This window comes from Cryptomeria japonica, chromosome 8 (assembly GCF_030272615.1).
Source record: "Cryptomeria japonica chromosome 8, Sugi_1.0, whole genome shotgun sequence".
Taxonomy (NCBI): domain Eukaryota; kingdom Viridiplantae; phylum Streptophyta; class Pinopsida; order Cupressales; family Cupressaceae; genus Cryptomeria; species Cryptomeria japonica.
Genome location: NC_081412.1, coordinates 139,044,939 through 139,333,296, shown reverse-complemented (window position 1 = coordinate 139,333,296; position 288,358 = coordinate 139,044,939). Strand labels below are relative to the sequence as shown.

Genomic DNA, 288,358 nt, shown 5'->3' with positions numbered 1-288,358 from the left:
TAACTTACAGAAATTTAATTAAATATTAAAATTCTATCGCATTTCTTCCAAATAGTAAATAATATTTCACAATTTTTATTCTAAGATGGATAACGTATATTTGCCAACGTGGACAGACACGTCATGAAATTAGTGATTTAATTGCAAAGTCCTATCCATCTTTCATCTCTATCATCTCCACGTTTGCAAAACTCAAAATTCCAGAAGAATATTGAGTCATAAACCATTTACTTTTGCGTATCAAATGGAAACGTTATCATATATATATATGAAATGGTTATTAGTCCCGCCTATCTGTAGGCGGAGACTAATGTTTTCACCTCTTTCAATTAGTTTTGCTTTGGAAACTGTGCTAAATATTTATCTTATAGGTTATTCTATAGTTTGCTCTGATTTATTTATTAATATCAATTTCTCTCTCCATTTTTACAGTTTTCTATTGGCTGGTATACTTTTTACTGGGGTTTTTTTTGTTTTTCTTTTAAGTAAAAAGAGATGACCAATCAAATGTGACAGGGCAAAAAATTAGATGAATTCCTAATCTCTTATAAAAAATTTTAACTGTACACCATAAATTGACAACATTGGACATACGCATTTATGAGTCTTTCATTTTAAGTTTTCGCACCGCGTTTGCTTCCAGTAATATTGTTTTTTATGATTTCATGTAGTATGTAAAATTATTTTCCATGTGATTGTTTACGAACATGTGCTTAAGGCTGAAGTAAAAGAGATAGCTGAATTTAAAGAGATATTCATTACTATATTGAAGGATAACTGAATTTTAATAATAGTCAAATATTTAACCATATTGAAAATAAATTTTCCAAGAGAAAATACTGCCCTATTAAAAAAAAATTCCCTTATAAATACATTTCAATCATTTATAAAGTAAACATTCCTTTACCATTAGACTTCAATTTTATTTTATATTTTTACAAATTATTAAATTTAATTAAATTATATATTATGTTAAAAATAAAAAAACATTTTTATATTAATTATAATTTTTTAACTTTTATTAAAATAATTTTAAAATTGTAGAATTTTTTTAAAATTTTTTATATTAATTCTTCTTGTAATTTTGTGAGAAATTCAGAGTAGTTAAAAAAATTTAATGAATTGATATGGAAAGTTCATAATTTCTTAGAGTCTTTATTTCATTCATCACATTTATTTGAAAGATGGTTCTTAATGTTTTTAACTATTATTTTCAAAAAGTATATAATTATTTCACTTTTACTTGTCCAAATTTATCTTCTATTATTGAACAAGTTGATGTGTAAAAATTGCCATCCAAAACCAGAATATTACATAGTAGATGTAGTGATTAGAAACAAAGACCCTTTGAATAGAATTAGTACCATGAATACAAATGTCAAACAAATCATTACTTCTATTTCTCACAAATTACTATATGATATTTCTTTATAAAACAAAATTTATTTATCATTAATAAAAAATTGAACTTTATTAACAAATTTAACATACACTAATGATATTAACTATATAAAATAATTTAGATAAAAAAAGTTAGAAAATTGAAATAGAAATATTAAATAATTTTAGTTTGTTTTCATTATCATTGATTTTAAATTTTGATCTTCTATTAATTCAATTTTTTGTATTAATTTAAGTAGCACTAAAAATTTAAATTATTATTATATTTTAAAAAAACTAATATTAATTATTATATATTTTTTTTAATAAAACGTTGATTATAAAATTTAGAAAAACTTAAATAATATTTGAGATTATCTAAACAAAATTATTTTTTTTAAACCTTGTTAATATGTTTCTTTGTATTTTTAGCTTTTTTACTATGATTTTACTTGTAATTTTTAATGTAAAAGTTAAAATTTAAATGTATCAACTTTAAAATAGTTTATTTTGTTTTTAATTTTTTACTTGAATGACGGTTTTCATTTTTTAAATTTAATTTATTTAAGAATTTAACTGTATGTATGTTCAATTTTATAATAAAAAATTATTTGTTAATATTGAATTTAAATGTTATTATTGTTTATAATATCAATAATTTATATTCTTATACTTTTCAAAATTTAATTTTTTATTATGAAATATAATGTTGTTAACATATAATATTATAAAATAAAATAAAATGATATAAACATACTCCATTTTTAGTCCCTGCCTTAAGGGAACTAATGTTTTCATCTCCAACATTAGTATGCTTTGATAACTGTGCAAAATGAAAAATTTAATCTTATATCAAAGTTTCATTTTTGTTCTTATTAAACTATTTTAAAAATTATTAATTTTTTTATTTGTCATTGGCAGAAAGTTAAAATGGTAAACCATTATCTGGTTTACCATTCATGTTAAATGAATGATGATAATTTTATTAATGTTATTTTTTTTGAGCGAATCTTTTGCAATTAAAATTAAAATGTTTTTATCGCATTCTTTCCTTGACATTATGCAAAACTTCCTTAAAAAGTTATGGGTGCAATAAAGGAAACTAAATTTAAGACTATTTAGCTAGTATTTGTATGAGAGTGGAATTGTATTATTTAAATATTATGAAAATATTTATTATTTAAGAAATATATGATTCAATTATTTAAAAATAATAATTTCTTTATTTTAAAAAATGTCTTACAAATGTATAAGTAGAATTTCATCAAAATGTTTGTATTTAATCTAGAAATCTAATGTTCTGAAAATTTAAAAAAGAAAAGGTAAGGTTTTTTATTGTTTTTTTGATATTTTGGTTAAGTAAATAAATATAATGAATTAAAAAATAAGTAATTTAGAAATAAATATTTGCATAGATAATTGAAAAATAAAAATAAATAAACGGGGAGATAGATATACTTAACTTTAGAATTAAAGATGAAAATTTTATATTAGTTCTTTGTTATCAATTTACTATTGCTAGATAAACAACTACTTAATTGTTCTCAACACTTCACTCATTGCTAGCATGTTTTTAGCTAAAGGCAGGGACTCATGCTGTCTCACAGCTCTTGTTATTAAATATAATTTAACTCAATGATTAAAGGTTAATTTTGATTAGCAAAAGAAGATTTTTTTTTTTTTTAGTGTAAAATTGTTTATTATTGATGAGTGATATGAAATAACTTAGCTTAATAGTATTCTTAAATTGTATTTTCAAATTTATTTAGTAGTTGAACAAAATAATAATATCTATATATGAAATGATTATTCTTAATATAAGTTAATAGTTAAAAGTTAATTTTGGTTAATAAAAATAGGATAAATATTTACTATTTTCTTTAATAAAGGTGAGATGTAGAAATACTATTAAATGTTTGATTGTTTTAGTAGAATGATATGAAAAAACCTAATGTAGAGCATTGGAATTGTGTTTTCAATTTTACTCAAGTAAAGAAATTGGTTATGTAATAGACTTAGAGGCATTATATTTCTATTATATTGTGAATGTATCAATATTGCACAAAATTTCCCGATGAGGGGGCATGAGGATGGCGGGATAAGGGGACCAAGGGACTAAGTTTGGGGATGATGGTGGGGGGACGACATGGGGGCAGTGATAACTTTAAGAAGCCCCACCTCAAAGAAAGATATAAAATATTGGCAAATTTATATTTATTTTGGATAAAAATAATAATTTTTATTGGTAAATTTTTCATTTTTAAAAGAAAAATATTAATTTTATTAGCGAATTTTTTTACATCAAATTTTTTTGGTAGAAAATCTTGGCGAATCTTAGAAAATAACACAAGTATGCATTAATTACTATTGCAAATAATTTCATTTAAAAGACTAAATTCTTATAGAAAAGTAGATGCTTAAGGTGGAAATCATTAATGAGTTTAAAGGGTAAACACTGCTTTATTTAGTTACTAGCATTAATTTAAATTAATCTAATAGCCCTCTTTGTATATTGTCAGATAAAATGTACTTAAAATTTGTAATACTCATGGGGCCCAAAATTATTTTTATACCATTGATTTCCATTGAGGCCAACAATTGAAAAGAAACTCAACTCCCATGAGCATTACAACTTGTAGGTACAATTTACCTCATGGAATGCAATGATGGTCATTAGATTATATTTTGAATCAGTGGTGGCAACTTAATATTGTTGGTAGAACCCTAAAGTAACTAATAATTATGATGTATTATTGGTGAATTAATTTATTTTTTTACAATAAATAATTAAATTTTGGTGAATCTGATCCAACCATGTATCGAATATTTTGGCGAATCTTTGAGTTCAAAAATTTCAAAAAATAAATTCTCTGGCGATTTAAATAAGACTGAAATGAAATTTTGTAAAAATGTGGTGATTTAGGTTACCTTAAAACTTGAACTATTAGCCAAATTTTGATTTCCGAATTTTAAAAAATAGCCAATTGGCAAATATTAGCCACTAAAAAAATCACTGCATGGGGGAGGGGTGACACAAATACATTTAGTATTTGAAAAATTATAGTTATAAAAAGATGTGTAAGGAATGTGTATAAGAACTGTGAATGAAACTTTGCTACATGTAGAGTTTACACTAATAAACATTAAAAACATGAAAATGATTGTATTGAAAATTTGAAATTTGAACATTAACAATGATGGGTAGAGTTTTGGAACTTTGGGAGCAAAGTGCAAACCAAGAATAAGTATAAGAATTGCAAATGAAACTTTGGCATACTAGGTGAAGTTTAAAGTTTTAAATTAATAAACAAAAAAACATGGAAATGATTGCATATACAATAAGAATGGTGGGTGAAGGTTTGGGGTCATGGGGAAATTCCCCTTATGGTGGTCTTGATTGTGGCTTTGACTATGAATATGCATAGATTTGCAACAAGGATATGCATTATGTAGATTTTTATGATTATGGTTCATCAGTGGCCTATTACTTGCTTAGACTTATAGTTTGATGGAGGTTTGGGGGCAACACCTAAACAAGGTTGAGGATAGCACCCCTCATGAGGTTCTGGGGTGAAAGAGAGACGTAGATAGATAGGTCTAGATCTTAGGGGAGAGAGAAGAGAGTGAGATAGAGAGAGGTAGAGAGAGGGGATATATAAAGAGTGATAAGGAGAGAGATAGGTCTATAAATTAGGGGAGGTAAAGAGAACGAGATAGAAAGAGTGAGAGAATGTTGATAGGAACTTGTTGATTACTGAAATTTGACTAGTCTAAAAATTTATAAATTTTCCAAAACCTAGAATTTGCATTATAACTCCTAGAGATTTGAAACCACTCTCAAACATCCTGCCAATATATACATGAAAATATAACTTAAAATATAAGAAAGGAAAAAGACATATTGAAATATGACTTATACTAGGCAAAGGCTTCTAAGAATCCCCGAGATAGCCACAGGATTCCTAGGAGTCCCCAAGGAATCTCTTCATCATTGTCGTCTCCACGACATCCTGATGGTAGTGGTTGTTTGGCGAGAAGTCATCCTTATCTCGTCCCCACATCCTAGGGAAGTCTCCATCTTAAAAATAGAGGGAAAAAGAGGGGGATGTGTCCCTGTGGAACACTGGAATACACAAAAGTTAATGTGATCTTTTTTGAATTATTATTTTTAATCATGCTCCATAATAAGGCCTATTCTTAAATGAATCATAGAATTTCATTTGAAATGTTATTTTAAAAAATTACACTTTTTTTTCTAGAAACTCTTCGATATAATTGATTTGTATGAGAAATAGATGTTATTTAATCAAAATTTTAATAAAACTAATTAAAAAAAGGAAGAAATAATATATCAAATTTAAGCACTAACTAATAAATTAATTAACTTGAAATACATTCACATTTTTAGTCGATATCACCTAAAATATTTTATTGAACATTTTTACATAAAATTATATATTAACAAGTATCTAATTTATTTATAATGTTTTTATACATAGTTGAGGGTTTGATAGGGGTATAATTCATTTTTAACACATTTTTTCATTAGACTATTGATGAGTGAGTGAATTTATAGTTAGAGTTTAACAAGGTTTTCATTTAGGGAAATATATCAAAACAATGATAAAGTATAATAATAATAAAAAAAAGTAATACATGAGTAAGTACTTAAAACTATTTTTTTCTTTGTGGAAGATTTAAGAATCATATGATTGGAAGATTTCTTTTAAGAACAATATTTATGTTTGAGAAGGCAGATTATTAATTCAAACAATTCAAAATTAAGGAATTTTTAGAGGAGGGTGGCTTAGAATGTGTTCAAATGTCTAGTAGAGTAGATTCCTTCTCTTAGGTTAAGGTAAGGGATCCCCCAAAGGAAATTGAGATTAAAATGTTAAAAAAATGAATCTATGGGAAGATAAGAAACAATACCAAAGATGAAACAAGTATAATAAGAGAGTAAAATAAGTTACTCTAACACTAGAGTTTAAAATACACTTAATAGTATAAATGTATATAAAAGAGACCTTAGAAGGAAACTTCCCGAGGAGCACTAAATCCTTGAAGTTCATTTTTTTTTGGTTGGTAATCCAAGTGTGATGTTCCTTGATGCATTTTAGGCAAGTAGAGGGTCAATCTTATATCCTATCCACATACATAGGAATCCTACCCACATACATAGGATTAGGAGAAAATGGAATGAAGAGGGGTATAATATTAGAATCAACAAAATATATGATAACCCAAGGCTTATTGTGAGAAATAGAAACTATCAATATTGTAAATTTAGATGATTAATAATTTAAAAAATATAATTTCAAAGTTATTTTTCAAGAGAGTAATGGGCAAAACTTATAGCTATCATATACATGGGCCTGAACTTTTCCAATTGAAATTGTCTACTAAAAGTATATTTTATACCACTTTGGTAATTAAACTAGATGTTTCAACAACTCCTACTCTTATAAATAATATTTTTTTTGAAATGTAAAAGTACCCTTTGATAGATCTATAAGTGATTTTTTCAAAATATATATCTTTTAATATTTTAATTAGTTTTTATATTTTATATTTTATTTTTATTGAAAGTAGGTCGTCAGCACTAAAATATAAGACTCATTATCTTATAATGGAAAAATACAAATACAAGTTACTAGTTGAGAAGGGGAGGTGGCAAATACAACCAAAAAAAGAGAGTACACCAAAAGTGTAAGAATATTAAATGTAACTCCCATTAAAGATGTGTATACCTGGCACTTATATTAATTTTCACTTGATTAACCCAAGTAAGGTACTCATAAAGAAAAGTATCTTGAAAGAAAGATATCATAAAACATATTCCCCCTTAAATAGAGAGAGAAAAGACCCTAGGAGTAAGGAAAGATCAAGTAGTCGTCCTCAAAAGATGAAGCTTCTTGTACCCCCATTAAATCTCATAATGAAGATGTTTTATAAGAAGGGTTTCATAGAAATATCCACAAACTACTTGAAAGTTAGAAAAGGAAGTGGCTAAACTCCACACAAAATAGTACACGGTATAAATTTTTAGGAGTTAAATCTTCGTGCTCTCTATTTCTATTGTTGTTAAAGCACAAAAAAATTGACTAAAAAAGTTGTATGTTGCAAATCTGAGAGATTTTTTGGAGTGTCATTTTGTGTGGAGATTAAACTACAGATCTTAGAGATTTTTTGAAATGTCATTTTGTGTACATATAATTAGCATACTTATAGAACTTAAATACATACATACATATAGTTGTACACATTTCAAATTGGTAGACAAATTGTTGTATCTATGTAAAATTTGTCCATTGATAGTTATATGTAAGAAACAAATTAGAACACATAAATATAAGCAACTACATACACACAATTGTATATATGCATATACAACTATATATATGTATATACAGTTTATACATATATATATAGTCATATAAATGTAATTACACTTAAATCTAAAGGCATGAAATCATTTAGAAAATATAACAAATACATATGTAAATGATGAATTTAACCACTTAAATATATCAAGTGTAAATTGAAAACTAGTATGTTAGTGTAATTTATAGTTATTTGCTAAAAATAACATGAAAAAACTCTAAAATGTTATCCATGTGAATTGATAAATGTACCAACTGGATTACATAGAATTTGCAAAAATTTTACATAAATCATCTATAGAATAAAAATGTATGATTTGACAAATTTATCTAAATTCTTTATAGTGACGTCAGTATGCACTTTTTATTCTACTGTGACAAAATCCAAATCAACCCTAAAATGTCTCTCTTTCATTGTCAAGCTACTCAGATATTTCACTGAATTACGCATTGAAAATAACTTATCTATAACTTACACAAATTTAATAAAAATTAATACAGAATCTATCATATTTCTTCTAAATATAGTAAAATATTTTACAATTTTTATTCTAAGATAGATAAGGCATATTTGTCAACGTGGACAGCCACGTCATGAAAGTAGTGATTTAATTGTCAAGCTCTTATCCATCTTTAATCTCTATCTTCTACACGTTTGCAAAACTCAAAATTCCAGAAGAATAAAAGTCAAAAACCATGTATATTTGCCTATGGAATGGAAACATTAGTCATAGAATAGAATAATTATTCTTAAATACAATTTAGTTGAATACTTAGAAGTTAAGTTTGCTTGAAAAAATAAAGATGAGTTGTATTATTATTGATTGTTTGATTATTAAACTTGAGAGGAGTGATATGAAATAATTAAGTGTAGTCTATTGGAGAAATATGAGTAAATTGGCTTTTTAATTTTACATAATTATATAATAGAATAAAAATATTTATATATAAAATGATTAATTTGGAATATATTTTAATTTAATATTTAAAAAATAATTTTGATTAATTTTTTAATTGAGTGTAATTGAAATCTTAAATAATTTGAATTGTAAGATACTTAGCTATTGTTTGTGATTTGTAATGGGGACCAAAGGTACTTGTATAAATTTTGAAGAGTTTATAAAAATGATGTTTTTCCAAAAAAAAAAAACTCAATCATGAGCTAATCTTTATTGTACTCTCCTTACATTTTACAATAATAAATTGATTTATTATTATTTTTTATATTAATTTTGTTATCAAGTAAATTTTCAATCTGATTTTTTTATTTAATATTAAAAATATATGATAAATTATATATATTAAAAAAAATATATATAATTCCTAATAGATTATAGTTCAAGATTAATTGTCATGACTTTTGAACTACCAAAAAAAATGAATGATTAATCTTTATAATATGTAAACTTAAAACTTGCACAGAAAACAAAAATAAAACCTTGTTTGTAATCATTACAATAGTATTTGCCTAACAAGTAGTACTAATAAGATAAAAAAAAATTCTTATAAGAATTAGATGTAAAATACTATTGATTGACTATTGAACTTCATAATATTGTTCGAGTAGAATGATGTGAAACAACTTAATATATAGCATTGAAATTGTTTTTTCAATTATATATATATGCAAATAAAGAAATTGATTATTTACTTGATTTAGAGAAATTGTAATTTTAGAGTCTATGAAATTGATTATTTACTTGATTTAGAGAAATTGTAATTTTAGAGTCTATTGTGAATGTGATTTTTTTCACACTCCATGATAAGGCCTCTTTTTTAACGAATCATAGAGTTTGAAATGCGGTTTAAAAAATTCACATCCTTTTTTTTTAAGAAACTCTTGAATATAATTGATTTGTAGAAGACAAATAAATATTTTTAAATCATAATTTTAAATTTTTTTAATATAAATGTAAGATATAATATATTAAATTTAACAATTAGCTAGTAAATTAATATATTTAAAATAATTCACATTTTAATCAATTTTACTAAAAATAATTGTATTAAACTTTTTTAATAAAATTATATATTAACAATATCTAATATTTATAGTTCGAAGAGGTAGTGGAGTTGGCTTGGGCCGTGTGTTTGCTCTCCATTGGTCTCGAGTTTGACTCTAAGGCTTCGGATCACCTGATGCACCTATTTTGTGTGTTGTTTGGTACATCTCGAGGGACTAGTCTCACCTTAGCTCACACCAAAAATGGGTGAACAAAAAAAAATTATAATATTTTTATGGATAATTGAGAATTTAATAGTGTTATAGTTCATTTTTAATAGCTCATTGAATTATTGATGAATGACTGAATTTATAGTTGAGAGTTTAACAAGGTTTTCTTTTAAGGAAATATATTAGAACAATGATAAAGTATAATAAAAATATGAGTAACACATGACTAAACTTGAAATTATTTTTGTCTTTGTGAAATATTTTAGAATCATATGATTGGGAGCTTTCTTTTAAGAAGAAGATTTCATGTTTGAGAATTTAGACTACTAATTTGAACAATTCAAAATTAAGGAATTGTTAGAGGAGGGTCGCTTCCAAAAATGTTCAAGTGTCTAGTAGAGTAGGGATCTTATCTTGGAATGAGGTAAGAGATACCCCCCAAAGGAAATTGAGATGGAATTTTTAAACTATGAAGCCATGGCGAGTTAAGGCTCAACACCAAAAATGAAATAAGCCTAATAAGAGAGAATAAGAGAAGTTACCCTAACATTAGAGTTTAAAAAAATACTCAACTTAGTAGAAATGCATATGAAAGAGACCTTAGACGGAAACTCCCCTAGGAACACTAATCATTGAAGGTCATTTTTTGTTGGTAATCCAAGTGTGATGCCCCTTGATGCATTCTAGGCAAGTAGAGGGTTCTAGTCTTGTAGCCTACCTGCATGCATATGCTTAGGAGAAAATGGAATGAAGAGTAGTATAGTGTTAGAATCTACAAAACATATACAACCCAATAATTAGTGCAATAAATAGAAAACTATCAAAATTTTAAATATAGATTATTAATAAAATTTAAAATATAATTACAAAGTTGTTCTTTAATTGAGTAATACAAATGCTCAAGAATCAAAATAGCATTAGCAAAGCATAACAATGTAAAGCTACAAAATTCAATTACAAGTTAGGAGAATGATTATATATAGACTAGTTGAGAGAGGGTTGTAGCAAACACAACCAATAAAGAGAGTACATCCAAGGTATCAAAGAATGGTAAATGTAACCCCCATGAAATATTCCTACACCTCGCACCTATTCACATTAATACTTGGTTTATTTTAACCTAAGAAATCTTGATTAAAAAAAACTACATATAGAAAAATAAAAACTAGGTATTAGGAAAATAAAAAGCTTACAATAACATCTCCTTATGTGTAGATTATGTGGGTTAAAATATGGATCCCAACAAATGAATCCTGATGAGGTACCCATAAAGACAAATATTACTAAAGAAAAGAGAGAATAACTCATGACCCCGCTAAATAGAGAGAGAAAAGAGTCTAATAATAAGGACCAGGTAGTAAGATGGAGCTTTGTGTACTCCAACTAAATTTTATAAATAAAGAAACTTTATTTATATGAAGGGTTTCATGGAAATGTTGACAACCTCCTTGGAAGTTAAGGAATATGGTGGAGATTGATGACCTATCCATGAGTTAGCTCCTAAATGTAGTAAATGTGGACCTCACTATGATTGCTCCTATGATGATGGATTGGGCTTCATGAGATATGAATAACACTTTTATTGTCACAAAGTATGACTATTGGCAATATAAACTTAATACCAAACTTATCATGTAGATTATGAAGGTAAATAGCCTCAACATTGGCATTTGTAACACATCAATAATCAACCTCAATAAAAGATGAATAAATAGTTCTAGACTATTTTCTTAGCTAACAAAAATGCTTGGAATAATAGAAAAATTACAATTAATAGCGAAATGTTTGTTTTATCACCATAAAGGTCTAAGTTAGTCTTTGACTTACTATCAAACATAATAATCCAACAGTTACTTTCATCCTGCATAGCTTGTGAAAATAAAGGAACACATTACACGATACATTTGAATTAAGGAGAGCTTATGGTGTGAAACATATTTATATTTATCAATCTATCATTACTAAATTCATTTTGGAAAATTCATTCATACATTTGACCAACCCACCTTTCATAAGGCATTAAGATTTAAGCCACCTTGTGACTTACTAAGATCATCCTTGAGGATAGAATCTAATATATAAACATCCTCAAAGGTCATTACAAGTAAATAAATATAATAGAAAGATAGATTAACATCAACATGTAATTGTAATATCATTCATATTTTATAACATTCTCATTATAATCAAATTACTAAGTCCTATAATTTTGAAAACCCATTGTATCATATTATAATTCCATTGTAACTATAAAATAATAAATAATATATTCTTAACTTTTCTATTTAATTAATATTTTAATGTGTTTGTTCATTTGGTTACATGATTGGAGAATCCTTCAACGAAACTTCTAGCCATGATTGCATCAAGTGGTAGTAGAGGAATTTAAAATGGTGTTGGTAAATTAAGTTGTACTAATATAAGATGATACATTGAAAATATTTCAACAATAGAGAATTGGGTACAATATCCCTTTATACTTGAATAAGTTATAAATAGATTCTCAAACTTGAGTAAATTTATAAGAATCTTGTCTACATAATGTTGACTATTTAAGGTAGTTGCAAGAGTGGTTGTGGACATACCATTGACATTGAGGTAGTTTCCACCAAGTCCAAGGGGCCTCCACAAAGAGGTCAAGATATTGCTAATTTTTTAAAAAGGGTTGAACAATTGTTTTCTATTATGAAGGAAATGAAGATCTAAATGAATCCTTTTGAAGAATATTATAGAAGAAATCTTAACCCTAGGGTTCATAAAAGATGAATACCAAGAAGATAGTGCTATTAAGAAAAGTGAAATATAAGTACAAGATAAAGAAGAAAGGATGTTGAAAACTATATTAATTATTGGTAGTAAAACTAGAGTACAAATATCTCTAGTTATTCTTGTGGTTTAAATCTTGGGGAATTGATTTGGAAGAAATAATTGAGTATAAAGATATTGATGATCCAAACATAGTCAAATATTCTAAGACTAAGTTGAAGGGTCATGATACCATTTGGTGGAAGGAAACTCAGTTATAAATAAAGAAGAATGCTAAACCTATCATTGAAAATGGGACAAAATGGAAAAGATACTAAAATTTAAGTTAATTACTACAGATTATCATTGAGAATTATTAGATTTGTGCAACTCGAGGAAAAATAGTATGACTTTACATGAATATATTGAGGAATACTACACACTAACAATTTATTCAAAACTGGACGCAACTGTTGGATTATGAGGGCCTCCCCTTTCACTATCGAAAGTGTCATTCAACAAGTCATCTTGTTGCGGACTATTCTATTCCACGTGATAGGCGTGTTGTTACTTGGTGGAAGAATGCTACTATTGATCATTTAATGGTCAATGCTCCTGACTCTTATTTCATTGGCTCCTCTCATGAGGATGATGTCTCCTCTCGGGAGGAAGTTGTGCACTTCACTGCTGTTGAAGCTCCTATTGTGGCCTCCTTTCCTGAGGCCCCCACCCAAACTTCTCCTATTTTGCAGCCATGATCTACTCCTACTGGACCTACTTTTGGTTCTATTTCGCCACAGCTTGTTGTTGTTATGCAACAACCTCATGTTGTTCTATTGCAACACTCTGTTGACACTATTGATTGTGACCCTGTGGTGTCCCTCTCAATTGATCTCTCTTTTGATGGTCCTAATGACAACATCGCCTGGATAGTGGTTTCTTGCAAGAAAAAGGGGAAGTCTTCTCCCCTCCTCCAAACCCCACTTTGTCTGGGTTTGGGTGTCTCTCCCCTTCCTTGATTGGGGTTTTGGGTGTTTTCTAGTTTGATGGGGTTTTCTTTGGCCTATTTGATTGTGTTTTATTTCTTACTGCCTTTGTACTATTGTTTTAGTTGCCAACATCATGTATTTTGGTGTTGTTTGTATGTGGTTGTTATTTTTTGACTATGTTAAGGGTCAACGCCCTAGTTAACGTTGCTTTACTAATCAAAAACAATTTATTTAGTACATAATTATGTAGTGGGTAATCGATAGATATAACAATAGTTTCAAAGGACCAATTCAGAAAGAGAATACTAATTGTAGTGCCATAAATTGTATGCCTTAAAAATTTTACACATTATTTGGCACCTAATTTTATGTGCTTTCCCCTAGATCATTTGAAGCCTATCTATGCTTTATGTTACCTTAAAAATTTATTGTTAAAACTACAACTTAATTATCATCAAGTGTTAATTTTGAGACAAGGTTCTATAATTTGGACCCCAACACATTGTTTCCCCTTTATTGGCTCTTTTTTTAGTGGACCAAGGTTCCCAATGCCCTAGTCTCTCTAAGAGGGGCCCAGATTTGAATATTTTCTAGTTTTTAGCTTCTGTAGTATGTGATCCAATCTCGATCTTTGCATCTGATCGTTGATTATTAGCCTACATTCAAAAATCCCTTGTCATCCCTATATAAATAATACCTATATTGATGGGGTCTAAAAGGTCTTTTCAAGGAATTCTTACAATATAATTCAAATTTGAGTTCCTAACATATTGAACATCAAACTACAAGCATTCTATATTCAATTATGTCCATTCATGTTTGTCATTTTATTGTTGTCATGTTATTGCATTTGCAAGACTTCCAAAAAGAGTATTGCATCACCACATTTATGTAGAACTCTAAGAAAGGGTTTCATACCTAAGACAATCTTATCATTTTAGAATTGATAATTTCCTTAGCCTCTATCCTTATGAGGATACACTCTTTTCACTCATCATAGATATTGTAGAGGTGAGAACACCAACATGAGGTTTGACTTAGGAAAGCCCCTATACAACACAACCCTTATTTTCATGTGTGCATGTTTAGATCCAATAGTAAAATATTTACAAGAGCGTGGAGCAGATAGTTATAGGTTGTAACACATTTAAAACAAGCGAAAAAAACCTAGAATAATCTAAATTTTCTTGAAATCTTGGGAGACAACATTTCAAAGCTTTCAAACTACATTATTTCTCACCTTCAATTTCAGACACCTTTAGACTAGGGTGCATAGCACCCATGTCTAATACTTTTTACTCTAGATTTGAGATCTAGGTTCCCTTTTTATCTTTTTTTTTCTAGATCAAGCTTATTGTGTCTATTCTTTCTTTGTATTTTCTATACATTGTTGAAATAAATAATTTTTCTATCATTAACCCCTTATCTTATACACACACTTCTCAATCTGAAATCCATTTCAACAAAGAAATAGAATCCCAATATTCAACTCTCCTATCGAGATTGTAGCTAAACCTATTCATGTTCCAATGCTATGTAAGAGGTATTTGAGAACTTAGATCTCATTATATTACATGTCATTTTGGTAAACCCAACATGTCTTATGCTTTCATATCTTCTGATTTAGTTTATGCACATTGTGTAATTTGATTTTCTTACATTCTAGCATCTAATTACATTATTAGTTGCATTTATTAAAATCATTGCATATTAAATTTTATACAACTTGCATTGGCACATTACATCTCAATTTATTGTTGGCATATGCACACTCCAATGAGACATTGTAGGTGATTGAAGGTTTTGTCATTGATGGCAACCTTACAATTCTATGGCACCGGCAAGGCATTACACTACACCGACACTAGCAAGATCAGACTCTACACTGGCACTCAGACCACCGACACTAGCAGAGAAAGGAAGCATACCGACATAGAGGCCGACATGATTTTTGTTATATTGTATTTTGTTTGTTATTGTAAAATCTTTGTAAGCCGACTTGGAATCATTGTAAAATGACTCTTATATAAGAGAGATCATTGTAGAACATTTGTAAGTAAGATAGAAGATCATATTTAGGCGAAATAAGGCAAACCTATTATGTGAATTATAGGTTAAGGGTTTATGTAAGAAGCAGAGCAGAAATCGATACTGGATCTGGCATTATAGATGCTATCCTGAAGCAATACAAGATATTGGATTTGTATAATCCATCATTGTAAGTCAGTAAGACTTCCCATTGAGCAGTGAGCTTTGGGTAGTTGGCCTTCCTGCATGTGCAGGCCCCTCTTGTAAGTAATATTCTCTTATTGGCCAGTAAGTGAATATTGTGGGTCACAAATCCCACTGAGGTTTTTCCCACACTGGGTTTCCTTGTTAAATCATTGTGTTATGGTGTGTTTTTCATGTGGTTGTTTTTAATTCTGTTTATTGCATTATTTCTTGCATACTGGTACACTGTTATAATATGCTCTACATGTTTTAAGTTAAGAAATTCTATTCACTGGTTAGATACTGATTCACCCCCCCTCTCAGTATCTGTGGGAATCCTAACAATTGGTATCAGAGCTTGGTCCTCTATTTTCAGAAGCCTAACAACTTGAGGAAGATCTTGACATCGGTAGATATGGAAAATCTAATGAAGCAACTTGAAGCAGCTCTTTCAGACTATGATGCAGAGAAATTGAAAAATATCAAACTAGAAGATGATCTAAAGGTAGCTCAGGATATCATTCAGGCACATCAAGAAAATCTTACCATTTCAAGAAACAAGAGAAGAGAACTTTGTGAAAAGATGCAAAATGAGAATGATGAAAAGGAATCACTTAATGATCAGATAAGCAAGTTGAATCTGGAGAACATGATAACAAAGAATGAGATGCAGGATATGACTATGAGATTTTGTAAAGAAATTGAAGATATAAAGAAGAAGGAAGAAGTATTTGGTAGTGTTGAGACCATAGAAAGTCAAATTCAATCTAAGAAGATAGTGAAAAAGGTTGAAGCAGTTGTGAGAAGAGGCTCTAGACAGGCTAAGGCTATTAAAGAAGATGTATTGAAACAAACCGGTATCACTGAGGATGAGTTAGGATCTCTACAGCTCGAAACTCACCTATCACCGGTAGCTACTTCTTCAGAGAATGACATGCCTGCAACTTTCAAAAGAGTTGTAAGGAAAAGAGATCCTTCACCAGCAACCACACCCTCACCTAGGAGAACTAGAAAGAAATAGCAAGCAGTAAGATCTCCGGTTAAGAAAACTACACCAAAGAAGAAGAAGACCAAACAAAACATGGCCCTTCTTGACATATTTCTAAATGAAATTACAGAGGAAGGGAAACTAAAGAATATAAAGAAATTGTACGACACTCTGACAGCAGATGAAAAAGAACAAGTGGAAAACAGTGTTATTTTGCAAATGGACATGTATAAGAAATTTTTGATGGAAGTGATAGATGAAGTACCAGATGAACTGTTCAAAAGACTAGAAGCAAGAAGACAAGTTGTTATAGAGCTTGATAAGAAAATCAAAATTGAAAAGTTACTAGTTGTTTCCCCAATAAACTCACCTAAGGAGATAGATGATTTAATTGCAGAAGCCAACTGGTCAGTATTCTCTACTGCACACCGACATATTGCTTTAATGGTAGGAAGAGTTAATGAGGTAACTGAAGAAACATAAAATGCATGGGATATATTCCTAGTTGAAAAATAAAAACAGGAAGAGTACATGAGCCACAAACCTATATAGGTATACCAGAAGGAGAGAGACAAGGGTAAAGGAAAAGTTGGTGGACCTCCTAGTATCAAAGTAAAAGACAACTTACCCCCACCTCCTTCGATTACATCACCGGTAACAACAACTACAGAAGATCAACCAACAGTTGAAAGTATGAATACAGAGGATATAAATCCTAATCTTGAAGTCTTATACACAGTGGATGTTGATACATAAAAGATCAAAATTGTGGTAGATAAAGATACAACTGGTAAGACAAACATGGCTAGTGAGCCACCGGTAACTGAGAAAACTGATCAAACACAAGAGAAACCTGCAGATGATAACACAGAGCAACAAACAAAGAGACAAGAAGAGCAAAATGCTCCATAACATGAATAGGTACAGGAACAGAGTCATGAGGAAACAGTACAACCAGCAATAGGAGAAGTACACAAACCATTGCTTAAGGAAATGCAAACACAAACAGACCTACTAGAGGTCACAACAAGCTTGGTTACTTCCTCACCGGCGGAATTCAGAATGTTGGTTCCTCCTCAGCAAGCCACAAATCAACAAATGTAACTGAAGTACTCTTAGATTCAATCAAAAGGATAACAGATTGTAGTTCACAAGCTTATAAAGCTATATATGACACAATCCCAATTTTGAAGGTAATAGCTCCTAATTGTAACATAGACAATAAGGATTCTTTAAAACAAATTGATACCTTGTGTAAATACATCACTGAGAACACAGTGACTATTGAGCAAATAAAGGAAGAGACTTTGAAGAATAAGGTAGAAATTGAAAAGAAAAAATTCTTTGAAGATCAGATAAAGTGTACTAGAGAATTTGACACACTTCTACCAAAACTGTGCAACTTATTAAAGGAACTTAAAACTCTGTATAAAGATACTTGCAAAACAAAATTTTTGACAGTAGACATAGATAAGAAGATGAGCAAGGTACAGGATGAAATCAATAAACTTGTAGACAGTTTTGTTAACTCACCTGATACATTATCAGTTTTTGAACAGAAGATAACAACTTTTGAGGAAGAGTTACTTAAGCTAGGAAGAGAAAAGGAGAGAATAGTGGATAAGGCAAAGAATTTGAGACTAAGACTGAGTCCAAGATTGGACTATCTAGCATTCATGTGGAAGGAAATATCTGAGGCACTTGTACAGGGACAGAGAACATTGGCAGAGCATATGCAACACTTCACCGATACAATTCAAAGAACAAAGACAGTAATAAGAGATAGTAAGAAGTTTATGGAGAGTATAAACTTGATTTTGGTGGATCTATTTCAAATTGTAACTGTATGCGGGAAAAGCGGGTCGATAGAACTTGAAATGTGAAAAATGGAGTTCTAGGGAGCCTTGCTCACACACCCACAAGACTTCTTGGTGCAAGCTACGGAGTCATGAAGCATGGCTCAGCTTCCCAAGGATGGTTCCATGGTTCTCTATCTTGTACGGTCCCTCAAACCAATGTTTTTGCTCTCAGATCACTGAGAAAAATGGTTTAGGGATGGCAAATGCAAGAACGAGGGATGCTTTTGTTGATTTTTAATATGAGATGCATCCTAAGCTATGCATGATGCTACAAATGCAATAAACTAGCTATAAGATGAGAAGGTTAGTAAACAAAACTATCCTAGCAATTAGTCCATGATTAAGCTAAATGATAAGGAACATACTCTAAATTAGCATATTTAGATTAATTCCTGATTTAAAAGAGAAGCTAAATGATGAGAATATAAAATATGAAAGCTTGAATGGAATTGAGTATAAGTGAGATGCTAAAGTCTTGGATCTCTCTAAAAAATGGAGGAATGAGAGCTCTATTTATAGCAAAAATAGGGCAATGGATGGCCAGGATTGAAAGAGTTAATCAAGGGCCAAGTTTGAAAGTTGGGAATCCATGTTTACAATTGGCACCAATGAAATGGTGACAATTGTCAACATAAGGTTAGTTGAGAGGAGGTGTAAGAAGCATTAAATGCTTGAGAAGACCTCATGGTTACCCTAGCGGTTAAGGGTTAAGGTTAGGTTAAGGTTATCCATTGGATAAAACTTTTACCCAAAGGATAAACTCTTGTGCAAAGGTTTAAGGATAACCATGGTCAAAGCAATAAATGCTTGATGAGACCCTTGGGTTAGATGGAGGTTGAGTCTATGGAAATTCTTTAACCATGTAAGAGGGTTTGAGTTAACCATTAATAGTTATGAAGACTTTGGGGATAAATTTGTAAGAGTCCTTCCAAATTTGGGGGCATTCAACAAGTTAGCTTGTTGAATGGATAAAGGCTTTAATGCATTTTGAAGACTTTGCTCCAAATTTGAGAAGTGACCTCCTCAAATTTAGGGGAAAGGGATAATGGATGGGTTTGGGTTAATTAATTAGGATTAGAAGAATCTAGAAGAGGTTAGAAAGAGGGTTATGTATGCAAGTGGGAGGTGTAGGATTTTGCAAGTGGGTGAGGGAAAATAGGTTTTAATTGAATTTAATTCAATTTGGTTTCAATTAAATAAATTAGATTTATTTAATTTAGGATAACTATTTTAATTAAATTTGAATTTAATTAAAAAGTGGATAGGGACTTTAATTGAATAAAATGGATTTATCCTATTAAATGGTATAGTGAATTTAATTGAGTAATTTACTTAATTAAATAGAGGAATGTGGATATTTTAATTAAATTGGATTTAATAAAATAGAGAAATGAACATAAAATATTCATTTAGGAATATGGTCATTTTTATAAGTCTACAGTAACTACCCAATTACAAGGTTGAGGCTAAAACTCTATTGACACCTTGACAACCTTTGTCATTGATGCCAAGGGGGGAGTAGTAGTATGAGAAAATAAGAAAAATAACCGATAGAAGAATTATCTACTCAGGGGGAGCATATCTTTTTTGTAACACATTTTTGGTAACATATTTTTGGATTACAGTTTTGGATGCACTTTTGAATTTTCTCATGAGTGTTGCCATCAATGCCAAAGGGGGAGATTGTTGGCATATGCACACTCCAATGAGACATTGTAGGTGATTGAAGGTTTTGTCATTGATGGCAACCTTACAATCCTATGGCACCGGCAAGGCATTACACTACACCGGCACTAGCAAGATCAGACTCTACACTAGCACTCAGACCACCGGCACCAGTAGAGAAAGGAAGCATACTGGCACAGAGGCCGACAGGTTTTTTTTTATATTGTATTTTGTTTATTATTGTAAAATCTTTGTAAGCCGACTTGGCATCATTGTAGAACATTTGCAAGTAAGATAGAAGATCATATTTAGGCGAAATAAGGCAAACCTATTATGCGAATTATAGGTTAAGGGTTTATGTAAGAAGCAGAGCAGAAACCGGTACTGGATCTGGCATTATAGATGCTATTCTGAAGCAGTACAAGATATTGGATTTGTATAATCCATCATTGTAAGTCAGCGAGACTTCCCATTGAGTAGTGAGCTCTAAGCAGTTGGCCTTCCTGCAAGTGCAGGCCCCTCTTGTAAGTAATATTCTCTTATTGGCCAGTAAGTGAATATTGTGGGTCACAAATCCCATCGAGGTTTTTCCCACACCGGGTTTCCTTGTTAAATCATTGTGTTATGGTGTATTTTCATGTGGTTGTTTTTAATTCTATTTATTGCATTATTTCTTGCATACCGGTACATTGTTATAATATGCTCTACATGTTTTAAGTTAAGAAATTCTATTCACTGGTTAGATACTGATTCACCCCCCCCTCTCAGTATCTGTGGGAATCCTAACATTTATGACATAATGGAAATTTCAAAAATATTTTTGACATGCTTCTATTTTCTAAAATATTTGGTAGATGTTTCATGTTTTGTGAGTATATTTTGGTGTAAGAAGATGAAATCATTAACACTCTTCTCAATGATGTCTCTCCTAAAGATATGAAGAATTGAAGAGTGATGTTGATTCTTCTCCCAAAACTTACCTCAACCATAAGGATACTTTGGTACAAGAGGAACATGTTTTATACATTGACAACCCAAATATCAACACATTAGTAGAGAAATGTGATCATTCCTCTCTTAGAGATTGTCTTAATTATGAAGATATTTTAATGTAAGAGGATGTCATCTATTTCCTTAATGTAATGTCACCTAATATCACATTAAGTAAAGATGAAAATCGAGACACTTTCTACCCTCCAAATATTTGTTATATTCATAAGGACAACCTAATGAAACATGATTCCTTTACAAGAAATACCTCCCAATCGAACATGATGCTAAAAAATATTTCATCCTCCTAAAAGGATCAATAATTATTCATCTATTTATCCTATTTGTGCTTCAAAATATGACCATACATAATTCTCTTTCCCAAGGTAAGTGCACAAAGGTGGTGGTCAGAAAAGTGGACACACCAAAAAAAAAACATGAAAAACACCAAAACGCGCACAGGGTATTTCAAATTTAAAGAACCCCGTATGAGTTTAGGCTCATTTTTTGAGCCTAACCAAAGCTAAACCACATGCGCTGTTTAAAACATACTAACCACATATGCGGTTTAAAATATACTAACCGTGTACGCGGTTTAAAAACTAAAACCGCATACGCGATTCTGTCTGTCAATAAAATGCAATTCACTTAGCATTCCATTAGGTTTTTCATTAGGACATATACATAAAATATAAATTTTAAGTATAAGTGACATTTATGTATATATTGTCAGGATGTTTGAGAGTAGTTCCAGATCTCTAAGAGTTATAATGCAGATTCTAGTTTTTTGAGTATTCTTATAAATTTCAGACTTAGTCAAATTTCAGTAATCAACATGCTCATATCAGTATTATGTCTCTCATCTCTTCCCTACATTACCACTCTCTCTTCCTTAACGCCTACCTTTTTGTCTCTTAGGCATCTCCCTCTCTACTTTCTTCCCTCTCTTAGGTATCTCTCTGTCTCTTTCTCATCTCCCTCACCCTCTTTCTCTCTTTCATATATCCCTCTCTCTCTCCCTCTCTAAAATATCTCTATCTCTCACTCTCTCCCCCTCTCTTAAGTGTCTCTCTCTCATTCTCTCCCTCTCCCTCCCCCTCCCTTTCTCTTCCTTTGTCAACTATTTATTTCCCTCTAATTCTCTCTCTCTCTCTCTCTCTCTCTCTCTCTCTCTCTCTCTCTCTCTCTCATTCTTTCTCTCTGAAGTCTATCTCACTCTCTCCTTCTCTCAGGTGTCTCTCTCTCATTCTCTCCCTCCCTCTCTCCCTTTCTCATTACCTCTCTTTCTCACTCTCTCCCTCTCTCCCTCTCTTCACACCTCTCTCTCTCTCTAGTCTCTTGTAATATCCTTCCATACCTTCCTCCCTCTCACTCAGACTCTCTCTATCTCTCACCCTCTCTTTCTCTCTCTCACCTTTCCTCCCTTCACCTCTTAGGTCTCTCTTTCTCTCCCAATCTCTCTCTCTCTCTCTCTCTCTCTCTCTCTCTCTCTCTCTCTCTCTCTCTCTCTCTCTCTCTCTCTCTCTCTCTCTCTCATTTATCTCTTGTCTCTCCATCTTAGTCTCTATCTCTCTATCTCACTCTCCTCCTCTCTTAGGTGTATCTCTCTCCCATTGCCTCCCTCTCTAGGGTCAAATGGTATTCTGAGGGGTCATATGGTAACCTAGGGATCCATGCATGTGTCCTAAGGGTTCATAGGACACCATATGACCCATAACGACACATAAAAGGTCATATGGTGTCCTAAGGGGCCATCAGACACCATATGACCCCTTAGCACACCATACAACCCATAATGACACCAAATGGTGTCCTAAGGGGTCATAAAATACTATATGACCTCTTAGGACACCATATGGAGTCCTAAGGGGTCAAATAGTGTCCTAAGGGGTTGTAGGAGACCATATGACCCCTTAGGACACCATATGACCCCTAATGACACCATATGGTGTCCTAAGTGTTCATAAGGTGTCCTAGGGGTCATATGATACAATATGTTATCCAATGGGTCATTGGACACCATATGACCCTTAGAACACAATATGACCCCTAACAACATCTAAGGGGTCATAGGACACTATATGATCCCTTAGAATACCATAGGACCTATAATGATGCCAAAAAGTGTCCTAAGGGGTCATAAAACACCATATGACCCTTTTGGGCACCATATGGTGGTGTTATGGGTCGTATGGTATCCTGAGGGGTTATATGGCATCCTATGACCCCTTAGGACATCATATGATTTCATTATGGGTCGTATGGTGTCTTAAGATGTCATATGGTGTCCTAAGGGGTCATAGGACACCATATGACCTCTTACAAAACAATATGACCTCTAATGACACCTAAGGGATCATATGGTGTCCTAGGAGGTCATAGAATACCATATGACCCTTTAGGACATCATACGATCCATAATGACACCATATGGAGTCCTAAGGGATCATATGGTGTCCTAAGGGATCATAGAACACCATATGACCCGTTAGAACACCATATGACCCATAACGACACCGTAAGAGTTCATATGGAGTCCTAAGGGGTTATAAGACACCATATGACCCCTTAGCACACCATACAACCCATAATGACACCAAATGGTGTCCTAAGGGGTTAGAAAACAATATATGACCTCTTAGGACACCATATGACCCATAATGACACCATATGGAGTCCTAAGGGGTCAAATAGTGTCCTAAGGGGTCGTAGGAGACCATATGACCCCTTAGGACACCATATGACCCCTAATGACACAATATGGTGTCCTAAGTGGTCATAAGGTGTCCTAGGGGTCATACGACAACATGAGACACATAACAATATCATATGGTGTCCTAATGGGTCATAGGACACTATATGACCCTTAGAACACAATACGACCCCTAACAACATCTAAGGGGTCATATGGTATCCTAAGGGGTCATAGGACACTATATGATCCTTTAGCACACCATAGGACCTATAATGACACCAAATAGTGTCCTAAGGGGTCATAAAATACCAAATGACCCTTTAGGACACCATATGGTGTTGTTATGGGTTGTATGGTGTCCTGAGGGGTCATTTGGCATCCTATGACCCCTTAGGACACCATATGGTGTCGTTATGGGTTGTATGGTGTGTTAAGGGGTCGTATGGTGTCCTAAGGGGTCATAGGACACCATATGACCTCTTAGGAAATAATATGACCTCTAATGACATGCAAGGGATCATATGGTATTCTAAGGGGTCATAGAATACCATATGACCCATAATGACACCATATGGAGTCCTAAGGGGTCATATGGTGTCCTAAAGGATCATAGAGCACCATATGACCTATAACGACACCTAAGGGGTTATAATACACCATATGACCCCTTAGTACACCATACGACCCATAAATATTATCCAGCCAATACATCCACACGATCCAAAGAAACCAATACGTTCATTTTCTTAAAACGTTCTACTTTATATCCCATCTTCTTAAAAAAAAAAAAGGAAACCGACCACCTTGTCAATCTTCTTATCACCTTATATAAATGCAAACAAAAAGAAGATATTTTGGAGGGAGAGGAAGAGAGAGGGGATGGAGAGAGAGAGAGAGAGAAGATATATTGGAGGGAGAGGAAGAGAGAGGGGATGGAGAGAGAGAGAGAGAGAGAGAGAGAGAGAGAGAGAGAGAGAGAGAGAGAGAGAGGCACCTTGTATGCGCTTGAGAGGGGGGTCAAGGGAGACAATACACATACATACACACATATGTGTGTATATATTTAATATATTATATATTATTATATACATATTGATGCTCTGCAAAAAGGATTAGAAAATTTGTTTGATGGCAACAAACACAAGAGCACAAGAAACAAACATTAGTGTTAGCAACAAAAGATTATCCTAAACAGGCATACCAAGAGAGATATTAAGCATGAAATAGAAAGCATACAAATATAGAATAGATAAACTATACTCCTCCAAATGCTAATCAAGATGCTCATAGTTGCTCCTCCCTTGTTCCTCTCCTCTCCAAGTTCCACATGAGTGTAGCTCTCAGCTTTTAGCACTAGCCATGGATGCCATATGGAGATTCAAGATGGTTGAAAATTAAAAACAAATGCTATGCAAGTATAGATAGTGATGCTATGAAAAAGATCTATGCTAATACCAGTATAACAACAATACTCTAATGCTTCCTTTCTTTGCTTGAGTAGAAGGGTTCTATTTATAGAAAAAATGGGGAAATGAAGGGTTAAGATTGAGCAATCTTAACAAGGGTTAGGATTGAAAGATATTCAATCCATGTAAGACTTTCAACCCAATCCCATGTTAACAAGTGTCACCATGAGGAGGCTTGAGAGGAGAGATAAGGAGCATTGAATGCTTGAGGGGACATGATGGTTACCCGAGGGGGTTGGGTTAGGGTTAGGTTAATGGATATTCCTTTTATCCAAGGGATAAATGAATGTGCAAGGGTTAAATGGTTACCTTAGTCAAAGAAATCAATGATTTGAAGAGACCCATGAGTCAAAAGGATGGTTAGGTTAGAGGAAAGTCTCTAACCAAAGGTAAAAGGTGAGTTAACCATAAATGGTTACGTAAGAGCCTTTAATGGTTTGGAAGACTTTAGAGGTTAACCATTTGAATACTTAAAGCCTTAAATGGTTATTGAAGACTTTGGAGGTTTTTGAGAAGTGACTTCCTTTATTTAAGAATGTGATAATGATTAGGATAGCATTAGGCTAATTAGGAGTTAGAAGAATCTAGAAGGGATTTAGGCATGCAAGTGGATTTTGTAGGAGAATGCAAGTGGGAGGAATTTTGGGATTTTCAATTGAAATAAAATCATTTATTTGAATTAAATGGTGTAATTTGTATTTTGGATAGATATTTAAATAAATATTAATTTATTTAAATGTGAATGTGAATTTTGGATTTTATTTAAATAAATCTTAATTTATTTACATGAGAAAAAGGAAGATAAAGCATTAAATGCTTGAAGACTTTGAGGGAAACCATTAAAGGCTTGAGAAGACTCTAGAAGGAAGCCATTAAGTTTGAAGACTTTAAGGGAAACCATTAAAGGCTTAAGAAGACTCTAGAAGGAAGCCATTAAGTTTGATGACTTTAAGGGAAACCATTAAAGGTTTCAAGTGGGTGAGGATAAATAGGATTTTAGATAAATAATTTATTTAAAATAGTTGTGCAACTTGCATTTGTAGGAAAATACAAGTGGGTGGAGGATAAAGGTGATTTAAATAAATGTTAATTTATTTAAATGTGAGAGGTGGGATTTTGGGGGAATTTAAATAAATATTCATTTATTTAAATGTGAGAGAAGATTTAATTAAATAAATATGATTTATTTATTTAATTAATGGTCTAAATTTGTTAATTGAATTAAATCAAATAAATTGAATAATTTATTTAATTAATAGGAGAAGAGGGTTAAGATGAATTAGTTAAATATATTAATTTAATTAATTATTGGTTGATGGTTAAATAATCAAATAGATACTAAATATTCTTTTAATTAAGTGGACATATTTATGTGACTACATTTGCTCCTCTTTGAGACAGTGCAGTTTTATCACGTTGTTTCAAAGAAAGAAAAATAGGTGTGAAGAAATATGCCCCTGTTATCTTGTCATTCATCCCTCATAACAAGAGTGAGTCGCCTTGCAAAATTTTTAGTTGAGCCTTTGTCTTGTTAAAAATTCGTTGGTTCGATCCCTAATTCTCCTGTAAATCATTCCTAAATACTTAGCATTATGTTTCAATAGTTGTTTGAACCTCATGAACCCCTTGAACCATCTTGAACAGAGTTCATAGTGTTCATTTAGATACCGCAGGTGCTAAGTTGTGTCTAAGACATTTTCGGGCTAACATTCATATCAATTGTTTTGCAGCAGCTCTTCATGATCACGGATGATGTTTCATATATTCTTTCTCCAAACTGTGAACCGTTTGAACCTAGTTCAAACAGTTCAGTGATGTTCAAACTGTTCGATGAAGTTCAAGGTTCAAGCTTTGCAGGTCTAATTTTATGACAGTCATATAGACCCACACACAGTAGCTCATATCTTTTTACTCAGATGTTAGTTTTAAAATCTCTCTAGTCAGAATGTAGAAAACTAGGTTTTAGCCAACATATCCAAAATTGAGAAAGATCCAATGGTGGAAAAAAGAGTTATGGCCCCCGTACCGAGACAGACTTTGACTGTCACAAATATTTTCAGCTTGCCCAGCATAATGAATATTTTCATTTTGGTTTAAAATATTCAAGTGCCACCTATCCAAATATTTAATAAAATTTAGAGAATTATATTTCTAATGTTTATAAATATTTGATGTTATAAATAAGAGTAATGGGGAAAGTGAAAAGTAGAAGTTAAATTTTTTTTCAAGATTCGGTTATAAAAATTGAATAAAGATTTTATGTAACTATTTATTGTGAAAGGATTGAAAGAGCAAGGGTTCTTCTTCTCTTTCTTTTCTTCCAACAGCTTGTGGGTGAGGGAGAGTAGATTTTTATTTGTAAGGGAGGAGTTGAAGCTTTTCTAAGCAATGCTTTGTATAGAGAATATCAATCTTTGAGTTGATTTTTAGACATGAATAGAATGCAGATGATATCTTCAATCTTTGTGTTGCTGATATTCTTCTCATGACTGTAGCTGGTCTTTGAGCCTTTGCAGTTGTTTATTAATGTCTTTTATGTTATAATCAATTGTGTATGTGGATTTATTACAAGTCTGTGTGCTTGAAAGTAAGCCATATTGGAGCAACGACTTTCTCTCTTAATTTTTAGTCCAAATGCTATCCATAAGTGTAGAAAATTAAACTTTGATTAAATGGTCTTAATTTATATCTATTTTGTAAGTCTTTGGTATTCATTTTCATGGCTATGGATGAATGTTATTTTCCTTTAGTGCTTTTTGGTTAAAAGCATATCAGCAATTTAATTCCTTGTAAATCTTCTAAGAGGGAGCTGTACCTCTCAATTCAGAGGAAGATTATCACTTCAATGATAATCTATCCAACTGTTAGTACTTTTTGTCCTTCATTTTGGGCATTTTAAGTTTATTTGTATAGTTATCTTCGAAGGACAAATCTGTTCACTAACAACCCCATAAATGTTAATTTAGTGGGTGGAATGCCCCCTCGAGAGATGGGTTGAATTTTTTTGAAAAAGTGGATGATCTCTCGAAAAAGAACAAGAAGTGGAAGGGAGGTAGAGTAGAAGAAATTAACAATAACGATGAAAGAATGGAAGAAAATAGATTGAATACGAAGAAATGGCAAGCCAGTGAGTACCCGTAGGTTATGTGGGAGATACGGTGCAAATGTGGTGTTGTACTTTTGATTGATGCTATATAATTGATCAAAATGGTTGGACAATCTGGTGTAATCGGTTTAATTGCCCTGGTCGAGTCAAAGCATGACAGCTGATGTCAGTTGTTCGCTTGGACAGGATAAATTTCGAGTAAGTGAATTAAAGTGACCTGATGGTGACTTAGACAATTGATGTAATTTCTTGATGAAGTCAAGGTATTTGAAGCAAAATACTCATTGACACTTAGACAATTGATGTAATTGTTCGTTATGATTGTGTTTGATTGGTTGATCAATTGATAGTGTGCGCGTGTGATGGATGGTTGTGGTGAATCATAGCAGCCCCGTTGAGACTAGGTCATTATGATAAATGCATGTTGTAGTCTAGGTTTGCCATAGTCGATTACCTGTTGAGACCCGAAGATACTTCATCAGAGTATCTGTTGATAGTCTAGGTGTGTGTGAGTCAATGTGCTTGTGTAGACAGAGTAACTTTCTTGATTGGGTTGACTTAGGATGGGAAACGCAGTCCATCCTGTTTAGAGATGGATGGTGATGAACGTAGCTTGATTGGGTTGATGGGAAATGATGAAGGGATTATGATGATGACCAAGATAGGGAGGGTGAGGGGGGATTCAATGTTAGATAGAAGAAATGGAGGACCTATGACTCATTCCTATGGAAGAAGAGGAAAATAGAGTATGCAGCTATTTATGAATGTATGGATGGATGGAATGCAACATAATGCAATATATACAAATGAGATGGAATGACGATCCATAGTGCTTTATTTTCATCATTGAGCTTTTAAAATGTTGTAAGAAAATACAAGCAACTTGACATAATGATTCAAGTTTACCTGAGTATTGCTTACATGGTTTTTGATATAGCAAGTTAATACAAGCAACTTGATATAATGGATTAAGTTGACCTGAGTATTGCTTGTGGAATAGACAAGGATTATCTCCTTTCATGCATGACTTGGAACGTCATCCTTGATCTTTTGTTGATCATATCCTAAGACAAGTTCATACCATAATTAGAGATAAACCAATTTGGATGAGGTAATAGGAACTAAGGATGGAGCATGGTACCTGTAAGCAAACAACATATATAAAGAATAAAGAATATGGACCCTCGATAATGGTTCATGCTCATATCGTCAAGGTATATGTTGTAGTCAGCTAGCCGTAGTGATCTATGAATGTATTTTGCCTAAGATCACGTAGCTTAGTGAACTTCCCACGTAGACACCATTAGGACATGCCCCAGTACTTCATCAGAATAATTTGCAGAAGATACACAAACAATGTTGTAGGAACTTGATATATATAAATGAATGAATAACCTACAAATCAATCAAGTATTTGATAGCTTAAACTGAATTTTCTTGTCAAATAAAATGTTATCTTGTCTTTGTTTTGGTGAGGAAAGATTTATCCTTGTTAAAATAGTTGGTGCGTTGGTGTTGATTGTTTTTGGTTGATCGGATAAGTGGTCATCATTGGAGTATTTCACAATGTTCGCTTGGTATCTACTTTGAAAAATGTATGTTCAAGGTGTGGCCATGTTTTTGGTTGATTTGTGATGTTTTATAATGTTTTTGGATTTTTGTGAGATAGTTTTCCAATGTTTTTGGTATTTTTGCGAGACAGTTTTGAATGAAGAACCCAACGAATCACAAGTAATATAGAATCCACTTCCATCAATAGGTTAAGGGCATTGCCCCTAGTTTAGACATGACTATGAAAAAGTGGGATGCAAGACGCATGAAGTACTATCCTTGATTGCAAATCAATAACAAGCCATGGTTTTGGACTGATGGATGAGTGAATGTAGTGAATGTAATTGCAACGAGTCTGAAAGACAATGGAGCCATATCCTTTATGAGTGGTGCCTGTTTGCCAGGTTTTTCACCATTGTACTTACCCAAGGTGCCACCGAAGTGTTTGTTCACCATTTGGATGCATCATTTTTCTTTACTATTTTGATGTTTTTGTATTTTCTTCAGGTCATTTATTTGAATGTTTTTGGTGTTTTGCTGGTATGTATGGGAGCTTGATGCTCTATGTAGCTTATGTATAAAACTGTTTGAGGTGCATGTTGTTGATCAGATCTGCTAGCGGTTCTCCTTTTGAAGTAGCCAACTGATATGCCCTGGACCCAAATACAACAGTGATAACATATGGACCCAGCCAATTTGATTCAAACTTTCCCTGATGTTCTTGGTTTAGTTGGTTACAAGGATTTTCTCGAAGAACAAGATCACCTACCTTGAATGTGTGAGGTCTAACTCGATGATTATAGCTTCTGCTCATGTGCTACTGATAAGCCTTGAGGTGATTGTATGCAGCTTGTCGCTTCTCATCAAGTAGCTCTAAGTCCTGAAGACGTGATACTCGGTATGCTTCATCATCAATGAGATTATGCAAGGAAACCCATAGTGATGGTATTTCAACTTCGATAGGTAAGATAGCTTCTGCTCCATAGACCAGTGAGTAGGGAGTTGCACATGCAGGGGTTCAAATGCTAGTTTGATATGCCCATAGTGCTGGATTTAATTGAACATGCCAATCACGACCGACATCATTGACTGTCTTCTTGAGGATTCTTAATATGTTTTTGTTTGATGCTTTGGCCTGACCATTGCCTTGTGGGTAATAGGAAGTGGAAAAGCGGTGTTGGATGTGGAACTTCTCACAGAGCTCACAGACATCCTGATTTTTGAATGGAAGTCTGTTATCTGTGATGATGGACATGGGTACACCATACCGAAAAATGATGTAATTAAGGATGAATGAGGCGATCTGCTTGTCGGTGACTTGGGTAGGTGGAACAGCTTCGATCCACTTTGTGAAGTATTCAGTGGCGGTAATGATGAACTTATGGCCATTGGATGAAGATGGATGGATTTTACCCACAAGGTCAAGTCTCCATTGACAAAAGGGCCATGGTGTTGTGATTGGTTGCAATTCTTGTGCTGGTGCATGTATCAGATCTCCATGAACTTGGCATTTTTTGCACTTTCTGACAAAGTAGTAGAAGTCTTTTTCCATGGGCGGCTAGTAGTATCCCGTGCGCAAGAGTTTCTTGGCTAGTGACGGACCGCTTGCATGAGTTTCACAAATTCCTTCATGTACCTCTTCTAAGGCCTTTGTTATCTCATCATGTTCCAGACATCGAAGGAGAGTTCCATCAAGACTGTGTCGGTATAGGGTTTCAACAATAATGGCATATCGAGCGGTTTGTGAATGAAGGTTTTACGTTGGTTATTCGATTGGTTAGGAGGAAGTGTGTGATCGCGGAGGTAGGTGTAGAACTCACCGTACCATGGGGATTCAGAACCGATAAGGTGACATATCATTTCAGATTCAGGGATATCATAAGCGGAGATCCAAAGTTGTTCTACCAAGAACTCGTAGCATGTTGAATTTTGTGGAAGATCTAGGAGAGATGCAATGGTAGCCATAGCGTCATCAGCTCAATTCTAATCTCTTGGTATCTTCTCAAAGGCGATAGTAGTAAATGATGCCTTTAATTTGTCCACCATTTGTTTGTACGACATGAGTTTGTCATCCTTGGTTTGATATTCATCTGTTGTTTGTCGAATGACCAGTTGGGAGTCGCCATATACTTGTATTTCTTGTAACTTCCATTGTATGGCTAGCCCGAGTCCTGTGATCAAGGCCTCATATTCAGCTATGTTGTTTTTGCATGGAAAGGTGAGCCTGTAAGACTTTGGGATGCTATCACCTTGAGGTGTGATAAACAGAATGCCTGCCCCCGAGCCATGCCTAGTGTATGATCCATCAAAGTATAGTTTCCATGGTTGTGCTGCTGTGATCATGAATATCTCTTCATCTGAAAAATTGGAAATGAGAGGATGATCACCTATGAGGGGAGCATCGGCCAACTGATCTGCAATAACTTGTCCTTTGATAGCTTTACAGTCCACATACTCGTTGTCAAACTCACTTAGAATCATCACCCATTTGGTCAAGTGGCCTAGCAATGCTGCTTTGCTGAGTAAGTATTTGAGTGGTTCGATCTTTGCAATGAGCTATATTTTATGTGTCAACAGATAGTGCCTCAGTTTAGTGGCTGCCAAGATTACTACTAGGCAAGCTCGCTCAATAGTTGTGTAATTGAGTTCATAGCCAACCAGTGTATGAGAGATGTAGTACATAACACACTCTTTCCCTTCTACATTATGTTGTGTCAGTAGTACACCCAATGTTGTACTTGTTGCTGTAATATAGAGTAATAAAGGCCTATTTGGATTTGGTGGGATCAGTAATGGTGTATTCATGAGATAATCTTTAAGCATCTGGTATCCCACTGAAAGCGAATATTTTTGTGAATAGATGTGTAAAGGGGTGACGCTTATCTGCCAGTTGTGCAATGCATCTTCGGATGGACTGTAGCCACCCTTGTAATGTCCTTAGCTGACTAATATATTTTGGTGGTGGCATGTCCATGATTGCTTTGACCTTTGTAGGATCAACCTCAATACCTTTGCTTAAGACAATGTATCCTAGAAGCTTCCCCGAGGTTACTCCAAAAACACATTTCTTTGGGTTGAGTTGAACATGATATTGTTCCAATCTGTCAAAGATTTGCTCTAATATGTCCAAATGACCTTCTCTTGTGAGTGATTTTGCCAGTAAGTCATCCACATAATCTTCCATTATGGTATGCATCATGTCATGAAAAATGGTGGTCATTTCTCTTTGATAGGTCACTCCTACATTCTTTAGACCAAAAGGCATTACATTCTAGCAGTATGTTCCCCATGGACATGTGAAGGTCGTCTTATGTTGATCCTTTGGTGCAGTCTTTATCTGATTGTATCCTGAAAAGCCATCCATGAGTGAAAGCATGGCATGTCCTATTGTTAGGTCCACTATTATGTCGATGTTTGGTAGGGGAAGTCATCTTTAGGACATGCCTTGTTCAGAAATTTGAAGTCAGTACAGATACGAATGTCCCCATTTGGTTTGCCAACAGGCACAATATTGGATATCGAATATGCATAATCAATTGGTCTAATAAAACCAACATCTTGGAGTTTCTTGAGTTCTGCTTTGACTAATACTGCAATCTGAGGATGCATCTTGCAAAGTTTCTGCTTGACAGGTTTGGCTCCTTCTGCTACGATGAGGTGATGCATGACTAAATCGGGATCAAGCCCAGGCATGTCTGCATATGACCATGCAAAGTTGATCTGACGCTTCTGGAAGAACTCTACAAACTTAGGTTGTTCCTCTGGAGTTAAAAGAGATGCCAGATGTATGGGGTGAGGAGCTTCAGGAGTCCCCATGTTGTATTCTTTGGTTTCCTCGATGAGAATGGTTGATCGTTCCTGTTGTGTACTACAAGGGATAATGTCAAACCTTTCATCCTCCAGCACCTCAGAGAGGTTTTCACCATTGGATACGCTCTTTCTTTTTACTTTTGCGGGATCAAACAGTGCCACAGTGTGGTTTTCACTGGAAGATCCATGTTTTATTGTTATATTTTTGCAACTGAAAGGTTTGGCATCTGCCCCAAAGTATGCTGCGCTATTAAGTTCAATGGCAAATCCAGCTTTGTGATCCCCGCTTGGTATACTATAGTTCCAAAAAGTCAATGATCGCCTCATCGTTTTGGAAAAGGTCAAGATAGGGGAGATTAGGTTGGTTCCATTTGACGAGTTCAGGATGGATAATGGGCATTACCTCATCGATTAGGTTAAGTTCGCTAGATGTGTCAATGAGGGTTAAGCCGTTATGGTGAAGGTCGTTGATGGTACTCTCCCTATCAAAATCAGGTGTAGGATGTGACGTAGGGTCTGTGGAAGAAGTTTCTAGCTCAAGAACCCAAGAGGTATTTATCTGTGCTTCTTCGTAAATAGGGATGTCTTTGCGAGGTGGAGGTAGTGATGTATCTTCCTCATCTGAAGTGTTAAGTTGTATGGAATCAAATTCCCATTCATGTGAGTCAGTCTCTGAGTCACTTTCTAGTAGTCGATTACTGTACCATACTGGGATATCCGTTGATTTAAACACTGCAGGTGTGATTGGCTGATGTACCATTGTAGATGAAATGATCGATGTTGAAGGAAGGATTATGGGGATCAACGAATCCGATACAGGGAGTATAGGTAGTGTTGATTCTGCTAGAATTGTTGGTGTTGTCGATACTGCTGGGGGTTCTGATACAATTGTTGTTGCTAATGGTGTTATTGATGTTATGGCTGCTGCTAATGGGGTTGTGGGTTTGATTGGTGGGATGATTGGTGTTGTGGATGGTTTTGCTGGGATTTTTAACCTCAATGGGGCAATTGTTATGGTGCGTGGTGTTGTTGATATAACCAAAGGTGACTTCTTTGTAATAGGTTGATATAGTGTTTTGTTGGGTTTTCCTTTGAATCTAAGCTTAGGAAGGATCTCCTTTTGAAAGCCTAATCCTATGTTATCTTTGGGCTTTAATTCTGGCTACAATGGTTCATGTCTTTCTTGCTTGCAAGGTCCCAAAGCACTTTGACCATCATAACCCATTCGTTGCATAATGAGAAGACCTTTTCCATACTGATTTGTGGGAAGATTAACTTGTGGGATTGCTATGGTGATATGATCTTTATAGATCCATTCTACTAAGTCTTCATCTTTGGTTTCTTCTTCTTGACTCTTTCCAAGGATGAATGGCGTAAAAGTACATGTTGGCTTGATCAGTGGCGTTTGAAGTAACCGTTGAGGTTTACCATGAGTTCTAGGAGAAGTAGGCATCTGTCAAACACAAAAGAGTTGGCTCAAATTGTACTCCCCAGGACCTTCCTCTGCTATTTTCATCTTGAGCTTCTCTTGCTTGGGTATAGTGGTGTTTGAACTAGAAAGAGAGGCTGGATTTATGTATGATGTGGATGAGATGGCTTCTCTATTGTTGGGAATAGTAATCTCTGGTTGATGACTTATATTATGACAATATTCAAAGGGGTTTGCATTGCCTAGGATTGTGATTTCTACACCATTATGTGAGAACTTGATACACTGATGGTTGGTGGATGGAATGACTTGCATGGCATGTATCCAAGGTCTTCCTAACAACAAATTGTATGGCAGAGGAAGGTCCAGAACTTGACATATGATGTGTTTCACCATGGGGCCCACTCGGATCAGTAGTACAACAACTCCTTTTGATGAACGCTCTGCATCATCATAAGCTTTGATTGTGATCTTCTTGTGGGGATCCACTAATTCAATTGCATATCCCAAAGCTGTGACTAATTGTAGTGTACAGATATTCAGGCCTGCTCCATTATCAATCAAGACTCGCTTGATCCTATGTTGTTTGATAAACCCTTCAATGTGGAGTGAGGCATTATGAGGTTGTTGGAAGGAGGAGTTGTCACTTTCAGAAAAAGTGAGACAAGGTGATGACTTTAGATTTCCAACCATGGCTTGGAATTGATCTGTATTAAGGTTTGCAGGGACTGACGCCTCTTGAAGAGCTTGATCCAAGATTGTTTTATGGGATGGAGATAGGCGCAATAGCTCTAAGATAGATATTAGCGCAGGCGTTTTGTCTAATTGGTCCACAAGGTTATACTGCCTTGGGATAGATGGGGTGCCTTGTGGAGCTGCATTTATGGTAATCTTGTTGTGACATGTAACAACATTGCAAGTGGAGCTGGGATTTTTTATGGTAATAGTTGCAATTTGTTCACTGGCATCATATAGGCGATTCACAGTGTAATTATATGTGGCTTGTGTATAATTGGTGGTATCTGTGTTTCACCCTAAAGTGGAAGGACCCCTTTGATCTTGTGATGGAAGTGGATTTTTAAACATGAGATGATCATTGTTTGTTGTCTTTGGGTCATGTCCTTCGATTTCAATTTCTCCTTGGTCAATAAGATCCTAAATAAGATCTTTCAATCTATGACAATTTCTTGTCTTATGTCCTTTCCCTTGATGGAAATCGCATTGTCTAGTATCCCTCCACCATGAAGGTTTGACTTGAGGTTCATAATTTGATGTTTTGGGTAAGGTTACCAGATTTTGAGAAACCAGCTGACGTAACACTATTTCGATGGGTTCCCCTAAGGGAGTGTATGTTCATTTTGGTTTAAAATTTTGTTGATGCTATCTGGGTTCATCTTGAGATGTGGTGCGGCTTTGATTTGGAGGAGCAACCGTGTTATTCTTGGGTGGGGGATTCTGTCTTGCAAATCGAACCACATGTTGTGCACTTTTGATAGTTCTTGCATCCACAACCCCGTCGTTGACGACGTTTTTGTTTTTGTTCCAGAAGTTAGGCTTGTCACTATTGAGGCGTCGGTGAGGGCCATCCTTTGGCTCATTATATATCTTAATAAGCCCTTTTTTGATGAGAGCCTGCTCACATTTTAAGCCTTTGGTGATCATGTCATTGAAAGAGTTTGTGTCTTTTATGTCTAGGTGAAATTCCATTTCATCATTTAAGTTGGAAATAAATGTTTCCACTAGTTCTTGTTCAGGTAACTGAAGAGAATGTTTGCTAGACATTTGACGTCATCATTGTAGAAAGACTGAAAATAGCTCACCTGGTTTTTGCTTAGTGTTACATAGATCAACCATTGTGATATCACGTTCAATGTTGTGTGAGTAGTGTGCCAGGAATTTCTAGATGAGTTCTTCAAATGTCCTAATGCCACCTAATAATCGGGAAAACCATGATGTGGTTGTTCCTCCCAAGCTTTGGGGAAAAAGTTGTATTAGGTGTGTGTCCTCGTATGCCACTTCGAAGCAGGCTGAATGGAATTCTTTAACATGATCACAAGGATCTCCCTTTCTTCTATACTTTTCAAACTTGGGTGTTTCAAACCCTCGCGAAAAAGGTGGCATATGAAGATTCATATCAAAGAGATAGGGAAAAATGTCATTGAGTGAAAATTGATTGGTTTTTACACCACTATGAAGTTGTTGGGCGAGATTCTCAACTTGTTGTCGTAACATTTCTATGTCATTCGGAGGAGGAGGAGGTGGGGGATTACCTTAATGAAAGTTGTATCTAGTGTGTTCTCTACCTCTTCCATCCTCATTACAACTTTGGTGTTCTGATGCTTGTCTTAGTTGCGCAACATCAAAGTCAGAGGGCAATTTAGCCCCTTCTTGAGCTAGTCTTAAAAAGTGAGCATCAACATTGCTCTTGAGTATTTCATCAAAAAGTCTATTAAAGAGAGGGTTGTGTTGTGCCCTTTCTATTGCCGCTGGAGTAGGAGTACTTGGATTGTCATCATTTATGTTTCCTCCAAGGGCTTCTTGGAACTCGTTGATATTTTCCTCCTCTTCCTCTTTAATTTATTGTTGTCTAGATCTTGATCTGGTATGAGCCATTTTGTTTATAAGTTTTTGTTGAAGTTTGATGAAAATGATGATGAGTTGGTGATGAAATGAAACATTGATGTTTGGTGAAGTGTTTTGCATATGAATCTCTAGCACTAAAGGTAGATGCTACCAAAGTTCTTCCTTGAAATTGCTTGTTGTTTTTGACAAAGTTTGATGTGATAAGGTTTAGAGAAATATGAGATGTATTACAAACTCAACTACCTAGTAATGAGAGGATGCACTCATAGACTAGTTTTAACCTGCGTAGAAATGTCTCTTAGGATGAGTTTATCCTAGATGTAGAGACACTCTAAAAAGTGATGTGTTTGTGTTTGATTCAAGCAATTTTGAAAATAAAACTCAGGACAAAAATCTCTTGATGTTTTGAGAGTTGGAAGTGGATTTGATGATGTGTGAATGTGATAATGGATGAGATGTGAACTTCAATAAAATCTTTGTGTCACATATGGGACAAATTATTCCTCTTCTCTTTTGGGAGTTGGTGGTTCTTCTCGAGCTATGTTATATGTGATGCAAATGTTAGGAAAGAAATCAGGATTGATTTTGCCTCCTTTGTTTTTGTGATAACTCAAAGCTCGATATTGCATAAAAGCTTTGCGGTTCAATGACTCTTGATCAAATTCATTTGTTTTCCCTTGAAGGTAAAGACGCATGTGATGTAACAAGATTCTATGAGAGACAAAGATTTGTCTATTAAGATAGAAGAATTTCCTCCTTTTGATTAAAGCCTTTAAGCTCAATGGTCTTCTCTTCAAGTTGATGTGTGGATGAAGATTCTTCTTTCTCAAGATGTGAAGAATGGTCATATAGTTTGATACTTTTTTTGTTTTTGCTCTTTGTTTTGGATCCTTTGTTTTTGAAAGTGTTTGTGTTGGATGAATACTTGTTTTGAATTTTGGTTTTATGATGTTTCTTTGACAAGAAAACAAAGCAAGCACACAAACACAAGAATGTTGCCTCAAAAGGCACAAGTATGGGTCTAGATCAACCCAATTTTTTGAACTTTTATTGACCCTTTCCTTCAAATGTATTTTAGGTGTTTCCAAAGCCTGAAGTCGGCTCAATTTGTACTGGTCTTGACTCAAAAATGAAAACACTTCAAACACTTTTTATCCCTAAGCTCAAATGGCCAGTTGCGATATTTTCAGCCCACATCTTGATATTTCTTCGACTTTGGTACTACATACCTTATGAATCCCACTGTGGTAGGTAAGGATGTGATATACTAAGTCTTGCACGAGCATAACCTATAGATGATCCCTATGATAGGGGAGTCACCACTTTCATCAAGCCACAAGTGACTTTTCAAAAAGCTATGTTTCTACTCAAGGAAATATATATGGTGAGTATCTTGGGAGCAAAACCTTCAATGCTCTTGCACTGAATTTATCACAAATATCCTCAATTAATAGAATGGGTGGGCTACTACTTAAAGGTGTTTAGTAATGTTCGATGTTTTTGGACATAAGTTCATTCTGCAGTGACTCGCTTAAGAGCCTTGTAACTTGTGGTGGGGCCCATTTGTCCTTTCGGCAAGTTATACTGTAGGAACAACTATACCCAAGGCTACAACTTTTTCTCACACCTGATTTTTATAGCGGCTCAAAGGATTTACCGCTCGAGGTCATTCCCAAGAGTGACGTGTCTCTTGATAGGCCTCTCTTAAAAAGATAAAATTTGAGTGTTACTAACACTTTTCTCTTGCACCTAGGACCACGAGAGCCAAGGGAGAGGATAGTGTGTTTTAGAAGTAGGACCACTCGACAAACTCTTTTTGCACAAGTGTACCAAGTACAAAATACACTTGTTCTTTTTAACTTGTCATTGCAATGATGTTCTATCTATTTGGAGATGTTGCTCCAAAAACCATGATGTTCTTTTTAACTTCAAAGGCAATATGTTTGAGTAACTAGGAATTTGAAATCCTGGTCAACTAAAATTGAAACACATATGCATGAAGTAAATCATTTTTTGCAAAATGAGACAAATTGATTGTTCTTTTTATTTGCCCAAAAATGGAAGTGTTGATTGTGACTTTCCTTAAGTTTGATGCAAGAAATGAAATTTGCCTTGTTGATTTTAAGCACCAAAATAAAAATGAAGCCTAACTTGCAAGAAATAAAGTTTGATTGTAAGTTTTTAGAGCACCAAAAATGAAGTGAACCTAACTTGCAAAGAAATAAAGTTTGATTGTAAGTTTTAGAGCACCAAAAATGAAGTGAACCTAACTTGCAAAGAAATAAACTTTGATTGTAAGTTTTAGAGCACCAAAAATGAAGTGAACCTAACTTGCAAAGAAATAAACTTTGATTGTAAATTTTAGAGCACCAAAAATGAAGTGAACCTAATTTGCAAAGAAATAAAATTTGATTGTAAGTTTTTAGAGCACCAAAAAGAAGTGAACCTAACTTGCAAAGAAATAAAATTTGATTGTAAGTTTTTAGAGCACCAAAAATGAAGTGAATCTAACTTGCAAAGAAATAAAATTTGATTGTAAGTTTTTAGAGCACCAAAAAGAAGTGTTTTAGTACAAAAAGAGGTTAGTTCAAAACCTGCACATGAAATGAACAATTAGAAAAATCCGAAAACATGGTGGGTTCCCACAAGCCTAAAGAAAATTTTATCGGTTACAAGGCCTGTCTTTTACAATGTTCTGTTACAATAGTGCTACTTTGTGTGACAACAGAAGCGCTACTTCACACAAACACGCTAAAGCATAGACAAACGCGCTAACTAAGATTCCTAAACAACAAATACAAGTGTGCTACAATACTGACAAAAGTGCTATAACATGGGCAATATCGCTAAATTTGAGACAATAGCGCTATTGTAAGAACAATAGCGCTAAAATATCAAATTGCAATAGCGCTAAAACGTGAATAAAAGCGCCAAAGCGCGACTTGTGTGACAATTTTAAACACAAAAGCTAGTAGTTTGTAGAAAAATCTTGTGTTGGATTCACGTCGGGTTCACCAAATGATGCTTTGCAAAAAAGATTAGAAAATCTGTTTGATGGCAACACACACAAGAACACAAGAAACAAACGTTAGTGTTAGCAACAAAAGATTATCCTAAACAGGCATATCAAGAGAGATATTAAGCATGAAATAGAAAACATACAAATATAGAATAGATAAACTATACTCCTCCAAATGCTAATCAAGATGCTCATAGTTGCTCCTCCCTTGTTCCTCTCCTCTCCAAGTTCCACATGAGTGTAGCTCTTAGCTTTTAGCACTAGCCATGGATGCCATATGGAGATTCAAGATGGTTGAAAATGATAAACAAATGCTATACAAGTGTAGATAGTGATGTTATGAAAAAGCTCTATGCTAATACTAGTATAACAACTATAAAGCGGAAAATCGCGATCGAACCCTAGTTGTTCTCCCCTCTTCCAACTCCGAGGAGAGAGAAGGGAGGTTCGCTAGGATTCGATGGTTTTCACTTAGGGGAGAGACTTTACATTCAAAAGAGGGGTTGAAACCCACAAGATCCAATCCCACGCAATGCAAGATTGGATGCTAAATGTGTTTCAAGGGTTAAGACAGCAAGGCTACCCTCTTTTGTAAAGAATATTGATAGGAGAATTAAGCTAAGCATGCATAGAAAGTGATAAAGATTCGCTTATAAACTGAGATAGGAATACAGTATGAAGTTGCGGACCTGGAATTAGCAGTAAAATGTCGATACAGCGCTGTCCTGCAAATTTGAGCAAAAGTCGTCGAGACGATGGCGCCCGGCGCCACGGTCCTCCGAAAAATCCGCGAAACGAAGGGGGATCTGTTCGTCTCTGCACAAGGATTCCAGATCTTCAATTTCAGCCGCGTACCTGCAACCTACACACAGAAAAGCGAAGACAATTGGGGGGTTAGGGATTAGGGGTTTGCCTTTAGGTCAAACCCCGGTTTTGGAATTAACCAAGAAATGAGCAAGAGCTGTAAATGTAAATGACTGTAAAACAAGTACTAATACCTTGTTCTAAGGATGTTGGTATCCTTATGTGCGAAGGTTTAGATGTTGTATGTAACATGTAGTATATGATCTCCTCTTCAATGGTTGAATCCTTGTCTTGAATGCAACACTTAGCCTTGAATGGAGACTTGAAATGATCAATTGCTTGAATGAATGCTTGAATGCTTGAGTATAATTTCCACGCCCTTTTCCATCATGTCGAATGAAAGAGGAAAATGTAGTTTATATACTTGTCATTTAGGGCTGATAGACTGATTTTCCCGACCTTAGGCCGACCAGGAAAGTTAATTTCCAATTTGCAAACAAAAAAAACCCGAGACCCCTTAGGAGACCGGGCCCAAAATAGGACCCAGGGACCAGGGTGCTGGGCGCCATGGTCCTGGGGACCAGGGCGCTGGGCGCTCTGGTCCCACCTCCCGGGACAGCAGGGTGCAAGGAGGTTCAGGCCAGGGTGCTTGAAAAATGCAGTTTTCAGTGTCGTGAGCAAGTTTCAGGGTCTCCATTCAGGTTGCGTGTTGTGTCGCCATCGTGAAGACCGAAATGCAGTCGAAATTGCAAGTGTCGCAATTTTAGGACGCTACATTTAGCCCCCACTTTAGCAGGAGTATGTATGCTCATACTTCTGGTAAAGTACAAGGAAACAATATTGAAAGACTTTCACCACGTCAAGGAGGCAAGATACACCAAGCCCCCAGTGGACTAAGGATCTTACGACTTCGATTGACAAAGTAAAAGGGAAGATCACGAGGAAGAACCATGACTGTCAGTAGTAAGGTTCCCTCACTATGAGTCATGCAAGAAAGATATCAAAAATTTTCAAGGCAAGGCTAAATTTACCAAGAAATTTTCAAGTATCTTGGAAAGATATGAATAGGATGTATGCCCCCCTACGTTAAAGCGATCGCACATGCCTCACCGGGGGTGATTGTTTTAACGTAGTGATACACATAAGAAATGAGAAAGGAAAGGAGCACGTTATCGCAAGGATTTAGCCCCCAAGTGTGAGATAAACCCAAGGATAATAGACACAAAACACAAAGCACGAGGTGACTTCGCTTTCCTCGGGGTCAGTATGCTGTATGATAATTCATGTATATATATCATATGTATGTATGCATAATTGTTCTTCATTCCCCAATCAAGGAAGGTTACCTAGAAGAAGGGAACACATGTGTCTTTTGAGTCAACATGAGAGAGATCAAGAGATCTCAATGCTTTGCATCGTCCTCAAGTAGACAACACTAAGGACAACAAATAGAAGAATGAGAATAACATATAGAAGAAGTAACACAAGAGAGGAGGAGAGAATCTGCTATGCTAATGTAACTAGTCTAGCACGTCATCTACCCCCCGATCTTGCTGATCAATGTTTCGGGAAGGCAGGGAACACGCTAGAGGAGGAACATCCAACACAGCAGATGGAGCTATCACAAGATCCAAACAAGGGCTATGTCCCAAGCCGCGGTGTTCTTGTCTAGGAGCTAGGATAAGTGCTTTAGAAAATTCATTAGATAAATGATTATCAACATCAACAAGTTCATATTCACTATCAGAAGCAAGAGGAGTAACATTTTCATCATGAATAACATTTTCATCCATATCATCATCAAGATTTATAAAAATAGGATCTTTAACTCGCACAGGATCAAGACCATCATGCATCTTATGTTTAGGAGATTTAGGCTCAATGTCCGGCTGAGGAGAAAATGGAATAATGCTTGTTGAAGGTGTTTTTGGAGATTGCAAAGTTTGAGAAGCAACTGTTTGAGCTCTAAGACGACGCTTTCGTCGACGTTCGTGTGCAGAACGATTTCATCTAGTCTTAGTAGGAAGTGGAGAAGATTGAGGAGGAGGAATGTTCTCATCCTTAGCACTTGGGTGTTTAGGTTGTGGTCTCTTAGGCTGGATAATAGGAGAAGAAGAAGGTCTCTTCTCTCTATAAAAAGAAGGAGGAGGAACTGCTCCATATAAAGGAGGAATATTTGGTTTAGGAAGAAGACCAAGTCCATCATGACGAGGAGGGATAGGTCTACTTTTAGGAAGCTTATTAGATATAGACATAGTCACATCCATAGGGATGGGTTGGGAATCTTCTTGAGGAAAGACATTAGTTTTATCTTTCAAAGGAAGAACTTCCTTCTCAAGCATGATAGGAATGTCAAGTTTAGGTGTTCTAGGTTCACTTAAAGATAGGATCATATCTGTTTTCCACTTTTGATAAGATTTGAAAAGATGATCACTTCGCGGAGGAAGAGATTGGAATTGTTTAGGCCAAAAGTAATCAATAGGAACACTAGAAGTTCTTTCAGCTGGTTTAAAGAGACTATGATTGATAGTAACAACTTCACCATTATGGGGAAATTTCAAACACTTATGAATAGGAGAAGCAATAGCCTTCATGGAAGATAGCCAAGGATAGCCAAGCTTCACATGAAATTGTTCGAAAGATGGAATAATAGCAAAGTTCACATCAAGAGATTTGTTATGGACCTCAATAGGCAATGTAATAGAACCAATTGCAGGAGAAGAAAATGCATCAAATAGTTTCACAATCACATCTATTTTGTCATATATCACTTGATTCAATTGCAAAGTAAAAAGGAATTCTTTAGTAATAACATTAACCGTGCACGAAGGATCAATAAGTACTCCACGGCAAGGTATATTCTTGACTTTTGCAACTATGTATAAAGGACCATCAGGTGCCCTAATGGTTTCACTGGAATCAAATGTGATGGAAGGTTCTTTAGGGATTTCTTGCTGCTCTACAAAGTTAATCACATTCGGAGCCATAGACACAAGACCATCAGATGAAAAAGAGGATTCATTAGTCTCAATCGCATTAGAGTTATGAGAAGGTAATGGATCAGTGAAAATTTGAAGATTTTGATTAGGAGGAGCTACAGATGTATTGCCTTTATCATTCACTCCAGAAACATAAATAGTATTATTATCAATCAAATCTTGAATTTTACCCTTTAAAGAAAAACATTTTTCAGTATCATGCCCAGGCTGACGGTGAAATTGACAAAAAGATTTGTTATCAAAATAAGGTGAAGTAATCTTTGCAGGATCAATTTGTCTTATAGGAGGAAGAGTAAGCACATTTTGTTCCAATAACTTATTCATAATACTATGCAATGATTCATTCAAAGGAGTATACTTTCTTTCTTTCTTGAAAAATTTAGAAATAGGAGGCACACCTGATGCTGCATTCACATTGTTGTTGATGATGTTTTCATTGAATTTGATGGAATCTTTGTTCGGTTTAAACTTCCCACATGGTTGTTGACTGCTATCACCCTTATCACTCGGAGCCATAGGATGTGATTGTTCCATTTGACTCACAGTCAGTTGATAATTGTGAAGAGTGGCACACAACTGTTGGAAAGAAGTAAAATCAGAAAACAGAAGTTTGTCTCGAATATCTTTTTGTAAATTAGAAATAAAGATTCTTTGAATATCATTGTCAGGCACTGGAAAAGAAATTTGAGCATACAAATGCTTATATCTACCAATGAAATCAGTCACTTTTTCTTTAACACCTTGTTTACAATGCATTAAATCAATCAAAGTAACTTTAGGACTTATATTGTTTTGAAATTGTTGAATGAAAGCATTTGCAAGTTGTTTGAAAGAAGTAATAGAATAGGAAGGCAACGAGCAATACCATTGTAGGGCTTTGTCTCTTAATGTTCTAGTAAACAGTTTTGCAAGCAACCTTTGGTCATAAGCAAAATCAGTACATATTGTTTGAAAAGTCTTAACATGTGTTAGAGGATCTCCTTTACCATTATAAAGTTCCAAATGCGGGATTTCAACATGTTTAGGAGGGATAGCTCGAACAATGTCAAGAGAAAGTGGGCTCGCAACATCAAATGTGGGCACACTAAACTTAGATTGATTCATAGAGGCAATTTGTTGCTGTAAAGAAGAGACAGTTTGTGCTAGATTGTTAATGGTCGCTTCAGTCGAAGAATTCATATTGGATGTGTTAGATTGAGATGGAGGTGTTATGTTATTGAAAGAAGGTAAAGAGTAAGGTGGTGGGACTCTATGATAATTAGTCATAGGAGATGATTGGACAGGAGGAATACTACAAGGAGGGATGGAATGGTTAAATGAATTGCCCCCTTGCGTCATGTTCATTTGTGAAGATGCAATAGGAACACTCATTGAAGGAATGAATGAAGAAGTCGGATTGAATGAAGGAAGAGGGTTAATTGAAGAAGAGGGATTGCCCCCATGACTAGTGATCATAGGAGGAATGTCTTGTATTGAAGTAGTCATTATGTTTGATGTAAAAGTAGGTATACTAGCAATAGAAGTCATCAAAGGAATAGAATGATTGACTTGAGTAGGAGGTTGTGTATAACCCAAATTTTCAGCACAACTCTTCATAAGCATCACATTCGAATCCACGATGTGTGAAATACCATGCAAAATATCAATTCCATTCTTATCACTTTGAAGCATACGTTTTAGACCCTCAATTAAAGGAAGAGCTTGACTATCAGGGTATTCTTGAGACATCCATTATCGAAAATCGTCAAATTGGTTATCCAATTTCGAAAGTTGTTCTTCAGAAACCTCATGGAGAGCTTCTTCATCATTAGGAGGATTAGAGGAATTACCCATGTCCTCGTTAAAAAGGCTATTCAAATTAGGTTCCATCTCCTCAGTAGTTAAACCTTGGAAAGACTTAATTCTACGGCTTCATCTAATGGGAATAGTGTAAGTAGGGCTTATTGTTGTAAAACTCATGCACTAGAAAGAGAGAGAAGATTTTGAATTTAGAGGTAGCAATTTTCAGTAAAATCAGCCAATCTTCTGGATTTAAGCTATTAAATGCAATCATAACAATCTCCCGAAATTTCGGAAAAAATGTCCGGGACCGTGGCACCCGGAGTGCAACACGGTCCTTGCAACTTTTTTCGAAATTTGCAGGGATGAAAGGTATGATGATTTTAAAGCTAATCTGAAAAAATTGAGTGATTTTACGATCTGTAGATAGGCCAAATTAAAGTTGCAATCTCAAAATTGAACCCTACCAGGATTGTCGAAAAATGCAAAATTTGAATTTTGAAAAAGAGAGGAAATCTGAAATTTTGAATGTTATGATTTTAGAGGGAATGTCAAGAGCAATGCAAATTTTGGAATTTAAAAATTGACTCAATTTCACGCAAAATTCAATTTTGAAAGCGGAAATCAAAGTTGTTGTAATTAAGCACTTAATTTCAAAAGTCACAAATTGCAAGAATTTGAATAAAGCACTGAAATTTTTAATGAATGATAACACACTTTTCAGATTTAGGACAGTAAGAACACAATTTTGACACAAAATTTCAATTTCAATGATTTTTGAATGTTTAGAAGCCTTAATCCAAGCAATCACAAGACCAACTTTGACTGTAATTTTGAAGGTGTTAGAATTGATAAAATCAGCCAAAATTCTGGATTTTAGCAAGAAAATACAGTAAGATCTCGCTCCCGAAATTTCGGAAAAAATGTCGGGGACGATGGCGCTCGGCGCCACGGTTCTCGCAACTTTTTTCCAAATTTTCAGGGATGAAAGATGTTGTGATTTTATTGCGGAATCCAAAGTTACAGCTGATTTGGAGATGTTTTGATCAGTGAAATTGTCGGACAAAGGTTGAATCAAGAGGGTTTAAAAAATTAGGGTTTTGACACTTAACCACTTAATTTTCAGAATTAAAGCATAGATATGAATTGATAATTTGTAATAGAAGGGCAGATCTGAAACAAGCATTAACATTTAGACATTTCACAAGTTCAATTACTAAAAAGAAAATTTAGGGTTTTAATGCAATCACCTCTAAAATTTTACAAAAGATCAAACATGGAAATGTAATCAATTTTTCAGATCTAAGCATGAAAAATCAGAAAGGATGTTCACGTCGGGTTCACCAAAATGTAAAGCGGAAAATTGCGATCGAACCCTAGTTGTTCTCCCCTCTTCCAACTCCGAGGAGAGAGAAGGGAGGTTCGCTAGGATTCGATGGTTTTCACTTAGGGGAGAGACTTTACATTCAAAAGAGGGGTTGAAACCCACAAGATCCAATCCCACGCAATGCAAGATTGGATGCTAAATGTGTTTCAAGGGTTAAGACAACAAGGCTACCCTCTTTTGTAAAGAATATTGATAGGAGAATTAAGCTAAGCATGCATAGAAAGTGATAAAGATTCGCTTATAAACTGAGATAGGAATACAGTATGAAGCTGCGGACCTGGAATTAGCAGTAAAATGTCGATACGGCGCTGTCCTGCAAATTTGAGCAAAAGTCGTCGAGACGATGGCACCCGGCGCCACGGTCCTCCGAAAAATCCGCGAAACAAAGGGGGATCTGTTCGTCTCTGCACAAGGATTCCAGATCTTCAATTTCAGCCGCGTACCTGCAACCTACACACAGAAAAGCGAAGACGATTGGGGGGTTAGGGATTAGGGGTTTGCCTTTAGGTCAAACCCCGGTTTTGGAATTAACCAAGAAATGAGCAAGAGCTGTAAATGTAAATGACTGTAAAACAAGTACTAATACCTTGTTCTAAGGATGTTGGTATCCTTATGTGCGAAGGTTTAGATGTTGTATGTTGTATGTTGTATGTTGTATGTTGTATGTTGTATGTAACATGTAGTATATGATCTCCTCTTCAATGGTTGAATCCTTGTCTTGAATGCAACACTTAGCCTTGAATGGAGACTTGAAATGATCAATTGCTTGAATGAATGCTTGAATGCTTGAATGCTTGAGTATAATTTCCACGCCCTTTTCCATCATGTCGAATGAAAGAGGAAAATGTAGTTTATATACTTGTCATTTAGGGCTGATAGACTGATTTTCCCGACCTTAGGCCGACCAGGAAAGTTAATTTCCAATTTGCAAACAAAAAAGACCCGAGACCCCTTAGGAGACCGGGCCCAAAATAGGACCCAGGGACTAGGGCGCTGGGCGCCCTGGTCCCGAAGGACCAGATCGCTGGGCGCTCTGGTCCCACCTCCTGGGACAACAGGGTGCAAGGAGGTTCAGGCCAGGGTGCTTGAAAAATGCAGTTTTCAGTGTCGTGAGCAAGTTTCAGGGTCTCCATTCAGGTTGCGTGTTGCGTCGCCATCGTGAAGACCGAAATGCAGTCGAAATTGCAAGTGTCGCAATTTTAGGACGCTACAACAACAATACTCTAAAGCTTCCTTTCTTTGCTTGAGGAGAAGGGTTTTATTTATAGAAGAAATGGGGAAATGAAGGGTTAAGATTGAGCAATCTTAACAAGGGTTAGGATTGAAAGATATTCAATCCATGTGAGACTTTCAACCCAATCCCATGTTGACAAGTGTCACCATGAGGAGGCTTGAGAGGAGAGATAAGGAGCATTGAATGCTTGAGGGGACATGATGGTTACCCTAGGGGGTTGGGTTAGGATTAGGTTAATGGATATTCCTTTTATCCAAGGGATAAATGAATGTGCAAGGGTTAAATTGTTACCTTAGTCAAATAAATAAATTATTTGAAGAGACCCATGAGTCAAAAGGATGGTTAAGTTAGAGGAAAGTCTCTAACCAAAGGTAAAATGTGAGTTAACCATAAATGGTTATGTAAGAGCCTTTAATGGTTTGGAAGACTTTAGAGGTTAACCGTTTGAAGAATTAAAGCCTTAAATGGTTATTGAAGACTTTGGAGGTTTTTGAGAAGTGACTTCCTTTTATTTAGGAATGTGACAATGATTAGGATAGGATTAGGCTAATTAGAAGGAGTTAGAAGAATCTAGAAGGGATTTAGGCATACAAGTGAAATTTGTAGGAGAATGCAAGTGGGAGGAATTTTGGGATTTTCAATTGATATAAAATCATTTATTTCAATTAAATGGTGTAATTTGCATTTTGGAAAGATATTTAAATAAATATCAATTTATTTAAATGTGAATGTGAATTTTGGATTTTATTTAAATAAATCTTAATTTATTTACATGAGAAAAAGGAAGATAAAGCATTAAATGCTTGAAGACTTTGAGGGAAACCATTAAAGGCTTGAGAAGACTCTAGAAGGAAGCCATTGGGTTTGAAGACTTTAAGGGAAACCATTAAAGACTTGAGAAGACTCTAGAAGGAAGCCATTAAGTTTGATGACTTTAAGGGAAACCATTAAAGGTTTCAAGTGGGTGAGGATAAATAGGATTTTAAATAAATAATTTATTTAAAATAGTTGTGCAACTTGCATTTGTAGGAAAATACAAGTGGGTGGAGGATAAAGGTGATTTAAATAAATGTGAGAGGTGGGATTTTGGGGGAATTTAAATAAATATTAATTCATTTAAATGTGAGAGAAGATTTAATTAAATAAATATGATTTATTTATTTAATTAATGGTCTAAATTTGTTAAGTGAATTAAATCAAATAAATTGAATAATTTATTTAATTAATAGGAGAAGAGGGTTAAGATGAATTAATTAAATATATTAATTTAATTAATTATTGATTGATGGTCAAATAATCAAATAAATACTAAATATTCATTTAATTAAGTGGACATATTTATGTGACTACACACACATATATAAAAATATTATATATTTTTTATTTTTTAATTATATATATATTACATATTATATGTATATACACATATTATATATATATATATATAATATGTGTATATACATATATATATATACAATAGCATATTATACACACTCCCAAAATTTAAAAAAACTTAGCTCGTACGCGCTATTTATAGTAAAAATAGTGCGTACGTGCTTTTGTCTATTTAGGCTTAGAAATAGGCTTGGATGACAAAGCTACGGTTTGGAAGTTTGATTTCCCTCCATTTCCCTCCTTTTTGGCATGTTTTATTTTGTCAACTTGGTTTCTCGAATTTGTCATCATCAGGTTTACACATCATCAAGTGGGTATTTCTAAAATTTCCACCATATTTTCACCCATCTTCTGAGCTTTCTAACCATATAAATTTTTTTAAAATTTGAACAACAATAACATATTATTATTGAATTTCTTTTACCAGTGTCTCCATAGATCTCACAGACATACTTGCACCATTTTTTTAATAACTTTTGATATAATTATCTAAATTTTTAAAAAATTATATATTATTGTAGTGAACTTGATTCTTTACAATTTTTTTTTTTAAATTTGCATTTTCGATTTTTTTATTGCAACTTATGCTTCGTGCACGAACATGTACCTAATTTTCAGGATGTGCTCGATCGGAAAAATCATAAAAAAAAAAAAAATACTCAACAAAAAAATACACATCTTCTAGTGCTCACTCTTAACTATCTTTCTGCCAAAAGATTTGTCAAACTAATAAATCTAAATATAACTTTTTTGATGCGCACGTCAAACACTATGTTATGTTTTTCTGAAAAAATAGGGTTTGTTTTTCATGCGCGAAGGATTTGACTCCCTTAATCTTATCCAATTTTGAAAAAGTTTAGTAGTTTGGAAACTAGATTCAGAGTACTACAATATTTGTTCTTTGATTATCTTTATATCTTGAGTGGATGACTTCCAAATTTTGCCTCCAAGTTAAGGTTCACCTGATTTCATAAAAAAAGTGTCCACTTATACCTCCTTTTTTGACCACCATCTTTGTGCACTTACCCCCCATTATAGTTGAATATACATTATAATGTTGGTTTTAACATACTCTCTAAACAAGGATATGTGGATCAAGGAATTAAGGTCCCGGTAGATCTCACACCCTATTATTATATAAAGGGTGTAGGATTCCATACTTCTCCTTTACATCCACCCCTTCCTTCATTGCCTCCTAATTTACCAAAACAATTTCCTTCACATGAGATAGGAATAGTGCCACTATACAGATTTTAGTCAAAATTAGAAGAATAGGGGTATTGGAGACCTTGGTCTTGTGGTTTTTATTTATTTGAAGTTTGAGATTTTTTTATCATTATTTGTTTAGTTTCATCGTATTGTTGTCCCAATTTCAATCTTCAAATATTTACTTGTATACATGAAAAAAGAGGGGAAAATGGTTGTGTTCTATAGGTAGTTTCCTAAGTCAAACCTCATGTTGGTGTTCCCACCTCCATAGTAGTGATAAGAGTGCTTACCCTTAGGGGTAGAGAAAAATGAATGAAATAAAATGATGAATGATTACCTCATGCAAAAAAACCTAGCTTGAATCTTATGATGAAGGTGATATATTGTTGTAGGTATTTAATGTGACATTATGTACACCAAGGATGATACTTTAATATGTTTGATATTGTAATGTGTGAGGAATGGGATTTCACTAGTCTAAAAATGCAAACTAGGAATCAAACGCATTCACATCAACATTACATTAAGGAAGCAACCAATAGGTCTAAATACAAACCCTTGGAAGAGCTTGGGACAATGGTTGGTTGTTTCCATTGTTGAGATGTAGATGCAATTGAATGAGATAGAATGATTAGCAAAAACTAGGGATATGGATACAAAAATTGCCAGTATTCAACATAATCAGTAATGTACAAATTAGATATATATGAGTACAAATATGGAAATAGGGATTAGAAAGGAACCTATGGACCTACAATTTGGCTCTAGAAGTGTTGGACTATGTTAAAGGCAACCCAGTCCTAAAGATGTCTGATGAAGATATCAAAAACAAATTTAGGATCAAGATGTCACTTTGAATATCCCCTTGAAATTTTGTTAGAAAAGTGTTAGAGTAAGTGACTAAGCTACAATGTCTAGGGTTTTATGCTTCTTCAAAGTTTAGTTCTCTTTGTGGGTGAGTACATAATCATGGGGTTCCAAAAAGCGGCAATGGGTAAAAAAAAGTTTTTTACTTTGTCAAACAGGCCAAATTCTGCTTTGACTTTTTGCTGCCTTAGACAAAATTTGAATTTGGTTTGAAAACACCAAACCAAAATGGACATCCATTAATAATAGATATCAAGCCTTTTATGATGATTTATGAAAAAAATTAGTCTCATTAGTACATAAAAAGATAAATATTTCATTATTCACTACTTTTTAAACATTTCAATTCTTTTAGGGGCAGAATTTTAAAAAAAACAAGACATTGTATGCAAAATTTTTGTGTATTTGAGGTTTCAAAAATGAAGATCTAAATTTAAATGATTATAATTAATATTTGGTGTTTAATCTAATAAAATTAACATATATCAAAGTAACCGTGTTTCCAACAAGTGGTATCAGAGCTTAATGGCATTGTCCAGGCTTGGGATGGAAACAAGGATGCTTGGAAATCCTACCTGTAGAAAATGAAAGGCTCCACATTTGGTTAAAAATCTTCTTGACTGCAGAAGTATGTAAATTTTTGTTTGTGTAAAAGTCATTTTTGTATTTTTCTTAGGAGGAGTAGGTTATGCAATTTTGTTTCTTGGTAAAAATGCCCTTTGTCCTTGATGTCAAAGGGGAGACATAAGGAGATAGGTTTTGACAGTTTTTGGGAGATATAAGGAGATATTATTTGCAGTTTTTGGAGATAATTTTTTGGTAACACCTTTTTTTGCATGTTGCCATCAATGACAAAGGGGGAGAATGTTGGAATGTTGTCATTGATGTTTTTGGGCAACATGAGTTTAATGCTCTTAGGTAGTTTTGCGTAAGTTTGACAATCCGAACTACATTTGTATAAGCCTATTTGGTTAGCACTTCTCCACAGTTAAGTGTTTCGACATGCGATTTTGTTAGTAAGATTAAAGATGTCTAAATTATCTACATTCAAGTTTCTCATGTTGGCATGAAGCGGCCAAAAAAATATTGGTCTAGAAGCCTTGCCTGAAACAAAACAATCAGCGCAAAAGATTTGCATTTTGATAAGTGATCACATATTGTTTTACGTTTTTGGGACAAGACTAAGGATTGGTCATAATGTGTAAAACCCAATGGACACACTATTGTATCATGGTTTTAGTTGACGTATGTAGATGAATCATATAGTATTTAAAATGTAATGGTATGAAGGATATGCAGCTGACATATATCAAATATGGAATTGATATATATGAATGTTTGGTGTTTTGGTGAAATGTAATAAGGAAGAAGCTATAACAATGGTATGGGTACCAATAATGATGCATAAATGACCCAATTATAGTCCAAAAATGTTTAAAAATGGGAAGCTATTGGTACATGTGAAATTTATAAATGAACTTAAGATTTCTTTAAAATTAGTAATTAGAAGATTGAGTGTGTAAAGAATGAATAATTATTAGATCATAGACGATAACTCATGCTCTTCCCCTAAACTATTTTTATTGATCAACATCCTCAATAAGAAAAAACTTTTATATACATTAACTTCTAAATTGTAATATACCTTTCTATTGAACTAACTTGTAAACTTCAAACATGATCTACCAAGTTAGGGATTGCCTGAAAGAATCTAACACAATTCTAACAATGGTATCACCTATATCTAGATAAGCTTTAAAAATTGGTGTGTCACGACATTTGAAAACAACACCCCAAAACTTGCTTTTCATTTGAGGAAGACAGTAGTATGACAACTCCTAGTAAACAGCGGTTGGTCGGATCAAATAAAATAATCAAAAGCACGACAATGATTTGCCACCGTTATCTTGCAAGTTATATTCTGCCAAACTTACAGGATGATGTGACAATTCTTGTAAATACCCGTCAAAAATGGGTGGTTAAGAATCATTTATTATAGAAAAAAAAATAATAAAACATAATTATAGAAAAAATCAACTGGTTTGTTTCATTGAAACATCACAGGTAGAAAGTGGAAATCTAGAAAAAAAATGTTACAAAAATTCATTTGATTTGTTTCTTCGAAATTTCGTGAAAAGCCCAGAAGTTTAAAACTAGAAAATAGCGTTTACTTCGACACTTGGGAAAACTGTAGCTCACGCGTTTATCTTGAAATAATCTGTGTAGATTTATTTTTTTATGATATTTTGATGACTGGGCATCAAAGATTTTAAAGGTTCTGATTAGGTGGCGGTGGGGCCGAGACATTTGAATTGTGGGTTCACGTAATATACAATCAATTCAACAACACAGAGATCCCACGTTTCTTTCATTGCTGATTTGGTTGAATGCTGTAGTCAAATCCACCTCACGACAACGCGGAATAAACAGAGAAACAGTAATAAATTCGAGTTTTAGATAAAAACAAAACATAAAACTGTAGGTTTTTTCAAACTATATGAAGCCCTCGCGAATCAGCAATATTCTGTGTTTTTGGACGATTCAGATCTGGATATATTAAAGCCTGTAGATTCATTCACAGTTGAGATATTCATATTCATTCATTCTTTCATTCGTTGGTCTTGTCAGTTGTAGCAGAAGGAATGGCTTTCACTAATGGTTCTGCAGCCCTTGAAAATGGTATGTGTTGATGCTTACCTCCTGTTCTAAGCTCCTGTTCTAGTTGGGTATGTTGATAATTGTTGTGTTTAGATTTTCTTTAGATTTTTGGGTTTGCCTTTGCATTTACTGCAAGGAGTATGACAATGTTTGAATTGGGTTTATTGTTTTGAACAGGGTTCAAAAAGATGGATTTGGGGAGGCCAGCAGCCAAGAAGAGTGGTTTGGTAGTTTGTTTTGGGGAGATGCTGATTGATTTTGTTCCCACTGTGGGAGAGGTTTCATTGGCTGAAGCACCTGCATTTGTCAAGGCCCCTGGTGGTGCACCTGCAAATGTTGCTGTTGCGATTGCTAGGCTTGGTGGCCAGTCAGCATTTGTTGGGAAGGTGATCACTTTGCTAGATCTCTGTGTGTCATGTTTCCTAGTGATTGCACTGGTAACAACTGTGAGTCAAGAAAGGTTTATGAGGCATTTCGGACATAGAAAAGATTTCTCAAGTCTCAGCAAGATTTAGTGTCTTCTGATCTAAATTGTCCTATGTTATCCTGTTTTACCTGGTGTTCATGGTGGATTCTCTACTGCAATCTACCGATCTAAATGCTTAACTGCCTTGTGTTTGAGGTCATATATTGATTACAATCTAAATGCTTTAAAACTCTTTAATCGTCCTGTTCTACTTTGTACTTGGGGTGATTTGTTAATGATAATGAATTCATCTAAATGCTTTACTCCTCAGTTGTCCTTTTTTACCCTGTGTTTAAGGAGGTTTCTTAGTTTCAATGTATAGATCTGAATGTACTTTGTGCCCATGGTGCTATTTCATTCTATTTTAATATTCCATGGACTGTGGTATACCAAAGTGTTCTTAAGTTTAATTAATTTTCTCATAAGCTCATAGGATCGTAAGTGCTCATTTTGAAACAGTTCCAAACTGAGATGTCTTCAGATTACAAGTCCCCGTCTTCTTGTATCAGCTACTTCCTCTTCCAGCTTAGAGTTCTCATTGCAATGGTTTCTTATTATTTATTATTGACCAACATATAGTTGGGTTTCATTCCAATGTCCATCTTAGTTAATACCCTATGGCATGTTCACTGTTTGAGTTTGCTTGATTTCAGGTAAAATCATAAGATCCCTAATGGCTAGAGTTTGATTGGCTGCAAAATATTTAGTGCACAATTCGATACAGGTCTGAACCCTGCGTCATAGCAGTCAGTGAAGGTTGATGAAGCAGTGCAGGCACCAAAATCTTAGTCTGCCATAAACTGTTAAGAAGTTGCTTTGCCTTGTGATCCCCTTCACCTTATGTTTTTTTAAATCATTGAGCTGATTGCATAATTGCAAAGTAGTGATCCACATATAGTATACCCCGATGGGGATTTCATTGCATGTTGATATATTCTGTTAAATTAAGGTGTCCGAGATTTTTCATTGCGATGGTAGGTTCTGAATATCCTATATTCTATGTTCTAATACAATCATAAGACCCCAGTGGATTAGATTCATACTGGCTGAAAAGGTCCAGTACCTGATTTGATACAGGGTAGAAATGAGCCTTAAGAAGTGAGCTTTCATATACAATAATTTATGTATTGGTATATTCTAAGGGTTGGATAGCCATTTCTTTGTAGATCTATCGGGTTTGTTTTCAATGTGCTTCTTTACAAGATATTCATTTTCATGTGACATATCCTTCTAGTGGAGTTTCATTCCTTTTTAGTCAATGCCTCTTTATATAGGACCGTTTCAGTTTATTTTATGTTTCTTGTAATGGCTCCAAAGGTTTTGGTTGCTGATTTGACAGGGTCATTTGATGTTTACACACAGCCTATCAACACGAAGGTATTAACATGTAATATGCCATATGGTTTATTGTTATGTGCAGGTTGGAGATGATGAGTTTGGGCACATGCTTGCTAGCATTTTGAGGGAAAACAAGGTTATGGATCAGGGAATTAGATTTGATTCCAATGCTAGAACAGCGCTTGCCTTTGTGACCCTAAAGGTGGATGGTGAGAGAGAGTTTATGTTCTACCGCAATCCCAGTGCTGATATGCTTCTTCATGAGTCTGAGCTAGACAGAGATTTAATCCAAAAGGTTGGTGATAATTTGAATCAAATTGCATTAAATGCCACAATTTGCTCAAAAAGAAAAAGTTTTGTTTTGCATATTCAAGGTTTTACACCAAACAGAAGAATGTATTGTTCCTAATAGTTAACAAGAACTCTGCAATAGGACATTCTGTGTAACCATTATTAGGATAGGAACTTGTTTGATCATAAATGGATTAGAAAAGCCTTTTTATTTATTTCAAGGTTTCTATGGATAGTTGATTGTTTTGATTGCTCTAATTATATGCAGGCTTCAATATTTCACTATGGATCAATAAGTCTAATAGCAGAACCAACTAGGTCAGCTCATCTTGCAGCCATGGAGGTTGCAAGAGAAGGAGGTGCCCTGCTATCTTATGATCCAAATCTTAGACTGCCTCTTTGGCCGTCTGCTGAGAAAGCACGCAAAGGGATCCTGAGTATATGGGATAAGGCAGACTCGATAAAGGTGATTTCTCCCCCTCTAGTTTGAACATTATGTTTTTTTTAATCGAAAAAAAGCATAAGATAGATTAGATTTCCACAGTTCATAATAGTTATTGCTTTGTTTCTGGCTCTTATTATATGATTTTATTTGCATCAATGTTTTGGATCACACTCTATGATTCATCATCAAAATGAAAGAACTGTTGGAGAAATATATATTTCACACTTTGAACCTTTGGCAAATTAATTCCTAATATACTATTGGATCGATCTGAAATATGTAAATCGTTCTCAGGTTTGAGCTGTATAGGATTGGATTTGATTTATTTCTTCCAGTAGTCTATTATATGAACATCTAGAAAGACAGCCAAAGAAAAGTGCAGATAATATATGAACCTAAATATCAAATTTAAGGATTTGAACAACCTTCGAGTTTACAGGGCATGCTCTCTGTCACAGAAGGCTTCCAAATATACCTCTCTAAATGTCTAAGCCAACAGAAAATATTTTCCTCTGTGAAAAGCAGGCTACTAATCCAAGCTCTAAAAATGTATTCTTTCTTAGTTTACTTTCAGACTGAGGGAATCGCATATCAAGAAACATCTTGTAAGAGACTCTGTGCACTCTAGGAAGTCTGTTCTGTAATTTATCTTTTTCTGATTTCCATATGTTGGTAATCTTGGCTACCTTGCTAAGGAAATGTTTGGAATCCTGCCCGACCAAACTTATACTCTGGGTTAAGTAAATCAATCTTCTGTCAAAATCCTATGTTAAAGTAGGTCAATTTCTCTTTGGACTCTATAAACAGTAGAAAATAGATCTAATGCTATTGCATCTACAGGAAATATGGTAAATTTATTAAGAGTGACCTAGCCAACTTGGCAACTAGAGGCCATAGGTATCTAATATATCTACATTTTTAGAGTTCTCCAGAATGCTACTTATCCAAGGGGCTTACAATTATTGAATACATATAATGGTGGATCATATCCAACCTTACAGTGTGTGCAACTCTAGCAAAAAGGATTTCTTATCATGCAGCAGAAGAGTTATTTTACAAAAAAAAGTTGTGTTCAAAACAATTTCCACTTGTGTGCTGTCTTTTTTGGTTGTTATGCTTCATTGTTTAGCAACTGTGGCCTATAATTTGGAGTCTTAATAAGGTTTTTGTATAAAAGTTTATAATTTACCTTCCGACTCTCTTGCTGGTGACTGAGAAGTCCACTGCTCACATATACACAAGTCTATTGTCTTGAGATCAAGTTTCTTTGCAAGTTTACCAAATAAAAGCAAATATTACAGGTCTGTCTGTACATATACTCATTTCTTTATACAATTCTTTCAGGTGAGTGATGAGGAGGTAGCATTTCTTACAGGAGGAGACCCTAATAGTGATGAAGTTGTAATGTCACTTTGGCACCCCAGATTAACATTATTGCTTGTAACTTTTGGACAAAAGGGCTGCAAATATTATACCAAGGTTGGTATAAAACTCCCAAATTAGCCCATGTTTGTTTTGATGGACATTCAGTGTAATTTGTATCTGTTATTGATGGAATTAGATTAACTTCATTTTCAAGCCTTGACATTGTTTGGTTGTTTTCCAGTCTTTTAGTGGAATGGTGGCTAGTATTTCGGTGAAGGCAATTGACACAACAGGTGCAGGAGATGCATTCGTAGGAGGGCTTTTGAATCAAATTGTAAATGACATGTCAGTGCTTAAGGTTAGCATATTGAGATTATCACCTCTTTTTTTTAATGTAGCTGAGTTTTTGTTAGAGAGTTGCTGAGTTTTTGTTAAAAAATCACATAAAATTTGATAAGTTTTTTAGACGAGCGAAAAAACTCATTGAATACTCTGCAAATACTTCAACTATGATCTTGAATAGTTAGGAAGACTTTAACTCAAAAATAATTTTTTTTTGTTGCATTCTCAGGATGAACAGAAGTTGAAAGAGGCTCTTAGATTTGCAAATGGGTGTGGTGCAATTACAACAACAAAGAAAGGAGCAATTCCAGCATTGCCTGATAAATCAGCAGTATTGGAGCTCCTCAAGAACATTGCCATGTAATGTCCCATATGAGAGGAGGGCATTGTAATTTGTGTGTGTACATTATGATTCTTTATCATGTATTCATTCATAAATTCTAATAAGCCCACCTCCAATAGGAATTTAGAATATGAGGATTCACTATCTTTGGCCTGTTCTTGTAACTTCCGACAAAGAAGTTGGATGGTATGTGTTACTCTGCCCACAATAGATCCAATGGTTTTTCCAAAACAAATGAAAAAAAATTTATGACTGGGATAAGCTATATACCCCTATACAAGTGGAAAAGTTATGTTGTAGTCACCATTCATCTTAAGCAAAAGAATGTGAAATTTCTGTATTTTCTTCAATAAATTCTTTTGAGAGACTGAAATGTCATCTTTCAATTGGGATTCAATTATTTGGCATTTTTTTTTGCAACACTTTTGTTTGGTAAATATAATGATGGTTATTTTTAATTGTTTGTTATAGCAATTGTCTTTGAATATGCACTTGTATTATAATTAATTGTTTTCATACTCATTTCTTTCTATTTTATTTTAGTATTTGTTTTTTTACTATTTTGAATGCTATCATGTTTGTAGTCTTGTTCTAAGGATGAGATTGTATATGACTACATTTGCAACAAACATTTTTTCTTGTTTTAATTTTTAGTTTTTAACTTTATTTTGCATGTACATCTTGTTTCATGTGCAAATGGTCATATATTGTCATATTATATGTTTAAAAAGTAAAAAAATAAAGGAATGAACATATAATGACAAAATAAGAAAAAAAATAAAACACATGACAACATTGAAAGAAGAAAAAAAAAAAAACCACAAACAACCAAGAACACATAAGAAATCATTGGTTTCAAAGACATTCCATTACTATACTCACACACTCATAAAGATATTGCGACATGATCTCATATCCATTGTGCATTCCTTTCAAAGTTCCAATCCTTAATCTTTCAAATCTTTTGTGGGGCTTTGATTGTTATTGAGAAATTCTTGTTGCTCAACCTCATCAAGAAAAGCTCCAAAGGAGCCTATAACACCACCTCATCTATATAGAATAATGTTGATGCAAGAATAAGTTGCAAAGTTGTAGGGAGGTTGTAGATGCATAGTGATAGAACACATTCACAATTAAAGGATGAAATTGTGGTTGTACATATGTGATCATGTCAGAAAGGAGACTGTCTACTATGGCATCTCTACGAAATGAAAAGGAAAAACATAAATATATATATATATATGTTGACATAGTTCTCATAATCCTGTTGATTTGGACTAGTCTAGAATAGAGTTACAAAGCTTCATCAAACATTGATCTATAGACTATGCCTTCTATCCCTTCCTCTATTATTTTCTAGTTCCTACTAACATCTACTATTTTCTTTATTTTAGAATTTAAAATTCATTTTAATGTATTTAATATGTTTCGATTTAGATTCTAAAGAAACCATCGCTTTAATAGAAAAGCAAAGAATATTGAGCATTACAATATACACGTTCAATAGTTTTCTCTTTAGTTAACATTTTGATGAACATGACACTTATATGATTTTTCTTTAGAGTAATCTTTTACTTTCATGTTTGTATGTATCTATTACATTTTAGAAGTTGCATTCATCTTTGTGCATTTTCTTTACAAAATATTAAACCATGAATGGATTTTGAACTCTCTTCTAACAACTAAGTCACCACATTTGTCTATAGACTCATTGACAATGACCCTTATTTCATAGCCTATGATAGCAATTTATCCCATTTTACATCCCTATACGCTCTTGAGTTAGCAAGAGATCATAATGATACTTCATCCCCTTCAACTATGCTTGATAAATTTTGTTCAAAGGCTCCTATACTTCTGATGCAAGATTATCCCGAAGAACTTGACTGTATCATACCACATCAAACAAATTTCCTCTACGAAATGGAAGGGAGGCAACATGACAACTCTACTACAACATATCAAAGTGGCAACAAACGAGAACTTATCATTCAAAAGATCACTTCACTAGAAGTTCGCCCTCTCAAGTAGCCTAGGACTAGACCTACAAGTGTGTATAACTCTTGTGTACCTTGTAGAGCTTGCACACCACATCACACGATAGATGTGGGGCAAGGCAACTCCAAGAGGGATCCGCACACCTCCACATTGAGTTTTGTGACTTCCTCAACCTCCTAGAGCCAACCTCCACATTATGCTGGAGATAGGACCTAGGACCTAGCCGAGGTCAACATAATTACTCCTAATGTTTGGAGCTAGTATTTAAGCACCTTCTAGGATCATTGGAAAGAAGCTTTTGTAGCCAGGTGTCAGGAGTTAGGGAATTAGGATCCAAAAGTCATTTTCTACATTTATTTTGTAATAAGCTTATGGTGGCATGTGTTCCTACATGTGAGGCTAATGGGACCTAATGTATTCAACATATGGGAGGCTTGCAAACATGTATGAACTTTATTATGATAAATAAAGTTGTATGTTTCTTTCTTGTGTTCAATTTTGTGTAGGATTCTACTGTAAGGTTGGATAGTCTATTTCAGACACTCCATCCTTGACTGCATTAAGTTGTATTAGAGAAAGGTTTGAATCCTTTGGGAGTGTGCATTCTAGAAGAACTTGGTGTGGATAGATCATAACTAGAGGCAAATTGTGGGTGTTGTCAAGCGAGTGTCGAATTGAGGTAGTTGCAACCCCGTCAAATTGTTGAATTGAGGCAGTCACACCTAATTCATGCCAGTGATGGCCAATGTCAACAAAAAGGGTAGAAGAGATTATGGATATGATGAGAGCAACGAAGATGCAGTTGGATGTTATAGAGAAGGATAGGAGAAAGATCATAAGCCCTGAACTAGAGGAGAGGAGATTGATGATGAGGAGCCAAGGATCTAGGAGTAGTATGAGGAGAGTCAAGAGGATGAAAAAATAGATTAGATCAAGATGATGAAGGTCATCGCTAGAATCGGGAAAAGGCCAAGGATAAAGATCTCTAGCTATGTTGAAAGTTTGAATCCAGAGGAACTGATTGACTAGATAAATGAGATGCAAGAGTACTTTGTATGAAGAGGTTGAAGATCTGGATTGAGTTAGATTTTCCAAAACCAAACTGAAGGGACATGCTACAATTTAGTTGAAAGAGGTACAATTGGATAAAAAATAGAGAGGGAAGGAGCGAGCCATAAAATGGGAAAGAATGGTGGTAAAACTCAAAATTCAATTCATACCTGCTAACTATGAGTTGGAGATGCTAAAAAAAATTCAAAACTTGCAATAGAAGTAGAAGATGGTAGAGTACACTAAGGAGTTCCATAAAATGATCATAAGAACTAGACATAGTGAATCCAAAAAGGGAGAAAGTGGTGCAGTACATTAATGGTCTCAGAATTAACATTCAAGAGGAATTAAGCCTAGTTAAGATGAATACCATGGAGTAAGCCTACTTGTTTACACTAAATGTAGATGAAAATATAGCTAGGAGGGAATAATGGATGCCGAGAAGTAGAAACTGAAGTATCCTAGAAGAATGACAACAATGCAATAAGAGGAGGTCATACAATGAATGAATCAAAGGGAAGAGCCCATACTATAAGGAGAGAAGAGCTAGACAAGGTTCTTATCACAACTACAAAACTACAGAGAAGGTCAAAGATTGTCGTTGTGATGATGGATACCACAGGAATGAAAGAAGATTTGACCAAGGAACATTCTGAGGAACCTATTTCAAATGTGAAGGGGTGGGATTGTTAGGATAATCGGTGAACAACTGAGAGGGTGGGGGGGGTGGTGAATCAGTTGTTAACAGATTATGAAACTTTAAGAACACAAAACCTTTTATTGGAATGCATAAATCGAATATCAGAATAACAGATATATCAATTAAGCACAATCATAAATCATAAACCAAATACCATGAATCCACAACACAAAACACCAAGATTTGTACGTAGAAAACCCAATAAAGGGAAAAACCACAATGTGAAGCCTACCCACAGTTAGATGATACTTCTGCAGTAAGTATGTGATTACAATAAGGGACTTGCACATGCAGGAAGGCCAACAACCTGGAGCACAATGCTCATCACAAAGGAGCCTCATTGACCACAAAAGATATTCAGACTACCATCTAGAAATAAGAATGAAATGCAAGAATAACATCTCCTATGCCTGAGTACAGTTATGGTTAATCTCAATGTCGGAGGTCTTAAACCTCTTACACAAACCCAATTCGATCACCTATGATCTACCAAAACCTCTGCATATGATTATAACTTTATTTGCACACAGATAGTCCCATAACCACGATCGATGATCTACAAAGATATCTTACATCATATTTATACCAACTCGAGACCTAAACAATTAGGTCAACCACCTAAAAGAATACAATAAATCCATTACATAAACCCGCAAACCAATGATAATCCAAATCGGCCTAAGACCGAAACAACATTAACCAAACAATAAATCCAACTAGTAACGCAGACCAACACGTTACATAAAGCGGTCCATAACCTAACAGAATAACATTAAGTCCAGACCTAAAATAGGTTGCCATAAACCAAATGCAACACCACTGATCAACTAGAACATGAACAAGATAACCATCAGCATCCCGAAAACCTTCTAGAAGCCGCACCAACACCACTTATCAAATCCATCAAAAGATCTTCAATGAAGCTTTGCCGATAGAACCCTTGCTAGTAACCAAAAGGCTTGGTAGAACATATTATAGCTTCCGGATCACCAAATCCCGAACCAACTGAATGTGACACGCATTTGAATAACCTGAATGACCAAACCAAACCAATTCCACCAATCGGAACATACTGGAGACAAATCTCTTGATCATCATCAAAGTCCAACCACTCTACCAGAATCGATAGACAACCAAAGAAGCTAGTGTTGACATCAATGAAAAACATCAATGCAACACATAATCAATTCCTCCAAATTGCCAACAATCTCCCCCTTTGGCATTGATGGCAACACTAGATGTGAAAAATATCCAAGTGCCAAGAAGTGCCAAACAAGTCTCCCCCAATGAAATACATTCAACAAATGATATGTCAATGAAGTTTTGAACAAAACAACCAAACCATAGACCAAACTCCCCCTGTGACTGATATCTCTATTAAGCTTTGTTTTTCACACGTACATTTCCCCCCCTTTGACATAAATGCTAGAAATCTAACATAAACATAAAACAAAAACCATAGATCCTCTGAACCACACAACTGACTACTCCCCCTGAGTAGTAGCACCAACTCATCAATCTAGAATGAGTAATAGTTCTGATAATGCATACCAGACTGATGCCAATCAACATCACTCAAGTCTCAATCGGAGGGGCAAAGACCCCCAATTTGTCTCTAAAGTACTCAAATGATTCCTTGGGAAAAGGTTTAGTTAAGATATCTGCAATCTGCTCTTTAGTGTTCACATAAAGCAATCTGACTTCATCTACTTCCACCTTTTCCTTCAAAATGTTATACTTGATTGATATGCACTTTGTCTTAGAATGAAATACCAAATTCTTTGATATGTCAATAGCAACAGAGTTATCACAGTGAATAATTACTGGTTCATTACAATCTACCCTTATATCTTTCAACATTTGCTTCATCCATAGAACTTGTGTACAACTAGTAGCAACAACAACATACTCAACTTCAGCAGTAGATAAAGAAGTACATGACTGTTTCTTGCTGATCCATGAAACGAGTTTATTTCCAAGAAAGAAAGCTCCACCAAATGTGCTTTTCCAGTCATCTATATCTCCAGCCCAATCTGCATCTATAAATACACATAATGTAAAGTCATCATCTTTAGGATACCACAAACCATATTCAGTTGTTCCTTGTAAATATTTGAAAATCCTTTTCACTTCACTCTCATGATTCTCTCTAGGATCACTTTGATATCTTGATACATTACAAACTGCATTCATTATATCTGGTCTAGTCTGAGTCAAATATAAAAGACCTCCAATCATAGATTTAAAGTTCTTGAATTTTTCAAAGGCTTCGGATTTCTCCCTTAGAAAATTATCCCACATCATTCTAGAATAGTCATCAATGATTAACATGAAATATATATCACCTTGAAAACTTCTTATTCTAGCAGGACCACACAAATTAGTATAAACAAGATCAAGAACATCATTATATTTATCTTGTATACTCTTAAAAGAAGTTCTAACTTGCTTTGCCATTTGACATTGCTTACATACTAGATTATGAGGCTTCACAATCTTAGGTATATCTCTAACTGCCTTAGTTGAAATGATCATTACAATGCAATCAAAATTCCAATGGCACAACCTCTTATGACATAAAAAAATCTCATTAATATGTGCAATCAAACATGTCTTCTAAACCATAGTTCAAATGAAAGATGTTACCTCTAGTCTAAGTACCGGTTGCAATCTCCAATCTAGTTCTGTTGATGATTTTGCATTTTCCATCCTTGAACTGTAATTGAAATCCCTTATCCACCAACTATCCTACACTCCAAATATTATGCTTTAAACCTTCTACATAATAAAAAATATCAGTGTTATGCTTACAATCCAATGATATAGTTCCTCTTCCTCTGATCATGCATGCTTTGTCATCTCCAAATCTAACTAGACCACATTCAAATTCTTGCAAAGATAGAAACTTCCTTTTATCTCCAGTCATATAATATGAACATCCATTTTATATCACCCATTCATCATTGTCTTCAACTTTAGCAGCAAGGGCCTTCTCTTCATTTTGAATGACAGGTTCTGAAGCATCTTCCTTGATAGCTAAGAATACACATTCCTTTCCATTGATCCACTAGCTGAATCTTTTGCCGGTTCATAATTAGAATCATCAGTTACACCTTCCTCATCAGCATAGTAGCATGATTTGTGTTTGTTCCTCCTGTACTTATGTTTGTTCTAATATTCATGGTTAGGCTTAAAAGACCTTCTAGATTTCTCTTCAAATCTTGAATTCCTCTCAAGACATCTAGATGCAAAATGACCTATCTTATTACATGCAAAACATTTGAAAGGTATATTTACTTCATACTTACTTCCTGTCGGACCTTTAGGTACTCTTCTAGCAAATAGGGCTTCAAGTTCCTCAAGCTCTTCATCTTGTTTCCTCATATCCTCCAGTTCCTTCACATATAATGATTTCCAATCACTCTTTTCGATTGATGATGTAGATGCCTTGAATGAAGAATCTGTCTTTGGAGCTCCTTGAGGACTGAATTCTTCAAGCTCAAAAGAAGTTAACTTTCCAACCAAAGTATTTCTATTAATAGAAGTGTTAGACATTGTTCTCAGCTCATTAATTGCAGTAGCCTTCATCTTGTATGTCGATGGAAAAGCTCTCACTACTTTAGAAACAATCTCATCTTCACTAAGAGATCCACCACATCATTTATTTCCCAAGATAATTCCATTGACTCTTTCCATAAAAGAAGCAATTCTTTCATCTTCCTCCATTCTCAGGTTCTCATACCTCACCCGGTAACCATCAAGTTTAACAATTTTTACAGTAGGGTCACCTTCATTTAGAGTTGCCAACTTATCCCATAGAGCTTTTGTAGATGAATTGTCTATTAATCCCATTACTTGCTGATCTGAAAGGGCACTCAAAAGGGCTTCTCTCGCTCTACAGTAATTTTCAATGTTCTTATCCAAGTCTGTCGAATGAGGGTTTCTAGATGCCAGATCATAAGTGGTATAGCCTTTCTCAGTGATCTCCCAAATCTCCTTGCTAAAACATCTCAGACGAGTCTCCATCCAAAGCTTCCATAGTTTGTAATTTGTTCCTTCAATCCTAGGGTTGCCCTTTCGGTAAGCAATTGAAGTTGAATGATTACTCACCACAGGATCTTCCTCAAGCGGTTAATCTTTTGCAGAGAGGACTATGCTCTGATACCAATTGTTAGGATAACCGATGAAAAACTGAGAGGGGGGTGTAATACCCTAAAAATGGTCATCTAAACCTTAAGCCCCTAATCTCGACAACATCACCAAGGTCCTAACCAAAGGCAATTAAATAAATCTTGAGCACACAATTAATTCTTTAATCATCAAATGTCACATGACAAATTAATCAAACAATATTAATTAAATATTTATTTAATTAATTGATCATTCCAAGTAAATCATTTTAAACAATTATCTTATTTATTTTATTAAATATCCTAGCATATTTAATTAAATAAATCAATTTGCCATAAATCTTCAAAAAAGGAAATAAATCAAAAAAGGAAATAAATAAAAAAGGAATTATTGACAAAAAATAATTAAAAATTGAGAAAAGAAATCAATTGGAGATAATCTTGAAAAAAACAAATTAAAAATTGATAGATAATCTCAAAGAAAGCAAATAAAACTATTAAATATTAAAATTGAATGAAATAGAGAATAAATTAGTTTTTTCCTCATTTTATCTTAATTTTAGTTCAATTTCCTTTAAAACTGAGAAAAGCATCCAATCACATCAATTCACCTGAATTGTGCTTCCTCTTGGAAAATCTTGACCGCTCATCATCATTTGATCTCAACCTTTGGTTTCTTTCTGAATTTTCTATAAATTCAGGCTCTCGTCTCTCATTCAAAAATCCTGGAGAATATATTGTTATTATATTGTTTTTTCTCTAGGTTCATTAAGAATATTGCATACATATTTAGATCATTTATCTCATTTATTGCTTAAATCTTGTTAGATTAATCTTGCATCCATCTAGCATTAATATCATGCCCATATAGATTAAAATCCTTCGTCTTGGTGTTGTCTAGTCACTGGATTGCTTATACAAATTTGAGAGAAAACTTATACTCGCATCTTTTAGAAGGCAATGGGTCGATTTGTTATGGTTTTCATATTCATGCTTACATCTGTCTAACCATACATGTAATGACTTAATTGAAGTGTTGTGCTTACAGATACAGGTCCACTTTTCACACACACATTTTTGGCACCCACTGTGGGGCTCGAACCCACAACTACAAGATTTCTAATGTTTCTTGAACAAATTTAATGTTTGGTTTCTATAACTAATAAACATGTGTTAAATTTGCAAATAAAAATCTTTCTTTTTTATTGTTCTTCTATGACAGTCAAAAATGGTCTTGGTTTGGGGAGCATAACTTTTTATTGAACTGTTGGATCTCAACCAAGTTTTGATATGTTGTTTAGAATCAAGTTTTATACAGTTTCACCAAAGGGATTTTCCTAAATATTTTGGGTTTGAAAGTTATGATTGATAGAGTGAAGGACTATCATTTTACTTATTCTTCTATGACAGTCAAAAATGGTCTCGGTTCGGAGGGTATAACATTTTATTGAACCGTTGGATATAACCAAAATTTTAATATGTTCTGTAAAACCAAGTTTTCCACATTTCCACTAAAGCGAATTTTCAAATTATCTTTAGTTCATAAGCTATAAATGACAGAGTGCAGTACTATCAAAACTGTCATAACTAGGATAGTCATAAAAAATGGAAATTCTTATTAGATTAGTTTAATTTACAGTTTGCATGATAGAATTTTCTTTTGATGATTTTTTTTAATGTTATTTTGGCAACTAATTTTGGGCTTTTAATGTTTGCAGGATGCTTGTCAAAGAATCTATCAATCAAACATATGCCTGGCGAAGAATCAAGAAGAAAATGACTACTGACATATTGGTTTTGTAGGTTGCCTAAGGAGAATCGACTAAACATTGTGTATTCATTTAGTATTTTCTTAGGCACTTAAATTGCTATCTGGTTAAAGAACAAATCTATCTTTCATGTTTTCAGAAAAATCTAAGAGGTAGGAGAGTATGCTCTTGTCTTTTATAGACAATCAGAAATCTAGACCCTCAAAGCTTTTTTCTAAGTTTTGAGATTTGTGTACCTTTAGCGAGCCTATCACAGTGGGAAAAAATAATCACCCTGTGAGAACGACCCAAGTGAGTACAACTGAACCTGAGCATTCCAAATCACTATGATAAATAGGCCTCTGGTGATTAAAGTCTCAGAGGATGGGATTATTTGAGTTTTCTCTTTGAGATCTCTCATATCGAGCATTTTGTAGGGTCTCGCGGTCTCAATCACATTTACGTGACTACAACTTGTTTCGGTACCTTGTCGGGCTATAGGCCTCAATCATGCTTGCGTGACTTCAAGGGGTAATTTCAAACGAAATTTATGACTAAGAACTATAAGTTTAGAAGCTACCCGATTCACCTCTAAAAGGTTGATAATCTTTGTGCAAGAGAGATAGTAACTCTCCCAAGACACTTGCCATATCGTGCCCCCATTAGCGTTTGGAGTCAGCTAATACGACGTTGAGAATCCATTGCGTGAGACTCAGTGGTCGTATTTTGATTAGCTATTGGGTGTGTACCTAAGTCAACAAGCAAAGGTTTTCTTCTCTAAGCCAACTTCCATAGGGTTAGCGTGTTGTGATTGAATTGTTATTTATCTTGTGTGTGTTTTGTGTTTTCATCCCTAAAACTGAAAATGAAATACTGAAACTGGAGAAATCAAATCAAACAATATCAAACAATTCAGTGATAAATTATGTTCGTGTCCAAACTAGTCTCTGTCAGTCATCAAAACATCGGTCCTTATAAAAAACTAGTAGTCATCAGTAATTGAAACTGTGTCTGTTAGAATCTCATCTTTGTCCAATCCTCTGTCATATGAATTCCTGATCTTGTCAGTCAAAACAATCAAACTTGCCTAAACTAGTCTACAACGAGCATAAAATTGGTTATCATCCTCTTGAGCATAAACAATCTTGATAGTGTACCCCTACCGTTGCGTTGCACGATTTTGTCGATCATCTTTAAGCTAGTCCAAACAACATCTTATCAAACCTAAGTTAACTTAGATAAAGTCTTACATAGGATAGATCATTCCTGAAACCAGACCAGATCCTAGTTACTTCACTCAATCACTATGTTAAACGAACTACTAGCTACAATTTGATCTTGACTTCTGCAACACATCTAGCTCTCGGTCTCGTCGGTTGTAAATGCCTGTTCAAACCAGAAGCTCTTCTAATTTTTTTTTTACAAAAGTAAGAATCTCATAGATACCTTAGCTCCGATTCCCATGGCTACCTTTGCTCAAATACTTCAAGATATCAAGGAAGAAATATATGACATGGAAATCCAACAAAATAAATCAATGACTCCATTTGAAAAACAAATGTATGATATCAAGTGTGAGAAACTTCAAGAAATTCTAAAACGGTTATGTGATTTGACAAGCAAATACCAACAAATAATTGACAATCAAAGACCAAATCTCATACAAGATCACAAAACACCTTCATCAAGACAAAAAGACATATATTCCCTAGATAGACAATTTACACCTTTGGTGTAATCTATTGAGTTAGCTTTGGAAGTGCTTCTTAAGAACAATCTTATCATATTGCCTAAAAAGACCACATGGGGATGTGCAGTTTTGAGTAGTTATTGTGTATATCATAGGCATAACAAACATAAGACTTCAATGTGTATGGAACTAAAACATAAGATTCAAGATCTCCTTGATGATGGTGTCATTGAAATTGAAGATCCTAATGACTCACCTACAGAAAAAGAAGGAACTACTTCTAATCATGATCAAAATCATGAACCTATGTCTAACAAGGCTCCACACATAGCCTCCATCCCTTCCATGATGTCTTCATCTCCTTCAAACAATGAAACTTCTCATGTTTACCTTCAAGGGATATGTCCTATTGAAATCCAAGTTAATGGCAATATTGATACAATTTCCTCTAAAGATTTAAAAATCCTAGATCCTAGGCCATCATACACTTCAATTCCAAACATACCCACTCTAGAGAGTCCCACTCAAAATGCTTCCCCATCATGCCAAAATATGGAGACCTTCCAGGAATCCCCTATTCCTATGCACAATCCTATCCCTTCTTTAGAAGTGACTCCATGTCAAGAGGATAATTTGGAAAATGAAAAAATAAGTCCTATCATAAATCAAGATCAAGACACCAAAACTCTCCAAACCCATCTAATGATTGAAAAAGATCCTATTTCACTAGAATCCCATGATGATCCCCTTATATCTTTCCATTTCTTCCAAGATGACCCCCTTCCATCTCAAGAGAAAACCATCCTTCCAAATCCCATTCCTAATCCACTTCCTAAGAAAGATCATGATGCCTTTTTCAACTTTTCAAATGGTCCTATTCAAAATGAAGAGTCAAACACCCTTCCTACTATATCCAATGGTCCTCTTCCATGTCAAGATCAAAGTATCCCTTCATATCCTTTTCATAATACTTCATATTCACCTTAAGGATCCATCATGCCTACAAATCCCTCTCATGATCCTATTATTCCCTACATTCCACCTCCATCTCATAATGGACTCGCGCCTTCTTTCCAAAGCACAATGTATCCTACAAGTCAAAATATTTATAAAAGAAAAGGGGTAGATCTACACAAGCAAGAACCCCTCCATATTAAAGAAAATGTTAAAGGTCATGGCCTCAGGGATATTTCTCAAGATGTCGGTATCTCTCATAAATCCTACATTTCTCTAGTTAAATCCAAATATACGCTTTCCCCATCATCGCTTCCATCCATTCTAGGTCCCTATATCCCTCCATCCCTTATGTAGGATCAATAAAGACACACATCTTTGAGTACCTTCCATCCATCTAAAATACCTCCATATAATTCCTATCCATTCATACATTCTTTTCTCCCTCCAAGCAATTTGGATGCCAAGCATAAAAGTCATAAATCAAGCAATCCACATGTATTCAAGGATCAACATGTCCCATCTAATCGACATGTTAAAACAAAGAAAAATATGATCCAAAAAGAAAAAGAAAAATATAAAATACCACAAAGGTCCACAAAGAAAGAAGAAAAGTCAAAAGTTATATGGGTTCCTAAGGCACTTGTACAAGCAATGCACTCTAAGGAACTACAAAAGCATGAAAAATCAAAAACCATGTGGATCCCTATTCGACTGCTTGAAGCACAACAATCTAAAGAAAAATCAAAATTGGCATCCAAAATTGTTGTTCCTCCATCCAAACCTTCTGATTCTATTCCTCCATCACCTCCTTCATCCATTTTGGGTTCTTATGCCCCAAAATCTATAACCTTTCCTCCATCCAAATCTCAAAATTTGAGATTCACTTCTCCTCCATATGTCCACCATCCCTCAAGGTGTGTGCCAATGTTGATCTTTCCAACATTTCCGTCTATCCATACACAATTCTTCCAACATACCATCCATTATCCAACACCTCTTTTTCACCCTTCCATCCCTCTTATCCAATCCTTTGCATAAATCCTTGCTCTAGTTTAATCTCATTATCCTACCAACATCTTTGAGCATACCTTCATAGCCATGGTCTATTGCAACTCATATTCCAAGGGTACCATCCAAAGAAGCGAGACGTTGGGGTCCTTCTTCCATCCCCTATCATGCCTCCATTATCTTCCAAAAAGAAGAAAAAAAAATGATGAAAAAATGAAAAAAAAAATCAGAAAAATAAATAAATAAAGAGAAATAAATTCATCCTTGTGTGAAAACCACTTCTTGTGGCGCCTTGGGAAAGTACCATGATGAAAACCTGGCAAACAGGCATCATGCATAATCCATTATCCTTTTGCACTTTACACTAGGGGCAAGTTCCATCCATGTACATCCATCTATTATCCTTTTTCCTCCATTATCCTTCACCCTCCATTATCCCTCATTCGCTCTATCTATATTCATATCCCTTTTCCACCTTTGATCTTGACAAGGTTAAGGATCTTTACAGGTTTCATGTGTCCTATCTATTACACTTGATCTAGACCCTTTAGCTCCTCTCCATTGCTCGCTTACATCCTTCATTACTCCCTTTTGATCTTTCTTATCATATATGCCTCCTATCCAATTCTATCCCTTGATCTTGATCAACACTATGGACAAAATGTAAAAACATGCTTTCCACAAACCTCTTGGCATGGCCACTTCTTTGGACCATATGGATTCGTTATGCTATATCCTTGCTTTACATTGCTAAAATACTTGCTTTACATCGCTAAAATCTTTGGTTTACATTGTTATATCTAGATCCTGTGCTTGGATTAACATTGTGAGATAGTCCTTGAAAGCGTCCACCACCATTCGCTTATCCATTCATGTGCTCAAAATCCCTTTTGCCTTGCTAGACACTAGGGGCAAACATTAAAAAATCATAAAAATCATAAAATGTCTTGAACAAAATCATAAAAATCATAAAATGTCTTGAAGAAATTCTAAAAATCATAAAATGTCCTGAAGAAATCCTAAAAATCGGAAAAAGTCCTGAAGAAATCAAAAAAAAAAAAAAGGAAAAAAGAGAGAAAATGCCCTAGTGAAAACCTGGTAAACAGGCACCTTGGTAAAAAAATTAAAATGAATCTCTTCCAAGTAGGTGAAAACCTGGCAAACAGGTGCCTCTTGTACTCAAGCGCTCCATCTATCAACACAATGTTGGCATTCTCACTTTCATGCATCTTTGCTTTCGTTTGTACATATTTCAGTCACTTTTGTGACATCCTGGTTTGTTGGAACCCTCATGGCTTGAAACTGATCAATGTCCTAGTCTTAGGTAATCGACAAGAGCACATTACATGTCCTAAGAAGAATCAACCAAGTCACCCTTACGTCAGTGAAACCTTGTCGTCCACTCCGAGTCAGTTACCTGTCTCCTGACTACTGAAGAGTTTTATCACTGAGTACACAAGCAAAACATTACTAAAAACAATCACTAAACTGTTAGAGATATGCATGGAAATTTTCTTTGTGTGTTGTCTTTTATATTGGTTTTCGATTATTATCCCTCTGAGTAACTCAAGGAAGTCTATTGTGACTAAGTGGAGCAAGGATTGGGGGCATAATATTTTCTTTGTTTTTTGCATGTAGGAATGATCCCAATGATCTGGAAACATCTAAATTAGTTGGGTGTCTGTGATAAGAGCCTTCACATTAAGGTGAAGTCACCACACATACCTCGACTCTGCTTATTTGAATGCTATAGGGAGGTTCCCATCATTTCTTTGTCTGTTTTGAGGGGATTTCTTTATTGTGCAATCTGGGTCCATGCGTAATCTGTCCAAGGATATGAACAAAAAAAAAGGGTCATTACAGACAAGATAATTAATATTGCACATGAAAAGAAAGGAACTCTAATCTACCTACTATAATTGTAAAATGCTTAATGATGAAAAATTAAGTTTTTCAAATCCAGTGACTAGGTTTCGATTGCATTTCATTTTGCATCTCATCTTGCATTTCATTCTGCATCTCGTGAATTTAGAGTGATTTCGGTATGGTAACACTGATTTCTTTATCTTCTGAATGAGAATTTGGAGGCATTCGTCATTTCTCAGCTAAGTGGTCTCTTTTTCATCATCGTTTCTCCGATCGAGTACTTGTGTATTGAGATGTTAGCTGCATACATGAGCATCTTCTATAGATTCATACATTCATTATCACTTATTTGCATTCATATTATTGCATGAAGAAAAATAAACATTTGCATTACTAGTTACTCATTCTCATCATTTATTTGCATAAAAAGAAACAAAAATAAACACCCATATTCCATTTGCATTCATTCATCTATACTGAAAAGAAATGCATACATATAGAATAAAGCATATAGAACAACATCTCATAATCAATCAACACAAGTACGATGAAATCAAATCAAGAGCATATAAATCGGCTGTCCTGGGTCCATTTTTGGGATCGAAATCAAAATCTGATGTCAACTCTCTCATCGAAATTTCATAAAGTATGGACCACTTAGCATTTTTCATCAAATGCTCGTTCTTTCTTCAAATGGCACTCAATTTATCGTAAATCAACGTTGAATCTCAATTTAATTTCTACAAATCAACTTTGTGCTCAATTTCTTATCAATCAACGCAAAATTTTCAAAAATTCCTTTGAATCAATTTGTACTCAAAACAACTTATCATCGCTCAAAATTGCCTATTGTAGACGTCTAAAAATGGTCAATGCTTGCGGAATCATACTTTAACATTTGCGCATTGCCTTATTTTAGGTTTTTTGCGTCGCATTAACATTTCTCCTATGATTCGCACTGGGTCCTTATCATTTGCGAGCATCGAGTCCTTCTTCTGCATTCCTCATTTTTCTTGCTTTCGAATTAGGTCTTGTCGATAACAATCTTTAGTCATAATTTTGGTCGATCTTATCTTGTCGCATCAATGTGCATATTCATTTGTCATCATTTTGGACATCGTCAATCCTAATTAGGGTTTTGTCCTCTTATCAATCTTGTCATCTTGCGATCGATTTGTCATCGATCATTGTCCTCTTTTCAATCTTGTCGTCTTGTGATCGATTTGTCATCGATCGTTGTCCTCTTTTCAATCTTGTCGTCTTGTGATCGATTTGTCATCGATCGTTGTCGTTTTCAATCTTGTCATCTTGCGATCGATTTGTCATCGATCGTGGTCATTTTCAATCTTGTCATTTTGCAATCTATTTTGTCATCGATCCTTGTCCTCTTGTCAACTTTGTCATTTTGCGATCGATTTGTCATCGATCATCGTCGTCTTCTCAATCATGTCAATTTGGATCAATTAGTCATTGTTCCTCATCAATTGGCGCATTTCTCAATCAAATCATTTATCAGCATTGGTCTTTTATCAAGTCAGAATCATGATCAAATCGAATCGATATCAATTATCCTTCATCAAGACCTAATTGTCATCCTTGCATCTCTAATTCATCTTCTAGGGTTTCATGATTTATTCATTTAACCTTGTTTGTCCTTTCTCCCTCTAGGTTAAATAGTTTATTTATCCTAAGTCTTCTTGTCACAATTAAATGTTTATTTAATTGGCTAACTAATTCTTCCCTCTTTGTGAATTAATTAATAAATGAAAAATTGTTAATTAATTCACTTAATTCCTAATTTCCTCATTTTCTAAATTTCTTAAATCCTAATTTCCTCATTTTCTAATTTCCTAATTTCTAATTCATCTAATTTCAATTTTCTCCTATATTTCTCCTAATTTCATGGGAATGACATAGCAAGTTTGTCATAATTTGTCATAATTGTCAATCAATCAATTTTGATATAGAAATTTGTCATAATTTTGTCAAAATTATCAATCAATCAATCTTGCATAGAAAGTGCAAATTTGTCATAATTTGTCATATTTGTCATTCTTGATTTGAAATTTCCATTCGAATCAAATTCATGCTAATCTTGTCTTTTCTCCAATTTGTCTATAAATTGGATGAATTTCTTCAATCAAGGTCCCTGGTCGAATCAATCACGCTTCTAGTACCCTTATGTTGTCATGCTATTTTATCAATCTTGCTTTCATCTCATGCGTATGCACTTGTAGGTGAGATCCACAAAACAAAAGCTATTTGAAGGAGAAAGAAGGACAATGGAGCCACATGAAGGAGACATCTGCATTTGGTTTTCTTAGATTTCATTTTGAATGTCTTGTTTTCATGTTTTCATTGAATATTTTTAGGATTGTTATCATTGCAATTTAGTTTTCGTGATTGAACTAGGCTAATGTTTATATTGCTTTGATGATTTCCAAATTCCTAGCTACACCTATAATCATGTACCCTCGCTATCTTTCGATTTCGCTCCCGAGGGGGCATACTCATGACCTTATGACCTCACATTCTTCAATATCGAGAAAATTTTCAAATCTTCATCGAAAGTCGAGCAAAACATCTTTTTCAACTAAAGAAAATCAATCAAATAAGACCTCATCTCTAGGGGCATCTTGACTTCATCGCTTTATATCAAGTTGAGATCTTTCGATCATCTGAATCAAATTAATCGCTAGGGGCATCTTGACTCCATCACTTTATATCAAGTTGAGATCTCTTGATCATCTGAATCAAATCAATCACTAGGGGCATATCAGTTTCATTGCTTCAAATCAAGTTGATATTTGTCTTTTATCTGAATCAATCTCTTAATGTTAATCAGTTTCATCGCTTTTCATCAAGTTGATTATTCATTTAAACTCAATCAAGGGTTTAAAGAGTATCTTTGATCACACTCAATCTAAGCAGGTGTTCAGTATTCGTCGCTTTGGATCAAGCTGGATAGTTTATCTTCATCGTATCTTGATCAATCAAGTTCAAGATCAATTTTTATCATCATTCACTATATCTAAGTTCAATCAAGTTCTAGATCAGTAAGGTCCGCTTCTTGATCAATCAATTTCAAGTTTGGTATCTTTGTTTTCTATCATTCCTAAGTTCAATCAAGTTCGGGAACGATATCTCTTTAATCAGACTTCATTCAGCTTCGTCGCTTTGAATCAAGCTAAACACCTCGCTTTCTAGTTCGTGATCAATCAAGTTCAGAATTGGTATCTCCTAGACATCAAATTTTCTTTGAACCAACACAGTTCTCGCACATTAATTCAAAGAGGGGCAAACGTAATACCCTAAAAATGGTCATCTAAACCATGAGCCCCTAATCTCGACAACATCACCAAGGTCCTAACTAAAGGCAATTAAATAAATCTTGAGTACACAATTAATTCTTTAATCATCAAATGTCACATGGCAAATTAATCAACCAATATTAATTAAATATTCATTTAATTAATTGATCATTCCAAGTAAATCATTTTAAACAATTATCTTATTTATTTTATTAAATATCCTAGCATATTTAATTAAATAAATCAATTTGCCATAAATCTTCAAAAAAGGAAATAAATCAAAAAGGAATTAATTGACAAAAAATAATTAAAAATTGAGAAAATAAATCAATTGGAGATAATCTTGAAAAAAACAATTTAAAAATTGATAGATAATCTCAAAGAAAGCAAATAAAATAATTAAATATTAAAATTGAATGAAATAGAGAATAAATTAGTTTTTTCCTGATTTTATCTTAATTTAAGTTCAATTTCCTTTAAAATCGAGAAAAGCATCCAATCACATCAATTCACCTGGATTGTGCTTCCTCTTGGAAAATCTTGACCACTCATCATCATTTGATCTCAACCTTTGGTTTCTTTCTGAATTTTCTATAAAATCAAGCTCTCATCTCTCATTCAAAAATCTTGGAGAATATATTATTATTATACTGTTTTTGCTCTAGGTTCATTGAGAATATTGCATATATATTTAGATCATTTATCTCATTTATTGCTTAAATCTTGTTAGATTAATCTTGCATCCATCTAGTATTAATATCATGCTCATATAGATTAAAATCCTTCGTCTTGGTGTTGTCTAGTCACTGGATTGCTTATACAAATATGAGAGCAATCTTATACTTGCATCTTTTAGAAGGAAATGGATCGATTTGTTATGGTTTTCATATTCATGCTTATATCTGTCTAACCATACATGTAATGACTTAATTGAAGTGTTGTGCTTACAGATACAAGTCCACTTTTCACACACATAGTGGGGGTGAATCAATTGTTAACAGATTATGAAACTTTAATCACACAAAACCTTTTACCGAAATGCATAAACCAAATACCGGAATAGAAAATATATCAATTAAGAACAATCATAAATCATAAACTAAATACCATGCATCCACAACACATAACACTAAGATTTGTACATGGAAAACCCGGTAAAGGGAAAAACCACAAGGGGAAACCTACCCACAGTCAAATGATACTTCTGCAGTAAGCATTGATTAAAATAAGGGGCCTGCACATGTAGGAAGGCCAAAAACCTAGAGCACACTGGTCATCACAAATGAGCCTCACTGACTACAAAAGATATCCAGACTATGATCTGGAAATAAGAATGAACTGTAAGAATAACATCTCTTATGCCTGAGTATAGTTCTAGTTAACCTCAAAGCCAAAGGTCTTAAAACTCTTACACAAACCCAATTCAATCACTTATGATCGACCAAAACCTCTACATATGATTATAATTTTATTTGCACACAGATAATCCGATAACCACAACCGATGATCTACAAAGAGATCTTACATCATATTTATACCAATCCAAGACCTAAACAATTAGGTCGACCACCTAAAAGATAATACAATAAATCCATTACATAAACCCACAAACCAATGATAATCTAAGTCGGCCTAAGACTGAAACAACATTAACCAAACAATAAGTCCAACTAGTAATGCATCAGGATTATCCACCAACACATTACATAAATCGGTCCATAACCTAACAAAATAGCATAAGTCCGGACCTAAAATAGGTCACCATAAACTAAATGCAACACCACTGATCAACTGGAACATAGACATGATAACCATCAGCATCCCAAAAACCTTCTAGAAGCCGCACCGACACCACTTATCAAATCCATCAAAAGATCTTCAACGAAGCTCTACCTGTAGAACCCTTACTAGTAACCAAAAGGCTTGCTAGAACATATGATAGCTTCCAGATCACCAAATCCTGAACCAAATGACTGTGACACGCATTTGAATAACATGAATGACCAAACCAAACCAGTTCCGCCAATTGAAACATACTAGAGACAAATCTCTTGATCATCATCAAAGTCCAACCACTCTACCAGAACCCTGTAGACAACCAAAGAAGCTATTGTTGACATCAATGAAAAACATCAATGCAACACATAATTAATTCCTCCAAATTGCCAATAGGGACATCATGCCTTTGAGAGCAACAAGGAAAGTGCAAGGAAGCATGGAGAACCCACAACCAAAACAACATATGCTAAGGAAGAATCAGATAGATCATCTAGATCCTTGGGACATATGGAAAGAGGATAATCACTGGTCATGAGAAGAATCCTATTGCAGACAAAGTTGAAGGAGAAATTGACATAGAGGAAGAGCTTGTTTCAAACAAGATGCAAGTCTAGAGGCAAATATTGTAATACCATCATATTGAATGTGATAGCAAAGACAATTTTGTCTCAAAAGAGATGGTCTGGAAGTTGAACCTAAAGAGGATGAAACACTCAAATGCATACCAAATTTCTTGGATCTAAGATGATCAAAAGATCTTGGAAAGTGAGCAATGCCTTGTCAAATTTTACATTGGATCCTATAGGGATGAAGTGTTGTGTGATATTATGTCAATGGATGCTTGAAATTTGCTAGTGGGGGGACCATGGTAGTATGATAGGAGGGTCATACATGATGAGAGAAAGAACACCTACACTATGAGTATGAACGGGAAGAGGCATATCTTGATTTCCCTAGAAGAAGAGTAGAAGAAAGTAATGTGTGGTAATGCAAGAATCTGTTTGATAGATGGGAGAAAGTTCCTGGATGGATTGAAGCATGAGAAAACCTATTTTACACTCATTCTAGGGAAATGTAGCAATGAGGACTCAAGAGGTTCCACCACAAAGGGAGAAGAAGTTCCATAAAAGGAGGTCTTAGAGTTGCTAAAGGAGTATTAATTTATTGTGTCAAAGAATAGTCTAGAAGGATTTCCATTGATCTAGAGTATCAGTCACCACATAGACCTTATGCCTCTAGAAAATTTACCAAACAAAGAGGCACACCAAATGACACTATCAGAGAATGAAAAGTTGAGTACACAATACCCTGGCGAGTAAGAATTACTTCTAGCCTAAATCTATAAGGATGTCTAGAAATATATTTAGGAGTGCAGGACCTATCAAGTAGCTAAAGGAACTAGATAAAATGATAGTTTGTATCAACTCCTCAGAATACCATAAAGGCCTTGAGAGGACATGAACATGGACTTTGTGCTAGAATTTCCAAGGATTGAACTAGTACATGACTCCATATTTGTAGTAGTAGACCAATTCTTCAAGATGTCACATTTCATTCCTTGTAAGAAGACTCATGATGTAGTGCACATTACTGATTTGTTCTTCCAGGATGTGGTGAGAGCACAAAGATTACCACAAATAATTGTTTTAGATTGGGATACCAAATTTACCAAATAAATTTGGAGAACATTGTGGAAGAATATAAGACATTCTTGAGTTCAACTCCACATTCCATCCCCAGATGAATGGAAAAACAAAGGTGGTAAATAGATTCTTGGGAAACCTACTTAGGTATTTGGTAGGAGACAAGGCTGGAAATTGAGATTTGATCATTCCACAAATAAAATTTACATACAATAATTTGGTTAATTGGAGTACCTAAAAGATTCCATTTGAGATTGTTATTGGTAATATACTAAGGGGGTAGTAGAACATAGGGACATTAGCTCAAAAGATAGTAAGAGTGCAGAAGAAAAGGAGTTTGTAGATCACATGGAGGTTGTACACAAGGAAGTCAAGAAACATCTAGAGACCATGAATGGAAAATACAAGGACCAAGCAAATACCAAAAGGTGGCATAAGGAGTTTGTTGTTGGGGATGAAGTAATGGTGTATCTCTAGAAGGAGAGGTTTTTGGTAGGCATGTACAACAAGCTAAAGATGAAAATTTTTGGACCTTGCAAGATCCTTCAAATTTTTTATTACAAAAATGCTTATGAGGTGGAGCTAACAGATGACATTGACATCTCACCAATTTTTAACATTGCCAATCTCTACCAATTTCATCAAGCACAAACCAATGAAGACAACACTGAAGCATCACTTCAAGACCAGCGACCGCAACAACAACTAGATTAGATAAAGTAGATTCTGGATAGCCAGACTAAGCATAACACCTAGAACAAGGAGTATAGGGAGTACTTAGCCAAGTGGAAGGGAAAGCTAGTAGAAGATGTAACATGGGTCTCAAAAGACTGAATTACAGTGACTTGGATCATATCTAGACCTAGCAACATGTGAGGCACACTTTTTAAATAACCTCAAGGGTGTGATGCAAGAACACTATAGATAATTGGACTGTATCAAAAAAATTTCCTCTATGGAATGGAAGGGAGCAACATGACAACTCTACCACAATATATCAAAGTGACACTATTTGAGAACTTATCATTCAAAAGATCTCTTCACTAGAATTTTTCCTTGTCAAGCAACCTAGGACCAAACCTATAAGGGAAAGTGTGTGAAAATATTTTGTACCTTGCGGATATTGCATGACACATCACATGACATATATATATGTGAAAAAAACCCTAGATGGATCCTCACACCTCCGTATTGAGTTTTGTGACTTCCTTAACCTCGTGGAGCCAACATAGAACCTACACATTTCACTGGAGAGAGAAATTGGGACCTAGATGAGGCCAATGTTGATTTATCCTAGTGATTGGAGCTAGAATTTATAGACCTAAGATAAGTGGAAATAATTTTTTGCATTTAGTGGTTAGGAGTTAGGGAATTAGGAGTCAAAAGACATTTTCTACATTTGATTTTGTAAAAAGAATATGATGGATTGTGTTCTTGCATGTGGGGCCAATGGGACCTAAAATATTCATAATATGTGAAGGCTTGTGGGCAAGTATGAACTCTATTATGATCAATAAAGTTGTATGTTTGTTTCTTGTGTTTAGTTTTGTGTTGAATTTTGCTGCAAGGCTCAAAAGTTCATTCTAAACCCTCCATCCTTGACTACATCAACTTTCATTAATAATTTATCTTTTGATATGCCTTTAGTTAGTCCTCCCATAGTGAAGATGAGGTCCATGTCTCTTATGCTAATTATCTTCCCCATGAAACTCCCTTTCCCTTGACACGTCATACCACAACTTAAACATACCCCTCTTATGACCTTCTTCCTTTATTTGAAGACATTATGTATAATTAAACATTGATTAGGAGGCCATCCTACACTATTTCCTAAACATAACATTGGATGAGCTACACCACAATACTAATGATGTAGACATAGTTTCTTCTCCTAGTGATTTTTCCATGTACCCTTGTGTCACATACTCCATTAATGACCATGAATTATTTCCTTCTTAAGTTCCACCTACATCCTCTCATCCATCTCGTAGACACCCCAAATTTGACTTCTTCATATAGTTAATCAAATTAAATATTAAATTAATTATTATTGCTTAATTGTATTCTAAATTATTATAATTAATTAAATAATTAATTAATGGCCATCCATGAGATCCCACCTTCTATGGTTTGTTTTGACTCCACATGTTCTTGTTGATGCTCAATTTGTGCATGATATTTTTCGTATGTTTGGATGTTTTAGTCTAGTGTTATAGATAGTAGTTTTGTTCCTAGAGATAATTGATGTTCATCGGGGTTTTATTTTGGATGTCATTAGATATTGGTATGCTAATGGATTTTTGTTGGTTATGAATATATGATTATTATCAAAAGAATTCACCTTCTATAATTCATGTTAAATCAATGTCTCCATGATGTTATTATGATTTTTATGTGATATTGTTATATTTTCTATGCTAGACATTATTTAGGATTATTGTGAATGGTGGTATTTTGTTCATAGATATTGTGATGTTCTTATTCATATATGAATGGTTTATAATTGTAATATATGGAAATGGGGTTCACAAGTCTATGAATACAAACTAGGAACTAAGCCTATTTCACAATGATGACATTAGAAAGAGAATGAACTCAATAGGATCAACCTCTAACTTGATAAGAAACGGGTTGGGCACAAGGTGAATTCAATACTCCATGACTAACTTGAAAATGAGCTACATAAAAGATGTGAATTGAATGCAAAATCTAGGCTCAATGATGTGAAATTGACAATAATCAGTATGTACAAGTAGTTTTATATCAGATATGTAGAAATAAGTACAAATTTGGAAAGGGGATGCAAAAGAGGGACTTGTGAATGAAGCCTAGACATTGGTGCTCGAGACAATGGCTCTCTGGGTGAGCTCATCCTAGAAAAGCGCCATTGTCCTGAAGTGTTGGATACAGACAAAAAATATGTTTTCCAAATCAAGATGTTGTTTTGAGTTCTTCCTTGAAGTTTCATAAAAAAAGTGTCAGACATAGGTGTGTAGGGTGACCTTGTCCTCTGTTTTTCGCTCCTGCAAAAGTAGGATTTGATTGTCTATATCTACTATGCCTAATTTTGCAAGTGTAGCTTCTTAACTTGTAACCTACACACAAAAGAAGATAAAATATGTTGTGGATAGGGGTTTTCCTAGGTCAAACCACGAGTTTGATATTAACCTTATAATTGAATTGAAATCTTGCCTTGAGAGGGCAGAAGTTAGATTTGAATTTGAAATGCTTGAATAGAAATGCTTGATTGAATGATTATACCTTCAATAGGTGATGCAATGCTCTTAGGATAAGTCCTCTATGTGCTGATGCGATAACATGATAAATTACATAAAATCCATCATGAATTCATAATTGAAACATAATTGAGATGCCTTGATGTAGCTTGTTGCCCCTTAGACTCAAATCTGCTCTTGAATTTTTAGGAATGGGATAATAGAAGATGATGAAATGAATTAAGAGGGATGCCTTATATAGGGACCTCAAAGTAAAATTATCTTTTGGCCAACTTATGATTATCATATTTTTACATTGGGGATAGTTTTAGATGGGGAAAGACCAACTCTTTGACCTCCCAAAATTCTAGACAAAAAGCATCAGACAATGTGCAATTCACACATTGTCCTCACAAAATAGGCCCAATTTTTTAGGGATGCAAGATAATAGGGCCCTAATACCATAAATATAATTTATATGAAAATATATGATATCTAGATGTAGGAAAAGGAGCATTGAACTTTGAAATGAGATACAACCCATATAAGCATTAATTGAAATAAGATAAAGGGCACACTTAAAATAAGGGTCCAAATAATAAAGTGTTGATATATTAAAATTGAATATGACTCGTAATATTAAATTAAATGTTAATTTAAATCAATAAAGGTCCTATAATGCATAGAGGAATGGGAAATACTAAAATGAGTGTTAGGAGTGTGTGAAATTAGACACCCTGATTAAAGGTGTATAATTTATGATGCTACAATAATATTTTAGGATAATGAGTTATTTGTGGATTTTAGGTTGACTAATTTATATTGGTTGTAGCTACTTTATTATGATGGGTTATAAAATTATCTTAGATTCTATGTGATTCCATGATTAATTCTTGAAGATGATATTATATTTAATATGTTAATTATTTATAAGTGTTGGATTAATTGGAGATGCTACAAATGGTATAATCTCACTTGGTATACTGACATTTTTAGTTGAATGGACAAGATAATGGCCAATGATTTTTTTTCTTTTATTTTCTTTGGTGAGGGAGGTGGGGGGGGGGGGGGGGGGTCATATATAGCTAGTTATTTCCATGATTTTGTTCAACTTTATCAATCTTAGTTTTTATAGGGAATAAAGATCTTTTGTTTTAGGTTGTGAAGAGTGTGGTTATGTATGTGTGTGTTAGTGTGTTGGTGTTGTTGTTTTTAATGAGAAATTTTAATTCAAGAATATTTGAGAATAGAATGGTATTTTTTTGTGAGGTTTATGTGGTTAATTTTAAATTTTTACAAGTCAAAAGTGGCCCTAGGTTTTAGAGATAGGGGTAAGGGGGTCCTTAGTGTTAATCATACCCCAAGATTGAGAGAGGGGGGGGGGGGTGAATCAGTATTTGATTAAACACTTAAAATCTATGCCACAAGTTAATATCAAATTATCCTTAATCTTGTTAGTAACAATGAAAGATAAGAAAAATGAGCACCATACACAAGAGAACACTAGATTTACATGAAAAACCAAAGTAGGGAAAAACCACGATGAGATTTAACTCACAACATTTGAATAATATTACATATTTTTTTAGGTTCATTGACAAGGAAGCTCACTACTCTTGGAAGGACTTGCAAGCTAAGGTGCACTACCCAAGGGCATGTGATACAAGGGACTTGCGAGTTGAGTATCATTGCCTTAGGGAAAGATACAAAGAAATTTCTAGGGAGACTCATTATCTCTTGGAAAGACACACAAATATATGAATAAAGAAGAATGGGCCTCCAACAATCTCTAAGTATGAAGTTTCCCTTGAATCTCTAACTCCAGCAACCAACTTCCAAACATTCATCACACTTTTTATCCCTCAACATTGCATCACATTTTGTACAAATGATATGATCTTGTAAGCACACTGTAGCATTGTAAATTGTCATTGAGCCAATTTACACCTCATGTTTGTGGCCCTGCTTTAGTGTGTCTATCCCTCATTTCCTATCTAGGTCTGTTTAATGCCTTAACTCCATCTCTTATGCCTCATACACCTACCAAATGATCCTTTGAGGCTATGTCCTCCTCCTTGGACCCTAATTTTGGTCCCTGATTGAGGAGGACTAGGGTGCTAGTGCCTTGGTCCCCCTCAATAGGGCCCATTTTTTCAAGGGAGAGGTGTGAGCTATCTCTTCGGTGGTAAATGAATTTGGTGGCTCTATAAGACCATTGGAGGTTAGCCTAATCGGTAAATTGACCTAGATCCCCATAGATAAAGGATTTTGATCAAATTAATTTTATAACTAAGCATTTGAAGTCTTCACATTCAAGTAATCAAGCATTCAAGCATTGAAGTGTTCATCATCAAACATTTCCAAAGGTCTTCAAGGCTACATATTGTTCATTCAATAATTGTGGAATTACAACATTCATATGCAAACATGTGTGTGTGATTAGGGGTTTTTCATGTTCATTCCATTTCATACAACATATGTGATTACATTCAAGAAGCAAAGCATCACTATCTGTCGTTCTAGACCCAAGGTATATCTTTTTATTATTTTATTTCAAGTATTTTCAATATTTCATTCAAGGTTAATTCCTAAATCGGGGTTTGACTATAGAAAACCCCTATTCTCAACCTATTTCCCTTCTCTAGTGTGTGAAAAAATAGGTACGAAGATGTGATCTTTAGAATAAGCTTTATTTATAGTGACAAATAAATCCCCCATTAGAGTGTGAAAAGTGCGGAGGACCAGAGTGACCACCACACCGGTCTCGACAAATTGGGAGCTCCTTCTGAGAACAGGTCTGAATATTATTATAATCCTCAATTCTAGATTCGCGGCTCAATCCAACAACTGTAGCTTATCGTTTGTGCATAATTACTGTTTGCCCTCATTTTAGCATCTTCAACAATTCAATTCAACTCAAGGGAAAGAAGAGGCTCATCCAAAACCCCCTGAAATTAGATCAACATTTAGACCTCTTAGGTTTAGATCTATCTAATTCATATCTTTCCTTAATGTAATGGTCCCTAAGTAAACACCAGAGGTTTTCATACATCTAATGGTGGAAATCCTAATTTTTCACCATTACATTTTGGTGAGCTCGACTTCTTACACCTTTATTTCTGATTTATGTTCTTAAATCTGAGTTTTTATGCAATTTAAAAATCAAATTTATATTTACAAGTTTAATTTCCAATTGAATTAAAAAAATTTAGAGGTTAATTTCACAAAAACCTAATATTTAATTCTAAAATTGAGCTTATGGATTGTCTAATTTGGATTAATTATTTTAGATTTGATTTAGAAACATTTTAACATTCAAAATTCAATTTATAGATCTCATTTCAATTAAGTTACATAAATTTAGAGGTTAATTCACAAAAACCTTAATTTATTTTGGTTAATTAGATTTGTGGGTTGCTTCATTTTTTAAATTAATTTTCAAATATGATTTTAAACATTAATAATGGCATTTAATAGATCTGCTATTTCACATATGATTACTTTTCTTTTCACATATTTTTATCATAATCATGTGTTGGATAATGACTTCTTTCATTTCACATTGCTTCTTTTCATCCATAACACGTTGGCATGCTAATGGAAAACCTAATACTTGTACATCTCCTAAGGTATCTAATTTGAATGAAAAACAAGCTAATATTCCTATCAATAATCTCTCTAATGGAGAGCAAGCATTGAAGAGAAACATGACACCATCTTCTTCTCATACACATACCCTAGTGAAAGGGGGGAAAGATCAAAATATTAGTCTTTCTACCTCTTGGAAGGACAAGATATTCCTTCTTCATCTACTTTTCCTTTGTTGAGTTTTGTATGTTTATGATTTGATGTCAATCTCTATGTGAAGTTTTTTTCTAAAGGATTCTCTGTTATGCAAGAGGTGTATTTCTTTGGCTACAACCTCTTTTACACCTGGCAATGTATATCTATCATAACCTTACCCCTCACATTGGGTCAAAATTGTGTCATCATTCACCAAGAATATCTTTCACCTAGCAATAGGGGGAAGGTATGCATTCTTGTTCTCATTCCTTTCTTTTGGTTGAAGATGTTATGTTTGTTCAAGAAACTCCTCTTGGAGGTAGATGTATTTTGAGCAAAGATCTCTTCTCCTCCAAGGATCCTCTTTACACTTGTTTCAAGATATCTCTTTTTCAACTATCTTATTCCTTTCTTGAAGAGTATTCCCTCTATAGCTTGGATTTGTGATATTGTTGCCTAAAGGGTATCTCCTTAGTGTTGAAATTTGTTATCCTTGTTTCTAGCTTCCTTAAGACATCAACATAGGGCTATGTTGACATCTTAAGGTGGGGAACCCATATTTCGCTCTTTGTATCATATTGTACCATATTTTTTCATGTCTTAAATAGGAAGTTCAGACCCAAAACCAGACACAACATTGATATATGTCTTAGATGGGGTGCACATCACAAAAAATAGAGAAAAAAAACTCTTACACGGGATGTCCTCGAAACTAGGCTTGTATTTATCTTGTATGGGGTTACACATTCTCAAAATTAGAGAAAACAAACTCTTAAATGAGATGTTCCTAGAAATAGACCTACCCCTTGGCATTTGCATTTGAATTATATGTCTTAAATAGGTTGATGCAAGATCAAAACCAGATGAAATAAACTCTCATACATGGTGCTATATACTTCAAATTAGAAATCACTTGCACACACACATGAGGATGAGTGGAACTAGAAAACCATAGCTAGACTATTCCTACTCTTCTCCCCAACATGGATCACCTAGAAAAACACATCTAGAGTGTGTATCCATGTCCTTCCACATTATTCTTCTCATGGATCACATAGAAAAACACATCTAGCATGTATCCATGCTCTCTATTTTCTTCTTCTCATGAGCTCATAGCTTTGATATTTGTAGTGCATGGATGATGTGTGTGTTAGGAACCAAAAGGCAACTGAGAGGGGGTGCATCAGTTGTCTATGAATTTCAATCCAATTATAACTTAATCAAACTTGATAATTAATACCGGTAAACCAAACTTAATGTTGGTTAACAGATTAACAATTAATATCAATACCGGTGAGACTTAATGCATGAAACAGAAAGAGAAACAACATCCACAACACATAACACAAAGATTTTGACATGGAAACCCTGTAAGGGGAAAAACCACAGTGGGAAACCTTACCCACAATTAGATGATACTACTGCAGATAGTATGTGTATACAGATGGGGTTTGCACATGCAGAAAGGCCATCTGCCTAGAGCACAATGCTCAAATGGGAGTCACAATGACTACAATAAATCCTAGAATAATGTTTAGTTCAAAATGGCATCTCCAATGCTAGATTCAGTATTGGTTAAGCTCTGATAATCACCTTCAAACCTTCCTTGAACCTTCTCTATGGTCTTCTCATATGATCTTCAATACTCGCACATACCATGTTACAATACCATACCAAAACCTTACATACCATATCCCATATATCATCTCATAAATAAGATCTTACATATATACAAAACTTAAGACCAATTGTGTAGGTCGGCTCACTAAGAATATTACAATAAAATAAATTACAAATAAGTCTTGATGCAATGCATCATGTCGTCTCAATACATTTACAACAATATCCAATCAATAAATCGTCTTCATAACATGTTGTGCTAATCTGGAATATACAACGCATACTGGTCCATAACCTAGACCAATTTGTCGGTAACAACAAATATGTCAACCTAATTAGACCAATAACCAAAATACCAAAACCAAGTATCTAAACCATGTCTTCGACATAATCAAGTGATCTCCATATGATAACAAGTCATCATCAGTGTCGGTGAACCATATAACTTGCCGGTGAACAATATACTGGTGACTGTGCATAAGTCACTGAACTTGTCGGTGAACACAATGTGTCGGTTCAACAATAAACCAATATAACCATAGTGCCAAACCAACAATGTAGATCTCTAGAAGGATAAGTTTTGACATCAATGACAAAATTAATACACCACATCCATAATACCAACAATCTCCCCCTTTCGCATTGATGGCAACACAAGATTAAAAAATATCTAAGTGCCAAAACAAAATGCCAAAAACCAAAAACCAACAATCTCTAGAAGAGATCAATACCAGAAATCAAAACCAAAATACAAAGAGTAAATAACTCCCCCCCAATGAATAATGTCTCCCAAATACAAAGTTTTTCCATAGATATCTCTCCCCCTTTGACATCAAATTCCAAAGCAATTAAAAATACCATAACATACAACTAACTAATACAACCAATTACTCCCCCTGAGAAGTAGCTTTCCTCCATCAAAGACGGAAAAATATTTCTCTGTTAGTTTCTGCCAATTTGATGTCAATCTCCAATTGTCTAAGTCTCTACCGATGAGGGTATCACCCCAAGCTGCTCTCTGAGATATTCAAAAGTTTCCTTAGGCAAAGGCTTAGAAAAGATATTTGAAATCTTCTCTTTAGTATTCACATAAACCAATCTTACTTCTTTTGCCTCAACATTCTCTTTTAGAAAGTTATATTTGATAGAAACATGTTTAGTCTTAGAGTGAAATACCAGATTCTTTGATATATCAATTGCTACTGAATTATCACAATAAATGATGATAGGTTCTTTGCATTTTACCTTGATGTCCTTCAACATTTGTTTAATCTATAATACTTGAGTACAATTATTCTGATTCTGTTGTTGATAATGATGTACAACTCTCTGCTTCTTGCTTATCCATGAAATCAATCTGCTACCAAGAAAGAATGCACCATGAGTGGTACTCTTTCTGTCATCTACATCTCTTGCCCAATTTGCATCGGTGTATGCACATAAATCAAAATTTTCATCTTTAGGATACCATAAACCAAGATTTGTTGTGCCTTATAGATACCGAAAAATCCTTTTTACTGTTGATTCATGATTTTCTTTAGGATTACTCTAAAATCTCAAAACAATACATACTGCATTCATTATATCAGGTCTTGTTTGTGTTAAATACAGTAAACCTCCAATCATAGATTTGTATCTTGTCGGATTAACAGGAGCTGAATCATCCTTCAATGTCAATTTATTAGTTGTATTCATAGGAGTACTTACCGGTTTAGAGTTTTCCATACCAATTTTCTTCAGTAGTTCCTTCAAGTATTTTGTTTGACATATGAATATACCTGTATCAGTTTGTGAGATTTGCAATCCCAAAAAGAATTTCATGTCCCCAATCATAGACATTTCAAATTCTTCCTACATCTTGTTAGCAAAGTCCTTACACAATCCATCTTCTCCTCAAAAAATGATATCATCAACAAAAAATTCAATAACCAAGATGTCATCATCAGTCACTTTGAAATATAAGTTGTTGTCAGTATTACCTTTAGTGTAACCAAGATTCAAAATATATTTGTCCAATCTAGCATACCAAGCTCTAGGATCTTGCTTCAATCCATACAAAGCTTTCCTTAATCTACAAACCATATATTTAACATTTGTCAATGAAAATCCATCAGGCTGTTCAATGTAAACTTCCTCTTCAAGATCACCATTCAGAAATGCACATTTTACATCCATCTGATGTACTTTATAGTTCTTATGAGCTGTAAATGCAAGAAATAATCCAATTGCCTCAATTGTAGCTACCGGTGCAAAGGTTTCATTATAATCAATTCTCTCTTTCTGTGAATGTCTTTTACACACTAATCTTGCTTTGTTTTTTATTACCTTGCCATCTTCATTAAGTTTATTTTTGAATACCCATTTAGTTCCAATTACATTTTTGCCTTTAGGCCGAGGAAATAATGTCCATGTATTGTTCTTTTCAATTTGTTCTAGTTCATCTTCCATTGCTTTAATCCAATGCTCATCTTGACATGCTTCAATAACAAATGTTGGTTCAATTTGAGAAATTAAGCATACCTCTTCATTTTCTAGTCTTCCTCTTATCATAACACCTTGATACTTATTCCCAATTATCTGATTTTTTGAGTAATTCAGTCTTACATACCTAGGTTTATTCACATGTTGTTATTCTTTAGTCACTGAAATTATCTGATGATGCCCGTGTGATTGGATCCACATTCTGTATCGGTGTACTCTATATAGGTTCATTTATGATCATCTCAACTGTCGGTAGAAAATCTACAGACCTTGAATTTCCTCTAAAGTGTTCATCTATCTTCACATTAGCACTCTCAATGATTTTCTGCAATCTTTTATAAAACATCTATATACCTTGCTCTTAGATGAATAACCAAGAAATATTCGTTCATCACTTCTAGGATCAAATTTACCAATATACTCATCTCTCCTAATATAGCATTTGCTTCCAAATATTTTGAAGTATTTAAGAGGAGTATTACCAAACCATAGTTCATAAGGGGTCTTAACGGTTTCACCTTTGATGTGAACTTTGTGGAAAGTGTAAACCGTTGTATTCACTACTTCCCTCCAGTAAACATGAGGTAGATTTGCTTCCAATATCATGCTTCTAGCTGCTTCCATAATATTTTTGTTCTTCCTTTCCACAATTTTATTTTGATGAGGTGTCCAGGGTACTGATAGTTGTCTTCTGATTCCATTCACTTCACAGAATGTATTAAATTCCTTAGATGTAAATTCACCTCCTTGATCAGATCTCAAACATTTGATTTTCTTATCGGTTTCATTCTCTAGCTTTGCCTTGAATAGTTTGAATTTTCCAAAAGCTTCTGATCACTTGTATTCTTGAGATGACATTTTTCAAGAATGATATTAGTTGTTGAGACGTTTTGATATTGAGCTCTCTTTGGCTATTTGACTTGAGATCTTGTTTTTGGTCTTTAGCTTTTTACGTTGTGTGTCTTTTGCCTTTTGTCTTTGTTTGTCTTTGTTTGCCTTTTAGTATTTTTTGTCTTGTGTGTCCTTGCATGTGTTTGAGTGAGTTAAGATCTTAAGATTGGGGGCTTAGTTCCTCTAAATTAGTGATGTCTTATACTCCTTGTGATTGTGCTCCTCTTTTCTCCTCTCTTTAATCTCTTTCATCTACTTTATCGCGAGTATTTGCATAGGCTCATACTCCCATTAAAGTAGGGGCTAAATGTAGAGTCATAAATTATCACCGGGCCAATTTACACCTCATGTTTGTGCCCCTACTTTAGTGCATCTCCCCCTCTTTCCTATTTGGCTCCGTTTAGTGCCTTAACTTTGTCTTTTATGCCTCATACACCTACCAAATGATCCTTTGAGCTTATGTCCTCCTCCTCGAACCCTAATTTTGGTCCCTAATTGAGGACGACAAGGGCGCTAGTGCCTTGGTCCCCCTCAATGGGGCCAATTTTCCAAGGGAGAGGTGTGACCTATCTCTCTAGTGGGAAATGAATTTGGTTGCTCTATATGACCATTGGAGGTCGACCTAATTGGTAAATTGACCTAGATCCCCATATATAAAGGAATTTGATCAAATTAACTTCATAACTAAGCATTGTTGTCCTCATTTTTTGTTTTAAAAAATGATGGACCAAATTACATAAACATTTTGTCAAAAAATGCAAAATTTACTCTATGGCACGCTTCCCGAGGCAAAATTTTACTTCGCCCATGGACTGAATTAATCCTCAGTCCATCCTTGAACAATGTTCAAGTTTTTTCTCCCTGACTGGAGGTGGGAAATTTTCCTTAAGTTGCAAGTTTTTATGTTTTCCTTTGTTTTAGTCTTTGTAGGGAAATTTTTAGCTAGTTACAAGTGCACTTTATTGAAAAAAGAACTTGTAACTTACTTTTTATTTTCCCCTTGATGCTTTTTAACTTCTTAAGTCATAACAGGGATTTTTTTGGATAAGTTACAAGTTAATTTTAAATTGCAAATTTAAAAAGTCACTTGTAATTCATTTATAAAGTTCCTATTTTAGTCTTTTTACTTGCAATGGGGATTTTATTATCCTATTACATGTGTTAAGTTATTAAAACTTGTTGAAGGGATTTTATTTTCCCCTTTGCAAGTTATTATAACTTGTCTTTCTCTCTCAAAAACCCGATTTCGCTTAGAATGGAGATAAAGTGACATTTTAAAACTTGCAATTGAGTCTCAAAAACTTGAATTGCTCCATAAGTGAAAATAAAGGCATTTTTAGAACTTGCTAAAGGGTTTTTAAAACCCAATTTTGCCTTGTGCAAGATAAAGTGACATTTTAAACATGTAATATAAAATCCAAAACCCAATTTTCATTATTGCATGTAAAATAAAATTTGATCTTTATTTCCAAAATCCGACCAACCAAGAAGGCGGATTTGTTGAAAATGTCAAGCAAATTTTTGTGGATATTTTCTAGGACAAAGAAAGCATTTTTAACCCATTGCTTCTTTCATGCATTCTTGGACTCTCTTCACACCATTTGGAGATCATGAATGTTGGTTTCATGGTAATTTCCAGCAAACACGTGTTTTATAAACTTCACATTTTTATCTCACGAAAGGCCATGAATCCTTCCTCTTCAAAGTCGTTTATGCTTCCTTCACTTAAGCGTTAAGGCTAATGGAAGATTTGACTAGGTCTTGTGCCATTTTACTTGCATTTTGTGCCACGTTTTTGTTGTTTAGTCTCCAAATCTAAGTTTGGAAAACGTGGCTAGGGTTTTGGGAGTTCGATTTATTTCTTATTTAAGGGATTGTCTTCTTCATTCAAAGATTGTTTCATCTTTTGAAGAGGAATTTTGGATTGAAGCAAGTTATGTTTTCTTTTCTTCTTGTTTCATTTTCTTGTTTTCTTGTTTTTCCATTCTAGTTGTAAATTTGTATATATGTTGTTTTTGCCCCAAAATCGGTTTTGTGAGAGAGATTTTCCCCTTTGCAAAGAAATTTTTGAATTGCATTATTCTTCCCCATTTCCCCTCTTTACTCAATTACAAGTTGGATGAAAAAAAATGATCTTCCCTTATGGTTATAAGACTTTAACCATCTTTTGGTAAAATTCCAATTTGCAAAGTTGAAAAACACCCAATCTTCCAAAATCGGGTTTTTAGAACCGGATTGCATGTTGAAAGTTCTTCCCATTTTCTTGAAAATGACATTCCCAAAATCTTGCCATTTTTGTCCATCCATATTGCCTATATCCATACTTTTCGTTCACGTCATTTCCCACAAGTCTAAATCTCATTTTTCACTCATTTCTCCATTTTCTGTTTTACAAGTATACTTGCATTCGGGTTTTAAAAATCCAATTGCATGCTTGTTATTCCCCACTTGTATACTTGTAAAACTTTCTCCAAGATCCGAAATTGGTCAAAGTCAAGTTTCCAGCATTCCCGTTTATTTCCCATATTTCTCTCACAAAGTTGTGAAGTGCAAGGGCTAGAGTTCTTCCCATTTGAAGAAAGAAAAATGTTAGTTGCAGTTGATTATGATGTTGCCTTAACACTTTTAAGTCTTCATCATAGTATACCAAGTTATCCTCCAATGTCATATTTGCCATCATCTCCCATTCCGAAGAAGATGAAGTATAAACATTACAAGTATCAGATTGAAGTTTCACCTTCACAAGTTTCCTCTCCTTTGGATCACATCAAGGATACAGAGATAGGGCATGTGGACATGTCATAATTCATTAAGAGGGTGGAGGATCCACAAGATAGTAACATGCAATGATTGTTGGACAACCACATTCATCGTGTATCTTCTTTTCCAGTGGCTGCCCTAGAACCAGAATTTGTTCTTTCTTGTGCCCATCGCTTCGATAGGGAGACAAGAACCATTAGAAATGATGATGGTGAGGCAATAATCCACCTTGATGCGAATTCTATTGAGAAAGTATTCAAAATACAACCAACACCTATTTATATGGAAATTTTAAAGGATAGTGCAGTTGAGTACTATGTCAAGAGGGAAAAGGACTGCAAACGTCATATTAACAGGTGGATTCATGAGCCACGAGTCGCCTTCACGAGGTGGGATAAGTTGTACCATTTTGACTTTTTTAGTGGGAAATTGGACACATCATTACTCTCCTCATCAGGATGATGGGTCTTGAACACTCTAATAGTTTTGAGGCTTTGATATATTAGTTTACCATATTCATAAGGCATTCCCATCATATATCATGAGGAGAGATTATCAATGATTATTTTGGTGAACAACTTGCATCTTTACCTACTACCATGACTTTCTATACGAATTCGTACATAGTGTATTTGGAAGTATCACTTAGACATTTCCCTGGTCTTTCTACCAAGGGTGATCACTCGCTTATACCAGTTTGGGAATACTGTGATCAGCTTCCCTTGAGACCCAACAAATTATATTTTAGGAGGGTTCAAGATGCATTCTTTGGTTACTTCATGTGCTAGTTTGACAAGACTCTAAAGAACAAAAGGATGCCAGATGAAGCATGGGAAAGAGTGAATGAGTATGGGTGCTTGTTTCTTCAATTCACAACCTTTACTTATATGAGAGTCAGATTCTATAGTGGGCAGCCATACATGCTTCCTAGATACCTGACCGATAAGATCATTCTTATAGAATTGGGGAGACAGATCATGGATGTGCACACTCACCAATCTGTCAAACATAAGGTCAGAATGGGGATTTCTACAACAAACCAATTGAAGATTGGTCGATATTCTCTTGTCACATCCGTCAAAGCCAAAGCTATGGAGGCTGAGATGTAGGAGATTAAACTCAAAAGGTTTAAGTCCAGGGCAGATTCTGGCTACCAGTGTATGCAAGAAAAATTCAAAAATTCCTTCGTACATGTGCATCATCTTGAGGATATCTGGGTAGCTCTTTGTACAAAAATGGAGGTTCTCAAGATGGACTACTGCAGGCTTACTGTTGAGTAGGTTATTGATCTAAACCTTGTGGACATTCCGCAAGAAATGACTGATGATGGGAATGTGCTCGATCCAGAGTATGTTTCACGAAGGGTTGAGGAAGCACCACTTCCTTTAATCTAATGGTTACATAAAGAATACACTTCCATTCTTAAAAGATTTCAGCCTATCTTAGCTAACACCAACACTTGGTTCAAAGTTAATGGTGTTAGACTCATGAAGATCAAGGTTGGAAAAGAAGATGACTCTACAGGGCCTCTTAGATGTAAGTCTAAGATTCAGGTTGACAATAAGGAAGGCACATCATCTTCAGGCACTAGGATCAAATTACGGGTTAGTCGGGTAATAGTACTTCCTCTTGAGGAGGTGTTAATTCTTGGAAAAGAAAAGTCTCGGCTTCATGTTCATGTGATCAATCCTAATGATCCAAAAGAAGGATAGTAATCAGATGATGCACCTAAGTCACTTAGCTTTAGAGTCACCTCATGAGATCCCCTCCTCAGTTTTCATGGAGTTGCCTCTATCTCCTCCTGAAATAGTAGTGGAGGAGTCTCCTTAGAATGTCATCCCTATTTTAGCAGTTGAGCCTCCTATTGATCATAAACAAGAGAGTCTGTTGTAAATCTTCAAGGATACTCCTACGTGCATTCATCTATCAGCGATTGATACCTCTACTTATAGCTTTGAGGAGTTTATGAAACAAACTTCATGTCCTCTGGTTACCGAGCAAGCCATGGTAGCCATCCAGACAGATACTTTCCCTAGGATGACCACGGTTGCTCAAAGATAAACTACTTCTCCTTTTCTTATGACTTCTACTAAAGGAGAGTTGATGGCTTTACCTCCATGGCTTAGTTCATTCACACCCAAGAGGAAGAAGAAGGAGATTTCTCCCGATGCCTTTTATTATCAGTAGCTTAAGCAATCTAGGCCAAAGGTTGTTAAAAGAGCCAAAACAATCTCAAGGGTAATAGTTGATGTTAATAATATGAAGGTGGCTGAAATTGTTGAGCCTCTTGCAGATAAGCCACGTAAATAGATCTCAACTACTGATTACAAAGTCACAAGGGTAGAATTGGGTAAGCAAACACATGAGGTATTAAAGCATGATGCCCAATATTCTGTAGCTTTACTAGTACTGTGGTATGATGAGCTTCTAGCCAAGAAAGACAAGCTAGAAGAGGACAATAGGCAATTTGTTGCATCTGTTCGTAAGATCACAAAACCTGTTGGTGAAGTGAGTAATCCTTCAAGTTCTACCGACGCATGAGAATCAATTCAGGGAGTTGAGAGAGTTGCTCAAAGGTTACAAGCATTGGAATCTTGGGTTGATCAACTTCATAATCTATGTGCACAAATCTTGAAGGAGGTTTTCCAAATGATGGTCAAGTTGAAGACCATTGAAGAACAATTGACCCAAGTTTCAAATACTTTCAAACAAAACTTGGAAAAGGTATAAGACAACTTGATTACTTGGCTTAAAATTCCTCAGCAAAAGTTAAGTGTTCTTCTAGAACATTAGGTAATTCCTTCAAGAGTTTTGTACTTGGAATATTAGGAGCTCTTAGAGAACAAAGCCCTTGTTCTTAAGTCACTTATTGAAGACATTGATGATGCTATGAGGCTGCGAATGACAGTTTTTTAGGATACGATCTCTCATTGTCAGAAAGCTTCCTGCAACATCATGGGTCATGATGGGGAATTATTGGCAGAAGAAAAGGTTCTCTTTGATCTGCAATTGAAGATCCATCAAGAGTGGAAAAGTGAACCATTTTCAGCAGCATCCATTCAAGCCTTAGTGACTTATCAATCTTTCTCGTGGGAAATCCAGTCTTCCTCTGAGAGAAATAGTGCCACAATCCTTCGTTGCAATGATGTTATCGTGAAGACCATGATCATGGCCAAAAATACCAATGAACTGAATCCTGATGAGATACAAATGATCATCCATAAGTTTGAAGGATTCATGCCTTCTCATGATGCAACTTAAGTGTTTTTCAACACTTAGTTGCATTTTTCTAGAATTGTACTTTCTTATTTGTAGTTTTTCTTTTGACAAGTTACATGTAAAAACTTTTTGTAAATTGCAAGTCAAGTCTTTACTTGCACTTTTGTAATTACATGTAAAGCAACTACAAGTTGTGTTCAGTTAGGACTGTAGTTTGAATAAGTCATAGTTAGTTATTGAATAAGTCTTGGTGGTTGAGAGAATCTTTCAAGTTAGTAAGGACCCTCCCACCTTTTTCTCAAGACTCTTCTTCTATAATTACTTGAGAGGTCTATTGTAATATTTATCTCTTAAAAAGAAAGCAAAAACTCTACCAAATTTACAACAAAGAAATCTGAGCTTTCATGTGTGAATTCAAGAATTGAAAGAAATAGAAGAAAATTGCTCAAGATTTGAGTCTTTGTGCTACATTCTTGAGTTTATGTTCTATATTATCTTTCTTGCAAGTGTTTCTTTAAGAGCTTAATCGAATTTGATTTGTATTTTTTGTGCTTCAAGTATTGGAGGTTAATATAAATTAGAGTAAATGTTCTTTTCAGAGGGGTTGTAAGACTTTGTGCTTGCACTTGTTCTTAAGAGAGTTTAGAAGTTGGTTTTGTAAAAAATAGATATGATTCTTTGAGCTCGTACTAGTTCCTACTATTTTATGTAGAAAATAATAATATATTTCAGTCTTTGTGTTGTTATAATTTGTTCTTGATAGCATTAGTATAGAAAAGGGTAGATAGGACTTCACATAATCAAGACTTTGAGCTTGATATTGTTGTCCCATCTTGAAGGAAGTGACAAAAGTCTTTGAGCTTTCAAGAAACTTCATTTCCTTTCTCTCATTTCATTTCAAAAAGTTGCTACTGTTGTTTTATGTTAAATTGCTATAACTTTTCTGTGAAGAGAAAAGGACATTGGCTTTCTTGAAAGAAGAAGAAAGATTGTTGCCCCATCCCATTTTATTTTTAAGTTGTAGATAGATAGGGGGAGCCGTCCCTTAATTAGGAGAGTTTTACTCACACACTATGGTTGAAACCACATTTTTGTATATTTCTCCAAGTGTACAAAATTTTCAACAAATAGTTTTTGGCGACTCTATTGGGGACACGAACGCATTTGAAAGCCTCACGCTTTTGATTGAAGTCTAGTGTCTTGCTGATTTTTTAGAATTTTATCACTTTGGTTTTTCAGATTTATCTAAGTTGGAAGGTTTGCATTTTTACGTTCATTGTAGGAGGGTTGATAATTCTCAAGAAATATCTCCTGCTGAACAATCTAGATTTCATTTTCTCACTATTACATCTTCCCTTTCACGAACTACAAGTTATCCCCCGTCAAAGAAAAAGAAGTCTATCCCAAGTGAAAATTTTCCTTTCTTTTTCAAACTGTTGATATCTTCATTATCTAGTATGGCTAATCCTCCTCCACCTCCTCCTCCTGGTCCATGGGGAGTAGCTTTTGGTCCTTTACCCTTAACCCCACCTCTTCATCCACTTCCACAAGTTTATCGGAAAAATCTTCCCAAGTTCTATGGAGATGGAAAGCAACATCCCGATGAGCATGTCAAAAAAAATTATATGGCATGTGGTGTTCTTGGAGTAGAACATCAAGATGTTGTTGTTCGCTTGATCATAGAAACCCTTCAAGGTATTGCAACCGATTGGTTTTTCAATCTTGCTTCTAATTCGATCATTTCTTGGAACTTGTTGAGAGACAAGTTTGAGGAACGTTTCAAGTCTGCAGAAGATGAACATGCCTTGTTGGCTCAATTGACCCAAATGAAGAAAGATACACACAAAGGCATGCATGAATTCATTTCTAAGTTTAACAAACTAGCAAATAGAATTCCTACCAGTTCTCAACCTAATTCTGAGAATCTTAAGTGCTTTTTCATCAATACTCAGTTGTCGGAGGTCAGTTTCTTCCTAAGGCGAACATCTCCCACTAATTTAGTTGCTGCTCAATAAATGGCTACTAAGAATGAGGATGATTTGATCCTAGCTGGCAAAATAGAAAGGGATTCTACTTGGTCCAAAGGAAATTCTCATATAGAGAGTTCAACTTCAGGTTCTACTGACCCAATCATGCAAAAATTGGCAAATCAACTCCTTGATTTGAAGAAGCAGATATCTCAGAATTCCTATCCTACACCATACAAGGATATCCCAAGATGGACATATTCTAATTTTGTTGCCAGTTATGCTGCTAAAAATCAACCCAAGCTACCTCCTCCTCCCGAGAGGCTTGTGCTTGAACCAGCTCCTTCAAAGGAAGTAGTTGGTTATTATGAGACTGATCAAAATGAGCCTTCTTATTTTGATTATCAATTTGATGATGTTTCTTTTCCTCAACAAGAAGAAGAAGATGTAACCGACGACTCTACTATATGCTATATACATTATGAAGACTTTGTTGCTGCTGAAAAGACTCATAGTCAGGCATTTGCCATGATAACAAGATCCTAGACTCGGTTGGCTCAACAAGATGAAGCCGTAAAAGTGGCAAGTGATTTACAGTTACCTATTACTATTGCTAAAATAGGAATACTACTGCCCTATATTCCAAAGGATGTAGCAAAAATTCAAGTAACAATAATCCTCCTTTTGCTTCTCTATTGATCCCAAGCCTAATATGCCTAACCCCAAACCACAATCAGATAATTTTCATCCCTCCCTAGCTAGTTCTTTTCAAGATTTTGATATTATTGATAATGCTAGGGAGACCAAGATTCAAATGTCCAAAGTTGAGTATTTACAAGCTAATCCTGATCAATTTGATAGGCTAGCTAATTTTGTTCTGATTAAAATGAAAAACAGGTTTTAAGGACTCGAAACCTTTAACATAAGAGAAAAAGATAGTTCATCAGAGAACAACAAGACCATCAATGAAACAACATACAAAATAATGGCAAGAAGGCCAATAAACCGAACAGACAACAAAGGAAAGGAACAACAAAGCAAATAAAACCAGATAAAAGGCCAAGACAACTAACAACGACTACAAAGACTTAAGAAGATCAGCTGCCTTAATGACCAACAAGTCATAATATGCCGAAGCAACTTTGAGCTCTTCGATTTCCTTGTTTGGCCTTTTCTCCTTCTTCTGCCTCTGGTCCTCATTCTTGGTCCTTGCATATCTCCCATGCCTTCCATGTCAAGTTCCTACTCCACGGATTACTTCTCATTTTCTAGCTTTCTGATCAGGACTTTGGTGTTTTCAGCCGAGGCCTTCAAAATGTTATGTCTTTGTTCAACAATACTTTTGAGATGGGTTTCAATTTTGGTGAGTTTTTTATCAGTGTCCACGATTCTCTGGTCTATAGCATTATCATTGGTTTTTATCTCTTCTGGGGCCTTCTCCACTTTCTCAAACCTAGGGTTGAAGGCGTCCCTAATCTCTTTAGCTCTGGCAACAATTTTTCCCAGATCATCAACGTACTCAACCATGGATTTACCTTCACCAATGCTGATTGTCTCCAGAATTTGAACCCTATGGCTCAACTTCTTGTTTTCCTTCACAACTTTCTTGTGACCGTTTATGAGCCAGTCGAGGGTGTCCACAAACCCCTTCAAGCCCTCAATAGCAGGGTTTGAAGGGGTCTTTTTTCACCAACTTTGGCCTGTTCGGTATTGGGAACATCTCCACCAGTAATTTGTTTGACATTTCCACCAACACTTTGGTTGAAACCATCCCCCATAATCTCCTCCTCAACTTTTTGGTCCACATCAGGGTCCTTACACTGCACTTTGTCCTTCGACTCCAACTCAGACTTGCCCTATCTTTTCTTCTTTTTCCTTTTCTGAATGGAAGATTTAGATTTCTTCTAAGGGGATGAAGAGACATCCTTTTCAGAGTCCTTAGAGACCTCCTCCATGTAGGAGGAGTGAATCTGGAAGACCTTCTCTTTACTTTTTTTCTTACTCTTAGAAGAGGACGGCCTAATGCTCATCTATTTTCTTTTCTTAAGGAGATCAACTTTAGAGTCCTCCAGATTCTCCTCCGTCTCACTTTTCGAATTGCTTTTAGAATCATCATCCATAGAAAAATCAGAGTATGACCCATCCTCCTCAGAATTAGAGATAAAAATTTGGGGGCGAGCAATTTGATTAGCTTTTGTATGGTCATGAATTAAGACCATAAGACCTTGGTGCATGGCAGTGTCTCCCTTAGGGTTATCTCTATGGGCTTTTATAGTAGCATTCATTGGACAAATCAGGAAATAGGGTATATTAACTTTGTCTTCATACCTGAAATGGTTGAGCATCACAAAATGGTAGCCATTAACTTTGGTGAATCTACCATCCAAGGTTATATAGCGCATAATAGCAAACAGAACCTCCCTCCAAGGCTTAGAAAAGCCCCGAGAGGGTAATAGGTCTTGCTAAGCTTAACCAGGCGCTTCTTCTCCTTAGTAGTTTTAGGGTATCTTTCGATGGCCTCCTTGCTAAGCTTTCTATCCCTGTAGAAATTACTTCTCTCCCTACAGAGATCTGTGACCTGAGAAATAAGGTCTTCATCAATGGAGATAGTTTGATCTCCCATCTTCAGGGTGCCCTTCCTCCAATTTTTGCTAAAAAAATTAGTGATTTTAGCATCCCTCCCATGGAGTGTTTCCATATAATTTTTTAGCCCACCCTTCTACAAGATATTCCAAATTTCCTCCTTTTGTTTCCACTCCTTACAATTACTGGGCTCATAGAAACGCATGTTACCTCCCATAGTTTCATAGCTCAAACCAAAAAACTGAGAGTTGTAGATAGATACATGAAAGAAATTAGTTTCACAGGTCAAACCAAAAAAATGAGAGTTGCAGATAGCAACAAGAAAGAAATTTCTCGAAGTGACCCCAAAGACCCAGAAAGCATGGGAGAAGGTGGCATTCGTCTTGTCATTAATGGTACTGACACAATGATAATTAGTAATATCCCTCCAAGTCATGCTATTAATCATTATATAATCCATTTAGGATCTTTGAGGTGCAGTTATATCGATCCATGAAAATGATTGATCTGATGTCATTGAGGAGATCCTCTTCACCCTTCTAGGTAACCATTTTTTCATGAGTGGACACCATGTTAGCACCCCAGTCAATGGGGCCATTAGCTTCACGATAAATGTGGAAAATAAAACATTTATCGAAGGTGTTAATGAGATCCCTGGCAACCTTTATAATATTGTTGATAGTTCGTGAGGGCTTAGAAATTCCTTTAAGAATTTTGATGATATTATTAGAGTCCTCCTCATTCCATAGGTAGGGACAGTTCCACCTTTTAGCTAGGAGGATTCCTTGGAGAGAAGCAACAACTTCCACCATGTGGTTAGCTTGGCAACCTATAGGAACAACTACCATTTCCTTACAAATGCCATTTTCATCTTTGAGAATTTCACCACATCCCATTGGACCAGGATTGCCTTTGGTAGCACCATCAAAGTTAATTTTGAGCCATCCATGAGGGGGAGAATGCCATTTAGCTTCAAGTCTCTTACTTTATTTAGAATCAATACTAACAACACTCTTCATGTTCCAGGAGTTGAGGATGTGAGCTTCCAGACAATTGACAGGATTGCATGGTTCTCCAATGACCTGAAGTTCTCAACAATTACCCTTTGAATTTTTTGAAAAACAAAAGCCTAGGTGAGAGAAGTATCCCTCAAGATGCAGTTGTTTCTTTCTTTCCAAATCCCTCACAGGATGTGAGGGAGAGAGAGCTGCCAAAAAGATCTCAAAGAAGGATTAGACCAATGATAACTCCAAGAATGGAATGAATCTTGAATAGAGTTAGGAAACACCCATTCCATACAAAAATTCTTAAGAAAGATTTCCTAGATTGAGATAGTGAAAGAACAGTGGATAGCCAAGTGGTCCACATACTCTTCCTCCTTAAGACACAAAGAACACCTATTAGGGAAGATAAAACCTCTAACCTTCAGGTTGTCTAGAGTCAAAATTTTATTTTGGAGGATGGTCCAATAGAAGATATTGATCTTTGGAATAAAACCCTTTATCTAGGCTCTAGACCAGAAGGGGTTCTCTAAGGGGGCTGGAGTCAACACTCCATACATGGAAGAAACAATAATATTGCCTTTGGGTTCAAATTTCCAAATAAGAATATCTTCTTCATTGTTCAACCAAGCAGAAGACAGGTATTTCTTGAGATTGATGAGGTCAGGGTGAATACCTTCAATGTTCTTCCATTTATCACCTATCCAATACCCCTCAACCAAGGAACCAAAAACTCTTTTACAAAGGGCAACAAAAGGGGCCCAATCAAGGATTTCTAGCAAATTCTTATCAAGCAACCAAGGATCTTCCCAAAATATGACTTTCCTACCATTACCAACTCTCCATTTCACCCCTTTGGCAATGCTATTTTTACACTTAGAAGCACGATTCCAAATGTGAGACCCATTAATATTGAAATCAGAATTGATAAAAGAGAAAAGAGATGAAGACAGAAGAGGATACTTCTCCAAATTTCACACCACTCATTGTTAGAGTGGAACAATATCCATACCTGTTTAGAAAAAAGAGATTCATTGAGTGTCCTAATTCTCCTCAGACCTAGACCACCCTTTCTTTTCGATCTACAAACCTTGTCCCAAGCCACTAAAGCCATTCTTTTCTTTTCCTCAATCCCAAACCAAAGAATTTATTTTTGAATTTTTTCAATAGCATCAACAAATCTAACTGGGATTCTGAAGAGACTAAGGGCATAAATAGGAATGCTTTGAAGGGATTATTTAAGAAGTTTTAGCTTGCCAGCCTGACTTAAGAGAGCACCTTTCCAACCAGCAATATTTCTTTGAAATTTATCCACAAAAGAACTCCAAAAGGAATCAGGGGGAGCAATGCCCAAGGGTAGCATGGAGATCAGCAATCCGACATTCTAGAATTCTGCTAATTCTATGTTGTCTTCTAGAATTCTGCTAATTCTATGTTGTCTTCTCTTAGGAGTGTTGATGAAAAACACTTCACTTTTAACCTAGTTGATAAGTTGGCCAGAAGGAGACGCAAACTTGCATAGGGTGTCCTTCAGGATTCTGGCTTCCAAAATGCTTGAATCCCCCATAATGATGGTGTCATCCACAAATTGTTGGTGGGAGAAAGTATGATCTATAGAGGAGGGTTGGAGACCTTTAAAAATACCTGTAGTCACAATGTTTTCCATGAACCTACCAGAACATTCAGCCATAATGATGAAGAGAATAGGGGAGATGGGATCCCCATGCCTCAATCCTCTGGAGGCATTAAAGAAGGAGGAGGGAGATCTGTTAACAAGAATAACAAAGGAGTCAAAGGAGATAAGTTGCTTGAAGAGGTCCACACATCTGTTAGAGAAGCCAAAAGCCAAAAGAACCTTCATGAGGAAAGACCAATCAACCCGATCATAAGCCTTAGAGAGATCAAGCTTAAGAATAAAACCCTGCTTCTTGGCCATAACTAGGGAATGGATATTCTCATGGACAGTAATAATGGAATCAAGAATTTTCCTTCCTGGCATAAAACCATTATGTTGATGACTAATCAAAGAGGGAAGGACATTCAAGAGTCTGGAGGTTAGGACCTTGGAAATAATCTTATAAAAAAAGTTGCATAAATTGATTGGCTTGGAATTATCCATGGAGTCAGCTCCTTGAATTTTGGGGATCAAAGCAATGAAGGTTCCATTAATTTGTTTCAGAAGTTTTCTTGCCCCAAAAAATTCTTTAACCCCATTGGAGACATCTTTCCCAACCATATCCCAGAACTCTTAGAAGAAGAACATAGGGAAGCCATCAGGTCCAAGGGCTTTGTTGCCTTCAAAAGAAAAGACAACATTTCTGATCTCCAAGTCCGAAGGGATGAAATTTAAGAAAGAATTCTTCTTCTCATCAATAAAGCAAGGAATGTTCTGAAGAAAGGAATTTTGAACATCATCATCCAAACTTTGATCCCTACAAAGAAGATCTAAGAAGAAAATTTTGGCCTCATTTCTTATCTCCTCCTCCTTGACTAGCTCCACATTGTCCACCATCAGTTTTTTGATCCTTTTAGCCGTATTATGTTTGATAGTCAACATATAGAAGAATTTGGTATTCTTATCCCCTTCCTTCAGCCAAGTACATCTAGATCTTTGCTTCCAAAAAGCTTCTTCTTTAGCAGTGATATCATGGTATCTTTTGAGGATCTCATTTTCTTCTACAATGGTCACAGTAGAGAATCCATCCTTCTAGATTTGGACATGAATTTTGTTGAGGTCTTCTTGAATTTCTCCTTTGGCCTCAAAAATATTCCCAAAGCTAGATTTATTCCAGGTCCTTATGTTGTCTTTTATGCTTTTAAGTTTCTTCACAACTTCGTACATGGTTGTACCCTCAACTTGAATGTTCCACCATTCCTGAATTTTATGAGTAAGATCCGGATGTAAAGTCCACATTTTTTCAAACCTAAAGGGAAAATGCCTTCTCCTGTCAATGGGGTCAGCAATAAGAGTGATGGGATAGTGGTCAGACCCAACACAAATGTGAGTAGACAGAGAGAAGAAGTAGTGTCTGAACCAATCATCAGAAATAAGAGCTCTATCAAGGCGAACTTGGATAAGGTCATTTCCAGCCCTCCTATTAGTCCAAGTGTAATTGAAACCCTGCATCTCCACATCATTAAGAGCCTGAGTGTTTATTAAATCCATGAAGGCCAATCTACTATCCAACTGAGAAGGGCATCCACCAAATTTTTCCTCCTCTCTCAATGGGGTATTGAAGTCTCCCACGACTAGCCAACTAAGGTTCTTGAAGCTGTCCCTTATTTCCATAAGTTTTTTCCAAAAATTGATTTTGGCTTTCAAGGTATTAGGAGCATAGATGTTTGTGAGGACCCGAGAGGTTTCATATTTTAAATGCTCAAATTTAATGCAAGAAAATTTTCTCTCTTGAATAAGAACTTGACCTCTAATACTATTGAGATTCCAGATTGTTGCAATGCCTCTAGAGGCACCTTCTGAGCTACCACCACAGATGCTACCAGATTTAAAGAAATTCAAAGCTTCAACCTTTTCTCTACTCATCTTAGTTTATTGAATAAGAAAAGTATTAGGTTTACTGTCCCTAATCATATTCCTAATAATATCATGCTTGTGGGGATTATTAAGTCCCGTAATTTTCCAAGAAACAATCTTCATAATTACTTAACAATTCTTAACTCCTTCAGAGTCCCTTGAGTCCCATCTGCTATGTTCTTCCTAGCCTCCTTATCTTTGACTTTGTGGTTTTAAGGTCATCTTGGGGATGAGGAGACATACCCTACATCAACTTGAGCAATTCTACCGGACTTCCTTATTTGAGCGACAGAGGGAGTGGATCCTTTCTTGTTCCTGTGTTTTTGAATTTTCCACTCAGCTTCTCTCTCAAAAATCGCTTCAGGATTGCTAAGGATTCTAGAAATTTCTTCTTCATTACCCCATATAGGTGATCTAGATTCATGTGAAGAGATATTGATTATTTTAGAGGCTTGATCTGAATTAGAAAGGTTCATACCCAAGATAGCACATTTCTGGGCCTCTTGTAAATCAAAACTATTTGTGAGAGGGGAAGAGTCAGCCTTTTCTTCCTGTGATCCAGTGATCTCCCCTTCCTCAGATTTTTCCACTTCCTTAATATCCTTATCCTTCTGACCCTGTTCATTGGAAACCTCCTTACTAACCAAGGTGTCAACAATCACCATCTGGGTATTTCCTTTTGAAGATCCATTCTAATATATTATTTCCTCTCTTGGGATCTGCCCTCCCAGGAGGTTGACTGATTCCATTTGTTCCTTCCTCAAAGATTCCTGGGGGGAAATATTTTTAGAAATAGAGGCTAAGGAGACCACATCCTTCTTCCCCCCCGAGGGTCCAAAATAGTTGATCTTAGCTAGGTCAGTTTCCTTATTCTCTGTATTTCTGACTTGCCAGACCTTTTTCTTCGGAGCCTTTCTACTTTCCACTATAGTTTTGGCTTTCTTATTATCCCCTTTGGGCTTAAGAGGGAAATGTTTACCCCAGTGACCTACTTTTTTATAGTGGAAGAAAGCAAAGGGGATGGATTCATATTCAATCTGTTGTTTCCAAGTACCCAACTTAGACACAATATCTATTTACTCAGGCATATCTGCATCGTGGGTAATCCCTACACAAAATTTGGCATGAGTGACCCTCCTTCTTAGGCTGTGACTCGATCAATTGAAAGGATCTCACTAAAAGAGCTTGCTATACCTAAGAAAATACTTTCTACCTAGTATTCAAGAGGTAGACTTGGGAGCTTAACCCAAACTGGGACTTGCACTAGAAGAGATTCACTCATATTTAGATTCGGGTGCCATTTGTGGAGGACTAGAGCTGTCTTTCCAACCAACGAAGGGCTACCACAAAGGATTATTATTTTGTCTTCTTCACATGGAAAAACAAAGGTGAGAAGGCCTTTAGGCAGAACTGAAATTTCAACATTACCTTTCAAAGCCCATTTCCGTTTAACATAGGCCCTAACAACCTCAATGTTTGGGCATGGTCCCATAAATTTACCCACCAGAGAATTCAACATGCTACTTATGTTATGATCCAAAATCGAGTCAGGGATAGAGATGATGAACTTACCACCATTCAGGTCTGATATATTCTTGACAGGAGGCAAGGAATATTTCCCAGATGGTCTAGTTCCAAAGAGGGTTGACCACTTTCTAGTTTCTTTTCCATTCTCCAAAACCACTTCATGTTGGCTAGACCCCCCAGCCACGTTTCTAGGACCTGCATTATTCTCTGGCAGAGTACTTTTAGCTTACAGAATATCCAGAGGCTTGTCCTTCTCCCCCATCTAGCTAGCTCCATCAATCTGGTCGCTTCCTCCATTGGAACCAGAGTTCCCGCCTAGCGGAGAATTTAAAATTTGAATTCTACCATTGCCGCCTTCTCCTCCTCCATGTGAGCTCTCCATATTCAGGGGAATGTTGGCTAGCTAATTTTGTTAAAAGTAAGGAAACTCATCCTATACTTGAAAATAATACCCCTCAAGAACCCAAGAATTTTCCCAATCATTTGGTGACTATTCCATCCACTACCCTAGGAAAGATAGAACCTTTTTATATTTCCTTGTTGATCAATGGTTTTCTGTTGAGCAATTGTGTCTTAGATTCTGGTGCTCCTGATAATGTCATGCTTGCTAAGGTTGCTCAAGCTTTGGGGCTAACTCTGACCAAAAATTTTGGTCATTGTTATTCCATGGAAAACAAACAAGTGCCTCTTATTGAGAAAATCAAAGATGCTTAATTTGCATTCACGGCTTTTATAGAAAAGAAAATAAAGATGACTGTCTTGGTAGCTGACGTTCCTGCATCATACAAAATGTTACTTGGTCACACTTTTTGTAAGGATGTTGGAGGTGAACTTAACATGGATATGACCGAAGCAAGGTATAGTGCAAAAGTTAGTCCCTGAAAGAGAGACTAAAGACACAATTGTCAAATCTAATGATCCCCATGCTTAGATTCTTTTTGAATCTATTGGTTTTGGGAATTACTATCTCCACATAGATGAAATCTTAGAATTTGCTGAAGATTGGCCTTCTAGTAGTTTTGATATTTCCCTACTTTCAGCAAGTGAAATATTTGCAGATGCTGAAGAAGATTGAGCATCAAAAGTAGGATCTTCTGATTCATATTTCTTGGTTGAGGATACTTGATCTTTTATGTTGATGAAAATGCTCAATTGCATACTCAAGAAGAAGAATTTTAGTCTTCCCCTACACAAGAAGAAGGTTCATCCTTTCCTATGGAAGAAGATAATAATTTTTCTTCTCATAATGCATCCATCCTAGATGAAGGTAGTACTAGTCATTCTAATAGTACCACAGAAAGCCAAATCCATAGCCTATTGAAAAGTAGCTCCTACATTGATCAACCCAAAAGGAATCCTACAGTAGGCAAATGTACCCCATGAAGTAGTGAATGTACTTGAAAGATGTCGCAAGCATGACATCTCTCTTAATCCCAAGAAGTCAATTTTTGGGGTGACCGATGGAAAACTCCTTGGTCATATTGTTTCCAAGGAGGGGATAAAAATTGATCCTGAAAGGGTTAAATCTATTCAAACTCTTCCTTTGCCGTCCAGTAAGACCATTGTTCATTCCTTCTTTGGTAAAGTAATTTTTTTGTGAAGATTCATTCCTGACTTTGTAGAAAAGACTCGTCATATCATGGATATGATGAAAGGAAAGACCGTTTTCTACTGGAATTCAGAAGGAAAAGTTGCATTAAATGAAATCAAGGATGCAATTTCTCACACACTTGTGTTGGTATGTCCCAACTACACCAAGGAGTTTATCATGTATAGTTATTCTTCCGATCATACCATGTCTGCTATTTTAATGCAGAAGAATTTAGAGGAGATTGAATCCCCTATTGCTTTCATGAGTTGTCCTCTAAAATCTCATGGACTTAAGTATTCCTCTATTGAGAAGAATTCCTATGTTTTTGTTAAAGCAATCAAGAACTTCCATTTTTATATTCTGAATTCTCATACTGTTATGTTAGTTCCTGATACGACAGTCAAATCTATCTTGACACAACAGGAGTTTGACACAAAAAGAGGGAATTAGATTGCCAAGATCAAAGAGTATGATTTGGATATTAAGCCTACAAATCTTGTTCGAGGGACTGAACTTTTCTAGCTCATGGCAGAAGGGATTCCAGAGGAGCGAGAACTGGATGATTCAGAAGATCTTCCCAAGGTGTTGTTTATCAGCACCATTGATGAATGGTATTCTAATATAGATTTTTTTTTTACTTATGGTGAATGTCCACAACATTTGTCATTCAAGGAAAATAGGAGTATCAAGCTGAAAGCTGCAAAATTTGTATTATGGGATACTGGTTTTAATAAAAGAGCAATTGATGGTACTTTCCTTCATTGTGTTGACAAAGCACAACAACCCAAATTGCTAGAATCTTTCCATGATAAGGCTTGTGGTGATCTTTTTCTTGCATCAGTGACTGCTCACAAAATTTTGAGAGCTAAGTATTATTGGCCTACACTCTTTCAAGATGCTTTTAGATGGGTGTGTAAATGTATACACTGTCACCAATTTGTGCACAAATAAAAACTTGTAGCATTACCATTGAGACTGGTGATTGTTGAAGAACCTTTCTGGCAATGGGACATTGATTTCATTGGTGTGATCAATCCTTCTTCAAGTGTAGGCCAATCGTATGTTCTAATTATTGATACAGACTACTTCACCAAGTGGGTGGAAGCAATACTGGTAAAGAATGCTACTTCTTAAATAGTATGCAGATTTCTCAAGGAGAATATTATTTCTAGATTTGGTGTTCCATACAAGATCGTGACTGGTAATGCAGCCACATTTTCTTCCTCTGAAATTACACAATTTTACTTTGAATATGGTATTTTGTTAACTCATTCATCCGATTATTACCCCCAAGGTAATGGTCAGGCGGAATCAAGTAACAAGAATGTGATTACCATTATTCGCAAACTTGTGGAAGAGAACCAAAGGTCTTGGAATAAGGTTCTTTATGATGCTTTATGGGTGGACAAAATTAGACCCAAAAGGGCTATTGGTATGTCTCCATTTCAGCTTCTTTATGGGATCAATGTAGAAATACCCGTCACTTTGGAACTTCCTGCTCTTAAATTGGCTAAAGCAATTGAAGATCAAACTTTCGAGAATGATTTAGACAAGAGGATCATGTACCTTTCTCAGTTGGAAGAACAAAGAACACAAGTGGTGGATCAGATCGCTCAGCACCAACAAGTCAAAGTCCTTTTTGAAAAAAAAGTAAAGAAAAGAGGGTTCCAAGTGGGTGATAGTGTTTTACTTTGGGATAAGCGAAGGGAACCGAAAGGTTTACATGGAAAATTTAACTCTTTGGCGAGGACCCTTCACTATTCACTGTATTGCTGGAGAAGATAGTTTTATCATGGCTTATCGTGATGGTACACCATTTGCGCTGCCCTATAATGGTCAGCATTTGAAGCATTACCCTGAATGAAAGTTCGAGGTAACTCCTTGTAAATAATGTCAATATCTTTTTCTTTTACCTTTTGTCTTTTTGTTTGTTTGTTTTCGAGTTGATTGACTCTATGGACCAATGGATAAGAGGAAGGCACTTAGAGATCTGGTTTCTTTTCTTTCACAATCTTGAAGGATAAATGAAAGAATTCCCCAGTCAGAGCCAGTTATTGTCCTTATTTTTTGTTTTAAAAAATGATGGACCATTACATAATTTTTTTGTCAAAAAATTAAAATTTTACTGTATGGCATGCTTCCCGAGGCAAAATTTTGCTCCGCCCTTGGACTGGCTTAATCCTTAGTCCATCCTCGAACCACGTTTCAAATTTCATCGTATTCTGGGTTTGTTTGCTATGTCTTTCCTTCAATTCTGGCTTTTTTCTCCCTGACTGCAGATGGGAAATTTTCCTTAAGTTGCAAGTTTTAATGTTTTCCTTTGTTTTAGTCTTTGTAGGGAAATTTTTAGCTCATTACAAGTGCACTTTATTGAAAAAAGAACTTGTAACTTACTTTTTATTTTCTCCTTGATGCTTTTTGGCTTTTTAAGTCATAATAGGGATTTTTTGGATAAGTTACAAGTTAATTTTAAATTGTAAATTTAAAAAGTCACTAGTAATTCTTTTTATAAAGTTCCTATTTTAGTCTTTTTACTTGTAATGGGGATTTTATTCTCCTATTACATGTGTTAAGTTATTGAAACTTGTTGAAGGGATTTTATTTTCCCCTTTACAAGTTATTATAACTTGTCTTTCTCTCTCAAAAACCCGATGTCGCTTAGAATGGAGATAAAGTGACAATTTAAAACTTGCAATTGAGTCTTAAAAACCCGATTTGCTCCATAAGTAAAAATAAAGGCATTTTCAGAACTTCCTAAAGGGTTTTTAGAACCCAATTTTGCCTTGTACAAGATAATGTGACATTTTAAACATGTAATATGAAATCCAAAACCCAATTTTCATTATTGCATGTAAAATAAAACTTGTTCTTTATTTCCAAAAAACCCGACTAGCCAAGAAGACGGATTTGTTGAAGATTTCAAGCAAATTTTTGTGGAGATTTTCTAGGAGATTGTTTAACCCATTGCTTCTTTCATGCATTCTTGGACTCTCTTCACGCCATTTGGAGATCATGAATGTTGGTTTCATGGTAATTTCCAGCAAACACATGTTTTATAAACTTCACATTTTTATCTCACGAAAGGCCATGAATCCTTCCTCTTCAAAGTCGTTTATGCTTCCTTCACTTAAGCGTTAAGGCTAACGGAAGATTTGACCAGGTCTTGTGCCATTTTACTTGCATTTTGTGCCACGTTTTTGTTGTTTAGTCTCCAAATCTGAGTTTGGAAAATGTGGCTAGGGTTTTGGGAGTTCGATTTATTTCTTATTTAAGGGATTGTCTTCTTCATTCAAAGATTGTTTCATCTTTTGAAGAGGAATTTTGGATTGAAGCAAGCTATGTTTTCTTTTCTTCTTGTTTCATTTTCTTGTTTTCTTGTTTTTCCATTCTAGTTGTAAATTTGTATATGTGTTGGTTTTGCCCCAAAATTGGGTTTGTGAGAGATATTTTCCCTTTTGCAAAGCAATTTTTGAATTGCATTGTTCTTCCCCATTTTCCCTCTTTACTTGTATTCAGGATTTTAAATCTTGATTACAAGTTCGATGAAAATAATTGATCTTCTATTATGGTTATAAGACTTTAACCATCTTTTGGTAAAATTCCAATTTGCAAAGATGAAAAACACCCATTCTTCCAAAATCGGGTTTTTAGAGCTGGATTGAATGTTCAAAGTTCTTCCCATTTTCTTGAAAATGACATTCCCAAAATCTTCCCATTTTTGTCCATCCATATTGCCTATATCCATACTTTCCGTTCATGTCATTTCCCACAAGTCTAAATCTCATTTTTCACTCATTTCTCCATTTCTCCATTTTACAAGTTTACTTGCATTTGGGTTTTAAAAATCTGATTGCATGTTTGTTCTTCCCCACTTGTATACTTGTAAAAATTTCCCCAAGATTTGAAATTGATCAAAGTCAAGTTTCCAACATTCCCATTTATTTCCCATATTTCTCTCACAAAGTTGTGAAGTGCAAGGGCTAGAGTTCTTCCCATTTGAAGAAGGAAAAATGTTAGTTGTAGTTGATTATGATGTTGCCTTATCACTTTTATGTCTTCATCGCAGTATACCATGTTATCCTCCAATGCCAGATTTACCATCATCTCCCATTCCGAAGAAGATGAAGTATAAATATGACAAGTACCAGAATGAAGTTTTAACTTCACAAGTTTCCTCTCCTTTGGATCACATCAAGGATATGGAGATAGGGCATGTGGACATGTCATAATTCATTAAGAGGTGGAGGATCCAGAGGGTAGTAACATGCAATGATTGTTGGATAGCCACATTCATCATGCATCTTATTTTCCAGTGGCTTCCCTAGAAGCTGAATTTGTTCTTGCTTGCACCCATTGCTTTGACAAGGAGACAAGAACCATCAGAAATGATGATGGTGAGGCAATAATCCGCCTTGATGTAGATACTATTGTGAAAGTCTTCAGAATACCACAAACACTTGTTTATATGGATATTTCAAAGGATAGTTTAGTTTAGTACTATGTCAAGAGGGAAAACGATTGCAAATGCCATATTAATAGGTGGATTCATGAGCCACGAGTCACGTTCATGAGGTGGGATAAGTTGTACCATTGCGACTTTAAGTGAGAAATTAGAGACATCATTTGTCTCCTTAGTAGGATGATGGGTCTTGAACACTCTAATATTTTTGAGCCTTGGATGTATCAGTTTACCACGTTCATAAGGCAGTCCCATCATATATCATGGGAAGAGATTATCAGTGATGCTTTGTGCGAAGAAATTGTAGTAGTCCATACTACCATGACTTTCTACATGAATTCATACTTAATGTATTTGGCAACATCACTTAGACATTTCTCTGGTCTTTCTACCAAAGTTGATCACTCACTTATACCAGTGTGGGAATACTATGATCAACTGCCCTTGAGACCCAACATATTACATTTCAGGAGGGTTCAAGATTCATTCTTTGGTTACTTCATGTGCCAATTTGAGAAGACTCTAAAGAACAGAAGGATGTCAGATGAAGCATGGGAAAGATTGAATGAGTATGGGTGTTGTTTCTTCAATTCCCAACCTTTACTTATATGAGAATAAGATGCTATAGTGGGAAACCATACATGCTTCCTAGATACCCAACTAATAAGATCATTCTTATGGAGTTGAGGAGACAGATCACGACTGTGCACGCTCATCAATATGTCAAACATAAGGTCGGAATGGGAATTTCTACAACAAACCCATTGAAGATTGGTTGGTATTCTCTTGTCACATCCATCAAAGCCAAAGATATGGAGACTGAGATGCAATAGATTAAACTCAAAAAGTTTAAGTCTAGGGCAGATTTTGACTACCAGGGTATGAAAAAAAATTTGAAAAAGTCCTTCGTACATGTGCATCATATTGAGGATATCTGGGTAGATCTTTGTATATAAATGGAGGCTCTCAAGATGGACTACTACAGGCTTATTGTTGACCAGGTTATTTATATGAACCTGGTGGACATTCCACAAGGAATGATTGATGATGGGAATGTGCTCTATCTAGAGTATGTTTCATGAACGGTTGAGGAAGAACCACTTCCTTTGATCCAATGGTCACATAAAGAATACACTTCCATTATTAAAATATTTCATCCTATCTTAGCTAACACCAATACTTGGTTCAAAGTTAATGGTGTTAGACTTATCAAGATCAAGGTTGGAAAAGAAGATGACTCTATAGGGCCTCTTGGACATAAGTCTGAGATTCAGGTTGACAATAAGGAAGGTGTATCATCTTTAGGTACTAGGATCAAATTATGGGTTAGTTGGACAATAGTGCTTCCTCCTAAGGAGGTGTCAGTTTGTGGGATAGAAAAGTCTCAGGTTCACGTTCATGTGATCAATCCTGATGATCCAGAGGAAGGACATCAATTAGATGATGCACCTAAGTCACTAGCTTCAGAGTCACATCATGAGATTCCCTCCTCATTTTCCATGGATTTGCCTTTATCTCCTCCTAACATAGTAGTGGAGGATTCTCCTCAGAATGTCGTCCCTATCTCAGCAGTTGAGCCTCCTATTGATCATCAACAAGAGAGTCTGCTGGAAATATTTGAGGATACTCCTGCATGCATTCATCTATCAAAGATTGATACCTCTACTTCTAGATCTGAGGAGTTTATGAAACAAACTTTATGTCCTTTGGTTACAGAGCAAGCCATGGTTGTCATCTAGACAGATACTTCCCCCAGGATGACCACGATTTCTCAAATAGAAACTGCTTCTCCTTTGCTTGCGGCTGCTACTAAAGGAGAGTTGATGGCTTTACCTCCATGGCTTAGTTCATTCACAGCCAATAGGAAGAAGATGGAGATTTCTCTTGATGCCTTTTATTATCAACAACTTAAGCAATCTAGGCCCAAGGTTGTTAAAAGAGACAAAAAAATCTCAAGGGTAGTAGTTGATGGTAATAAGATTGTGAGATTTTGCCAAGATCAAGAGGAAATGGAAAGCATAAATAAGAGAGAACAAAATAGATGATAGGAATAAACTGTATTCTATCAAGATGCAAAATATGATCAACTGGATCATTACAAGATGTTCAATGATTGTCCGTACAAACAATGTAGATGAGTCTGCTTATATAGGCAAGGCTATATTGATATGTGAGCACACAAACATGACATGTGGCTCAATAAGAAACAAGGGTAGGTAGGAAATAGGTGTGGGTAGGTAAAAGAAATAATATAATAGTCCACATGAGGTGGATCACCCACATAATATGGAGTGTAACAACAAGATCAACACCATAAAAGGTGGAAATTCTCCTACACACACTATCCCAAGGTGGCACAAACACCCAAGTGTCTCATACCCAAACTACTATTAAATGCATGTACCTAAGTAAACTTAAGTAAGGTGTAATAATATCCATGATGAATAATTATTTACACCAACAAAGATGAAGGTGGCTGAAATTATTGAGCCTCTTGCAGATAAGCCACGTGAAGAGATGTCAGCTGCTGATTACAAAGTCACAAGGGTAGAATTGGGTAAGCAAACACATGAGGTAGTAAAGCATGATGCCCAATATTCTATAGCTTCACTAGTACAACGGTATGATGAGATTTTGGCCAATAAATACAAGCTAGAAGAGGACAATAGGAAACTTGTTGTAGTTGTTCTTGTTGGTGTAAATAATTATTCATCATGGATATTATTACACTTACTTAAGTTTACTTAGGATAATGCATTTCATAGTAGTTTGGATATGAGACACTTGGGTGTTTGTGCCACATTGGGATAGTGTGTGTAGGAGAAATTCCACCTCTTATGGTGTTGATCTTGTTATTACACTATCATATCCACTTATAGTGGAGTGATAATTCCACCTTCGGTGGGTGATCCACCTCATGTGGAATATTATATTATTTCTCCTACCTACCCACACCTATTTCCTACCTACCCTTGTTTCTTATTGAGCCACATGTCATGTTTGTGTGCTCATACATATCCCTCGCCTTGCCTATATAAGCAGGCTCATCTACATTGTATGTAACTAGATAATCCAGTTGATTGTTGATCATTTTTCTATTAATGAGAATACAGTTTATTCTTGTCCCATATTATGTCTCTTTCATGTACATTTCAATGACTTCTTGATCTTGGCAAAATCCAACATGGTATCAGAGCTATTGGAGCTTCATTGATTCGTCTTGAAGAGGCATTATTGTGACGTCAAGAGGCAGATCTGAGGAGTATCGTCATTTGGAGGCGTCCTAGACCAGATCCGACCTCTCCATTGCGTCCGGAAGGCCATTTCCATGAATTTTGGTTATAAAGTTGGCCTATTTTGGTGAGGAAAAATTTTTTTCCCCAATTTTGCTAATCGTACGGATTTTTCGAATTTTATATAATATTTTCAAAAAAAAAAAATTTTTTGCAATTGTTTGAAAAAATCGAAAAAAAAAAAATAAAAATAAAAATTTCGTTTTTTCTGCAAAAGTTTTGAAAAATCAAAAAAAAAATTGAAAAAAAATTGAAAAAGGAATTCGAAAAAGAAAAGCAAAGAAATAAAAAAAAATTATATTTGTTTGGGGGGTCCGCAGACCCCCCCGTACCCCCATACCCCCGTGCTCCTGTGCGCGCAGGTCCGAAGACGGTCGTACCTTCTGGCAGACTGTACCCGCTCCCCGGCCGCAGACAGTACCCGCTATCTCCTCTGGCGCTCGTACCACCTGCAGCCGCCGACGTCTTCCCGCGCCGCCGCCACCGCACGTCCTCCCTGCCGAAGTCCGCTCCAGTCACCGTAGCGCTCCCCCTCCTCCTGGGCGGCGCCGCCCGCGCCGCACCACAGTCTCCACCACCTACGCTGTTCCGAGCGCCACCGACAGCAGGTGCCACGTCTGCCACGCGGATCTTCAGTACGCCAGACAGACACATCAGCAACCCAGTCATATATTCCGTACGCCACGCAGACCTATTCCGTACGCCGTATAGTGACACGTCATCGAGCCCAGTCACATCTGCCACATCAGCATCCGTACAGTACGGAATATCCAGTCAGCTATCTGCGCAGTCGTCCGTACGGTACGGATGCCCAGTCAGCCAGGCAGCGAAGTTTTGGCGACGGTCATACGGTCGTCAAATTTAAGACAGTGTTTTTCTGACGTCAGCACCACATCAGCAGGGTTTGGAAATTTTTAGACCCCCTCTCATTTGCATTTTTGATTTTGCAGTTCAACTTCAAATGGCCATAACTTGCTCATTTTTGCTCCTTTTTGGGTGCAATTTTTTTTGAAATGGGCTAGAATTTCGTGCTCTCCGCAGTGGTGAAAGAATTTTTTGATTTTGATGCACGGATTTTTCAGAAAATGCAGTTTTTGGTGACTGTCCCTGAGTAATCCCAGTTTTTGCAACTTCAGAGGCTTCGTTTGGGGTCATCCGACCTCCTTTTTAGGTGCCGTTTTTTTTGAAAGTGCGTATTTTTTTGTCTACTTTCACATGATGCTATCAGATTGATGTCATTGTAAGTAGAAATTGTACTTTCAGATTTAGGCCATTTTTGGCTCTCTTGGTACTTGTATATTTGCTTGAATCTCAGTTAGATTCATTGCACTATTGATTGAAGTCTCTTGTATCTCATTTGAGAAGTTGTAAAATTTGCATCATAAGTCCACTTTGCCTTGTTTTGCAAGTGGCTCATTGTAACCGCACTAAGTATAAAGTGCCAAAATCATCACTTTTGGGAGGGTACTTTGATTGATTGAATTTGGGGGGTGTCTCTTGTGCTTTTGTGCTCTTGTGTTCTTTCATTTTTGCTGCTATGAGTTCTTCTAAGTTTCCTCTCTTAACTCCACATAACTATGCTACTTGGAAAATTGATGCATGGAGTAAACTTATGGAAAAAGGACTCACTCATTACATTGATGGAACTATTGTTGCTCCAGCTGATCCTAAGGCTGATCCAGTTGGTCACTTAGATTGGCTCACTAAAAATATCATGGCAATTGGTACCTTAAGAAAGTATGTATCAAAGGATCTCATATTTCATATTGAGAAATGCACTCTAATCAAGGATGCTTGGCAAAAGTTTCAAGACTTGTATGGTCAAGTTGATGAGATTAGGGGATATCAAATTGATAGTGATCTCACCATGTTAGATCCCAAGAACTTTGATACTATACAAGATTATGTCACTAAGGCAAATGAGTTGAGGGCACAACTCAAAGATTGTGGCATTGATAAGAAGGATACTCAATTGATATTCAACTTGATAGGGAAGCTTCCACAAGAATATGCAGCATTTGTTTCTAGTTTCCAAACTCATAGGATGACAATGGGTTCAAGCTACAAAATGCCTACATTTGATGCTTTCAATGAAATGTTGATGATGGAACAAACTAAGTTGATAAGCATGGGCATTCTTAAGACTTCTTCTAAGTCTCAAGCATTAGTGGCAAATCAAGGAAACAAAGGAAATCAAGGAAAGGACAACTCAAACAAGAAGAAATGGCAATCAAAGCCTAAGGATAAAGCATCATCTTCTCCACAACAAGGAGATTCATCTTCTTCCAAGAAAGATAATTCACCAAAGAGAGAGAGACCTACGTGTGCTTATTGTAAAAAGATTGGTCATGAGGAACATCGTTGCCATACTAAGAAGATTGATGAGCTCACACATATCATCAAAAAGCATAACATTGATTTGCCTAAAGTCTACAAGAAGGATGATTCATCAACTTCCACTTCCTCACATTCAAAAGGAAAAGGGCAAGCATTCATGGCTTCTACAAGTGGAAAGACTCACTCTTTTGGAACAAGAAAAGGACAAGCTCTATGTGCTACAACAAATCATACTTCAGAGAGATGGCTTCTAGATTCAGGGGCTTCTCATCATATGGCATCTTCACAGTCTATGTTCTCTACATTTGAGCCTTGCACCATGCCACAGATTTTGATGGGCAATCATACATACATGGATGTGATTGGGAAAGGATCTATTGACATTGGGGATAACTCCTTCAATGATGTGTTGTGTGTACCCCACTTGACAAACAATCTCCTTTCTATCTATCAAATCACACATGGCGCAACTAAGAAAGTTGTGGAGTTCACACCTGACTCAGTTTTTATTAGAGACATGGAGACTAGAGCTATCATTGCAACTGGGGTGGTTGATCATGCATCTCGGTTATACTCCTTTTCAGATTTTGTTGATGATGATGATTTCACATTTGATGATTCTACACATGTTGATCACACTTATTGTGATGATTCAGATTTTGAGGAGAACTTTGGACACTTGAACTTGGGGATTCTCACATGTAACCCAGTTCTTGAGTCTTCTATTTCATCTTCTCATATTGATATCACATCACCTATTGCACCTGATGATGCAGATAGTGCGACAGTTTTGCCTTCATGTGATTCAGTGCAGCAGGATATACATTGTCTTCCAGCTTCAGATTCATGGGATGATTACATGACAGATATTGCAGGTTTGTTTGTGGAATCCTACATTGCAGATTTGGGAGACATCATTGATGACATACATCTTCTCTTTGATGAAGATGATCCTTCTTCGATTGTTGCGAGGGCACACTCTGACCCTCTTGTTCATTCTCTACATGATCATTCTTTCGAGGTTGACATGATTGTGGATACTTATGTACAGCAGTTGGAGGAGGTCTCTTTATTCTTTGAGGAGACACATGAGTCTTTGGATATTGTTCTACATCCATCTCCACTAGATGTTGGAGTTCCTTTTTCAGCAGTATGGCACAGTTTACCATCTTTGGAAGGGGTATCTTTCATCATTGACATGGGGACACTTGAGCAGTTTTCAGAGATTCCTTTCATCATGAGTTTTCTTCATACATCTTCCCTTCATGATTGGGGAGACTTCATGGATACACCTTTGGTTTTGTTTCTTCCTAAGGGGAGGAATGTTGTTCGACGTTCGTGGAGCAGTTTCTTCATACATCGAGCTTCTATCATTGGTGCAGATTCTTCATTGAGGGATGATCACAGTTTGACTTCTCTTCTTCTCTCATATGGGGGGGACTTTTTCCTCACATGGGGTTTTGTTCCTCACATACTTCTTTGAGAGTTCTCTTGTATAGCTTTCATCTCTCTTTTGGGGGAGGGTTTTTTCCCATTGGGTTTTTCTCTCTTTCCCCACTTTGTGAGAGATTTCATTGCATTGGTTTGCATGCATTTGCATTTGTGCATGGGTACCTAACATGGCCTCGTAGCCGGGACCCATCTTGCATTGCTTAGTTGCATTGTAGACTTAAGTGCATTCCCCTAAGTTGCACTTAAGGGGGGGTGTTGGTGTAAATAATTATTCATCATGGATATTATTACACTTACTTAAGTTTACTTAGGATAATGCATTTCATAGTAGTTTGGATATGAGACACTTGGGTGTTTGTGCCACATTGGGATAGTGTGTGTAGGAGAAATTCCACCTCTTATGGTGTTGATCTTGTTATTACACTATCATATCCACTTATAGTGGAGTGATAATTCCACCTTCGGTGGGTGATCCACCTCATGTGGAATATTATATTATTTCTCCTACCTACCCACACCTATTTCCTACCTACCCTTGTTTCTTATTGAGCCACATGTCATGTTTGTGTGCTCATACATATCCCTAGCCTTGCCTATATAAGCAGGCTCATCTACATTGTATGTAACTAGATAATCCAGTTGATTGTTGATCATTTTTCTATTAATGAGAATACAGTTTATTCTTGTCCCATATTATGTCTCTTTCATGTACATTTCAATGACTTCTTGATCTTGGCAAAATCCAACAGTTCTTAAGATCACAAAACCTGCTGGTGAAGTGAGTAATCCTTCAAGTTCTACCGAGGCACGAGAATCAATTTAGGAGTTGAGAGAGATGCTCAAAAGGTACAAGCATTGGAATCTTGTGTTGATTAGCTTCATAATCTATGTGCACAAATCTTAAAGGAGGTTTTCCAAATAATGGTCAAGTTGAAGACCATTGAAGAACAATTGAACCAAGTTTCAGATACTTTTAAATAGAACTTGGAAAAGGTAGAAGATAGCTTGATTACTTGGCTTAAAATTACTCAACAAAAGTTAAGTGCTCTTCTAGAACATTAGGTAATTCCTTCAAGAGTTGTGTACTTGGAATATCAGGAGCTCTTGGAGAACAAAGCCCTTATTCTTAAGTCACTTATTGAAGACATTGATGATGCTATGAGGCTGCGAATGGAAGTTTTTCAGGATATGATCTCTCATTGTCAGAAAGCTTCCTTCAACATCATGGATCATGATGGGAAATTATTGGCAAAATAAAAAGGTTCTCTCTGATCTGCAGTTGAAGATCCATCAAGAGTGGAAAAGTGAACCATTTTCAGCAGCATCCATTCAGGCCATAGTGACTTATCAAGCTTTCTTGCAGGAAATCTAGTCTTCCTTTGAGATAAATAATACCACAATCCTTCGTTGAAATGATGTTATCATGAAGACCATGATAGTGGCCAAAAATACCAATGATTCGGATCTCAATGAGCTACAAATGATCATCCCAAAGTTCAAAGGATTCATGTCTTCTCGTGATGCAACTTAAGTCTTTTCAACACTTAGTTGCATTTTTTCAGAATTCTAATCTCTTAGTTGTAGTTTTTCTTTTGACAAGTTACATGTAAATTTTTTTTGTGAATTTCAAGTCAAATCTTTACTTACACTTTTGTAATTACATGTAAAACAACTAGAAGTTGTGTTCAATTAGGACTATAGTTGGAATAAGTCATAGTTAGTTATTGAATAAGTCTTGGTGGTTGAGAGAACCTCTCAAGTTAGTTAGGATCCTCCCACCTTTTTCTCAAGACTCCTCTTCTATAAATACTTGAGGGATCTATTGTAATATTTATCTTTTAGAAAGCAAGCAAAAACTCTGCCAAATTTACAACAAAGAAGTCTTTGAGCTTTCATGTATGAATTCAAGAATTGAAAGAAATAGAAGAAAATTGCTCAAGCTTTGAGCCTTTGTGCTACATTCTTGAGTTTGTTTTCTATGTTATCTTTCTTGCAAGTGTTTCTTTAAGAGCTTAATCAAATTTGATTTGCAGTCTTTGTGCTGCAAGTATTGGAGGTTAATATAAATTAGAGTAAATATTCTTTTGAGAGGGGCTGTAAGACTTTGTGCTTGCACTTATTCTTAAAAGAGTTTAGAAGCAGATTTTGTAAGAAATAATTGTGAGTCTTTGAGATCATACTAGTTCCTACTATTTTACGTAGAAAAGAACTAGATATTTTAGTCTTTGTGTTGTTATAATTTTTTCTTGATAGCATTAGTATAGAAAAGGGTAGATAGGACTTCACATAATCAAGACTTTGATCTTGATATTGTTATCTTGTCCCGAAGGAAGTGACAAAGGTTTTTGAGATTTCAGGAAACTTAATTTCCTTTCTCTCATTTCATTTCAAAAAAGTTGTTACTGATGTTTTATGTTAAATTGCTATCACTTTTCTGTGAAGAGAAAAGGATATTGGCTTTCTTGAAAGAAGAAGAAAGACTGTTGTCCCATCCCATTTTATTATTAAGTTGTAGATAGATAGGGGGAGGCTTTCCTTAATTAGGATATTTTTACTCGCACACTATGGTTGAAACCACAATTTTGTATATTTCCCCAAGTGTACAAAATTTTCAACCAACAAGCATTCAAAGTCTTCACATTGAAGCAATCAATCATTCAAGCATTGAAGTGTTTATCATCAAGCATTTTCAGAGGTCTTCAAGGCTACATATTCTTCATTCAATCATTGTGGATCAAATTACAACATTCATATGCAAGCATGTGTGAGTAATTAGGGTTTTGTCATGTTCATGCCATTTCATACAACATATGTTATTACATTCAAGAAGAAAAGCATCATTATTAGTCATTGCGGATCTGAGGTATATCTTTATATTATTTTATTTCAAGTATTTGCAATATTTCATTGAAGGTTAATTCCTAAACCATGTTTTGACTTATCTTGCAAACCCCTAATCCCAACCTATTTCCCTTCTCTAGTGTGTGCAGAAATAGGTACATAGTTGTGATCTTCAAAATAAGCTTTATTTATAGTGACGAATCAATCCCCCATTGGAGTGCGAAAAGTGCAGAGTACGAGAGAGACCACCATACTGGTCTTGACAAATCAGGAGTTCCTTCTGGGAATAGGTCTGAATACTCTTATAATCCTTAGATCTAGGTTCATGGCCCGATCTGACTACTGTAGGTCACTATTTGTGCATAATTACATCAATTTCAACCTATTTACCCTAATTTTAAAATTTTCAACAATTTAATTCAACTCAAGGGAAAGAAGAGGCTCATCCAAAACCCCTAGAATTAGTTTACTATTTAGACCTCTTAGGTTTAGATCTATCTAATTCCCATCTTTCGCTAATGTAATGGTCCCCGGGAAAAAAATTAGAGGTTTTCATAAATCTAATGGTGGAAACCCTAATTTTTCACCATTAACACATACACACTTTGATTCACATATGAATTCCACACATTCACATTGATTTTATCTTCTATATATACCATCCTCTTAAACATTAATTAGGTCAACCAGAATATAGGACAAGCATAAGTCCTATCAAGTCAACCACCAAGCACACTTATGGTGATAGTGGTCTAATCCAAGAGATAGAGAGGACCTAAAAATATCATATCACATCTTTCTAAGTGGCCCCAAACATAACACATGCTAGCACACTTCCTCTAAAGTCGATAATAAGGTAATGATAGATCATGTAACACATAACCAGTCGACTCAAAAAAATATCTTCCAAAAGAATTAACCCAATGTGGATCACCAAATGCCAAAGTAGGACCCAAATGCAACACAACACCATCTCCAAATCAAGCAAAGACACCCAAGGATACACTACAAGAAAGAGAACAAATTATATCAACCAAACTAGAGTAGTTGCCTTAAACAACTAACATCAAACACTGTGTGGCCCACCAAATGGATCATCCAATATCGTGTAGAACACATAAGGAAATTATTTGAACATCCAAAAGAATTCCCAAATAATTCTTTCTCACTATCACATCAAAAACATATTGGCGTAACACAAACAAATACAAAACACTTCATTCTAGAGGGCCAGAAGACCTAATCATGAACAAAACATCATTATTAAATATTGCAGACCACGTGAATAGATAAAAATTGAACTATGATACAACACAAAAATTACAAAACATTCATCCAATTCATTGCACCAAAAACATCAATGTGGAGAAATGGGGAGCATTTTTTGAACTAGTTCTAATTGATAGCAAGACTGCCAACAATTTACAATTACCAACCACATCAACTGTACTACTAGGGACCTAAAAATGTAGGAGTGCAATATCCATAAAGAATAAACATTATGTTCAAATCCGTGAGACTAAATCATTAAATATGGAGAAATTTGGAGCATTCTTCCAAACTATCTTCAACATACATTACTACAACTACTTGTACCATCAATCTTCCAAGGAGCGGAATATCTTGGAAACATCTTTTTTTGGCTCAATAGAAATAAACCATAATTCTTATTTTTCTCTATATCCCATTATCTTTGTTGTGCAAATGGGATTTTAAGCCTAGATGTTGAAGTTCTCTTTGGTGTTTGCATAGGCGTCATTCTCCAGTGGCATGTGTCAATGACTAGGTGCATGTGCCAAAATGGCGATAGGCACCTGTGCCTTGAATTAGTTCCCCTCTATCCTAGCATTAAATGCACCTACTTATCACAACAAGAGTAAGGTTTAGATACTTACTAGTGCTCCTCGCCCCATTGGTCGTTGGTGGTACTGCATGTGCTCCCCACATTACAAATGGTGTGGATTGTTCATTATCTTATCCTTCTTCTCCTCTACCAAGCTCCTAAAAATTTTAAATGAGAGAATGGAAATGACCCTATTAGCCCCCCCATAGCCTATTTATTCATTATACTTTCTCAAACTACCCATCCTCACTTCGACATTGCACCTACTTTCACCTTTTTCTTTTGTTCCTTCGACAATTAAGAGAATTTTCTTCCTTCTTCTCATGACCTTTCGAGAACTTACCTTGAAACTTTATTTTTCTAGCCAATTTCTTGAGGGGGCATCACCCTTCCTTATTTTATTGCCATAATATCTCAAGAGATACCAACCTTCAATCCATGCTAGGGGCAAGTTGTGACAAAATTAATATTATATTTCCCCATTGGGGCATATTGTATCTTTGACCTTATGTTATTCCATAATACTGCATCAAAAAGGGGCAAAATGTAGACACCTATATTCAACTACTCAAATTTATTAAGTCAAGTTCACTAAAGCCTTTATTCTTCTATAATAATTAATTAAATTATATTTAATTAATTATTATCCTTGTAAATAATTAATTATATTTCCCTTAATCTTCTATAAAAATTAATTCAATTATATTTAATTAATTATTATCCCTAGACACAATTAATTTCATAATTGATTATATTGCCTTTTATTCCTCTAAGGTTTGATTTATTTTAATAAATCAAAACCCACCTTAGCCAAAATATTAATTTTCACTAATCCATATTAGTTAATTAGTTAGCCAATTTTCTTGATTGCTAACCTGATTAAAATTTCTTCTAATTTTAAATTCATCCCAACTGCCTAAGTCCACATGTGACAACCCCTAATAAATGACTTATAATCACAAGTAATTTTCCATCCTCCACTTCACCTTTTGACCAAATATTTCATTTGTTTCTCACACATGTGTGAGAAATGTTCTTACGCACAAGACAACTGAGAAGGGGGGTGAATCAGTTGTACAAACAAATCTAAAGTCTTTCTTAAATCAGATCTACAACAACTTAATCTTGATACTTAATCCACAAAAAGAAATGAGCATGAAAGAACATGAAAAGAAAAACACACCACACACATTGAAACACCAGGTTTTATGTGGTAAACATTATTAGGGTAAAAACCATGGAGAATGCTATTCTCAATATATGAACACCTATTAGGGTGACACTGGTTAAGGTGATTTTTACAAAGAAAATCTCACTAGGAGAGGCTCATTTCCAAAGGGTTCGCTGCCTAAGAGAAAGAAAGAAGAGGCTTACTACTAGAGGGATCACTACCCATATGAAGAATAATAAAAGAGAAAGAATCCACCACTGATACACCTCTGCAATTGTAAGATTTGTAGATACCTTCGACTCATTTCTTCCAGTAGTTAACACATGAAAGTCCACACTGCTCTGTTGGCATATGATGAAGTAGTGACAAAGTATGTTGTCATTGATGTCAATATGTGTTCAAGTAGGTACACTGGTATACACTAGTATGAAGCTTGGAAGTGGTACAGGTCAACTGGTATGAAGAGATGTAGTGAACCAGTGTCAGTGTTTCACTAAGAATGACTACCGGTTGGTAATCTCAGTTTTAGGGTTTCTGGTTTGGCAATCTAGCTTGTGCGATGCAACTAATGATATTTTGTGATAAGTTAGCTAAGAAATAAGGATGAGATCGAGATGACACATCAGTTTTGTGCACGTGAAGGATTTACTTGAGGATCTTGCATGTGAAGATCGGTTGCATTTAATATCTACCTCGGGAATGAACATTCTTCTTAGCGGTATGAGAAGAAAGCATGATGGGTTACTGATTTCTATGTGCGGTAAAGAATGGACAATACAAAATGACTTGTAATATGTTTGAGATTGTTTCATTCCATGTAATATGCTTGGACGGTCAAGATTGGACCGCTTGTAATTGTAAACCTAAATTGATTAGGGTTTAGGTTACCGACCTAATTGTTGTCTATAAGGTCGATGATGATTGTTATTATGAGTTGTTGATAAAAGTTGTGTGTGTATCCAAGTGATGAGATACTTGCCAAACCAGTGAGTGGGAAACTGCAGAGTGTGATTGCAGAGTAGAGGAACTAAAAAGGATTTGCCTTAGCATATAGTGTTGTTATCATATCAGAGTTTTACCTGTTGTCTTCTAACCATTTCAATAGAAGGAAAATCCCTTGACCGGGTAGCTTTAATAGGCTTATTGTAAATCCTCAAACTAGGTGACTCAAGTTCATTGAGTTCTTCAAATCCTTTAGCAAGGTAACCTTTAACAGGGTTTCAAACATTAACAGGGTATATAGCCATCCCTTAACTGGGTGATCTTTAACAGGATCGGTTCCTAGTAGAACTTTATTGTAAAGTCTTTAACCGAACTAGGCTTCTAACAGAGCGAGCTTCAAAAGAGTTCAAAACAAGCTTGTGGGTATTCATCCCCACCGTGGTTTTTCCCATTTGGGTTTCCACGTGAAAAATCTATGTGTCATGAGTTGTGCATTTTTCATGTGATGATTAAGTACTCTTTGTTTAAGTGATTATGCATGCAGAGCTAATGGGTATGGTATTGTTAATATACCACATGCATATATTTATGGGTGAAGTAGTTATCAAGTATTGAACGTATTTGAAGTGTTTAGTTTTACCGATTTAAGTTGTTTGAAGTCTTACTGTGTTTAACTAGTATTGTCATGGTTAAGTTCAGTAATGAAGATAACCTGGTAGCATTGTTTTAACTTGATAAGTTCGGGAGAAGTTTTTGTATGTACTGATTCACCCCCCCCTCTCAGTACCAGTTAGGGTATTTGTTGTTCATCATTATTCATCATGCTCAACACTCTTCACCAACTCAAACAACACCCATCAAACAATCAGGGAGACAGATCCTCTTTCACACACCATCACATTTCACATTCTTTCAATGCATTCACACACACACACATATGTATCATCATCATCATCAAATTTTCCTTTATTTATATCATCCTCACATATGCAAATCTCCCTAGGTCAACTAAACATATTAACTAAACACAATTCAAATTAGGTCAACACTAAATATTCTCATGGTGGAAAAGAATGTAAAGTGGACCACAACACATCTTAACCAATATCAAATACATTATAAAATGATCCATAATCATTAGAGAAATAATGTGAAGTGCAAACACCAGAGGTCAACGAAATCTAGAGTAAAATACCATCGATCTTAGAAACCATGCTTCTAAAGCCCAAGAACATGTGCCAACTAAATAGAATGATGATAAGGACATGATCAACTTAGCTCCAAAACCATAACACTAGAAACCATAAGGAGCAGAAATGTGGAGCATGCATTTCACATGGAAACAAGGTTGTCAAACATCATCATACTTGGATGAACACAACTTCCTTAGCACAACAAACCTAAGCACCAAATCTAGAATATAGTATCTCTAAACACTTGTTAACAAAATATCCAATCCACATGAATAGTTGTATAATATAGAAGATATGCAAAGCAAATATCGCAACTCAACTACACAAGAAACACAATACTAGTTATACCAGCCAGTCACTAATGACAACCAAAGCATGTTGAAATCAATGACAATGCAATGTAACAACTCATTTTGTCAAAATTTACAACAATCTCCCCCTTTGTCATTGATGGCAACATATCAACAAAAACAACAATACCAATAGCTCTCATACCAAATTTTTAATGTTATCCAATTATCCACTATTCTCTCTCATTGCCAATATTTTCATTTTCTTCCATCTTCTCATTCTCTCCCCCTTTGCCATCAAGGAAAAAGGCCCAAACACAAAAAATTGTTAGCTCATTCTGCTCAACTCCTAAAAAATTCACAACTACACTTAGCTCTCCCTAAGAGGAAGCCTCAATCATTAGTCTAGAATAATAATATTCATGAAGTTCACTAGACTAATGCACCTCTATATGCATTTTAGTTTACAAAAAGAGGGGAAGAAAACCCCCAATTTCTCCCAAAGATATTCAAAATTATCTTTAGCAATTGCTTTAGTAAAGATATCAACAATTTTTTCCTTTGTAGGTACATAATCAATTTTCACCTCGTTCTCCAAAAAATTCTCCCTCAGGAAGTGGTACCAAATTGAAACGTGTTTCGTTGTTGAATGCAATACTAGATTATTAGAAATATTTATTATATTGGTATTGTCACAAAATGATAGAAACAGGTTCATCAAACAATATTCCAATGTCCTTCAGAGTTTTTTTCATCCATAATACTTGTGTACATCAAGTGGCAACAACAATATATTCACCTTCAGTAGTAGACATAGATACTAAATCCTATTTCTCACTCGACCAAGCAACCGATTGGAGTCCAAAGAAAAATGCACCCCCTCTTTTAATTTTCCTACCATCCACAAAACCATCCCAATCTGCATTGGTATAAGCAATAAGAGTGAAGTTAGATCTTCTAGGATACCATAGTCCATAGTCTTTTGTTCCTTTTAAGTATCTAAAAATTCTTTTCACAACAACAACATGTGTCTCTCTGGGATCTTGCTGGAATGTAGCCACAAGACAAACAACATGCATGATATTCAATCTAGTAGCAGTTAGGTATAGTAATCCTCCAATCATTGATCTATATATGCTCTCATCAATCTTCCAAGATTCAACATCTTTTCTCAACTTACAACCAATAACCATAGGAGTACATACAGGTTTCACATTTTCCATTCCAAACTTCTTCAACATTTCTTTGACATACTTAGATTGTGAAATTAAGATACCATCATCCTTTGGACTAACTTGTAAACCAAGAAATAAATTCATTTCTCCAATCATAGACATTTCAAATTCTTCTTATATCTCATTAGATAATTTCTTGCACACATTATCATTTCCTCCAAAGATTATATCATCTATATAAACAATTACAATCAAGATATCATTTCCTTCAATCTTAAAATAGAGATTACTATCAGTAGTACCTTTTTGGAATTCTCGCTTCTCAAAAAATACCTATCAAGCCTTGCATACCAAGCTCCAAGAGCTTGCTTCAAAATATATATCACCTTCTTCAATTTGCAAACCATATCTGAAGTGTTTGATAGCTTGAATCTTTCATATTGTCCTATATACACTTCCTCTTTTAAGTCTCCATTTAGGAATGCAGACTTCACATTCATCTGATAGACCTTGAAATCCTTGTGTGACACAAAAGCTAGAAACATTCTGATAGATTCTATTCTTGTTACAAAAGCATAAGTTTCCTCAAAATCTATTCCTTCTACTTGTGAGTAGTCTTTACATACAAGTCTTGCCTTCTTTATTACTATGTGTCCATCTTCATCCAATTTGTTCCAAAATAGTCATTTAGTTCCTATCACATTCTTGTTAGCTGGTCTTAGGATAAGTTCCCAAGTTTGATTCTTCCCAATCAATTCCAATTCTTCTTTCATAGCTTTCATACAATGCTGATCACTACAAGATTCTTTTATTGTTTTTGGTCATCTTTGAAAATAACCATAAGTCCACTTATTTTTCAACAACTTTACTTCTTGTGATAACACCTCTATTTTTTGTCTCCAATAATCTGTTTCTCTGAATGATTCTTTTGCACATACCTCAAATTCTTAGGAACAATTTTTGAAGCATCTTCCTTATCATTTTGCACTTTTGTTTCTTTGGGATTTTCTTATACTATTTTACCGATATACTCATCAAATTCATATCCGATCTCTACAATTGTATTCTTTGAAGTGTTTTCGTCAACTTTCACATTTGTGCTTTCAACAATTTTTCTCAGTCTTTTGTTATAACATCTATAAGCTTTTCTTTTAGTAGAATAACCAAGGAATATACCTTCATTATCTCTTGTGTCAAAATTTCTCAAATTTTAATCATCTCTTTTGATATAGAAATTACTTATAAATAGTCTAAAATATTTCACAAACAAAGTCCTTCCATACCATAGTTCATCAGATGTCTTCCCATAATTTCTTCTAATTTACACTCTGTTAAGTGTGTATATTGTAGTATGTATTGCTTCGTTCTAGTAGATTTCCAGTAGACTTGCTTCATTCATCATTGTTCTAGAAACCCCTTGAATTGTTTTATTCATCCTTTCAACTACACCATTCTGTTGAGCACACAAATGTATTCTTATCTCATGGTTCTCACAAAAAGTATTGAACTCCTTACAAGTAAACTCTCTACCTCTGTCAAAACTCAAACATTTGATTCTTCTATCTATCTCATTTTCAACCATAGTCTTGAATTTCTTGAACTTTTCTAGAGCTTCATTTTTTTTTAAGAAAGTAACCCGAGTCATTCTAGAGTAATCATCAATTAAGAACATGAAATGCCAGTCACCTTGTTGACTTCTTGTTCTATTCAAACCACAAAGATCAATATGCACTAACTCCAATAGTCCAGTAGAAATTGTTCCTTAAATTTAAAAGTTCTAATTGATTGCTTTCCAGCTTGGCATTCTTTACAAATAGGATTAGCAGGCTTTGTAGTTTTTAGCAAATCTCTCACAACTTGAATTGAACTAATCCTCACCAAATTATCAAAATTAATATGACACGTCCTCTGATGCCATAATCAATTCTCATTGATCTACATCATCAGGCAATATTCAATAACTGTCATCAACTAATAAACATTTCCATTTGTCCTCTTTCCTGTTGCAATCATAGTTTTAGACGTTTTTCTAATCTCACATCCATCATGCTGAAAAACATGATTACATCCATTTCCACACCTTTTACTAACACTCAAAATATTATTATTTCAGCCTTTAACATAGAAAACGTTGTTAGTATTATGTATGCCATCAAAACTAATAGAACCAATTCCAACTATCCTAGTTGTCTGATCATCTCCAAAGCTAAAAACTCCATCCAATTTTTCAAGATTTACAAACTTACTCTTGTCACCACTCATATGATTTGAACATCCACTATCAATAATCCATTCATCTTTATCTCTTCTAGCATGAAAATTAGATACAATAGTACCTTCTGTTTTAGTAGTATATTTTGGACCTCTTTCCTTCACAATTTTTCTAAGGTTAGAAAAACAAAATTCTTCCTTTACCACCAAGAACAAACATTCAATTTCTTCTTCATAATCAGATTCATAACCATAAATATTTGCATCTTCTTTACCATGATGAGATTCCTTGTTAAACTTTCCTCTAAATTCCTTATTTTCTTTTGATTTACAATTTTGTTGGGACATTTAGAAGTTTAATGACCTATATTTCCACAACTGCAACATTTAAAGGGAAATTTAACATTTTACTTTATGGTTCCTTTCTTCATCCTCCTCACAAAGTTTTCCTCAATCTCATCAAATTTATCTTCATTAGATTCCCCATCTTTTGCTGATTTAGTAGCCTTAAATGTAGTTTTTGTTCTTACACTAGTAGTACAAAATTCTCTCATCTCAAAAGCAAGTAAAGAGCCATACAAGTATTCTCTAGTGTACTTATTCTTATTCTATGATTCTTCTATTTCTTAAACCTTGGAGATAAAGGGTTTATAAAGAGTTTTGAGTACCTTTTTCACAACTTCTTCTTAAGACAAGTTACCACCAAGACCCGTGATCTCATTTACAACATCATCTACCTTCTACAGGTAGCTATTTATATTTGTTGGCAATTTACACTCTATTGGTTAGGTTTCATTATGTTGTCATTGATGGCAACATGTTTTGGGTTCAGGCTTCATATGGTGTACCAACAAGCACTTCACAGGCTCTACACTAACAATGGCACCGATAGGATAGGAGATTTCTTTGGTCATCGACAATGTAGGATGACATGGTATGGTAAAGGATATCAGTATTGGAGGCTGACACATCTTGGATCCAACATCAACTACTTATTTTAATGCTTATTCATTTATAAAGATGACATTTAATATGTAATTGTATATATCCTTGTAAGCTGACATAAGGCATAAATTTGTATAGGGTATATAGGGGAGATTGATTAGAACATTTTGAAGTAAGAAGATGGATCTAATGTAATGCTAAATATATCAGAGAGACTATGTATGTGAGGAATTCATTGTAAGTGTTATTCTGGTACTGAGGCTTAGGGTTTTAACCGGAATAGACAGAGCTTGAACCAAAATTGTATTATGGCATAGGAGATGCTATATTAAGAAGTTCACTATCCTTTGGACTGTTGTCTAGATTGTTATGTATTCAGTGAGGCTCCTTTTTTGATGAGAAGTGTGCTCTAGGTTGTAAGCCTTCCTGCAAGTGCAAGCCCATCATATATTGTAATATCTCTTCATATGGCCAGTGAATTGATATTGTGGGTCACAAATCCCATCGTGGTTTTTTCTCATTGAGGTTTTCCACGTATAAATCTGTGTGTTATGGTTCTCATTTATGTGTTTGGCTTATTGGTTGCATTACTTCTTTCAATTCTGTTTATACCAGTATACAGGTTGGTGTATGTATGTTTTTCTAAGGCTAAAATCTTTTATTCCGATATAGCACTGATTCACCCCCCCTCTCAGTGTTATTGATTTCCAACAATATTGTCTTCTTCATGCATCGGCAAGCATTCATATTTGGTTTTAGCATTCTGTAACTTATCTTGTTTGATTGTATCATCTCCTTCATAAGTATTTTATATTTTATTCCAAACATCATGAGAAGATTCCAAAGATTGAAATTTTGTTAATTCAGTCTTAGAAAGAGAACTAAAGATAGAAAAACTTACCTTTTCATTGTCTTCAAATTCCTTGGTCTCATCTGAAGTGTTCATCCCTATTTGTGATTTAGTGTTCTTTTGTGTAACAAACTCCCAAACTTCATAGCCAAGAGAAATCAAGTAACCTTGCATCTTCACTTTCTATAAAGTATAGTTGGATCCATCAAACATAGGGATTGTTAGTTTGTGCAGTATTAGGATCTCCTCAAGCGGGTAATCTCTTCTTCAAGGATCCAAAAACTTTGATACCAATTTTTTAATGTTCTTATGCACAACACAATTGAGAGGGGGGGGGGGGTGAATGAATTACACAAAAAAATCTAAAATATTTTTGTTGAATTAGATCCACATCAACTTGACCTTAACACTTAATCCACATAAATATATGAGCATGAAAGAATATGAAAAGAAGAACACACCATGCACAATGAAACACCAAATTTTATGTGGAAAACCTTGTTAGGGAAAAAACCACAGAGAATTTTATTCTCAATATATGAACTCCTTTGGGGTGACAACGGTTAAGATGATTTTTACAAAAAAAGGCTCACTATTAGAAGGCTCACCGCTCGAGAGAAAGAAAGAATAGGCTTACTTCCTAGATAAAGAAGAGTAAAAGAGAAAGAATCCACCATTGATGCACCTCTCTAATTGTAAGATCTGTAGATACCTTTGGCTCACTACTTCTGGTAGCTAACACATGAAAGTCTACATTGCTCAACACTCTTCACCAACTAAAACAACACTCATCAACTGATAAAAGAGATAGATCCTCTTTCACACGCCTTCATTGCATTTCACTTTCTTTTAATTCATTCACACACACACACACACACATCTATATCATCCTCATCAAATTATCCTTTATTTATATCATCCTCACATATACAAAATCTCCCAAGGTTGGCTAAACATATTAACTAAATACAATTCAAATTAGGGTACGACACTAAACATTCCCGTAGTGGAAAAGAATGTAAAGTGGACCACAACACATCTTAACCAACATCAAACACATTATACAATGATCTATAATCATTAAAGCATTAATGTAAAGTGTAAACACCCAAGATTTCCCAAACCTAGAGGAAAACACCATCGAAATTAGAAACTATGCTTTCGAAGCCCAAGAACATGTGCCAACTGAATAGAATGAAGCTAAGGACATTATCAACTTAACTCCAAAACTGCAACACCAAAAACCATAAGGTAGAGAAATGCAAAGCATGCATTTCACAAAAAACTCTCAAACATCATCACACTCTAGTGAATGCAACTTCCTTAGCATAACAACCCAAAGAACCAAATCTATAATATAGCATCTCTAAACACTTCTTAACAACATATCCAATCTACATGAATAGATATATAATATAGAAGATATGCATAACAAATATCTTAGTTCAACTGCACAAGAAACACAATATAAGTTATACCAACCAATCACTAATGACAACCAATCAAAGTTGACATCAATGACAACACAACAACATCTCATTCTTCCCAAACTTGAAACACTTTGTCTTTGCTCCATTTATCATCTCCCTCCACTTACACCTCTTCCACTTTGCCACTTCTGTTTCCACTTGTCATTCTCATGTTCTTCTAAAGATGTGCTCACACATGTGTGAGCGCAACTTACCCCTCTTTCCCATGAAAAGTATTCATCCCAATGTGACACATATCACGAGACTATGTGCCAATCCAACTCACCTCATCTCTTTCAATCTCATCCCTCCATGCCACTTTTAATCTTAACCTGATAACTCAATGATGAACGGTGAGTACCAAACCGGTACTGAGAGGGGGGGGGGTGAATCAGTACAGGCACAAAAACTTTTCCCGAACCGGTTTGATTGCAAACAGTGAACTTGACTGGCAATCACTAACACTGATCTAAACCATATTACTACTGGTTAAACACAATGCTACTAGGAAAGGCATAAACAAGCAACACTTAGCTTTCCATACAACCTACTCCCTCATTTCCACTTTATCCTTATGCATAAACAGATAATCTATCATCAGAGATACAATAATTTACTAGCATAACATGATTCACCGCTTGACAGAAAATAACAAAGCATCACACGAAAGAGGCATCACACATGATACACATATTTTTCACGTGGAAACCCAACTGGGAAAAACCATAGTGGGGATGAATACCCACAAGCTATTTTTGAACTCTTTAGAAGTCCGCTCTGTTAGGAGCCTAGTCCAGTTAAAGACAGTTACAACAAGTTCTGTTAGGAACCGATCCTATTAGGGATCACCTAGTTAAGGGTTAAACCCTGTTAGAGGTTACCTTGTTAGAGGATTTTATTAACTCAATGGCTTTGAGTCACCCTGTTAAAGGATTTACAGCAAGCTAGTTAAAGCTACCTGGTTAAGGGATTTTCCAACTGTTGAAGTAGTTAAAGATCAACTGGTATTACAATGATCTGGTAATAGCACTCAATGCCAATGCAGATCTGCTTTAGTTCCTTCCTTCTACACACACACTATGCAGGTATCAATCCTCTTATCTGGTCTGGCAAGAGTCACGTATCTCTGCACTTAGATACACACACAATATTTTCCAACAACCTCAACATGAAACACAACATCGACCTTATAGAACACAGATAGGTCGGCAACATAAACCCTAAACCCTAAAAATTTAGGTTAAGCAATTGATTGGTTCAATACTGACCATTGAGCACTTTGCATTTGAATACAATAGTCTTGAACAAATCTCAAGACATTCTCCATCGTTCGTTCTTCACCGCTTCATGGAGGCGATAACCCATCACGCATTCTCCACTGTTTACAGGGACTTTGCACATTCCCGAGGTAGATAGGATCAATCTGCTTCATGCAAGATTCTTCATGTGCACAAAGATGACGTGGAAACATGATCTGATCTTCATTACAATGCTAACTCATCACATGATGCCATTGGTTGAATCACATAGGCTTGGAACACTTCAACCGGAAACCCTGAAGCTAAGACTACCAACTGGTAGTCCTACCACATTCCATGTACCAGTTCACATTTCAACATACCGGTTCACTTGGACAAACATATTACTTCACCTATTGCACATATACCAGTTTACACCACCATACCGATTCTCTTTTCCAGTTGCTTAACTTCAATATACCAGTTCACTCCTCAGCATATTGCCATACCGCTTCACAACACCATACCGGTTCTCTTTGCCAGTTGCTTAAATTCAATATATTGGTTCACTTCTTAGCATATTGACATCAATGACAACATACAATATCATCATGTCATCATACTCTTGCACATATGCCAACAATCTCCCCCTTTGGCATTGATGGCAATATACAAAAATATCACTCAACATCACATATTCTCCCTATTGCTGCAGCTATCTTCTCCGCTTCTGATGGCAATATACAAAGATATCACTCAGCATCACATCTTCTCCCTATTGTTGCAGATACCTTCTCTACTTCACATCTTCTCCCCCTTTGACAACAATGCCAAAGTGGAGGCACAAGCTTTCCTGCTCCACTATGTTGCTCCCCCCTGAGGAGTAGCATCCTTCAACACATCAATCCTAAAAAAGATTGGACACTGCTTTACCTGACTGATCTGGAGAATATACTTTTAGTTCACCTCTTGAAGGGGTAGCACCCCTAATTCACCTCTAAAATAGGTAAATGAAGCCTTTGGTAGAGGCTTGGTGAATATATTTGCTAATTGCTCCTTACTGGAAACATGTTCCAATACAACCTCCTTGTTCTGAACCTTCTCCCTCAAGAAATGATACTTGAGCTCAAAGTGCTTGGTTCTAGCATGCAAAACCGGATTCTTGGAGATGTTAATTGCACTTGTGTTGTCACAAAATATACTTACCGGTTCAGATACAAGAACTTTGAAGCCATTCAATACATGCTTCATCCAAATAGTCTGGGTGTAGTTCATAAAAGCTGCAACATACTCCGCTTTTGCTGTAGACTGAGTGATACAACTCTGCTTTTTACTCATCCATGAGACTAGTCTACCACCAAGGAAGAATGCACCATTGGTTGTGCTCTTCTGGTCATCCACATTACCAGCCCAATCGGCATCGGTAAACACTTTGAGACTGAAATCATTGTTGTATGGATACCAGAATCCATACTCTATAGTTCCATTCAAATATCTAAGAATCCGCTTGACTACTATCAAGTGGGATTCTCTTGGGCTTTTCTGGAACCGAGCGGTAATGCCCACTTCATGTGCAATGTCCAGTCTGCTATGCACTACATAATGCAACTTACCAATCATTGATTAGTATTCCTTCTCATTTACCACCACTGAGTCATCATCTTTTGATAATTTACAACCGACCACCATCGATGTACCAACCGGTTTGCTATCTTTCATGCCAAAATTCTTCAATACTTCTTTGACATACTTGGACTAAGTGATAAACATTCCATCTTTCATTTGTTGAATCTGTAGTCCAATGAAGAACTTAATCTCCTCTATAAGTGACATCTCAAACTCGTTTCTCATCTCATCTACAAAATCATGACTCATCTTGTCATCTCCTCCAAAGATGATGTCATCAACAAATACTTCACAGATCAGAATCTGATCTCCTTCTGATTTCAAGTAGATATTGCTATCTTCACTTGTTCTTTCAAATCCAATCTTCACAAGATGGGAGTGCAAGCATTCATACCATGCTCTAGGTGCTTGCTTTAGTCCATACAAGGCTTTATGTAGCCTACACACCATGTCACTGTCTTCTGATAGGGCAAACCCATCTGGTTTCTCTATATACACCTCCTCTTCAAGTATTCCATTTAGGAATGCAGATTTTATATCCATTTTGTATACCTTGAATCCTTTAAAAGCTGCATATGCAAGAAGCATACAAACTCCTTCCAATCTGGCTACTGGAGAAAAGGTTTCTCCATAATCTTCTCCTTCTTCTTGAGCATACCCCTTACACACCAGTCTGGATTTGTTTCTTATCACTATCCCATCTTCATTTAGCTTATTTCTGAAAACCCATTTGGTACCAATGACATTTTTATGCTCCGGTCTGGGCACCAAGGACCATGTACCATTCTTTTCTATCTGATCAAGATCCTCTTCCATTGCCTTGATCCAATCTTCATCTTTATGTGCCTCTTTGAATGATTTAGGCTCAAATTCAGAGATCATACATGAGTTTTCTTTGACCTTTCTTCTTGTAAGGATTCTTGCATCCTTGTCTCCTATGATTTGGTTTGGATCATGATTGAGTTTGACATACCTAGGTATGTTCTTAACAGCTTCCTCTTTCTTTTCTTCATCATCCTCATCTTCATCAGTATCAGTATCTACCGATGTAGGAGCACAATTACTCGTACTGGGCTGATTTGCAACCGGTTCCCAGAAGGTTACTACCGGTTCATCTCCTACTTGCTCACTACCGGTTTCCTCAGGTTTCTTAGAGTTTTCATCAGCCCTAACATTGGTGCTTTCAACAGTTCTCTGAGTCCTATTGTTGAAACGTTTGAGAGCTTTACTTCTGGTGGAATATCCTAGGAATATTCCTTCATCACATTTTGCATCAAACTTGCTCTGATGTTCACTCCTCTTGATATAAAATTTTCTACCAAACATTCTGAAGTAGCTTACCACTGGTGTCTTACCGGTCTAGTATTCATAAGGAGTCTTATCCTTACCTTTCTTGATGAGTACCCAGTTCATTGTGTAGACTGCAGTGCTCACCGCTTCTCTCCAAAAGGTGTGAGCAACTTTTCCTTGGATTAGCATAGTTCTAGCCACTTCAACCACAGTTCGGTTGTTCCTCTCTGCTAAGCCATTTTGTTGTGGAGTCTGGGGGGTAGGCAGTTGCCTCTTGATGCCATTCTTTTCACAATATTTGTTGAATTCACCGAAAGTGAATTCCCCTCCTTGATTAGTTCTTAAGCACTTAATCCTCTTACCGCTTTCTTTTTCAACCAGTGCTCTGAAGGCTTTGAACTTTCCAAAAGCTTTAGATTTGTCCTTCAAGAATGTGACCCACATCATTCTTGAGAAATCATCTTTTAGAATCATAAAATACCTATCTCCCTACACACTCCTAGTTTTCATAGGACCACACAAATCAATATGCACAAGAACAAGTAAATTGTCTACAGTGAAAGATTTACCTTTGAAGGTTGAGGAAGACATTTTCCCCAGTTGACACTCTTTGCATAGAGGATTTTCCAATTTGCTCAGCACAGGTAATCCTCTAACTGCCTTGGTCTTAATGGCATTCACAATGTTGTCAAAGTTTACATGGCAGAGTCTCCTATGCCATATCTAGCTATCATCAAAATTAGCCATAAGACATGTACTGATATTTGCATTTAGCTGAAATAGGTTACCTTTGGTCTTCTTACCGGTGGCCATCAGTTCACCATTCTTTCCTTTGATTTTGCACATTCCATTTTTAAATTCCAGAGTGAGTCCACTATCATTTAGCTGGGCAACACTCAAAAGATTGTGTCTTAGACCTTCCACCCAATACACATTGTTAGCACTGCTCTTTCCATTCAGAGAGATAGACCCTTTGCCTTTGACCATACAAGGTGCATCATTACCAAAATGGACAACACCACCATCATACTCTTCCAAAGATAGAAACTTACTCTGGTCACTAGTCATATGATGAGAGCAGCCACTGTCAATAATCCACTCATTGGGATTATCAAAGCGGGAGACAAGAGCCTTCTTATCTGACACATCTTCCTTGACTGCAACAAACACAATATCTTCATTTTCTTCATCTTCTGATTCCTCATCAGTGACACCTTCATCAACTACTACAAAACTGTTTGTTCGATTTCCTCCTTTGAACTTCTTGAACCTTTCCGGTTTGTCCTTGTTATCACCATTAGGGCAGTTTATAGCAATGTGTCCTATCCAGTTACAAGAAAAACATTTCAAAGGGAGCTTACCTCTGTATTTACCGGTTCCCTTGGGAATTCTCTTGGCAAGAAGAGCTTCAAATTACATCATAATCTCCTCATCATCCATTTCTCTACTTTGTCTTTGTTCACAGGTAGTACTAGCTTCTTTTCCTTTTCTAGATAGTGCAGCAGATGCTCTGAAGGCTGATTCGGTCTTCTGAATATTGCAATCATAATTATTTAGCTCATAAGCTGTTAGCTTTGCAATGATGGAGTCCAGGGATACCTTTGTCTTGTCTACAGACCTCAACTCCTGAATAGCAACAACCCTTATTGCATAGACTAGTAATAAGGATCTCAAAACTTTGCTAACAATAGTGGAATCTTCCATTTTACCACCTGCACTCTTGATGTCTCCAACAACAATTTTGATTCTTATTCCATATTGTTGAATGGTCTCTCCTTCAACCATCCGCATGTCTTCAAACTTTCCCCTAAGGCTCTCTTCCTTAGCTTGTTTCACATGCTCATCACCATCATAGATATTTTCAAGGGCATCCCATACTTCTTTGGGATTCTCTTTATCCTGAACATCAATAAACTCAATGTCAGATAAACTGCTGATTAGGGCTTTCATGACTTGCCCATTCTCCTAAATCTCTCTCTTTTGATCATTGGTGAGAATACTGGTAGGGATAACATAAGAATTCTCAACATTTCTGATGTATATCTTCATTCTATCCTTCCATATTTTAAAGTTATCTCAGTTAAACTTTGGACCTTCCCTCTTCATCATTAGTGTAGGATCTTTGCCTCAAGCCGTTTAACTTACAACACAGAGGACTTGGAAGATGCTCTGATACCAATTGATAACTCAATAATGAATGGTGAGTACCAAACCGGTACTGAGAGGGGGGGGGGGGGTGAATTAGTATAGGCACAAAAACTTTTCTTGAACTGGTTTGACTGCAAACAGTGAACTTGACTGGCAATCACTAACATTGGTTTGAACTAGATTACTACCAGTTAAACACAATGCTACTGGGAAAGACATAAACCAGCAACACTTAGCTTTCCATACAACCTACTCCCTCATTTCCACTTTATCCTTATGCATAAACAGATAATCTATCATCAGAGATACAATTAATTACTAGCATAACATGATTCATCGCTTGACAGAAAATAACAAAGCATCACATGAAAGAGGCATCACACATGACACACATATTTTTCACGTGGAAACCCAACTGGGAAAAACCATGGTGGGGATGAATACCCACAAGCTGTTTTTGAACTCTTTAAAAGTTCACTCTGTTAGGAGCCTAGTCCAGTTAAAGACTTACAACAGGTTCTGTTAGGAACCAATCTTGTTAGGGATCACTCGGTTAAGGGTTAAACCCTATTAGAGGTTACCTTGTTAGAGGATTTTATGAACTCAATGGCTTTGAGTCACCTTGTTAAAGGATTTACAACAAGTTGGTTAAAGCTACCCGGTTAAGGGATTTTCCAACTGTTGAAGTAGTTAAAGATCAACAGGTATTACAATGATCTTGTAATAGCACTCAATGCCAATGCAGATCCGCTTTAGTTCCTTCCTTCTGCACACACACTATGCAGGTATCAATCCTCTTATCTGGTCTAGCAAGAATCATTTATTTCTGCACATAGATACACATACAACATTTGCCAACAACCTCAACATGAAACACAACATCGACCTTATAGAACACAGATAGGTCGGCAGCATAAACCCTAAACCCTAAACATTTAGGTTAAGCAATTGATCGGTTCAATCCTGACCATTGAGCACTTTGCATTTGAATACAATAGTCTTGAATAGATCTCAAGACATTCTCCATCATTTGTTCTTCACCGCTTCATGGAGGCGATAACCCATGACACGTTCTCCACTGTTTACAGGGACTTCGCACATTCCTGAGGTAGAGAGGATCAATCTCCTTCATGCAAGATCCTTCACGCGCACAAGGTTGATGTGGCAACACAATCTGATGTTCATTACAATGCTAACTCATCACATGATGTCATCAGTTGAATCACATAGGCTTAGAACACTTCAACCAGAAACCCTGAAGCTAAGACTACCAACTGGTAGCCCTACCACATTCCATGTACCGGTTCACATTTCAACATACCAGTTCACTTGGACAAACATACCGCTTCACCTATTGCACATATACCGGTTTACACCACCATACCAGTTCTCTTTGCTAGTTTCTTAACTTCAATATACCGGTTCACTCCTCAGCATATTGGCATACCGCTTCACAACACCATACCGGTTCTCTTTGCCAGTTGCTTAGCTTCAATATACCAGTTCACTTCTCAGCATATTGACATCAATGACAATATACAATATCATCATGTCATCATACTCTTGCACATATGCCAACATAACCATCCATTCCTCCATATAAAATCTATAAATTGGTGCCTCCTCCCTTCACAAAAATTATTTGCAATCATATCATCATTATGCTCAGATATTCATTTTGAATCCTTGTTGTTTTGATCTTGAGAGCAATCCACATCATAAATTATCCAAAGAGAAAATAAAGTGCCATTTGGGTGCACTCACTTTGGCTCAGTTAAGGAAGTAATGAAGGTATAATATTTTGTGCCTAAATTAGTTTAGTGTGTTTATGCATGTAGTTATCTTTATATTTTCATTGTCTTCATTTTGTATCACATAGAAGGAGTTTCAGAAAGAAGTTGTCTATATTGGCATGCAAACAACATTTTGTTGTTTAAGATCAAAGACAAAGGGAGAGACTATTGGATATATGTTGTCATTGATGTCAAAGGAGTGCCAAACATGTGATGAATATTATGTGTATCTCATTATAAGGTTGAATCAACATGAAATTGTATAGCCACAACTATCATAAATATCTATGTCTAAGCATTTGAGTTCTAGAAGTACAATGTGAAGTTGTAAGATCATTTGTAGGATGTTTGTAATATCATTCTGCATTCATTCCTAGTATAGAACATGATATGAAAGTATCTAAGACATTTTTTTGAGGTCTATTCCTCAGATAGTGTATTTTTGTTGAGAATTTGTCATGCTCACATGCTTTATCAGATTCCAAAGTTTTTTTAGAGTTAATCTCTTAAGGACATAAAGTTTGAAGTGAGAGAATCGTCATTGTTCTTGTTGATAAATTGGGTTGTTTTTCTAGTTTGATGCACCAAAGGTTTGTAACATGTGATCATCAAATATATCACGTGGCTAACCATTAGAATGCGATAAGGATACATTGGGAAATTCATAGCATGTTCTTTTTTTTTGGAGTAGCATGTGGGCTATTAGACCCATCCTATTACTTGTTTGGTTAAGGGTTATGTTTGTGATCGACGTGTAGATGGAATAGTCTTTATTTTAGGCCAAAATATGAATGTAATTGTAATTATAGTGCAAATATATAGTTGATCTAAGATCTATCTTGGTAAGTTGAAAAGGAATCTAATATTGATGTGTGCATGGGTATCGATGCAATTATCCAATATAAATTAGGGTGACATTATGTGAGTTGCTTTCCAATTATTGTGTTATTTCATCATAAGATCATATGTAATGTGGGATAGTGCTCTAAACATTGATCAAATCAAGTACAAGCCGGGTATTTCGTTTGAAGGTTTGAAATTCATATCTTCGTACTTTGTGGGATTAGTGTCTCACCTACTGAGTTGGTGCTTAGATCTTGGAGTAGGATATTGATGTTTCCTACAGGTTGAAAATGTAATTGGGGATTGGTGTCTGCAGTAGGTTAGTGCCTACTTTATATTGTAAATGATTCATTATTTTGTGAGGTTAGATTCAGGAAATAGATCCAAACAACTATTCTCACCATGGTTTTTCCCATTCTAGGTTTCTATGTAAATATGGTGTTTATTATGTGGATGTTTTCTTGTGTATTGATTAATTGCTTTATCTTTAAGGAAATATTATTAAATGTTAATTTAATAAATTGGGGTTTATATTTGAAGCTGTTAATGATAATTAATATTTAGTTGAGTAGAAATTGGTATAAATAGATTCACCCCCTTCTGAGTATATTTTGTGTCCTTCACACACTATATATGAGGTATTTGAAGAGAAGGATTTAATTGTTTAGATGCAACTAGTGGATGTTGAGTTGCCATTTTGTGCTTTTGATGGTGGAATTGACGTATTTGTGGACATGGGAATAAGTTTGATAGATTAGGATCATTAATGTGAGAGAGCATGAATATAGCCTTTGTGCAATAGAAATTTATAAATACCAAACATCTTAAACTAATGAGAGGCTACAACAATCAAAGGGATTATTTCAAAAAGTGATTGTAGAATATGAAGAATCAAAATGTGATGCAAAGGGAAGTAGATCCTTACCAAATATTTGACGAAATGTCAAATATGGCTATATAAAATTAGATTTTGTGTATTAAAATGATAAATGTTAAAACATACAAAGGGATTTTTATTGCTCAAAATATTAATATATTTGGTAAAATGTAGATTTACATTGAATTTTGAGTTATAATCCAAATGTGTTTTCACCTAAGAGTGATTATTTTCACTAGCAAGGTAAAGTGCAATAGTGAGAATAATTTTTCATGTAGAGATAAATTATTTCATGGGAACATTAAGCATTGGGAAAAGTGATTTTTTCAATTAAAAATGAAGGCAATGAGAGGCACATTGTTTGTGCCAAGGTGTTGCTGATCAAATGGAGTTGAAGGTGTCAGGTGTCTATTGTAGATCAAATCTAAGGCTATGCATCTCTTTATATTGTTGTCATTTCTTTGGTAGAGGTTCCTATTAGTAGATGTTGCCATTTATGACTTGGTGTTGTCAATGATATCAACCCTTAGTTTGTGTGTTGATGAGCTTGATGTTGTCAAATTATGTCATGTCATACTCTGTGTTGTGATTGTCAGATTGTAAAGTGATTATTCGCTTAGTGTTGAGGAAGATATTGAATATTGTTGTTATTACATATATGATGCAGTCCTTGGTGTCCACCCTTTACTAATGATAGTACATGTTGATGAATGGTGTTGCAGTTTGTTGTTGCTGATATGTTTCATTGTACTTTGTTATCATTAATGTATTATACACTTGAAAGAGGTTCTTTTATGTGGATGTCCACCTTCTTGGTCTTGATGTCTACACTTAGTATGTTGTGGTGATGATGATGATGCTCATGAATAATTGCAAATATGATATCATGGTGATATTAAGATGAGGATTATAGGCATGATGATGAAGTGATATTTTTCATATCATCTTGTGCATATTACAAGTTGTTGTAGTATCTCCTTTATTATTCCTGAGTGAAGCAAATGTTATCTTCGTGTTTAAAAGTTGTTTAAGAGTGAAATTATAGAAGAAGCGTGTTGAAGATAGTTTGGAAGAATGCTTCGTGTTCATCCACATTTGTAGATATGGTCTTGTGGTCTTGGATATAATGACTATGCTCTTGTTGGTATTTGTGCAGAGTATGTTGACATGATGATATTATGTTGTCATTGATGTCAATATGTTGGAGATTGAACTGACAATATGCTGCAGAGCGAACCGGTTAGGCAATTACCGGTTAAGCAATTGGCAAAGTGAACCAGTATAATGTTGTGAACCGGTATATGTGCAAAAGGAGAAGCGATATGCTTGTTTAGGTGAAGCGGTATGATGTAATGTGAACTGGTATATGGAATGTTTTCTATTAAGGTTTAATATGGTATGACTACTGGTTGGTAGTCTTACCTTCAGGGTTTCTGGTTGAAGTTTTCCAAAGCCTGTATGATTCAACTGATGACATTATGCGATGAGTTAGCATTATGATAGAGATCAGATCATGTTGCCAAGTCAACCTTGTGCATATGAAGGATCTTTCATGAAGGAGATTGATCCTATCTACCTCGGGAATGTGTGAAGTCCCTGTAAACGATGGAGAACGCATGATGGGTTATCGCCTCCATGAAGCGGTGAAGAATGAACAATGGAGAATGTCTTGAGAACTGTTCAAGACCATTGTATTCAAATGCAAAATATTCAATGGTCAGGATTGAATCACCTAAATTGCTTAACCTAAATGTTTAGGGTTTAGGGTTTTTGCTAACCGACCTATCTGTTTCCTATAAGGTCGATGTTGTGTTTCACACTGAGGTTGTTGGAAAATGGTGTGTGTGTCTAAGTGCAGAGATACGTGATTCTTGCCAGACCAGATAAGAGGATTGATGTCTGCATAGTGTGTGTGCAGAAGGAAGGAACTAAAGCGGATCTGCATTAGGCATTGAGTGCTATTACCAGATCATTGTAATACATGTTGATCTTTAGCCACTTTAACAGTTGGAAAATCCCTTAATCAGGTAGCTTTAACCATCTTGTTGTAAATCCTTTAACAGGGTGACTCAAAGCCATTGAGTTCATAAAATCCTCTAACAGGGTTTAACCTTTAACCAGGTATTCTAGCCATACCTTAACTGGGTGATCCCTAACAGGATCGGTTCCTAATAGAACATGTTGTAATAGTCTTTAACTGGACTAAGCTCCTAATAGAGCGGACTTCTAAAGAGTTCAAAAATAGCTTGTGGGTATTCATCCCCACTGTGATTTTTCCCAGTTGGGTTTCCACATGAAAAATATGTGTGTCATGTGTGATGCCTCTTTCATGTGATGTTTTGTTATTTTTTGTCAAGCGGTGAATCATGTTATGCTAGTAAATTATTGTATCTCTGATGACAAATTATCTGTTTATGCATAAGGATAAAGTGGAAATAAGGGAGTAGGTTGTATGGAAAGCTAAGTGTTACTGGTTTATGTCTTTCCAGTAGCATTGTGTTTAATCAGTAGTAATCTAGTTTCGACCGATGTTAGTGATTGCCAGTCAAGTTCACTGTCTGCAGTCAAACCAGTTCGGAAAAAGTTTTTGTGCCTGTACTGATTCACCCCCCCCCCCCTCTCAGTACCGGTTTGGTACTCACCGTTCATCATTGAGTTATCAATTGGTATCAGAGTGTCCTCCAGGTCCTTTGTGTTGTAAGCTTAACCGCTTGAGGGAAAGATCCTATTGTAATGATGAAGAGGGAAGGTCCAAAGTTCAACAGAGATAACTTTAAAATATGGAAGGACAGAATGAAGATATACATCAGAAGCATGGGTGCTAAACACTGGAGCTATGTTGAGAATGCTTATGTTATCCCTACCGGTATTCTTATCAATGATCAAAAGAGAGAGATTCAGGAGAATGGGGAAGTCATGGAGGCCCTAATCAATAGTTTATCTGACATTGAGTTTACTGATGTCTAGGATAAAGAAAATCCCAAAGAAGTATGGGATACTCTTGAGAATATCTATGGTAGTGATGAGCATGTAAAACAAGCTAAGGAAGAAAGCCTTAGAGGGAAGTTTGAACACATGCGGATGGTTGAAGGTGAGACCATTCAACAATATGGAATAAGAATCAAAATTGTTGTTGGAGATATCAAGAGTGCAGGTAGTAAAATGGAAGATTCCACTATGGTGAGCAAATTTTTGAGATCCTTATTACTAGTCTATGCAATAAGGGTTGCTGCTATTCAGGAGTTGAGATCAATAGACAAGACTAAGGTATCCCTAGACTCCATCATTGGAAAATTAACAGCCTATGAGCTAAATAGTTTTGATGGCAGTGTTCAAAAGATTGAATCAACTTTTAGAGCTTCTACTGCACCATCCAGTAAAGGAAAAGAAGCAAGCACTAGTCATGAACCAAGAAAGAGCAGAGAAATGGATGATGAAGAGATTCTGATGGAATTTGAAGCTCTTCTTGCCAAGAGACTTCCTAAGGGAACTGGTAAATACAGAGGTAAGCTCCCTTTGAAATGCTTTTCTTGTAACCGGACAGGACATATTGCTGTAAACTGTCCTAATGGTGATAACAAGGACAAACCGGAAAGGTTCAAGAAATTCAAAGGAGGAAACCGAAGAAACTATTTTGTAGCAGTTGATGAAGGTGTCACAGATGAGGAATCAGAAGATGAAGAGAATGAAGATATCGTGTTTGTTGCAGTAAAAAAAGATGTGTCAGACAAGAAGGCTCTTGTCTCCCGCTTTGATAATTCCAATGAGTGGATTATTGACAGTGGTTGTTCTCACCATATGATTGGTGACCGAAGAAAGTTTCTATCTTTGGAAGTATATGATGGTGGTGTGGTTCGCTTTGGTAATGATGCACCATGTATGGTCAGAGGAAGAGGGTCCATCTCTCTGAATGGAAAGAGTAGTGCTGACAATGTGTATTGGGTGGAAGGTCTCAGACACAATCTATTAAGTGTTGCCCAGCTGAATGACATTGGACTCACTCTGGAATTCAAAAATGGAGTGTGCAAAATCAAAGGAAATAATGGTGAATTGATGGCCACCGGTATGCAGACCAAAGGTAACTTATTTCAGCTAAATGCAAATATAAGTACATGTCTTATGGCTAAGTTTGATGATAGCTGGATATGGCATAGGAGACTCTGCCATGTAAATTTTGACAACATAATAAAGGCCAGTAAGATCAAGGTAGTTAGAGGACTGCCGATGCTGAGCAAACCGAAAAATCCTTTGTACAGAGAATGTCAACTGGGGAAAATGTCTTCCTCAACCTTCAAAGGTAAATCTTTCACTGCTGACAACTTACTTGATCTTGTGCATACTGATTTGTGTGGTCCTATGAAAACTAGGAGTGTGCAGGGAGATAGGTATTTTATGATCCTTACAGATGATTGCTCAAGAAAAATGTGGGTCACATTCTTGAAGGACAAGTCTGAAGCCTTTGGAAAGTTCAAAGCTTTTAGAGCACTGGTAGAAAAGGAAATTGGTAGAAGAATCAAATGCCTTAGAACTGATCAAGGAGGGGAGTTCACTTCCGGTGAATTCAAAAAATATTGTGAAGAGAATGACATCAAGAGGCAACTATCTGCCCCCTGGACTCCACAATAGAATGGCCTAGCAGAGAGAAACAACTGGACTGTGGTTGAAGCGGCTAGAACTATGTTGATCCAAGGAAAGGTCGCTCACACCTCTTGGAAAGAAGCGGTGAGCACTGTAGTCTACACAATGAACTGGGTACTCATCAAAAAAGGAAAGGATAAGACTCCTTATGAGTACTAGACCGGCAAGACACCAGTGGTAAGCTACTTTAGAGTGTTTGGTAGTAAATGTTACATCAAGAGGAGTGAACATTAGAGCAAGTTTGATGCTAAATGTGATGAGGGAATATTCCTAGGATATTCCACCAAGAGTAAAGCTCTCAGATGTTTCAACAATAGGACTCAGAGAATTGTTGAAAGCATCAATGTTAGGGTTGATGAAAACTCTGGGAAACCTAAGGAAACCGACAGTGAGCAAGTAGGAGATGAACCAGTAGCAACCTTCTGGGAACTGGTTGCAAATCAGCCCAGTACCAGTAATTGTGCTCCTACACCGATGGATGCTAATGCTGATGAAGATAAGGATGAAGAAGAAAAGCAAGAGGAATATGTTAAGAACATACCTAGGTATGTCAAACTCAATCATGATCCAAAGCAGATCATAGGAGACAAAGATGCAGAAATTCTTACAAGAAGAAAGGTCAGAGAAAGCTCATGTATGATCTCTGAATTTGAGCCTAAAACATTCAAAGAGGCACATAAGGATGAAGACTGGATCAAGGCAATGGAGGAGGAACTTGACCAGATAGAAAAGAATGGTACATGGTCTTTGGTACCCAGACCAGAGCATAAAAATGTCATTGGAACCAAATGGGTTTTCAGAAACAAGCTAAATGAGGATGGCACAGTGGTAAGGAACAAAGCTAGACTAGTGTGTAAAGGATACACCCAAGAAGAAGCAGAAGACTATGGAGAAACCTTTGCTCCAGTAGCAAGATTGGAAGGAGTGTGTATGCTTCTTGCATATGCAACTTTTAAAGGATTCAAGGTATACCAAATGGATGTAAAATATGCATTCCTAAATGGAATACTTGAAGAAGAGGTTTATATAGAGCAACTAGATGGGTTTGCCCTATCTGAAGACAGTGACATGGTGTGTAGGCTACATAAAGCCTTGTATGGACTAAAGCAGGCACCTAGAGTATGGTATGAATGCTTGCATTCCCATCTTGTGAAGATTGGATCTAAAAAAACAAGTGAAGATAACAATATCTACTTGAAATCAGAAGGAGATCAGATTTTGATCTACGAAGTATTTGTTGATGACATCATCTTTGGAGGAGATGACAAGATGAGTTATGATTTTGTAGATGAGATGAAAAAGGAGTTTGAGATGTCACTTATAGGGGAGATTAAGTTCTTCATTGGACTATAGATTCAACAAATGAAAGATGGAATCTTTATCACTTAGTCCAAGTATGTCAAAGAAGTGTTGAAGACTTTTGGCATGGCAGATAGCAAACCGGTTGGTACACCGATGGTGACCGGTTGTAAATTATCAAAAGAGGATGACTTGGCATTGGTAAATGAGAAGGATTACCGATCAATGATTGGTAAGTTGCATTATGTAGTGCATAGCAGACCAGACATTGCACATGCAGTGGGTATTACCGCTCAGTTTCAGCAAAGCCCAAGAGAATCCCACTTGGTAGCAGTCAAGCGGATTCTTAGATATCTAAAGGGAACTATTGACTATGGGTTATGGTATCCATACAATAATGATTTCAACCTGAAAGTATTCACAAGATCCTGATTGGGCTGGTAATGTAGATGACTGGAAGAGCACAACCGGTGGTGCATTCTTTCTCGGTGGAAGACTAGTCTCATGGATGAGTAAAAAGCAGAGTTGTATCTCTCAGTCTACAATAGAAGCGAAGTATGTTGCAACTTTTATGAACTGCACATAGACTATTTAGATGAAGCATGCATTGAATGGATTCAAAGTTCCTGTATCTAAACCCGTAAGCATATTTTGTGACAATACAAGTGCAATTAACATTTCCAAGAATCCGGTTTTGCATGCTAGAACCAAGCACTTTGAGCTCAAGTGTCATTTCTTGAGGGAGAAGGTTTAGAACAAGGAGGTTGTATTGGAACATGTTTCCAGTAAGGAGTAGTTAGTAGATATATTCACCAAGCCTCTACCAAAGGCTACATTTACCTATTTGAGAGGTGAATTAGGGGTGCTGCCCCTTCAAGAGGTGAACTAAAAGTATGTGCTCCACATTAGTCAGGTATTGCAGTGTCCAATATTTTTCTTAGGATTGATGTGTTGAAGGATGCTACTCCTCAGGGGGAGCAGCATAGTGGTACAGGAAAGCTTGTGCCTCCACTTTGGCATTTTTGTCAAAGGGGGAGAAGATGTGAAGCAGAGAAGATATCTGCAACAATAGGGAGAAGATGTGATGCTGAGTGATATCTTTATATATTGCCATCAATGCCAAAGGGGGAGATTGTTGGCATTTGTGCAGTGTATGTTGGCATGATGATATTATGTTGTCATTGATGTCAATATGTTGGAGAGTGAACCGACAATATGCTACAGAGTGAACCGGTTAGGCAATTATAGGTTAAGCAACTGGCAAAGTGAACCGGTATAATGTTGTGAATCGGTATATGTGCAAAAGGAGAAGTGATATGCTTGTTTAGGTGAACCGGTATGGTGTAATATGAACCGGTATATGGAATGTTTTCTATTAAGGTTTAATAAGGTATGACTACCGATTGGTAGTCTTAGCTTCGGGGTTTCTGGTTGAAGTGTTCCAAAGCCTGTGTGATTCAACCGATGACATTATGCAATGAGTTAGCATTATGATAGAGATCAGATTGTGTTGCCACACCAGTCTTGTGCGCATGAAGGATCTTGCATGAAGGAGATTGATCCTATCTACCTCAGGAATGTGTGAAGTCCCTGTAAACGGTGGAGAACGCATGATGGGTTATCGCTTCAATGAAGCGGTGAAGAACGAATGATGGAGAATGTCTTGAGAACTGTTCAAGACCATTGTATTCAAATGCAAAATGTTCAATGGTCAGGATTGAACCGCCTAAATTGCTTAACCTAAATGTTTAGGGTTTAGGGTTTTTGCCAACCAACCTATCTGTTTCCTATAAGGTCGATGTTGTGTTTCATACTGAGGTTGTTGGCAAATGGTGTGTGTGTATCTAAGTGCAGAGATACGTGATTCTTGACAAACTAGATAAGAGGATTGATGCCTGCATAGTGTGTGTGCAGAAGGAAGGAACTAAAGCGGATATGCATTAGGCATTGAGTGCTATTACCGGATCATTGTAATACCTATTGATCTTTAGCCACTTCAACAGTTGGAAAAACCCTTAACCGGGTAGCTTTAACCAGCTTTTTGTAAATCTTTTAACAGGGTGACTCAAAGCCATTGAGTTCATAAAATCCTTTAACAAGGTAACCTCTAACAAGGTTTAACCCTTAACCGGGTGATCCCTAACAGGATCGGTTCCTAATAGAACCTATTGTAACAGTCTTTAACCAGACTAAGCTCCTAACAGAGCAGACTTCTAAAGAGTTCAAAAATAGCTTATGGGTATTCATCCCCACCGTGGTTTTTCCTAGTTGGTTTTCCATGTGAAAAATATGTGTGTCGTGTGTGATGCCTCTTTCATGTGATGTTTTGTTATTTTCTGTCAAGCGGTGAATCATGTTATGCTAGTAAATTATTGTATCTCTGATGACAGATTATTTGTTTATGCATAAGGATAAAGTGGAAATAAGGGACTAGTTTGTATGGAAAGCTAAGTGTTACCAGTTTATGTCTTTCCAGTAGCATTGTGTTTAACCGGTAGTAATCTAGTTCAAACCAGTGTTAGTGACTGCCAGTCAAGTTCACTGTCTGCAGTCAAACCGGTTCGGGAAAATTTTTTGTGCCTGTACTGATTCACCCCCCCCTCTTAGTACCGATTTGGTACTCACCATTCATCATTGAGTTATCAACTCTATGGATGTTGCACTCCTATCGTTTCAAGTCCCTATTGTTGCATCTTATATTTTCTAGTGATAATAACATGTTGGCAATATGTTAAATGGTTAGGACTAGTCCAAAGAATGCTCTACGTTGCTCCATATTGATTTTCCTATTGTTGTAGCTTGGGGGACATGCTTATAATGTTTATTTAATGTCTCATTTCAAATTTTAGGTGATGATATTTTGGAAGTGTGTCTAGCAATGAGTATATCATGAGTGTATTTCTTCTCACTTTGGCAATGAATGATTCTTTGTTAGTTTAGTTTTTGCCAACTTTTTTTTGTCTTGATAGCATAAAATAAGTGTATGAGTATGTTGTTGAAGGTTCATGGAATGCCTCTACATGGTCTACTTGATGTTAGATAATCTGTTTGGTGTTGCATTTGGATTGGTGTTAGTTTTGAGGGCAAATTGTAGTTATCTAGCCGATAGGGCTTGTTCTCTTACTTGCAGTGCATATCTAGGGGTCTCTACCAACATTGGAATACATGTTGAGTTGTATTTAGATCCTACTATAGATTGTGGGGATTTGCATTGTGAAAACTCATTTAAAGAAAGTGTTTTTTGGGCAACTAATTATTTACTACACATTTTGCCTACATGTTACCCTATTTTTGACTTTGGAGGATGTGCATTAGTGTGTGTGATGTTTGGGACTACATTGGATGATGTGATAAGATATTTTAGGCCCTCTCTATCTTTTGAATAGGAATTCTTTCACCACAATTATGTTTTGTGGCCAACCTTGTGGTGTCACTTCTTGTCCCCTATTCTAGCCAACTTAATTGATAATTTAAAATGATGTGTATGGTATATAAAGAAGATCAAATCAATTGCAAAGTGCGTGGATCAAATTGGAATGTGGAAGATTCAAATGCAAAGTAATAAATGTTTGTGGTGGAAGTATTGAACCTGAATTGCCTAGTGGTTGCTTGCGGCAATGAGTCAAGAGAAACTACATTTAAAAAAGACTACTAGATGTTGTGATGTTGAAGGCATATACTTTGTAATTCAAATTATCTATATATATTTCCCTTAGGTAGTGTGTCTCATCCTATAAGTCCTTTTTATCTTGCTCGGAGGTAGAGAACCTCATCCTACAAGTCCATCATGGAGCAGTGAGCTTTCTTGGTAGTGTGCCTAAAACAAACATTGTAATATTTATTTCATATAGTGTGAGTTAACACTCACCATGGTTTTTAGCTTCTTTGGTTTTCCACTTAAATTTGGTGTTATCTTTTGCATGTGTGTTCACTGTTTCATCTTTTTATTGTTCATTAGTTTAAGTTGTTTTGGTATTAAAATTATGTTATAAAGTTTTAAGATTTGATCAAGACTAATTCAACCCCCCATTCTCAATTTTGGGTGTGTTTAACAATTGGTATCACAACCAATATCCTTTGAAGAAGCTTAACCTCTTGAGGAAGGTCTAGGATTGCACAATATGGATCCTACATGTACATAAATTTGATGGTACAAACTATACTATTGGAAGCTAGGGATGGAAGCACATTTGAACTCCTTGGGGTTCAAAATTTGGAACTTAGTTAAAGATGGTTATACTTTTCCTACTACTTCTCCAACTACTACAAATGAGATCAGGTTGTATGAGAACAACAAAAAAGCAATAAATGTAATCATAGGCAGGTTAGTAGATTTATAACCTAAGGGTAATACACTGCAATTTTGCTAAATTTGTTTGAGAGAAACTTTGCAACATCATGAAGGAGTTGACAAAGTAACAAGATTCAAAACCTGAAATGCAAATTTGAGAACTTAAGAATGCCAAAAGATGAAAATATTGATAGAAATATATTATAAATAATTGAAGTAGTAAATGGAATAAGTAGTATTGGTGGAAAAATGGATGAAGATGAAGTTGTAGAAAAGGTACTCAGGTCTCTTCCTAAATCTTATAGTTCTAAAGTTTCTGCTATTAAGGAAAGTAATGACTTTGATAAATATGCAATGGACCAACTATATGGTGCTCTCACTTCTTTTGAAAAATATACAATGGACCAACTATATGGTGCTCTCACTTCTTTTGAAATGAGAGAGTTTGAACTAGATGTCCCTAAGAAGGAAGTTGCATTCAAATTCAACAAGAAAGTAGAGGTTGAAGATTCTAAATAGGACAATGACCTTGATAAAGTGGAAGAAAACTTTTGAGAAGGTTGCAGAAAGGAACCATAAAATACAAAGGTAAGTTACCTTTCAAATGTTTTAATTATGAAAGAATTGGTCAATTTTCTTCTAAATCCCTTTCAAAGAAGATAACAATAAGAGAGAACAAGATAGATATAAGAGAGAGAAAAACAAAATAATTCTCTATTCCAAATAGAGTAGTTATTCATCTGAAGATGAAGATTGTAATGACTCAAATGATGAAACACTATTTATGACTTTGAAAGTTGGTAATGTTGAAAAATGTAAGGAGTTTGGTACCTTGCAAATTGATGAAAGGTCAATGATTGTATGGACTACTTTCCATTGTAAAGAGGAACCAAATGCTTGAGTGATTGATAGTCGGTGTTCCAATCACATAACCGGTGACAAAGGTAAGTTCATCAATCTTACAAAGTGGAATGGTGGATCAATAAAGTTTGGTGGTGAAGAGTTTGCTCAAATTTGTGGAAAAGGAATAATAACAATTGATGGAAGGAACAAGACAAGGGATGTTCTTTATGTTAATTAATTGAAACATAATCTTCTTAGTGTTAGTAAAATGTGTGGTAAAGGATATAAACTCATTTTCATGAGAGAGGCTATGAAATTAGAAAAGGCAATTTAGGAAGACTAATTGTAGAAGGAACAAGGAATGATGCAAATGTTTATCATCTAAAGGAGGCTAAAGGAAGCGGACATCTAATGGTATGATCTAGTGAATATTGGTTATGGCACAAAAGGATGGATCACATCAACTTTGACAACATAGTGAGGGTCAACTCTATACATGTAATAAGGAATATGCCAAATATAATCAAACCAACAAATATTTATGTAATGAATGTCAAATGTGAAAGCACACAAAGATAAGGTTAAAGCACAAGGAATATTCTACCACATAACCTTTGGAACTAATATATACTGACTTATTTAGACCAACCAGGACAAGAGGACTTAATGGTGAAAGGTACTTTATGTTTCTTATTGATGATTATTCTAGAATGATATAAGCTACATTTTTGAGAGAAAAATAAAAAGCCCTAAAAAAAGTTTAAATCTTTTAAATCTATGGTTGAGAATGTGATAGATACAATTGAGTTTGCAAATATTTGTGAAGATCATGGTATTAGGAGACATATATTTGATCCTAGGACCCCTCAGCAAAATGGGGTAGCTAAAAGGAAAAATAGGACTATTCAAGAGATGGCTTGAATAATTTTAAAAGATGCTAATTTGTTTTATGTTTAGTGGGAAGATGTAGTACATGTACTTTTGTCTAAATTCTTAATGGGGTGCAGGTGAGGATCGATAACTTTAAGACCCCTTATGAATTGTGGCATGGGAGACCTACAATAGTCAAGTATTTTAGAATTTTTGAAAGTAAAATGTTATATCGAAAGAAATGAAGAACTTGGAAAGTTTTACTAAAGAAGTGATGAAGGAATCTTCGTTGGATACTTAATAAGAAGTAATGTCTGGAGATGTTACAACAATAGATTTAAGAAGGTGGTTGAAAGACCAAATGTCAGATTAGATGATGATTGGAATCAGACTACACAATAACCTAAGGACTACATATCAAAAAGATCTCCCTACATTGAAGAAGATGAAGATGAAGACAAAGAAGGAAAAAAAATAGAGGAAAATGAATCGAAAAGGCCTCTAAGACTCCAACAATGTATGTTTAAAAGAATATTTCAAAAGATTAGATAATTGGTGATAATAATGAAGGAGTGAAGACTAGGAGAAGACTTGCAAAAGAAAGTGAGAAAGTGAACCTTTGTCTCCTTCCAAAGGTAAATACAAATAAATTTTCTACTGCTTGCATGGATGAAGGATGGATAAAAGAAATGGAAGAAGAGCTTAATCAGATTGAGAAGAATTAAGCATGGGAATCAATCCCTAGACCCACAAACAAGAATGTCTTGGTGACAAAGTGGGTGTTTCATAACAAGTTGAATGAGGAAGGAGAAGTAACAAGAAACAAGGCAAGGCTAGTGTGCAAAGGATATTCACAAGTGGAATGTATAGATTTTGAGGATGCATTTTCTTTGATGGAAAGGTTGGAGGCTATCAAGATGTTTCTTGCCTTTGCAGCTCACAAAAAAATTAAGTATATTAGATGGATGTCAAGTCATCTTTCTTGAATGGTGATCTAGAGGAAGAAGCCTACATAGAGTAGCTTGGTGGTTTTCAACTATCAGAAGATCTAGATATGGTGTGTAGACTCAAAAAGGCCTTGTATGGTCTCAAGAAAGCCCCTAGGGACTGGTATCCAAGGTTGGAAAAGTACTTACTACATTAAGGTTTCAAGAAAGGCACCACAGATAATAATCTTTATAATAAGATTAAAAAAGAGGATATTTTTTATATTTGTTATATATGTTGATGACATTATATTTGGTAGAGATGATGTTGTGTAATAAATTTGATAAAGAGATGTAGAAAGAGTTTGAGATGTCTATGGTTGGCATGTTGTCATTTCTTGGACTTCAAGGTACTCAGCGAGAAGATTGTATCTTTATTTCACAAGCTATGTATGCCAAAGAAATGTTGAAGAAGTTTGGTATGGAGGATTTTAAATCACTGTGTACCCCCATGGCTACTGGTTGTCATTTGAGAAAGGATGAGGAATCTCTGAGAGTTGGTAAAAATATTTATAGGTCTATGATTGGAGGATTATTGTATTTGACTACTTCTAGGCTTGGCATTATGCATGCAATATGTCTAGTTGCTAGATATCAAGGTAACCCTAAGAAATCTCATGAGAAGGTTGTCAAAAGAATATTCAGATATTTGAAGGGGACTCCAGATTATGGTTTGTGGTATAAGAAGGATGATGATTTTTCTTTGAAGGATTGTACTAATAGTGATCGGGTTGGTTCTGTGGATGCTAGAATAAGTACCATTGTTACTAGTGCATTTTTTTGGGAGACAAATTGGTCTCTTAATTAACTAAGAAGAAAGATTCAGTGTCTTTATGAATAGAAAAAGTAGAGTATACTACTATAGCATCTTGTTGCACTCAAGTAATGTGGATGAAGCAAACATTGAAGGATATCAAGGTAATGCTTGATGAGCCTATTCCTATCATGCGTATAATACTTGTTCTATAAACATTTCAAGAATTTAGTAAAGCACTCAAGGACTTAATACATCTCAATTCAGTATCATTTCCTAAGAGAGAAGGTTGTAGTGAAAGAAGTCATATTTTCACAAAGGATCAAGTTGTAAATATTTTCACAAAGACTCTTTCAAAGGATACATTTGTGTATCTCCAGCATAAGCTTGAGGTTATTGCCCCTCTTTCAAACTAGATACATATGTTGGTGCATCTATCTAGGGGGAGATTCAAGATATATATTTTGTCTCCCAGATTGATGTTGTCTACTCATCAGGGGGAGTAGGATGTTGTTTGGTTGCTGATCTTAGGGGGAGTAGGCAGTTGTTGGACATTGCTAATAGTAAGAGAAAAAAATGCAAAAATAAGGGAATGTAGGTGTAAAGTATGGTGCAAGACCTATGACCTTTTTCCTTGATGTTAAAGGGGGAGGGAAAGTCTTGACTTGTGTGAGTGTTTCCATCAATGACAAATGGGGAGATTGTTGGAATATGTTGTCATTGATGTCAACCGTTAGTTTGTATGTTGATGATCTTGATGTTGTTAGATTATATCATGACATACTCCATGTTGTGATTGTCAAGTTGCAGAGAGATTATTGGCTCAATGTTGAGGAATATATTGGAGATTGTTGTTAGTACAAGTATGATGATGTCCATTGATGTCAACCCTTTGCTGATGAAAGTACATGTTGTTGAAATTTTTTGTTACTGATATGTTGTGTTGCAATTTATGATCATTGATGCATTGTGAAGTTAAAAGAGGTTTTTTGTTGTGGATGTCTACCTTCTTGGTGTTGATGTCTACACTTAGTATGTTGTGGTGATGATGTTGATATGTTGGAAAATAATGATGATGATGATGCTCATGATTAATTGTAGAAATGATATCATGATGATTCAAGATTAGAACCATAATGATGAAGTAATGTTTTCCATAGGATCTTGTGCAAACTACAAGATATTGTAATATCTCCTTTATTACTCTCAAGTAAAGAAAATGTTATTTTGGTGTCCGAAATTGATTAAGAGTGAAATTTTAGAAATGTGTTGATGATAACTTCTAGAAGAATGCTCCACATTCCTCAACATTTGTAGATATAATCTTGCAGTCTTGGATATAATGACTATGCTATATATGGATGTTGTACTACTATCCTTTCAATTCCTTGGTGTTACAACTAATGTTCTTTGGTGATGATAGTATGTTGGTAGTGTCTTGAATGGTCTGGAGAATGCTCCAAACAGCTTCAAATTGTTGTTCCTATTGTTGTAGCTTGGAGGACATGCTTATATGTTTGTGTAGTGTCTCTATTTAGATTCCAGGTGATGAAATGTTCTGGAAGTGTTTTTGTCAATGTTTATCTCATGATTGTGTTTCTATGTCAATTTGGTTTTTACTAGCTTGTTTTGGCATGACATTATGAAAGAAGTGTATAAGGATATTATTGAGGGTTCATGGAATGTCTCTATGTGGTTTGCATGATGTTGGATGGTTTGTTTGGTATTGCATTTGGATTGGTGTTGGTTTTGAGGTTAATTTGCAGTTATCTAGCCGACAAGGCTTGTTCTCTTTCTTATAGTGCATCTTTGGGGGTCTCCACCAGCATTGGAAGATGTGTTGGGTTGTATTTGGGTCTCACTAGGTATTGTGGGGGTCCACATTGTGAGAATTTATTTGGAGAAGGTGTTTTGGGGCCGACTAGTTATGTGTTACATGTTTTGTCGTCACATTAGCCTATTGTTGACCTTGGAGGATGTTCAACAATGTGTGTGATGTTTAGGAATACATTGGGTGATTTTTTAAGATGTTTTAGGTCCTCTTTATCTCTTGGATAGGACCACTTTCACTACAATTATGTTTTACGGCCGACCTTGTGAGATCATTTCTTGCGCCCTATTCTAGCCGACTTAATTGATGTTTTAAGATGATGTGAATGGCATATAAAGAAGATCAAATCAATTGCAAAGTGTGTGGATCAAATTGGAATGTGAAATATGCAAATGTGAAGTAGTAAGTGTGTGTGGTAGAAGTATTGGAGCTAAATTTCCTAATGGTTGTTTGAGGCAATGTGTCAAGACTAGCTACATTCAAAGGAGACTATTGGAGGTTGTGATGTTGAAGGCATATAATTTATAATTCAAATTATCTCCATGTATTTCTCTAAGGAGGTGTGTCTCAACCTGTAAGTCCCTTATATCTTGCTCTAAGGTAGTGAACCTCAACCTATAATTCCTCCTTGGCAGTGTGCCTAAAACAAACATCATAATATTTGTTTCATATAGTGTGAGTTAACTCTCATCGTGGTTTTTTCCTTCTTACATTTTCCATGTAATCCTTGTGTTATTTTGTGCATGTGTATCCACTATTTCATCTTTCATTGTTTCTAATCAGTTTAAGGTGTTTTGGAATTAAAATTGTGCTATAAATTTTTAAGATTTGATTAAGACTAATTCACCACCCCTCCTCTTAGTCTTGGGGTGTTTTTAACAATTCTAGAATCCAAGTTTTTGTTTTTTGTAAATTCTTGTATAGGGAAGCTAGTCCAGGGTTAGGCACCTCTTAGAAGTTCAAGAAAAACATTGTAATATTTTCCTTGAAAATGACAAGTGGATTCAATTTGCAGTTTAGGAAGATGTATGTCATATGGTTAATGTCTCTTGTATATACTACAATGTATTTTTAATCTAAACAATTAAGGATTATCATAGTTTTCATTTTGCAGTTTTTGCAATGAGATTTTAGTTTAGTTGATGGCTTCTATTCAAAAAGTAGGTTAAACTTTTCTTTCATTTAAATGTTGGGAATATTATTATTTTGTAAGGATTTGAAAGAATATTAATAATATGTCCATGAGTGGTTTCATTACTATAAAGCATTGATGTTTTTAAGACCATTGAATTTATGTTTATGTTATCAGAACTACTTTGGTTAGTTCTTACGTGCAAGCCTTGGAAGGAATCAAGATTTAAATCTAAAAATAAGCCTTTACTTTCTTATTTTTATTCTTTTCTTTTTCATTTCCTGCCGAGGTTAAATTATTTTTTAGAGTATTTGTCAGAATTCATGCCAAATCTTTTCAATCCTCATAGATTGTGTGAAAATCTTATTTTCTTTTGCATCATTTGTACCTTGTAATATCTGAAAATGATACAGCACCAAAGGTCACCCACTTAGGTTTTGCAGAGCTTGAAGTGTAGGGAGAGATGGGTGTTGAATAAATCTCTTATTTGTTGGTCAATTACTGCATTAAACTTGAGCATAAGAGATGACAAACTTTTAGAGTTTATGACCAGTTAATTTGGGAACCGACAAATTGACGACTCTAAGAAGATAGTGACATATCTATTTGGAAAGAGTCTAAAATTTGAAAAATCCAAACCTTTGTTTCAAATATTGAAATACTCCAGCCCTCTGGAGAGTTTTTGTTGTAGAATGCTTGATGAAGTTACAAAGTGGCTCTGCTGATGGAATGAACCCAGGATGAAAGTAATTTCTAAGTTGTTTTCCAGGTTCTTGAAAATTTTGTCCTTATTGAATAGAGTTGGCAACTCTGTGAGAAATAACATGAAGAAGATTCCAAACTTACTAAGTTTCCAGTTAGGGAAATAGGAATTGTAGCAACTGCGACATTACTCCAGGAGTTCTATGTGTTTCAGTTTTCCAGGAGAATTGCTATTTTATATGAAGACAAATTGTGAAAGCTCTAACAATGAGTTAGTTCCCTTATTAACTGAAAAGTAGCACTAGGTGAAAGGGATTTAGAATAGGGAGGCCTATATGATTCTATATTATAAATGGTAGCCATTATATTGTAATGAAGTATGCATGGTTTTTAAATAAGCTCACTAAAAGAGATCTTAAGCATAACTGAGATAGGAATATGAATTGTAAATGCTTGAGGTCTCATTGAAAGGAGGAGATAAAGTTATGAGTATATAGTTGTTAGGATGGTGAAATCTTGATGAAAAGTTTAGCAAAATGTACCATTAGCCTATACATCCCTATATGTTTTCAAATGTCACATACAATCCTAGTTGTGTCCATAAAAAATAACTTTCTCTACTATAAGGTATACAGAATTATATTTCACTAATGTTTATGGTTTTCCAAATTGTGTCCCTCGTGAGATTACCAAAATTTTATGGAAAAATTTCTGAGTTAGAAAACAAACATCTATAAGAATTCAATGATCTAATGGGAGATTATGAGATAGATGCCAAAGATGTAGTCATGAAATTTTTTGTTCAATCTCTAAAGGGTGATGCCAAAGATTGGTTCTTAGATTTGCTAGCATGTTCAATCAATTTATGGAAAGAGTTTATGTTAGTGTTCACTAAGAAATTTGGCGAAAGGAATGATGTAATTTCAGTGATCAGCGAATTCATGGATATCCAGAAAGAAGAGGTTGAATTGGTCCCAGCTTTTACCTTAAGGCTTTCAAAGACATTAAGGGATATTCCTCAAGTTATAAGACCAAATGATTCAATGTCTTTGATTGTTTGCTTGGGTGCTTTTGAAAAGAAAATGAATTTCCTGTTAAACGATAATAATCCTATCAGGATTATTGGACAACTATGGACGTTGAAAACAACATTGAATATGAAATTCCTGAAGGTTATTTGTCTGTAAGTGTTGGTTGTCCTAGAACACCCTATGCAAGTGAGAAATGTAAATCGGGTAACAGAAATGTTGTTCAAAATGAATATACTTCTGCTGATCCTATTTGTGCACCAACCAATCATGTTGATTACATTGATCCTCAAGTTGAACATGAGTTATTTTTTTATAATGTTGATCCTATGATTAATGTTCGAGATTTGTTTAACATGAGGAGATAGAAAGATGAAACAGCATACAATTTGTTTGCAAGATTCTAGATGTCATATTGAATATTCCTAATGGTTGCAAGCCTCGAGAAGTTGTATGCATTGACTTGTATATTGAAATATATGAATTGGGTTTGAGTTCATTGTCTAACGAATTGAAACCCACTAGTCTTGGTCAGGTATGTGAATGAATTGAGATCATTGACAAGATTAGATATGATTGTGCAAACATTGTCAAATCACATAATGCTGTTAATGATGGCCTCATTGTTGGGTATGAGCTAAATAGTGATCTACAATGTATGTGAGTGAAAATAATATTTTTGAAAATCAAATTACATCTCAGGTTGATATCGAAAATGTTTATGATCAACCAGTTAATATGATGTATACATTTGAGAATTGCATTCATGGAAAACTAAACACAATGTATGGTGAAGAGATGGAGATGCATCAACTCATGCCTTGTTATGACAGTTGGTGAAGAGACAAAATAATTTCCAGACCCTTCGTATATTGCATCAGCTAATGGAATTGATAGTTGTCCTGGTGATGAGAGCATAACATAAGTTAGGTTGCAACTGTGTAATATAAAAAATCCAAGTGGAGTTCAATAATGTGAGTGTTAATGAGATGATAAATTCATATATGAGTGGATATGATTCATATGATCCTAATTGTAGTGTTATTGTTGTTTATAGCTTTGCCAATGTTGGATATGGCAACATTGAACCTTCTTGTATACCTTCTACTCGTGATATGGATCAAGCTGATTGTTATTTTGGAGCTCAAATGGATTATATGAAGAATAGTTGGGAGTTGTTTATTCCATATGAGAATGATATTGACATGCATGTCAAGGACAATTTATTTTCACTTTTAATTAGTTAAACTATGCACTGTGGTAATAATATGGGTGAGGAATCAACATCAATACTAGTTGAAGCTATCAAAGAATTTGAAAGTGTCACAAACCATCTAATTTTAGAATGCATTGATATGGTAGAAATTTCATACTTATATGGGGAACAAATAGACAATGAAATGAGAAATGATGTTGAGTATGATTGCTTCCTTGTTGACAGTGATCATGTTCATGACATGGAAATACGTACGATTGTTTTAAATTAGAAATACATTGGCATGGAAGATAATAAAGATGCATGTCGATCAACACACTTACCAATTGATAATGCACATGAAGTTGTGAAATCATTTGAACATGAAGGATATGAAGAAATTAGGACTGATGCAGATTCTGAGTTTCACATTGATGCAAAGGAGACTAATGTGAACTATGAATATTTGTACATTTATGGTCATGATTTTAAAAATTTACATAAAGACCTTCATAATGAATTATTTTTTGAATTGTGTGACTTTTCTTATGAAGTTTTCCATGTGGAGATGAGTGGTGGTTTAAGAAATAAATTAGATTTTGTAACTGAACCAAAGATGGATGCATTCATGCATTTGTGGATGTTGATGAAGTTGAAGCTTTGCATGACAATCATTTGCCTCTTGACTGTGTAAATGTTAATGATGTACATTGGTTATCCTTGCAGGACGACGAAGAATGTAATGATATGTTTAAGATAGATTATTTAGATGAAACTAATGTTATGATGTCCAATGGTTCAGAGTGCCATTGGATGAATGTTTTCTTTTTCTCGCACCTAAAAGTTATTTGCAAGATGTGCAACAAATTTTTTATGAAGGCTTTATGTGTAATGTGCGAATTAATGATGAAGTATTCATTATGCCAACCATGTGATTACATATGAATGCTTTTAGTTTTTTAGTCCATCTAGGACGCCATTTAGTGGAACATAACAGAGATATGACTAATGATGGAGGTTACATTGATTATAAACATGATTTATTCCATAAGTGTAGCCCTTTTTTTTGCATGATAAAGTACCTCAAATATTTTAGTTTTTTCATGGTTACATAATGCAGATTGATAGAGGTAATTTTGACAGTTAATGGTTCAGAGAAATGGTGAGAAATGTCAATGATAATATTTGTGAATAGGACCATTCCTAACTACTACTTGTTAGTGCTCAAAATGCCCAAAGGGTTCCATGAGGACATAGTCAAAGAAACCAAACAGTTCTTTTGAAAATGCAATTTAGATAATACCAGAAAAAAACCTCGTGTCTTGGGAAAAACTATGCAAAGATAAATTATTTGGAGGAGCTGGTTTGCAGAATTTGGAAATGAGAAATTTAGCTCTAGGTGCAAAATTAATATGGAAGTTATATTCACGAATTGTAGTAGAATTATGAGGGCTAAATATCTTGACTCAAACTCCCTGATAAGAATCTTGACTCTAGATTTGAACCCATTGGATGGATCAAAACTGTGGAATTTCATTATCACATGTTGAGATATCATCTCCCCCTATTTATCATGGACTATTGATAATGGATAAAAGGTTCAGATTTGGGAAGATTCATGAAATGGGAATCCTACCTTAACCACAATTGAGGGTCTACAAGAGGTACAAGATTGTCAAAGAGATGTTTGGAGAATGAAATTTAAAGACTATGTGGTAGTTGATAATATAAACTTTAGATCCAATGTTTCATGGAGAAATTTCCATAATCTACCATTCCCTCAACATTAGAAGAAGACTCTCCAGTCAATACTTGACAAAATAATTGTCATCCTTTCATATTGTGAAGACAGATATTTTTGGGCTCCATCAAAATCAGGCCAGTATAATGTCAAACAGGGGTACAAATCCCTGACATATGAAGAAAGAATTCAGCTAGGAAAATGGCCTTATTAAATTTGTTGGAATTTATCAATTTTCACAAGATCAGGCTTTTTTTCTTGGCCCATTCTTCACAAATGGATCTTCACTAGAAGTAGACTCTCTAGGATTATTATAGTCAACCTTTCAATTACATTCTTTGTGGTACTTGTCAGGAGTCAGTGGACCACCTTCTTTTGAACTACACTTATGCACAAAAAATGTTGACTTTAGATTAAAAAAAAAAATCACTAGAGCTCCCCACTCCCAAATACTTTGTTGGATCTATTCTAGAGCTGACCATTAATATACAAAGGATCTATTTTTTATGCCTTGTGTGTAGTGATTCCAACATTAAAAGTTTGGAGCATATGGTTGGAACGTAATAGAAGAATCTTTAGAAAAAAATTTCAAACATGGAAACTTTCCTTTATAAACTAGAGAAGAACATTTCAGAAGTAGTGATGTTGAATGTTTTAAGGAAAACAAATGTTAATCACTACTTTTCAAACTAGGAAAATATATAATTGAAGGATTAGTGTTCTAAACCAAGGTACATGTATTAATGTCAAGAAGCCTAACAGAATTATAACCAAATGGAAACCTCTACCTCCAAATTTTATCAGACTAAATTTTGATGGTGCATCAAAAGATAACCTAGGAATATAAGATGTGTGATTCAAAATGAATGGGGAGGTATTTTGAAAGGTTTATCCTTGAAATTGCCTATGGGAACAAATAACATAGTAGAGGCACATAGTCTCCTGGCTGGAGTTAAAGTTGCACATTCAATGCAGATAAAAAAACATTCACATTGAATGGGATTCATCAAACACCATAAATGCCTGTTGAAATAGGAAGATGAATAATTTGAAGTATTACTTATATATTAATGCCAATTTGGAAACTCCTAGATGACTTCTTATCGGTCACAATATCACACTGCTATAGAGAAGCGAACTCAACAATAGATTCTTTAGCTAATCTTGCTTGCATGATGGAGGTAGATGTGTATCAAATCAACATGTCCAATTATCAAGAATTGGGAGGATTCACGCAACAAATTATCAAAGCATGTCAAACCACATGAAGTTCTAAAATCTAACTTTTTTATTTTGTGCAGGACTAGTTAAAAGAAGTATGATGTGATCTTCTACTAGTGGGAACAAGTTCCATGGAAAATTTCCTCAGGAATTTTGCAATCTTATTCATGATGTCTAACCTGATTGAGATGATGCTAGATTTGTACACCGAGGCACCTCCTAAGTTCAACAAACAATCAAGTGGATGTGTTGAGGTAGACCACAAGCATGCTGATTAAGAATGATACTAGTACAATGTTATCATTATTTTGAACAAATGGAGGAGATTCGTACCACAAGATTTATTAAAGCAAGATTTATGCCATCACTTTATCAAAAGGGAGCTTTTAATGACATCAAAAATTTGAAATGCTGGTTCCTTTTGCATTCCTTACAACACATGGGAAAAATACACAGCAGATTGAGCTCTATCACTAAGGTTACAAAATAATATGCTAGACAGAGCTTCTCAATGAATCATAATGACCTATCATTCAAATTCTGAGGAGACTACTCTCATTAGATTTCAGTTTTCTGTCTTTATATTTAAAGCAAGCACTTTTCATCCCTTATGCATAAGTCTTTGGTGTCTATTGCTTTTCATTTGTGAAATAATTTCTAGGATTTCAATTTTAAGTAGCAGAAAAATGGGCATTTCTCCTTTCAACAAGAGGATTTCACTTCCTATCTCGAGTTGCGAATATCCATAGTCTGGGGAATTCACTCCTCAAATACTCGGTAAGATTTCTCCTGTAATGACTAATGTGTGAGAGTAAAAAATACATTTAGATGTGTTGTGGATAATAGAATTCTAGAAGCATATCCTCGGCTCCTCTATCCTACCCAAGTTGCAAGCATATTTCTATCCAGTGCTATGGATCTGCTAAAGTCATATGGTTTATTGAGTTGGTGGTCAATTATGCCCATGAAGAATTCTTTCCTTGCAGCTCTCTCAGCCTAGCCATCCAGGGCTACAACCTTCACGAAGGTAAAGCTTTAGTTGGAGGTTCATTTTGACAAAAATTCAAGTTTTTTGTGTGTGTACTCGCTACTTAGAAGATCATTCTCGGACAAAGATGAAACTGAGCTCAATCTGGCCCTCATTGCATACAAACTAGAATTGGGCCAGAGTTTATGTGAAAATATTACAACAAAAGTTGATGTATTCCTGCTTAGAACCCACAAGAAGAATCCTCCAGTGTGCCTGTACAACCTCCTCTTGAAGGTTCATTTTGACAAAAATTCAAGTTTTTTTTTTGTGTGTGTACTCGATACTTAGAAGATCATTCTCGGACAAAGATGAAACTGAGCTCAATCTGGCCCTCAATACATACAAACTAGAATTGGGCCAGAGTTTATGTGAAAATATTACAACAAAAGTTGATGTACTCCTGCTTAGAACCCACAAGAAGAATCCTCCAGTGTGCCTGTACAACCCCCTCTTGAAAGGTGTAGAAGAAAATGAACAGGACGGGCAGTCCTCAAACTCAGAAGCAGACATGGAGACAAACTAAAGATGGTAAACTAATACCCTATTTTTGTCTACGTTTTCTTGTGGGTGATTTTAGGGCTGTCATGAATTCTAGTTTAAACATTAGTAGCATCAAAGATCCCTGTTTTGGTTTCAATGTAATATATCATAGCTATCTTATAAGGTCTTTTTGTCAGTATATATAATGTTATCATAGTATGTCTCAGTCAGGTGGTTCTAGAGGGAGGACAAATTCCCCTCAATCTCAAATGTATAAAACAAAACTCATGTTTTTTGTCTTTACACTAGATTAGAGGGATGAACGGATTCCCTTCATGATATTGATTACAGTTAGTAACTTTTTATGTTGCCTGATGGATGGCTAAATAAACCTCTTCTCAATAATTTCAAAATTACAACATCAGAATGTAATCCTTCTTTTAATACTAATATAATATAGTTTACACCTATGATCTTTTATCCAAGAAAAAATAATATTATTTGCGAACAGTCGAATTACAGTGGTGTTTTTCAGATTAGGTCTGAGTAATTCAACTAAGAATCAGGTGTTTGATAGGGGTAAATATTGTTGTCTCATTTTTGGTGGTCTGGGGCCACCAAATGAGGTTTGAGCAATTGATTTTTAGCTCAGTGTAGATTGGAGCAGTTGTAGAACTATCCAATGGATAAGGGTCCTGGTCTAAGTCTGGAGCATTTCTGAATTCTCACCATCCTTCGTTGAAGCATTCATCTTTGCATATTTGCAGCACCTAGTGTTGCTTAGTTATGTGGCAAATTAGTTTTCATTCCCTGTTGCGGTAGGATGGCCCATCAACTTCTAAGTTAAAAATTTCATGACCTGGTCATCATCATGCAAATTCCTTTGGTGAAAATTTTCTATAGAATATCATGAGTATTCCTACTCAGTTTCGTGGCTCATAGAATAGTTTTGATGCATATTTTAATTTGTGTGCATGATCACAAATAGGTCTAAAAGAGTCCAGAAAAAAGTTCCAAATTTTTTTTTCTGCTAGTGACCCAATTATTAATGTGGCCTCATTTTCTTATCGTTTTAGTTTCATCATGGTTGGAGGTGATCTGATATGAAAACAAAAACAAATTAGTTGGGTTCCCAGGGCCCAATGTGTACAAGGGATTAAAAATTTAGTCCGTTGCCTTAAAATAGGCTAAGTGATAATAGTTTCTCTCCTCTGCAAAGTGAGCAAAGGGAATATATTTAATGAAGTCAAACACCCATTTATTTTGAATTCTTATGTGATGGTCGTAATAAATGTTCCTAACGACATATTATAGCGGATTCAAAGTATTCAAAGTATTAAGTGGCCACATAAGGGATTTCACAATTTCACGAGCAGGAGGTGTGAAATGATTTCAAAGTTCTGATGAGCCTCTTTTGGTGATAGAACATATTAGGGATGCTACTCCAAGCGCTCCATATTCATTTTCTTTTCCCACATGGATTAATGTTCTTTCGAGTGTCTTTTCACCCTCGATGCATTAAGCATGACACATGACCAAATGGTTAACCATGGTTTTGTTCTGGCTTGTTGGTAAAGTAATAATTTAGGAAAAAGTTGCCAGTCATATTTCTAGCCATCTACGGTGTGTTTTTTTTTTTTTTTAATTTATTTATTTAAATAGCTGCAATTTCAAAAAGGTAAGGGGAAGAGTGAATTACAAGCTTTCAAGGTGTAAAATATTTTATTTTAATATATTAAATATTTTAAGATATTTAATTTAATGGTAAAATTTATGTTGTAAGTATCTAAATGATACTCAGTTCAAATCTTCTAGCACATAAAAAATAAATGTTTTTTTTTTAACATTTCTTAGATGTAAAAGTCAAACAAAGTTCAAACTTACGTTATGAAATTTTATGGCAATAAGATTGCCACCATCCGCCACCATCCACATGGTAATGGTGTGCAAATTGGCAACTATGAAACAGAGGGGTTGAGTGTGAGCTGTGAAATGTTTCTTAGTTGCGATATTTCATCTTTGACTGTCTTTACTTATCATTGAAAATTCTTAGGGGGCAGCTTTCAAGCCCATTAGGGTTTGGCCATGTGAGATGCGTATCATAAGAGGAAGTTATTTATCATCTGACACATTTCCTGGTTTGTATCAACCTTCTTGAAGGAGATTGTTTCAATGCTCTTCCTGATGATCTCCTCATTTCAACACTGGTTTCTCTTGGCTCTTCTGCAACCTAACTACCGGATCTTGTCAATGCAAAACTTGCATGCAAAAGGTTTTGTTCTGTGGCATCAAATGTGATGATGGCGGCAATCTAGAAACCCATTACATGCTTGGCATGATACAATTCTATTGCTTGATGAACAGAGTTTCAGGCGTAGCACTAATGGCAAAGGTAGGGAGTGAATGACACTCATGGGTGCTGCATTCTCTTGACGTAATTCAATTCAACAGAAGCGGAGGATCAAGGAAGAAAAAATGTTGAGTGCAGGAGTCTAATGAATTTGCTATGATTTCAAGGCACAAGTTTATACCTTCAAATTTTTATGAAATTATACATTTACTAAACATTGGACATGTTCATGCAATAGAAGAGCGAGTTTCACTCGTAACATTCAATGCAAATGGAACTCTTACGCGGATGGTCACCATATATAAGGGGATAATAAAGTGATTGACCATATTATTAAGTTAATGCAACATGGTGCTTACATTGTAATTGTGATTGTTGCTGGAAATAATTGAAGTTTGGGAACCAAATTGCTGGTCTATTCATATTTTTTAAAGAACTTGGTTTCCTCCCCCCAAAATCACAAATCTTTTCCATGTAATGGATGGAGAATGTAACTATTTGTTGAGAGTAAATGACAATAAGCTTTGGTAGTCAAAAGACGTTACATTGGAAAGAATAAGATATCCAAAAGCTACTTGATGGTTTTGAATATGCACCGAAGTTTGCATCTACAAGCTACACTTATCAGTAGAAATTGTGAGGAAGTCTCAAGTAGTGGGAGCCATTCCTATGGAACCCATTATATATGAGGTATTTGAAGAGATGGCCTTAACTGTTCAGATGTTCAGATGTAGTTGATGGATTTTGAGTTGCCATTTTGTGCTTTGATGGTGGCATTGATGTATTTGTGGACATTGGGAATAAGTCTATTGGATTAGGAGCATTAATGTGAGTGGGCATGAGTATAACCTTTGTGCATTAGGAATTTATAAATACCAAACATCTTATAGTTGATGAGAAGCTACAACAATCAAAGGGATTATTTCAACAAGTGTTTGTAGAAAATGAAGAATCAAAATATGATGCACAAGGAAGTGGATTCTAGCCTGGCTTAACCGGCACACTCTAAGCGTTGACGCTTAGAGTGTCAAGCCTGTGGACCCCACTTTTTCTGAAATTTTTCATTCCTTGTCATTCAACATTTCTGTTTTTGTGGGATTTCGTTTCTGTAACTGTTTTTTTCTCCGTTTCTATTCCCGTTTGTGATCCCGTAGTAGTTTGTTTCCTCCGTTCAAAAAATTCTCCTCTTTGTTCCTCCCATGTAGAAAATTACATGGCAAAAATTAGAACAAAATCTTTGAAATTACACAGAAACTCTGAAAATGGTTGTCTATTTTGTGTCGTGGAAATGACTCTTGTCCAGGGCAATCTCAACATCCTAACTTCAATCTAGTCTTTTTTTTTTGTTTACTCTCACATTCATACGAGATTCATAAAAGAGGATTAAATTTCTATTAATACGCTGACCAAGGAAATCAAAACATAGGATTTAAAGGATTTTGTATTGACCTAAAGCCTTAATCCATAAATCTCAAGTCCTTTTTATAGAGTTATATTTTCAAATGAAATATCATTGAAAGTGTTTAAATTTAATTAATATATTTGATTTCCTTTTAAGGTTTGTATATCAAATTGAAATTGTTTACAATAGGTGATAATAATTTTTATTTTATAATATAAATTTTAATTAGAATTAACTCCAAATTTTTTAAATCATGTTTTAACAAAGGATGGATTATAATAATATGCTAACAAAACTCTTAATTTGAATTTGACATTTATATGAATATCAAATTATTAATATTTAATAAAAAGAATAATGTTAATGATACAATAATTGATAAATAGAAGAAAATATATTGATTTAACTATCCTATAATACTGGCACGAGGATATCTTTAAGGGTATTGCTAGAGGTTTTGGTGAACTCCTCTTGATCTATCCTATGACTGCGGCTAGAAAAAGAATGGTGTATGCCCGCTTATGTGTGGGGATTAGTCAATCCAAGGACCTTCCTACCTCAGTTGAACTTGTCTCTAAGTTGGGGTCGCTTGTCCAGACTATTGAATATGAGTCGCTACCATTTGTCATCTTTGTGTGCAAAAAAGTTGGACATTGGGCGAAGAAATAACCTCAAAACAGTAAGAAAGACGTGCCCAAAACTCATGGCTCTAGGGTTTGGAAGCCTAAGTCTAAGGTGGTTGAGGAATAGGGAAATCTGTAGGTGAACAAGGTGGATGAGGTCTCCTCTGATCATGCTATGGATCCACAAGAAGGTAAGAAGAGCGACTCCAATGAGATTGTGCAGGATGTGACTTACCATCAGATGGAGGCTCTTGAGAAGGTTATGGTTGACAATAGATTGAAGGGCGACTCTATAAAGAAGGACCGGGTTGTGATTACTCCTCAAGAGAATGCTCCTAAGCAGGATAAGGATGATAATATAAGTGACTCTATAAAGAAGGACCGGGTTGTGATTACTCCTCAGGAGAATGCTCCTAAGCAGGATAAGGATGATAATATAAGTGACTCTATAGAGAAGGACCAAGTTGTGATTGCTTCTCAGGAGGGTGCTCCTAAGCAGGTTAAGGATGACAATAAGATTGGCAGCGATGCAATGGAAAAGAGGGAAGATTTTGAGGATGGAGGGTTGATCACTTCCATTGATTCAGGATCTTGTTATAGGTTGGATTTTGATGCTGAGGAGAATGGCCCCATCTATAACTTTAAGGATCGTCAATCCTCTCATGTTTTGGTCTTGTCTTTTGCTGGTTTGGATCTAGGGTTCCTGAATGCCCATAACTCCAATGGTACTCTCTTAGCTTTAGATCAAAATATTATCATTCTGGAAACAATGCAATTTCCAAAGGATGAACATGGTAGATTTGAGAAAGAGAATATTAGCCTTGATGAGATTGAGTTTGATGAAGACATGTTTTTTCTTGGATTTTATCTAATGTTTATGCGCCAAATAATAAGGTTTCTAGAAGGAGATTTTGGGCAAGTCTTTCTTCTTTCCGAAGAAACTACTCTAATACTCCTTGGCTTATTATGGGGGATTTTAATAATCCTCTTCAAGATTCTAAAAAGTTTGGAGGATCCCAAATCCAAATGGACAACAAACGGGATTTGGTAGAGTTTATTTTTTATTAGTATCTCATTGATTTAGATCTTTCTGGAGCTACTTATACCTGGACCAATAGAAGGGTAGGAATGGGCTTATACAAGTTAGATTGGATCACTCCATTATTTCTACAATTTGGTTGCATCATTTTTATTGTTCCTTAAAAGCTATGTCCAGAGTTGGATCTGATCATTTTCCTATAAGTTTTATAGTCGAGCCTAAAGGAGGCAAAAGAAAGCTCCCTTTTAGATTTGAAAAAATGTGGCTTTATCATCCCAGCTTGCAGAGTTGTGTGAAGAATTGGTGGGATGCAAAAATCAAGGGTACTGCACTATTTTGTGTGGCCAAAAAACTCAAAATTGTGAAGGAGAGGGTTAGAAAATGGAATAAGGAGACATTTGGAGGCATGTTCGTGATGAAATCGACCCTTTAGGAAGATCTCAACTTAATCCAAGAATGAATCCAAAGAGAAGGCTATGTTGGTGATAATTTTGCTGGAGAGAGTGACATTCTTTTGAAGTATCATAGTATTATTTCAAGAGAGGAAACTTTCTGGAGGCAGAGGTTGAGATCTTTATGGATTAATGTTGGAGACATAAATACTAGATTTTTTCACATTACTACTCTGAAATAGAGAGTTGCTAACAGAATTGACCACATTGTTAGTAATGGTATTAAGCTAGAGTGAGAAGACAGGATCAATGAAGCGACTGCTGATTTTTTTTTTTCTGAGAAGCTTCTCAAGGTTGATCCTATGCTAGATCTAGAAACCCATAATTCTTTGGAGGAGTCCATTCCTAGGGTGTTGTCTACTCATCAGAATAGAATGTTGGTTGCTATCCCCTCAAATGAGGAAATTAAGGTTGTTGTCTTCTCCTTTGATGGTAATAAATCTCTCGGCCCAAATGTCTTTCCAATGTTTTTCTTTCACACCTTTTGGGATATTGTTAAGAGTTATGTTTCTAGTGTTATCAAAGAATTCTTTGGAGCCAGGTCATTAATTAAGGAACTCAATGCCACTTTTATTGTCCTCATTCCGAAAAAGTAGGGGGATAATTCTCTGGATGCTTTTTGACCTATCAGCCTATGCAACTCCTTTTATAAAATCATCTCCAAGATCTTGACTTCTAGACTGTTGAAAATCCTACCCCTTTTGATTGTGCCTCACCATAATGACTTCATTCTAGGAAGGCAGATTTTGGACTCTATTATCACTGTTCTTGAGATTTCCCACTCCCTGACAGTATCTAAGGCCCAAGGTTTCTTTCTCAAACTGGACATTGCTAACGCTTATGATAGGGTGGATTGGGCGCTCCTAAAGAGAGTCCTTATTGCTTTTGGCTTTTCTGGTAAGGTTATTTGTCTCATTTGGCAGCTTATCTCCACGGTTTCCATGGAGGTCATTATCAATGGGTCACCTTCCCATTTCTGGGTATGTGCAGGATCATGGTGTGCCAAAATAGGCCCTTAAGTGGCAATGAAATTTCAGAAAATCAAAGTTATGCAACTTGACATGAAAATTTGAATAAGTTATGAACATTATTTTTAAAATATGTAAGAAGAGAATCTATAGAAAATTGAATCTAGTTTCTAAGCTACTAGTTGCTTTTTAGGAAAAAACAAAATCCTATTTGATGAAAATTTCAAATTTCAATGCAGTCATACTAAAATTTCAAGAAAAAGATAAGAAGTAGGCATATGTCTGACCACCCTAATCACAATCAAATCATAATATTTTTTTATAAGATTTATAATATAAGTATAAGACTCATGTCCAGATGTGACACATATTTTTTTATATTTTAAATAATTATTTATGAATTTTTTACTACAGCTTTTTAGAAATTCAGAAACTCCTATGTCTCACCACCTTAACTTGGTCAAAACCTTATGAAATTCAATTTTTTAAAATTTTTCTCTATATTAGATAAAACATAGGATGTGACACATATTTCGGATTCAAAAAATGTTATACCGTTTGGAAGTTATGAGTGTTTTTCAATCAGTCTATCAATCAGGACTTTTGTCAGAATTCAATCAGAAAATAAATAATAATTATTTATTAAAGTCAAAATAAGACAAGCCTTATATTGTTGGAAAGTTGATAATGTCCTTAAAAAACCCTTTTCATTTTATCAATTTTGGCTATAAAAAAGGTCATCAACCACCAATGTAAAGTCTAAAAAATCAAGGAATACTGAAAAACACGTTTTTCCAGTTGACTTTCTAGGCTTGTCACTTCCAAGCCAAATCCCAAAGCAAACCCGAGCCAAAATTTGAAATTTGTACAACAAAAATTGGATATCCGATTTTAATATGTAAATTCAATAACTAAATTTGCACATAATTAATCTATTGTTTATTAATATATTACTATATAATATATTAATATACAATATATTAATTTATAAATATATTAGTATATGATATTAGGGAGAGAGAGATTAGGGGGGAGAGAGAGAGAGGGGGGAGAGAGAGAGGGGGAAGGGAGAGAGATATAGAGAGATTAGGAGAGAGAGAGAGAGAGGGGGGAAAGGGAGAGAGATTAGGGGAGAGAGAGAGAGAGAGGGAGAGAGAGAGAGAGAGAGAGATTAGGGGAGAGGTAGAGGGAGAGGGAGAGAGAGAGAGAGAGAGAGAGAGAGAGAGAGAGAGAGAGAGAGAGGGGAAAGGGGTCATATTGTGTCCTATGACCCCTTAGGACACCATATGACCCCTTAAGTGTCAAATTTTTGTAAGTAGTATTGGCACTGCTTTTTATATTGTACTAATGGTTCATCTTGCCATCTTATGACACACTATGACCCATTAGGACACCATACGGTGTCGTTAGGGGTCATATGGTGTCTTAAGGGGTCATGGGATACCATATGACCCCTAAGGACAACATATGACCCCTTATGACACCATATTGGGTCGTTATAATTCCTATGGTATCCTAACAGTTCATATTGTGTCCTATGACCCCTTACAACACCAAATTATTTCATTATGTGCCATATTGTGTCCTAAGGGGTCATATTGTGTCATATGACCTCTTAAGATACCATATGACCCCTTAGGACACAATATGGCCCTTTACAACACTATACAGTATCTTTATGGGTCATATGACCCCTTATGACACCATATGATGTCGTTAGGGGTCATATGGTGTTCTAAGGGGTCATAGGATACCATATGACCCCTAAGGACAACATATGACCCCTTATGACACCATATTGGGTCATTATGGGTTCTATGGTGTCTTAAGGGGTCATATTGTGTCCTATGACCCCTTACAACAACAAATTGTGTCATTATGGGTCATATTGTATCTTAAGGGGTCATATTGTGTCATATGAACCCTTAAGACACCATATAACCCCTTAGGACACAATATGACCCTTTATGACACTATATGGTGTCGTTATGGGTCATATGACACCACATGGTATCGTTAGGGGTCATGAGATACCTAATGACTCCTAAGGATAACATATGACCCCTTGTGACACCATATTGGGACGTTATGGGTCCTATGGTGTCCTAAGGGGTCATATTATGTCATATGACCTCTTAGAACATCATATGACCCCTTACAACACCAAATTGTGTCATGATGGATCATATTGTGTCCTAAGGGGTCATATTGTGTCATATGACTCCTTAAGACACCATATGACCCCTTAGGACACAATATTACCCTTTACGACACTATACGGTGTCGTTATGGGTCATATGACCCCTTATGACACCATATGGTGTTGTTAGGGGTCATATGGTGTCCTAAGGGGTCATGGGATACCATATGACCCCTAAGGAGAACATATGACCCCTTATGACACCATATTGGATCGTTATGGGTCCTATGGTGTCCTAAGGGGTCATATTGTGTCCTATGACCCCTTACGATACCCAACTGTGTTGTTATGTGTCATATTGTGTCCTAAGGGGTCATATTGTGTTATATGACCCCTTAAAATACCATATGACCCCTTAAGACACAATATGACCCTTTACGACACTATACGGTGTCGTTAGGGTCATATGACCCCTTATGATCCCTTTTGACAACATATGGTGTCGTTAGGGTTCATATGGTGTCCTAGGGGGTCATGTGATACTATATGACCCCTAAGGACAACATATGATCCCTTATGATACTATATTGGGTTGTTATGGGTCCTATGGTGTCCTAAGGGGTCATATTGTCCTATGACCCCTTAGGACACCATATGACCCCTTACGATGCCAAATTGTGTCGTTATGGGTAATATTGTGTCCTAAATGGTCATATTGTGTCATATGACCCCTTAAGACACCATATGATGCCTTAGAACATAATATGACCCTTTACAACACTATAGAGTGTCGTTATGGGTCATATGACCCCTTATGACACCATATGATGTTGTTAGGGGTCATATGGTGTCCTAAGGGGTCATGAGATACTATATGAGCCCTAAGGACAATATATGACCCCTTATAACACCATATTGGGTCGTTATGGGTCCTATGGTGTCCTAAGGGGTCATATTGTGTCCTATGACCCCTTAGGACACTATATGTTTCTCTCTCTTGATCACTTTATCTTTTTCTCTTTTCCTTTCTATCTCTTTGTATTTCTCCTCTCTCTCTCTCTCTCAACCACATACACACACCTAACTCTCTCCTTACCTCTCTATCTTTCTTCATCTTTCTATCCCCCACTCCCTCGCCATCTCCCTATTTATCTCTCTAGATATACCATATCTCCCTTTCTCTTCCCATATATATGTATCTCTCTTTATCGTCCCTTATATTGATATCTCCCCATCAATATCTCCATCTTTACTTCTCTCTACTTGCCTATCTCTTAGTTTGTATATCTCTGTGTCCCCCCCCCCCTCTATTTTTCTCCCTCTCTATATTTCTTTATATCTCTATATCTTTCCCTCTCCCTCTCCCTATATATCTCATTATCCTTCCTCTCTACCTCTCCCTTTCTACCTCATAATATCTCTCTATCTTTATCTCTCCCTCTCCCTCTCTCTATCTCTAGATCTATTTTCCCCCTCTCCCACTCTCACTCTCTTCCTCTCTCCTTCTCTATCTCTAGAGATATCACCCTATCTCTATCCATCCATCCCTCTCTCTCTTTCTCACTCTCCCTCTCCCTCTCCCTAATCCTCTATATCTATATCTCTTTGTCACTCTATCTATATCTCTCATTTATTTTTCCATCTCTCTCTCACATAATCGCTCCATCTCTCTCTAACCCTATATCTCTACCTCTCTCTACTCCTATATCACTATATACTAATAACCTCATGTGCAACACAAATGTATGTAAAAAATAGATACTTATTTTCCTGAACAACCTTCCACACATCTTCGACGTACACACACACACACACCCTATTTTTCCCTCAAATCTTTATCTCTATATTTCTCTAACTCTCTCATACACAACACCCCATTCCTTCTTCCCTATTTCTATATCTATATGTCTGTGCCCTGTCTCCTTTTATCTTTATTACTTATTTCTATCAATTCCTTTATCTCTCACTCTTTCCCCTTAATCTTTATATTCTTGTCTCTACCTCTCTATTTATCTATATCTCATTATCTCTCTCTTATTCACTACATCTCTTCCTTTATATACATATCCCTCTCTCTAACTTCCTCTATATATCACTTCCTATATCTTTATCTTTCTATCTCTCCATCTCCTCTCTCTTATTTTCTTTATTTCTCTCTCTTATTTTCTCACTCTTTCTATCTCTATTTCTCCCTCTCCCCCATCGTCTCTCCTTCCTATCTCCCTCTCTATTTATGTAGCTCTCACACCCTATAGCTTTCCCAAGTTATATGTATCTCTCTATCTCTCCTTTCTATCCTTGTCTCACCCTCTTCAATCGCTATCTCTCTCCCCCTCTCTCTCTCACCTACCAATCATTCTACTTCTCTCTCATCTCTCTATCTCTCAACATCACTCCCTCACTCACTCCCTCCCTATCACCATATATATATCTCTCAATATCTCCTTCTCTCCATATCTATTTTTCTATCTGTATTCCTCTTTATTTATCTATTTCTTTTTCTTTGTCTAACTCTCCCCCTCTCTCTGTATCTCCTTATATATATATATATATATCACTATCTCACCAAGCATATCTCCATCTCCCCCTCTCACTCTACACCTCTCTATCTTTTCCTCTCTATCTCCCTATCTTTCCATCTCCCTCAATCTCTCTCTCTCTCTCTATCTATTTCTCCCGCTCTTCCTCTCTCTCCCTCTCTCCCTCTCTCTCTTATTAAATGTATATAGATATATCTATTTTACTCTATTTCTATCTCTCCATATTTCTTCCATCTCTTTCTTTATCTGTATCTCTTTATTCCTCTATCTCTCTCCACCTCTATCTCTCTCTCTCTACTCTATCTTCATCTTTTTTATCTCTCCCTCTCCTTTGTCTCTATCTCTATGCCAAATTATGATAATAAATACAGTAAGAGTTGATAAAAGACAAATTTACACAAGATTACACCAAGTCATTTGTCAATGTACATTCATGTAAATTAAACCTAAATACTATGTGACTATTGGAATCCTAAAATAATTGTCTAGCTATTATTGTTTCATTATTTTACACATCTTTTATGTGAAAGTTAAATTGATTGTATCTCAAGAATTAAAAAATATTATGTAAATATAGTTTTGTCTGAGTGGACTTTTTTTAAAGTATACTTTTAAATTAAAATATTGTTCCTCTCCAAAGAAGCCCTAGTATAGAGTCTTATTTAGAATTTCTTAATAGTCATGCACTCTAACTTCTATGGAATGATCAAGGAGAACAATCTTTAAGCATGCAAATACTTTAATGAATATTTACATTTTTATTCATTTTGTTTTACCAATTGAAATGTTATGAGCATACCTAAAAAAAATTATACGTGAAAAATATTTGGAATGGTCAAGTGATAAATGAACACCTTTAAATACAACCATATAGTAATAAGTTGTGCAAACATTGCCAAGTCAAATCAATGCAAGGATGAATCAAAGTACAAATTTGAATTTTGAAAAAGAATTTATGGGCAAGACCTATTAGATTTTTTAACTCAATCTAGATTTTGTTATTTTGCTTCTACTACATATAGGTTGCGATTATGAGTTGAATGGTTTAAAAGTTTTAATCAAAACAATAAATGATTATTTTTCAATTATGGGATTTTTTTTTTTATAATGCTTAGTAAAGTTTTTAACGTGACTGACGACGTTGGCATGACACGCCCTTTGGCTCCACGTGGAATGCTTTTGACTTGGAGCTATGAACCGATGAGGCCACAACCGAGGGACCTCATCCCCACACTTCACTTGTTCAAACCCAAAAACACAATGGCCCAACGAAGACACAAGGCCTGCGAGCACAATGGCCCAGTAGGGGTTTTAACCTTGAAGGCCACTTCACCAACAAAGTGTTTTAACTGTGACATTACATGTCCGAAGATATTTTTCAATTATTGAAATTAGCTAAGTGTATTTATTTTTATTATTTTCATATTCCAAAATTATATTATACATAGAGTTGCAACAAATGTAAAATACATGATAAAAGGAAGGAATAAATAGGATAAGACAAAAATGTCATAATTCTTATTTTGTACATACAACTAACTTTTGTTGCACTCTTGATGCAATCATTTTATGATTGAACTTCTTTTGCAATTTAAAAAGAAAATACCACACTTCAACTTTATACAAGGTTAAGTCATTTGTCCATATGTATTTATATAAAATCAACCCACATATTATATGATTATTTTATTATACTATACCTATCTTAAGATGAATATATAAATATGTCAAAAGATATCATATTTATTCATTATTTCATTTAAAAAATTACTTTATTATTATATTATAATTAATATTAAATCATTAATCATATTTAATGATTTAATATTAATTGCAATATAATAATAAGGTAATTTTTGAAGTGGAATAATGAACAAATATGATATATTTGGTCTACTTTACTTATATTCCTCTCAAAAATAGGTATAGTAATTATACTACTATTTAATTATATTATATATTTATATAGTAACATAGCTATATTTTATAAATAAAAAATATCTATGTTTATCATGGATTGTTTAATTTCATATGGTTAATATTTATTAGAATTTAGTGTTATTTTATAATATAAAATAAGTTACATCTAAAAAAATAGAAGTTTCTTTTAAATCTAGATTTAAAAATATAATTTTTTAAATTAGAAGTTTTTTTAAAATCTAGATTTAAATTTTATTTTTTTTTCATTTAATAAATAATAATAGTAGAAAGTTCCTTTTTAATTTAGCTTTTAGTCTTTAATTTACTATGCCGAAGGCATACCCTATGTGAGAAAATTGCCTAACTTGAAGAATTAACAATGTAGAGTTACACAGAAATGCGCAAGACAATGTAAATGATCATCGTCGTTCATTTTTGTCAGTGGTTTTTGGTCAAAAATGAGATGGTTTTTGGTCATAAACAAGAGCTCCTTCTTGCCACAAAACTTTTGATGGCCTGCAGTTGACTCCTCTAGTCTGTAATACATTGACAAAGTAGAATTTAAGTGAGGGGTGAGTGTCATCATCTTCCCAAGTGAACCCACACAGAACAACATCATGGCTCCATGATCCATCATCTCCTTTGCCTATCACACCACAACTCAAATTTCAATCATTTTGTCATTAACTATATGTAAATTCTGAGATTTAAAGTGCATAATTACAGAGTGGATAAAGAATTGACTTTGAACTGCTCTCACTCAGCCTTCCTCATTTATTCTTCATGAGCTTGAGAGAATGGGTACACCTCCACCCCCCACTTCTCTATTATCAGAATTGCCTCTTTGTTTGAAATACTCCCCTTCTCGTCCACCATACAAACGCATGGTATTTTTGCCTATAACTTATCAATAAAAGACCTTATTCGACCCTCATTTACCGACCAAGGTACACTCTTCTTGGGTTTCCTCAAAATCTGTGATGTGTAGAAATATCAATTTTACTTGTAAAGCGGCAAACTTTACCCAGGTGATTATTATTCTCTATTATTCAAACATTTCCTTCACAATTAAAGTGATACATTTATTAAAAACAAAATTACTCAATTATTTGCATTCTTTTATCTTTCTTATCTTAATTTCATTCATTTTTTTTTCTTTCTATTTTATTACACTACCCCTTTCTTTTCATTAGTTTTTTTCCTCCTTTTGTGTCTGCTTCTTAACCATGCTCATTCTTTACACCTTCTCTTTTTCTTGTAACTTACCTTTTTTATTTTTAGAATCTTTAATTCTTCTTATTCCCCACAACTTTTATAAGGCTTATGTGCATTCCAAATCTCACATATTCCTCTCCGTATAATAAATCACTGAGATTGATTTCTCATTTAAATTCTATCTCTCTATGTCTCTCTCATACACACATTCACCCTATTTCTCCCCCCTTATATCCCTCTTTCTATCTCTCTATCTTTCCCCTCTCTTTACACCTCTCTTTTTTATTACTCGTCTCTATCACCTTCTCTCTCACGCACTCTTGCTTCCTCTATCTTATCTCTTTATCTCTCCCCACATTCTATCTATATCTAATTATGTGTACATTTCTCTCTTGTTCACTCCATATCCCATACTCTGTATTTCTCTCTTTGTTTCTCTCCATCTCCCTCTTACTCATTTCTCTATCTTTTTCTATCCACCTATCTCTCTCTCCATCTCTGTATACCAATATTTATTTCTCTCTCAATCCTCTATCTCTTTCTATCCATACCTTTCTCCACCTCTATCACCTTATGTCTCTATCTCTCTTGATCACTTTATCTTTTTCTCTTTTCCTTTCTATCTCTTTGTATTTCTCCTCTCTCTCTCTCTCTCTCTCTCTCTCTCTCTCACACACACACACACACACACACACCCCTAACTCTCTCCTTACCTCTCTCTCTTTCTTTATCTTTCTATCCCCCACCCTCTCCATCTCCCTATTTATCTCTCTAGATCTACCATATCTCCCTTTCTCTTGTTGGAATCCAAGAACACTTAGAGGGGGAGGTGAATCAGTGTTCTACCGGTGTGAGCAATTTTAACCTTATTAAAACATGCATACACCAACCGGTATATTGATACATATAGAATTGAAAGAAGTAAAGAAACAAATAAGCCAAACACATAAATGAGTACCATAACATACACAATTATACGTGGAAAACCTCAAAGAGGAAAACCCACGATGGGATTTATGACCCACAATATCAATTCATTGGCCATATGAAGAGATATTACAAAATATAGGGGCCTGCACTTGCAGGAAGGCTTACCACCTAAAGCACACTGCTCAATCACAAAAGGAGCTTCACTGACTACATATGAATCCAGACTACAATCCAGAGAAATGAATGAACTGGTAAGATAGAATTGTCTATGCCTGAATACAGTTCCGGTTAAGCTCTGTCTATTCCAGTCTGAAACCCTAAACCCTTACCGGAATACCCCTTTACATAAATATCCTCACATACATGATCTCTCTGATATATTTCGCATTACATAACATTATCATATTCTCCTATCCATCCATATTTGCATCCCTATCGTATATCAAAATGATCTAACCTACTGACTTATATACTCTTTACAATTTATTATGCCTTATGTCGACTTACAAAGAAGATTATAATATTAATATACATGTTGGATAGATAACATAAATACATGAATATCAAAATTAATTTCTGATGGTGGATCTCCAAATGATGTCAGCCTCCAATACCAATAACCTTATTCTAAACCATGTCAGCCTGCATTGTCGGTAACCAAAGATTTCCCTTCTAACCTGCTGGTGTCAGTGCTGGTGTCGGTGAAGTGTTTGTCAGTACACAACTGAACCAAAACATGAAGATAGAACAAGTTTCCATGTTGTCATCAATGACAACATATTGAAACCAACCAATTGAATGTCAATTGCCAATAATCTCCCCCTTTGGCATTGATGACAACACTCATGTGAAAAATGAAAATGGTTTCCACTCCCGGTTTCACCCTGAGATCGCTCCCCCTGAGCTAAATATCCATCAATACAAAATATTCCATACTTCCATAGTTTTCCATCTATACTCCCCCTAATGTATACAACTCCCTCTTTTTCTTTTTCATATCAGTATCACTCCCCCTTTGACATCAATGCCATAAAAATTTCCAAAAAGAATGCCAAAGATCCAAAACCAGGATGAAGAATGAAAGATACTGTATAATGAATATCCCAAAAATACCCTACCAGAGCTTGATATATTTGAAAATATCTGGATATGCCTTCTCCAATAGCTCAAGATAAATATCCCAACCAGATTTGAAAGTGTCGGAAATAGATTCAAGTCCATTTAACATATGGGAAAATGACTCTTTCTCATTTAACTCTGCCAGTGTGAGCTTACCAACCATATCTATACACTAAGTGAATCCAATTGGGGACTCACCAAACCTGTAAGACTTCTGGCTCTTCTTATGATTTTGTCTTTTTCCATCTCAAGAGCAGGAACTTGGGCTTCCAAAACCAAAATCTAACCATCAATGGATGTAATCAATGAATTCAATCCATCAAAAGAATTGGTTATACTTGCAATTTTCTCCTGAGATTCCTTAATCTTCTTATCCAAATTAAATGTAAGAATATATATGTTACAACATACTCTGTAAATATTTGTACACTGCTTTAAAGAATTATCTATCAATTTCAACTTATCATTAATTTCCTTCCTCTCAGATTCAATCATATGATCAAATGTAGCTCTCTTTGCCTATGTGAATCTCTCCAGTGCTTGTCAGTTTGATATCTACTGCAAGGATTGAAAATCCTTTGAAATGTGTTTAGTGATTGTCTTAAGCTTTTCGGATGGGCTCGCTTCTTTATCAAACTTGCACTCTGGGACTAGTCTATGCAAAACAAATGATAGACTGATCAATAATCCCTTTATCCATAGATCCTTCCTTCATCATTTTTTGTGCAACCATCATCATGAGTTCAATAGAACTCATCTCGGTTATGCTTTTTTTTTCAACCTATGAGGTGTCAATTGACAACAATGATGGACTCACTATTGGTTCCCTGTTGGATTCCTCTTTCTTCTCCTTTGATGATTTAACCTTTGTAGCTTCCTCGCTTGCACCAGTGGCTTCGCCACTTGGTGCAGTCTCAATAACTGTCAGTTCCTCCCTAGGAACTGTAACCTCATCATGTACATTTGTATCCGGAGGACTATTATCCTCAACATTAGTATCCTATACATTATCAACCTTTACAGGACCTTTGTATTTTCTAGTACCTCAATATTTGTCTGTACATTCATATCTACTAGAGGCTTAATTTCCACTATCTTAATGTTTTTCAAAATTGAGGGTGAAGTACCCATAATACCTTTTCCTTTTCCTTCAACCTAGACGTCTACAGTATCTATCTTGGATTCCGATGAAGTATAAAAACCATGGTTCTCTTCAAAGAACTTAACCCATGCCTTGTGGGTTTCCTTGATTATCTCATTTACCCTTCCTAACATAAGACTGATTATTCTATGTTTAATGTTAAAGATTTTCCTATTTGGAACTCAAGTGTCTTATTCATCTCCTCTAGAGCAATAGAAACACAAACATATAACAACTCTTGAATCTTTATATGTGTGTCCTCTTGCATTGTTGTTATTATCCTAGCATCTAACATATCATACAATTCTATCAATATTTGGTTTTGAATTTCTATCAAGGCTTTCTTAAAAATATCCAAATATAACAAAACTACTTCCTCTACTTCTCTTTGTTCATCATTAGCTAAATGTTCATAATAAAACTATACATTGTTTAACATGCCATCTTTAGTAATCTCATCAACTGACTCTGCACAAGTCTTTGGTGGAATGATAGTTACATTACCAGATTCAATTGCCAGATCAATGTCATCCTTCTTCCTTCTTCCAGTACCGGATGGGGTTGAAGGTGTTTCTTTTGGAGGTCTTCTCTATGCCGGTAACTTGAATGTAACTTTCTTAACCGGTTTATTTTTCGCCTCTACCTTATTTTCATCAGTTTTCTTCCTCATTACCCTTTTGAATGCCAAGGGTGTGTCATCTTTAGATGCAGATTCAGTTGTAATAGGTTCAATAAACATTTCTGGTTCTTTTCTCTTCTCACCTTTCTCCGGGACATCATCAATCAATGCTTTGATGTCTCGTGAGACCTTTTCAACAAACTTACTTATCTTTCCTTCCTACTTCCCTCTCTTCTTTCAGTTGAACTCAGTTTCAACCTCTTGTGTCTTCTGCTTTGCATGCTTTGTAGTGCCAAAGGTTTTGACAGTTTCATCTATTGGTGCATCAATTAGCATCTTTGCATAGGCATCAAGAATTTGTGCATCAACTTCATAACCCATCTCCTACATCCAGATCTTCCAGGGTTTGACCACTTCCATGAGTGTTTCATCTTTCTTAAACATGAATCATATGTCTATTGAGTATTTCTCAACAATGTGCTTAGGAATCCTCATCCTACAATTCATAGCCTTTTAGAATGCTTTAAAATAACCCCAAAATTTATCATCGCTTTGACTACCCAACGAAGCAATTGACTCTTTCAGTTGCCTACCTTCCGAGATATCAGATGCCCATTGTCTCTTCCCAAACCTAAGAGTTTTATTGATGAAAAATAGCATTAAACAAACAATTAGGTTACCATATCGAAAAGAACCTTTCTTTTCTCCTTTAATTTTTCCAAGGTTAATCAATAGTTCATCTAACATCCAACCACATAGATCCAACTTCTCATTTTCTCTCATCATCTTATAAGCTGCATAAATGCAGGAGGTAGAAACAAAATCCAATCAGTTTGATTATGTTACCTTGTAACCAATGACCATGCTATCGAATTTGATGTCTGTGTTGGTGATAGTACTGATTCTCATTGATAGTCTGTCTGATGTTGTGCCGGTGATTTTGTTGACATGATCATTAGAGACCTTCTTCTCCGGATGTTGCCCAACCTATGGTAAACCGATGATTACCCTGATGGCTTCCTTCGAGATCTTATATGGTCTATCTAACTAGATAAACTCTCCATGCACTCTGCTCAAAATATACCTAACAATTTCATCTTCGAATTTCAGAATGCCCAGAATGCCGATAAATGTTAGAGTAATTAGGTCTTTACTTGATTAATTAAACAACATTTATTTAATTATTTAAGTTCCCTTTATCTCTTTTACACTTAATCTAACTTTAGGTGCATAATAATTAATTCATTTATTAATTATTATGTGCAATCCTAGGTTTTCCTTTTTAGGTTTTATTCACCTATTAGAGGTTGGATTATTTTCCTTTGTATTATTCTATTATCACTTTACACTTTTTGTGAATATTGAGCTCTCATCTCTTGAGCATATTTTATGTGTCTTTGTTTTTCTGTTATTGCTTCCTTGCATCTCCTTGTAACAGGTTATTCAGCTTGCAGAGATCATTTGGGCTTCTATGGTGTTGTATTTCCCAACTCTCACATGGTATCAGAGCTTCATATATGCAGCTATCTATTCTTGTTTTGAGATTTTTTGCATTGGAAGCAGATCTGGGGTTTCAGGAAGTTTTTTTATGCACCTAGGGATAGGCCTTTTTTTTTAGCACTTTGGGCCTAAACGAACCTCACCATCGTGCTCAGAAGGCCATAAACCCCTATGGTCATAAAAAACTTGACCATTTTTGGCTCCCGAGCCTCTGGGAATATTTTTTCTCCAGTACCAGGTCGTACGGCCTTGGCACACAGTTCGAGAAAAAAATTCAAAAAAATAAAAAATGCCTTTTTACGGCATGCAGGGCGAATGTTTTTTGTTTGAAAAAAAAAAAAAATTCAAAAATCACTAAGGTGAATTTGAAACAAATCAAAAATCACACAGGCGAATTTGAAACAAATCAAAAATATTTTTGAGGGGCCCACTAGCTCCACAGGCCCTGCAGCTGTCAGCACGGGCCCCCCGCTAGCCCCTACCAGCGCCCCCTCATCGGCCACCTTCACAACCCCCACCGACACATAGTGGCCCCTACTTGCATTCCCCACCAGTGTCGCCTTCTCCTTGTGCCGCCCACCTCTACCCTACATTGTCTGTGCTGCACCGCCCGCTCGTGTTGCGCCCACACCCATTGTTGCCGCTCCGCTCATGGCCTCCTTGTGCTGCTCGTGCCTGCTGGCCACCACAGCTCCTCCACTGGAAACCACAGCAACACCGCCGGAACACCACAGTGCCACCCGCCCACCACCAAAGCGCCGCCCACAGGCCACCTCCACCTGACCCTGGCCCCGTTGTACCTCCCTCTTGCCTCTTTTAGGGGGGGTTGGTTTTTTCACCATAACTTGGGCAAACAAAGTCATTTTTTTGAAAACAAATAGGTGTTGGGAAGCTGGTTTCGAGCTAGACCTCGTGGTATTGGATTTTTTTTTCCAATTTTGCTATTTGACTGTGCTTTTTTCCAGTCAAAGTGCGCTCTCTTTTTTGCACTCCGGGAGCGGTAGAATGAGCATCTGAACTCTATTTTTTGAAAACTTTATATCATTGGAAAGCTTGTTCTGTTTACTTTCCAGCCATATGGGTTTTCTTTCCAGATTCTACTCTAGGAATATTTTATTCAATTTTTTTCTTTTCAGCACTCTTGTGGATATCTTGGTTGTTTTAGGTCCTAGGATCTCTTCTCTAAGTAGGATGTCTTGGTTTTGGTTCTTCTTTTTGTTTCTAGTATTCTTATCATTGTAGCATTTCAATTATGCAAACGCACTAAGATAAAGTGGCATCATGCATTGTTTACTTGGGATCTTGCACATCTTGTGGCTTATTGTACATGCACTACTTATAAAGTGCAATGGGGGGGTTGATGTTTGCCTTTTGTTTGTCATCTACCTTTGTCCAGTGAGTGTTCCTTCCATGACATTCACCTCATGTTGTGTGTCAAGTGAGTGTTCCTTCCACGACACTATGTACTTTCTCTGCACCTTCGATGTGCCTGGTTCTTCATCATACAGTTCTTGTTGGCTATTATTTTCAGTGTACCTGTCCCTCTCCCTTTTCAGCACTATGGGGAGGTTTATCCTGTTGGTTCTAATGCTTCCGTGGTTCAATTGCTCAACGCTTCAGGCTTTATTTTCTCATGCCATCTGTATCTTCGAGTTCATTTGTTTGCCTTTGTTTTCCTTTTGATTCAAGTAGTGTCATTTGAGGGCACTCATACAGATTACAGTCTTCTCTACCTAGTCATGTTCTATTTCTGTGGAGGTTCTTTAGATCAGCAATTATTCTTCGATAGTGTTTGCAGGTTCTTCATCCTTCGGTGATTCTTCTAATCTTCTCTTGTTCCTATCCTTTTGGAACATTCTTGTTTGGAGGTTTTTTCATTCCTTCTTCTTGCCTTTTCCATCTCTGTTTGGAGTAGAGTTTTTTTCCCCCGTGGTTTTCTCTATTTCTCCGATTCATAGAGATTTGGTTGTATTTGGGTACCTGATCAGGCCTTGTTGTCGGGACCCATCTTTCTTGCTTTCAGTAGTTGTTCTAGGTTTTAGCTTCTCCCTAAGTTAAGATTAAGGGGGGTGTTAGAGTAATCGAGTCTTTACTTGATTAATTAAACAACATTTGTTTAATTATTTAAGTTCCGTTTATCTCTTTTACACTTAAGCTAACTTTAGGTGCATAATAATTAATTCTTTTATTAATTATTATGTGCAAGCCTAGGTTTTCCTTTTTAGGGTTTCTTGACCTATTAGAGGTTGTATTCTTTTCCTTTGTATTATTCTATTATCACATTACACTTTTTGTGAATATTGAGCTCTCATCTTTTGAGCATATTTTCTATGTCTTTGTTTTTTTGTTATTGCTTCCTTGCATCTCCTTGTAATAGGTTATTCAGCTTGTAGAGATCATTTGGGCTCCTATGGTGTTGTATTTCGCAACTCTCATAGTAAACCCTAAATCCTCAATATGCTTGTATTCAGGCTTGATCTTTCCAGAATCTTCCATTAGCTCATTCATGTACATTCTCTTGATATCAGATGTTTCCAGATCCTCAATGTGATAGTGAATGTATGCTCTAACATCTTCAACATACACAACTCCTTTCGGAACATGGGAAAAGGCTCCAATCGAATCGTCTAGGGTAGTAACATGTGGATATTGCTTGAAAGTCGGCCTGGGACGGCCCTTGACCTCAACTATAGTCAGATTTGAAACAAAGATAGGCATAGATGATGATCCTGCTTCCATGATTGAAGATAAATACTTATGAATCGCTGCCGGTGAAAACCTAACAAACTCTTCCAATCACTGATGAAATTGCTCAAGAAGATATTTGATCACACTAAATCTACCTTAATCACTCTTAATCACTCTTAATCACTCTGAATGCAAGGTGATAAAAAATGAAGTAGATTCAACCTTTTATCCTCCAAGAAAAACCCTAATTTTTCATTGATTTAAATAACTTCCAATGGAAGATACCGGATTTCGATAAAATATTTCAATGTAGGATAAGCATCTCCAAGGTCTGGAACATCTTCCAAAACCTCTTCTCGGGGCATACGTAACATCTTCATGAATTTTTGCCTACCCCTAAAGCATCTACCCCAATTACCGGTTGAGCTTCCTGTTGGTGTAGGAGAAACCTCCTTTGTCGGATAAGTAAGCGGTACATTCCCATCTGCAGATTGATCTTCTAACTTCCTGACCCATCTATGGGTATGATTTTGCCAGATTTAATTAACCTTCTCTTTTCCTTTCTCATTTGATCCTCCATTACCAACCGGTGGATTTCTGCTTCTACAAAATTTAGCAATATGTCCAACCTCATTACATGCATAACATGTAACATTGTTCTTTTGAATTGCTTTGCTAAAACCAGTATAATTGCTTGACCTGCACTGATTAGCCATATGTCCAAATTTTCTACATGCATAACACTTAACATTCATTCTACAATCTTTTGTTTTGTGACCATTCTTATTGCATTTAGAACATTGACCGAGAGAAAAGTTATTGGTCTGATTTGCTCTATTTCTACATTGCCTAGCCATGTGACCAAATATATTACAAATAAAGCATCTACCATTAAATTTATAATCATTAAACTGCCTTACTGATGCCTTATGGTTTTGATCTTCATTTGCAGTACCAAAACTCTGTCCTTGTTCAAATCCAAGTCCACTTGAATCTCCATTATGCCTTTGTCTCTTCAATAACTCATCTAGGAGTGCTGAACTAATCTTGATTTTTTCTTTATACTCACTTGCAATAGTTAGATAATCTCTCAGAATTATCATTTGTCTCTCAAGCTCTTGTTCATTACTCTGGGATTGTTATTGGTGTAATCAATTATTCATGTTGGATATTATTACACCTTACTTAAGTTTACTTAGGTACATGCATTTCATAGTAGTTTGGGTATGAGACACTTGGGTGTTTGTACCACATTGGGATAGTGTGTGTAGGAGAATCTCCACCTTTTGTGGTCTTGTTGTTACATTCCACATTCAATGGGCAATCCACCTCTTGTGGAGTATTATATTGTTTCTCCTACCTACCACACCTATTTCCTACCTACTCTTGTTTCTTATTGAGCCACATGTAATGTTTATGTGCTCACATATCCATATAGCCTTGCCTATATAAGCAGGCTCATCTACATTGTATGTAACACCTATTGAATATTTTGATCATTTATCTATTGATGAGAACACAGTTTATTCTTGTCCTATATTTTGTCTCTCTATTTTGTACTTTTCATTGAGCTCTTGATCTTGGCAAAATCTCACATGGTATCAGAGCCAGGTCCAGGCTAGAAGCCCCAAGCACATGAGAGGTGTGGATTAATGGGGGGTGCTGGTGTTGGAAATAAGCCACACCTAGACCAATGATGGACTGGTCCAAGAGGGGCCAGTAGCTTAGTGGTAGAGCACTCTAACAATGATGGAAGGTCGTAGGTTCGAGTCCTAGTTGGTCCATGTCTCAACATGGTATGGCAGATTTTTAACCCGACGGGCCCACGTCTGTCACGTGGTAGGTGGCCACTAGCCCGTGGGCAAAACATCATGTCATACAATATAGAACTAACCAGTGAGCACCACATCATCATGTCTATATAGTACGAATGCCACGTATGGTGGAGGTGAAGTTCTCATGATGGCCAGATGATAATCAAATTTAAGTCTATCATTTTCTGATGTCAGCATTACGTCAGCAGTATTTTGAAATTTTTTTACCCCCCTCTCATTGAGCTTTTCAATTTTGCAGTCTGACTTCAGGAGGCCATAACTTGCTCATATTTGCTCCTTTTTTGGTACAATTGTTTTTGAAATGGGATAGAATTTTGTGCTCTTTGTAGTGGTGGAGGAATTTTTTGATTTTGATGGATGTATTTTTCAGAATTTGCAGATTCTCATGATTGTACCTATCTAATCCCCGATTTTGCAACTTCAGAGGCTTCATTTGGGGTCATATGACCTCCTTTTCAAGTGCCATTTTTTTAAAAGTGCATAATTTTTTGTCTTCTTTTATAATCTGTCATTAGTGTGCAGTGATTTTGAGTAGAAATTGTACTTTCAGTATTTGGTCATTTTTGGCCTATTTGATACTTGTATTTTGCTTGGATCTCAGTTTAGATCACTTGTAGTATTTGTGGAAGTCTCTTTTAGCCTATTTGAGGCAGTTGTAAGGTTGAAATTAGAAGTCTGGCTTACCTTGTTTTGCAAGTGGCCCATTGTATACGCACTAAGTATAAAGTGCCAAATCATCATTTTTTTTGGGGGGGGGAGGGGTTTCTTGATTGAGTGAATTTGGGGGGAGTCTTGTGTGATTGTGCCTCTCTATATCTTGTTTTTTTTCCCTAAATTTTCACTTTTAACTCCTCATAATTATGTTTCATGGAAGATTAAGGCTTGGAGTAAACTAATAAAAAAGGACTCATTTATTATGTAAATGGAACTATAACAAGACCACTAGATCCTAAGGTTGATCCTAATGCTCACATTGAATGGCTCACTAAGAATGCTATGGCACTTGGAACTCTTAGAAAGTATATATCAAATGACCTCATTTTTCACATTGATAAGTGTACTGCAATTAAAGAGGCTTGAGATATTTATGAGAAGTTGTATGGTCAAGTTGATGAGATTAAGGGCTACAAGTTTGATAGTCAACTCACAACATTGGATCCCAAGGATTTTGATACAATCCAATATTATGTCACAAAAGAAAATGAGCTAAGAGAAAAGCTAAAGGATTGTGGAATTGACAAAAATGATGCTCAATTGGTTTATAACTTGTTGGAAAAGTTTCCATCAGAGTATACAACCTTTGTATCTAGCTTTCACACCCATAGGTTAGATCAAGGTTCCTCCTACACTTCTCCCTCATTTGATGCATTCACGGAGATGTTGATACTTGAGCAATCTAAGCTGATTAAGATGGGGATTCGCAAATCTTCAAAGTCACAAGCTTTGGTGGCTAATAAGGGGAATCAAGGGAAAGGAAAGAATCAAAAGCAACCTAAGTCAAAACCACATCAAGATGGAGCACAATCTTCCTCTCCACAACAAGATGATTCTACATCCTCACCTAAGAGGAAATCATATAAGGACAATATTTTTTGTGCATATCGCAAGAAGTCAAGACATGATGAACATCATTGTTACAAGAAGGATATTGATGAGTTGAAGAATCTTCTTGAGAAGAACGCAAAACAACCTACCTTATAGAATGTCTACTTTGACTTCCAAGGATAAAGATAAAGGAAAGGATCACTCTTTTGGGACAGATAAAGGAAAGGGAAAAGCTCTTTGTGCTACTACAAGTCATGATTCAGGGAGATGGCTTCTAGAATCAGGGGCTTCTCATCATATGGCATCTTCGCAGTCTATGTTCTCTTCATTTGAGCCTTGCCACATGCCACAGATTTTGATGGGAAATCATACATACATGGATGTGATTGGGAAAGGATCTATTGCCATTGAGGATAACTCCTTCAATGATGTGTTATGTGTACCCCACTTGACAAACAATCTTCTTTCCATCTATCAAATCACACATGGGACAACTAAGAAAATTGTGGAGTTCACACCTGATTTAGTTATCATTAGAGACTTGGAGATGAACTATCATTGCGACTGGGGTGGTTGATCATGCATCTTGGTTGTACTCCTTTTCACATTTTGGTCCTATTGATGAGGTTGATTCTTCCTATGTTGATGATTCAGATTTTGAGGAGAACTTTGGGTACTTGAACTTGGGGATTCTCACATGTGACCACATTCTTGAGCCTTGCATTTCATATCCTCCTATTGATATCACATAATCTATTACACCCGATGATGCAACTAGTGCAATAATTTTGTCTTCTTGTGATCTAGTGCAATAGGATATTCTTTGTCTTCCAACTTCAGTTGATTGGGGTGCCTACTTGATAGACATTGTAGGTTTGTTTGTGGAGTCCTACATTGCAGATCTGGGAGACATCATTGATGACATTCATCTTCTCTTTGATGAAGATGATTCTTCTTTGATTGTTGTGAGGGAACACTCAGACCCTCTTATGCATGATCATTCTTTAGAGGTTGACATGATTGTTGATACTTTTGTACAAAAGTTGGAGGAGGTCTCTTTATTCTTTGAGGAGAGATGTGAGTCTTTGGGACTTGTTCTACATTCTTCTCCACTAGATCTTGGAGTGTCTTTTTTAGCAATGTGGATCAGTTCACCACCTTTGGAGGGGGTGTCTTTCATCATCAACATGAGGACACTTGATTCATCATGAGTTTTTTTCCTACATCTTCCCTTCATGATTGGGGAGACTTCATGGATACACCTTTGGTTTTGTTTCTTCCTAAGGGGAGGAACGTTGTTCGACATTCGTGGAGCAGTTTCTTCATACATCATCGAGCTTCTATCATTGGTGCCAATTCTACATTGAGGGGGGGCTTCCTAGTATCTCTTCTTCTCTCATATGGGGGTGACTTTTTCCTCACATGGGGTTTTGTCCTTCACATGCTTCTATGAGAGTTTTTTGTATCTAGTTTTCATCTCTCTTTTGGGGGATGGTTTTTCCCATTGGGTTTTTCTCTCTTTCCCCGCTTAATGAGAGATTTCATTGCATTGGTTTTCTTTGCATTAGTATTTGTACATGGGTACCTAGCATGGCCTTGTAACCAGGACCCATCTTGCATTGCTTAGTTGCATTGTAGACTTAAGTGCATTTCTCTAAGTTGCACTTAAGGGGGGGTGTTGGTGTAATTAATTATTCATGTTGGATATTATTACACCTTACCTAAGTTTACTTAGGTACATGCATTTTATAGTAATTTGGGTATGAGATAATTGTGTGTTTGTGCCACATTGGCATAGTGTTTTTAGGAGAATTTACACCTTTTGTGGTATTCTTGTTACATTCCACATTTGGTGGGTGATCCACCTCTTGCGGAATATTATATTGTTTCTTCTACCTACCACACCTTTTACTACCTACCCTTGTTTCTTATTGATCCACATGTCATGTTTGTGTGCTCACATATCCATATAGCCTTGCCTATATAAGCAGACTCATCGACATTATATTTAGCAACTATTGAACATTTTGATCATTTATCTATTGATGAGAATACATTTTATTCTTGTCCTATATTTTGTCTCTCTATTTTGTAATTTTCATTGAGCTCTTGATCTTGGAAAAATCTCACAATTGTACTAAATCAGTTCTCAACATATCATTCTCATGAACCAACCTACCACATTCTACAAATTTGTTCTTCAGAGATACAACAAGGTTTTATTCCTTTTTCTTATGGTCTTAAATCTCCTTAGAAAGTCTCATAGTTATAGCTTGCATTTCATTCCTCCTGACCATATTCTCCTGACTCAACTTCTGACACTGTTCCTTAAGTGCATCTTTCTCTTCATCATCCTAATTTTTCAAAAGCTCCTTCCTCCTATCTTGAACAGATGATAGCCTCTCTTGTAGGACAAGAATGAATTCCTTAGCAGAATTCATTTCATTTTGTAACTTTAGGTTCTTTATCCTTTCAGCATCATAATCTTCAAGTGATATCTCAAGTTGCTTTCCAAACTCATATCCATGGATTCCATATTTAGGATCTTCCTCAAGTTGTTAAACATCCTCTGAGGCACAAGGCTCTAATACCAATTGTTGGAATCCAAGAACACAGAGAGGGGGGCCAAATTATTGTTCTACTGGTATGATCAATTTTAACCTTATTAAAACATGCATACACCAACCGCTATACCGGTACATATAAAATTGAAAGAAGTAAAGAAACCAATAAGCCAAACACATAAATGAGTACCATAAAACACATAATTATAGGTGGAAAACCTCAAAGAGGGAAAACCATGGTGGGATTTGTGACCCACAATATCAATTCACTGGCCATATGAAGAGGTATTATAAAACATAGGGGCCTGCACTTGCAGGAAGATTTACAACCTAGAGCACATTGCTCAATCATAAAAGGAGCCTTACTTACTACATATAAATCTAGACTACAATCCGGAGAAATGAATGAACTATTAAGATAACATCTTCTATGCCTGAATACAATTTCGGTTAAGCTCTGTCTGTTCTAGTCTAAAACCTTAAACCCTTACCGGAATATCCCTTTACATAAATATCCTCACATACATGATCTCTCTGATATATTTCACATTACATAACATTATCATATTCTCCTATCCATCCATATTTGCATCCCTATAATATATCAAAATGATCTAACCTACTGACTTATATACCCTTTACAATTTGTCATGCCTTATGTCGACTTACAAAGATAATTACAATATCAATATACATGTCGGCTAGATAACATAAATACATGAGTATCAAAATTAATTTCCAATGTAGGATATCCAAATGATGTCGGCCTCCAATACCGATAACCTTATTCTAAACCATGTCAGCCTGCATTGCCAGTAACCAAAGATTACCCTTCCAACTTGCCAATGTCGGTGAAGTGTCTATGAAGTGCCTATTGGTACACAACTGAACCAGAACATGAAGCCGAAACAAGTTGCCATGTTTCCATCAATGAAAACATATTGAAACCAACCAATTGAGTGTCAATTGCCAACATCTCTTCCCATATATATGTATCGCTATCTTTATCTTCCCTTATATCGATATCTCCCCATCTATATCTCCATCTTTACTTCTCTCTACTTGCCTATCTCTTACTTTGTATATCTATGTGTCCCCCCCTCTCTCTCCCCCTCTATTTCTCTCCCTCTATATTTCTTTATATATATATATATATATATCTTTCCCTCTCCATCTCCCTCTATATCTCATTATCCTTCATCTCTACCTCTCCCTTTCTACCTCATAATATCTCTCTATCTTTATCTCTCCCTCTCCCTCTCTTTATCTCTCTATCTATTTGCCCCCTCTCCCTCTCTCACTCTCTTCCTATCTCCCCCTCTATCTCTAGACATGTCACCCTATCTCTATCCATCCATCCCTCCCTCTCTCTCACTCTCCCTCTCCCTCTTCGTAATCCTCTATATCTATATCTCTTTGTCACTCTATCTATATCTCTCATTTATTTTTCCATCTCTCTCTAACCCTATATCTCTACCTCTCTCTACTCTATATCACTATCTACTAATAAATTGTTAGATAGTTCAAATAACTGGAAGACAACTAAGAGGAGGGGTGAATCAGTTGTCACCAAATTAACAGAACCTTAAGAAATTAAAACTTTCATATTGTAACACATGAGATCAATACCAGAATGCATAAACCAATTACCAAAATAGCAAATATACTACTTAAGAACAAACACCAAGTAGAGAATAGATAACATCCACATGACACCAGGATTTTATGTGGAAAACCCGGTAAAGAGAAAAACCACAGTGGGAAGCCTACCCATAGTCAAATAACACTTTTTCAGTAAGAATGTGATTACAAATTGAGGGGCATGCACTTGCAGGAAGGCCAACAACCTAGAGCACACTGCTCATTACAAAAGGAGTCTCACTGACTACATAAAAATCCAGACTACAATCTGGAAGGAAGAATGAATTGCAATGATACCATCTCCTATGCTTGAATACAGTTCCAGTTAAACTCAATACTAGAGGACTTAATCCTCTTACATAAACCTAACTTGATCACCAATGATCAACCAAATCCTTTGCATGAATGTTTATTACATTATTCACTTGCATACCATTCCCATGCATTCTCGTATGATTTACAATGAGATCTTACATCATATATATACAAACCCTTGAGCATAAACAATAAGGTAGGCCACTAGACAATAAACCAATTACATAATTACAAAGAATGTTAGCTTGAGACCAAACAAATAATATCCAACCCATAAGACATCCCATAAACATATCAAGAAGACCAAACAACGTGTTACATTAAGCTGATCCCAAATATAGATAGAATCAGACCCAATTTAGGTCCACACATGCTAAAGAAATGATCCATATCATCCAAGTCTTGAACATGATCACCATCAACATCCCGAATCTCTACTAGAAGCCACACCAACACCACTTATGCATAACATCAAAGATCTTCAACAAAGTTGTGCCGGTGAAACCCTCACTAGATCAAGAAACCAAATAAAAAATAAGTGATTGAACATGAATTTGAGTAGCATGAATAGCATATCTAAGCCAAAGCATACTAGAGTATACTGAATCATCATGATCTAATCAACCAGAAACCAAACAACCTATTGAGACTAGAAGGATACCGGTAAAGCAACCAAAACAACTAGTGTTGACATCAATGACAAAACATCAATGCAACACATAACCAATTCCTCCAAATGACCAACAATCTCCTCCTTTGGAATTGATGGCAACACTAGATGTGAAAAACATCCAAGCGCCAAGAAATGCCAAACAAATCTCCCACATAAGAATATAGCAATGAAGGTCTGATCCATACTCTCCTCGTAGATGATATCTCAGTTAAATTCTGCAAATTTCTCCCCCTAATGTATATATCTCCTTAATTTTTTCACATGAATATCTCTCCCCCTTTGACATCAATGCCAAAAATATAACATAAATATCAAAGAAAAAATCATAAACCACTGAATCATAAAACTCACTACTCTCGTTGAGTAGTAGCATCACCACATCAATCTAGAATGAATAATATTTTTGATAATGCATACCTGATTGATGCCAAATAACATCAATTAGCTCTCTGCTAGAGGGGTAGAAACCCCTAATCTGTCTTTGAGGTACTCAAATGATTCTTTAGGCAAAGGTGATAGTTCTGATAATAATGTTTAGTATAGATGCCAAGCTAATAAGATGAGAGGGGGGGTGTGAATCATACAAACTTAATCTTCCATAAAAAACAACAGATTCAACCTCGATAACCTTATCAGAAAAACTGTAAAGCATGCAAACTCATAAACAGATAAGATCACAAAACATATAACACCAGATTTAACATGGAAACCCAAATAGGGAAAAACCACTATGGGATTTTAGACCCACTAAGAAATATACTCTTCTAGAGTATGCTCGGTTAAAAGCAAATCCTGTTAAAGATTACAAAACACATTGCTAGATGTGACCCAGTTAAGGGATTTCCCTCAGATCTATTAGGATCTTCACCTTGTTAGAAGTGACCTTGTTAAAGGATTTCAAACACTCACTCAGAATGTCACCTTGCTAGAGGGTTTTACAAATAAGACTATTAAGTCCACTCGGTTAAGAGATTTTCTGTTACTTCACAAAATAACAGTAATAAAAATATATCTGCAACTTCACATCTATAAATGCTAAAGCAAATTCTTATTTGCTCAATACAATCTAGTCATAGAACTTTTCTTGTCCCTCTGTTGGGCTCTATACTCTATTATCAAAATAGGTCTTCAAGCTTCTGTGCTCGGTAATCACTATGTAGCATCCCTGTGCTTACATTTGCCTGCATACATTTTTTATCAATAGTTCCTTATTTATAAACAATTTTCTAACCGCTTAATCTCCTTGATCACATTTCCCATGATCAATCATAGCCATCAAATCTTCAAACTTGACTAGGTTCAATGTATCCTTCGATCTGAAAAACGTTTTACCTCACCTTGGAACTTGCATACATTTCTTGAAACTTGTGCTAGAGTATTGTGGTTCAATCTGAGTTGTAGATCTTCTTGCTGATTTTCCTTTGCCATAGATTCTTTAACAAACTTCATGCACGACATACCAATCATTTAATCATAACCAGCTCATTAGCTTCTATCATTAAATAACGCTTTTATTCATTCAATGCATTCTGTTATTACTCAGTTGCAACTTGGTGAATACTAAACTTCACTCGGTAGACATTCTGCCTTCATTAACCGATAGCGATAACCTTAGGGTTTACCGACTAGGATCCTTAGGGTTACCGACTAGGATCCTTAGGGTTACTGACTAGGTTCTTTGCTCGGTAACATAGTATAGTATTAACCTTACAAACAACAACATATGTAAGATATCAAAACAATCTAAACATCATGATCTCATCATTGTTGAACTCGGTAATAGTTTCCCATTGAATAACTTATTTATCCCCTTATTCATCACATTCTTTCTGTGTCTTTTACTGACTTCTTTATTCTCATCAAATCATTCTTCTTAAGATATGGCAACATCATACTGAATTAGAAAATCAATTTCTTGACATCAATGACAAAATAATAATATTAAGATAGTAAACATCCTTAATCAGTTATATCCATAATCATCATCAATCTTCTCAATATCCTTATTGAAATGCCAACAATCTCTTATTGTAATTGGAATGCCAACAATCTCCCTTTGTCTGTTATAATGCCAACAACATCCCCCTTTGGCATTGATGGCAAAACAAATTGATTTGACCTAATTGATTTGGATTCGAATTGCTGAAATGCTGAAAGGCTCTCCTCCTATCAATAGTCTTCTCCCCCATACATTAGTCTTCTCCTCCTTTCTCCAGTCTTCCCCCCCTTTGACAACAATGCCAAAAAGTAAAGAACTAAAACATGATTTCTTCCACTGAGAAGTAAAGTCCTTGCTGTTATGTATCTACTCAATCTTGGTCAGAGCATTTTGTCTTCAATTCCTGTTCCCTCTTATTATTTCCTCTACACCTTTAGAAAACATCCTAAAGTGTGTAAATCAACATCAACTCCTGAAAAGATATTCTGTAGAGTCATCAAATTGATGCTTTCACCGAACTCGATCAGTGAATGGAAGATAGGGGTAGGACCCCTAACTTTCTTCTGAGATACTCAAAAGTGTCCCTTGGTAGTGGCTTGGTGAAGATGTGTGCAATTTGTTCCTTTGTGCTAACATACTCCAGCACCACTTTCTTCTCTTGAACTTCTTCTCTAAGATAATGATATTTGATAGAGATGTGCTTTGTCTTAGAGTGCATAATAGGATTCTTTGAAATGTTAATGGCACTAGTATTATCACAGAATATAGTTACTGGCTCGGTAACTTGCTCATTTATGCCTTCCAATAGTTGTTTGATCCATCCTATATTAGTCCAATTCAATGCTGCAGCAACATATTCAGCTTCTGCTGTTGACTGTGAAACACATCCTTGTTTCTTGCTAAGCCAACTCACTAGTCTTTCTCCTAAAAAGAAAGCTCCACCACTTGTGCTTTTCCTGTCATCAATGTTGCCTGCCCAATCAGCATCAGTATAAACTTTTAAATCAAAATCATTTCCTTTCTGATATACTAAGCCATAATCTTCAGTGCCTTTTAAGTATCTAAAAATTCTCTTGATTGCTGTCATGTGTGTTTCCTTGGGATCTGCAGAAAATCTTGCAACTATACCTACTACATGTGCTATATCTGGTCTATTGTGAATAACATATTGCAGTTTTCCAATCATATATTGGTAGAGTGTCTCATCAACAGATGCAAATTCATCATTCTTTGATAATTTATAGTTGGTAGTCATAGGAGTACTTACTGGTTTTGAATCCTCCATTCCAAATTTCTTCAAGATTTTCTTTATGTACTTGGATTGGGTAATGAAGATCTCATCTTTCATTTGTAGTATCTGTAAACCTATAAAATACTTTATCTCACTGATTAATAACATCTCAAATTCTTTGCTTATTTCATTTCCAAAGTTCTTGCATAGAGAGTCATTTCCAAAAAATATAATGTCATCAACAAATATGGCTGAGATCAGTATTCCATTTTCATCATTCTTCATATACATGTTACTGTTTTCACTTGTTCTTATAAAACCAATTTTGATCAAATAAGAGTGCAATTTGTCATACCATGCTCTGGGTGCTTGTTTCAAACCATATAAAGCTTTGTTCAATTTACATACCTTATCTTTATTCTTGCCTTCAACAAATCCTTTAGGTTGTTCAATAAAAACTTCTTCTTCTAATATACCATTCAGAAATGCAGATTTGACATCCATTTGATATATCTTGAAATTCTTGTAAGTAGCATATGCCAACAATGTTCTTACACCTTCAAGTCTTGCCATAGGTGTAGAAGTTTCACCATAATCAATTCCTTCTTCTTGAGCATAACCTTTGCAAACTAGTCTTTCTTTATTTCGAATGACCTCACCTTTTTCATTCAGCTTGTTTCTGAAAATCCACTTTGTACCGATTACATTTTTGTCCTTCGGTCTTGGGACCAGTGTCCATGTGTTATTCTTCTTGATTTGATCAATCTCTTCTATCATAGCATTTATCCAATCTTCACTGTTAAATTCCTCTTTCACTATTCTTGATTCAAATTCAGATATCAGACATGTGTTCTTTCTCAGTTTGTTCCTTGTCATCACTGGATCATCCTTATCTCCTATAATCTGACTTGATGCATGATGTCTTCTGACATATTTGGCTAATATAGGCTTGGTAGGCTCTACATGATCTTCTTCATCACTCGGTAACTGGATATTCTCTTCATTTCCTTCAATAGTCTGCTCGGTAAGTCTTCTGGGTTGAACATAGACAAATTCATCATAATCTTTTGGTTCCTTTGAATTTCCTTCATCATTCATTTCTGCAAATTCATCAATTTTCACATTTGCACTTTCTACTATTTTGTTAGATTATTTGATCGGACATTTAAATGCTTTTCCTCTAGAAGAATAACCTAGAAATGTTCCTTCATCACTTTTCTGATCAAACTTGCCATTTCTATCATCTTTGTGAACATAACATCTACTTCCAAAGATTTTAAAATAACTTACATTAGGTTTCTTGTCATACCAGATTTCATATGGTGTCTTCAAAGTACCTTTCTTCAATTGTACTTGGTTCAGGGTGTAAACTATTGTGCTTATTGCTTCTCTCCAAAATGTTTGTGGCACTTTCTTTTCATTTATCGGGGTTCTCACACAATCCACAATAGATCTGTTTCTTCTCTCAGCAATTCCATTTTGTTGTGGAGTTCTCGATGCATATACTTGTCTTTTAATACCATGATCATTCCAGTATAAGTTGAATTCATCAGATGTGAACTCACCTCCTCTATCTGATCTAAGACATTTCAGTTGTCTTCCTGTTTCATTTTCAACTCTTGCCTTGTACCATTTAAACATTTGAAAAGCTTCTGATTTTTCTTTTAAACACATTACCGACATCATCCTTGAGTAATCATCCATAAATAATATGAAATATTTATCACCATAATAACTTTGAACTTTCATAGGACCACAAAGATCAGTATGCACAAGATCTAAAATTCCCTTAGAAGTATAAGACTTACTTGTAAATCTTGATCTTGTCATCTTTCCCATCTGGCATCCTCAACACATAGCATTCTCAGGTTTCTCAAGACTCGGTAGACCTCTTACTCGGTGCTTCTTGCTTATTTTGATCAGATTATCAAAATCTACATGACAAAACCTTTTATGCCATAACCAGGTATCATATATCTTTGCATATAAACACTTATTCTAAGTTGAGTCAAGGTGAAATGTGTTACCTTTTGTTTGTGTCTCGGTAGCAGCTAACTTTCCATGCTTGTCATGAACTTTGACAATTCCATTCTGAAATTCTATTCAGTAATCTGTGTTGTTTAGTTGTGCTACACTCAACAAATTGTACTTTAAACCTTCAACCCAATAAACATCATTGCATTTTGCATTGTCAAGAAGTGTTATAGATCCTTTACCTCTTACTAGACATGGTGCATCATTACCAAATCTTACATAGCCTCCATCATAATCTTCTAATATAACAAACTTGTGTTTATCACCTGTCATGTGATGTGAACATCCACTATCTATGATCCAAGAATCATTTTTACTTATATGAGATAGTAGGGCTTTTTCTTCATACCTTTCTTCATTTGATCCATCTTTGATAGCCACATAAAACACTTCCTCTGTATCAGTTTCATCTGATTTATCATCATTAGATTCCTCATCAGCTATTAGGCATGTCTTCTTATCTCTTCTTCTGAAATCTCGGTGTCCTCTATAATGATTATCTTTTTGTCTATCATCTCGGTAATCTCTCTTTTCACTAGATTCTCTGTCAGGACAGTTAGAAGCCATATGTCCTATTTTGTCACAATTGAAACATTTTAAAGGCGGCTTTCCTTTATACTTACCTTTTCCTCTCGATAACCTTCTGGCTAATAGTGCTTCAAACTCTTCTTGTTTCTTGATTTCCTCATACAACTTGTGTACTTTTTCCATATTCTTGCGAAATCTCTCACTTGCTCCACTATGATATCCTTCAGTGTACTTACTCATTCTATCATTGTAATCATCAGATTTATCAAGATGAAAAGAACTGAAAGCAGATTCTACTTTATTTACCGATGACCCACTATTATCAAAATTACTTAACTCAAAAGCATGTAGCTTACCAATAGTAGCATCTAAACAAACTGGCATATTCAGTACAGACCTCAATTCATTGATTGCAGAGACTCAGATTGCATAAGCTGGTAGAAGGGTTCTTAACAACTTACTTGTTATATCCTTTTCTTCAATGGTTCCACCTGCTCCTTTGATTTGATTGACAATCTCCTTTAGTCTTGTACTGTACTAAGTTATGTTCTCACCTTAATTCATCCTCATAGATTCAAGTTGTCCTCTTAGACTATCCACTTTTGCTCTTTGAACATGTTCATCACCACCATACACATTTATGAGCTTATCCCACATTGCCTTTGCATCATTGCAGCCTTCTAGATCATTAAACTCTAAATCGGTCAATGCAGATGTTATTTCAATCATTGCTTGGATATGTTCTTGCTTTGCCTTTATCTCTTCCATTGTCAATGGATAGGTGCTCGGTGGAATGAAATCATTCTCCAGATAATATATAGCATATTCTCCAACTCCTGATAAGTGCAACTTCATCCTTTTCTACCATTTAGAGAAACTTGACTTGTTCAGCTTTGGTGCATCCCTCTTATACATCTTTGGATCTTTGCCTCAAGTACCTTTAAACATTTTCTTTTGAAGTCCAAAGCTCTGATACCAATTGATAGTTTTGATACTAAATGTTTAGTACAGATGCCAAGTTAACAAGATGAGAGGGGGGAGGTGAACCATACAAACTTAATCTTCCATAAAAACATCAGATTCAACCTCTGTAACATATACTTCAGTAAAATAACCAAAACTGCTAAACATGCAAACTCAAAAGCATATAAACATCATAAACCTCATAACACCAGATTTAACGTGGAGACCCAAATAGGGAAAAACCACTCTGGGATTTCAGACCCACTAAGAAATATACTCTTCTAGAGTATGCTTGGTTAAAAGCAAATCCTGTTAAAGATTACAAAACACATTGCTAGATGTGACTCGGTTAAGGGATTTCCCTCAGATCTGTTAGGATCTTCACTTTGTTAGAAGTGACCTTATCAAAGGATTTCAAACACTCAATCAAAATGTCACCTTGCTAGAGGATTTACAAATAAGACTATTAAGTCCACTCGGTAAAGGGATTTTCTGTCACTTTCACAAAATAACAGTAATAAAATCTATCTGCAACTTCACATCTAAAATGTTGAAGCATATTCTTATTTGCTCAATACAATCTAGACATAGAACTAATCATGTCCATCTGCTGGGCTTCTATACTCTGTTATCAAAACAGGTCTTCAAGCTTCTGCGCTCGGTAATCACTATGTAGCAACCCTGTGCTTACATTTGCCCGCATGCATTGTTTATCAACAATTCCTTATTTATAAATAATTAGCCAACTGCTTAATCTGCTTGATCACATTTCCCATGATCAATCATAGCCATCAAATCTTCCATCTTGTCCAGGTTCGATGTATCCTTCAATCTGAAAAATGTTTTACCCTGCCTCAGAACTTGCATACATTCCTTGGAACTTGTGCTAGGGTATTGCGGTTCAATTTGAGCTGTAGATCTTCATGTAGATTTTCCTATGCCATAGATTCTTTAACAAACTTGATTCACGGCTTACCAATCATTTAATCATAGCCAGCTCATCAGCTTCCTTCATTAAATAACACATCCAATCATTTAATGTTGTCTGTTATTACTCGGTTACAACTTGGTAAATACTAAACTTCACTCAGTAGACATTCCGCCTTCATTAACTGATAGCGATAACCTTAGGGTTTACCGACTAGGTTCCTTAGGGTTTACCGACTAGGTTCTTTGCTTGGTAACATAGTATAGTATTTAACCTTTACAATTTACAACATATGTAAGATATCAGAACAATCTAAACATCATGATCTCATCATTGTCTAACTCAGTAATAGTTGCCCATTGAATACCTTATTCATCCCCTTATTCATCATATTCTTTCTGTGTCTTTTATCGACTTCTTTATACTCATCAAAACATACTTCTTAAGATATGGGAACATCATACAAAATTAGAAAAACAATTTCTTGACATCAATGACAAAATAATAGTATTAACACAGTAAAACATCCTTAATCAGTTATATCCACAATCATCAACAACCTTATCAATATCCTTATTGAAATGCCAACAATCTCTCATTGTCTGTTATAATGCCAACAAAACAACCTTCCACACATATTTGGCGTACACACACACACACACACACCCTATTTCTCCCTCAAATCTTTATCTCTATATTTCTCTAACTCTCTCTGACACAACACCCCATTCCTTCTTCCCTATCTCTATATCTATATGTTCATGCCTAGCCTCCTTTTATCTATATTACTTATTTCTATCAATTCCTTTATCTCTCACTCTTGCGCCTTTATCTTTATTTTCTTGTCTCTACCTCTCTATTTATCTATATCTCATTATCTCATTATCTCTCTTATTCACTAAATCTCTCCATTTATATACATATCCCTCTCTCTAACTTCCTCTATATATCACTTCCTATATCTTTATCTTTCTATTTCTCCATCTTCTCTCTCGTATTTTCTCTGTTTCTATCTCTCCCTATTCTCTCTCTTATTTTGTCACTCTTTCTATCTCTATTTCTCCCTCTCCCCCATCGTCTCTCCTTCCTATCTCCCTCTCTATATATGTATCTCTCACACCCTCTAGCTTTCCCAAGTTATATGTAGCTCTTTATGTCTCCTTTCTATCCTTATCTTGCCCTCTTCTATCCCTATATTGCCCTCTTCTATCCCTATCTCTCTCCCCCCTCTCTCTCACCTACCAATCATTCTACTTCTCTCTCATCTCTCTATCTCTCAACATCACTTCCTCACTTACTTCCTCCCTATCACCATATATATCTCTCAATCTCTCCCTCTACCTCCCCCAATTTGTCTCTATCTCTCCCTCTCTCCATATCTATTTTTATATATGTATTCCTCTTTATTTATCTATTTCTTTTTCTTTGTCTAACTCTTCCCCCTCTCTTTGTATCTCCTTATATATATATATATATATATATCTCTCTCTATCACTATCTCACCATGTATATCTCCATCTCCCCCTCTCACTCTACACCTCTCTATCTCCCTATCTTTCCATCTCCCTCAATCTCTCTCTATCTATTTCTCCCCCTCTTCCTCTCTCTCCCTCTCTTCGTCTCTCCTTCTCCCTCTCTTCTTAAATGTATATAGATATATCTATTTTACTCTATTTCTGTCTGTCCATATTTCTTCTTCCATCTCTCTCTCTATTTGTATCTCTTTATTCCGCCATCTCTCTCCACCTCTATATCTCTCTCTCTCTACTCTCTTCATCTTTTTATCTCTCCCTCTCCTTTGTCTCTATCTCTATGCAAAAGTATGATAATAAATACAGTAAGAGTTGATAAAGGACAAATTTACACAAGATTATACCAAGTCATTTGTCAATGTACATTCATGTAAATTCAACCCAAATACTATGTGACTATTGGAATCCTAAAATAATTGTCTAGGTATTGTTATTTAATTAATTTATACATTTTTTTATGTGAAAGTTAATTTGATTGTATCTCAAGATTAAAAAAAATATTATCTAAATATAGTTTTGTGTGTGTGGACTTTTTTTAAAGTATACTTTTAAATTAAAATATTGTTCCTCTCCAAAGAAGCCCTAGTATAGAGTGTTATTTAGAATTTCTTAATAGGCACGCACTCTAAATTCTATGGAATGATCAAGGAGAACAATCTTTAAGCATGCAAATATTTAATGAATATTTACATTTTTATTCATTTTATTTTACCAATTGAAATGTTATGAGCATACCTTTAAAAAATTATACCTAAAAAATATTTGGAATGGTCAAGTGATAAATGAACACCTTTAAATACAACCATATAGTAATAAGTTGTGCAAACATTGCCAAGTCAAATCAATGAAAGGATCAATGAAAGTACAAATTTGAATTTTGAAAAAGAATTTATGGGCAAGACCTATTAGATTTTTTAACTCAATCTAGATTTTGTTATTTTGCTTCTACTACATATAGGTTGCGATTATGAGTTGAATGGTTTAAAAGTTTTAATCAAAATAATAAATGATTATTTTTCAATTATTGGAATTTTTTTTTAATAATGCTTGGTAAAAATTTTAACATGATTGGCGACGCTAGCATGACACACCCCCCGGTCCCACGTGAAACACTTTTGACCCGAAGCTATGAATCGGCGAGGCCACAATCGGGGGACCTCATCCCCACACTTCACTTGTTCAAACCCGCAAGCACAACGGCCCAACGAAGACACAAGGCCTGCGAGCACAATGGCCTAGTAGGGGTTTTAACCTTCGTGGCCATTTCACCAACGAAGTGTTTTAACCGCGACATTACATGTCCAAAGATATTTTTTAATTATTGGAATTAGCTAAGTGTATTTATTTTTGTTATTTTCATATTCCCAAATTATATTATACATAGAGTTGCAACAAATGTAAAATACATGATAAAAGGAAGGAATAAATAGGATAAGACAAAAATGTCATAATTCTTATTTTGTACATACAACTAGCTTTTGTTGCACTCTTGATGCAATCATTTTATAATTGAACTTCTTTTGCAATTTAAAAAGAAAATGCCACACTTCAACTTTATACAAGATTAAGTCATTAATTTATCTATATGTATTTATGTTAAATCAACCCACATACTATATGATTATTTTATTATACTATACCTATCTTAAGATGAATATATATAAGTATGCCAAAAGATATCATATTTATTCATTATTTCATCTAAAAAATTAGTCTATTATTATATTGTAATTGATATTAAATCATTAATCATATTTAATGATTTAATATTAATTACAATATAATAATAAAGTAATTTTTGGAGTGGAATGATGAACAAATATGAAATATTTGGTCTACTTTACTTATATTCCTCTAAAAACATAGGTATAGTATTTACACCACTATTTTATTATATTATATATTTATATAGTAACATAGCTATTTTTTTATAAATAAAAAATATTTATGTTTATCATGGATTGTTTAATTTCGCATGGTTAATATTTATTAGAATTTAGTATAGTGTCGACTTGAATTTCATCCTCAGAATGCTACCCGCAACAAGTTAGTTTCATAAAATACCAATGGAAATGCTACAGGAAATTTAAACTCAACCAATGAAACTACATGAAATATATATGAAATAAAAATGCTATTACTACCTTCATGATTTATGTCTCATTGTGTCCTAACTCCACTATTCTTGGTTGCAGATGGTGTGCTCTTAGATAATGCACTGATAGCTTCCAAGATGACATATGAAGAATGGACTAATAACTGATAGTTAACTGATACTATGATATGCAATACTATGTGATGATGCTAAATGATTATGTTATTTGCTTCAAGATTAAAACCCACGGATGCATAAGTTTTACAAATGATTTGCTTGAAAATGCACTTGAAGTCTAACTCTCTCTCAACTAAAGCTCTTGATTATAGACCTTGAGAGGATGAGATGATGTGGCTTAAAGATCAACGGTCATGATCAGATCTGCACATTTGGATGGTTGTGAGCAAAGGTGAAGGTTGAGAGAAAGGGGGAAGGAGAAGACAAGTGTCACTCATCTCACCTTGATTGGGTTGTTGACTAAAGGAATCTAGGGATGGTTGAAGAAAATTTAGGCATGAGAGGACAAGTGGACTCAAGTCCTTCCTAAGATGTAGGGGGTGTTGGAGAGAATATAGAAGATGGTTATGAAATATGTGTACATATACAATATTCATTGAATTTGGAGGTTGAAAATAAATGATGAATTAATATTTAAGAAATATTAATTTCCTTAGCCACGTGATTGATGGGTTGGCAAAGAGGAAGATGAAGTGGAGATGGAGGGTGAGTTGGATAAGAAAGATTAAATAATTTAAGAAATTATTTAATATTTGAGACTATATGATAGGAGAATAACTATTAAATATTAGATATTTAATTGATTGAAGGAGATAATTAAATATTAGATATTTAATTAACTAGAGGAATAGGATAGATGAATTAATTAATAGAAAGTCACGAAATGAATTAAATAAATTAATATTTTCAAATTAATTATTTAATAAAAGAATAATTATTAAATAAATATAAAATATTTATTTAATCACTCATAGCCAATTTTATGTGTATACATTTTGCCCCTCTTTGAAATGATGTCAAGACAACATTGTTTCAAAGATTAAATCAAGTTTCGATAGTCTACCTAGAGAAGATTAAAAAATCCTGATTGTGTGCCCCCTTAGGAGATTGATCGTGAAATTGTTGAAAACTTTGGTTTGAACGATTGATCTCATGATAATTGATAAAAGGTTTCATCAATTAAATTCATTTGTAAAAAAAATCTTAAATTGCCCCATTGAAAAGCATTAATTACTCTGTCAAATAGTAAATATAAAATTAACCAAGGTTAATTTTAATGTCATTTTATCCTTGTCAGCTTGTGAAGAAAATTGTCTAGGTGAGGTGGCGAAATGGTGATTCCCGTGGAGAATCATCGATTTGAGCATGTTTGACCATATCAACAACCTCCTGAGTATGGGTACCCAGTATGTATCTTATCCCAAGATTTGTTTTCAACTTGTCATGCAACTTTTCATGGTTTTTAGGCACGTTTTTGAATTTTTGAATTTTATTTTTTTTGTATTTTTCAGCATTTAGTTAGCGCTTTTGCATTTAGATTTAGCACATATGCAATTGGGTTTATTGCTTTTGCTCATGATAGCGCATATGCTTATTAGGATAGCACATATGTTAAGGATGTTAGCATATATGCATCAGTTAGTGCTTATGTTTCGTTTGTTAGCACATATGCATTGTGTGATAGCGCTTTTGCATGTTTCACGCATTCGTGCTTAGGGTTAGTGCATTTGTTGAAAAAGTTAGCGCATATGCTTTGTTTAGCGCTTATGTTCAATAGGATAGTGCATATGCTCAAAATTTGATATTTTTGATAGATGCAAAAGCTAAAAATCACTTTCATGATTAGATTTAATGTGTTTGATGCACATGTATGATGAATAGGGACTTGATTGATTGATTGATGTTGTTGGATAGATGGATTTGATTTTTTTTGATAGAGTAGCTCTAAGAAACCGATTTAATGTCTGATGTAAGAGCTTAGCCGAGTTTTGATTGAACTCAGTGATTGATAGAAAACCATGATTGATAGGTTTTAAAATGATTTGGTAGCTTAAGTTGTTTTACTTTGATTTGATAGATAGATAGCATAAGTTGCTTCAGTTTGATTTGATAGATTTGATAGATAGATAAGTGATGATTGATCTAATTCTCTTGGTAAAATAGGAGAAACTTGATGTTCTCCAGTGTCGAATGAAATTCCCGACAGTATGTCATTTAGTGCCAGAGCTGACACGGGCAAACGTGAGACATATAGATGCCTGTGGTTTACGCCATTTGTTGTATATGCCTGAGATTATGTATAATAAAGGATTATTGAAGGCGTTAGCCGAGAGATGGCACAGTGAGCATAACACTTTCCACTTGCCCACGGGTGAGATTAGTGTGACACTCAAGGATGTCTATAGGATTCTGCACATCCTAGTGACTAGTGAGTTAGTGTAGTATGATTTTCAAGATCGTGTTGGGATAGAGGCTTGTAGAGCCATTTTTGCTGATGAGAGCATCTCTAGAGGAGAGATCTGATGGGATGATATGGTGATGTATTACGAGACTCTCTCTATGATTCTTGCTGGTTTGATTAGGATTTATTTGTCCTGATAGGTGATCATGAGGTTTTGCTATTGGATGGCCTGAGATTTTTCAGAGTATGATGCAGCATCAGACTCGATATGCTTGGGGTGTTTGTATGCTGACTCATTTATATAATGATCTTCATCAAGTGGTGTATGATGAGAGTGCTAGTTTGTCTATAGGATGCACACTATTGCAGATCTGATGTTGGGAGCACATTAATATTACTCGGCCTATCCATCACAAAGTTCCTAGAGAGAGGCAACCATATGTGTATTTTTATGCAGGTATCCTTACTCAGCACAAGCTGGGTAAGATGGAGTATTGCCATTGGGTGCTTGATTCATTGGATAGTATTACTTGGAGACCATATGTTGATTGTGAGCCATGGATGGATGATGCACGGACACTACCATTTATTACGCAGAGTAGATATCTCATTGGTCGGACTCCTTTCATTATTGAGCGACACTTGATTAGTCGCATTCTTAGACAGTTTGGTATATGTTACTAATAAAATATAAGGCATGGCTATCTATATACAATACAAATTCTTTAGGCATTAAATAATATGCCTCCTTTTCTTCAATGCTTGGAAAGAGTATAAAATTATTTGTCATATGAAGAATAATTCTTTTTGACATCATTGAGTTTCTCACTATAGTAAGCAACTGGCCTACCTTCTTGACATAGGATAGCACCTATAGCAACCCCACTAGCATCACATTCCACTTGGAAAACTTGACCAAAATCAAGTAAAGCAAGAGTAGGTTGTTCAGTAATATTATCATTCAGCCTATGCCTACTGGTGTCATAATATATGCTTGGCGGTACAGAGACAGGTGAGATTGGGGATCTTCTTTGCCATTTGAGATTGCTCGTGTAGAGTTTCTTGCTACTCCGAGAGTGGCTTATGATATGAGATTGTACATTATTGATCCTGGTGTTACTACAAAGTATGCTCAGTATATACTAGCACATCCATGTCCTTGTATTACCAATCCAATAGATCCTCCTCCCAGCTTAGGAGATGAGGATGACGATTCAAATGATCCAGTTTTTAGGAGACGAAAATGGAGACGAGAGCGCAAAGTTGCTCAAGAGGCCGGGGGAGGTGGAGATGAGGGTGGGGATGGTGGTGGTGGTGGTGGTAGGAGACCTGGACGGAGGGGAGGTCGATTGAGAGTCTGTGGAGGACGGTTTGGACCAGTTGGCAGGATTGGGAGACCGCTTCCTATGGGTGGGAGAGATGTTAGCCCGATTGTGAGGGATACTGGCAGGGTGGGGATGAGATCACCGAGAGGGTTGCCATTGACAGGAGGAGGCAGGATGACTGGACTAGATGGGGGTTGTGGGAGAGGCATTAATTTTGGTCAGATTCAGCTAGACCCTAGAGTTATTGCAGCTCATGGTGGAGATGATGAGGATCTAGAGGATCATGCTCCACTTATTAGACGACGGTTTCTAAGAGCTACTCAGACTGAGATGCCAAGAGGTAGATAGGGAGGTGGTGATGAGTGGATTGGGGTTCATGCACCATAGAAGGATTTGCCAGAGCAGGTTGCACCAGAGCATGATATGCCAAAGCAGGAGACCATTGATAGTCTTAGAGCATAGATTGATCATCTTCGAGCATAGGTACAAACTTTCATGGCTAAGAGGGATAGAGATATTAGGAGACAACAGGACACTCAAGGTCTTCTTGATCATATTCAGTAGGTTGGATTGGGTACTCTCTCATCTGACACTATTAGAGCACTAGTTTGGGTCAGGAAGGAGACTTCCCGTTGGCAACGACTATATGAGGAGGTAGTCACAGAGAGAAAGAGAGTAGGTAGTTATCATACCACCGTGTTGATGGATACTAGTAGTGGTGGAGTCATGGGACCTCCTTAGAGGAGTGGTGAACATGGGAGATAGACATCTTGAGGATCTTCATGCCCACAACCACAAAGATGGACAGAGTTAGGTGGTAGTGGTACAGGACAGCCGTGACTTGATTTGGAGGCACTTGTATTTTTTTTTTGATATCATTGTATACTTGGACTTTTTATTGTTTTATAATGATCTATATGCAAACATGGACTTTATATGATGATGATCTCTATTATGCATGTTACTCTATTTTATGATGATGATCTATATGCAGACATGGACTCTATATGATGATGATCTATATGCATTGATTACATGGATGATGTTATGATATTTTCTTTTCATTATGATGATGCTTTATATGATGATGCAATGATAAATGTTTTTTTTTTGAGGACCTTAGATGCAAATGAAAATGATTACTAACTTAAATGATGCAAATGCAATGATCTATATGGGAATGCAAATAAATGATTATGCTAATATGCTAGTCAAATGTTTTTTTATTTTTGATGCAATTTGAAAATAATGTGAAAATGGTAATACAATGATTGATTGATTAAATGATTATGAGTCCAAGTGTAAAGATGCAATTTAAATGAGATGGAATGATAATGCAAATAATAATGATGATACACTACATGATTAATGAAATTCACTTAAATAAATACAAACTAATGCAATTGATGAAATGCAACTAAATGTTTTGAAATGATTCTAAGAATGAATGCATCTAAAATGAGCAAATGCAAATTGTTTTTGTTTGTCCAAGTATACTCAATCATGATTTATGACCGTTGATTTGTTAATGAAATGATATGCTTATAATGCAACTGACAATGAATTCTTATAATGTAGATGAATAATGAATTAATCTAAAATGATCTAACTAAAAATTATACTGTCATTCTTCATATGCTATCTTGTAATAGTGCTTGATTTCATCATTAAGCTTTAAAATGTTGTAAGAAAATACAAGCAACTTGACATAATGATCCAAGATGATCTGATTATTTCTTACATGGATTTTGATATAGCAATCTAACATAAGCAACTTGATATAATGGATCAAGTTGACCTGAGTATTGCTTGCAGAACAAACAAGGATTATCTCCTTTCACGCATGACTTGGAACGTCCTCCTTGATCTTTTGTCGATCATATCCCGAGATAAGTACATACTATAGTAAGAGATAAACCACAGACATCAATCAAAGAAAAATAATCATGCCCCATCATAGCTTCTCTAGTCATGGACATCCTTGAGTCGCATAGAGTACATGATTAGCAATAAAATCAAGATATAAACACTGAATCTTGTATGCCATTCACATGTTCTTATGATCATTAACTGATATAATCATCTTGATGAATGATCTTTGATAATCCTCTATTACTTGTTGGTTGATTCTTCAGTTTTTTGAGTTTCACGATCTAGTTATTGATGAAATGCCTTGATTTTCATTGCTTTGTTGCTCATTATTTGTTTCAAAACCCTAGGTGTTTTTGGTTTTTCTAAGTTTTCTGAATATTTTGGATTTTCAAAGATTCAAAAGATCACCTTAGAAAAAGGAATTAGGATTTTTCCCCCAACGGAAACAAAAATTTATTATGCATGTATGAATTGATCAAGATCCAAACCATGGAGGGATACAAATGCAGCAACAAGTATGTCAAAGATTGATAACTATTTGTAAGCTACATATTTCTTGCTAAATGATTCAGAGCAATGTATGTGAAAGATGAAATAGATAATCTAAGATGGATGGAAGCGATAGATGTGGTTGAATGGAGTGGATAGGTGCGCATAGCGATATCATAGATGGAAGAACTCACTTTTTAGATAGCGCCTGTTTACTGTTAGGATTCCCAAAGATACTGAGAGGGGGGGTGAATCAGTATCTGACCAGTAAAAGAACTTTCTTGAATTATAACATGAAAAGCATTCAAGAACTGTGTACCGGTAAACCAAAATTAATGCAATAAATAAGAATAACAACCACAACTTGAAAGACACACCATAACACAATATTTTAACGAGGAAAATCGATGTGGGAAAAACCTCGGTGGGATTTGTGACCCACAATATTCGCTTACTAGCCAATAAGGGAATATTATTGTTTACAATAGGGGCCTGCACATGCAGGAAGGCCAAGTTCCTAGAGCTCACTGCTCAATTGCAAAAGAAGTCTCACTGACTTACAAAATGGATTATACAAATCCAATGTCTTGTACTGCTTTAGATCAGCATCTATTATGCCAGATTCAGTACCGGTTTAAGCTCTACAATATACATAAACCCTTATTCAATATCTGCCTTACAATTTGCATATTAGGTCTGCATTAATCCTTCCATCTATGTCTCCTAAATGATCTACAATGATCTCATACTTATATGAGTCATATTACAATCCGCCAAGTCAGTTTACATAAGTTTTTACAATTAAATACAAAATACATTTATACAAAATTCCCGTCGGCCATGGTGCCGGTAATCTTCCTTTTCGGTGCTGGTGAACTGTGTGTTGGTGTTGAGTCTGTTGGTGCTGGTGCTTGCTAGTATCAAATAATTGTAAGGTTGCTATCAATGACAATACCTTCAATCACCTACAATTTCTCATTGGAGTGTACATTTGCCAACAATCTCCCCCTTTGGAATTGATGACAACACTCATGAGAAAAATCAAAACTGTATATCCAAAAAAATGTTATCCAAAAATGATTTGCCAAAATTGTCTTACCAAAATTGTGTTATCAAAAAGTATGCTCCCCCTGAGCTGATGATGTCTTTCTTCTGATCATTTTTATCATCTCCACTACTCCCCCTTTGACATCAATGATAAAGGTTGTCATTCACTGTTAGTAGAGTGTGGTCCCTGCTTAGCTCCTTATAACCGGTGGGTTACAATTCGATAGATGTTCGCCAATGCAAAATTTTGACTACCACTGAACCTTTTGCTATCCTTTAATGTCGCTTCTGTTCTTTGAACTGTATCAGTGAGTATCTGCATTTTCTCTTAAGTCCGGGAACTACAGCCTCGGAAATTTCTTTTCTTAAAGAAATGAGGTAATCTAGTTTAGGACCTAGTTTGCATTTTAAATCCTTTTCCTTAACCTTTATCTTTTCTTTATCTTTTTCTAACTTCTCAATTTTCTCATCAAGATCTGCAATGTTCTTTTCAATTTCCAAAATGGATCTGATGTTCCTATTAAATTGTCAGCAATATTGTTGATTTCAGCTTGTGCTTTGTTGATCTTCGAATCTATGTCCTCTATCAAAATATTAGTTTTGCAGGTATCTCTGTATAGTTTCTTGAAATCCAAAATTGTTTCTCGTAGTGCCGATAATAAGGTTTCTATTTGTTCCTTATTCTTCTTCACTATTTCCTCAAAGAATTTTTCTTTCTCCTTATTCATTTTCTCTTTGAATGTGTCTTTATTTATCTAGTCAACTGTCAAAATGTTACCAATGATGCATTTAGACAATGTGCTAAGTTGGCTCAAAGAATATTTACTTCCCACTATGCACTTGGGTGCTATCAATTTAAGAATAGGAATTGTGTCATCAATAGCCTTGTAGGCTTGTGCATTACACTGAATGATTTTCTTAATATAATCTAATAATACCTCTGTCACATTCGTTGGTCTGAATTTTGTCATTGAAGTACCAGATGTCTGCCCAATTGTTTTCACAATTTCCATGTTATCGGTTGTAGTAATATCTTTTCTTGTTTCAACCTCTGGTAGGTCAGTTTGTGTTTGCATTTCTACTAGCAAAGGTTTAGGCTTTTCAGCTATTGTCAATGGCCCTGTCTCTGTTTGAACCTGTACCTCAACCTATTTGTGTTCTTGTTTCTTAATATGTTCCTCAGAGGGTTTCTCTATGCTCTCTACTACCGGTTTCTCTGATGAAGTCTCAGTATGCATTGTCGGTTTCTCATTATGCACCTCTACACTATCCATTATCGATTTTCCTGATTGTTTCTCAGTGGTGTCCTTTGTCGGTTTCTCTATCTTCCCAGTGTCCAGGGGATCATTTTATTCTTTAGTTTGTTGTTCCCCAATTCCAATGTTATCAATTTCAATATTTTCAGCTGGTGGCTCTGTTTGCACATCTGTCTTTTTCATTGATTCCTTATCTACCACAATATTTACCTCTTGTGTATATATGTTCATAGTGTACAAAATTTTTGACTCAGGATTTGTATCCTCATGAGGAGTCTCCATACTCTCCATTGTCGGTTGTGTGTCAATGGTTTCTACCAGTGGAGTATTAGAAAGAGGTGGGGGTAAGTTATTAGTTATTTTTAGTCTTGGAGGTCCACCTACCTTACCTTTCCCCTTATCCCTGTCCTTTTGGTATACCTTGATGGTCTTAGGTCTTTTGAGTTCTTCTTGTTCCTCTTTTGCAACAAAGAATATATCCCATTGATCTGCAGTCTCTTTTGAAATTTCATTTACTCTTCCTGCCATAAGTGCAACATGTCGGTGACCAGTTGAAAATATTGTCCGGTTGGCCTCACTGATTAATTGATCTATCTCTTCAGGTGAGTTTACTGGGTGCACTGCAAGTAATTTTTTAATTTTTATCTTTTTATCTAACTCAACAATAGCTACCCTTCTAGCTTCTAGTCTTCTGTATAAATCAGTGGGTATATCATCAACAATCTCCATCAAAAATTTCTTGTAAATGTCCAACTGTAAAATTACACTATTCTCTATGCTTTTTTTATCATCAGTAGAAAGTGTGTTATATAACTTGATAATATTTCTCAACTTTCCATCTTCTGTCATTTCACTTAGAAGTTTGTCTAGTGGAGCAATATCCTATTTTACCTTCTTCTTCTTTGGAGTTAACTTCTTAACTGGAGGCATCACTGCCTATTGCTTTTGTCTTGTTTTCTTGGGTGTAGGTGAGGGTGCTAGTGAGGGTTTTCTTTTCCTTTCTACCCTTTTGAATTCAGCTGGTATATCACTTTGAGAAGAAGTTGCAACTGGTGAAAGATGAGCTTCCAGTTGAAGTCCTTCCAACTCCTTGATACCAGTTTGCTTCAATACATCTTCCTTAATTGCTTTAGCTTGTCTAGTGCCCTTCCTCACTATCTATTCAAATTTCTTTAATCTTTTCTTAGACTGAATACCACATTCAATTGTCTCAGCATTGCTAAAGAATTTCTCATCTGGTTTTCTTGGTTCCTCAAGTAGAGCTTTTGCATATGTCTCAATTATGTTCTCATCAACTTCGTATCCCATTTTGGTTACCCAAATAGTTCTTGGGAAAAATGCTTCCATCCAGATTTCATCTTTCTTTACCACAAAGCATATGTCATCTTTGCATTTGTCAACAATAGCTTGGAACAACCTTGTTCTAGATTTCATATTTGCCTTAAATGCTTGGAAATATTCATTGATGTTCTTATCTTTGTTTTCTCCCATGTTGTTCAGTAGGTTTAGTAGTTGTTTTCCTACTGGTATATCAAATCCAAAGTCTTTTCTGCCAGTACCGAGTACTTCCTTGGTGATAAACAACATTAAGCTTACAAGTAGGTTGCCAAATCTGAAGGTTCCCTTCTTGTCACCTTTGACTTTCTTTAGGTTTTATATTAGTTGCCTCTTTCACGATCTTATGAATTGAATCCAACCAGAAGAATTCACCATGCACTCTTCTTAGCACAATCCTTATAACATCCTTGGGAAAATCTAGGATACTAAGGATTTCAGTAAAACCTATATTTTCCACTATCTTATGTTCCGGTTTGATATTTCTAGATTCATCACACAAAATATTCTGATACATATTCTTGATTTCTTCATCTCCTAGTTCTTCTATGTGACAATGTATGTACATTCTAGGGTCTTCAGCATATACTACTCCTTTAAAAATTTGAGAGAATGCCCCTAGGTTATCATCTTTCTTTGCAATGTCGGGAATAATCTTAAACATGGGTCTAGGGCATTTAACTTCTTCTACAATAATAGGGTTTGCAATGAATTTAGTAATAGAGAAGGATGCTATGGTTATAAATACCTTAATCTACCTTTAGGTATGTGTGCTTGAATGATTTTCTTCCTTCTCGCTATGGATGCCCTTGCTCAGAATTTTTCGTGCTCTTGAGAGATTTGAATATTCGGTGAATGAAAAATGAGCCAAAACACTTACTTTATAATGTTATTTTCTCCAACTACCACATTTAATGCTTGTCGGTTAAGTCACAACTTAACTCATTTGTTGGTAAAGAAATAATTCAACTTCTCACCATCAACCGAGGGTATATTAGCATGTTTTTCAATTTGTTGCTAAACCCCCAAAGGATTTTCCTTTAGTTAGATGAAGAGTCTCCTGTCGGTGGAGTGATACTTTGTTCTGTCGGTGGAGGAGTATTCCCATCAACATTTTGATCTGAATTTCTAATCCATTGCTTTAAGAATTCTTTCTTTACCTAATCAACTTTTTCTTTACCTTTCAAGTTGGGTCCTTTGTTGTTTACCGGTGATGTCTTGCTTCTACAAAATTTTGCAATATGTCCAATCTTGTTACAAGCATAACAAGTCACATTGTTTTTTTGAATAGATTTCCCATATCCTATGTCAGTATGTGTTCTGCATTGATTTGATAAGTGTCCAAATCTTCCACAAACATAACATCTTACATTCATTATGTAATTTTCTGAATTATGACCAACTTTGTTGCATTTAGAATATTGACTGGTGGGTATGTTAGTGTTCTGATAAATTTTTTGAATTATGACCAACTTTGTTGCATTTAGAATATTGACCGGTGGGTATGTTAGTGTTCTGATAATTTTTAGATCTACACTGATTTTCTCTATGACCATACTTATTATAGTTAAAGTATTTCCCATTAAATTTGTAAGAATTAGGTTGTCTTACCGATTTGTTGTGATCATGATATTTGCAGTACCGGAGCTTTCACCAACTTCAAAGCCAAGGCCATTTGTGTCACCATTAGGTTTCTGATTCTTCAACATGTCAACAAGTTCTTCTAAACTTTTCTTGAATTTCTCCTTGTGTTGATTTGCAGCAGCCAGTTCACTCTCCAAGATTTCTATCCATCTCATGAGTTCATTTGTATCATTTTGTGTATGCATCAAGTTTGTCTTCAACATATCATTTTCATGACCGAGTCTTGTGTTTTCATTTCCAGCATCATTTAGTCTTCTAACCAAGCCATCTTCATTCTTCTTTCTATCTTCAATTTCTTTACAAAATATCATAGTCATATCTTACATCTCATTCTTCATTGTACTATTTTTTTGTCTCGGTTTATTCACCAGATCATTAAGAGTTTCCTTTTCATCATCATTACTCTGCATCTTTTCACAAAGTTCTCTTCTCTTATTCCTTGTAATAGTGATATTTTCTTGAAGTCCTTGAATGATATCCTGTGCAACCTTCAGATCATCTTCAAGTTTGATATTCTTTACTTTTTCTGCATCATAATCTGAAAGAGTTGTTTCCAATTGCTTTCTCAAGTTTTCCATCTCTATTGGTGTCAAGTTCTTCCTCAAGTTGTTAGGATTTTGAAAATAGAGGACAAGGATCTGATACCAATTGTTAGGATTCCCAAAGATACTGAGAGGGGGGGGGTGAATCAGTATCTGGCTGGTAAAAGACCTTTCTTGAATTATAACATGAAAAGCATTCTAAAACTGTGTACCGGTAAACCAAGATTAATGTAGTAAATAAGAATAACAACCACAACATGAAAGACACACCATAACACAATATTTTAACGAGGAAACCCAGTGTGGGAAAAACCTTGGTGGGATTTGTGACCCACAATATTCGCTTACTGGTCAATAAGGGAATATTACAATTTACAATAGGGGCATGCACATGTAGGAAGGCCAAGTGCCTAGAGCTCACTACTCAATTACAAAGAAGTCTCACTAACTTACAAAATGGATTGTACAAATCCAATGTCTTGTATTTCTTTAGATCAACATCTATTATGCCAGATTCAGTACCAGTTTAAGCTCTGCAATATACATAAACCCTTATTCAATATTTGCCTTACAATTCGCATATTAGGTCTGCATTAATCCTTCCATCTATGTCTCCTAAATGATCTACAATGATCTCATACTTATATGAGTCATATTACAATCCACCAAGTGGACTTACAAAAGTTTTTACAATTAAATACAAAATACATTTATACAAAATTCATGTCGGCCATGGTGCCGGTAATCTTCCTTTTTGGTGTCGGTGAACTGTGTGCCGGTGTTGAGTCTGCTGGTGTGGGTGCCTATCGGTATCACATGATTGTAAGGTTGCCATCAATGACAATACCTTCAATCACTTACAATTTCTCATTGGAGTGTGCATTTGCCAACATTTACTAGGTTTTCACCATCTAAATTTATTGCATTTTTCTCTCTCTTTTTCTCTATTTTTTTTTTTTTTAGTTTATGCTTTTTAGGGATTTTCTACTTTTTCGGATTTTTACTGATTTTTTCAGGACTTTATATGCTTTTTATTGATTTTTTTCAGGACTTTATATCTCAAGCATAGAATTTCTTGAGATGAATAGAATGGATAGGTTCATCAAACCAATCACCGTCAGGGGTAGATAACTTGTATGCTCCTGATTCATATGCTGCTACTATAACAAAAGGTCCTAGCCAATTTGGTTCAAATTTTCCCTTCTTGTCTCGGTCTTGCTGATTTCTTGGATTCTCCCTTAGAACTATATCTCCAATCTGAAAAATGCAAGGCTTGACCCTGTGGTTATAACTTCTTACCATTATTTGTTGATATGCGTTTAAATGATCTGTTGCATTTTGGTGACATTCTTGAATCAGTTCAAGTTCCCAGAGTTGAGAGACTCATTCTTCTTCTTCTGGTATAAGACCTTTCAAGGATACTCATAGAGAAGGTATCTCTACTTCTATAGGTAATATGGCTTTTGATCCATAGACCAAACAATATGGAGTTGCCCCTGTTGGAGTGCAGATGCTAGTTTGGTATGCCCAAAGAGCAGGATTTAGCTGAATGTGCTAGTCTTTTCTAGCTTCATTGGTTGTTTTCTTCAAGATTTTCAAGATATTTTTGTTTGATGCCTCAGCTTGACCATTTCCCTATGGATAATATGGAGTAGAAAACCTATGTTGGATATGAAATTATTCACATAGTTCCTTCACATCTTGATTTTGGAATGGTCTTCCATTATCAGTGATAATGGTCATAGGAACTCCATAGTGATAGATTATATAATTCAAAATAAATGATGATATTTGTTTTCCTATCACTGTTGTTAAAGACACTGCTTCAATCTATTTAGTAAAATATTTAGTAGCAATCAGAATAAACTTATGTCCATTAGAAGATGAGGGATTTATCTTTCCTACCAAATCAAGGCCCCATTGAGAAAATGGCCATGATCCTGTCATAGGATATAACTCTTGTGTCGGTGCATGAATGAGATTCCCATGGATCTGACATTGTTTACATTTTCTAGCAAATGTGAATGAATCTCTCTCCATAGTAGGCCAATAGTAACCCATACGAAGAATTTTCTTGGCCAATGTTAAACCACTTGAGTGTGTGCCACAAATACCTGCATGAACGTCGTTAACAACTTTCTCAAATTCTTCTTGTTTGAGACATCTCAACAAAGTACCATCTAGACCATGCCTATATAGGATATCAACAATAATAGTATAGCGAGAGGACTGATGGATAAAATTCCTTCTCTGATTGTGGGATAAGTCAAGGGGAAGGATATTTTCTTTTAAATATTGATAAGTTTGACCGTATAAGGATTGACTGGTTCCTGATATATGGAAAATTCGGTAGGTATGCTGGGATTGAATGGTAGGGGTTAAGATATCTTCCATGAGAAATTTGTAACGATGTTGATTCTCCTTATTTTGTAAGAGAGATGCTATTGTATGCATCTGTTGCTTTATTCTCATTTCTTGGAATCTGGGTGAATGATATTTCTTTAAAGTGTTCTTTAAACTCCTCTACCAGCTATTTGTATGGCATGAGCTTATCATCCTTAGTTTGATATTCATCTTTTATTTGGTTGATGATAAGTTGTGAATCGCCATAGACATGTAGTTATTTTACATTCCATTCAATGTCCATTTTAATCCCAATAGTCAATGCTTCATACTCTGCAGTATTATTGGTGCATGGAAACCGTAGTCTATATGATTTCAGAATTGTGTGTCCCTGAGGTATGATGAAAAACATTCCTACGCTTGATCCATATTGTGTATAAGAACCATTAAAGTATAATTCCCAAAATTTTGTACTTATTGTCAAGATATCTGTATCAGGAAATTCAATGTGCAAAGGAATGTCATTTTGTAAAGGTGCATCAGCCAATTGATCAATGGTGACATGTCCCTTGATAGCTTTTCTATCAACATACTCTATATCAAATTCACTCAGTATCATAACCCATTTGGCTAGTCTCCCTATCATGATTGACTTGCTCAACAAATATTTGAGTGGATCTATCTTTTCTATTAGTTTCACAAAATAAATCAACATATAACGTCACAGCTTCTGAGTTGTAAATACAACTGCTAGACATGTCTTTTCTATTGAGGAATAATTTAATTCATAACCAACAAGCATTCTATTGATATAATATTAGCTCTTTCTTTTCCTTCTTCATCATGCTGAGCTAGGAGAGATCCTAATTGTTGCTAAGATGTAGAGCAACAATGGTTTCCCTTTGGTTGGTGATACCAGTACTGGAGGACTCATAAGATATTCTTTTATTTGCAAAAAAGGTTCTTCACATTTTTTATCCCATTTGAATGGAATATTTTTATGTAGAAGAAGGGTGAATGGAATACATCGATCTGCTAACTGAGAGACAAATCTCCTGATTGATTGCAATCTTCCTTGTAAAGATCACTATTGACTTATGTTCTTAGGTGACTCCATCTCCATGATGGCTTTGACCTTTTTAGGATCTACTTCAATTCCACGAGCTGATATAATGTACCCAAGGAGTTTTCCAAAGGTTATTCCAAATGCAATATTTCTTTGGATTTAATCTCAATTGATATCTTTCTAGTCTGTCAAAAATATTGCTTAGAATGTTCAAATGTTCTTGTCTTGTATGAGATTTTGCAAGTATGTCATTGACATAATCTTCCATAAATGTATGCATCATATCATGGAAAATTATCATCATAGCCCTTTGATAAGTTGATCTGGCATTCTTAAGCCTAAATGGCATAACATTCCAGCAATATGTTCCCCATGCACAGGTGAAAGTTGTCTTTACTTGATCTTCAGGTGTGATTATTATTTGATTATATCCTGGGAAGCCATCCATTAATGAAAACATCTCATGCCCTACTGACAAGTCCACTATTATATCAATGTTTGGTAGCGGGAAATCATCTTTTAGACATGCTTTATTTAGATCTCTAAAATTTGTACAGACTCTTATGCTTTTATCTGGTTTTGACACTGGTACAATACTTGAAACCCATTTTGGATAAGCAACAAGTCTTATAAAACCCACTTCTAATAGTTTCTTCAGCTCAGTTTTAAAAAGAAGAGAAATGTGTGGATGCATCTTTCTTAGCTTCTACTTAACTGGTTTTGCTTTTAAATCCACATTAAGATGATGCATGATAAGATATGGATTAAGTCTCAAGATATCTGCATAGGGCCAAGCAAAATTTATTTGTCTTTACTTGAAGAATTCCATGTATTCTTTCCTCTCTTCTTCTAATAATGAGGTAGCATAATGAAGTATTTTAGGATCTTTTGATGTACCAATCTTTACTGCTTTTGTTTGTTCTATCAGGATAGCAGATCTCTCCTAAAAAAATATGCAAGAAGAATGTCAAACTTTCTATCTTCTGGCACCTCAAAGAGGTTTTCACAATCAGATATGGCCTTTACTTTTTCTTTTGATTGATCTAGTGTTGCCATGAAATGGTTTTCAACAATAGTTCTCTTTCCTTGTGGTGCAGGGGCACAAGCCTCAATTTCATAATTTATTGATTGAAAACTTAATGTTTTTGATAGAAAGGTGTTGGAAAGGATCAAAGAATCCTTTGTTTATGTTTTGTTTTGTAATAAGTTCCTAGTTGTCCATTTTGTAAGGCCTAGTGGCCTAGGGTGCATTATAAACCCTATGGTCAACTATGGTCAAAGGGACTTAGGATGAGTAGAATTAGGGAGTCAAGTTTTTTTTGTTCTATTTAGATCCATTTAAATGTGTTTAGGTCCCTAGGTTTATGATAAAATTAGTTTGAATGGCAAAATGCAAAAATTGTCAAAAATTGTCAAAAATTGACAAAGTTGTCAATTTGTAAAGCAACTTTTCAAAAAGTTGTTGTAATTAGTTTCCCAATGTTCACAACCATCTAAAATAAGTTTTAAAATTTTGGGAAAACTATAAAATTCCTCAACAAACTCGTTTGGGGGTTGTTGTGGTCAAAATTTGTAAAACTTGATATTTGAAATCAATTAAAAAAAACTATATTTTCCAGAAAATTTGTTGTTCTTTTGGTTGGTACCAAATTTCACAACCTCCAAACTGAAAAATTATTTCATGGGGAGTTAGAGGGGTGAAATACCTTTCTTTTGAATCAAACCAGAGGTTTGGAGGTGGAGTATTGAGGGAGAAAAGTTGTAACATATCCAAACAGCGTCGGAAAAGTGCCCTTTCCTAGGGCTTCAACTTCAATTTCCTATTTCTTCCAAATCCGCTATGGGAAAATTCTAAAACTTGGTGAAATGGAGGATTTGGGAGTTTATTTTAATATCTAAAAGGTTTCAGATCAAAAGGATGCAATTTGGGTGAGATTTTATTGAATTTGGCCAGGCATCTCTATGTGACTGGTTGTGGGAATTGAATAGAATTCATGAATAGTCCCCATAACTTTAGTTTTAATGCAAACCAAAAGATATAACTTGGAACATTTTCAAGTTTTTTGAACCATACCTCTACATCAATTGGTATCAGAGAAAGTGCGATCCTTAGGAGAAGGATTGTTTGATTTTAGCCATGTTAGGGGAAGAAGAAGAGGGTGAGTTGTCCTCAAGGATGACTAATGCACAGATAGTGAAGTTTTTGAAGAATCAAAACTTGGTTCACAAGATTGATTCCTTGCAGAAGAAGGTTGATAGAATTAATGGGGAACTTCATAAGAAAAGTGGTGGAAACTCTGATGTTTTTGAAGAGGGGAGTGATGAGGAACCCCTTGAGCAAGATGAGGAAGAAGAAGTGTTTGTTGATCAGAGACTACTTGTGAAGACCTTGAAGGCCATGGAGAGAAGGACCATGGATGTTAGGTTGGACCTACCTTCCTATGATGGGAAATTGAACCCAAATGATGTTGTGGAATGGATTGATTCCCTCACAAGTTTCTTTGAATGTGAGGACATATCTGAAAGTCAGAGGGTTAAGATTGCTAAGTCCAAGTTGAAGGGATCAACCCTTACATGGTGGAATTTCACTCAAGATGATAGGGTGAAGGAGAAGAAGAATCAAGTGAACACTTAGAAGAAGATGGTTGCATTGATTAGGGATGCATATGTTCTTGATGATTATGAAGTCCAACTTCATAAGAGGAGAATGAGTTTGAGGCAAAAGGAGATGAGTGTCTCAGATTATACTCAAGAGTTCCATAAATTGGTGATGAAGTCTAATGTGGTCGAGCCTGAATGTCTGAAGCTTGCAAGATATTTGCAAGGGTTAAGAATACCATTCAAGATGAACTCAGTCTAAGAAGCCCTCCCACAATCCAAAAATTCTTTCAACTTGCTTTGAAGGTTGAGGAGAAACTCAAGAGAAAGAGTGATTAGAGTGGTAGAGGGAGAGGACAAAAAGACTTTGGAAATAGGGGCAGAAATATGTCTCAAGGAAGAGGACAAGGTTCCAAAGACCTTGGTGAATCAAGTCAAGGGAATTAACAAGGGGAAGGTAGTTCTAGAGGATCTTTCAGAGGAAAGAGAGGAAACTTTAGAGGAAGAGGTGGAGGAAGAGGCCTAGAAGCCATAAAATGCTATAGGTGTCATCAAATGGGGCATGTTGCATCCAAATGTCCAGAGAAGGCAAACAAACAAGGTGAAAGGAGAGAAAATTTGGTGAGAGATGAGGACACACATAGTGTTCACTCTCATGGATCCTTTGTGCAGCCTAAACAAGGAGAGATCATGATGATGAGAAGGACATTGATCAAAGCACCTAGTCCACCAGAGCCACCCCAAAGGAAGGCACTTTTTAGAACTACTTGTAGAAGTGGTGACAAAGTATGTAGTGTGGTGATTGATTTAGGTTCTACTGATAATTTTCTATCCATTGAGGTAGTAGAGAAACTGAAATTGAAGAGGATTAAGCATCCAAGACCCTACAAGGTATCATGGCTTACAAAGGGGCAGCAAACCATCATTGAAGAACAAGCATGGGTGGAGTTTTCTATTGGCAAGTACAAGGACAAGGTACTTTGTGACATTGTACCCATGGATGCATGCTATTTTCTGCTTGGAAGGCCATGGCAATATGACATGAAGTCAAGGTATGATGGTGAGAAGAACACATACACCATCTGGTATAAAGGTGAGAAGGTAACTTTACTACCCCTACCTAATAATGGTGAAGAAGCAAAAGACTCTAAAATCATGTTTGTAGGTGAGAAAGAGTTTTTAGAATGCTTGAAAGAGGAGGATACTCCTTGTTATGCTTTGTTTGTGTTACCAAAACAGGAAGAAAAGAAGGTGCACAAAAAGAAGGAAGAATCTAGGAGGGCAGGACCAAAGGAGGTGGCTGATTTGCTTGAGACCTACAAAGACATTGTAACCAAGGAGTTACCTAATTCCTTACCTCCTATTAGAGAGATTATCCATAACATTCATCTAATTCTAGGGGCTACACTTCCCAATAAGGCTGCCTATAAGTTAACACCCCAACAAAATGAGGAAATGGCAAGACAAATCTAGGAACTCTTAGATAAGGGTTTGATTTCTAAAAGTATGAGTTCATGTGTTGTTCTAGCCATGCTAGCACCTAAGAAAGAAGATACATGGCGGTTATGTACAGACTCAAGGGCCATTAACAAGATCACTATCAGGTATAGGTTCCCTATGCCTAGGATTGAGGACTTGCTGGATCATCTAGGGGGTGCAAGGTGGTATTCAAAGGTGGATTTGAAGAGTAGGTACCATCAAATCAGAATAAGAGTTGGAGATGAATGGAAGACAACCTTTAAGACTAATGAAGGCCTTTATGAGTGGAGAGTGATGCCATTTGGCTTGTCCGATGCACCTAGTACATTCATGAGACTCATGAATGAAGTTCTAAAACCTTCCCTTGGTAAATTTGTTATTGTTTACTTGGATGATATTCTTATTTTCAATAAGAATAGAGATGAACATATGCAGCATTTGAATTTGGTCCTTAAGAGATTGCAGGAAGAAAAGCTCCTAATCAATGTGGACAAGTGTCTTTTTATGCAGGAAGAATTGGTGTATCTTGGTTTCATAGTTTTAGGTGGGAGCATCAAGATGGATCTTGAGAAGGTGGAGAACATCTTGAATTGGCCTTCTCCAAGGTCAATGATTGAATTTAGAAGCTTCCATGGCTTGGATTTCTTTTACAGAAAGTTTATAAGAGGTTTTAGCCAAGTTTGTGCACCTATCCTAGAAACAATCAAAGGGGGGCAGAAGTGCAAGTTTGTATGGACCAAGGAGGCTGAGGAGGCTTTTCAAAGTCTCAAACAAAAGGTAGAAAAGCAACATGTACTTGCTTTTCCAGATTTCCAAAAGGTTTTTACAATTGAGTGTGATGCATCTAATGTTGCTATAGGGGCTGTTTTGAGCCAAGAGGGTAGGCCCATTGCATTTTTTAGTGAGAAACTCAAAGAGGCAAAGAGGAAGTATTCCTCATATGATTTAGAAATGTATTCCTTACTTCAAGCCTTGAAAAAGTGGAGGCATTATCTCCTTCCAAAAGAATTTGTTGTTTTTACTGACAACCAGGCACTTAGCTTCTTGAATAGCCAGGAGAAGTTGAGTCACAAGCATATGAAATGGGTAGAATCTATCCAAGTATATACCTTTACAATCAAACACAAAAAGGGAGTTGCAAACAAGGTGGCAGATGGCTTGAGTAGAAGATCCTTCATAGTGCAAGAGGTGAAGTTGCAAAGTGTGGGGATTAACTCCTTGAAAGGTATGTATGAAGGTGATGAAGACTTTCATGAAATTTATAAAGTTTGTTATGATTTTTCTGAAGCATACCATGTTGAATATGCTGATTACTTGATCCAAGATGGTTTATTGTTCAAAGGACATCAACTATGCATTCCTAGGTGTTCAATGAGGGAGAATATTGTGAAAGAAAAGCATTGTGGAAGCATGAGAGGACATTTTGGGTTGGATAAAACCCTTGAGTAGGTAAGAAGACATTATTTTTGGCCCAAGATGCAAAGTGATGTGAGGAAATTTGTTGAAACATGCACTATTTATAAAAAAGGCCAAATGTACTTCCACCAATGCAGGTTTGTATCAACCATTACCCATACCTACAAGGCCTTGGGAAAGTTGTAGTATGAATTTTGTTATGGGATTGCCTAGGACTCAAAAAGGCTTTGATAGCATCTTTGTTGTTGTAGATAGGTTTAGCAAGATGACACATTTCTTGCCATGTAAGAGTACAAGTGATGCAACCTATGTAGCAAATTTGTTTTTCAAAGAGATTGTAAGGATACATGGACTTCCTCTAACAATTGTGTCTGATGGGGATGTCAAATTCATTGGCCATTTTTGGAGAACCTTATGGAAGAGGTTGGGAACAAAATTGAACTTTAGTTCAGCCTACCATCCACAAACAGATGGGCAAACTAAAGTTGTGAATAGGTCCTTGGGAAACCTATTGAGATGCTTGACAAAGCAATATGGAGAGAAGTGGGATGTTGTACTTCCACAAGCTGAATTTGCTTTCAATGATTCTATGAATAGGAGTACAGGAAGGAGTCCATTTCAGATCATGTATGGGCAGAATCCAAGAGGCATCTTGGAGTTGAGAGACCTTCCACATGATGGGCAAACAAGTGCTCATGGTGAACAATTTGCTGATAGCATGAAGGAAGTGCATGATCAAGTAAGGCTAGCCCTCCAAAAGAGTTCACAAATCTACAAAGAACTTTCTGATAAGAAGAAGAGGGATGTACAATTTCAGATTGGTGATATGGTGTGGGTGTACCTGAGGAAAGAAAGATTACCAAAGAGGAAGCATACAAAGTTACTCATGAAGAAAGTGGATCCTTGCAAGGTTTTGAAGAAACATGGGTTGAATGCCTATGAGATATCTCTTCCCTCTAACCTTGGTATTTCTCCTATCTTTAATGTATGTGATCTAACACCCTATAAAGGGCATGTTGTTGTAGGTACAGACTTTCATGTTGAGGAGATTCAAGAGGACATTGCTGATATACCTCCTCATGCACCAAAGAAACCTGAAAAGATCATTGATGAAAGGGTCATTAAGAAGACCAAAAATAAAGGATACAAAAAATACCTTGTAAAATGGGTAGGACAACCTATTGAAGAGGCAATATGGATGGATCAGGCAGAAATTCTGAAGCATGGCACTTCATTGGACCAACTTATCTCATGTGGAAATGAGATTAGCCCACCCCGGGAGTATGGTGTAGGGGCACAAGCCTCAATTTCATAATTTATTGATTGAAAAATTAATGTTTTTGATAGAAAGGTGTTGGAAAGGATCAAATAATCCTTTGTTTATGTTTTGTTTTGTAATAAGTTCCTAGTTGTCCATTTTGTAAGGCCTAGTGGCCTAGGGTGAATTATAAACCCTATGGTCAACTATGGTCAAAGGGACTTAGGATGAGTAGAATTAGGGAGTCAAGGTGTTTTTGGTCTATTTAGATCCATTTCAATGTGTTTAGGTCCCTAGGTTGATGATAAAATTAGTTTGAATGGCAAAATGCAAAAATTGTCAAAAATTGACAAAGTTGTCAATTTGTAAAGCAACTTTTCAAAAAGTTGTTGTAATTAGTTACAAAATGTTCATAACAATCTAAAATCAGTTTGAGAATGTTGGGAAAACTATAAAATTCCTCAACAAACTCATTTGGGGGTTGTTGTGGTCGAAATTTGTAAAACTTGATATTTGAAATCAATTAAAAAAAATTGTATTTTCCAGAAAATTTGTTGTTCTTTTGGTTGGTACCAAATTTCACGATCTCCAAACTGAAAAATTATTTCATGGGGAGTTAGCGGGGTGAAATACCTTTCTTTTGAATCAAACCAGAGGTCTAGAGGTGGAGTATTGAGGGAGAAAAGTTGTAACAGATCCAAACAGCCCCAGAAAAGTGCCCTTTCCTAGGGCTTCAACTTCAATTTCCCATTTCTTCCAAATCCACCATGGGAAAATTCTAAAACTTGGTGAAATGAAGGATTTGGGAGTTTATTTTAATATCCAAAAGGTTTCAGAATGAAAGGATGCAGTTTGGGTGAGATTTTATTGAATTTGGTCAGGCATCTCTATGTGATTGGTTGTGGGAATTGAATAGAATTCATGAACAACCCCCATAACTTTAGTTTTAATGCAAACCAGAAGCTATAAATTGGAACATTTTCAAGTTTTTTGAACCATACCTCTACATCACCTTGTTTTATTTCACTTTTGTGAATGGAAAGTTTGGCATTTTCCTGACTACGAGAAACATTACTTGATTCTGCAATGAAAGATATCTTGTGTGTGATGGGTTTGATAGCATTAAGGTACACAGCTAAGTCATGATCATTAGAAAAGACATTTTGTTTAGGGTTGTCTAAATTATCCCAATCAATTATATCAGGATGAAGAAGGAGTAAATCATAATCACTATCATCATTAGGTGCTTCAACGTTCATGACATAATGATCATAATTGAGCATAGAATAGGTACTGTCATAGATTAAATTTTTTTGAGAATTGTCTTTCCCAAGCATCTCCCAATTGGTTCTAACAAAATCAGTATTAGTATTTTGTAGTTCACACTCAAGTGGTTCTTCAACTAACGTGTGTCCCTTAAATGAATGGATTATATCAACTCACCCGTCTTTAATACTACAAATTCCTTCTTGATTGACCTCATTTGCATTTTAGAGTTGACATACTTGTGTACATGATAAAGAGGATTCTTTTGCTAGAGTTTCTCTCCTTTCAAACTCAACTTCTTCTTGACTAATAGTCAATCCAACTTGACTATCTCTTAATTCTTCTATGGTTCTACCACATTTGGATACATCTTGTTCCTCTTTTGATGAAAATCTTATATTTTCAGATGCTTGATCTATCCTTGTTTTTACTTCTTGCAGCTTTACTTCTTTGTCTTTGTCATTCCCTTTCCTTTTTGCATACGCCTCTTTTCTCTGAATTCTGAGTTTTTCTTGTCTTCTTTCTAACTCCATCTTTTGTTTTGTAATAAACAAGTCTCCTTTCATGATAGTTGCTTGGTCTTCATTGTGTTCCTTACTTAATGTAGTAGATAAGACATCTGGACCCCATTCATACTCATTTGAATCTATCTTTGAATCATGATCTAGGACTATTCCACTATACCATACAGGAATGTTGTATGGTGCAAAGAGTTCCTTGATTTCTACCATCTCTATTTTTGCTGCTTCTGGAATATCTTGTTCAGATTTTGCATTTTTTTATATTTCCATAATTTGTTGACAATATTTTTCTTTACCCTTGATGGTAATCTCCTTGTCTTTCTTTTCATGTTCTTCTTGTAACTTTTGTTTATTGGTTACTATTTCTACCACTTGATGTAGCTTTTCTTGCCAATTTTCTTCTTTAGAGACTAATTTCTTTTTCCACTTTTGTTGATGATTATGTTGCTTTTGATTGGATTTTAGATATCCAAGCTCGTATTTATCTTCTTTGGATTGCGAGTGTGGACAAATAGGTTCCGAAATACCTTGATGTTGCCTACCAATTGGTCCTTTTCCTTCATATCCCATTTTTTGCATGATTTCATAACCTTTACCATATTGTTATATGGGAATATTGACTTCTGCTGCTATTTCTATAGTCTTATCTTCATCCTTGTACAACCTGCAATACCCTAAAAATGGTCATCTAAACCATGGGCCCCTAATCTCGACAATATCACCAAAGTCCTAACCAAAAGGCAATTAAATCAATCTTGAGCACATAATTAATTCTTTAATTATCAAATATCACATGGAAAAATAAATTACCCAATATTAATTAAATATTTATTTAATTAATTGAATCATTCCAAGAATATTCATTTTGATCAATTATCCTATTTTAATTTATTAAATATCTTTGCATATTTAATTAATTAATAAATTTTCCATTCAATCATGCAAAAAAAATTAATTTGCTACAAAAAGAAGAATTTATTACAAAACAAAGAGTTGAATTGAAAATTAAATAAAAGAATTGAATTGAGAGAGAAATCAAACTTGAGATATTATTTCTTTTTTTCTAAATTGAGAATTTGAAATCAGAAAAGCAATTAATTGAATTATTAATTATTCTCTTAAATTGGAACTCAAAGCTTTTCAGAAAAAGAAGTTCAGTTGCATTAAAAAGACTCTTTTCTTGATTAAATTGAAGAATTATCTATTTTTATTACAAATGCATGGAATTGATTTATTATTGTTTTCCAATGCAACTTGGACTTCTAATTCGAATGCATTTCAATTGAACTATAATTGGAATCTATCTCAAGGTTAACTCAACCCGATTTCTCAATTGTTTCAATTAATCCTAAATTGAGCTTTTTCATCATCTCTCTGTAATTCTCTATAAATTCAGTCATCAGCTCTCATTCCAATTCACCCCAGATATTTTTTAGAATACGTCATTATTATACTAATTTTGCTTTGGAGTCATTGATTGATTATTATTGCTTTTTTTTAGATTATTTGCATCCATCTTACATCCATTATTGCTTGAAGTGATTTTTTGTTTGAATTATTCATCCATTCTTTACATCCATATAGCTTAATATCATATAGATTAAATCCTTCGTCTTGGTGTAGTCTAGTCACTGGTATTGCCTATAACAAACTGAGAGCAATCCTATACTCACATCATGTAGAAGGCAATGGGTCGCTTTGCTATGGTTTATTTTTATTGATTATTGATTACTAACCATGCATATAATGACTTAATTGAAGTGTTGTGCTTGCAGCTGCAGGTTCACTTTTTCACACACACATTTCTGACACCCATCGTGGGGCCGAAGACTACTTCTTTTTCGGCCTCCAAGATTGATTTTTTTTTTTTTTGGTTATTTTTCAGGTTTTTCAATTTTTTGATTTTTCGTCTGTACATCTCGTACGACAATTCCCACAGGCTTGAATGATAAACTGCAGGTGTCGCACAAATTTCCATATCCTATTGTACTAGCATATCTTATGTCATATGAGCATAAATCCTCTGTCGTACGAGAAGACATCATCAGCAATTTTCTTTCGTACGATACTAAATCCTGTCTCGTACGAGTCAAGACTTTGTTGTACGATTCTGTATTCTCTGGTAAAAAGGCAAATTTCATGATTTTATCATTTTTTTTATTATTCTAACGACTGACCCTGACTGTTTATGTGTTTTTCTCATAATTTTTCACAACCTAACTAGTTTTTGCAGAACGCTTGTCGAAGAATATGCTTGTTGCACAAAGACAATATGACTACTGATTCGTTGTCTTTGCAGGTTGCCTAAGGAGAATCGACTAAACATCATGTATTCTTTAAATTCATTTTTAGGCACCTAACTTGCTATCTGGTTAAAGAACAAAATCTATCTTTCGTGTTTTAGAAAAATCTGAGAGGTAGGAGAGTATGCTCTTGTCTTCTTTTAGACAATCAGAAATCCAGACCCTTGAAGTGCTTTCTTAAGATTGATTGCAACATCTTTAGCATACCTGCTCTCCCGAGAAGCTAATAACTCTATAGCCTTTAGGGTCGGTGAGAGGGGAATGACCTAAGTGGGAATGGCTAGACGCCAAGTACTCCAACCCGCTATAAAATAAAAGTGATTTGATGAAAATCAAGTCAATGATAGTGCTCAGGAATAGCTCTCCTCTGTACCTTCGAGTATATTAAACCTTGGTTTTCAAGGCTGGGAGACCTCTTAATTGAGTTTATACCTCGACGTGCCGAATGAACCCCTTACTAAATCCAATTAAAATTAGAAGCTACCCGATTCACCTCTGAAAGGGAGATAATCTTTGTGCAAGAGAGATAGTAACTCTCCCAAGATACTTGTCATTTCATGCCCCCATTAGCATTTGGAGTCGGATAATACGGCATTGAGAATCCATTGCGTGAGACTCAGCGGTCATATTTTGATTAGCTATTGGGTGTGTACCTGAGTCTACAAGCAAAGGTTTTCTTGCCTCACCAAATTCCTTAGGGTTTGCATGCTGTGATTGGAGTTACTATACATACTACCTGTTTTCTGTGTTTTCATCCCTGAAACAAAACTTGGAATACCAAAATTGGAGAAGACAAGAAACAAACTCAGTAAGTCAAAAATCTGTTTGTGTCAGAAACTAGTCCATCCTAAGTCGAAACTTTGTCCGTGTTAGAAACTAGTATATCTTGGTCAAAAATCAGTCCATCTCAGAATTTGTCATACTTAGTTGTCAATACTCAGCATTCAGAAAACTCATAATTTTTAGTCTCTGCCCTGTGAATAGTCGTACGAGTCTGCTAATTTATCATGTTGCACCAGTCCTGTGTCATACAAATCTACTAAATTGTCGTCCTATAGCAGATTCTCTATCGTACGAGTCTAAATCATTCATCGTCATGTACTCTATTCTGTCTCATACGAGGCAGAATCGACCTTAGTCTTTTGTCATCCTGCACATGCCCATCAGTCATATGGTACAAGGCAACAACTCGTACGAAACATAACTATTGTTGTCCTGTAACTGCTAAATTGTCATCCGGTTCAGAAAACCCAGTCGTACAAGTCTTTGGTTTTGTCAGACAAAATAGTCAAACTTGCCAAAAAAATAGTCTACCACGAATATAATACTGGTTATCATTTTCCTAAGCATAAAACAGATCAAGATAGTGTACCTCTACCATTTTTTTTTGTTGCACGATTTGGTCAATCACCCTTCAGCTAGTTCAATCAAACTACCTATCAAACTCAAGTCACTTAGATAACGTCTTACATAGGATATATCATTCCTGAATCAGACTAAATCTTAGTTACTATTTTAGAATCAACCCAGGTAAACATCTTATATAGGATAGATCTTTCCTGAAACCAGACTAAATCTCAGTTGTTTCTCTCAAACAATACTTAAACCAAACAAACTAGCACTGAAATTGATCTTGACCTCTGCATCAAAAATAAGCTTTGGATCACACTAATCCATAAAGATGCTTATACAAACTAGGAGTTCCCATAAGAAAGAAGCTAAATGCAAGGAACCGGTCTTCACATACCAGCATAATCCATTTTAGCAGGAAGACCCACTCACTGACATGCCTTTGTCCTCAGGAATACCAATATTTGATGAACCTCGACCCCCTCCTGTATATGAGATGGTATATGGTAGCAAAAATGAGGACAATGCTAATGTTCATGGGAGTGATGATTCCTCCTCCAGTGATGCTGATCAAGACGCTGAACCTTTTGAAAAAGAAATTCTTGACTTGCAAAAGGACAAAGACTTTAGAAAAGTGATGAATGCTATCCTAGCTACAGAGAAGGAAGACTATATCTTAAGATTAGCAAGACAAGGTGCCAAACTTCCTATTGGATATGATGTTCAGACACTTGTCACCAAAAAGGAAGATTCACCTATCCTCGCAGTACACAAACAACTACTAGCTTTGAAAACTGAGATCACGGAATTGAAGAATAGGGATAAATCCCTAAAACAATATTCCCTGGAGACAATATTCCCATTTCCATTTGACAAGAATCTATACATGCCTCCATTTCCTTCACGAATTGAAACCCCAAAATTTGACAAATATGACAGTATCTTAGATCCCCAAGATCATGTCAGAGAGTTTTGTGTTGCCTGTATGGAATTCATGCATGATCACACCTATCTCATGCGTCTTTTCTCGAGGAGTCTGGGAGGACAAGCCATGGAATGGTTCTCAAGTCTACCTCAAGGAATAAAATCATTTGAAGAATTAGTCCAACTATTCTTGCAACAATACTCATACAACATTCGACATCCTGTGACTATGATCGATCTTTGCAATACTAAATAGAAGACGGGAGAACCTTTTCTCACTTTCCTCTAGCGTTGGAGAAGGATGTTCTCTAGGTATCCATGACCTATCCTAGACTCTGAGAAAATGGATATATTTGTCAATAACTTGGTCCCAGAACTGAAATATAGTATTCAAATGCAAGTACACCCATCATTTAACAAAATGGTAGATAATACCATTCGAATGGAAGATGTGCTCATGAAAAAAGGGGATATTTCACCTTGGAAGGAAACACAACCAGGATCTAGCTCTAAAGAGAAGAGCAAGTATTGGAAATTTGGCAAGGACAACAACAAGAATGTTGTTAATGACGGAGTAGTAGATACTGTTAAAACCACCTCATAGCCCACAATATTCAACTTGGCTAGTGGTACACAAGCACTCAAAGTTGCTAAAACTGCAACAGAGAATGCTCCTAAGAAAAAAGAATGGTTCAAAGAGAAACCTTGGCTATCTAAACCTAAGCATGATTTCACTCCTCTCAAAGAATCATATGAATCTGCTTTCAAGACTCTATTGGCAAACAACCTGATAACGCTACCAGATAACTCCAGACCATACGATCCAGAAGTCAAACCAAGATGGTGGAGAGAAAATGAATACTGTGACTTTCATCGAAACAAGGGTCATAACATAAACAATTGCATGAAACTAAAACATGAGATTCAAGTTCTCATAGACGCTGGTAAAATCATTGTTGGAAATCACCCGACCAATTCTGATCACAAAGCATTCAAAGATCCTTTACCTGTTTATGAACAAGGTGATTCATCAAAAACCAAAGGAGGTGCTAAAGTTAACTATACTTATGCCAGCCAGGACAACGTTATTAACATGCTTTAACCTTCACACTTGGAATATTGCAATGTGATTATAGTTCATGATAAAACAAATGAATCATGATATGCAAGAGCTCTGACCCGATCTCAAAAGAAAGTCACTCTCCAAGGGGCTAGTTCTTCCACTCCGGCTCTAGAAACATCAAACCCAATAGCCTTACCAAACAAACAAAAAGAATCGACCTTGGACAAATTTAAAAGGTTAACTTCATCATCATCCTCTGGATATAGTGTAGTTGAACAGTTAAAAAGGAAAAATGCTCAAATTTCAATCTTTGAATTGCTACAACTCTCATCTGCTCACAAGGAAATCCTAGACAAAGCATTGCTCACTACCAACGTTCCAAAATATTTAGACATTGATCGGTTTCAGTCTATGGTGGGTCATCTGACTTCACCTCACTTTTTGACCTTCTCTAAAGAAGATGAAAATTCATTAAAACATCCACATAACCAACCATTGCATATTGAGGCCATGATCCACAACACAGAGTCAAACGTGTTTTGATAGATGGGGGCGCGGGTTGAATATTTGTACTTACCATCTGCTTACACAACTAGGATTCTCTGAAAATGTCATTGATCCAGGCAAGAAAATAACAATTAAAGCCTATGATGAGGAAGAAAGGACCTCCAAAGGTTTGGTATCATTACCAATCAGAGTGGGACCGGTAGAGAGAGATGTCCTTTTCTAGGTTCTGGATATTCCATTGTCATACAATATTTTACTGGGCAGGCCATGGATTCCTGAAATGAAGGCAGTACTGTCAACATATCACCAATACTTAAAGTTTCCTTATAACAGAGCTGAAGTTAGTATTCCTGCTGATATAAATGTCATCTGTAATGCATTGACAAAAGGTGTAGATACTTTTGTGCCTCATAATAGGGCAGCCTCTCCAAATGAAGATCCAGAAACATTGATGAAAGACTTAGAAAAGAGACTGAAGATTACAGATACCGGCATGGATGGCTACAGGATAGAACTGGTACTATCATTAGTTTCTCTCCCTGCATCACCAAAATAGTTGGGCAAGCCATCATAGGCTATGAGAACACAAACTTCAGCTCCGAATACTATATATGATGGCCTCTTCATACAGTCTTCTACCTCCTTGGCCGATGAAATAGAAGAGGATGTTGTGCTTAACTGGATTTTTAAGGAAGATAGTCCAAATGAGGAGGTACAACATTGTGAGATTTCCTCAAACCAATATGGTCATGGCTACAAAATGATTCAGCGCATGGGGTACTCAGGTATTGGTCCTTTGGGCAAACAAAAAGAAGGTATTACTGAACCAATTCAGCTACAAACCAAATCCACACATGATAAGGCTGGACTGGGATACAATCCTAAAAAGACATCAGAACAAAAACATGTCTCTAAGTCTAAAGGCTTGAAAAAGATATCGCCTTTAACATTACATGAAGCAAACACTAAACAAACAAAAGAAGAGTGTAGAAAAGAGAAAGAGGAATCAACAGTCAAGAAAGAAGAAATAGTCAGTGCTCAAGTTTTGACGGTATCAGCTACGATAATACAAGAAGTCAAGGTTCCTGAGGATATAAGAGATAAATTTGTAAGAATCAAAGAATTGTTTGCACCATTAAAAGTTCCAGTCACATATACTGGCAGGCAACAAGTAGATGATTCGGAGATTCATTCAAACGAGTATGAATGGGGTCCTGATTATATTTCAGACACATCTGCTACAGAAACTTCAGAAGAATCTAGTGGTGTCATAGATGATACTCAAGAGCTGATGCACATAAAACTAGAGAGGGAAATACAAGAAATTAGACAAAATAGGCAAGCAAATTATGAACAAGGACTAAAAGAAGGAAGAATACCAGAAAGCTTCTCATCTATGTGTCCTTATCCTAAAACAGAACAAATCATATATAGCACTACACAGGAAGAGTTAGAAGCTATAGAACAAGAACCAGTTATCAGTCCAGAAGAAGCTGAATGGAGTAGACGACAACAAATTACAGAAACAATGAGATCATGTCAACAGGTGTGTCAGATACAAATGACAAATGAATCACAACATGAAGGAACTTGTAGCATTAAAGATGTCGGCATTGATACCATACATATGCTTACTAAATCACCTGAACGAGGCTTGGAAACCTTATCTGATGACTTTGATGACTCATGATGATATCCACTTAGGCTCAAAATCAGAATCATCTGATAGAAACAATGAAAAGTTGCCTACTAGTCTTATTGCTGTTAAACCATGATACGAAGTTCAGTCTGACATAGTAAACGATGTTACAAGTATGCCTATTGGATTAGATCGCTTAAATATTGATGCCCTGCAAAATGGCACAAGGTTAGCAAATGATAAACAACACCAAAGACACAAAAACCATTAGTGTTAGTCAATCAAAAACTAATCTAAAAAGGCATACCAAGAGAGACACTAAAAGCATGCTAATGTATCTAATAAACGAAACAAAGATTATGAGGCATTTCCAACTGCCTCTTAGCATGGCCTTAGCTCCTTCTCCCTTGTTCCTCTCCTCTCCAAGTTCCAAAATAGTGTAGCTCTCAGCAGCTTTTTGCACTATGGATGCTTATGGAGGATTGAGATTTAATATTAAGCTTCAAATATGAATAAAAAGCTAAATACTATGCTATTGATGCTAACATGATATATTTTAACCAAAATGATAAGATGTTAGATTGCTTATGCTAAATGCTCTCTAAAAATGTCTATAGCCTAAATGCATACAATTTTTCAGGATCTGGATTATGAAGGAATGGGCTCTATTTATAGGAAAAATGGAGCAATGGATGGCCAGGATTGAAAGGTTTAATCAAGGGTCAAGCTTGAAAGTTGGGGATCCATGTGCACAATTGGCACCAATAAAATAGTGACAAGTGTCAACATAGGATTGGTTTGAGAGAAGAGGTTGGAGGCATTAAAGGCCTGAGAAGACCTCATGGTTATCTAAAGGCTAAGGGTCAAGTCTAAATTAGGATTACCCACTGGATTAGGAGTTAATGCAAGGATAAACCTTTGTGCAAATGTTTAAGAGATAATCATGGTCAAAGCTTTAAAGGCTTGATGGGATCCTTGGGTTGGGTAGAGGTTGAGTCAAAACAAATGTTTTAACCATGTGGGAGGGTTTGGGTTAACCATTAATGGTTATTGGAGACTTTGTGGATTAAGTGGTTGAAAGTTGGAAGCCTTTAATGGCTATCAAAGACTTTGAGGATTTAAGTGGTTGAAGGTTGAAAACCTTTAATGGTTATCCAAGATTTTGAGGATTTTGAGAAGTGACTTCCCTTTGCTTAGGAATGTGACAATATTTAGGGGATGGATTAGGCTAATTAGGAAAGGGTTAGAAGAATCTAGAAGGGGATTAGATTTTGCAAGTGGATTTGGTGGGTGAGGGAAAATAGGATTTTATTTAAAATAAAAATTCATTTATTCCAATAAATGTGTGCAAGTTGCATTTGTAGGAAAATGCAAGTGGGGTGGGGATAATGATTTAAATAAATGTTTTATTTAATTTATTTAAAAGAGGAATAGGGGGATATAATTAAATAAATTGATTTTATTTATTTAATTGATTTGTATTTGGTTTAATGAATTAATTAAAATAAATTGAATAATTTATTTAAATAATAGAAGAATGTTTGGGGATGAATTAATTAAATATTTATTTAATTAACTGATGGCTTAATGAATTTTTAATCAAATAAATACGAAATATTCATTTAATTAAAATGGACAGATTTGTGTGACTACATTTGCCCCTCTTTGAGACGGTGCGGTTTATCGCGTCGTTTCAAAGAAAGAAAAATAGGTGTGAAGAAATGCCCCATAAAATGTAAATTTAATGGGTGGTATGCCCCCTCGAGAGATGGGCCGAAAATTTTTGAAAAATTGGGCGATCTCGCGAAAAAGAATGAAAATTGGCAGGGTGGTAGAAGAGAAGAAGTTAGGTATACTGGTGAAAAATAGAAGAAATCGGGGGAAACATGGAGAAATGGGGGGCTCGGGAAGTTCACGGGGACCACGACGATGAGCAGGGGAGAAGTTACGGTGACCACGAAGGGTATAAATGGGGTGAAAGGGGTGAAAATAGGATCATTTGTGACCGCGACCAGTTGAACACGAGAGCTCTGATAGTGACATTTGGAGGAGCAAGGAGTAGCTATGATGCCGATTCCGATTACCGAGCACAGATTCGAGCGAGTCCGACGGTTCCAGCGCCCAGAGGACTACGGACCAACGGTACGCAAATTCGAAAACTCAATTTTCATGCATTTTTGATAGGTTTTTAGCTGAGTCCCAATCAAGTCGGAGCAAGAGCGCTGGAACTCTGGTTTTGACACTTTTGCTCCATAAACTAGCGCTATTGTGCCGCAATGGTGCTATTGTGCTCTTGTTTAAGCGCTTTTGTTTTGAATTAGCGCTACTGTATGCAAGTATTAGCACTATTGGGGGGTGAATTGAGCGCTATTGTTGTTAAGGAGCGCTATTGTATAGCTGGTTTAGTGCTTTTGCAGTTGTAGCGCTGTTGTATAGCTTATTGAGCGCTTTTGTTAGGGTTGTAGCGCTATTGTTTAAAACTAGCACGTTTGTGGGTAAAATAGCGCTTTTGCCTTAAGATAAAGAGATGCCCCAGTTTGAATGAAGAAAATCTCCCGATGCCAATGATTGATGGATGGTGAGGTGAAGTGGGAGTTGTTTTGAACCATAGCAGCCTGATGAGACTTAGGTCATTTGTTAGGATAAATGCCTGTTGAAGTCTAGGTGACCATGATTGCTTACCTGTTGAGACCCGAAGATACTTGATCAGAGTATCTGATGATAGTCTAGGGTTAAACTTAAGAAATTTTTAAAACAAAACAACTGATGGTGATTGATGAATGCTTATGTGCAGGAGGATCTGCGTGTGTTGCAGTTACGCGAGCTTCATCCTGCGACACAGGGGTTGCGGGATCGATTGACTCAGACTGAGATAGACTGCATTGCTGCGACTGGTTTGTACGAGGTGATGCACATGCTCGTGATTCATATGAATCACGATTTGATTACAGCATTGGCAGAGCAGTGGCACAGTGAGATGTGCACCTTTCATTTGGCACAGGGAGAGATGACTGTGACCTTGGAGGATGTGTGGCTCATCCTTCGGATTCCGATTCGAGGGGAGCTAGTCACATATGACAGATCCTGGGGGACGCTTTCATGTCAGAGGATTTTTGATGATGATGTATATATTGACGATGGCTCGATCGCATGGGAGGATATAGCAGCACTATATGAGCCCCTTCCAGCAGTGTTGTCAGGGATTGTGGGAGGACTTCTGTGTCCAGACAGGCGGTCACATGGATTGGCAGTGGGATGGGGACAGGTGATAGAGATGATGATGACCGAGGGGAACCGATTTGCATGGGGGTCGTGCGTGCTGGCGCACATGTATCAGGAGCTCCACGAGGTAGTGTACCGAGGGAGGGGTTCTCTAGTAGTGGGCATGACGCTGCTACATGTATGGGCATGGGAGCACCTACCAGTGACTTGACTAGTGAGTCTCAGATTCCGAGCCGTGGACCAGCCATACATGTTTATGTACAGTGGCATGATGAGTCAGCCCCACTTGGGGAAGTTAGAGTGGTGGCGGCGGGCATTGGATGACTTAGATACAGTGATATGGTGGCCATACTTGGAGTGTGAGCCATGGGAGGATGATGCAAAGGCACTACCGTATGTGTTCATGACCCAATTCCTCATTGGGAGGACCTCATATCATGTGGAGAGACAGGTGCCTGGACGAGTGATGAGGCAGTTCAGACGGCAGTAGGGACTGCCTAGTGGATCTGGAGAGTATGCACGGGTGATTCAGGAGCAGTATGCATGGGGTCCAGTGCTACCTTATGATCAGGCACTAGCAGAGTTTCAGACACTGCAGGCGAGGCCATGGGACTTACGACCGAGGGTCGTTGATGCAGGGGTTACAGAGGAGTACACACAATATCGGGCGGCGCACCCGATCCTACGGATATCGGACCCAGCAGAGCCGATCCCAGCATTTGAGGATGAGAGGGGACAGAGACGGAGGAGGGCAAGAGGTCGAGGAGATGGAGGAGGAGTAGGTGGAGGTGGAGGAGGTGATGGAGGAGATGGAGGAGGTGGAGGAGGTGGTGGAGGAGGTGGAGGTGGTGGATTGGGGATGCGGAGCCAGCAGAGAGGGAGAGGTGGACTTCCTCTACAGATCTCATAGGGACCATTGATTCCGAGAGGAGTGCAGTTGAGTGGGAGGGGGAGGGAGAGGGAGATCCCGATGGACAGAGGGGAGGGGACTGCTGGAGAGGGAGATGTAGGGGAGGCAACTATGGACACAGGGGAGGGAGCCACTGGAGATCTGCGGGACCACATTATAGTACGCTTGCAGACGCGGATAGAGGATTTGGAGGCAGAGGTGGCAGCTAGGGATGTGCAGCTATTTGCACGGGAGTCAGAGCTGACGGTGGTGCTGCGGGAGAGAGATACTGTAGTGGAGATATTGGCGAAGCTGCAGGAGAGAGTCCGAGCTGGAGTAGGAGCACAGGGGCCTTCAGGGGAGGTTATGAGGCAGTTTGGGCAAGCATAGGCTGAGATAGAGTACTGGCGATGTTTATATGAGCAGGTGGTACCATTTAGTCAGCGAGCTCTCAGTTATACCCAGATACGGCAGACGAGATCAGAGCGATCACAGAGGATGCAGAGCAGTGGGGGAGTGATGGGTCCTTTGAGGCGGGAGAGATCAGGAGATGCAGGAGGGAGTGGGGGTTCGATGAGGCCTCCACGGAGAGATGGATCAGGTGGTGCAGGCACCAGTGGTGGAGTAGGTAGAGGTGGTGGTGGTGGTACAGCATCTGGCTAGAGCGGCATTTGAGAGAGCATTTTTGCATATATCTTGTATCATTGTTTATTTATGGACTGTATCTTGGATGGCTTTTGGTAGCTGATTTTGTAGACTTCATTGTACTCTGATATATGAGATGATATATATGAGGAGATCCCATATTTTGATGATATGCATTTGATTATGTATGGATGTTTATGCATGATGATGATTTATTGCTTAGATGGATATGTGTACATGTATGCATTTGATGAGATGTTTCCTATATGCATGCTTTTATGATGATGTATGATGTTGGATACTGACATATGAATGCAGGTTTATATATGTATGGTTTTGATTTGTTTGATGCAATGCTTTATGTATGTAATGCCATGATGATGATATATGCTTATGCTTGATGCATGAACAGGATTTTGGTGTTTCCTATTGCGATGTAATGATGAGATGATTTATGTGATGATGTTAATGCAATGTTATGGATGGATATGCATCTAGATGTTTTGTCAAATGAATGCAATATGGATAAACAAAATGTAAAGTACAAATGTTTATATGATAATGTGTTAAATGAATGCAATATGGATAAACCAAATGTAAAGTACAAATGTTTATATGATAATGTGTTAAATGAATGCATATGTGTAATGGATATAAAATGTTATGAACCAATGTTTTGAAACAAATGGATTTATGATTCTAAATACTTAAATATGTTTTAAATAAAAATGATAATGTGATGATACTATAACGACTGTTTTAATAACTGCACCTTAATGCAATTAAAAAGAGGATAAATGAATGCAAATGTGAATGAATCCTAAAATGAGCATAATAGGATACTTAGGGAATGGATGAACGAATGCACTTTTTTACGGAATGAATGGATGAATGCATACAATAACAAATGATAAAGGATAATAATAAAAATGATGATGGATAATCGACATTATACGAATGCCTTATTAAATGATTTTAAACAATCAAAGACAATTTAATCCCATGAATGAATCTAATTGTTTATGATTGATGCAATGATACAAAATGATTAATGAAAACTAAATGTCAAGAAAATGAACTATATGCAAAGTTAAAAAAAATGACATGAATTTTTAATGCAAAATGCAACTAAATGTTTAATGCAAGATGCAACTAAATGTGAGGATGATATGATCATGAGGAATGCAAGGTTTGTAAGACTTTGCATGATGCATTGGTGATGTATCAGAGTACTCAATCGTGATTGTATCCAAGACCAGCTTAACTTTCACAGTTTTGCATATAAAACCTACATATGAATGAGTGAATGGATGGGTGATATGCAACGGAATGCAATATATAAACAGATGAGATGAAATGACGATCCATAGTGCTCTATTTTCATCATTGGGCTTTAAAATGTTGGAAGAGAATACAAGCATCTTGACATAATGATTCAAGATGACCTGAGTATTTCTTTCATGGATTTTATGTAGCAAGTTAATACAAACGATTTGATATACGGGATCAAGTCGACCAGAGTATTGCTTGCGGAACAGACAAGGATTATCTTCGTTCATGCATGACTTGGATCATCCTCCTTGATCTTAGGCTGATCATATCTTGAGACAAGTGCATACCGTACTAAGAGATAACACCTTTATCCAGTTTGGATAAGGTAGGAGGAACCAAAGGAAGAGCATTGTACCTGCAAACAAACAGTATATACATAAAGAATAAAGAATATGGATCCTTGGTAATGGTTCATGCCCATATGGTCGAGGTATACGCTGTAGTCAGCAAGCCGTAATGATCTATGACTGCATTTTTGCCTATGATCACGGAGCTTGGTGAACTTCCCACGTAGACACCATTAGTACATGCCCCAGAACTTCATCGGAAATAATGCGCAAACGATACAAAAACAATGCTGAAAGATGCCGATACAGATAAACAAACGATTGTACTCACAAATCAACCAAGTATTTGATAGCCTAACAGAATTTTCTTGTCAAAGAAAATGTCATCTTGTCTTTGTTTTGGTAAGGAAGGATGCATCCTTGTTTTAAAGACAGTTTGGATTGTTGATGTTGATTGTTTGGTTGATTGGTAAATGGTCATTGTGTGACTAGTTTGTCAATGTTCATCTTGGCATCTGCATGGATCAGTATGTACAAAGTATTGCCATGTTTTTGTTTGATTTTCAATGGTTTTTTCGTTGTTTTTTGGATTTTTGTATTGTTTTTGAATGTTTTTGGTATTTTGTGAGACATTTTCCAATGTTTTTGATATTTTTGATGATTGCTTGAATGAAGAACGTAATGACGCATAAGACAATGTAGAATCCACTTCCATCAATAGGTTAAGGGCATTGCCCCCAAGTGTAGACATGACTATGAAAAAGTGGGATGCAAGACGCATGAAGTACTTTCGTTGATTACAGATCAAATAACAAGCCATGGTTAGATGGATGGATGTGTGTATGAAGTAGGTGTGATCGCAACAAGTCTGAAAGACAATGGAGCCATAGCTCTTATGAGTGGCACCTGTTTGCCAGGTTTTCACCACCGTACTTACCCAAGGTGCCACCGGAGTGGTTGTTCACTGTTTGGATGCATGATTTTTCTTTACTTTTTTGAATGTTTTTGTATTTTCTTCAGGACATTTTTCTGAATGTTTTTGGTATTTTCTAGTATGCAGGGGAGCCTGATGCTTTGTTCAGCTTAGGTATAAAACCGTTTGAGGTGCATGCTGTTAATTGGATTTGCAAGCGGTTCTCCTTCTGATGTAGCCAACTGATATGCCCCGGACCCGAACACAGCAGTGACAACATATGGGCCCAGCCAGTTTGATTCAAACTTGCCCTGATGTTCTCGGTTTGGTTGGTTGCGAGGATTCTCTTGAAGAACAAGATCTCCTACCTCAAATGTACGAGGTCTAACTCGGTGATTGTAGCTTCTGCTCATGCGCTGCTGATAGGCTTTGAGGTGATTGTATGCAGCTTGTCATTTCTCATCAAGTAACTCTAAGTCCTGAAGACGTGAGACTCTGTAAGCTTCATCATCGATGAGATTGTGCAAGGAAACCCGCAATGACGGCATCTCAACCTCAATAGGCAAGATAGCTTCTACACCATAGACCAATGAATAAGGAGTTGCACCTGTAGGGGTTCGAATGCTAGTTCGATATGCCCATAGCGCTGGATTTAGTTGAACATGCCAATCACCGCTGACATCATTGAGTGTCTTCTTGAGGATTCTTAATATGTTTTTATTGGATGCTTCAGCTTGACCATTGCCTTGTGGGTAATAGGGAGTGGAAAAGTGATGTTGGATATGAAATTTCTCACAAAGTTCACGGACATCCTGATTTTTGAAAGGAAGACCGTTATCTGTGACAATGGAGATGGGTACACCATACCGGCAGATGATGTAGTGGAGGATGAATGAGGCGATCTGCTTGCCGGTGACTTGGGTAAGTGGAACAGCTTCGATCCACTTTGTGAAATATTTGGTGGCAGTAATAATGAATTTATGGCCATTGGATGAAGATGGATGAATCTTACCCACAAGGTCAAGGCCCCATTGACAAAAAGGCCATGGTGTCGTGATTGGTTGTAGTTCCTGAGCTGGTGCATGTATCAGGTCGCCATGAACTTGGCATTTCTTGCACTTCCTAACAAAGTAGTAGGAATCTTTTTCCATAGATGGCCAATAATATCCAGCTCGCAGGAGTTTCTTGGCTAGTGATGGACCACTTGAATGAGTCCCGCAAATTACTTCATGTACCTCTTCCAAAGCCTTTGTTATCTCACCTTGTTCCAAACATCGAAGGAGAGTACCATCAAGACCGTGTCGGTATAGGGTTTCGGCAATAATGGTATATCGAGCAGTTTGGCGAATGAAGGTTTTTCGTTGGTTATTTGATTGGTTGGGAGGAAGGGTGTGATCGCGAAGATAGGTGTAGAACTCACCGTATCATGGGGATTTAGAACCGACAAGGCAACATATCATTTTGGATTCAGGGATATCATAAGCAGGGATCCAAAGCTGTTCTACCAAGAACTCGTAGCGTGTTGAATTTTGTGGAAGATCTAGGAGAGATGCGATGGTAGCCATAGCATCAGCAGCTCAATTCTGATCTCTTGGTATCTGCTCAAAAGTGATAGTAGTAAATGATGTCTTTAGAGTGTCCACCATTTTCTTATATGGCATGAGTTTATCATCTTTTGTCTGATATTCATCTATTGCTTGTCGAATGACCAGTTGTGAGTCACCATATACTTGTAGTTCTTGTAATTTCCATTGGACGGCTAACCTGAGTCCTGTGATCAAGGCCTCATATTCTGCTATGTTGTTTGTGCATGGAAATGCGAGCCTGTAAGACTTCGGGATACTGTCACCTTGGGGTGTGATAAACAGAATGCCTGCCCCCGAGCCATGCCTAGTGTATGACCCATCAAAATATAGTTTCCATGGTTGTGCTGTTGTGATCATGAATATCTCTTCATCTGGAAAATTGGAAATGAGAGGATGATCACCTATGAGAGGTGCATCGGCCAACTGATCTGCAATAACCTGACCTTTGATAGCTTTACGGTCTACATACTCAATGTCAAATTCACTTAGAATCATCACCCATTTGGCCAAGCGGCCTGTCAATGCTGCTTTGTTAAGTAAATACTTGAGTGGATCAATCTTTGCAATGAGTTGTACCTTGTGTGTTAACAGATAGTGCCTCAGTTTAGTAGCTGCTAAGATTACTGCTAGGCAAGCTCGCTCAATAGGTGTGTAATTGAGTTCATAGCCTACCAGTGTGCGAGAGATGTAGTATACAACACACTCTTTTCCTTCTGCATTATGTTGTGCCAGTAGTACACCCAATGTTGTACTTGTTGTCGAGATATAGAGTAACAACGGTCTACTTGGATCTGGTGGGATTAGCAATGGTGGATTCATGAGATAGTCTTTAAGCGTTTAAAATGCTTGTTGGCATCGGGCATCCCACTGAAAGCGGATGTTCTTGTGTAGCAGATGTGTAAATGGGTGACACTTATCAGCCAATTGTGCAATGAATCTTTGGATGGATTGAAGTCGTCCTTGTAATGTCCTTAGCTGACTGATATTCTTTGGAGGTGGCATGTCCATGATTGCTTTTACCTTTGCTGGGTCGACCTCAATACCTTTGCTTGAGACAATGTATCCTAGAAGCTTCCCGGAGGTCACTCCAAAGACACATTTCTTTGGGTTGAGTCGAACATGGTATTGTTCTAGTCTATCAAATATTTTATTTAAGATGTGGAGATGCCCTTCTCTGGTGAGTGATTTTTCTAGTAAGTCATCAACATAATCTTCCATCATAGTATGCATCATGGCATGGAAGATAGTGGTCATTGCCCTTTGATAGGTTGCTCCTGCATTCTTGAGACCGAAAGGCATTACATTCCAGCAATATGTGCCTCATGGACAGGTGAAGGCTGTCTTATGCTGATCTTCTGGTGCGATCTTTATCTGATTGTATCCTGAAAAGCCATCCATGAGTGAAAGCATGGCATGTCCTGCTGTCAGATCCACTATGATGTCGATATTTGGAAGGGGAAAGTCATCCTTAGGACATGCCTTATTCAGATCTCTGAAGTTAGTACAAATGCGGATGCCCCCTTTTGGTTTGCCAACAGGCACAATATTGGAGATCCACTCCGCGTAATCAATTGGTCTAATGAAACCAACATCCAGGAGTTTCTTGAGTTCTGTTTTGACTAGCACTGCAATCTGAGGATGCATCTTACGAAGCTTTTACTTGACAGGTTTGGCTCCTTCTACTACGGTGAGGTGATGCATGACTAAATCAGGATCAAGCCTAGGCATGTCTGCATATGACCATGCAAAGTTGATCTGACGCTGTTTAAAGAACTCTATAAATTTAGGTTGTTCTTCTGGAGTGAGAAGAGATGCCAGATGTATGATATGAGGATTTTCAGGAGTCCCCACATTGTACTCTTTGGTTTCCTCGATGAGAATTGTTGATCGTTCCTGTTGTGTACTATCAGGGAGAATGTCAAACCCTTCATCCTTAGGCGGCTCAGAGAGGTTTTCACCGTTGGATACGCTCTTTCTTTTTACTTTTGTCTGATCAAACAGTGCCACAGTGTGGTTTTCACTGGAAGATCCATGTTTTATTGTTATATTTTTGCAGCTGAAGGGTTTGGCATCCGCCCCAAAGTATGTTGCGCTATTAAGTTGAATGGCAAATCCAGCTTTGTGATCCCCGCTTGGTAGATTATCCCTTAATTCCAAAAATTCAATGATGGCCTCATCGTTCTGGAAGAGGTCAAGACATGGGGAATTTGGTTGGTTCCATTCGATGAGTTCAGGGTGGATAATGGGCATTACTTCATCGATTAGGTTAAGTTCGTTAGATGTATCAGTGAGGGTTAAGACAGTGTGGTGAATGTTATTGATGGTACTCTCCCTGTCAGAATCAGGCGTAGGATGAGACGTAGGGTCTGTGGAAGATGTTTCCAGTTCAGGAACCCAAGTGGTCTTTATTTGTGCTTCTCTGTAAACAGGGATGTCTTTGCGTGGTGGAGGTGGTAATGTGTCTTCCTCATCTGAAGTGTTAAGCTGTACAGAATCAAATTCCCACTCATGTGAGTCAGTCTCTAAATCACTTTCCAGCATCCGATTACTATACCATACTGGGATGTCCTTTGAGTTAAACACTGCAGGTGTGATTGGTTTATGTATTTTTGTAATGATCGGTGCTGTAGGGCGATTGAGGGGGATCAAGGAATCTGTTATAGGGAGTATTGGTAATATTGATTCCGTTGCTTCTACTGGGACTGCTGGTGTTATAGATGCTGTTGCGGGTGCTGATACAGTTACTGCTGCTAATGGTGCGACTGATGAGATGACGAGTTCGATTGGTGGGATGATTGGCATTGGTGATGGTTGTGTTGGGGTTTTGAGCCTCGATGGGGCAGTTGGGATGGTGCTTGAAGCTGCTTTGATAATGAAAGGTGTCCTTTTTGCAGTAGGTTGACATAATGGTTTGATGGGTTTTCCTTTGAATTTGAGTTTAGGAAATATTTCTTTCTCAAAGCCTAGGCCTGTATTACCTTTGGGCTTGAATTCCAGCAGCAGAGGTTCATGTCGTCCTTGTTTGCAATATCCCAAAGCACTTTGACCATCATACCCCATTCTTTGCATAATGAGGAGGCCTTTACCATACTGATCTATAGGAAGTGTAACTCGTGGTTTATCAGTGGTGATGGGATCTTTATAGATCCATTCCGCTAGGTCCTCATCTTGTGTCTCTTCCTCTTGACTCTTCCCAAGGATGAAAGGCGTCAAAGCACATGCTGGCGTGATCCGTGGTTGCTGGAGTAACTGTTGTGGTTTACCATGTGTTCTAGGAGAAATGGGCATTTGTCCCACACAAAAGAGTTGACTCAAGTTGTATTCTCTAGGACCTTCCTCTGCTACTTTCATTTTAAGCTTTTCTTGCGTAGGTATAGTGGTGTTCGAACTGGCAAGAGAGATTGGGCTTATATATGATGTGGAGGAAACAGCTTCTCTATTATTGGGAACGGTAATTTCTGGTTGATGGCTGATATTATGGCAAAATGCAAAGGGATTTGCATCGCCTAGGATTGTGATCTCTACACCATTATGTGGGAACTTGATACATTGATGGTAGGTAGATGGAACGGCTTGCATGGCATGTATCCAAGGTCTCCCTAATAATAGATTGTATGGCAGAGGAAGGTCCAGAACTTGACAAATGATGTGCTTTACCACGGGGCCTACTCGGATTGGTAGTACCACAGCTCCTTTGGATGAACGCTCCGCATCATCATAGGCCTTAATGGTGATCTTTTTGCGAGGATCCATTGATTCTATTGCATATCCCAATGCTGTGACCAACTGTAGTGTACAAATGTTCAAGCCCGCTCCATTATCGATCAAGACTCGCTTGATCCTGTGTTGGTTAATAAATCCTTCGATGTGGAGTGAGGCATTATGAGGTTGCTGGAAGGAAGAGTTGTCACTTTCGGAAAAAGTGAGACAAGGTGATGACTTTAGACTTCCAACCATGGCTTGAAATTGGTCCGTATTTAGATTTGCGAGGACTGATGCTTCTTGGAGTGCTTGATCCAAGATAGTTTTATGAGATGGTGATAGGCGCAAAAGCTCTAAAATGGATGTAAGTGCAGGCATTTTATCTAAGTGTTTCACAAGATTGTACTGCGTTGGGATGGAGGTGGTGCCTTGTGGAGCTGCCTTGATGGTAACTTTGCCGCGACGCGTAACAACATTGCAATTTGAGTTGGGATTTTTGAAGGTTATGGTTGCAATTTGTTCACTGGCATCATACAGGTGATTTACAGTGTAGTTATACGCAGCCTGCGTATAATCAGTGGTATCAGTGCCTTGCCGGGAAGTGGAAGGACCCCTTTGATCTTGTGATGGAAGTGGATTCTTGAACATCAGATGATCATTATTGGTTGTTTTTATGTCATGTCCTTCAATTTCAATTTCTCCTCGATCAATAAGATCCTGAATGAGATCTTTCAATCGGTGACAATTACTTGTCTTGTGCCCTCTTCCTTGATGGAACTCACAGTGTTCAGTATCTCTCCACCATGCTGGTTTGACTTGAGGCTCATAGTTTGATAGCTTAGGTAGAGTGACCAAATTTTGAGAGAGGAGTTGTCGCAACACTGTTTCAATGGGTTCCCCTAAGGGAGTGTATATTCATTTTTGTTTTTGCTGACGAGGTCTAGGTTCATCATGAGATGTGATGCGACCTTGATTGGACGGAACATTTGTGTTATTCTGAGGTGGAGGATTTTGTCCTGCAAACCGAACCACAGGTTGTGCATTTTGGATAGTTCGAGCATCCACAACCCCATCATTGACGATATTCTTATTCTTGTTCCAGAAGTTTGGCTTATCACTATTGAAGCACGGGCGAGGACCATCTTTTGGTTCATTAAAGATTTTGATGAGTCCTTTCTTGATGAGTGCCCTTTCACATTTTAAACCCTTGGTGATCATATCATTAAAAGAGTCTGTGTCTTTGACATCCAAGTGAAATTCCATTTCTTCGTTTAAGTTGGAAATGAAAATTTCTACTAGTTCTCGTTTAGGTAACTAAAGAGAACATCTGCTAGACATTTGGCGCCATCGTTGCAGGAATACTGAGAATAGTTCACCTGGTTTTTGTTTGGTATTGCATAGATCAGCCATGGTGATGTCGCGTTCAATGTTATAAGAATAATGAGATAGGAACTTCTGGATGAGTTCCTCAAATGTTCTAATGCCACCTGGTAGTCGGGAAAACCATGATGTGGTTGTTCCTCCCAAGCTTTGGGGAAAAAGGTGCATTAGGTATGTGTCTTCATATGCCACTTCAAGACAAGCGGAATGAAATTCTCGGACATGATCACGGGGATCCCCCTTTCCTCTATATTTTTTGAATTTTGGTGTTTCGAACCCACGTGGAAAGGGTGGCATATAAAGATTCCTATCAAAAGGATAAGGACAGATGTCATTGAGTGAAAATTGGTTAATCTTGACACCACTATGAAGCTGTTGGGCGAGATTCTCGACTTGTTGCTGCAACATCTCCATTTCATTTGGAGGAGGAGGTGGTGGGTTACCTCGAGGGATGTTATATCTGATGGGATCTCTACCCCTTTCCTCCTCATGGCGACTTTGTCTTTCTAATGCTTGTCTTAATTGGGAAAGATCAAAGTCTAAGGGGAGTTTGGCTCCTTCTTGAGCGAGTTTTAAGAAGTGAGCATCCGCATTACTCCTGAGTATTTCATCAAACAATCTGTTAAAGAGAGGGTTATGTTGAGCCCTTTCTATTGTTGCAGGAGTAGGAGTACTTGGGTTTTCATCATTTACATTTCCTCCAAGTGCTTCTTGGAATTCATTGAGATTTTCCTCTTCTTCTTCTTCTATTTCTATTTCTCGTTGCCGTGACTGTGATCGGGTTTGGGCCATTTTGTTTATGAGTCTTTGTTGAAATTGCATGAAAATGATGATGAGTTTGTTTTGAAATGAGAAATTGATGGTTGGTGAATTATGTGGTATGTAGATCTCTTTAGCACTTTTAAGGTAGATGTAACTGAAATTCCTTCTTCGAATTTGCTTGCTTGTTTTGATAAGATTTGATGTGATAAGGTGTAGATAAATCTGAGATGTGTTACAGATTTAACTACCTAGTAATGAGAGGATTCACTCATGAACTAGTTTTAACCTGCGTAGATGTGTTTCTTAGGATGAGTTTATCCTAGATGTAGAAACAATCTAAAAAGTGATGTGATGTGTTTGATTTCAAGCAATATCTAAAAGAGAACTTGGGACAAGAACCTCTTAATGTTTTGAGAGTTGGGATGGATTGATGATGAAGTGATGATGTATGAGTGAGATGATGGATGAAAATGTTTTCAACTTCAATAAAAACTTTGTGTCAGAAATGAGACAAACTCTATCTCTTCCCTTTCAGGTGTTGGAGGTATTTCTCGAGCTGTGTTGTAGGTGATGCAGACGTTTGGGAAGAAATTGGGATTAATCTTTCCTCCTTGATTTTTGTGATAACTCAGAGCTCTATATTGCATAAAAGCTCTGTGGTTCAATGATTCTGAATCAAATTCGTTTGTTTTACCTTGAAGGTATACACGCATGCGATGTAGAAAGACTCTATGGGAGACAAAGATTTGTCGATTGATATAGAAGAATTTCCTCCTTTTGATCAAAGCCTTTGAGCTTAATGGTCTTCTTTTCAAGTTGATATTCTGATGACACTTCTTCTTTCGCAAGATGTGAAGAATGGTCATAAAATTTTGACTCTTTGTTGTTTGTACCTTGTTTTTGATGTTTTTGGTTGTTTTGACAGATGTTTGGTTGGATTAATACTTTGTTTTTGGGAGGTGATTTTCTGATTTTTCTTTGACAAGAAAACAAAGCAAACACACAAACACAAGATTTGTAGCCTCAAAGGCACAAATGATTATGGGTCTAGAGAAACCCAATCCTTGGACTTGTTTTTGACCCTTCTTTTAGATGTATTTTAAGATGTATTTCCAAAGCCTGAAGTCGGCTCAATTTGCACTAGGTCTGTAAAACGAACACACTTCAAACACTTCTTATCCCTAAGGTCAAATGGCCAGTTGTGATAAATTTAGCCCACATCTTGATATTTCTTCGACTTTGGTACTACATACCTTATGAATCTCGTCGTGGCAGGGAAGGATGTGATATACTAAGTCTTGCACGAGCATAACAAATAGATGATTCCTATGATGGGGGAGTCACCACTTTTATCAAGCCACAAGTGACTTTTTAAAAAGCTATGTTTCTACTCAAGGAAATATGTATGGTGAGTATCTTGGGAGCAAAACCATCTATGCTCTTGCACTAAATTATATCTCAAATATCCTCAATCAATAGAACAGGTGGGCTACTACTTAAAGGTGTTTAGTCATGTTCGATGTTTTTGGACATAAGTTCATTCTGCAGTGACTCACTTAAGAGCCTTGTAACTGGTGGTGGGGCCCATTTGTCCTTTCGGCCAGTTACACTGTAGGAACAGCTATACCCAAGGCTACAACTTTCGCTCTCACCTGATTTCTATAGCGGCTCGAAGGATTTACCGCTCAAGGTCATTCCCAAGAGTATCAATCCCTTGGCAGGCCTCTCTTAAAAAGATAAAATGTGAGTGTTACTAACACTTTTCTCTTGCACCTAGGACCACGAGAGCCAAGGGAGAGGATAGTGTGTGTTAGAGGTAGGACCACTCGACTGACCTTTGTGCACAAGTGTGCCAAACACCAAATTCACTTGTTCTTTTTAATCCATCATTGCAATGTGATTTAACTATTTGGAGATGTTGCTCCAACAGTCATGGTGTTCTTTTTAACTTCAAAAACAATGTGTTTTGTAATCTAGAATTCGGAAATCCTGGTCAACTTAATGAAAAACACGTTTGCATGAAGTAAAATCGCTTGCAAAAATCAAAACAAGTGGATTGTGTATTTTATTTGCACCAAAATTTGAAGTGTGGTTTGTAAATTTTTTAGTTTGATGCAAGAAAAGAAACTTTGTGTGTTGATTTTAAGCACCAAAATAAAGATGAATCCTAACTAGAAAACAATGGAAATTTGTTTGTTTTTTTTTTGTTCAAGTTTTAAAAGCACCAAAATGAAAATTTTATGATTTTTAGGGGTTAGTTTTGACCTACAAAAACCACAATTTGTTAGTAAAATTTATGTCCAAGGGGGGGGCTTCCACAAGCCTAAGATATTCAATTTTTCGGTTACAAGGCGACTTGGACAACACTCTGTCGCAATAGCGCTAGTCTATGTTTTTACAGAAGCGTTATTTTACACCATAGCGCTAGTCTAGGTTTAAACAGAAGCACTAATTTAGACAATAGCACTGAAAGAACAGAAGAGACAGAAAGGCAAAAGTGCTATAAGTGTTCCAATAGCACCAGAATAATCACAGAAGCACTAAAAAAATTCCAAAAGCGCCGAAACTTTTACAATAGCGCTATTGTAAAAACAATAGCGCTAAAAGAAAAATTGTCAGTAGCGCTAGAACGTGTTCAATAGCGCCAAAGCGTGACCTCTGTGGCACTTTCAACAAGCAAATATGTTAGTTTTTAAAAAAAGGATTTGTTTTTGGTGGTTCGATTTCACGTCGGGTTCACCAAATGATGCCCTGCAAAATGGCACAAGGTTAGCAAATGATAAACAACACCAAAGACACAAAAACCATTAGTGTTAGTTAATCAAAAACTAATCTAAAAAGGCATACCAAGAGAGACACTAAAAGCATGCTAATGTATCTAATAAACGAAACAAAGATTATGAGGCATCTCCAACTGCCTCTTAGCATGGCCTTAGCTCCTTCTCCCTTGTTCCTCTCCTCTCCAAGTTCCAAAATAGTGTAGCTCTCAGCAGCTTTTTGCACTATGGATGCTTATGGAGGATTGAGATTTAATATTAAGCTTCAAATATGAAATAAAAAGCTAAATACTATGCTATTGATGCTAACATGATATATTTTAACCAAAATGATAAGATGTTAGATTGCTTATGCTAAATGCTCTCTAAAAATGTCTATAGCCTAAATGCATACAAGTTTTCAGGATCTGGATTATGAAGGAATGGGCTCTATTTATAGGAAAAATGGAGCAATGGATGGCCAGGATTGAAAGGTTTAATCAAGGGTCAAGCTTGAAAGTTGGGGATCCATGTGCACAATTGGCACCAATAAAATAGTGACAAGTGTCAACACAGGATTGGTTTGAGAGAAGAGGTTGGAGGCATTAAAGGCCTGAGAAGACCTCATGGTTATCTAAAGGCTAAGGGTCAAGTCTAAATTAGGATTACCCACTGGATTAGGAGTTAATGCAAGGATAAACCTTTGTGCAAATGTTTAAGAGATAATCATGGTCAAAGCTTTAAAGGCTTGATGGGACCCTCGGGTTGGGTAGAGGTTGAGTCAAAACAAATGTTTTAACCATGTGGGAGGGTTTGGGTTAACCATTAATGGTTATTGGAGACTTTGTGGATTAAGTGGTTGAAAGTTGGAAGCCTTTAATGGCTATCAAAGACTTTGAGGATTTAAGTGGTTGAAGGTTGAAAACCTTTAATGGTTATCCAAGACTTTGAGGATTTTGAGAAGTGACTTCCCTTTGCTTAGGAATGTGACAATATTTAGGGGATGGATTAGGCTAATTAGGAAGGGGTTAGAAGAATCTAGAAGGGGATTAGATTTTGCAAGTGGATTTGGTGGGTGAGGGAAAATAGGATTTTATTTAAAATAAAAATTCATTTATTCCAATAAATGTGTTCAAGTTGCATTTGTAGGAAAATGCAAGTGGGGTGGGGATAATGATTTAAATAAATGTTTTATTTAATTTATTTAAAAGAGGAATAGGGGGATATAATTAAATAAATTGATTTTATTTATTTAATTGATTTGTATTTGGTTTAATGAATTAATTAAAATAAATTGAATAATTTATTTAATTAATAGAAGAATGTTTGGGGATGAATTAATTAAATATTTATTTAATTAACTGATGGCTTAATGGATTTTTAATCAAATAAATACGAAATATTCATTTAATTAAAATGGACAGATTTGTGTGACTACAAATATTAACGTGAATTTTAATAATCATGATCCGATTCTTCCTGGTCTCAAGACACTTATGCAAGGTATACTTCTAGAACTCAACTTCTCAATTCACAATTGTGATAACAATACCGTGAATGCTCTCGAACCTATCAAAAATTTATCCTTAGTACATCCCGAATTGATTGACTGTACTTTACAGAACCAACCCATGAATATACCTACTTTCGCCAATGACTATACATTATCCTATTATCTCAATGTAGTCGAACCTATAGACTCTTCCACCAATGAACGGAGTGAAAATATGACTGAAGCAGATGTCAAGTATCTTAGTCGCAAAAATAGGAGAAATAAAAATAAAAGATCTGATGGCGAAAACCACATTGTGGTGGTGTCAGAATCTAAAAAGGAGAAAATAAAGGACATGCCTAAAGGTGAAAACCTCTCTGAGGCACCTAAAGGTGAGATACTTGATATACTGCCAAGTCATTTTGAGGAAAGGTCCTCCATATTGATCGAGCCAACTCAACCAGTGAACATTGGGAGTCAAGAGACACCACATATCATTCATGTAGCTCAATCACTACCAACAAAAGAATTGAAAGAGTTCGCCCAACTATTCTTAGAAAAGAAAATAAACTTTGCATGGACATACTCTGATATGTCGGGCTTGGATCCTGATCTCATTATGCACCATCTTTCAACCACACCGGGAGTAAAACCAGTTAAGCAAAAACTCCATAAGATGCACCCGCATGTAGCATTACTGGTTAAGGCTGAAATAGAAAAACTACTCAAAGCTAGATTCATTAGAGCTATAGATTATGTCGAATGGATTTCAAACATAGTACTTGTATCAAAGGCAGACAAATCTATCAGAGTTTGCACTGACTTCAAAGATCTTAACAAAGCATGTCCGAAGGATGATTTTCCATTACCAAATATTGATATGATAGTCAACATGACCACGGGGTATGAAATTTACTCACTAATGGATAGATTCTCTGAATACAATCAAATCAAAATAGCTCCTGGAGATCAAGAAAAGATGGCTTTCACCTATGCATGGGGAACCTTTTGCTGGAATGTCATGCCATTTGGGCTAAAGAATGTAGGAGCAACCTATCAAAGAGCAATCACTATAATTTTTCATGATATGATGCACAAGAATATGGAAGACTACGTTGATGATACTTTAGTGAAAACTATGAAAAGATCAACACATATTCAAGAGTTAGGTCCCATCCTCGACAAAATGGAAAAGTTCAAACTCCAGTTAAACCCAAAGAAGTGTGCATTCGGAGTGACATCTGGTAAGCTACTTGGATACATTATTTCAAAAAAAGGAATCAAAGTTGATCCTAAGAAAGTCCAAGCCATAATGGAAATGCCGCCTCCAAAGAATATCAGTCAAATGAGAAGTCTACAAGGACATCTCCAGCCTATCAGAAGGTTCATTTTTCAGCTAGCAGACAAGGCTCAACCTTTCATGAAGGTACTAAGGAAAGGCGTATTATACAATTGGGATCAAGAATGTGAGCAACATCTTTAGCAAATCAAAGAGTATCTGTCAAATCCACCGATCTTAATGCCACCTATTCAAGGTAAACCACTAATCTTATATATATCAGCAACAGATTCATCACCGGGGGCACTTTTGGCGCAACAAGATGATGACAAAAAGGAAAGAGCTATCTATTACATCAGTAGGACATTGGTGTCTTATGAAATGAATTATACTATAATAGAAAAAGCATGCTTAGCATTGGTCTTTGCATCACAAAAACTAAGACACTACATGCTAGCACATTCAGTCAAGTTGGTGGCTAAAATTGATCCACTCAAGTATCTTCTTAATAAAGTGACACTCATAGGAAGATTGGGAAAATGGGTCATGATTCTTACAGAATTTGACATTGAATATGTGGAACGTAAAGCCATTAAAGGATAGGTAATTTTTGATCAACTTGCTGAAGCTTCACTTGAGGATACTCAACCGCTACACATCGAGTTCCCAGATGAATCAATAATGCATCTTACTCAACAACCCTGGAAGATGTTCTTTGATGGGTCCTTTACTCAAAATGGTTCAGGTGCTGGCATATTATTCATTACTCCTCAAAAGTACTCCATCCCAAAATCTTACAAGATTTTATTTCCCTACACAAACAATATTGCAGAATATGAAGCCTTGGTAAATGGGATAAAGCTAGCTGTTGAATGGAAGGTTGCTGAATTACATATTTATGGAGATTCTCAGCTGGTCGTCAATCAAATCAATGACACATATCAGACTCAAGATGAGAAGTTGATGCCTTACAAGAGAATGGTGGACAATCTCAAGAAGTACTTTGCTTTTGTGTCATTCCAGCAGATCCCAAGGTTTGCTAACAGAGCAACAGATACTATGGCCACTCTGGCATCCATACCTGAATTACAAGAGTTCAATCCTCGCTTTGAATTCCTGGTGGAAGAGTTACATTACCCAGCTTATGATTCCCCTAAAACCCAAATAGTCTATTCTATTATTGGACATGACTCATCCAGATATAGCCACATCTACTCCTATCTACGTGACCAAGTTATTCCTGAAAATCTTACCTGAAATGAGAAAAGAAACCTAACTCAAAATGCTTCATGGTATGTTATCATGGCTAATGATTTATTTAGACGAGGTTTGGACGGTACATTGCTTAGATGTCTAGAAACTGAAGAGTCTAAACGTGCATTATTGGAAGTCCATGAAGGTATTTGTGGATCTCATTCAAATGGTTTTACTTTAGCTCATAAACTATTATGGGTTGGCTACTACTGGCCAGATATGGAAAAAGATGCCATAAAATTTGCTAAGACTTGTTAGAAATGTTAGCTTCATGGAAATCTCATACACGCCCTGGCGAGGGATCTCATACCATTCATTACACACTAGCCTTTTCAGCAATGGGCCTTTGATCTCATTGGTCAGATATATTTTGCATCATCCAACGAACATAAATTCATCATAATGGCCACTGAGTATTTCACCAAGTGGGTAGAGGCGGTTCCGCTCATCAAAGCAATTGGTAAACAAGTCACCTTATTCATCCTAAACTATATAATTTGCAGGTATGGGATACTTTCCTCCATCATGACTGATAATGGAGGAAAGTTCAAGAATAAAGACCTGGATGAACTTTGTGAGAAATTTAAAATAAAGCAACACTGGTCATCAGTATATTACCCTCAAGGTAATGGACAAGTCGGGGCATCTAATAAGAACCTATTAACTATCTTGCACAGAACAGTGAACAAATCAGAGAAGGATTGGCATCTGTAACTCAATCCTGCACTATGGGCTTACAGAACAAGTATCAAAACACCTACTAGGGCTACACCTTTCTCTTTGGTGTATGGGTCCGAAGCAGTATTACCTATTGAAGTAGAAATACCATCTCTAAGAGTTTCGTTGCAAGGTCTTATTACTGATGAAGATCACAGAATATCTAGATTGCAAGAACTCGAATTGCTGGATGAACGTCGGCAAGTGGCGTTTGATCATCTCAGAGTGTACCAAAAGAGAATGTCCAGAGGATATGACAAGAAGGTTAGACAAAGAGGATTTTAGGTTGGAGACCTAGTACTAAGAGAAAATCCAAAAAATCAACAGTTTCGAGACAATAAAGGGAAGTTTGAACCCAACTGGCTAGGTCCCTATATTGTTACTGCAGTCTTCAGCTTTGGTGCCTATCAGCTCTCAACATCGGAAGGAGAACAACTCCAAGAACCGATTAACACCATCCACCTAAAAAGATTCTTTACTTAACATTCTCTGCTATAGTAAACTGTACAGCTGAAAAAGTCCTGAAAAAATCCTAAAAATTGGAAAAGTCTTGAAAAAAAGTAAAAGAAAAATGAAAAAATCATAAAATACAAAAAAAAAAAAAAAATGTAAAAGAGAAAATGCCCTGGTGAAAACCTGGTAAACAGGCACCTTGGTAAAAAAAAAATTGATTCTCTGCCAAGTAGGTGAAAACCTGGTAAACAGGTGCCTCTTGTACTCAAGCGCTCCATCTATCAACGCAACATTGGCATTTCCCGCTTTCATGCATCTTTGCTTTCGCTTGTAAATATTTTGCAGTCACTTTCATGACACCCTGGTTCATTGGAACCCACATGACTTGAAACTGATCAATGCCCTAGTCTTAGGAAAATCGACAGAGCACATCCCATGTCCTATAAGCAATATCAAACAAGTCATTTTCCTGTCAATGAAAACCGGTCGTCCACTTCGAGTCAATCATTTGTCTCCTGGCTACTACAAAGTTTTTATCACTGAGTTAACAAGCAAAACAACATAACAGAAAACGATCACTGAACAGTTTGAGCTTTGCATGAAAATTTTCTTTGTATGCTGTCTTTTATATTGATTTTTGATTATTGTCCCTCTGAGTAACTCGAGGAAGTCTATTGTGACTAAGAGGAGCAAGGATTGGGGGCATAATATTTTCTTTGTTCTTTGCTTGTAGGAATGATCCCGATGATCTGAAAACATATAAATTAGCTGGGTGTCTGTGATAAGAGCCTTCACATTAAGGTGAAATTGCCTCACATACCTCGACTCCGCTTATTTGTATGCTACAGGGAGGTCCATATAATTTATTTATTTGTTTTGAGTGAATTTCTTTATGATGCAATTCAGGTCCCTGCGAAATCTGTCCAAGGATATGAACGAAAAAAGGGTCATTGTGGACAAGATAATTAATATTGCACATTGAAAAAGAAAGGAACTCTAACCTACCTATTGTGTTCGTTATGCTCAATGATGAATCTTAAGAATTTTAAATCCAATGACTAGGTTTAGGTTGCATTTCGCATATCATTTTGCATTTTGTGACTTTAGAGTGATTTTGGGTGTAATAATAATGATCTCTTCATTTGTTGAATTAGAGCTGGAAGCTTCACCATTTTTTCGCTAAGTGGTCTCTTCTTCATCATTTCTTCGAATGAGTACTTGTGTTTTGAGATGTTAGCTGCATACATAAACATCTTATATAGATTCATTCATTTCATTATTACTCATTTCCATTCATTTATTTGCATATGAAAAGAAACAAAAACATAGACATCCATAATCATTTGCAATACATACATTCATGCTGAAAAAGAAATGCATACATATAGAATAAAGCATATAAAAACATCTCATAACCAATTGACACAGGTACAATGAAGTCAAATCGGATCTCGTATATATATATATCATCTCAAGTCTAAGAGTACAAAATGATGTCCAATGACATGTACGCACTCCCATCGGAGCAAGAATCGTATAGGCTACAAAAATATGGGTGTGTCTACAAAAAAATATCCCAGCTACAAAAAGAATCATCTAGCTGGCACCCTCTCCCTCATCACCTGGTGGAGGAGGAGGAGGAGCCTGATGCCCAGGATCCTGTCGAGGTGCTCGTGCTCCCTCTGATCGGGCCATATACTGCGAATAAGGTTGCACCTGTTGTGCAATAGGAACTACAACACTATACGTTGCTATGTAATAAGATGCCCTACTACTCTGGAGAAGGACCTCCTGTCATAGAGACTCTATCTCTGCTCTCAAAGCCACAATCTGGTGATCACGCTCAGTCCTCACCTCGGCTAGCTATCGGTCTCGCTCCACCAGCTAAGTCTGCGCCACTATCAACTGTGACTGTAGCTCTGCAAGACATGCTCTCATCGACCTACCAACATCCTGTCCATGCTCTCTCACAGGTCCCCCATCTCCACCGCCATCTCCACCTCCACTTTGCTCCTCTCTCCACTGTCGTACCTGTCTAGGAGCTGCTCTGTCCTCCTCTGCCTCACCCACTCCCCCTAGGGATCCACCCTCACTCCTCTGCTGCCTACCCTAAGCTGGTACCCTGCTACTGCTAACACCCGGATCACCACTACCTCATCATGGAGCCTCAGCTCTCTGTGCCTGACCCTGCCTCTGGCCCTGTCTCTGGCCCTGTCCCTGTGCCGGTGCGGGGGCATCCTCCTCAACATCTTCAATCTGAGGAGCCTGCTCACCTGGGTCTATAAACCGTGGGAAAGGATGCTACTGAAAGTAATCTCTATACTGGGGCAATACCCCCGCATCTACTAGATCATCCAGGTAATCCCACCTCAGTCAGTGTAAACTTGTCAGCTCCTGCATCGCTAAAGCATAGGATAGCCTAGGTGACCATCACTATCTCTCCTCGTCATCATATTGAGCATACACTGTATACTCCTACGAGATCCCCTGAGGCCGGCCATACTACCTCATCACTTATGAAATGATGAATCGCTCCACAACAGTCTGCGACCTCCCAATCAGTGGGGGTGTAACAAAAAGGTCCCTGTGAACCACTCGCCAGTCATCCCATGACTCCAACCCTCTGTATGGTCTCCATACGATAGCTATCAAATCATCGAGCTGCTATCTCCAGAAGTCTGTCTTGCCCAGATGGGGCTACGTAATATATCTGGCATACCTGTAGATAATAGGCTGCCCGGGCTCTCTGCTATCATCGATTATCGGCCAACAAACGAGAAGGTGCTCCCAAGCCCACACCTATAAAATGTACACCCTGACAACCATGCTCTGCCCATCTCTGTAAACGATCTCATGCATCTCTCTATACATGTGGGCTAATAAACAAGAGCCCCAGCCTAGTCTATGAGGGGTCTCTATCAACCTCTCCAACATACGGCCCCATCCACTCTGAAAACCCTGTTGCCCTCTGTTCGGCATCAGGAAGCAACCGATGAAACCTGCTAGGACACGTGCCAGTGGATACTCCTTACTGTACCTGCCCATCAATATATCCCAACTCATAGAACGAGTCAAGATATCTAGATCCCTAAAAATGTTCCTCAGTGCCTGCAATCTAGGTAACAATGTGGTATCACAATCCACCTTATCCCTGACAAAATTGATACAAAGGATCCTATACACATCCTTAGGAGTAATAGTCAGCTCCCCAACTAGAAAATGAAAGGTATTATGCTTTGAATGAAATCGCTCTACTAACGCTGTCAGCATCCCGTGGTTCACACGGATATCAGGTAACCTCATCAAGTGGGTAAAGCCACACATATCAATATGGGTCTGCTCAACCTCAGACAAATCCCGAAATAACGCCATAGTGGGAGGATATACACTAAAGAGCACAGGAGGTAATCAAACCTGCACAATCCAATAATGAAGCATCAGAAAACATTCCAAATGAGTCTACAAGAGAAGTTAAACATCATGCAAATTCAACTAAGTCAAAGGCAAAAGCAAAATTTCATGTTTACACTTTCAAAAATGGTCACTGTTTTTCGAATGACAAAACACAGTTAAACAGAATCTCGTACAAGTCAGGAATGGCTCTCGTATGAGAAAACAACCTCAAATGACAAAGTTTTATATAATGCACGACAAAATAGTCTTTTAATTGACCTCTCGTACGACATAAGGGAGGGCTTCGTACGACAATTCTAATGGGTTTAAACGATAAAAGAAAATTTGCCAGTTTCTCGTATGAGACAGGATCCTGTCTCGCATGATAAACTGCAACACCCGACCCAAAACCCATAAAAAATGTGAAAAATAAACAAAAAAATTCAAAATTGGAAACATAAAGAGGCTAAAGATCGATCACTTACCACTGGCTCATAGTTTCAGGGTCGATTGTGATGTCTCTGGCGCTCAAATCGATGCTGACGAGTAGGGACCACCATTTTTCTTCGCAAAGGGTTTTTCAAATTTTCAAACTTGGAGGGTTAAAATGAATTGAAAATGACACTTTCGTCCTCTATATAGCCAAAAACCTAATTTTCAACTTGCTCTGATGGACACAAAAATTGTACCCTTGGCTAATGTGCCTACTCTGATTCCATTTTCGAGATCAAAATCGAAAATCAAGATCATCTTGCTAGTCAATTTCACAATCTAGACCACTTAGTGCTCTTTTCATCAAATGCTCATTCTTTCTTCAAATTGTGCTCAATTTCAAACACTGAATCTTAATTCAATTTCATTCTACGCTCAACATTACAATCAACTCTATGCTCAATTTCTTATCAATCATCGCCGAATTTTTTTTTTCAAAAAAAAAATCCTCATAATCAATTTGTGCTCAAATAAGTTATTCTTTGTCACACAATTGCTTTAATCATGTACCCTCGCTATCTTTCGATTTCACTCCCGAGGGGGCATACTCATGACCTTATGACTTCACATCTCACAAGTCGAGCAAAATCTTTTCAATTAAAGAAAATCAATCCTTATCGCTAAGAGGCATCTCAGCTTCATCGCTTCACATCAAGTTGAGATCCCTAGATCATCTGAATCAATCAATTGCTAGGGGCATATCAGTTTCATCACTTCAAATCAAGCTAATATTTGTCTTTCATCTTAATTAATCTCTTAACATTAATCAGTTTCATCGCTTCAAATCAAACTGATTATTCATTTAAACTCAATCAAAAAGTTTAAAGAGTTTCTTTGATCACTCTAAATCTAAGAAGGTGTTCAGTATTCGTTTCTTGATCAAGCTGGACGGTTTATTCTTCGCTGATCGTGTCTTGATCAATCAATATCAAGATCAATTTTTATCATCACTCACTGCATGTAAGATCAATCAAGTTCTAGATCAGTAAGATTCGCTTCTTGATCAATCAAGTTCAAGTTCGGTATCTTTGTTTTCTATCATTCCTCAATTCAATCAAGTTCGGGATCAGTATCGTTTTAATCAAACTTCATTCAGTTTTGTCGCTTCGAATCAAGCTAACACCTTGCTTTCATCTAGTTCGTGATTAATCAAGTTCAGAACTGACATCTCCTAGACATCACACATTCTTTGAACCAACGCGCTGCTCGCACATTAATTCAAAGAGGGGCAAATGTAATACCCTAAAAATGGTCATCTAAACCATGGGCCCCTAATCTCGACAACATCACCAGGGTCCTAACCAAAAGACAATTAAATCAATCTTGAGCACATAATTAATTCTTTAATTATCAAATATCACATGGCAAAATAAATTACCCAATATTAAATAAATATTTATTTAATTAATTGAATCATTCCAAGAATATTCATTTTGATCAATTATCCTATTTTAATTTATTATATCTTTGCATATTTAATTAATTAATAAATTTACCATTCAATCATGCAAAAAAAAATTAATTTGCTACAAAAAGAAGAATTTATTACAAAACAAAGAGTTGAATTGAAAATTAAATAAAAGAATTGAATTGAGGAGAAATCAAACTTGAGATATTATTTCTTTTTTTGTAAATTGAGAATTTGAAATCAGAAAAGCAATTAATTGAATTATTAATTATTCTCTTAAATTGGAACTCAAAGCTTTTCAGAAAAAGAAGTTCAGTTGCATTAAAAAGACTCTTTTCTTGATTAAATTGAAGAATTATCTATTTTTATCACAAATGCATGGAATTGATTTATTATTGTTTTCCAATGCAACTTGGAGTTCTAATTCGAATGCATTTCAATTGAACTATAATTGGAATCTATCTCAAGGTTAACTCAACCTGATTTCTCAATTGTTTCAATTAATCCTAAATTGAGCTTTTTCATCATCTCTCTGTAATTCTCTATAAATTCAGTCATCAGCTCTCATTCCAATTCACCCCAGAGATTTTTGAGAATACGTCATTATTATACTAATTTTTCTCTGGAGTCATTGATTGATTATTATTGCTTTTTTTTAGATTATTTGCATCCATCTTACATCAATTATTGCTTGCATCCATCATTGCTTGAAGTTATTTTTTGCTTGAATTATTCATCCATTCTTTACATCCATATAGCTTAATATCATATAGATTAAATCCTTCATCTTGGTGTAGTCTAGTCACTGGTATTGCTTATAACAAACTGAGAGCAATCCTATACTCACATCATGTAGAAGACAATGGGTCGCTTTGCTATGGTTTATTTTTATTGATTATTGATTACTAACCATGCATATAATGACTTAATTGAAGTGTTGTGCTTGTAGCTACAGGTTCACTTTTTCACACACACACAACCAACCAAGAATGTCTTTGTCTTCATTTTCTTCTTCAAGAGTTCGAGCACTAACAAATATTCCTTTAAACATATGTTTTGATGTCTTTGATTGAATATTTGTAGGCTTTCTATATGACTTAGGAGAAAGTGGAAAATTATGCAAAGAATATTTTCCCATTCCTTCATCATTTAATTTGAGTTTTTCCTCAAAAGTTTCCCATAACTTTTCTTGAATCTATTTAGTAGGATATATTGATTCTCTATTGTGTGGAACTCTTGTATCTTGTGTTGGCTTCAAATTATTGCAATATTGACTAGAATATACAATTATAGTGATCTCTTGTCCTTCATGAGGAAATTTTACACATTGATGATATGTAGAAGGAACTACTTGCATCTTGTGAATCCATTGTCTTCCTAGAAGAATGTTGTAAGAGAGGTTCAAATCTAAAACCTGACATAATGTATTACTTTCCACACGTCCTATTTTTATTGGCAGCACAATAGTTCCTTGAGAAGAACGTTCTGCTTCATCATAAGCCTTGATGGTTATTTTCTTTTTTGGGTCCACTACATTATCTGAATTTCCCAAAGATTTTATCAAAATTAATGCATAAATATTTAAGCCAGCTCATCCATCTATGAGTACACGTTTGACACAAGTTTTATTGATGGTGACTTCAACATGTAAGGGTGCATTATGAGGATGTTGCAAGGATGCGTCATCATTTTCAGAAAATGATAAGCAATGAGGAGCTATAAGGTGCCCGACCATGTTTTGGAACTAATCTATTTCCAAATCTTTTGAAACTATTGTTTCCACTAAAGCTTTCTCCAAAATTTCCTTATGCATAGGTGAAACCTTGAGAAGTTCTAGAATTGATATTTGAGCAGGTATTCTTTGTAATTGCTCTACTAAATTGTATTGTTGTGAAGTGGATGTTGGGTCTTTTGTTATACCTGGAAAGGTAACCTTTACTTTTCTTCTCGTAATAACATCGATTGGCTCTGAAGATGGATTATCTTTAACAATGATAACATTTACCACATCATCATATGTATAAGTGTAATTCAATTTGGCTTTTCATTTGTCATCTTTTAATTGGGATGGTTCACCTTTGTCGTAATTCGGAAGTGGAGTTTTGAAAGCTAGGTGTGATTCATTTGTATTATGACTATCCACTGTGATGGTTCCATTATCAATTAGATCTTGGATAAGGTGTTTCAATCTCTGGCAATCATTTGTTTGATGTCCTTTATTCCGATGGTATTTGCAAAAATGATTGTCATTTCACCAATTTGGCTTGACTGGTGGTTCATCACTTCTTGCTTCTGGTAAAAAAATCAATTTTTTGGCAAGCAGAGTTTTCAGAGCTGATTCCAAAGGTTCTCCAATATTTGTAAATTTCCTCTGAGGATTGGAGAAGAAGGACTTGGCTTTATTGTTTACTGGATTGCTATTGCTTGGGATTTGACTTGATAGATTAAAGATTGGTTGTTGTTGTTTTGTAACACTATTATCGTCATTTCCTCCATTGCTGACATTCCTATTCTTTGACCAAAACTTGGGTTTGTCATTGTTGTTGTTGTTGTAGGAATTATTGTAAAGTTTTAGCTCTCCTTTCTTTACCATCGCGTTCTCTATTTTTAGACCATTCTCGATCATTTTGGCAAAAGAGGGAGGACATTGCATTCTTAATCGATAACTCATTTCATTGATAAGATTATCAATGAATATGTTCATTTTTTCTTGATCAGGTACATCTAGGGGATACCTATTGTAAAGCGGAAAATCACGGTCGAACCCTAGTTGGTCTCCCCTCTTCTAACTCCGAGGAGAGAGAAGGGAGGTTCACTAGGATTCGATGGGTTTTCACTTAGGGGGAAGACTTTACATTCAAAAGAGGGGTTGAAACTCATAAGATCCAATCCCACACAATGTAAGGTTGGATGCTAAATAAATTTCAAGGGTTAGGAAAGCAAGGCTACCCTCTTTTGTAAAGAATGTTGATTAAGGAAATTAAGCTAAGCATGCATAGAAAGTCATAAAGATTCGCTTATAAACTAAGTTCGGGTTATAGGATGAAGCTGCGGACCTGGAATTAGCAGTAGAATGTCGATACGGTGCTGTCCTGTAAATTTGAGAAAAAGTTGTCGGGACGATGGCGCCCGACGCCACGGTCCTCCGAAAAATCCGTGAAACGAAGTGGGATCGGTTCGTCTCTGTACAAGGATTCCAGATCTTCAATCTCAGCCGCGTACCTGCAACCTACACACAGAAAAGCGAAGACGATTGGGGGGTTAGGGATTAGGGGTTTGCCTTTAGGTCAAACCCCGGTTTTGGAATTAACCAAGAAATGAGCAAGTGTTGTAAATGTAAATGACTGTAATGTAAAACAAGTACTAATACCTTGTTCTAAGGATGTTTGTATCCTTATGTGCGAAGGTTTAGATGTTGTATGTTGTAGTATGTAGCATGTAATAAGTGATCTCCTCTTCAATGGTTGAATCCTTGACTTGAATGCAACACTTAGCCTTGAATGGAGACTTGGAATGATCAATTGCTTGAATGCTTGAATGCTTGAATGCTTGAGTATAGTTTCCACCCCTTTTTCCATCATATCGAATGAAAGAGGAAAATGTAGTTTATATACTTGTCAATTAGGGTTGATAGATTGATTTTCCCGACCTTAGGCCGACCAGGGAAGTATATTTCCAAATTGCAATCAAAAAGACCCAGTATCACTTAGGAAACCGGGCCCAAAATAGGACCCAGGGACCAGGGCGCTGGGCGCCCTGGTCCTGAGGGACCAGGGCGCTGGGAGCTCTGGTCCCACCTCCGGGACAGCGGGGTGCAAGGAGGTTCAGGTCAATGGTGCTTGAAAAATGCAGTTTTCAGTGTCGTGAGCAAGTTTTGGGGTCTCCATTCAGGTTGCGTGTTGCGTCGCCATCGTGAAGACCGAAATGCAGTCGAAATTGCAAGTGTCGCAATTTTAGGACGCTACATTTAGCCCCCACTTTAGCGAGAGTATGTATGCTCATACTTCCGGTAAAGTACAAGGAAACAACGTTGAAAGACTTTCACCACGTCAAGGAGGCAAGATACACCAAGCCCCCAGTGGACTAAGGATCTTACGACTTCGATTGACAAAGTAAAAGGGAAGATCACGAGGGAGAACCATGACTGTCAGTATTAAGGTTCCCTCACTATGAGTCATGCAAAAGAAATACCAAAAATCTTCAAGACAAAGCTAAGTTTGCCAAGAAATTTTCAAGTATCTTTGAAAGGATAGACAGGGTGTATGCCCCCCTACGTTAAAGCAATCGCACACGCCTCAACGGGGGTGATTGTTTTAACGTAGTGATACACATAAGAAATGAGAAAGGAAAAGGAGCACGTTATCGCACAGATTTAGCCCCCAAGTGTGAGATAAACCCAAGGATAATAGACACAAAACACAAAGCACGAGGTGACTTCGCTTTCCTCGGGGTCAGTATGCTGTATGATAAGTCATGTATATATCATATGTATGTATGCATAATTGTTCTTCATTCCCCAATCAAGGAAGGTCACCTAGAAGAAGGGAACACATGTGTCTTTTGAGTCAACATGAGAGAGACCAAAGAGATCTCAATGTTTTGCATCATCCTCAAGTAGACAACACTAAGGACGACAAATAGAAGAATGAGAATAACATATAGAAGAAGTAACAAAAGAGAGGGGGAGAGAATCTGCCATGCTAATGTAACTAGTCTAGCACGTCATCTACCCCCCGATCTTGCTGATCAATGTTTCGGGAAGGCAGGGAACACGCTAGAGGAGGAACATCCAACACAGCAGATGGAGCTATCACAAGATCCAAACAAGGGCTATGTTCATGTTCCGAGCCACATTGTTCTTGTCTAGGAGCTAGGATAAGTGCTTTAGAAAATTCATTAGATAAATGGTTATCAACATCAACAAGTTCATATTCGCTATCAGAAGCAAGAGGAGTAACATTTTCATCATGTATAACATTTTCATCTATATCATCATCAAGATTTATAAAAATAGGATCTTTAACTCGCACAGGATCAAGACCATCATGCATCTTATGTTTAGGAAATTTAGGCTCAATATCCGGCTGAGGAGAAAATGGAATAGTGCTTGTTGAAGGTGTTTTTGGAGATTCTAAAGTTTGAGAAGCAGCTGCTTGAGCCCTAAGACGACGCTTTCGTCGGCGTTCCCGTGCAGAACGATTACGTCTAGTCTTAGTAGGAAGTGTAGAAGATAGAGGAGGAGGAATGTTCTCATCCCTATCACTTGGATGTTTAGGTTGTGGTCTCTTAGGCTGGATAATAGGAGAAGAAGAAGGTCTCTTCTCTCTATAGAAGGCAGGAGGAGGAACTGCTCCATATAAGGGAAGAATTCTTGGTTTAGGAAGAAGACCAAGTCCATCATGACGAGGAGGTATAGGTCTACTTTTAGAAGATTTATTAGGCATAGACATAGTCACATCCATGGGGACGGGCTGGGAATCTTCTTGGGGAAAGACATTAGTTGTGTCTTTCAAAGGAAGAATTTCCTTCTCAAGAATGATAGGAATGTCAAGTTTAGGTGTTCTAGGTTCACTTAGAGATAGGATCATATCTGTTTTCCACTTTTGATAAGATTTGAAAAGATGATCACTTCGCAGAGGAAGAGATTGGAATTGTTTAGGCCAAAAGTAATCTATAGGAACACTAGAAGTTCTTTCAGCTGGTTTAAAGAGACTATGATTGACAGTAACGACTTCACCATTATGGGGAAATTTCAAACACTTGTGAATAGGAGAAGCAATAGCTTTCATGGAAGATAGCCAAGGATAGCCAAGCTTCACACGAAATCGTTCGGAAGAAGGAATAATAGCAAAGTTCACATCAAGAGATTTATTATGGACCTCAATAGGCAATGTAATAGAAACAATTGCAGGAGAAGAAAATGCATCAAATAGTTTCACAATCACATCTGTTTTGTCATAGATCACTTGATTCAATTGCAAAGTAAAAAGGAATTCTTCAGTAATAACATTAACCATGCACGAAGGATCAATAAGCACTCCACGGCAAGGTGTATTCTTAACTTTTGCAACTATGTATAAAGGATCATCAGGTGCTCTAATGGTTTCACTGGAATCAAATGTGATGGAAGGTTCTTTAGGGATTTCTTGCTGCTCTACAAAGTTAATCACATTCGGAGTCATAGACACAAGACCATCAGATGAGAAAGAGGAATCATTAGCCTCAATCGCATTAGAGGTATGAGAGGTATGAGAAGGTAATGGATCAGTAAAAATCTGAAGATTTTGGTTAGGAGGAGCTACAGATGTGTTGCCTTTATCATTCACTCCAGAAACAGAAATAGTATTATTATCAATCAAATCTTGAATTTTACCCTTTAAAGAAAAACATTTTTCAGTATCATGCCCAGGCTGACGATGAAAGTGACAAAAAGATTTGTGATCAAAATAAGGTGAAGTAATCTTTGCAGGATCAATTTGCCTTATAGGAGGAAGAGTAAGCACATTTTGTTCCAATAACTTATTCATAATACTATGCAATGATTCATTCAAAGGAGTATACTTTCTTTCTTTCCTGAAAAATTTAGAAATAGGAGGCACACCTGATGCTGCATTCACATTGTTGTTGATGATGTTTTCATTGAATTTGATGGAATCTCTGTTCGGTTTAAACTTCCCAAATGGTTGTTGACTGCTATCACCCTTATCACTCGGAGCCATAGGATGTGATTGTTCCATTTGACTCACAGTCAGTTGATAATTGTGAAGAGTGGCGCACAACTGTTGGAAAGAAGTAAACTCAGAAAACAGAAGTTTGTCTCGAATATCTTTTTGCAAATTAGAAATAAAGATTCTTTGAATATCATTATCAGGCACTGGAAAAGAAATCTGAGCATACAAATGCTTATATCTACCAATGAAATCAGTCACTTTTTCTTTAACACCTTGTTTACAATGCATTAAATCAATCAAAGTAACTTTAGGACTTATGTTGTTTTGAAATTGTTGAATGAAAGCATTTGCAAGTTGTTCGAAAGAAGTAATAGAATAAGAAGGCAACGAGCAATACCATTGTAGGGCTTTGTCTCTTAATGTTCTGGTAAACAGTTTTGCAAGCAACCTTTGGTCATAAGCAAAATCAGTACAAATTGTTTGAAAAGTCTTAACATGTGTTAGAGGATCTCCTTTACCATTATAAAGCTCAAAATGCGGGATTTCAACATGTTTAGGAGGAATAGCTCGAACAATGTCAAGAGAAAGTGGGCTCGCAATGTCAAATGTGGGCACACTAAACTTAGATTGATTCATAGAGGCAATTTGTTGCTGTAAAGAAGAGACAGTTTGTGCTAGATTATTAATGGTAGCTTCAGTCGAAGAGTTCATATTAGGTGTGTTAGATTGAGATGGAGGTGAGATGTTATTGAAAGAAGGTAAAGAGTAAGGTGGTGGGACCCTATGATAGTCAACCATAGGAGATGATTGGATAGGAGGAACACTACAAGGAGGAATGGAATGGTTAAATGAATTGCCCCCTTGTGTCATGTTCATTTGTGAAGATGTAATAGGAACACTTATTGAAGGAATGAATGAAGAAGTCGGATTAAATGAAGGAATAGGGTTAATTGAAGAAGGAGGATTGCCCCCATGACTAGTGATCACAGGAGGAATGTCTTGTATAGAGGTAGCCATGATGTTTGATGTAAAGGTAGGTAAACTAGCAATAGAAGTGGTCAAAGGAATAGAATGATTGTCTTGTGTAGGAGGTTGTGTATAACCTAAAGATTCAGCACAACTCTTCATAGGCATCACGTTCGAATTCACAATGTGTGAAATACCACGCAAAATATCAATTCCATTCTTATCACTTTGAAGCATGTGTTTTAGACCCTCAATTAAAGGAAGAGCTTGACTATCGGGATACTCATGAGACATCCATTGGTGAAAATCGTCAAATTGGTTATCCAATTTGGAAAGTTGTTCAACAGAAACTTCATGGGGAGCTTCTTCATCATTCGGAGGATTAGAGGAATTACCCATGTCCTCGTTAAAAAGGCTACTCAAATTAGGTTCCATCTCCTCAGTAGTTAAACCTCGGAAAGACTTAATTCTACGGCTTCGTCTAACGGGAATAGTATAAGTAGGGCTTTTTGTTGTAAAACTCATGCACTAGAGAGAGAGAAAAGATTTTGAATTTAGAGGTAGCAATTTTCAGTAAAAACAGCCAATCTCCCAGATTTAAGCTGTTAAATGCAATCACAACAGTCTCCCGAAATTTCAGAAAAAATGTCCGGGACCGTGGCGCTCGGAGTGCAACACGGTCCTTGCAACTTTTTTCGAAATTTGCAGGGATGAAAGGTATGATGATTTTAGAGCTAATCTGAAAAAATTGAGGGATTTTACGATCTGTAAATAGGCCAAATTAAAGTTGCAATCTCAAAATTGAACCCTATCAAGATTGTCGAAAAATGCAAAATTTTGAATTTTGAAAAAGAGAGGGAAACTGAAATTTTGAATTTTATGATTTTAGAGGGAATGTCAAAAGCAGTGCAAGTTTTGAAATTTAAAAATTGACTCAATTTCACGCAAAATTCAATTTTGAAAGCGGAAATCGAAGTTGTTGTAATTAGGCACTTAATTTCAAAAGTCACAAAATGCAAGAATTTGAATAAAGCACTGAAATTTTGAATGAATGCAAACACAGTTTTCAGATTTAGGACAGTAAGAACACAATTTTGACACAAAATTTCAATTTCAACAATTTTTGAATGATTAGGAGCCTTAAACCAAGCAATCACAAGACCAACTTTGACTGTAATTTTGAAAGTGTTATAATTGACAAAATCAGCCAAAATTCTGGATTTTAGCAGGAAAATACAGCAAGATCTCGCTCCCGAAATTTTGAAAAAAATGTCGGGGACGATGGCGCTCGGAGTGCAACACGATCCTCGCAACTTTTTTCCAAATTTTCAGGGATGCAAGATATTGTGATTTTATTGCAGAATCCAAAGTTACAGCTGATTTGGAGATGTTTTGATCGGTCAAATTGTCAGATAAAGGTTGAATTAAGAGGGTTTCAAAAATTAGGGTTTTGACATTTAACCACTTAATTTTCAAAATTAAAGTACAGATATGAATTGATAATTTATAATAGAAAAGCAGATCTGAAGCAAGCATTAATAATTAAACATTTCGCAAGTTCAATGTTCAAAAAAGAAAATTTAGGGTTTTTATGCAATCACCTCTAAAATTTTGCAAAAGATCAAACATGGAAATGTAATCAAGGAATCAATTTTCAGATCTAATCATGAATAATCAGAAAGGATGTTCACGTCGGGTTCACCAAAATGTAAAGCGGAAAATCGCGGTCGAACCCTAGTTGGTCTCCCCTCTTCTAACTCTGAGGAGAGAGAAGGGAGGTTCGCTAGGATTCGATGGGTTTTCACTTAGGGGGAAGACTTTACATTCAAAAGAGGGGTTGAAACTCATAAGATCCAATCCCACACAATGTAAGGTTGGATGCTAAATGAATTTCAAGGGTTAGGAAAGCAAGGCTATCCTCTTTTGTAAAGAATGTTGATTAAGGAAATTAAGCTAAGCATGCATAGAAAGTCATAAAGATTTGCTTATAAACTGAGTTCGGGTTATAGGATGAAGCTGCGGACCTGGAATTAGTAGTAGAATGTCGATACGGCGCTGTCCTGTAAATTTGAGAAAAAGTTGTCAGGACGATGGCGCCCGGCGCCACGGTCCTCCGAAAAATCTGCGAAACGAAGTGGGATCGGTTCATCTCTGTACAAGGATTCCAGATCTTCAATCTCAACCGCGTACCTGCAACCTACACATAGAAAAGCGAAGACGATTGGGGGGTTAGGGATTAGGGGTTTGCCTTTAGGTCAAACCCCGATTTTGGAATTAACCAAGAAATGAGCAAGTGCTGTAAATGTAAATGACTGTAATGTAAAACAAGTACTAATACCTTGTTCTAAGGATGTTTGTATCCTTATGTGCGAAGGTTTAGATGTTGTATGTTGTAGTATGTAGCATGTAATAAGTGATCTCCTCTTCAATGGTTGAATCCTTGACTTGAATGCAACACTTAGCCTTGAATGGAGACTTGGAATGATCAATTGCTTGAATGCTTGAATGCTTGAATGCTTGAGTATAGTTTCCACCCCTTTTTCCATCATATCGAATGAAAGAGGAAAATGTAGTTTATATACTTGTCAATTAGGGTTGATAGACTGATTTTCCCGACCTTAGGCCGACCAGGGAAGTATATTTCCAAATTGCAATCAAAAAGACCCGGTATCACTTAGGAAACCGGGCCCAAAATAGGACCCAGGGACCAGGGCGCTGGGCGCTCTGGTCCCACCTCCGGGACAGCGGGGTGCAAGGAGGTTCAGGGCAATGGTGCTTGAAAAATGCAGTTTTCAGTGTCGTGAGCAAGTTTTGGGGTCTCCATTCAGGTTGTGTGTTGCGTCGCCATCGTGAAGACCGAAATGCAATCGAAATTGCAAGTGTCACAATTTTAGGACGCTACACCTATTAAACATGTGTTTCCATCGTTGTAAGAAGATCATAAAATATTTGCCATTCTTTTGTTTAACATTGCATAGATCCAACATTGTTATCTCATTCCTTATATTGTAGGATTATTGTGAAATAAATCTATTCACAAGTTCTTCAAAAGAATTGATTCCGAATGGTAACCTTGAAAACCACTCCATTGATTATCCATTTAAACTTCTAGGAAATCGTGAGCAAATTCCATGCTCATAGTACAAAACTCCCTAATGTGATCTCGAGGATCGAATTTTCCATCGTATTTGTCATATTTAGGAATCTCGCAATGTTGTGGAAATGGTAGCATATTCAAATTCTTATCGAAAGGATATGGACATATATCTTCTAATGAATACTTCTTGGAGCTTGTTCCATTTTTCATGTATTGTATCTATTGTTGTAGAGTTTGCATTTGTTGAGTAAGGTTTAATAATGGATTATCCACAAAGTTTCTCCTTGTTTCTTCGTGAGTTCTTTTATCACTATGCTCTTTTCTTGTTTCATCCCTTTCTTTCCTTGTTTCTTCATGACTTTCTTTATTCAAATCGTCATTGTTTGGGTCATCTATGTTTTGGGTGTTACTTGCCTCCACATCTTGTTTCAAGCTTTCTATGTTAAAGTCTTGTGGTAGTTTAGCTCCAGATTTTACCAACATCAAGAGATATTTCTCTTTTTTCTTTGCCAACAATTTTTCCATTAGCCTATCAAATTTGAAATCTTTCTCAAGGTCTCTAATGGTGCTATTGACTGCTTCTTTGTCAACAACGGTAAACCCAACAGTTTGGAATGTAGGATTATCTTCTTCCTCCATTTGTTGTTTTCTCAGTTGTTCGTATTGAGCTCTAGTCCAAACTGGCATGTGATTATTTCAAGATTTTTGAAATTTCCAAAGGACAAAGTCAATATGTGATTAGTGGTTTAGGTAGATATGCTTTGTTGATTTTATAGCTATTGTTTGTTTGTTGTGATAAAGCGTTTCTTTGTTGAAAAGAAAACCCTTGTAAAATTTCTTCGTCAAACTCTGTACCGCAACCACGTAAGTAGTGACGAAAACAGTGTAGGAATGTCCTATGTTTTAATAAGATCTTGCGATTGATATACAAGAATCTTATTCTTTTCTGAGTAGCTTTATAACTGGGTTTTCTTTTCTTAAGGTGATACTTAAAAGTCATATAAACATTTGACAATTTACAAGTTTGTTTGATTCCAATGTTGGTGTGATTCTAATTTGGATATAACCTAGGTTCAAAGTAGGAAAGATATATCCAAGATTATGAACCTATTATAGATTGATCAAGCTTCGTGATAGAGGATTTGATTATCCTGATGAGAGACTTGATAATGATGTTGATTTTTTTGCACTTAAGATGTTTGAATCAATAGCTTGCTGAATGTTTATGCTTATAGAAACCTCTTGGGAATAACCTATTGGATTAGTGACCCAGTTGTTGAGCTAGTTTGAAAATACATGATGGTTTAGAGACAAATCTACTTCAAGAATTATTTCGATACTGATGTTTTGATACTTTAGTTTGATCTGGTGTTTGAAATGTTGGAAAGCTTTTTGTATTACCCTTTTGATGAATCTTTCCAGCAATTTGTTGGATTTTTGCTCATTCGTAGATGATAATTTTCTTCAATTTTTTTACCATTTGGAACATTTTACAAACATAAAAGACACAATGTTTAATAAACAAAATGCACAAGTAAGTAAAAATTTTATGGCAGGCTGAGACAATAGTTGTTGAATCTCACATGGGGTTTCCCCCGAAGCTACGCTATTCAAAGAGGATATTTAGATGCTTGACCCCATTGGCTCCGCCCTTGACACTCACTTCTCCAGGGAAGCCAAGCATCAGTTTCCATGAAAACTCCCCATGGCAAACTTTATATCTCTACTAAGAACCGTTTGTGTGTGAGCGGCTTCAGAGGTCCGACCTCTTGCGCCAACAACTAGAAGGATTTTGGCAACTAGTACAAGTGGTTTTTAGTAAAGGCTTTCGGTCATGTGGCCATACATGCTGCACTTTCAGTTCTGTAAATATAGTAGGTTCCCAACCTATAGAGGTTACCTTCCATGGGGTTTATGGGGAAACATAGTGTCGGTATGAACTTATCAACACATGTTGCTTGGGACTTTCGTCACAAACACGATTTATTTAGAGTGGATTGGAAGGACTTGGCATTAACCCATTTCCACTTTAGGTCATTCCCCTCTCACTTCCCCCCTCAAGGCAGCTCGGGAAGGCAGGCCCTCTAAAGGATTTAATTGCTTGAAAGTAAAGAAAGCATAAAAGAGTGGGTTTGGCTTTTTGATCACCCAATTAAGGGGAGAACATATACCTACCACTTTTGAGACAAAATATAAATGTTCTTTTTAACTTTCCATAGCAATGTGATCTATCCTCTATTTGGAGATGTTGCTCCAATAAGCATGGTGTTTATTTTAGCCTTTTTAAAAGTCTACGTGCAACTATTTTAGAGAAGTTACTAAAAATGCAAGTTGCATGTTGTCAATTTATCCTCTTAGTTAGACTAAACGAGCAAGACGTGATATATTACTTCCCAAAATAAGGCTTTTAATTAACTAGGTGAAGAAATGCATAAATTTTACTTTAAACACCATCCTGCATATGCATGTTAGTTGTTCGAAAAATTTAATTTCTTGGACATTCGAACTTGCAAGAAAATTTTGTTAGTTGCAAACAAAAGTGCTATTCTAACATATGCGTTATCTTTCACCTCAAAAGCACTAATCTGCAGAGAAAAGTGCTAACCTGCACTACAAAAGCGCTGCTCTGTAGACTCAAAAGCGTGATTTCTTCAATAAATGCGCTAACCTAGAGGACAAAAGCGTTAACTTGTAATGCAAATGCGCAGATTTTCAGACAAAAGCGCTAACCTGAATGACATATGCGTTAACCTAAGATGTAAATGCGTTAACCTAAGATGCAAATGTGTTAACTTAAGATGCAAATGTGCTAACCTATCGAGCAAAAGCGCTGTCAGAATTCACACATGCATGAATCTACATTACAAATGCATTAATTTTTCTTTTGCAAGATTTTTAAAGGTATATGTAAGGTCCATGAGCCCCACGGTGGGCTCCAGAATGTGTCGACTTGAATTTCATCCTCAGAATGCTACCTGCAACAAGTTAGTTTCACAAAATACCAATGGAAATGCTACAGGAAATCCAAACTCAACCAATGAAACTACATGAAATATATATGAAATAAAAATGCTATTATTATCTTCATGATTTATGTCTCATTGTGTCCTAACTCCACTGTTCCTGGTTGCAGATGGTGTGCTCTCAAACAATGCACTGATAGCTTCCAAGATGACATATGAAGAATAGA

General features: G+C 36.0%; 2 protein-coding genes across 2 annotated transcripts; both read left to right on the top strand.

Annotated features, from left to right (window-relative positions):
• The first annotated feature begins 55,080 nt into the window (after positions 1-55,080).
• Positions 55,081-60,361, top strand: LOC131032295 (probable fructokinase-4). The gene is made up of 7 exons (XM_057963229.1): positions 55,081-55,395; positions 55,552-55,760; positions 57,261-57,473; positions 57,738-57,935; positions 59,259-59,393; positions 59,521-59,637; positions 59,851-60,361. Exons 1-7 carry the CDS (start codon positions 55,359-55,361, stop codon positions 59,983-59,985), a joined length of 1,044 nt encoding a protein of 347 aa, XP_057819212.1. The 5' UTR covers positions 55,081-55,358; the 3' UTR covers positions 59,986-60,361.
• A 52,178-nt stretch (positions 60,362-112,539) lies between these two features.
• Positions 112,540-113,799, top strand: LOC131032281 (uncharacterized). Its single transcript, XM_057963212.2, has 3 exons — positions 112,540-112,762; positions 112,976-113,072; positions 113,160-113,799. Exons 1-3 carry the CDS (start codon positions 112,540-112,542, stop codon positions 113,797-113,799), a joined length of 960 nt encoding a protein of 319 aa, XP_057819195.2.
• The last annotated feature ends 174,559 nt before the right edge of the window (positions 113,800-288,358 follow it).

Coding starts and splice junctions, on each gene's coding strand:
- LOC131032295 (XM_057963229.1), top strand. CDS start 55,359: ATGGCTTTCACTAATGGTTCTGCAGCCCTTGAAAATG. Junction 57,474..57,737: donor ACAGAGATTTAATCCAAAAG/GTTGGTGATAAT, acceptor AATTATATGCAG/GCTTCAATATTTCACTATGG. Junction 57,936..59,258: donor ATAAGGCAGACTCGATAAAG/GTGATTTCTCCC, acceptor CAATTCTTTCAG/GTGAGTGATGAGGAGGTAGC.
- LOC131032281 (XM_057963212.2), top strand. CDS start 112,540: ATGGCAGAAGGGATTCCAGAGGAGCGAGAACTGGATGATTCAGAAGAT. Junction 112,763..112,975: donor TAATAAAAGAGCAATTGATG/GTACTTTCCTTC, acceptor AAAAACTTGTAG/CATTACCATTGAGACTGGTG. Junction 113,073..113,159: donor TCTTCAAGTGTAGGCCAATC/GTATGTTCTAAT, acceptor AATAGTATGCAG/ATTTCTCAAGGAGAATATTA.